The sequence below is a fragment of the Hemiscyllium ocellatum genome, chromosome 3 (assembly GCF_020745735.1).
Source record: "Hemiscyllium ocellatum isolate sHemOce1 chromosome 3, sHemOce1.pat.X.cur, whole genome shotgun sequence".
Taxonomy (NCBI): Eukaryota; Metazoa; Chordata; class Chondrichthyes; order Orectolobiformes; family Hemiscylliidae; genus Hemiscyllium; species Hemiscyllium ocellatum.
The window spans coordinates 77,758,424-78,046,781 of record NC_083403.1 but is presented as its reverse complement, the minus strand read 5'-3'; the positions used below and the strand labels follow the sequence as shown (position 1 = coordinate 78,046,781).

At 42.0% G+C, this 288,358-nt stretch overlaps 1 protein-coding gene across 4 annotated transcripts; it reads right to left on the bottom strand.

Annotated features, from left to right (window-relative positions):
• Nucleotides 1–116,116: 116,116 nt before the first annotated feature.
• Nucleotides 116,117–282,767, bottom strand: l3mbtl3 (L3MBTL histone methyl-lysine binding protein 3). Of its 4 annotated transcripts, none has more exons than XM_060821223.1 (22): nt 282,745–282,766; nt 251,630–251,780; nt 251,197–251,308; nt 247,231–247,387; nt 235,838–235,985; nt 226,551–226,650; nt 225,226–225,320; nt 222,536–222,640; nt 220,078–220,213; nt 211,352–211,443; nt 207,039–207,190; nt 203,744–203,820; nt 197,099–197,184; nt 195,139–195,249; nt 191,986–192,100; nt 186,657–186,759; nt 177,762–177,926; nt 168,152–168,286; nt 148,162–148,244; nt 143,976–144,139; nt 138,929–138,991; nt 116,117–116,890 (listed from the first exon to the last, which is right to left on the bottom strand). In XM_060821223.1, the coding sequence occupies exons 2-22, from the start codon at nt 251,744–251,746 to the stop codon at nt 116,747–116,749; spliced, it is 2,460 nt and encodes an 819-aa protein (XP_060677206.1). In that variant the 5' UTR covers nt 251,747–251,780; nt 282,745–282,766; the 3' UTR covers nt 116,117–116,746. The 4 variants fall into 4 exon arrangements, with proteins under 4 accessions (XP_060677206.1, XP_060677207.1, XP_060677205.1 ...); XM_060821224.1 differs by having other exon boundaries at nt 116,118–116,890; nt 282,749–282,767; XM_060821222.1 differs by lacking the exon at nt 282,745–282,766 and adding an exon at nt 282,627–282,738 and having other exon boundaries at nt 116,118–116,890.
• Between the last annotated feature and the right edge of the window lie 5,591 nt (nt 282,768–288,358).

Sequence of the window (288,358 nt, the reverse complement as noted above, 5' to 3'; positions counted from 1 at the left end):
AGAGTTAGGATTCTTCCTCAAGTTGGGTACCTCCTGGCACAGCCCTGTCAGTTTATGAGGAAAAAGACCGCTGGCATATATGCCAGGTTTCCTGTTCCATGAAGACCAATAACTGGGGCTCTGGAGTGCAGGTTGCACCTCTCCAGCACACCCTGATGGTGATAAGCCTTGAGGCAGCCAGAGAACTGCATGATTTGCTGGGCAATAAGGGCCATTGACATTCCTGCTAACATAACTGTCTGCTGCTCCTGCTTCTCCCTCTATGTGTGAATGAAGCGTCTGATTGCCAACACCACAGGATCCCTTTCAGCCTGGGGCTGAGCATGTACCTGGTCTATGATAGAGCTCCATGTGCCAGCAGAATCCCTTGGCCAGCTGTGAAGGTGGATATGATATGGGGAGGTGATTTCTAGTTGGTTATATCAAACCTTTTAAGGTTAGCATTCCCACCCAGATAATAGTGTCTGAACTGATGCCAATGTTTCCTCTGACGACTTTTGACTTCAGAAGAAAAAGACATGGCTTTTTGGTAGCTGGCATTCCACTGTGAAAGTGATGGATGCGCTCATGATACCTACGAGATCCAAGACAGAGAGAGAGAGAAGACATTGCAGCCAGTGGTTAGAATTGGTGTGCAATAAATGAGACTGATAGCGGAGTTAATCTGAGAGTTGCATGAAAAGGAGAATGGTACTCAGTTGGTGAAACATTCCTATAAGTGCAGTCCTGGTCTTCTCATGTGAAGACCAGGATTCTTTCCTCACATGAGGTGAGAAGCCTAATGTCAGGCACCCCTTGCTTCTGGACATGTGGAGATGGCACTGATGCAGGCAATGGCCTCTGACCAGGCTACCATGAAGTAATAGTACAGTCAAGAAAGCATACCAATATCTCTACCTCCTCAGAAGGCAAAGGAAATTTGACATATTCAGAACGACTCTTACCAATTTTTATAGATGCACCATAGAAAGCATCCAATCTGGATGCATCACAGCTTGTTGTGGCAACTGCAAGAAATTACAAAGAGTTGTGAACACAGCCCAGTCCATCATAAAAACCAGCCTTCCATCCATTGATTCTGTCTACACTTTCCACTGCCTCGGGAAAGCAACATAATCAAAGACCTCTCCCACTGCAGTTATGCTCTCTTCCATCTGGCAGAAGATACAAAGTTTGAATACATGAACCAACAGATTTAAGAACAGCTTCTTTCTTGTTGTTATCAGACTTATGAACGCACCTCTCTTATGTATTGGAGTTGATCTTACTTTGTACCTTCTCTATAGCTGAACACTACATTCTGCATTCAGTTCTATTACCCTGACACACTTATGTAAGGTATGATTTGTCTGGTTGAACACAAAACAATGCTTTTCACTCTATCTCGGTACATGCGACAATAAGAAATCAAATCAGAAATGGAAAGGCGTATTACGCTGTTCCTCCAGGAAGAGGACTCCTCTCCTTTGCCCTATCCCATTAAATATCCTTGGCAGGGCAGAGCAACTTCAGAATGCCTGGGCTCGTTCAGGTGCATAGCGGCTTTTTAAAGATGGCCCAGCAGCAATGGATGCTGGTGTTTTGGCAGATTCTTATTGAGTGGTCAGTTGTCCTGGAATGGCACGTGGTAAGATGGGGCCAGAAGCAGACATGACAGGCACCATGGAAGCATAGTAGGTAATGATGTGAGCTTGGTGAGGTATGGTGAGAAAACTCTCCAGGCCTTTTGGCAGAAATCTCTTTACTACACTCTCTAAATACTGATATACCTCAGGATGCTCACACCCAGGGTGATCACAGACTCTATGGCCTTACTTTGATGCTTAAGTCAGATGATTTGTGTCTAAGTCCCATTCATGATAGTCTTGGCAGGTGAAAAATTGAGATTAGGCGAAAGTGAGGACTGCAGATGCTGGAGATCAGAGTTAAGATTAGAGTGGTGCTGGAAAAGTGCAGCAGGTCAGGCAGCATCCGAGGAGCAGGAAAATCGATGTTTCAGGCAAAAGCCCTTCATCAGAAATCTTGATGACTCCTGATGAAGGGTTTTTGCCCGAAACGTTAATTTTCCTGCTCCTCAGATGCTGCCTGACCTGTTGAGCGTTTCCAGCACCACTCTAATCTTAAAAAATTGAAATTGGCTTGAGTATTGAATTAATCTCCAGTGGGATTTATCCAATGGCTGTGGGGTTTCTTTTCTTCAATTGTAAAAGTAGGTGTTGGCTCTAGTCTACCTATTGTAAGATATTCTGAAGGGTCAAAACTGCTAAACAAGTGTTTCTATATGTTTATTTCAAAAACTAGATGGCCACCAGCTTATTTTATTTCTAATGCTGGAGATTTGAAATAGAATCAGAGAGTGCTGAAGAAATTCAGGAGATGTGGCAGAACCTGTGGAAAGATGAACAGAGTTAACAGTTTGAGCCCAATACCACTCTTCTGAACTTAATTATTTTACTTAGAACCCATTGAACCAGTAAAAAGGAACACCGTTCCTAATTTTGTTGATCTGTCTGCCTGATGATGGTGTTAGCTCATTTGTTATCACATAAAACCCAGTGTTCCCAATTCAACAGTATGTTCAAAGGACCTCAGTTACAGTTTTAAAGAAAAGCCAAGCAGACTAGTGCCATTGGTGGCCTGTGCTGCTCAGCAAGTATTTCATAAAATGAATCAAAATCCTTTTTGATTCAATTTTTCAGGGAGCCAAAAGAAGCAGGAGGGTTACCCTGGAATTCAAAGAATATTGTGGCTTTCTGCCAGTAGACTCCTGCCTTTCCGCCCTTTTGTTTCGACTGACCCTATGTTCCACATACCCACCCACAGGCTTAGACAGTACACCCATCAGAAATCCTCCAGTACCCAATTAATAGGCCACCCAGCAGGATGTCCATCTTTTGTGTAATCATAGTAATTAAGTTCAAGCTACAAGAAATTTGGGTTGCTCTGCAAGCTCAATTGTTCAAATTTACCCTGTCATTTTGTACTTTGCTACAAGTGCTGTAGTATAAATGTGCTATGGGCAGCACAGTGTCTCGGTGGTTAGCACAGCTGCCTCCCAGTGCCAGGGACACAGGTTCAATTCCACCCTCAGGCGATTGTCTGTGGTTTCCTCTGGGTGCTCTGTTTCCTCCCACAGTCCATAAATGTGCAGGCTCATTGGAATGCCCATGCTAAATGGCCCATACTGTCCAGGGATGTGCATAGGTTGATTAGTCTTGGTAAATACAGGGTAGAGGGGTGGATCAAGGTGGGATGCTCTTCAGAGGGTTGGTGTGGATTTGACGGTGGCCCACTTCCACACTGTAGGGATGCTGTGTAAAAAAAAAGTTATCTCCCCACATGACCAAACTCTTCTAAACATTGTTTGTCAAACATATCAAAATGTGAGCACTGCTTTGTTTGCAACTTTTTTTTGCCCAATATCATTTTATCTTGCTATTTAGAAAAATAATTGCCATAACTAGTTTCTTGCAATTTGCTAGATCAAATAACATATTGAAATGTAATCTTTTAGTTACTTCTTGTGAACATTTCAATGTTTATCAATGATTTGGAGGTGCTGGTGTTTGACTGATGTGGACAAAATTAAAAATCACACAACACCAGCTTATAGTCCAACAGGTATAATTGGAAGCTTTTTTTTCCCCAAATAAACATGTTGGACTACCACTTGGTGTTGTATGATTTTTAACAATATTTACTAATACAGCTTAGGGAAATCAATCCCTTTGAGAGGTAATGGAAAAAAACAGAAAAAAAAGCTCATTCACCAGCAATTTAGAAACTGATATTATTACAATGGGGAACACTTGTTATTACACCCAGCTTACTCAACAAATTAAGATTGTTGGTTCTGTTGAACAGTTTCATGCAAAACAGGCAGCAGAGCAAAGAACAAGAGTATAAATACATAATAACACCTACATAAGAAACAAAGTACAAAGTTTAATCAATTTGCAACCAAGTCATAGAAGGTTTGAAAAAGCAAATGCTGTTACAACAAGACAAATCACCAAGTAAGAATGATGCGATGAAAACATTAACGCAGGAGCAATAAAATAAAATTGCAAATGTTGAAAATCTGAAATAGACATACAAAATTCTGAAGATATATGAGTCAGGCAGCAATTTAAGCAGAAAAGTTAAATGAATAATTGATAGGTAGCATTAATTGCAAGTTACAAACTAAGCATTTAATCTAGTGAGGTTAAAAAAAACAATAAAAAAGAGCTCAAGCTGGTCTCCTTCCTGTCGGAAAGATGTTGTGAAACTTGAAAGGGTTCAGAAAAGATTTACAAGGATGTTGCCAGGGTTGGAGGATTTGAGCTATAGGGAGAGGCTGAACAGGCTGGGGCTATTTTCCCTGGAGCGTTGGAGGCTGAGGGGTGACCTTATAGAGGTGTCTAAAATTATGAGGGGCATGGATAGGATAAATAGACAAAGTCTTTTCCCTGGGGTGGGGGAGTCTAGAACTAGAGGGCATAGGTTTAGGGTGAGAAGGGAAAGATATAAAAGAGACCTAAGAGGCAACGTTTTCACTCAGAGGGTGGTACGTGTTTGGAATGAGCTGCCAGAGGAAGTGGTGGAGGCTAGTACAATTGCAACGTTTAAAAGGCATCTGGATGGGTATATGAATAGGAAGGGTTTGGAGGGATATAGGCCAGGTGCTGGCACGTGGGACTAGATTGGGTTGGGATATCTGGTCGGCAGGGACAAGTTGGACTGAAGGGTCTGTTACCGTGCTGTACATCTCTATGACTCTAAATAACAGATTCTCTCAATGTCCACACACAATATTCATTGGTCATGGGTAATCAGGATCAGTGTGAATGGTTTGCTCCATGTTGACTGTAGCAGTGCTCAAAGCAGGATCGTTAATATTGTAGCCTTATTGCTAACAACCTCTGAATTATAGATCTATTATTACATTTTATTTCTTTTTCTAAATTGACTTCCAGCAGAGCTAGACTTCTGCTATGTTACCAAGACAACCATTTTTTCCTTTTTTTTCTGTAATAAATTGAGACCTTTTATTAAAGAACAAAAATGAAGCCGCTGAAGTAGTGTTTTCTAGTTACAATATATAAAGGGAGCAGAAGTGCTCATCCCATCACTTCTTTGAAAGGTAGCAATTGACACTGTGGCCACTCCCCAACTCTTCGCTGCCCAATACCCACCCCTCACAGCTCAATCCCTGATGCTCGCAATATCCTTCCGTCTGTCCCTCACAATCCATTCTATGGCTTTTTGATGCAAATGACTGGACTATGAAATTTGACCCAATCATTGGACTTACTTAACGGAAGTCATTGTTACAATGCAACAGGCTGATTTTCCACTCTGTCAGCAGCCTGATGTTGCATTGGCTTCATTACAATCCAACCAGAGTACCGATCTCAGGTTTGGCTGGACCATCTGGATACCCAAATTACTGGAAAACCTATTTTAAATGGAAAATATTTAATTTAAAAGGCTTACATATTATCTCACCATCGTAAAGTACTAAAATATGAATCTGGGAATTTAACACTGGAAGATAACATGGCAGACGTTGAATATAATAAGATAATAAGATAATCAGAGGGTTAGATAGGGTGGACAGGGAGTGCCTTTTTCCAAGTATGGTGATGGCAAGCACAAAGGGGCATAGCTTTAAATTGAGGGGTGATAGATATAGGACAGGTGTCGTTTTTTTGCTCAGAGAAGGGTATGAAATGCTTTGCCTGCAATGGTAGTAGTTTCACCAACTTTAAATACATTTAAGTCGGCATTGGACAAGCATATGGACACACATGGAATAGTGTAGGTTAGATGAGCTTCTGATTGGTATGACATGTCGGTGCAACATCAAGGGCTGAAGGGCCTGTACTGTGCTGTAATGTTCTATGTTCGATTTCAATATACATATATGCAAAACATATGCAGTTAAAGGGGAATGCAGAAGAAATTTGTCACACCAAAAGTAGAAGGCAGGATAAAGTTAAAAGGCATGATGATGTTATTGATAAGAATTTTCTGAAGAAATTGTCCATCATGCCAAACAAGTTAGATACTGGCAACAATTAAATATGCTGGTTTCTATTCCATCCTTGATAGACTGCAATCCTTCAACTATTGATCCAACAAAATAAGATTGCCAGAAATAGAGATATTCAGCTTTAAGATGTATTAAAATATTTGGGTTTGATCCATGACATTTTTTTATTTTATTCATTAAAAATATCTTTATATACATAGATTCACTAAAGCAGTTCAGTTCTGTACAGTAGCATATGAAGAAACACTCAAACACTGGAGTTTGACCCAGAAGCAAAGCATAGGCATTTTTCACTTGTGCAATATTATACTTACATACGTTTGAAGCATCAGGAGGATTTGAGAACTGAATGGACCCCTATTTAACTTTGGCAGAAAGACAAGTGGGTGGAGATCTTTCCTGATTACATCTTGGTGGCAGCTGCCCCGAGCTTTAGTACATCCTGCAGCATGTAGTCCTGGACTTTGGAATGGGCCAGACTGCAACTCCCGGTTGTGGTCAATTCTTTGTTCTGGAAGACCAATGACATTCTACAATAACAGACATGAGGTTATGCTTACTGTGCATTGCTCTGAACTGAGGTTGAACTAACTGAGGTTAGTGATCTCCTTAACTCTTTGGAGTGAGACTACAAACTGAAGCCCAGTCTCCCTCATCAAGTGAGAGTAAATCGCTGAAATGCTTCTCATTGGTGGTGCTTGTGAAGAAATTAACACATTTGTATAAAATGGATCTGTGCAGTAAAATAGAGTAAGCATTTATACAAAAACTAAGAAGGAACAGTAGTTATCACAAACACAACTCAACATAAAATGACAAGACTTGAATTAAAATAAATGATTATACAGGGACAAATTGTCAAGAGTGAATATGTATGGAAGACAAGTGCCACAATAATTTAACTGTAGCTCACCTGGCACCTTTCCTGTTCCCAGGGCACCGTGGGCAGCACGGTGGCACAGTGATTAGCACTGCTGCCTCACAGCGCCTGAGAGCCGGGTTCAATTCCCGACTCAGGCGACTCACTGTGTGGAGTTTGCACGTTCTCCCCGTGTCTGCGTGGGTTTCCTCCGGGTGCTCCGGTTTCCTCCCACAGTCCAAAGATGTGCGAGTCAGGTGAATTGGCCATGCTAAATTGCCCGTAGCGTTAGGTGAAGGGGTAAATGTAGGAGTATGGGTGGGTTGTGCTTCAGCGGGTCGGTGTGGACTTGTTGGGCTGAAGGGCCTGTTTCCACACTGTAAGTAATCTAATCTAATCTAACCACAAATCACGTTTCTAAACACAGCAAAGTTTTTATTGACCAGCAGCTATGGGACCAGGAGTGTGCCAGTTGGTCAAATATTCCGAATAATCAAGATGTCCACAAAATCAAATGCAAAAGCACTCGTTAAGTAATAGAAACGGAACGCAAGGGGCATACACATCACACTTTAGCATAAATCACTAAAAAATAATGCAACTTTGCCCTAAATAAAATTTACCGGCAGATAGCCTTCTCACTCACACCAGGCAGAAGTGAGGACTGCAGATGCTGGAGATTATAATCGAGAGTGTGGTGCTGGAAAAGCACAGCAGGTCAGGCAGCATCTGAGGAGCAGGAGAATCACATTTTGGGCAAAATCCCTTTATCAGAAATGAGTCTGTGAGCCGAGGGGGTGGTGAGAAAAATGGGAAGGGGGTGGGTCTGGGGGAAGGTAGCTGAGAGTGTGATGGGTAGATGGAGGTGGGGGTAATGGTGATAGGTCCGAGAGGAGGGTGAAGCAGATAGTGGGGAGAAGGAAAATGGACAGGTAGGACAGGTCAAGAGAGTGATGCTGAGTTGGAAGGTTGGATCTGGGATAAGGTGGGGGGAGGGGAAATGAGGAAATTGGTGAAATCCACATTGATGCCATGGGGTTGGAGTGTCCCAAGGCGAAAAATGAGGCATTCTTCCTCCAGGTGTCGGGTGGTTAGAGATTGGCCCAGGACCTGCACGTCCTTGGCAGAATGGGGAGGGGAGTTGAAGTGTTTGGCTACGGGGCAGTGGGATTGGTTGGTGCGGGTGTCCTGGAGATGTTCTCTGAAGCGCTCTGCGAGTAGGGGTCCTGTCTCCCCAGTGTAGAGGAGACTGCATCGGGAGCAACCGATATAGTAAATGACATGTGAATGTGGAAGGCTCCTTTGATGGATGTGGAAGGCTCCTTTGATGGATGTGGAAGGCTCCTTTGGGACATTGGATGGAGGTGAGGGGGCAAGTGTGGTGCAGGTTTTGCAATTCTTATGATAGCAGAGGAAGGTGCTGGGAAGGGAGGGTGGGTCGGTGGGGAGGCATGGACTTGATGAGGAATTCACGGAGGGAACAGTCTTTATGGAATGCAGATAGGGATGGGGAGGAAAATATATCTCTGGTGGTGGGGTCCGTTTGTCGGTGGCGGAAATGGCAGAGGATGATGTGATGTATACAAAGGTTGGTGGGGTGGAAGGTGAGGGCCAAGGGGGTTCTGTCCTTGTTGCGGTTGGAGGAGTGGGGTTCGAGGGTGGAGGTGAGGGAAGTGGATGAGTTGCGCTGGAGGGCATCAACAACCACAAAGGAGGGGAAATTGATATCTTTCAAGAAAGAGGCCATCTGGTGTGTTTTGTGGTGGAACTGGTTCTCCTGGGAGCAGATGTGGTGGAAGTGGGGGTCTTGGGAATAAGGGATAGCATTTTTACAGGAGGTAGGGTGAGACGAGTGTAGTCCAGGTAGCTGTGGGAGTTGGTGGGTTTGTAGAAGATATCAGTGTTGAGTTGGTCACTGTTCATGGAGATGGAGAGGTCCAGGAAGGGGAGGGAAATGTCTGAGATGGTCCAGGTGAATTTAAGGTCAGGGTGTAATGTGTTGGTGAAGTTGATGAACTGTTCAACCTCCACGCAGGAGCACAATGTGGCACCGATGCAGTCATCAATGTAGCGGAGGAAGAGGTGGGAAGTGGTGCTGGTGTAACTACGGAAGATGGACTGTTCCATGTACCTAACAAAGAGACAGGCATCAGTGGGGCCCATGTGGGTACACATAGCTACCCTTCTTGTCTGGAGGAAGTGGGAGGATTCAAAGGAGAAATTATTGAGGGTGAGGACCATTTCAGTCAAACGAATGAGAGTGTCAATGGAAGGGTATTGTGGGGATGCTGGAAGAGGAAGAAATGGAGGGCTTGGAGGCCCTGATCATGGCAGATGGTGGTGTAGAGGGATTGGATGTCCATGGTGAAGGCGAGGTGTTGGGGGCCGGGGAAATGGACGTCTTGGAGGAGGTGTCCCAAACGCATGTGGGGAGTCCCTTGTCCAGGGAGTGATAGGACAGTATCGAGGTATGTGGAGGTGAGTTCGATGGGGCAGGAGCAGGCCAAAACAATGGGTCGGCCGGGGTAGTCAGACTTGTGGATCTTGTGTAGGAGGTGGAACCAGGTGGTGCAGAGTTCCCAAATATGAGGTTGGAAGCTGTGGGTGGGAGATCCCCTGAGGTGATGAGGTTTTATGCGGTCTGGGAGATGATGGTTTGTTGATGAGAGGGGAGGTCATGGTCAAGGGGGCGTCTTCAAGTTGGCATCTAGCTTCAGCGGTGTAGAGGTCAATATGCCAAACAATGACTGCCCCACCTTGTCTGCTGATTTGATGGTGAGGTTGGGGTTGGTGTGGAGGGCTGCGCATTATGAGGGTGACAGGTTGGGGTGGGTGAGGAGGGCAGGCAGTTTGAAGTGGTTGATGTCCTGGTGGCAGTTGGAAATAAAGGGATCGAGGGCAGGTAACAGGCTAGCACAGGGTGTACAGGTGGATGGGAGTGATGGAGGCGGACAAAGAGGTTCTCGACCTTACCTTCATCTCCCTCCAGTCCCAGATCAACAAATTCAGCACGCGATGTGACATCGAACACTTCTTTTGCCGCTTTCATCCCTGGGTTTACTTTTTCCAACAAGATTCCCTCCCACTGTCTGAGGACCCCTTCTCCCCTCTCCAACACACCCCCAGTTCATCAACTTCACCAACACATTCCACCCTGACCTTAAATTCACCTGGACCATCTCAGATACCTCGCTCCCCTTCTTGGACCCCTCCATCTCCATCAACGTTGACCAACTCAACACTGACATCTTCTACAAACCCAACTCCCACAGCTACCTGGATTACACCTCGTCTCACCCTGCCTCCTGTAAAAATGTTATCCCTTATTCCCAAGTCCTCCTCCTCCGCCGCATCTGCTCCCAGGAGAACTAGTTCCACCACAGAACACACCAGATGGCCTCTTTCTTCAAAGACTGCAGTTTCCCTTCCCACAAGGTCGACGATGCCCTCCGGCGTATCTCATTCACTTCCTGCAGCTCTGCCCTCGAACCTCACCCCTCTTACCACAACAAGGACAGACCCGCCCTGGTCCTCATCTTCCACCCCCACCAACCTCCATATACATTGCCTCATCCTCCACCATTTCTGCCACCATCAAACAGACCCCACCACCAGAGATATATTTCCCTCCTCACCCCATCCGCTTTCCGTAAAGACTGTTCCCTCCGTAACTCCCTTAACTGATCCATGCCCCCCACCAATGAACCCTACCTTCCCCTGCCACCACAGGAATTGCAAAACCTGTGCCTACGCCTCCCCCCTCACCTCTGAGCAAGGCCACAAAGGAGCCTTCCACATCCATCAAAGTTTCACCTGCACATTCACATGTCAGTTACTGTATCCGTTGCTCCCGATGCTGTCTCCTCTACATTGGGGAGACAGGAAGCCTACTCGTAGAGTGCTTCAGAGAACATCTCCGGGATACCCACACCAACCAATCCCACCGCCCTGTGGCTGACAACGTCAACTCCCCCTCCCCCTTCTGCCAAGGACATGCAGGTCTTGGGCCTCCTCTGTCACCACTCCCTAACTACCTGATGCCTGGAGGAAGAAAGCCTCATCTTCTGCCTTGGAACTCTCCAATCCCATGGCATCAATGTGGACTTCACCAGTTTCCTCATTTCCCCACCCTCCCATCTTATCCCAGATCCAACCTCCCAACTCGTCACTGTCCTCATGACCTGTCCCACCTGTCCATCTTCCTTCCCACCTATCCGCTCCACCTTCCTCTCCGATCTATCATCACCACCCCCACCCCCATCTATCTACCTATCATACTCTCAGCTACCTTCCCCAGTTCCCCCCCACCCATCCCATTTATCTCATCACCCCCTCGGCTCACAACCTCATTCCTGATTCAGGACTTTTGCCCAAAACATAGATTCTCCTGTTCCTCAGATGCTGCCTGACCTGCTGTGCTTTTCCGGCACCGTACTCCCAACTTCTCACTCACACCCTCAACTGCTTGGAAAGTGGTATTTGAGGAGAAATTGACTTGAAATTGATTCAGTTTTGCATGGCCATTCGATTGAACAAGTACATTTACATCAAGGTGAATAAACTTTAGAAACTAGAATAGTACAATAAAGGTTGCGGTATTTGAGGTATATAACTTCTGCTGGTTCATTGAGAGTGCCGGTTGAAACAAAGTTTGCTTTACTCTTGACATGTAGCCATAATTCAGGAAAACATGAGAATTAACAATTTTTGTGTCAAGGTTTCTCAAACTGTAAGGATATAAATTTCCATAGAATCTGTTCTTCTATCACATTTGTGATTTTTAAATTCATTCTCGGTTTGCGGGTGTCACGAACTATAATAAATTCTGTTGCATTTATTGCCAATCCCTAATTGTGCTGAGAAAGTAATATAGAGCCTCTTTCTTGAACCACTGTAGTATAAGTGATGTAGAAACACATACAGCACTTTTCGGAAGTGAGTTCCAGGATTGTTACATGGCGACTCTAAAGGAACGTTGATATCGTTTCAAATTTAGATGGTATAACTCTGAGGGGAAGTTGCAGATATTATGTATCTGTTGCCTTATCCTTTCTAGGTGCTAAGGGTTTTGTTGGAGTTTGGCGAGTTGCTAAAGTGCATCTCGTAGATGGTATGCCCTATTGACACTGTGCACTGAGAATGGAAGGAGAGTTAATATTGAAAGTGATGGAAGGAGTGCCAATCAAGTGGGCTGCCTTGTCTTGGATTTTGGCAATCACTTGAGTTTTGTTGAGCTGCTATCATGCTGATATATGGACAGTTTTCTATCACATTCCAAAGTTGTGTCTTATAAAGAGTAGACAGGCAACAAGAAGTGATGAGGTGATTCTTTGCTACAGAATCCTGCGCCTCCATTCTGCTCTCGTATATAATTATGAGGACAGTCCGGTTCAGTTCCTGGTCAATAGCCAACCTCAAAATATTGATGGTAGGGGATTCAGCAATTATACTGCCATTGGGTGCCAAGGAGTGACCCTTGGATTCTCTCTTGTTTGAGATAATCATTTCCACTTACCACTCGTCAGCCTAGCCCAGACAATGTCCAGATGGTGCTGCATTTGGACACAGATTGCCTCAGAATCAGAGAAGTCACTAATGGTGCTAAACACTTACTTCAAAAGATGGCAGAAAAGAAGGAATTTATTATTTCTCCTCACCAATTTGAGAGAGGAATTATGAAATATACTATAAAAGTTTTAATTAGTCAACTTTAACTGGTTGTAAAAGTCAGGAAGCTAAGAATCAATGACGAACAAACCCTGATTATCATAATATGACCTTAATAGGATTTAAACAAATGGATACAGAACAGAAATTTACTGCCAATTATAGACACTTAAGGCAGACACTATAAAAATGCAATGATAGCTAATACAAGAAATGGGCCTACTTAACAATTGTAGTAAAAATGCATTATCCAGCACCACCAACAAAATTCTGTTGCAAAACAAACAGCATTATGGTGCTTAATGTCAAAGTCACAGAGACATACAGCACAGAAACTGTCCCTTTGGTCTAACTCGTCCATGCTGACCAGATATCCTAAATTAATCTAGACTCATTTGCCAGCACTTGGCAATATCCCTCTAAACGTTTCCAATTTATATATCCATCCAGATACCTTTTAAATGTTGGAATTGCATCCGTCTCCACCACTTCCTCTGGCAGCTCATTCTATATATGCACCACCAACTGTGTAAAAAGGTTGCCCCTTAGGTCCCTTTTAAATTTCTCCCCTCTCACCTTAAACCTATGACCTTTAGTTATGGACTGCCCCACCCCTGGAGAAATGACCTTGACGATTCATTCTATTCATGCCCCTCATGATTTTATAACCCTGCAAAAGATCATTCCTCAGCTCCTAACACTCCAGGGAAAGTAGCCCCACCCTTTTCAACCTCTCCTGATAGCTCAAGCCCTTCAATCCAAGCAGCATCCTTGTAAATCGTTTAGAATAGAATAGTGATTTATTGTCAAATATATTTTTAGAAAAAATGCAGTGAAAAGTTCTACAAGTCACCATACCACAGCACCTAAATTAATTAGAAAAGCCCTCCATACTGGGCGGGAAGACCTGGAATCGACCTCCGAACCAAAAATGGGACTTCCAAGTCAAGATGAGACCACCATGCTGGGACTAAGCAACCACACTGGGACTAGACTACGATGCTGGGACTAGCCCACCACGCTGAGACTTGACCACAACACTGGGAGTAGACTACCACACTGGGACGAGACCACCACACTGGGACAAGACCACCACACTGGGACAAGACCACCATGCTGAGATTAGACCACCATACTGGGATTAGACCAGCACACTAAGATTAGACCACCACACTGAGACTAGACCACCACAATGAGACTAGACCACTACACTGAGATTAGACAACCACGCTGAGACTAGACCAACACACTGAGACTAGACCACCACACTGAGACGAGACCGTGACACTGAGATTAGACCACCAAGCTGAGACGAGACCACGGCACTGAGATTAGACCACCACGCTGAGACTACACCACCACACTGGGACTAGACCACCACACTGAGACTAGACAACCATGCTGAGATTAAACCACCACACTGGGACTAGACCACCATGCTAAGGTTAGACCACCACGCTGGGACTAGACCTCCACATTGAGATTAGACCAACACGCTGAACTAGACCACCATGCTGAGATTAGACTACAAAGCTGAGACGAAACCTCCACGCTGAGACTATGCCACCATGCTAGGATTAGACCAGCACACTGAGATTAGACCCCCACGCTGAGATTAGACCTCCACGCTGAGACTATGCCATGATGCTGGGATTAGACCAGCACACTGAGATTAGACCACCATGCTGAGATTAGACCACCAAGCTGGAACTAGACCTCCATGCTGAGACTAGACCACCAGACTGAGACTAGACCACTACATTGAGATTAGACCACCACACGGAGACTATACCATGACACTGAGATTAGACCACCACACTGAGACTATACCACCATGCTGAGATGAGATCACCACACTGGGACTAGACCACCATGCTGAGGTTAGACCATCACGCTGGGACTAGACCACCACGCTGAGACTATACTACCATGCAGGGACTAGACCACCACGCTGGGACTAGACCACCACACTGAGACTAGACAACCACGCTGGGTCTAGACCACCACACAGAGACTAGACCACCAAGCTGGGAATAGATCACCACACTAAGACTAGACCACCACACTGAGACTAGACCACCACACTGAGACTAGACCATCACACTGAGACGAGACCATCATGGTAAAACTAGAACACCACACTGAGACTAGACCACCACGCTGAGACTAGACCACTACAGTGAGATTAGACCACCATACTGAGACTATACCATGACACTGAGATTAGACCACCAGACTGAGACTAGACCACCATGCTGAGACTAGACCACCATGCTGAAACTAGACCACCACACTGAGACTATACTACCATGCAGGGACTAGACCCACCATGCTGGGACTAGACCACCATGCTGAGACTAGACCACCACGCTGGGACTAGACCACCATGCCGAGACTATACTACCATGCAGGGACTAGACCACCACACTGAGACTAGACCATCATGCTGGAACTAGAACACCACACTGAGACTAGACCACCACGCTGGGACTAGACCACCACGCTGGGACTAGACCACCATGCTGAGACTAGACCACCACACCAAGATTAGACCACCATACTGAGACTATACCATGACACTGAAATTAGACCACCACGCTGAGACTAGACGACCACACTGAGACTAGACCACCACACTGAGACTAGACCACCATGCTGAGACTAGACCACCACACTGAGACTAAACCACTACAGTGAGATTAGACCACCATACTGAGACTATACCATGACACTAAGATTAGACCACCACGCTGAAACTAGACCACCATGCTGAGACTAGACTACCAAGCTGGGACTAGACCACCACGCTGAGAGTATACTACCATGCAGGGATTAGACCACCACACTGAGACTAGACCATCATGCTGGAACTAGAACACCACGCTGAGACTAGACCACCACGCTGGGACTAGACCACCACGCTGAGACTAGACCACCACTCTGGGACTAGACCACCACGCTGGGACTAGACCACCACGCTGGAACTAGACGACCATGCTGAGACTAGACCACCACACCAAGATTAGACCACCATACTGAGACTATACCATGACACTGAAATTAGACCACCACACTGAGACTAGACCCACCACGCTGGGACTAGACCACCAAGCTGGGACTAGACCACCACACTGAGATTACACCACCATACTGAGACTAGACCATGACACTGAAATTAGACCACCATCCTGAGACTAGACCACCATGCTGAGACTAGACCACCACACTGAGACTAGACCACCACACTGAGACTAGACCACCAACTGGGACTAGACCACCATACTGAGATTAGACAACCATGCTGAGATTAGACCACCACACTGGGATGAGACCACCATGCTGAGGTTAGACCATCACGCTGGGACTAGACCACCACGCTGGGACTAAACCACCACACTGAGACTAGACCACCATATTGAGAGTAGATCACCAAACTGAGACTAGACCACCATGCTGAGACTAGACGACCACGCTGAGACCAGACCACCACAATGAGACTAGACCACTACACTGAGATTAGACCACCACGCAGAGACGAGACCACGGCACTGAGATTAGACAACCACGCTGAGACGAGACCACCACGCTGGGACTAGACTACCAGACTGGGACTAGACCACCATGCTGAGACTGGACCACCACGCTGGGACTAGACCACCATGCTGAGATTAGATCACCAAACTGAGATTAGACCACCATACTGAGACTATACCATGACACTGAAATTAGACCACCACGCTGAGACTAGACGACCACACTGAGACTAGACCACCACGCTGAAACTAGACCACCATGCTGAGACTAGACTACCAAGCTGGGACTAGACCACCACGCTGAGAGTATACTACCATGCAGGGATTAGACCACCACACTGAGACTAGACCATCATGCTGGAACTAGAACACCACGCTGAGACTAGACCACCACGCTGGGACTAGACCACCACGCTGAGACTAGACCACCACTCTGGGACTAGACCACCACGCTGGAACTAGACCACCACGCTGAGACTAGACCACCACACCAAGATTAGACCACCATACTGAGACTATACCATGACACTGAAATTAGACCACCACACTGAGACTAGACGACCACACTGAGACTAGACCCACCATGCTGAGACTAGACCACCAAGCTGGGACTAGACCACCACGCTGAAACTAGACCACCATGCTGAGACTAGACTACCAAGCTGGGACTAGACCACCACGCTGAGAGTATACTACCATGCAGGGATTAGACCACCACACTGAGACTAGACCATCACGCTGGAACTAGAACACCACGCTGAGACTAGACCACCACGTTGGGACTAGACCACCACGCTGAGACTAGACCACCACGCTGAGACTAGACCACCACTCTGGGACTAGACCACCACGCTGGGACTAGACCACCACGCTGGAACTAGACCACCATGCTGAGACTAGACCACCACACCAAGATTAGACCACCATACTGAGACTATACCATGACACTGAAATTAGACCACCACACTGAGACTAGACCCACCACGCTGGGACTAGACCACCATGCTGAGACTAGACCACCAAGCTGGGACTAGACCACCACACTGAGATTACACCACCATACTGAGACTATACCATGACACTGAGATTAGACCACCACACTGAGACTAGACCATGACACTGAAATTAGACCACCATCCTGAGACTAGACCACCATGCTGGGACTAGACCACCATGCTGAGACTAGACCACAACACTGAGACTAGACCACCACACTGAGACTAGACCACCACACTGAGACTAGACCACCAACTGGGACTAGACCACCATACTGAGATTAGACAACCATGCTGAGATTAGATCACCACACTGGGATGAGACCACCATGCTGAGGTTAGACCATCACGCTGGGACTAGACCACCACGCTGGGACTAAACCACCACACTGAGACTAGACCACCAAACTGAGACTAGACCACCAAACTGAGACTAGACCACCATGCTGAGACTAGACGACCACGCTGAGACCAGACCACCACAATGAGACTAGACCACTACACTGAGATTAGACCACCACGCGGAGACGAGACCACGGGACTGAGATTAGACAACCACGCTGAGACGAGACCACCACGCTGGGACTAGACCACCAGACTGGGACTAGACCACCATGCTGAGACTGGACCACCACGCTGGGACTAGACCACCATGCTGAGATTAGATCACCAAACTGAGATTAGACCACCATACTGAGACTATACCATGACACTGAAATTAGACCACCACGCTGAGACTAGACGACCACACTGAGACTAGACCACCACACTGAGACTAGACCACCATGCTGAAACTAGACCACCATGCTGAAACTAGACCACCACGCTGAAACTAGACCACCATGCTGAGACTAGACTACCAAGCTGGGACTAGACCACCACGCTGAGAGTATACTACCATGCAGGGATTAGACCACCACACTGAGACTAGACCATCATGCTGGAACTAGAACACCACGCTGAGACTAGACCACCACGCTGGGACTAGACCACCACGCTGAGACTAGACCACCACGCTGAGACTAGACCACCACGCTGGGACTAGACCACCACGCTGGAACTAGACCACCATGCTGAGACTAGACCACCACACCAAGATTAGACCACCATACTGAGACTATACCATGACACTGAAATTAGACCACCACACTGAGACTAGACGACCACACTGAGACTAGACCCACCACGCTGGGACTAGACCACCATGCTGAGACTAGACCACCAAGCTGGGACTAGACCACCACACTGAGATTACACCACCATACTGAGACTATACCATGACACTGAGATTAGACCACCATCCTGAGACTAGACCACCATGCTGAGACTAGACCACCACACTGAGACTAGACCACCATACTGAGATTAGACAACCATGCTGAGATTAGACCACCACACTGGGATGAGACCAGCATGCTGAGGTTAGACCATCACGCTGGGACTAGACCACCACGCTGGGACTAAACCACCACACTGAGACTAGACCACCATATTGAGACTAGATCACCAAACTGAGACTAGACCACCATGCTGAGACTAGACGACCACGCTGAGACCAGACCACCACAATGAGACTAGACCACTACACTGAGATTAGACCACCACGCGGAGACGAGACCACCACGCTGGGACTAGACCACCAGACTGGGACTAGACCACCATGCTGAGACTGGACCACCACGCTGGGACTAGACCACCATGCTGAGATTAGATCACCAAACTGAGATTAGATCACCAAGCTGGGACTAGACCTCCATGCTGAGACTAGACCACCAAGCTGAGACTAGATCTCCACGCTGAGGCTATGCCACCACACTGAGGTTAGACCACCATGCTGAGGTTAGACCATCACACTGGGTCTAGACCATCATGGTGGAACTAGAACACCACACTGAGACTAGACCACCATACTGAGACTATACCACCATACTGAGACTATACCATGACACTGAGATTAGACCACCAGACTGAGACTAGACCTCCATGCTGAGAAGAGACCACCATGCTGAGACTAGACCACCACGCTGAGACTATACTACCATGCAGGGACTAGAGCCACCACGCTGGGACTAGACCACCATGCTGAGACTAGACCACCACGCTGGGACTAGACCACCATGCCGAAACTATACTACCATGCAGGGACTAGACCACCACACTGGGACTAGACCACCACACTGAGACTAGACCACCACGCTGGGACTAGACCACCACACCAAGATTAGACCACCATACTGAGACTATACCATGACACTGAAATTAGACCACCACGCTGAGACTAGACGACCACACTGAGACTAGACCACCACGCTGAGACTAGACCACCCTGCTGAAACTAGACCACCACGCTGAAACTAGACCACCATGCTGAGACTAGACTACCAAACTGGGACTAGACCACCACGCTGAGAGTATACTACCATGCAGGGATTAGACCACCACACTGAGACTAGACCATCATGCTGGAACTAGAACACCACGCTGAGACTAGACCACCACGCTGGGACTAGACCACCACGCTGAGACTAGACCACCACTCTGGGACTAGACCACCACTCTGGGACTAGACCACCACGCTGGGACTAGACTACCACGCTGGGACTAGACCACCAAGCTGGGACTAGACCACCACACTGAGATTACACCACCATACTGAGACTATACCATGACACTGAGATTAGACCACTACACTGAGATTAGACCACCACGCGGAGACGAGACCACGGGACTGAGATTAGACAACCACGCTGAGACGAGACCACCACGCTGGGACGAGACCACCAGACTGGGACTAGACCACCATGCTGAGACTGGACCACCACGCTGGGACTAGACCACCATGCTGAGATTAGATCACCAAACTGAGATTAGACCACCATACTGAGACTATACCATGACACTGAAATTAGACCACCAGGCTGAGACTAGACGACCACACTGAGACTAGACCACCACACTGAGACTAGACCACCATGCTGAAACTAGACCACCACGCTGAAACTAGACCACCATACTGAGACTAGACTACCAAGCTGGGACTAGACCACCACGCTGAGAGTATACTACCATGCAGGGATTAGACCACCACACTGAGACTAGACCATCATGCTGGAACTAGAACACCACGCTGAGACTAGACCACCACGCTGGGACTAGACCACCACGCTGGGACTAGACCACCACTCTGGGACTAGACCACCACGCTGGGACAAGACCACCACACCAAGATTAGACCACCATACTGAGACTATACCATGACACTGAAATTAGACCACCACACTGAGACTAGACGACCACACTGAGACTAGACCACCACACTGAGACTAGACCACCAACTGGGACTAGACCACCATACTGAGATTAGACAACCATGCTGAGATTAGACCACCACGCTGGGATGAGACCAGCATGCTGAGGTTAGACCATCACGCTGGGACTAGACCACCACGCTGGGACTAAACCACCACACTAAGACTAGACCACCATATTGAGACTAGATCACCAAACTGAGACTAGACCACCAGGCTGAGACTAGACGACCACGCTGAGACCAGACCACCACAATGAGACTAGACCACTACACTGAGATTAGACCACCACGCGGAGACGAGACCACGGCACTGAGATTAGACAACCACGCTGAGACGAGACCACCAGACTGGGACTAGACCACCAGACTGGGACTAGACCACCACGCTGGGACTAGACCACCATGCTGAGACTGGACCACCACGCTGGGACTAGACCACCACGCTGGGACTAGAGCACCATGCTGAGATTAGATCACCAAACTGAGATTAGATCACCAAGCTGGGACTAGACCTCCATGCTGAGACTAGACCACCAAGCTGAGACTAGATCTCCACGCTGAGGCTATGCCACCACACTGAGGTTAGACCACCATGCTGAGGTTAGACCATCACACTGGGTCTAGACCATCATGGTGGAACTAGAACACCACACTGAGACTAGACCACCATACTGAGACTATACCATGACACTGAGATTAGACCACCAGACTGAGACTAGACCACCATGCTGAGAAGAGACCACCATGCTGAGACTAGACCACCATGCTGAGACTAGACCACCACGCTGAGACTATACTACCATGCAGGGACTAGACCCACCACGCTGGGACTAGACCACCATGCTGAGACTAGACCACCACGCTGGGACTAGACCACCATGCCGAGACTATACTACCATGCAGGGACTAGACCACCACGCTGAGACTAGACGACCACACTGAGACTAGACCACCACACTGAGACTAGACCACCATGCTGAAACTAGACCACCACGCTGAAACTAGACCACCATGCTGAGACTAGACTACCAAGCTGGGACTAGACCACCACGCTGAGAGTATACTACCATGCAGGGATTAGACCACCACACTGAGACGAGACCATCATGCTGGAACTAGAACACCACGCTGAGACTAGACCACCACGCTGGGACTAGACCACCACGCTGAGACTACACCACCACTCTGGGACTAGACCACCACGCTGGGACTAGACCACCACGCTGGAACTAGACCACCATGCTGAGACTAGACCACCACACCAAGATTAGACCACCATACTGAGACTATACCATGACACTGAAATTAGACCACCACACTGAGACTAGACGACCACACTGAGACTAGACCCACCACGCTGGGACTAGACCACCACACTGAGATTACACCACCATACTGAGACTATACCATGACACTGAGATTAGACCACCACACTGAGACTAGACCATGACACTGAAATTAGACCACCATCCTGAGAGTATACCACCATGCTGGGACTAGACCACCATGCTGAGACTAGACCACCACACTGAGACTAGACAACCACACTGAGACTAGACCACCACACTGAGACTAGACCACCAACTGGGACTAGACCACCATACTGAGATTAGACAACCATGCTGAGATTAGACCACCACACTGGGATGAGACCAGCATGCTGAGGTTAGACCATCACGCTGGGACTAGACCACCACGCTGGGACTAAACCACCACACTGAGACTAGACCACCATATTGAGACTAGATCACCAAACTGAGACTAGACCACCATGCTGAGACTAGACGACCACGCTGAGACCAGACCACCACAATGAGACTAGACCACTACACTGAGATTAGACCACCACGCGGAGACGAGACCACGGCACTGAGATTAGACAACCACGCTGAGACGAGACCACCAGACTGGGACTAGACCACCAGACTGGGACTAGACCACCACGCTGGGACTAGACCACCATGCTGAGACTGGACCACCACGCTGGGACTAGACCACCATGCTGAGATTAGATCACCAAACTGAGATTAGATCACCAAGCTGGGACTAGACCTCCATGCTGAGACTAGACCACCAAGCTGAGACTAGATCTCCACGCTGAGGCTATGCCACCACACTGAGGTTAGACCACCATGCTGTGGTTAGACCATCACACTGGGTCTAGACCATCATGGTGGAACTAGAACACCACACTGAGACTAGACCACCACACTGAGACTAGACCACCAACTGGGACTAGACCACCATACTGAGATTAGACAACCATGCTGAGATTAGACCACCACACTGGGATGAGACCACCATGCTGAGGTTAGACCATCACGCTGGGACTAGACCACCACGCTGGGACTAAACCACCACACTGAGACTAGACCACCATATTGAGACTAGATCACCAAACTGAGACTAGACCACCAAACTGAGACTAGACCACCATGCTGAGACTAGATGACCACGCTGAGACCAGACCACCACAATGAGACTAGACCACTACACTGAGATTAGACCACCACGCGGAGACGAGACCACGGGACTGAGATTAGACAACCACGCTGAGACGAGACCACCACGCTGGGACTAGACCACCAGACTGGGACTAGACCACCATGCTGAGACTGGACCACCACGCTGGGACTAGACCACCATGCTGAGATTAGATCACCACACCAAGATTAGACCACCATACTGAGACTATACCATGACACTGAAATTAGACCACCACGCTGAGACTAGCCGACCACACTGAGACTAGACCACCACACTGAGACTAGACCACCATGCTGAAACTAGACCACCATGCTGAAACTAGACCACCACGCTGAAACTAGACCACCATGCTGAGACTAGACTACCAAGCTGGAACTAGACCACCACGCTGAGAGTATACTACCATGCAGGGATTAGACCACCACACTGAGACTAGACCATCATGCTGGAACTAGAACACCACGCTGAGACTAGACCACCACGCTGGGACTAGACCACCACGCTGAGACTAGACCACCACTCTGGGACTAGACCACCACGCTGGGACTAGACCACCACGCTGGAACTAGACCACCATGCTGAGACTAGACCACCACACCAAGATTAGACCACCATACTGAGACTATACCATGACACTGAAATTAGACCACCACACTGAGACTAGACGACCACACTGAGACTAGACCCACCACGCTGGGACTAGACCACCATGCTGAGACTAGACCACCAAGCTGGGACTAGACCACCACACTGAGATTACACCACCATACTGAGACTATACCATGACACTGAGATTAGACCACCATCCTGAGACTAGACCACCATGCTGAGACTAGACCACCACACTGAGACTAGACCACCAACTGGGACTAGACCACCATACTGAGATTAGACAACCATGCTGAGATTAGACCACCACACTGGGATGAGACCAGCATGCTGAGGTTAGATCATCACGCTGGGACTAGACCACCACGCTGGGACTAAACCACCACACTGAGACTAGACCACCATATTGAGACTAGATCACCAAACTGAGACTAGACCACCATGCTGAGACTAGACGACCACGCTGAGACCAGACCACCACAATGAGACTAGACCACTACACTGAGATTAGACCACCACGCGGAGACGAGACCACCACGCTGGGACTAGACCACCAGACTGGGACTAGACCACCATGCTGAGACTGGACCACCACGCTGGGACTAGACCACCATGCTGAGATTAGATCACCAAACTGAGATTAGATCACCAAGCTGGGACTAGACCTCCATGCTGAGACTAGACCACCAAGCTGAGACTAGATCTCCACGCTGAGGCTATGCCACCACACTGAGGTTAGACCACCATGCTGAGGTTAGACCATCACACTGGGTCTAGACCATCATGGTGGAACTAGAACACCACACTGAGACTAGACCACCATACTGAGACTATACCACCATACTGAGACTATACCATGACACTGAGATTAGACCACCAGACTGAGACTAGACCACCATGCTGAGAAGAGACCACCATGCTGAGACTAGACCAACACGCTGAGACTATACTACCATGCAGGGACTAGACCCACCACGCTGGGACTAGACCACCATGCTGAGACTAGACCACCACGCTGGGACTAGACCACCATGCCGAGACTATACTACCATGCAGGGACTAGACCACCACACTGGGACTAGACCACCACACTGAGACTAGACCATCATGCTGGAACTAGAACACCACACTGAGACTAGACCACCACGCTGGGACTAGACCACCACACCAAGATTAGACCACCATACTGAGACTATACCATGACACTGAAATTAGACCACCACGCTGAGACTAGACGACCACACTGAGACTAGACCACCACACTGAGACTAGACCACCATGCTGAAACTAGACCACCACGCTGAAACTAGACCACCATGCTGAGACTAGACTACCAAACTGGGACTAGACCACCACGCTGAGAGTATACTACCATGCAGGGATTAGACCACCACACTGAGACTAGACCATCATGCTGGAACTAGAACACCACACTGAGACTAGACCACCACGCTGGGACTAGACCACCACGCTGAGACTAGACCACCACTCTGGGACTAGACCACCACGCTGGGACTAGACTACCACGCTGGGACTAGACCACCATGCTGAGACTAGACCACCAAGCTGGGACTAGACCACCACACTGAGATTACACCACCATACTGAGACTATACCATGACACTGAGATTAGACCACCATCCTGAGACTAGACCACCATGCTGAGACTAGACCACCACACTGAGACTAGACCACCACACTGAGACTAGACCACCAACTGGGACTAGACCACCATACTGAGATTAGACAACCATGCTGAGATTAGACCACCACACTGGGATGAGACCAGCATGCTGAGGTTAGATCATCACGCTGGGACTAGACCACCACGCTGGGACTAAACCACCACACTGAGACTAGACCACCATATTGAGACTAGATCACCAAACTGAGACTAGACCACCATGCTGAGACTAGACGACCACGCTGAGACCAGACCACCACAATGAGACTAGACCACTACACTGAGATTAGACCACCACGCGGAGACGAGACCACCACGCTGGGACTAGACCACCAGACTGGGACTAGACCACCATGCTGAGACTGGACCACCACGCTGGGACTAGACCACCATGCTGAGATTAGATCACCAAACTGAGATTAGATCACCAAGCTGGGACTAGACCTCCATGCTGAGACTAGACCACCAAGCTGAGACTAGATCTCCACGCTGAGGCTATGCCACCACACTGAGGTTAGACCACCATGCTGAGGTTAGACCATCACACTGGGTCTAGACCATCATGGTGGAACTAGAACACCACACTGAGACTAGACCACCATACTGAGACTATACCACCATACTGAGACTATACCATGACACTGAGATTAGACCACCAGACTGAGACTAGACCACCATGCTGAGAAGAGACCACCATGCTGAGACTAGACCAACACGCTGAGACTATACTACCATGCAGGGACTAGACCCACCACGCTGGGACTAGACCACCATGCTGAGACTAGACCACCACGCTGGGACTAGACCACCATGCCGAGACTATACTACCATGCAGGGACTAGACCACCACACTGGGACTAGACCACCACACTGAGACTAGACCATCATGCTGGAACTAGAACACCACACTGAGACTAGACCACCACGCTGGGACTAGACCACCACACCAAGATTAGACCACCATACTGAGACTATACCATGACACTGAAATTAGACCACCACGCTGAGACTAGACGACCACACTGAGACTAGACCACCACACTGAGACTAGACCACCATGCTGAAACTAGACCACCACGCTGAAACTAGACCACCATGCTGAGACTAGACTACCAAACTGGGACTAGACCACCACGCTGAGAGTATACTACCATGCAGGGATTAGACCACCACACTGAGACTAGACCATCATGCTGGAACTAGAACACCACACTGAGACTAGACCACCACGCTGGGACTAGACCACCACGCTGAGACTAGACCACCACTCTGGGACTAGACCACCACGCTGGGACTAGACTACCACGCTGGGACTAGACCACCATGCTGAGACTAGACCACCAAGCTGGGACTAGACCACCACACTGAGATTACACCACCATACTGAGACTATACCATGACACTGAGATTAGACCACTACACTGAGATTAGACCACCACGCGGAGACGAGACCACGGGACTGAGATTAGACAACCACGCTGAGACGAGACCACCACGCTGGGACGAGACCACCAGACTGGGACTAGACCACCATGCTGAGACTGGACCACCACGCTGGGACTAGACCACCATGCTGAGATTAGATCACCAAACTGAGATTAGACCACCATACTGAGACTATACCATGACACTGAAATTAGACCACCAGGCTGAGACTAGACGACCACACTGAGACTAGACCACCACACTGAGACTAGACCACCATGCTGAAACTAGACCACCATGCTGAAACTAGCCCACCATGCTGCGACTAGACTACCAAGCTGGGACTAGACCACCACGCTGAGAGTATACTACCATGCAGGGATTAGACCACCACACTGAGACTAGACCATCATGCTGGAACTAGAACACCACGCTGAGACTAGACCACCACGCTGGGACTAGACCACCACTCTGGGACTAGACCACCACGCTGGGACTAGACCACCACGCTGGGACTAGACCACCACGCTGAGACAAGACCACCACACCAAGATTAGACCACCATACTGAGACTATACCATGACACTGAAATTAGACCACCACACTGAGACTAGACGACCACACTGAGACTAGACCACCACACTGAGACAAGACCACCAACTGGGACTAGACCACCATACTGAGATTAGACAACCATGCTGAGATTAGACCACCACGCTGGGATGAGACCAGCATGCTGAGGTTAGACCATCACGCTGGGACTAGACCACCACGCTGGGACTAAACCACCACACTGAGACTAGACCACCATATTGAGACTAGATCACCAAACTGAGACTAGACCACCATGCTGAGACTAGACGACCACGCTGAGACCAGACCACCACAATGAGACTAGACCACTACACTGAGATTAGACCACCACGCGGAGACGAGACCACGGCACTGAGATTAGACAACCACGCTGAGACGAGACCACCAGACTGGGACTAGACCACCAGACTGGGACTAGACCACCACGCTGGGACTAGACCACCATGCTGAGACTGGACCACCACGCTGGGACTAGACCACCACGCTGGGACTAGAGCACCATGCTGAGATTAGATCACCAAACTGAGATTAGATCACCAAGCTGGGACTAGACCTCCATGCTGAGACTAGACCACCAAGCTGAGACTAGATCTCCACGCTGAGGCTATGCCACCACACTGAGGTTAGACCACCATGCTGAGGTTAGACCACCATGCTGAGGTTAGACCATCACACTGGGTCTAGACCATCATGGTGGAACTAGAACACCACACTGAGACTAGACCACCATACTGAGACTATACCATGACACTGAGATTAGACCACCAGACTGAGACTAGACCACCATGCTGAGAAGAGACCACCATGCTGAGACTAGACCACCATGCTGAGACTAGACCACCACGCTGAGACTATACTACCATGCAGGGACGAGACCCACCACGCTGGGACTAGACCACCATGCTGAGACTAGACCACCACGCTGGGACTAGACCACCATGCCGAGACTATACTACCATGCAGGGACTAGACCACCACACTGGGACTAGACCACCACACTGAGACTAGACCATCATGCTGGAACTAGAACACCACACTGTGACTAGACCACCACGCTGGGACTAGACCAACACACCAAGATTAGACCACCATACTGAGACTATACCATGACACTGAAATTAGACCACCACGCTGAGACTAGACGACCACACTGAGACTAGACCACCACACTGAGACTAGACCACCATGCTGAAACTAGACCACCACGCTGAAACTAGACCACCATGCTGAGACTAGACTACCAAGCTGGGACTAGACCACCACGCTGAGAGTATACTACCATGCAGGGATTAGACCACCACACTGAGACTAGACCATCATGCTGGAACTAGAACACCACGCTGAGACTAGACCACCACGCTGGGACTAGACCACCACGCTGAGACTAGACCACCACGCTGAGACTAGACCACCACTCTGGGACTAGACCACCACGCTGGGACTAGACCACCACGCTGGAACTAGACCACCATGCTGAGACTAGACCACCACACCAAGATTAGACCACCATACTGAGACTATACCATGACACTGAAATTAGACCACCACACTGAGACTAGACGACCACACTGAGACTAGACCCACCACGCTGGGACCAGACCACCATGCTGAGACTAGACCACCAAGCTGGGACTAGACCACTACACTGAGATTACACCACCATACTGAGACTATACCATGACACTGAGATTAGACCACCACACTGAGACTAGACCATGACACTGAAATTAGACCACCATCCTGAGACTAGACCACCATGCTGGGACTAGACCACCATGCTGAGACTAGACCACCACACTGAGACTAGACCACCATGCTGAGACTAGACCACCAACTGGGACTAGACCACCATACTGAGATTAGACAACCATGCTGAGATTAGACCACCACACTGGGATGAGACCAGTATGCTGAGGTTAGACCATCACGCTGGGACTAGACCACCACGCTGGGACTAAACCACCACACTGAGACTAGACCACCATATTGAGACTAGATCACCAAACTGAGACTAGACCACCATGCTGAGACTAGACGACCACGCTGAGACCAGACCACCACAATGAGACTAGACCACTACACTGAGATTAGACCACCACGCGGAGACGAGACCACGGCACTGAGATTAGACAACCACGCTGAGACGAGACCACCAGACTGGGACTAGACCACCAGACTGGGACTAGACCACCACGCTGGGACTAGACCACCAAGCTGAGACTAGATCTCCACGCTGAGGCTATGCCACCACACTGAGGTTAGATCACCATGCTGTGGTTAGACCATCACACTGGGTCTAGACCATCATGGTGGAACTAGAACACCACACTGAGACTAGACCACCATACTGAGACTAAACCATGACACTGAGATTAGACCACCAGACTGAGACTAGACCACCATGCTGAGAAGAGACCACCATGCTGAGACTAGACCACCATGCTGAGACTAGACCACCACGCTGAGACTATACTACCATGCAGGGACTAGACCCACCACGCTGGGACTAGACCACCATGCTGAGACTAGACCACCACGCTGGGACTAGACCACCATGCCGAGACTATACTACCATGCAGGGACTAGACCACCACACTGGGACTAGACCACCACACTGAGACTAGACCATCATGCTGGAACTAGAACACCACACTGAGACTAGACCACCACGCTGGGACTAGACCACCACACCAAGATTAGACCACCATACTGAGACTATACCATGACACTGAAATTAGACCACCACGCTGAGACTAGACGACCACACTGAGACTAGACCACCACACTGAGACTAGACCACCAACTGGGACTAGACCACCATACTGAGATTAGACAACCATGCTGAGATTAGACCACCACGCTGGGATGAGACCAGCATGCTGAGGTTAGACCATCACGCTGGGACTAGACCACCACGCTGGGACTAAACCACCACACTGAGACTAGACCACCATATTGAGACTAGATCACCAAACTGAGACTAGACCACCATGCTGAGACTAGACGACCACGCTGAGACCAGACCACCACAATGAGACTAGACCACTACACTGAGATTAGACCACCACGCGGAGACGAGACCACGGCACTGAGATTAGACAACCACGCTGAGACGAGACCACCAGACTGGGACTAGACCACCAGACTGGGACTAGACCACCACGCTGGGACTAGACCACCATGCTGAGACTGGACCACCACGCTGGGACTAGACCACCACGCTGGGACTAGAGCACCATGCTGAGATTAGATCACCAAACTGAGATTAGATCACCAAGCTGGGACTAGACCTCCATGCTGAGACTAGACCACCAAGCTGAGACTAGATCTCCACGCTGAGGCTATGCCACCACACTGAGGTTAGACCACCATGCTGAGGTTAGACCACCATGCTGAGGTTAGACCATCACACTGGGTCTAGACCATCATGGTGGAACTAGAACACCACACTGAGACTAGACCACCATACTGAGACTATACCATGACACTGAGATTAGACCACCAGACTGAGACTAGACCACCATGCTGAGAAGAGACCACCATGCTGAGACTAGACCACCATGCTGAGACTAGACCACCACGCTGAGACTATACTACCATGCAGGGACGAGACCCACCACGCTGGGACTAGACCACCATGCTGAGACTAGACCACCACGCTGGGACTAGACCACCATGCCGAGACTATACTACCATGCAGGGACTAGACCACCACACTGGGACTAGACCACCACACTGAGACTAGACCATCATGCTGGAACTAGAACACCACACTGTGACTAGACCACCACGCTGGGACTAGACCAACACACCAAGATTAGACCACCATACTGAGACTATACCATGACACTGAAATTAGACCACCACGCTGAGACTAGACGACCACACTGAGACTAGACCACCACACTGAGACTAGACCACCATGCTGAAACTAGACCACCACGCTGAAACTAGACCACCATGCTGAGACTAGACTACCAAGCTGGGACTAGACCACCACGCTGAGAGTATACTACCATGCAGGGATTAGACCACCACACTGAGACTAGACCATCATGCTGGAACTAGAACACCACGCTGAGACTAGACCACCACGCTGGGACTAGACCACCACGCTGAGACTAGACCACCACGCTGAGACTAGACCACCACTCTGGGACTAGACCACCACGCTGGGACTAGACCACCACGCTGGAACTAGACCACCATGCTGAGACTAGACCACCACACCAAGATTAGACCACCATACTGAGACTATACCATGACACTGAAATTAGACCACCACACTGAGACTAGACGACCACACTGAGACTAGACCCACCACGCTGGGACCAGACCACCATGCTGAGACTAGACCACCAAGCTGGGACTAGACCACTACACTGAGATTACACCACCATACTGAGACTATACCATGACACTGAGATTAGACCACCACACTGAGACTAGACCATGACACTGAAATTAGACCACCATCCTGAGACTAGACCACCATGCTGGGACTAGACCACCATGCTGAGACTAGACCACCACACTGAGACTAGACCACCATGCTGAGACTAGACCACCAACTGGGACTAGACCACCATACTGAGATTAGACAACCATGCTGAGATTAGACCACCACACTGGGATGAGACCAGTATGCTGAGGTTAGACCATCACGCTGGGACTAGACCACCACGCTGGGACTAAACCACCACACTGAGACTAGACCACCATATTGAGACTAGATCACCAAACTGAGACTAGACCACCATGCTGAGACTAGACGACCACGCTGAGACCAGACCACCACAATGAGACTAGACCACTACACTGAGATTAGACCACCACGCGGAGACGAGACCACGGCACTGAGATTAGACAACCACGCTGAGACGAGACCACCAGACTGGGACTAGACCACCAGACTGGGACTAGACCACCACGCTGGGACTAGACCACCAAGCTGAGACTAGATCTCCACGCTGAGGCTATGCCACCACACTGAGGTTAGATCACCATGCTGTGGTTAGACCATCACACTGGGTCTAGACCATCATGGTGGAACTAGAACACCACACTGAGACTAGACCACCATACTGAGACTAAACCATGACACTGAGATTAGACCACCAGACTGAGACTAGACCACCATGCTGAGAAGAGACCACCATGCTGAGACTAGACCACCATGCTGAGACTAGACCACCACGCTGAGACTATACTACCATGCAGGGACTAGACCCACCACGCTGGGACTAGACCACCATGCTGAGACTAGACCACCACGCTGGGACTAGACCACCATGCCGAGACTATACTACCATGCAGGGACTAGACCACCACACTGGGACTAGACCACCACACTGAGACTAGACCATCATGCTGGAACTAGAACACCACACTGAGACTAGACCACCACACTGGGACTAGACCACCACACTGAGACTAGACCATCATGCTGGAACTAGAACACCACACTGAGACTAGACCACCACGCTGGGACTAGACCACCACACCAAGATTAGACCACCATACTGAGACTATACCATGACACTGAAATTAGACCACCACGCTGAGACTAGACGACCACACTGAGACTAGACCACCACACTGAGACTAGACCACCATGCTGAAACTAGACCACCACGCTGAAACTAGACCACCATGCTGAGACTAGACTACCAAGCTGGGACTAGACCACCACGCTGAGAGTATACTACCATGCAGGGATTAGACCACCACACTGAGACTAGACCATCATGCTGGAACTAGAACACCACACTGAGACTAGACCACCACGCTGGGACTAGACCACCACACTGAGACTAGACCACTACAGTGAGATTTGACTACCATTCTGAGACTAGACCACCATGCTGAGAAGAGACCACCACGCTGAGACTAGACACCAAGCTGGGACTAGACCACCACACTGAGACTATACTACCATGCTGAGACTAGACCACCACACTGAGACTAGACCACCAAGCTGGGACTAGACCACCACACTGAGATTAGATCACCACACTGAGACTAGATCATCATGTTGGAACTAGAACACCACGCTGAGACTAGACCACCACGCTGGGACTAGACCACCACGCTGAGATTAGATCACCAATCTGAGACTATACCATGACACTGACATTAGACCACCACACTGAGACTAGACCACCACGCTGAGACTAGACCATCATGCTGGAACTAGAACACCACACTGAGACTAGACCACCACGCTGAGACTAGACCACCACACTGAGACTAGACCACTACAGTGAGATTAGACCACCATACTGAGACTATACCATGACACTAAGATTAGACCACCACACTGAGACTAGACCACCATGCTGAGACTAGACCACCACACTGAGACTAGACCACTACACTGAGACTAGACCACCATGCTGAGACTAGACCACCATGCTGGAACTAGACCACTACACTGAGACTAGACCACTACAGTGAGATTAGACCACCATACTGAGACTATACCATGACACTGAAATTAGACCACCACACTGAGACTAGACCACCATGCAGGGACTAGACCACCATGCTGAGACTTGACAACCACGCTGGGTCTAGACCACCACACTGAGACTAGACCACCATGCTGAGACTAGACCACCAGGCTAAGACTAGACCACCACGCTGAGACAAACCACGATGCTGAGATTAGATTACCAAGATGGGACTGGACCTCCACGCTGAGACTATGCCACCACACTGAGGTTAGACCACCATGCTGGGATTAGATCACCAAGCTGGAACTAGACCTCCATGCTGAGACTAGACCACCACACTGAGACTAAGCCTCCATGCTGAGACTAGATCACCACACTGAGACTAGGCCTCCATGCTGAGAATAGATCACCACACTAGGACTAGACCACCATATGCTCAAACAAACCACCACACTGGGACTAGACCACAACGCTGAGAATACACCACTACGCTGGGACTAGACTATCACGCTGAGACTAGACCACCACGCTGAGACTAGACCACCTTGCTGAGACTAGACCACCACACTGAGACTAGACCACCACGCTGAGATGAGACCATCACACTGGGACTAGACCACCACACTGAGATCATACTACCATGCAGGGACTAGACCACTACCCTGGGACTAAACCACCATGCTGAGACTAGACAACCACGCTGGGTCTAGACCACCACACTGAGACTAGACCACCAAGCTGGGACTTGACCACCAAGCTGGGACTAGACCACCACACTGAGACTAGACCACCACGCTGAGACTATACTACCATGCTGGGACTAGACCACCACGCTGGGACTAGACCACCATGCTGAGACTATACTACCATGCAGGGACTAGACCACCACACTGGGTCTAGACCACCACACTGAGACTAGACCACCAAGCTGGAACTAGACCACCACACTGAGACAAGACCACGACACTGAGATTAGACCACCACGCTGAGACTAGACCATCATGTGGAACTAGAACACCGCGCTGAGAATAGACCACCATGCTGAGACTAGACCACCACACTGAGACTAGACCACTACACTGAGATTAGACCACCACACTGAGACTATACCATGACACTAAGATTAGACCACCACACTGAGACTAGACCACCATGCTGAGACTAGACCACCACACTGAGACTAGACCACCACACTGAGACTAGACCACCATGCAGGGACTAGACTACCATGCTGAGACCAGACAACCACGCTGGGTCTAGACCACCACACTGAGACTAGATCACCACACTGAGACTAGACCACCAAGCTGGGACTAGACCACTACACTGAGATTAGACAACCACGCTGAGAATAGATCACCATGCTAGGACGAGACCACCATGCTGGAACTAGACCACACGCTAGGACTAGACCAACACGCTGGGACTAGACCCCCACGCTGAGACTAGACCACCAAACTGAGATTAGATCACCAAACTGGGACTAGACCACCATGCTGATACTAGACCACCAAGCTGAGATTAGACCTCCATGCTGTGATTAGACCACCATGCTGAGATTAGACCACCACACTGAGACTAGACCACCACGCTGGGACTAGACCACCACGCTGAGATTAGATCACCAATCTGAGACTAGACCTCCATGCTGAGACAAGACCACCATGCTGTGATTAGACCTCCATGCTGAGATTAGACCACCATGCTGAGATTAGATCACCACACTAGGACCAGACCACCATATCAATTTTGCCAGAGAAGCGAGGAGAGGAGGAGTGGCAAAGCGAGGGCTGCCGGGAAAGGTGAGTTTTCCCGCATTTAAAGGGACTTATCTCAGGAGTCGTCCCTCCATTTGCTGAGAGGTGCGAGGGAGGAGCGAAGAACTTCTGGGAAGTCATATATTTGTGTGGTTGCGTTAATGGACTTTAATGCGGACAAGTGTGAGGTGATTCACTGTGGTCAGAGTAACCGGAACGCAAAGTACTGGGCCAATGGTAAGATTATTGGTAGCGTAAATGAGCAGAGAGATCTCGGTGTCGAGTACACAGATACTTGAAAGTTGCCACCCAGATTGAGAGGGTTGTTAAGAAGGCACAGAGTGTTTTAGCTTATATTAATAGAGGATCGAGTTCTGGAATCATGAGGTTATGCTACAGCTGTACAAAACTCTGGTGTGACCGCACTTGGAATATTGTGTACAGTTCTGGTCATCGCATTATAAGAAGGATGTGCAACCTTTGGAAAGGGTGCAGAGGAGATTTACTAGGATGTTGTCTGGTATGGAGGGAAGGTCTTAAGAGGAAAGGACTAGATCACCATGCTGAGACTAGACCATCACGCTGTGACTAGACCAACAGGTGGGAAAAGACCACCACGCTGAGATTAGACCACCAGGCTGAGACTAGACCACCAGGCTGAGACTAGACCACCATGCTAGGACTAGGTCACCACCTCAGACGAGGTCACCACTCTAAGAATAGACCACCACACTGAGACTAGACCACCACACTAGGACTAGACCACCATGATGGGACTAGACCACCATGCTGAGATTAGACCATCACAATGGGACTAGGTCACCACGCTAAGAATAGACCACCACACTGAGACAAGACCATCATGCTGAGACTAGATCACCACACTGGGACAAGACCACCATTCTGAGATTAGACCACCACGCTGGGACTAGAACACGACGCTGAGATTATACTCCCATATTGAGACTTCCACACTGAGACTAGACCACCATTCTGAGATTAGACCACCACGCTAGGACAAGACCATCAGGCTGAGATTAGACCAGCACACTGGGACTAGACCACCAAGCTGAGATTAGACTACCACGCTGAGACTAGACCACCATGCTGGGACTCGACCACGATGCTGGGACTCGACCACCACGCTGGGACTAGACCACCAAGCTGAGATTAGACTACCACGCTGAGACTAGACCACCATGCTGGGACTCGACCACGATGCTGGGACTCGACCACCACGCTGGGACTAGACCACCATGCTGAGATTAGACCACCACACTGAGACTAGACCACCATGCTGAGACTAGACCACCACACTGAGATTAGACCACCACACTAAGACTATACCATGACACTGAGATTAGACCACCACATTGAGACTAGGCCACCAATCGGGGACTAGACCACCACACTGAGACTAGACCATGACACTGAGATTAGACCACCACATTGGGACTAGACCACCATGCTGAGGTTAGACCACCACGATGGGACTAGACCACCACACTGAGACTATACTACCATGCAGGGACTAGACCACCACGATGGGACTAGACCACCATGCTGAGATTAGAACACCACGCTGGGACTAGACCACCAAGCTGGGACTAGGCCACCAAGCTGGGACTAGACCACCATACTGAGACTAGACCACCACACTGAGACTAGACCACCAAGCTGGGACTAGACTACCAAGCTGGCACTAGACCACCACACTGAGACTGGACAACCATGCTGAGATTAGACCACCACACTAGGACCAGACCACCACATCAATTTTGCCAGAGAAGCGAGGAGAGGAGGAGTGGTGAAGCGAGGGCTGCTAAGAAGGGTGAGTTTTCCCGCATTAAAAGGGACTTATCTCGGGAGTCGGGCCTCCATTTGCTGAGAGGTGCGAGGGAGGAGTGAAGAACTTCTGGGAAGTCATATATTTGTGTGGTTGCGTTACCCGAAACACAACTTGGGTAGTGTCTCCCACCCATCCTCCTCCTCTAACCAAAAAAAAAGGTTCTGTGCTGTGCGGCAGATTGGTGAGGTAACGAGTTTATTTTTTATTCCTTATTTTTCAACTGTCCCTTTGGGAATATAGAAACATGGGAAAGGAGGTTAGGGCAGTTGGATGTTCCTCCTGCAGAATGAGGGAGGTAAGGGTCACCACTAGTGTCCCTGCTGACTGCATCTGCGGGAAGTGCACCCAACTCCAGCTCCTCGAAAACCACATTAAGGAACTGGAGCTGGAGCTGGATGAACTTTGGATCATTCAGGAGGCAGAGGGATTTATTGAGAGGAGTTACAGGGAGGTAGTCACTCCTCGGGTACAAGAAAAAGGCAGACGGGTTACAGTCAGGGAACTGAAAGGGAACCACAGGCAGTGCAGGAATCCCCTGTGGCCCTTCCCCTCAACAATAAGTACACCGTTTTGGATACTGTTGGGGGTATGGGGTGGGGGGGGGTGGAATTACCAGGGAAAGCAGTGGGGCACAGGGCTCTGGCAAAGAGTCTGTCCCTGCTGCTCAGAAGGGAAGGGGGAAGAGGAGCAGAGCAGTAGTTACTGGGGATTCCATAGTTAGAGGGACAGATAGTAGGTTCTGTGGGGACGAGAGACTTATGGTTGGTGTGTTGCCTCCCAAGTGCCAGGGTTTGTGATCCTTAAGGGGGAGGGGGAGCAGCCCCACGTCATGGTGCACATAAGCACCAATGACATAGGTAGGAAGAGGGATGGGGAATTAAGGCAGAAATTCAGGGAACTAGGAGGGAAGTTTAGAGCTAGGACGAACATAATTGTTGTCTCTGGTTTGTTGCCTGTGCCATGTGCTAGTGAGGCGAAGAATAGGGAGAGAGAGGAGTTGAACATGTGGCTATAGGGATGGTGCAGGAGGGTGGCTTTTGTATTCTTGGATAATTGGGGCTCTTTCTGGGGTAGGTGGGACCTCTACAAGCAGGATGGTCTTCATCTGAACCAAAGGTGTGCCAATATCCTGGGGAGGAAATTCGCTAAGGCTGTTGGGGTGGGTTTAAACTAATCCAGCAGGATCATGGGAACCAAAATTGTAGTTCGAGCATAGAAAAGGTTGAGAGTAGGGAGGTCCGAAATCAAGTTTCAGGGACACAATATGGCACCGGCAAGCAAGATGTTCATTTGAAGTGTGTCTACTTCAATGCCATGAGCATCCGGAATAAGATGGGTGAACTTGCAGCATGGGTTGGTACCTGGGACTTCGATGTTGTGGCCATTTCGGAGACATGGGTGGAGCAGGGACAGGAATGATTGTTGTAGGTTCTAAGGATTTAGATGTTTCAGTAAGAACAGAGAAGATGGTAAAAGAGGGGGGAGTGTGGCATTGTTGGCCAAGGACAGTATTACAGTTGCAGAAAGGGTGTTTGGGGACTTGTCAACTGAGGTAGTATGGGCTGAAGTTAGAAACAGGAAAGGAGAGGTCACCCTTTTGGGAGTTTTCTATAGGCTTCCGAATAGTTCCAGAGATGTAGAGGAAAGGAGAGCAAAGATGATTCTCAATAGGAGTGAGAGAGACAGGGTAGTTGTCATGGGGGACTTCAACTTTCCAAATATTGACTGGGAACACTATATTATGAGTACTATAGATGGGTCAGTTTTTGTCTAGTGTGTGCAGGAGGGCTTCCTGACACAGTATGTAGACAGGTCAACAAGGGGGTGAAGCCACATTAGATTTGGTACTTTGTAATGAGCCCGGCCAGGTGTTAGACTTGGAAGTAGGTGATAGCGATCACAATTCTGTTATGTCTACTTTCATGATAGAAAGGGATAGGTGTATACCACTGGGCAAAGAGTTACAGCTGGGGGAAATGCAATTACAATGCGATTAGGCAAGATGTATGAAGCATAGGATGGGGAAGGAAAGTGCAGGGGATGGGCACATTAGAAATGTGGAGCTTATAGAAGGAAAAGCTCCTGTGTCCTAGATAAGTATGTACCTGTCTGGCAGGGAGGAAGCTGTAGAACGCGGGAGCCATGGCTTACGAAGGAAATGGAATCTCTGGTCAAGACGAAGAAGAAGGCTTATGTTAGGAGGAGATGTGAAGGCTCAGTTAGGGCACTTGAGGGTTACAAGGTAACTAGGAAAGAGCTAGGAGGAGACATGAGAAGTTGCCAGATAGGATCAGGGTAAACCCTAAGGCTTTCTATAGGTATTTAAGGAATAAAAGAATGATGAGAGCAAGATTAGGGCCAATCAAGGATAGTAGTGGGAAGTTGTGTGTGGAGTCAGAGGAGATAGGGGTAGCACTAAATGAATATTTTTCAACAGTACTCACTCGAGGAGAATACTGAGATACAGGCTACCAGACAAGATGGGATTAAGGTTCACAGGAAGAGGTATTAGAAATCCTGCAGAGTGTGAAAACAGATAAGTCCCCTGGGCCGGATGGGATTTATCCTAGGATCCTCTGGGAAGTCAGGGAGGAGATTGCCGAGTCTTTGGCATTGACCTTTAAATCGTCATTGTCTACAGGAATAGTGCCAGAAGACTGGAGGATAGCAAATGTGGTTCCCCTGTTCAAGAAGGGGAGGAGAGTCAACCCTGATAATTATAGACCAGTGAGCCTTACTTCAGTTGTTGGTAAAGTGTTGGAAAAAGTTATAAGAGATAGGATTTATAATCATCTAGAAAAGAATAATTTGATTAGGGATAGTCAGCATGGTTTTGTGAAGGGTAGGTCATGCCTCACAAACCTTATTGAGTTCTTTGAGAAGGTGACCAAGCAGGTAGATGAGACTAAACCGGTTGATGTGGTGTATATGGATTTCAGCAAGGCATTCGATAAGGTTCCCCACAGTAGGCTATTATACAAAATACGGAGGAATGGGATTGTGGGAGATATAGCAGGTTGGATCGGTAATTGGCTTGCTGAAAGAAGACCGAGGGTGGTGGTTGATGGGAAATGTTCATCCTGGAGTTCAGTTACTACTGGTGTACCGCAAGGGTCGGTGTTGCATCCACTGCTGTTTGTCATTTTTATAAATGATCTGGATGAGGGCATGGAAGGGTGTGTTAGTAAATTGCAGACGTCACTAAGGTCGATGGAGTTGTGGATAGTGACGAAGGATGTTGTAAGTTACAGAGAGACATACAGACAGCCGCAGAGCTGGGCTGAGAGATGGCAAATGGAGTTTAATGCAGACAAGTGTGAGGTGATTCACTGTGGTCAGAGTAACCGGAATGCAAAGTACTGGGCTAATGGTAAGATTATTGGTAGTGCAAATGAGCAGAGAGATCTCGGTGTCCAGGTACACAGATCTTTGAAAGTTGCCACCCAGGTTGAGAGGGTTGTTAAGAAGGCACAGAGTGTTTTAGCTTTTATGAATAGAGGGATCGAGGTCTGGAATCATGATGTTATGCTACAGCTGTACAAAACTCTGGTGCGGCCGCACTTGGGAATATTGTGTACAGTTCTGGTCACCACATTATAAGAAGGATGTACAACCTTTGGAAAGAGTGCAGAGGAGATTTACTAGGATGTTGTCTGGTATGGAGGGAAGGTCTTACCAGGAAAGGCTGAAGGACTTGAGGCTGTTTTCATTAGAGAGGAGACTTAATAGAGACATATAAGATAATCAGAGGGTTAGGTAGGGTGGACAGGGAGAGCCTTTTTCCAAGTATGGTGACGGCGAGCATGAGGAGGCATAGCTTTAAATTGAGGGATGATAGATATAGGACAGATGTCAGAGGTAGTTTCTTTACTCAGAGAGTAGTAAGGATATGGAATGCTTTGCCTGCAACGGTAGTAGATTCACCAACTTTAAGTACATTTAAGTCGGCATTTGACAAGCATATGGACATACATGGAATAGTGTAGGTTAGATGGGCTTCAGATTGGTATGACAGGTCGACGCAACATCGAGGGCCTGTACTGTGCTGTAATGTTCTATGTTCTATATAGACCACCACTCTGGGACTAGACCACCACGCTGGGACTTGACCACCACGCTGAGACTAGACCACCACGCTGGGACTAGACCACCACGCTGGGACTAGACCACCACAATGAGACCAGACCACCATGCAAGGACTAGACCACCACAATGAGACTAGACCACCACGCTGGGACTAGACCACCACAATGAGACTAGACCATCATGATGGGACTAGACCACCATGCTGAGACTAGACCACCATGCTGAAACTAGACCACCACGCTGAGACTAGACCACTACGCTTAGACTAGACCACCACGCTGGGACTAAATCACCATGCTGGGACTAGACCACCACGCTGGGACTAAATCACCATGCTGGGATTAGACAATCACACTGGGAGGTAGACCACTAGCTGAGAACAGACCACCATATTGAGACTAGACCACCATGCTGGGACTAGATCACCAAAATGAGACTAGACCACCATGCTGGGACTAGATCCCCAAAATGAGACTAGACCACCATGCTGGGACTAGATCACCAAAATGAGACTAGATCCCCAAAATGAGACTAGATCACTATGCTGGGACTAGACAACAACACTGGGATCAGACCACCACACTGGGACTAGACCACCACACTGGGACTAGATCACCACACTGGGACTAGATCACCATGCTGGGAGTAGTCAACAACATTGGAATTAGACCACCACACTGGGAGTAGACCACCACGTTGGGACTAGACCACCACACTGGCGCTAGACCACCACACTGGGACTAGATCACATGCTGGGACTAGACAACAACACTAGGATTAGACAACCACACTGGAAGTAGACCACCATGTTGGGACTAGACCACCACACAGGGACTAGAGCACCTCACTGAGACTAGATCACAACGCTGGGACTAGACCACCACGCTGGAACTAAGCCACCATGTTGGGACTAGACCATCACGATGAGACATCAGATCACCACACTGGGACTAGACCACCACACTGGGACTAGACCACCACGCTGGGACTAGACCACCATGCTGGGACTAGACCACCACGCTAGGTCTGGACCATCATGCTGAGACTAGATCACACTGAGACTAGACGACACACTGAGACTAGACCATCATGCTTGGACTAGACCACCACACTTGGCCGCTGGAATAGCTGGAGACCACCAAAGACCTCCACTCCAGCACTTGATCGCCCTTCATGGAGACTAACACCACACTGGGAGACTGCACCACCAGGGGCCAGGTCTGTACTCCATTCTGGGCTGCTGGAAGCCATCTTGTCACTGGGCCTCGCCCAAGAGATGACACTTTGCGCTAAATTCATTTAAAAATGGTAAAGTACCATTATCAATGGAAATACAAAACAAAAACATAGAACGAGAACAGAAAGTAAGGGGAATGTAGTTGGTGAGCTCTGCTGTCCTGGACTGAGGAGCCCACACTCTGCCCTGTTACTCTGCTGCCATCTTGTATTTTTTTATCCTTTCAAGTTTAACAACATTCTTCTTGTGGGAGACCAGAATATATATCTAAAAGTTATTTTAACAGGAAACTAAAAAGCAATAATAATATTGAAGCAGCAGCATAATTTTAACCATTTTAATATGTATGTTTACTACGATGGTTTTATTGGAACAAATGTATTTTACAAAAATAAACAGCTGCTTCAGAGGAGAAGTAGAAGTTAAAACATAAACAATCCAGATAATAACAGGGAGAGCATTCTGTGAGTGTTTTTGATGAAAACACTTTCCAGAATTGATGTTGAATCATATATTCCTCGGGCTCAGTTCTCTTAATAAAAAGATTTGTGAAAAATTGACCTGCATTTTAGTACACCTCAGAAGATTGTGAGTGCTTTAAAAACAAATATAAGCCTGAAAATTCTGGCAGCAGATAATTTTACAGAAGTGGGTATATTGCATGGATGGGCTATAATTAAGCTCACTTGATTTATGTTGCTCTTTGCTATTGACCGTGGTATGTTCAGTCTCCAAGAAAACTTGACTGCTTCATCACTGATTGTAAACGAATGGTTTTAATGTGGGACAGAAATCTCAAGTGTAAGGAGTAGAGCAGGTATTGGATGTACAGGGTGTTTTAATTCCTAGGATGACATATCTAAACTGGAATCTCACCTGAAGCCAATAGGAATAGTGGATTGGATTTAATACAGAAAGAAACATGGCGGCCAGACCCAATTAATCGTGAGTGAGACTTTGCTTCAATCTCCATCTGGTGGCAAAACCTTCCCCAAAAAAAGTAGGATGGTAGAAGGTAGACATGTGAATCCCAGAATCTAGAGTGAATTATGATGTGATTATGCTTATTGATGAGCAATTGACTCCCATTATCTCTGAACCCACCACATATTAGTGATGCCTCAGGTTTTAAACAGAAGTGATGTAGTTTGCTCATACCATTGAAAAGGTTGCACCATTGGATTTGCCAGCAGCTTTCCATGTGGGGAGAGGGTTCTGTGCACAAATGAAGACCTGATTGTAGGCAAATGATCGCCATTGAAATCCATTCTTTCCTTTCCTTCAAACCTCCCTTCATACAAACTTGACCCCATCCTGCAACCAGTATTCAGTCTTCTCACCTTTGACCTGAACGGGGAGGGATTCCAACTATAATCCTCAACTTCTGGTGGGTGCTTTGCTACCAGCCGCTCCTGCTCTTGCGCTGGCAGCATTATGATTGAATGGACCTTTTCTTGCCAAGACCCTCAATCATGGGAAAGACCCAAAGGTGGCCATTAAATTGCCTGATGTGAACTTGATTCCAGTAGGTCTGACAAAGGAAATGCAGGGAGCTCCCTACCTTTCAAATGGTGGACAAGACCTTCTTCGGACCCGTAAAAGCTGAATCCACTTCATTCTATGTGTGTAGGAGCCAGTGGGGTTCCTTGGAAAGTTTCTCAGCAGAGGCCAGAAGGAGTCTGATGGGGAGACAGGAGGGCTGAATGGATCTCCTCTCCATTAATGCTACAGATTAGGGAACTGCTTTATGGAATACCTCCACTCTGTCTGCAAGGATAATTTTGACCTTCCTCTAGCTTGCAATTTCAATACACTATCCTGCTCACCTTTCTGTAAAGCCTACTGTGAACTGGAGGAACAGTATCTTATTTTAAGTTTTGGCACTTTACAGTCTTCAGGACTCAACATTGGTTCAACAACTTCAGAGTAGGAACTGTGTCCCCTTCCCCACCCATCCTTCACCTGGTGTCTTGTTTGTAAGGGTTTACTCTCAGCAAAGCTGATATTTACATCCACCATTAACACATACTCTTCAGCTAAACGTTTTCCATGCCACTGTGTGCATTTCCTTTGCTTTCTGTTGTGAATATCTTCTCATATATTATACATGCTCTCCTTTTTTAACAGGATGAAATCTATCATTTGTCCAGCCCCTTTCAGTTCCAGAGTCATATTGGACTGAAACATGAATTCCATTTCTCCCCCAACAAATATTGCCAGACTGACAGAGCTTTTCCGGCACTTTGTTTTTAATCAATTATATTGCATTGACATTTATAAATGGATCAGTTAAGCTGAAAGAAAAACTAGGGACAATTGGGATATTTTCCATAACAGGCCTAGATTAGAAAGAGAGAAGCTAATATTGTGTGAAGTAAATTGTCAACCTTTATGACATAGAAATTCAGAAAGTTCCACCACTAACACCCATAAATGCAGCTGCATTTATACTTACAGAAGAAACATTGTATTTTAGGTAAATGCATCATGGGGTGTGGAATGTTCCTACAACTTAAATATGTGAAGCCTTTCACATAAATCTATGATTGGTGAAAACAAATTCATTGCTATTGTTTTGCGATGGGTTCCTCCAGATTTGGTAACACACTTAGAGCTTATTTTTCTACAAATAGCTAAAATAATAGCCTTTAGTTAGTAATAATTAACCACAGTCTCCAGTTCTCTTTAAGAATTTTCAACAACAATTGCATATGTTGAGAGAGAGCTCTGCACTGTTGGAGGTGCCATTTTCCAGCTGAGATGATAAACTGCAAGGCACTATTTTCTCCCTCAGGAAGATGTCAATGGCACTACTTTGATGAAGTACAAGGAGTTATACTCACCCTTTGGGCCAATATGTATTCGTCAATCAGCATTAGGAAAAAGGCAGGTTATCTAATCATTATCACATTTGTGTGTGAGAGAGCTTACTGTGCACCAATTGAGGCCACGTTTCCTACATGATAACTTCAAAGGTATTTCAGAGTCTGATGATGTTCTTTTCAATGTATTGAGATCCCAAAAGGATCCACATAAATCTGAAGTATTTGTTTCTCTAACACAAGGAACTTCCTATAAAAATAGGCTGTGACACTTAGGTGAATTTTGAACCGATTTTGAAAATATGTCCATAAGTTGCTGGGAAGTGGGAACACTTGGGGATATGTTTTGGAGGACATCCTGTTTCCTCTGTCTTTCAGCTGAAAGGTCAGTCAGAAGCCCATCCAAGAAGAGGCTGGGAGCCCTGAAGCCGTGGTATGCTCTGTGGAGCATTAATTGGCTCAGGGCAAAACCTCTGCCATCAACTAAGAAGAAAGATTCCTGTTAGAGAGCAACTCAACAATCTGATGGCCAGCATCAGATTTGGATGCAGTCACTTCTGAGGCTACGAACAGAACCGGAAGAGGACGAGGTTATGGAAGCCACACTGAAACTAGGTCTGGAGTGTTCATGAGACCAAGTAAGTCAGCACCAATGAGGGAACTGAGGGAGATGGCCAGGTTGCAGAGGCCAGAGGAGGAGGGTTAAATAAGGGGTATGACTTGGGATGATGCCTCTGGTGGACACAGGATACCCACTCTTCCCACAGAAAGGAGACATTCCCCCTACCCATCCCTGTTTTGGCCAGCACCATCTTGCCCAATAAAGTTTAACAGGTTCCTCACTTGACTTGGGACTTTCCATGTGATAAGGAACATAAGTGGTCATAAATTGGAGAAGCTGTAGCGTGCACCTTGGCAATTCAAAAAATGTATGAGAAAAAGTCCTGTACACAGAAATATGTTTGATAATTGGAAATATTCAAACAAAGAAAGCTGGCTTACAATCATTATCATCAGATTTCAGAAAGTGGGAGCCCAGCCCAAGTAACTTAACTATGAGCAGCCTTTTTAGCTCCAAGCTTGTATATTACTGTTTGTCCTGAGTGATATTGAAGGTAATTCATTCAGATTGCTTGACTTTCTTTTGATGTTCTCACTTCTTCCTGCCACGAATGTGAAGTTTCATGTCCTTTTTTTTAGACACCATATAAATAGTCCAGTGGCATCATAAATTAACTTGGCTACATATAAATATATTATGTAAAACATCCTGACTGGTCCAATCCCTGAAGCCACTTAGTCTAATGTACTCAATGTAAAGCACAGCTAGACACACCCAAATGATGAAGTTAATATTATTTGCAGTTAAAATCATATTCTGAAACCATCCAGTAGAACTGGGTGCTTGCCAATGGAAAATTCTAATCCCTATGAAAGATTTTTGGACATCACTATGGTTAACAACAAAATAGTACAGATCCCTTGACAGTTTTAAACGTTTTAATTTTAGAACTGGGCTTCTCCAGTTCGATGCATTTAAGGGAAAGAAAACATACTGCAGGTTGAATAATAAATTGTCTGCCATGTGCTTAGAGTTTTCCCTTCTCTCTCATTATAAAGGCAATGTGTTTTTTTTCTTTAAATACTTATCAGTAGACAATGAGCTTTTCATTTTGGGTATCCTAACTTGCACCAAATGTGGAGGTTTCCCTGTAAACTTCAGAAACCCATCACCAACTTATGTGACAGTCAGAAGCCTCCATTGAGTCTTGCTACAAGTGAACTGGAAAGGTAATTGTTCAAGTTTGTATTTACACCTCAGCTCTGCTCTTCCCAGAGTCATCACAAAAGTTAAAGATTTATAAAAGTGCACAAAGTTCTTCAATTTAACTGTATTTAGACCCAAGTGACAGAAATAATGAATCAGGTCCCTGTACATAACAAGATTATTTATTCCAAATTAATAGATTCTAACTTCAGGTAAACATTTATGAACTATTAATATCATATTTGTTAGGGCTCTAAAGCCCCTTATAAATCATCCTCACACACACACACACACACACACACACACACACACACACACACACACACACACACACACACACACACGCATTAAAATGGACACGGCTGTTAAGGTTGGAGGGAAAGACTAGGAAGGCAGTTCAATGGTCCTATCCCAGGGCTCAACAAGATGATTCTTTCAGCTTGTCAGGAATCACTGCTCCTCGATCCTCTTTCTCCAGTGCACATTGCTCCTCATCCATATCCCATCTTACAATTGTGTCTAAATCTCAGCAACTCTTTCCTCAAGGCCCAGTTTATCCCAGCATCCTATCGTTGTTCAATCATCGCATACAGGAAAGCCTTCAAAGCCTTCAGAATACAAACAGAAATAGACTTCATTCCTTTCAAGTACCAATAATTTTATACTCAACGAACAAACAATGCACCCAGCTCTCATATACTGGAGGTGGCTATTGATAAGCTTCTGCCTGATTTATAACATTTAAAGCTGCTGCACTTGATCATGCAAAAGGTGATGGTCCTCTTGCTCAACATCCTCATCCTCAGAAGACTCCAGCAACAGTCCCAGCTCATTGCCCATCATATCCCTCGTTGCCTGCTTCATGGTGTACAGCACAGCATGCTGAGGTTATGTAGCAAACATTAACATTGACTGCCAATGAAGTTGGGGAGATCGCCAACCAATATCTACTATTATCCCCTCAACATGCATTCAGCTGAAACTCAAGATTGACTAGTCTTTACAGTAAGCACTGTCCCCTCTCGCCCTCAGACCAATCCAAGCACTGGAACCTCACTTTCAGCAGACCAATCATCTGATCCATTGTGGCTCTGGTTGAAGAGCATGCTGCATTGTATTAATATTCTGCTCCAGTCAGAGGTTGTGTACTGGAGACATCAGCTGTAGTTGCAGAGGATGCTCCTTGTCCCATAGTAAGCATTCATGTATGCTCTTGGTCACGCAAACATAACAGGGACATGAAAGTTCCCACTGATATTTGCATCATGGGTACCTGATGCAGACTTTGAAAATGTGGCCCCAGTCATGTCAAAAAGGGACAATAGGAGATTGTAAGGGCTTGTGAGTAGTGAACCCATCTCCTCCCAGATTGATGATGAAAGGCAACGTAATATGCTCTTGACACAGTGACTCACAGGCTCTGCTGGGTCATATCCCTTTCTTCCTGGAACTCCTTGGAGACTCATCACAATTCCCCACATGTTCCCACATACCACTTGTAATCATTCATGCAACTTTTATCCTTCCCCCAAGCTCTAGCCCTACAGTTCAGTCATGCACAGCAATGTTCTCTACAGTCCCTCCACCGAGACTATGCTGGCTATGATAGTCAATAAGCCTTCCTCACCCTCAGTGTCCCATATCCGCAACATTGCCTTCCTATTTATATGCCAAACTTCACACCTTCACAACCCTTTGCTTCACAGATTACTGCTACTAATTCTCAGTATTGAGATTTTACACTCCCCTAACAAACTGTCTCCTGTGATTACAATCCTGACTTTCATTCTGCTGACCTCTAGGACTGACTGAAGCTCACTCCACTGATCACTTTGGATGGAGAATCATTGCCGATGATTGACCAGACCTCTAAATGACTGCTACAATTCCCCAACTGACTTACTGCAAAACCCCTCATTGCCAGACTGACCACAGATCACCCCCTAGAATATAGTGAGATGAACCCCTTGACCATGACTGTTCCAGTGAATGACTGACCATGCCCAGTCCCCTGGACTGTGATCATACAATGGCCTTTACTTACTGTACCAGGGCTACCTGACAGACAGCAGCCCCACTTGAATTCACTGAAGACAGCTCACTTTGAGACAGGCCGCTTACTTGCGGAATGCTTCAGAGAACACCTCCGGGCCGCCCGAACCAACCAACCCAATCACCCCGTGGCTCAACACTTTAACTCTCCATCCCACTCCACCGAGGACATGCAGGTCCTTGGACTCCTCCACCGGCAGAACATAACAACACGATGGCTGGAGGAGGAGCGCCTCATCTTCCGCCTGGGAACCCTCCAACCACAAGGTATGAATTCAGATTTCTCCAGTTTCCTCATTTCCCCTCCCCCCACCTTGTCTCAGTCGGTTCCCTCAACTCAGCACCGCCCTCCTAACCTGCAATCCTCTTCATGACCTCTCCGCCCCCACCCCACTCCGGCCTATCACCCTCACCTTGACCTCCTTCCACCTATCCCACCTCCATCGCCCCTCCCCCTAGTCCCTCCTCCCTACCTTTTATCTTAGCCTGCTTGGCTACTCTCTCTTATTCCTGATGAAGGGCTTATGCTTGAAACGTCGAATTCTCTATTCCTGAGATGCTGCCTGGCCTGCTGTGCTTTGACTAGCAACACATTTGCAGCTGTGATCTCCAGCATCTGCAGACCTCATTTTTTACTCACTTTGAGACATGGCCATTTGGCTGATGCAAATGCTGTGTGTTTGCTGCACAGACTGCTGGCACATGCTGTGTGAATTGACATCCCACAGTATACAACAACATGCCCACCTCCTTGACTAATCACTGCTGACAACAATGACAAGCTGTCTGTGTTTGTGCTGTGCTAAGCAGTACAGCAAGACAGAAGTGCTGTGACCATTTCAGGTACAACTGAAGATGCAAGGGGCCAAAATGCAAGAGTTTCCAGCAAGTGATCAGCTTGACTACTGGCCAACACCATAAACATACCATTTTTCCACAGCTAGTTTAATTAAATGTTCACTATGACTTGCTTTTCACTTCCTGAAAAGGGGCTTATCACTTGATCTTAATGAACTTGGATGACAGGCTTTCCTTGCTCATGCTATTACCACCTCCATGTCATTTAATCACATGCAGAATATTTAAAGAACACAATTTGATAATCTGTCTCTAGTAATTGATATTAAGTTCACATTATCACACCTAATTCATGCCTGTCTTTGAACAAGAGTCCAATTTTCAGAGTTACTGAAGTTCCTGTCACAAACTGTGACAGTTCAGTCCATTATTGCAGATATGCAATACTTAATCTAAACACGCACATTGCTTCAGCAAAACACAGAAACATATGAACTGAGTGACCTTTCTAATCAGTAGATCGTCATCAAGCTTCACATGTCTTTTCCTTTGCATCAGCTCAGGCTTGAAGGGCCGAAGGGCCTGTTCCTGGGCTGTAAATTTTCTTTGTTCTATTTCATTAAATTTAATTTCAGCTAACCCAGAAAATTTTAGGTTAATACCTGCAATGTGAATCTACTGCTTTTTGGAATTACAAATAATGGGGTGGTCTTTAAATTTGTTATGATATGGAGGAGCCGGTTTTGGGCTGGGGTGTACAAAGTTAAAAATTTCACAACACCAGATTATAGTCCAACAGGTGTATTTGGAAGCACGTGCTTTCAAAGTGCTGCTGCTTCATCAGGTGGCAGATCTCCGAAAGCTAGTGCTTCCAAATAAACCTGTTGGACTATAACCTGGTTTTGTGAGATTTTTAACTTTAAATTTGTTGGCTGATGGTCATGAATCAAACCCTAATGTCATTCACTCATATTTTTCCTTCCAGTCAGGGAGAAAGTGAGGACTGCAGATGCTGGAGATCGGAGTCAAAAAGTGTGGCACCAGAAAAACACAGCAACTCAGGCAGCATCTGAGGAGCAGGAGAGTCAACGTTTTGGGCATATGCTCTTCATCAGGAATGTATGTGTTGGGAGGGGGGTCCATGGGGGCTGAGATATAAATGGGAGTGATATGGGGCTCAGGAGAAGGTAACTAGGAATGCGATAGATATTCCTAATGGGGGTGATGATCATAGGTTGGAGTGGATGGTGGAGCAGATCGGTGGGAAGGAAGATGGACAGGTATGACTGGTCAAGAGGGTGGTGCCGAGTTGGAGGGTTGGATCTGGAATGAGGTGGGAGGAGGGAAGCTGAGGAAACTGGTGAAATCAACATTGATTCTGTGTGGTTGGAGGGTCCCAAGGCAGAAGATGAGGTGGTCTTCCTCCAGTCGTAGTTCAGGCAGGCAAAGAAAACAGTGCTCATGCTATGGACCATTTATAATGTCAGTGCAAGATTAAAACTTAAAGTTCCAATTTTCTGTGCAGAAGGAAATGATAATGGGACAATAGAATCAGATAGTAATTAGATTGAGAGGAAATGGAAGACATGCCCATGGATACACTGATTGTAGCGAAGATTTGGGACCCCAATCTCCCTTTCCAGAAGCAATAGATCCTTTAGTACCTCCAGGATGTTACCCTGTTCCAATGAAGCCACCGACCGCAACCCATCAGGACATCCAGAACAATAATTCAATTACTTACAGCCTTGTTTACAGTAGTGCAATTGGTAGAAATAGCAAAAGGAATCCCTGTATTTGAGCCCATAGCTAACCCCTATGTTTACCAACAGCACCCACCAACAACCCGTTCTCACGGCTCAATGATGTTGAGGAGATAATATTAATGTTAATACGTCTGATCTCCGTGATCCATTCTGCCTCACCCAACCTTCAGAATGTGGGGAGAAGGGAAATGCAGACCATGGAAACAACAATCCTAGCCCCTTTAGGATGTAATAGGAGACACCCCATGGAGGGATCAAATAAGTGTCAGCAAATAAAGGAAGAGCACGAATTACATTTGCTAGGCACCTTGGACATAGATCACAGGAGTCTTCAGTGACTGTGCTGACACCATAAAACAGGAGAAATTGGACCTGAACACTTGGTTCACAGGAATTGAGACAGCAAAGAAAGCTTGTGAAAATTTTGATCCCACAGACAACGCCCACACAGAACAATGGGTGATAAGGAGGACTTTAGAGAAAGTGGCTCATGAATCCAAGCACCCCAAATTGGGCAAGGCAATCACACACCCAGTAAAAGCCCCAAACCTTATTCTCATGTGGAGGATTGAAGGATGTGACTGAAACAAGGGCAGTTACTTTCACAGCCATATGCCTATCCCGCTGTGAGAGATAGGGATCCGCAGCAAGGACATCTGAGGCAGCAGCTGCCATCACAAGAAAAAGACTACAGTTCACCTACAGGAGGGGGCGGAGACAGAACCTATTGAACTTAAACCGTGAGACTTAGTCTGCCATCACCCAGCAGAGCTGGTTAATCTCCATATGAACACCAAGCAAAGTTTAGGCTCATACTTTATGAGGAAACATAACTTCTATGTTGACCTCCTAGTTGTTTTATTTGGTAAATGCCCCCAAGCTTGATGAAGCCCCGGTGGAGATTGCGACAGGAGCATTTTCACAGAGAATGTGTACCATGGGGGAATTGTGGATGAGACCCACAGATATGACTGAGGATCCAGTGGCACAGGCTAATCTCACAGAGCACAAGAATGTGTTCACCTGTCACACACATGACTGCAGTTGTACAGAGGGTGAGGTAGTGATAGACAGATCGGACACAAAGCCACAAAGACAATACAATTAGTCCAAACAGGCAGAGGGGGAGTTGGCCAAGGTCATTAGCATTTTGTTAAAACAAGGAGTTTTACATCCTGTAGCGTCTACCAATACCTAATCAAAATGGCTGCTTATGAAACATGAGGCCTCTTAGCAGCGCACTATTGAATACAGGGATCTAAATTAAACTATCTCAATGATGGCATCAACAATAGAGACTTGCCCTAAAACCATTATGAAGCAAGCTCCACAGGCAAAATATTTCACTGTACTGGACATTAGTAACGGACGTTGGTGCATACCCCTCTACCAACACTGCTAAATAAATTCACCTCCACATTTTAGGACCAGTAGCACACATGGACTCAGGTTTTCACAATTCTCTGTCAATAATTTATCAGAGGCTGGCTAAAGGAGGAGAGAGGGCTTCAGAGGCTCACTGATGATGTTACCCAGTATGGTGATGAAACATTAGAAAATGAACCTTCCAGCTCAGCGAGCAAACTTATATCCAGAACTCTATGAATCTATTACAACACAATAAACTGAGATTGATAGCCAATACCTCCTGGACATTTTCACCAGTAGAGCATGCATCTTTACATGTGAGAAGCACTTGCCAGCCATGTACTGGCTGGTACAGCATTTAGTCTATATTAGCAGCCTGAACCCCCTCCCCCACCACCCCCCCACCGTCCCCCACCCCATCCAACCATCTGATACAGCACACCCCAGGCAACTTTTGCTGAATGCTCGGATAAAAGACAGTACGGTCAGCCAAAACCACAAAGCGCACTGGACCCCAATGTTATAGGGTTGTCATTACAGTCAAATGTACCAAAGCGTCCACCTTCCTACAGAAGGTTTGAGCTACGGAAAACCCCATGAGTGTCAGGTAATGAGAACAAATGTCCTCAAGGGACCATTTGTGCCAAAACAAATTAGCAAAAGTCTTAAGGGAACCTGCGGAGCACAGGAAAGATCCCCATAACAATATAGATGGATCACCTATTATTAAAGATGGATACCAAAAGATAGTTGCTAGAGGAAGTGGTGGAAGCAAGTACAATTGCAACATTTAAAAGGCATCTGGATGGGTATATAAATAGGAAGGGTTTAGAGGGATATGGGTCGGGTGCTGGCAGGTGGGACTAGATTAGGTTGGGATATCTGGTCGGCATTGACAAGTTAGAGTCATAGAGTCATAAGATGTACAGCATGGAAACAGACCCTTCGGTCCAACCCGTCCATGCTGACCAGATATCCCAACCCAATCTAGTCCCACCTGCCAGCACCTGGCCCATATCCCTCCAAACCCTTCCTATTCATATACCCATCCAAATGCCTCTTAAATGTTGCAATTGTATCAGCCTCCACCACATCCTCTGGCAGCTCATTCCATACACATACCACCCTCTGTGTGAAAAAGTTGCCCTTTAGGTCTCTTTCATATCTTTCCCCTCTCACTCTCAACCTTTGCCCTCTAGTTCTGGACTCCACAACCCCTGCAAAAAGACTTTGTCTATTTATCCTATCCATGCCCCTCATGATTTTGTAAACCTCTATAAGGTCACCCCTCAGCCTCCAACGCTCCAGGGAAAACAGCCCCAGCCTGTTCAGCCTCTCCCTGTAGCTCAGATCCTCCAACCCTAGCAACATCCTTGTAAATTTTATCTGAACCCTTTCAAGTTTCACAACATCTTTCCGATAGGAAGGAGACCAGAATAGCACACAATATTCCAACAGTGGCCTAACCAATGTCCTGTACAGCCGCAACGTGACCTCCCAACTCCTGTACTCAATACTCTGACCAATAAAGGAAAGCATACCAAACGCCTTCTTCACTATCCTATCTACCTGCGACTCCACTTTCAAGGAGCTATGAACCTGCACTCCAAGGTGTCTTTGTTCAGCAACACTCCCTCGGACCTCATCATTAAGTGTATAAGCCCTGCTAAGATTTCCTTTCCCAAAATGCAGCCACCTCGCATTTATCTGAATTAAACTTCATCTGCCACTTCTCAGCCCATTGGCCCATCTGGTCAAGATCCTGTTGTAATCTGAGGTAACCCTCTTCACTGTCCAATACACCTCCAATTTGGTGTCATCTGCAAACTTATTAACTGTACCTCTTATGCTCGCATCCAAATCATTTATGTAAATGACAAAAAGTAGAGGGCCCAGCACTGATCCTTGTGGCACTCCACTGGTCACAGGCCTCCAGTCTGAAAAATAACCCTCCACCACCACCCTCTGTCTTCTACCTTTGAGCCAGTTCTGTATCCAAATGGCTAGTTCTCCCTGTATTCCATGAGATCTAACCTTGCTAATCAGTCTCCCATGGGGAACCTTGTTGAACACCTTACTGAAGTCCATATAGATCACATCTACTGCTCTGCCCTCATCAATCCTCTTTGTTACTTTTTCCAAAAAAATTCTATCAAGTTTGTGAGACATGATTTCCCACGCATGAAGCCATGATGACTATCCTGAATCAGAACTTGCATTTCCAAATATATGTACATTCTGTCCCTCAGGATTCCCTCCAACAACTTGCCCACCACCGAGGTCAGGCTCACCGGTCTATAGTTCTCTGGCTTATCTTTACCACCCTTCTTAAACAATGGCACCACATTTGCCAACCTCCAGTCTTCCAGCACCTCACCTGTGACTATCGATGATACAAATATCTCAGCAAGAGGCCCAGCAATCACTTCTCTAGCTTTCCACTTTTAACCGTTTCAAGACATCCAGCACTTCCTCCTCTGTAATCTGGACATTTTTCAAGATGTCACCATCTATTTCCTAAAATCTATATCTTCCATATCCTTTGCCACAGTAAATACTGATGCAAAATATTCATTTAGTATCTCCCCCATTTTCTCTGGCTCCACACAAAGGCCACCTTGCTGATCTTTGAGGGGCCCTATTCTCTCCCTAGTTACCCTTTTGTCCTTAATATATTTGTAAAACCCCTTGGATTCTCCTTAATTCTATTTGCCAAAGCTATCTCATGTTCCCGTTTTGCCCTCCTGATTTCCCTCTTAAGTATACTCCATCTTCTTTATACTCTTCTAAGGATTCACTTGATCTATCCTGTCTATACCTGACATATGCTTTCTTCTTTTTTTTTAACCAAACCCTCAATTTCTTTAGTCATCCAGCATCCCCTATAGTTACCAGCCTTCCCTTTCACCCTGACAGGAATATACTTTCCCTGGATTCTTGTTATCTCACTTCTGAAGGCTTCCCATTTTCCAGCCGTCCCTTTAACTGCGTCGGTCTGCCTCCAATCAGCTTTCAAAAGTTCTTGCCTAATACTGTCAAAATTGGCCTTTCTCCAATTTAGAACTTCAACTTTTACATCTGTCTATCCTTTTCCATCACTATTTTAAAACGAATAGAATTATGGTCACTGGCCCCAATATGCTCCCCCACTGACACCTCAGTCATCTGCCCTACCTTATTTCCCAAGAGTAGGGCAAGTTTTGCACTTTCTCTAGTATGTACATCCACATACTGAATCAGAAAATTGTCTTGTACACACTTAACAAATTCCTCTTGATCTAAACCCTTAACATTATGGCAGTCCTAGTCTATGTTTGGAAAGTTAAAATCCCCTACCATAACCACCCAATTATTCTTACAGATAGCTGAGATCTCCTTGCAAGTTTGTTTTTTCATTTCCCTCTGACTATTAGGGGGTCTTAAATACTATCCCAATAAAATGATCATCCCTTTCCTATTTCTCTGTTCCACCCAAATAACTTCCCTGGATGTATTTCCAAGAATATCCTCCCTCAGCACAGCTGTAATGCTATCCCTTATCAAAAATGCTACTCCCCCTCCTCTCTTGCCTCCCTTTCTATCCTTCCAGTAGCATTTGTATCCTGAAACATTAAGCTGCCAGTCCTGCCCATCCCTGAGCCATGTTTCTGTAATTGCTATGATATCCCAGTCCCATGTTCCTAACCATGCCCTGAGTTCATCTGCCTTCTCTCTTAGGCCCCTTGCATTGAAATAAATGCAGTTTAATTTATTAGTCCTACCTGTCCCTGCCTGCCCTGACTGTTTGACCCACTTCTGTTCTAAGCTATACCCATCTCAGATCAATCTCTTTCCTCACTATCTCCCTGGGTCCCACCCTCCCCACCTTATTAATTTAAACCCTCCCAAGCAGTTCTAGCAAATTTCCCTGCCAGTATATTAGTCCCCTTTCAATTTAGGTGCAATCCGTCCTTCTTGTACAGGTCACTTCTACCCCAAAAGAGATTCCAATGATCCAAAAATGTGAATTCTTCTCCCATATACCAGCTTCTCAGCCATACATTCATCTACTCTATCCTCGTATTCCTGCCCTCACTAGCTCGTAGCACTGGGAGTAATCCAGATATTACTATCCTTGAGAACCTCCTTTTTAAATTTCTGCCTAACTCTGTAATCTCCCTTCAGAGTCTCAACCTTTTCCCTTCCAATGTTGTTGGTTCCAATGTGGACAATGACCTCCTGCTGGCCCCTCTCCTCCATGAGAACATTCTGCACCCTCTCTGAGATATCCTTGATCCTGGCACCAGGGAAACAACACACCATTCTGCTTTTTCTCTGCTGGTCACAGAAACGTCTGTCTGTACCTCTGACTACAGAATCCCCTAACACAAATGATCCCTTGGAAGCCGACGTACCCCTCGTTGCATTAGAGCCAGTCTCAATACCGGGAACTTGACTGTTCATGCTATGTTCCCTTGAGAATCCATCACTCCCTACATTTTCCAAAACAGCATACCTGTTTGAAATGGGCATATCCACAAAAGACTCCTGCCCTAGGTGCCGACCTCTCTCACCCTTCCTGGAGTTAACCCAACTATGTGACTGTATCTGACATTTCCCCCCTTCCTATAACTGCCATCCATCACATACTGTTCCTGTTGAAAATTCCTCATTGCTTCTATCTGTCTCTCCAACCAATCCACTCAATCTGATAAGATTCACATCCAACAGCATTCATGGCAGATATAATCCGCAGTAACCTTTAAAGTCTCTTTAAACTCCCACATCTGACAAGAAGTATATATCACTGCAAAGGCCATTTTTGCTCCTTCACAATCTACAGACCCAGAAAATAACACCGTCTTATTCCTCTACAAACACTGCCCCAGGTTAAATGAATAGTTATGGCTTATATTTTAAGTTTAATCAAGAGACTTATCTCCAAAAACATATAATCAAGAAAGAATTCACTATACTCACTACTGCAGCCATTCTCTTGGACAGACTTAAAACAACAATTAACTTATCTGATTCTGTGCTGTGAACTTCGCCCAAACCAATTCCCCCAAGATTAGTTGTGAATCTCATTGTTTGTTAATTTTCCCAGATGCACCCCGATGTCCAGCGATACACGAATTCAAACAGCAAAGGCAGTAACTGTGCAGGTTGTTTCTTTTTTTCTCTCTCTCTCCTGCACTCTCCTCACCATGTGCTTCCTTTGTCTGCTCTTCTCCCTTTAAACTGCTGTTGTTTTGACTTTGTTTTTCCAAAGTTCCAAAACAATGCAACAACATATAAAACAGTAATTGCTGCTCCTGGAATTCGAGGAAATCACCTCCAACACCTAAACTACCTCAAAAAAAAGGAGCATCAGCTCTTACAGCCAGAAATTTCCCTCATCCTCCATCTTAGATTACCCAGAATCCTCAAATTCCCCGAAGTGTCTGTTTCCATGCTGAACATCTTTATGACTCTATGACATGATATGGTATGAAAACTAAGCTACATGATCAGCCACACTGAAAAACTCCTCCCGTCAGCAGACATAAACTGAGATATCATGTGTCTGCAACAGTTTAACTGACTTGCTGCCATTGTGAGAAGCTAGAGCATTTGTCTCGCCAAATAGAAACTATTATTGTCCCCATCCCTGCTCAAAATTATTCTCCTAACTGCCCAAGGCCTTGAGTAATGGCATCGTTAAGGTTAGCATTCACCACCGAATTTCTCTAACTGGGAACACAAGGAGACCGAATTGGTGAAGCAGGTGCTCATGAAATGGAACTGTCCAACCCCCACTTCGGAACAAATAGACGGCATCACTGTGAGCCAAGCTAAGGTTGAAGATCTGGTCCAGCTACACAGCAGTAACAGTGGTTTAAAGCAAGTACAGGAGGGAATGATCCACGCAAGTTAAGTACTGGTTTGGAAAGGCAAGGACTGATTAGGGATAGTCAACATGGCTTTGTGCATGGGAAATCATGTCTCACAAACTTGATTGAGTTTTCTGAAGAAGTAACAAAGAGAATTGATGAGAGCAGAACGGTAGATGTGATCTATATGGACTTCAGTAAGGCGTTTGACAAGGTTTCCCATTGGAAACTGGTTAGCAAGGTTAGATCTTATGGAATACAGGGAGAGCCCACCATTTAGACACAGAACTGGCTCAAAGGTAGAAGACAGAGAGTGGTGGTAGAGGGTTTTTTTTCAGACTGGAGGCCTATGACCAGTGGAGTGCCACAAAGATTAGTGTTGGGTCCACTACTTTTCTTCATTTATATAAATGATTCGGATGCAAGCATAAGAGGTGTATTAGTGAGTTTGCCGATGGCACCAAAATTGGAGGTGTAGTGGACAGCGAAGAGGGTTACCTCAGATTACAATGGGATCTTGATCAGATGGGCCAATGGGCTGAGAGGTGGCAGATGGAGTTTAATTTAGATAAATGCGAGGTGCTGCATTTTGGGAAAGCAAATCTTAGCAGGACGTATACACTTAATGGTAAGGTCCTAGGGAGTGTTGCTGAACAAAGACACCTTGGAGTGCAGGTTCATAGCTCCTTGAAAGTGGATAGGATAGTGAAGACGACATTTGGTATGCTTTCTTTTATTGGTCAGAGTATTGAGTACAGGAATTGGGAGGTCATGTTGCGGCTGTACAGGACATTGGCTAGGCCACTGTTGGAATAGTGTGTGCAATTTTGGTCTCCTTCCTATTGGAAAGATGTTGTGAAACTTGAAAAGGTTCAGAAAAGATTTACAAGGATGTTGCCAGGGTTGGAGGATTTGAGCTATAGGGAGAGGTTGAATAGGCTAGGGCTGTTTTCCCTGGAGCATCGGAGGCTGAGGGTTTATAAAATTACGAGGGGCATCGATAGGATAAATAGACAAAGTCTTTTCTCTGGGGTAGGGGAGTCTAAAATCATTGCAGGTCACACCCTTTCTCAGATAGATAGAGCTAGTTAGAGAGTAAATATTGTGGGAATTTGGGAAATGCTCAGATAGTATTCTTAATAAAGAAAACCTTGTTCATAAAGTCAAGTTGAACCAAAAACTGAATTCTGTGTCCCTTTGCACCGTAAACAAGAGTGCTTGGGTGAAGTGTTTTTAACATAATTCGGCCAAATTACCCAAAGTACAAACATCACTACCTTTGAAACCACCAGAAGGTGCAGCTAACTTGCAGTGTACTGAACATATTTGTGAAGGTTGGTTTGCTAGGGTAAATACTTCCATCCCTATGGTCATGGTAAATCTGCAGCAACAAAAGAGGTTACTGTAATGCCATGTTCTTTATTGTCTGAAAGTTGCTAAATTCCAACAATGTACAGATGATCAATGGTTAGCAACATACTGTAATGCTGATAAACATAGTTATGATTCCTTTATGTTAAACCAATTTGCTGTTATTTGAAGAAGGTTGGCAAGATGATTCCTAGGAATTAAATGCTGCCCTATTTAGCCTGCCAATTAGGCCATTGTCACAACCAAGAATATCAGGTTAGCAAACTCTAACAAGGCAATTATAGCCAACAGAATTTTATTGATGATACAGCAGATATCATAAAGCAGTATTTCATGTCTGAACAGATCAGGAGCATGTGTACTTCTCCAATGTTTGATGTTCGCTGCAAACTGTCCAGCAAACCATCCGTAAAGCAAATCCCAGATGGTTAGGTGGTCCACCTGATCAAAACTGAAGCAAGACTTTTAAAATCATCCACTAAAAGTTTGCCTTCACAACTAGTTAGAAAGCAGGTTCCTGATGACGAAACAATCACAAAATTGTTTGAGCCACATATTGATTCTATCACAATGGTATGGCTCAATTAAGCTCAGCATTGTGGCCTGCTGTATTAAATCAATTACTACGGATCCCAATCTTCTGATCTATAATAATTTAGTGTTTGTCATTAGAGGAAAAGTTTTTAGACACAGCTGAAATAAATAGGAATCAAACTTAATAACCAAAAAAAATGATGAGTGGATGTGCCTGCTGTGTTTGAATGCAATTCTTTGATGACTGTCTGAGATGTGATTCCAGAAGCCAAACCACACTGTCATTGCAACAACTGGAAAATATTTTAATTCCTATCTGCTTTGCCCCTGTATCTGACCATTCTGCCTATAATCTACAATCAGCTATCATGTACAGGCACAAACAAGGCCAATTACTCATCTTACATATTAATTCAACTTTCTGATTCAAATGACCAAAATAAATTCCTTTCTTGAATCCTGCTAAAACAGAAAATAGTAAATATGGAGGTAAATTTCTCAACTGTAAAAAGGTATTAACACAATTTTTCCAGGACACTGTATGTCTCTGTGACAAACTTTTGTTGGATGTGTAGAGAATACCTGCAGACATTCACATCAACAGTTTTATGACAAATACATCGGTATATAAAAGGTTATTACTAGGAATTTTGTTGGAGTGTTTTGCTGTGTACCATGAAAACTTCAATAAATGTAGGGTGGATACACAAGTTCTAACAATGTTCTGGTAATTATGTCAAATAATGTTTAGAATATATAATTACATTAACTTAATGTTTATCTTTCTCCTTTGCTGCTGAAGACTTTGTGATGCATTCATCTGACACACACACACAGCTGTTAATGAAGTTACACTTCTCCAGGGGTTGTATTTTTGAGGTGAAGAAATCGGAATGCAGAGAATAACTTGAAACAAAGTAATGAATCAATGGAAACTTCCACTTTGACATTTTTTTAGTCTAATGGCAAAGTATGTGATGGCATTAGGACTCTGGAGCAACTTTGTGATTATAAAATTAGGTGATCCTCACTGAGCATAAATAGCACGGTGTAGGTGGAGTTAGGTAAATAAAGAATATGATCGAAGTAAAGTGATATGAAAGATAGATAGGGAGAAACACATGGTGAAAATAATCTTTCAATGGTATATCATCAAATTTATAACCTGGTATATTTCTGATACCATGTATTGTAGTATTTAGCCTTAAGTATAATAAACAACATGCTAAAGAAGAAGCTGTTCTGAAGATAATTCTTGACCTTGCCTTTGTCTTGAACAGTTTGTGAACCTTTGGGGATAAAGCTTGGTTCAGCTATTTAAATGCCCTGGCTGCAGTATTGGCAGCAGGATGGGAAGTTGGGTTTTGGGATGTGTAGATGTCCCCTTTGGGCAGAGGGTGAGTCCCCCTTTTCAGTGCCATTGGCACTTTATATGATGGTTTGTTTTTTGGTTTTTGTTGTGTATCGTCTTTGATAGCTTTGTAGGTTTGTTAACTGTAGTGGTTTTAGTTTATGCACCTTTTATGTCCGATGGATCTTGTGACACTAAGGCTTGGCAATTTGTAAATTGAATTTCTCCTCTCTGGAATCTAAATGTTACTGCAGAAGATTATGGCTAATGACTTGATTAAATGGTGTACCTGAAACATCAAGGGGAGTAACTCACCAATTAAGAGGAAAAAGGTACCCTCAAGTCTTAGAAAGGAAAAGGTGGATATTGCTTTACTACAGGAGTCACACTTGGATGATAGGGAGCATTTGAAACTATAGCAGAATGGCTTTGATCGGGTTTACTTTTCAGCTTTTAATACCAGAAAGAGGGGTATGGCTGCATTGGTTAGGAAGAATCTCCCATTTAAGTTACTAGAGTACTTTAAAGACACATATGGGAGGTGTGTAATCCTCAAAGCCCTGATAAACAGGGAAGATTATGGTGTTTTAAATGTTTACTGCCCTCCGGCCCATCCCCTCAAATTTCTGGAAGAGGCGTTCTCGAAATTGATTAATCTGGAGTCCCAGCATAACATTATAGGGGAAGAATTTAATTGTCTCATGGATCCCATAGTAGACATGTTGCCCAAAGGCCCCCCTGATACCCTCTGTACAAACTAAATAATTAGTGGATCTGTGTGTAGAGTTAGGGATGGCAGACATCTGGAGGTGTCTCCACCCTACAGGTAGAGATTTTACATTTTTTTCCAACCAACACTGATGTCACACCGGGATTGTTTAGCATCAGCTCATTTGGCACCTTTTTGGGGTACAAGACTAATTTTGCAAAATCAGAGACTATGCCTATGGGTGGCCTTACAAAGGTGCTAGGTCTTGAGGGTGAATCTCGATTTCCATTTAAGTGGTCACAGGGGGATTTTATGTATTTGAGCATATTCATTGCTCAGCTCTTGATCAGTTGTTCAAAGCTAATTTTGTTTAATTATTTGACAAAATCAAACAAGATCTTCAAAGATGGGAGGCACTTCCAGTCTCATGGTTAGGTTGGATAGCGCTTATTAAGATAAAGATTATCCCCCATTTATTGTACCCTATACAGATGCTCCTTCTGATTTTCGATAAGCAAATGTTCCCGGCGACTGAATGGCTGGTACAGCTCTTTTATTTGGCATCATAATTGGTCCCTTATTAAATTAACTAAACTGCAATTGCCTCACAGACTGGGGCGAGTGGATCTCCTGTATTATCATCCCATTTCCCCCCCTCAGTCGAAGCAAGACGCTCAGAGACACAGTATAGTTTTACCTCCTCCATTTTTATTCCAGGCCCTGGAGGGAGAGAGAACAATTGCCCATGTACACAGAGACATGAGTTCTCTGTCTTCTGTGGAACAGTAGTTTCTCAGTGAACTATATTGTCATTTTACAGGGACGAGCATCCAGATAAGGCAATATACATATTAATGGGTGACCATTACAATCAATGAGTATCAATAGTAAAGATTAAGCCATCTGCTGCTACATAATGAATAACTGACTTCACATAATGAATACTTTTCGCCTTATTAACTGACGTTACATACTGAACGATACCTCATCTTGTTAAATGGCTTATATAATGAATGCTTTTCCACCTTGATAACCCATTACCCTTGCCTCCAGCACCCCATTGTTAACTGTACGTTGTTATCTGATCTGAGTCATGCTCAGCTGAATCTCTTGTTTCACAAAATTCAGAACTTAATTCTTTCCCTCCCGGCTCATACCCAATACACTTTCTACCTGGACATGAAAAACTATCAACTAAGCTCGTTTTTCTTTTACGTGAGTGATTGAGCTTATGGGGAATCTTTTTCAATATGGGTAGATATCAAAACCTCTCAGGCAAAGTGCCCCCTTACTAGTTTGCTGATTTTGGACAAAACGAGGACAGTTAAGGAATATATAGATAACTCAATAGTTATCAATACTGTTAAAGCATGGAGGGCAATTTAGTAAAGAGAAGGCAATATTGGCAAAACATCTTTTCTTACACCTATAGTGGATATGCCGGGTTTTCAACCGAGGATGATAGATTCAGGATTCAAACATTGGGCTGCTGAGGGTGTGTCTGGAATGGACGATTTATTTGAGGGAGACACAATGATGTCTTATAATCAGTTGTGCAGAAATATGAGCTATCTAGCAGGGACCTCTTTCATTTTTTTTTCAAGTCAGGGGTTTTATTAAAAAAAAATGACACTTTCGACTGATCCCTACAAATCCAACATTGAGATGAGGGTGCTCAGTGCTAAGAGTACACTTTCTGTCAGCACTTTATATCATCAATTGGGGACGGCCCCTCAGATGCGTTCGATTGACTTTGCAGGGTGTGGAAGAGAGAGTGCGAGGTGTTGAGATCTCCTCAGTGGCATGGGAAGATATTTGGGAAAATGCAAGAAAGTTATCAACTTGCAATGGGACCCATGCTTTACAGTTGAAGATCTTCCACAGGGTCCACTTGGCTCCGGATCGTTTGACAAAATTTAAACCAGGAGTATTTTCAACATGCCCCAAGAGTAAATGTTTGAATTAGAGTTGAAAAATGTGGTGCTAGAAAAACACAGCAGGCCAGGCAGCATCCGAGGAGCAGGAGAATCGACATTTCAGGCATATGCCCTTCTTCATGATTATGCCCGAAACGTCAATTCTCCTGCTCCTCGGATGCTGCCTGGCCTGCTGTGTTTTTCCAGCACCACATTTTAAAACTCTGGTCTCCAGCATCTGCAGTCCTCATTTTCTCCCATTGTTTTGAATTATATTGTTTTGTATTTGTTGTAGTATTTAAAAATCTATTTTGCAATAAAAATGATTTAAAACAAAGCTAGCAAAAGTTAAGGTCTGGGCTACTTTCTTGAAATGTTTTGAGGGGGCCTGGCCTGGTCCAGAACGCTGGACTGCCTGGGGGCAAATCAATCTTGCAAAGGAAACCTCAAACAGGCATTAGACTTCTGTTGTGAAGAGTTTAATATTTGTTTTAGTGTGAGTAAAAAGGTGCTTCTTGTTTGACCTTGCTCAACACGATATACAGTGAACCTCTGACCAGAAATATGTGTGCTCTAGGCTGAAGAGTGGCAGATGAAGATTAATTTGAATAAATGTGAGGTATTGCATTTTGGTAATACATAGAAGGGCATGACTTATCAATTAATGGTAGGACCCTGGATAGTGTTGTAGGACAGAGACACTTCAAGGTTCATAATTCCTTGAAATTTGTGTCACATATAGACAGAGTGGTTATGAAAGTGTTCAGCTTGCTTGCCTTCATTGCTCAGAACTTTGAGTATAGGAGTTGGGACATTATGTTGAGGTTATGCAGGACATTGGTGAGGCCTCTTCTGGGGTACTGTGTGCAGCTCTGTTATAGAAAGGATACTATTTAACTGGAGAAGGTTCAGGAAAGATTTACCAGGATGTTGCCGGGAATATTTGCGTTATAAAAATAGCTTGGATGGGCTTAGACAGTTTTCATTGGACTGTAAATGGTTGAGGGGTGACCTTACAAAAGTTTATAAAAACACGAGCGGCATAGATAAAATGAACAGCAAAGATCTTTTTGCTAAGGTGGAGAATTTCAAAACCAGGCAGCATATTTTTAAGGTGAGAGGAGAAAAATTTAAAAAGAACATGAGGGGTAACTTATTTACACAGACAGTGGTTAGTGTGTAGAATGAACTGCCAGAGGAAGTGGTGGGTCAGGTACTGTTACAAATGTTTAAAAGACATTTAGATAGTACATAAACAGGAAAGGTTTGGAGGGATATGGACAAAATCAGGCAGATGGGACTAGTTTAGTTTGGGAACATGGTTGGCATGGATTAGTTGGGCAAAAGGCTCTGTTTCCATGATGTGTGATGCTATGATTCTCCAGTATATGTAGCATCTTAAAGATCAACTGCTGCTCCTACCAGTTTCTGGACCAGCATTTGAAAATGGGTGAAATATTTTCTCATGCACAACCCAGAAAGTCCTAAAGGTGTGTTTGTCACAAGGAAATAGCACCATGAGCATATTATTTTTCATTGCTGCCAATTACAAATACGGTTTTTAGAATATATTATTTCTCCTTTGCACACCCTCACCCACACAATGAACTGACTGGGGCAATGTTCTTATTGTCGTAAAGCTGAAAAGTTGTAGGTCTGTCATAGCCAATTAAATGCCTGCATCATTACCAGAGAGGGAGGAGAAGTGACTTAGACTGCTAGACTCTCGTCCTTTAGGGAAGGAAATCCACCATCTGATTGGCTTACATGTGACTCCAGATCCATAACAGTGCAAGTGTAGTGACAGTGAACCTGACAGTGAAGGACATCCATCCCAAAAAGAATGACCTTTCAAGTGTAGGACATATTAACAATGACAGTATATCTGTATCAAAGAGGGTTTGGAAGGCCTGAAGCAAGTGTTTAGAGTGAAGCCACACACAAAGAAAGTGACCTATGTCAAGTCATTGCCCCAATAATGCATGGCCATTACCACTGATTAATCCAAAATTGTATCTGAAACTAAAATCACATTGAAATCCAAAAGGAAATTTACACAGCAAGTCTTACTAACAAAACATGACTGTACATTGCATATGAGTGTATTGTGCCTCAGTCACCTTGATGGCTGCAGGTAGGAGGCTGCTGGAGGTAATGCTAGGCTTTAGGTCATGGTGTACTACTGCACAATTGTCTGAGACCATCTGCCTGGGTAAATACAGTCACCTAGGGATAACGCTTATCACCCAGTAACCATCCGTATAGAGCATGCAGCCTTTGAGATAAAGTAGGAAGCTGACTGTCCTCAAAAATATGGCCATCATGACAGTTTTTAGGGTATTTGGCATAGACCTTTAAGATATGGAGAAAGTGAGGACCGCAGATGCTGGAAGTTAGAGTTGAGAGTGTGGTGCTGGAAAAGCACAGCAGGTCAGGCAGCAGCTGAAGAGCAGGAGAATCAATGTTTCGGGCAAAAGTCCTTCATCAGGAATGGAACCAATCACCACAAGTGACATGTATATTATGGAACATAATACTTTTCTATCAATGAAGGTACTTGTGTTAAGGTATAGCTGTCTCACCACAAGTGTGTACAGCCTACACTGCTCTGTCCTTTGGGTTAGGCACATATATTGGCAAAGCCTACTGTCCAGGCTGCAGCACAACTTCATCACAGAGAAACAAGATGAAGCAATGTGATCTAGCAGAAATTGCATTGGTAATAGACTTGATATATATTTGGTTGAGGAATGAGAGATCTCACACAGGTCCCAGGACTCTCACAGTCATTGCAGCCCATTGCATAAAAATTAAATATAGCTGTCACTTGATGATGAGTGGGATAGGATGGGCACTCACAAGCCTGATCCACCAGATGGTGGTGATGGTGCCCCAGGAGGAAACAGCATTGAGCTCCTAAAGCTCTGCATCCTAAAGTAACCTTCAACTGCGATCACTTCAATGTAGATAGAGTTGAACAGTCATTTGAGGTTGCTGCCGGTCTTGGGTTTGTTGACTCTTTATTCCTGATGAAGGAGCTTTTGCCCGAAACATCGATTTCGCTGCACTCTGGATGCTGCCTGAACTGCTGTGCTCTTCCAGCACCTCTGATCCAGAATCTGGTTTCCAGCATCTGCAGTCATTGTTTTTACCTGACTCATTTGTTACTCAATTTCTCTGAGCACTCCTTGCACCGTGGCCTCAGAGACAATGATCCTACCTGTGGCTAGATCCGTTGGTCACTGTTCCAAAGAATCTGTGTGGGAAACATCACAAAAAGAGCAAGCCCTTTGTAAGCAAGCAGTCAGCATTCACATTGCACACAACTGATACCCACCATTGTATCCCACCCTTTTATATTTTTGAGTTGCTCTGTTTTGTGCAATTATTATTGTGTTTGCATCCCTGTGTGCTGCTTCCAATCCCCACAATTTCTCTACCACAGTAATGGCCCTGATAAACACCCACCTTGAATTTCGTGAACAGACCGCCTTTGCCCCAGGACTGACAGTGGCCCAAACCAGTCTTGACAGCTCAGACTCATGAATGACCAGGCCCCTGACTGGTCTCTATGTAGCTCTCTGACTGACCTACTGTCAATCCCCAGAATAGTTGAACTCAGCTTGCAAGACTGACCACATCCCACTCCCAGACTGTAATGGTATAAAAGAACTGAATACAGAATTCCAAGCAGTGGACAGACTGTGCCTAAGCCCCTGCACTGAGGTTGGACAATAGCATTTTCTGTTGGCAGTGAAGCCATTAGATGATGGCAGCCCCACTTGACTTGACTGTGGAATGCTCCCCTTCGATATGGCCATTTTGTTGAAGTACATTCAGTGTGATTGCTTTGTAAGCTGCTGCTGCATACTAGGGTGGTGACAATGACGTGGCACTGATGACTGCTGACATCCATGACAAGCTGCCCAGCTTTGGGTCTGCACTAAAAGGCCAGGCAAGATAGAAATACTCTGACACTGCAAGTTCAGTATGATGCAGCAAAGTTCAAAATAGCAAGGCAGCATTGCTTGAACATCCATATAAATCTAAAGTGAGTGTATGCTGAGAGAGCAAGCCAAGAGTCCTGACTAGCACACCGTTACAATACATGAGAATGGGTACCTGCCCCTCTTTCAAAGTGGGTTGGCAGCAGCATTGCAATGAATGATGTTGATAAGCCGCAAAGTGCAAAATTGAAGTGCTGAACTGAATTACGAGTGAGTCAGAGATATGCCATGAAGATGTAATGATGCTGGCATTTGCCCAGGCTTGCTGAGGTGGTGGTATAGGAGTCATGTCACTGGACTCAGAATCCAGAACACCAGGCAACGTTCTATGGACATGGATTCAAGTTGAAACATGAAAGATGAAACCCATTGGGTTCACTAATACCCTTTAAGAAAGGAAATCTGCTATCCTTCCCTGTCTGGCCTACATGTGACTCCAGACCCACAGTAATGTGGTTGACTCGTAATTGCCATTTGGGCAATTAAGGATGACAATAAATGCTGGCCTAGCAAGTGATGCCCACATCCTGTGAATGAATAAAAATGCTAGAGAATGCATGGGGATGAACACCAGAAGTTGCAGGATGTAAATTTGAATGCAATCATGGAATTCATATGTAGATGGGGTACAGTTTAATTTTATCACCTATAGTGTACAAAACACATACCAAGTTCCTGAGTTTTACCGAGATTTAAAATTATGACACAAATGTAAAATGCTGTTTATAGACTGTTCATTCTTCAAATAGTTTCTTCTTACACTTAAGTGATTCTTGGTTCCTTATTTCTCTAAAGCCAGTATTATATCAGAAACTTGAATACTACCACCATATCCAGGGTACCCTTTGATCACTGCTGGATTAGATACAAGAAAAGTCTATAACATGTAAAAGCAAACAGTTTACAAATGCCCTCCAACCACTCCAATGTACTGTCTTATTTTGATTATCAATCATAAAAGTGTTTCTTTGACGACTCAAAGTACATTTTAAATAAAGTCAGCCATGTGGATGAAAGATGTTGTTTGTTACTGCCCAAGGAGGGTACCTTGAGATTTTGGAAAGTGCTGGCCAAGATGAAGGCCCATAGATGGGTGATGAGTTGGAACTGCCGGGTACCTGCCCAGGTTTTCATGTTAGGAACTGTTGTCATCTAGTATCCATCCTTTTGCATGGAAAATAGCATACTCTATATAAATATAATGAGGGTCACTAATGTTCAGATCTTAATGTATGCAAATCGCCCTGTTGGCACTCACATTCATGTCTTGGCCATAAAACCTTTGGCTGCAAATCAAACGTTATCACATTGAAAATCTTATTTTTTTGAACATAGGTTTTCCCAACTGACTTGCTGTTACCAATGTTATTCAAGGGTTGGGAAGATTTTGCCCATGGTCTTGAAGTGTACACATATACTCGACTGAGAAATAATTGTCACCATGCTAGAAACTGATGTGCCTGTACCCTGATGTTTGAAAACATGAGGAAACTTAGAACATCCCAGCTAATAAATATCTTGAAGAGACATAAAATTGCACAAGGGTCAGGTGAGTGAGATAGATATAAATGGAAATATGTAGGTGCTCTTATAAAAGATGTGTATATGTATAGAGTGTATTGGGCGGCACAGTGGCTCAGTGGCTCTGGTTAGCACTGCTGTCTCACAGCACCAGGGACCCAGGTTCAATTCCCACCTCGGGCGACTGTCTGTGTGGAGTTTGCACATTCTCCCTGAGTCTGCATGGGTTTTCTCCAGGTGCTCTGGTTTCTACCCACAATTCAAAGATGTGCAGGTTAGGTGAATTGGCCATGATAAATTGCCCAGTTTTAGGTGCATGAGTCAGAGGTAAATATAGGGTACGGGAATGGGTCTGGGTGGGTTATTCTTTGAGGGTCGGTGTGGACTTGTAGGGCCACACTATAGGGAACCTAGTCTATATTGAAGCAGGCTTGAAAAAGCAACTCAAATTGATTGTTTGGCTGTGTTGTATATAAGAAAATGAATAAGATTATGCGTTTGTACTTACCTTTCCTGACCTAGTTAAGTCAATAGACAATAGGTACAGGAGTAGGCCATTCAGCCCTTCGAGCCTGCACCACCATTCAATGCAGAAGAACCTCTTTGCTTCTATACTCAATCCCTCTTGTTATGAAGGCCAGCATGCTGTTAACCTTCTTCACTACCTGCTGTACCTGCATGCTTACCTTCATTGACTGGTGTACAAGAACACTCAGATCTCTCTGTACTGCCCCTTTACCTAAATTGATTCCATTTAGGTAGTAATCTGCCTTCCTGTTCTTGCCACCAAAGTGGATAACCATACATTTATCCACATTAAACTGTATCTGCCATACATCTGACCACTCACCTAAATTGTCCAGGTCATCCTGTAATCTCCTAACATCCTCATCACATTTCACCCTGCCACCCAGCTTAGTATCATCAGCAAATTTGCTAATGTTATTACTAATACCATCTTCTATATCATTAACATATATTGTAAAAAGCTGCGGTCCCAACACTGATCCCTGCAGTACCCCACTGGTCACTGCCTGCCATTCTGAAATGGAGCCGTTTATCACGACCCTTTGTTTCCTATCAGCCAACCAACTTTCAATTCAAGTTAGTACTTTGCCCCCAATACCATGCGCCCTAATTTTGCTCACTAACCTCCTATGTGGGACTTTATCAAAAGCTTTCTGAAAGTCCAGGTACACTATATCTCCTGGATCTCCCTCGTCCATCTTCAGAGTTACATCCTCAAAAAATTCCAGAAGATTAGTAAGCATGATTTCCCCTTCATAAATCTATGCTGCCTCTGACCTATCCTGTTACTACAATCTAGATGTGTCATAATTTCATACTTTATAATAGACTTTAGCATCTTTCCTACCACTGAGGTCAGACTAACTGGTCTATAATTTCCTGCTTTCTCTCTCCCACTTTTCTTAAAAAGTGGTACAACATTAGCCACCCTCCAATCCGCAGGAACTGATCCTGAATCTATTGAACTCTGGAAAATAATTACCAAAGCATCCGCGATTTCTCGAGCCACCTCCTTCAGTACCCTGGGATGTAGACCGTCAGGCCCTGGGGACTTATCAACCTTCAGACCTAACAGTCTCTCCAACACCAATTCCTGGCAAATATAAATTCCCTTCAGTTCAGGTCCTTCAGCCACTGTTACCTCAGGGAGACTGCTTGTGTCTTCCACAGTGAACACACATCTGAAATACCAATTCAATTCTTCTGCCATTTCTTTGTTCCCCGTAATATATTCCCCTGTTTCTGTCTTCAAGGGCCCAATTTTAGTCTTAACCATTTTTTTGCCTTTCACATACCTAAAAAAACTTTTACTATCCTCCTTTATATTATTGGCCAGTTTACCTTCGTACCTCATTTTTTTCTCTGCATATTTCCTTCTTAGAAATCCTCTGTTGTTCTTTAAAAGCTTCCCAGTTCTCCGTTTTCCCACTTATCTTTGCTATGTTATACTTTTTCTCTTTTAACTTTATAGGTTTCTTAACTTCCCTCGTCAGCCACAGCCACCCATGCCTCCTCTTAGGATCTTTCTTCCTTTGTGGAATGAACTGATCCTGCAACTTCTGCATTATACACAGAAATATCCGCCATTGTTCCTAGACTGTCACCCCTGCTAAGGTATTGCACCATTGAACTTGGGCCAGCTCCTCCCTCATAACTCCATAGTTCCCTTTATTCAACAGAATTATTATCACTTCTGATTGTACCCTCTCCCTCTCAAATTGCAGATTGAAGCTTATTGCGTCAAGTCATTAAAGCAGTTCTTGCCTGCAGAGTGACAATACTGTCTTTATTGGACATCTCCCACTGCATCTTCTTTTATCATTAAAAGGGTTTTGCTTCTTGTTCTTGGGAAAGAGAAGCATTACTACGAGGGACGTGCGCCCAAGTGAGGTGCAGCTTTGGCAATCTTGGATTCATTTTCAAAGCTGTCCCTTTCATATTTCAGCTGACAAGATAACCTTTACAGTATAAGAAACATTTGATAATTAATTAGTAATATTGTACAGGTTGATTTCACTCCTTTAGTTTTTGTTAATAATAAGTTCAACAAAATGCAGACTTGCCTCAAACCAAAGGTCACGGAACAGAAAAGTCAAACAAAGAATTGTTGAGAACAGTGGTTTATAACATTTGATTTAAAAATGAGTGAACAGTCCTAACTTTAAAGGTATTACAATAATGTCAAAATGTCTTGTGACAAATCAGAGAACAAGCAATATTGCTCAAAAAGGAATACTAGGGTCAATTCCACAAAGTCCAACTTCAATGAGAGCAGATGTCAGTAATTAAAATGGATGGTAAGTCATGGAAAATGGATGATAATCTTACCAATATGTGTGGTATCAATAAGCTGAAGTGTGATTGGTCAAATCAGTCCTTAATATTACAGGCATGAACATTATTCAGACGTAAAATGAAATAGAATATACCCTTGGCTGCTGAGCAAATTGTCTCATAACTGCCAATTTGTCTCTGATTGTGTTTTTGCTGTTGTTCTAGTGTATTTATGACATAAATGGATTTTTGTGGTATCATGGGGATCTGTTGCAAAGCCCACAACAATTTGTTCTGTCATATTACATATGAGGATCAGCTACAGCAAATGCTTTCAGAAAGTAAATATTGGCTTATTTTGGAATGTTACCACAACAAAGTCACATTAAATCACAGAATATTTTTCTTGTCAAATCTGTACTCTTAATATTGAAATTTAAACACTAGCCAAGTACATGTATTTGGTGACCATAATTAGTGTTGGTAGTGATCAGAAAAGAACCATTAAACTGCAACATATAGAGAGAAAAATGAACTGTTCAAGAGAGTTCCTTAAAAATTGGGATTTTTTTTGCATTTATTAATTTAAACTTGTATCTTTTTATTTAGAAAGGGCAACATTAAACGAGCAACCAAATCTTGGTCACCGTCTTTGTTCAGCATTTACTATGCTGTCCAATCAGCTTGCTCTTCACAGTCTTTTGTGCTTTGCTCCTCTGTCCATGTTTAATGAGACTGACTAATACTGTGCCAAACAGCACGCCCAACAGCATGTCCAATTTAGAATTCATTTTTAAAAACAATATATTAACTCCCTGCTGACCACCATTTTTTTTAAGATTCATTTCCTCCACATACCACAACTGCCCCTCTGCAATGATTCAGTTACTTCCTGCCTGCCACTTGTGGGTAGGCAGTCAACCTGCAACAAGGTCAGTGCTGATGCTGCTGAGAGACAGTTGCTAGGAGATAAGCGAGACTCATGGGGGTTGACTCAACCTTTGACTTTCCCTTCATCTAAGGCTTATCGCAGTGTCTCTGTAGAAACATTCAGCAGAGCTAGAAGCCTAAGATATTTTAACAGGGATAAATATGCTTCATATGCATCACTTTGGTGCATTCGTGCACTCTATTATTGCTGATTCTCTTCCATAACAAAGTAACACAATTTGTCCTTTAAAATAAACTCCAGGAAGCAGAGATCCATTTATTAAAAATCATTCTCAGTTATAAAACTGTTTACGTAGATGGCAATGTAAATTTACCTGGTAAAGTACTGTTCTGACAAATCAAAACAAGATGATAGTAATATATTTTCCTCCTCCAAATTGTGCTGATTGATGAAAACAATGATTAACAGCCCATCTACATTTGATAATCAAACACACAAAGTTTCAAGCATAAGGAACAGGAATGCTAATTGATATCTTCTTTCAGCCTGAAAGATTTGGACTAAATTGCAGAAGCTCAATTGGACATCTGAGGAGACTGCAGCTCAGATATGCCAATACTTCTGTCCATGTTTAGCTGGTCTTGTAGAATTCCATATAGCATAGTAATTTACCACATTGCTGCAAATTTTAGCTTCTTCAAAGATTCAATCAAGCCAGGTGCTCATAATAACATTTTAAAATAAAGCTGTTCCTACCTCTAGATGTTGCAAGCACGTTTTGAAACTACTGTGTAGCAGTTGGTGAAATAACGTAGCCATCCATCATTGTGCTCCTTATTTCCAGTATCCTAGTTAAATTCAAACAACATTAACATCGTAGTTTAATTCTGTAAACTAGGAGACAAATAGTTAAAATGACGCTCAGGTCTAACATTCTTAGCACATTTGTTTCTACTGCTATTTTAATCCAACTAATTCTGGTCATAAGTAAGGCATTTATTATCAGACTCAATGTGATTTTTTTCACCCTAAGATTTGAACTACAATGTCTATTCAGGTTTCACTAAATAAGAAGTAGCTTTTGGAGAACCCTAATATATTCACACCGCAAATATTTATTGTACTTTTTAAAAAATAAGGTCCTGTAAGTGTGCCACATTATATATTATCTTTTATTCTAAGATTACATAAAGCCAGAGTGGAGCCAGGATATATATGACTTTAAATAACAAGAGTACTCGTACTAACTATATATAATTCTACATTTTCAATCACGTTAATGATTGTGCATTTTCGTAAGATAATTTAGCAAATATGTTCTTGCTCTTCCTCAAAATGTAAGATAAAATGTACTGACTCAGCCACATATCTGTATTTTTTAAATAAAACGGTTAATATTTTTTTTTGAGAAATGGGGAAAGTAAATAAGAAACAGAGTTAACCATCCCTAAACAAACACAAAAAAAAATTCACCAACATTTCAGTCTAATTCTAGCTTGCAATTAACTGGAGCTCTTTGATTCTTCAGAAAAATATACCAATTTACCTTAATTGAGAATGTACATTCCATCCAAAAGAAGTTTAACTAAAGTGTCTCAAGCATCAGTTCAGAAGGGAACTATCATTTTTCTAATACAATGATGAAAATAAAATATGTCCAATTTGGCAAAATTATGTTGTTGCATCTATTGTCAGAGATCAATAGTCCGCTGAATTGTGTACTCAAGTGTTTAGAGTTTGATTAGGATCTAAATCCCAAGCTATATGGCTTTATTTCCTTTCCTTACAAGACTACTGACACCAATGGTGTGATGTCAGAGACATATGGGGATGAGAGCTGATGGTGGGAATGCCAGAAAACTCCACATCTGGAAGGTTTTTTTTAAACCATATCCCTGCTAAAAGACTGGCAGAAGACTGGAAACAGTTAGAACAGTGGGACCCAACAGGGTTTAAGGTTTGGATTCCAAAAGGTGGTTGAACTTTAAGACAAAGTTTTATAAACCTCGTCTTAGAATGGGCGAGTGAGTTGTCTACAGAGGGTCTTTTGAGGGCAGTGGTGTACATGGGGCTTTGTGGTGACAGAACAGCTGGGAAAACAGTCTGCTAGCTACAGTCATGTAATAGAGTTTTCAGCTCTTGAATCAGGTCATTGAAGAAGAAAACTTTAAATTATAGCATAAGATTTAACTAATTATCAAATCTTTGTACACAATGAGCTGGATACAAGAGATACTTACAGAAAAAAAAAGCTTGACTCACTATTTTCCTCTAATTAGTTATGGCCCCTTTTAATACAAATACTTGTACTTCAGGTACATTGTTCCTTACAGAGGCCTCTAATCAGAGTATAGCATCCAGCCTGAACAGCGCATCTTAGTCTAGTATAACAAACACTTCAGTACATTTAAATTCTCAAATTTTTGTTGGATGTATTTTATCTTACTCTAATGCTCAATCATGGATAACATACAAAGTGCTTCTTTTTAAGAAGTTGTTTTTCTGTCAGGGCTACTTACCCACCACCTCCACAACCCTGTCTAAATCTGACACAAGCACTGAATGCATTTACATTTCGCTTTGAAACACAGGTTAAAGCAGCACCTACTACTCCCTACAAGATAAATAACACTATCTCCTAACATCCCTTCCCCTGCCACACTCCCAACAGCACAAGCCCTGGAGCACAATCCAACACTTTCTTACATCATCTTCCAGGATTTACCCAAGAGGTTTTGACATGAATCCTGTCAATTCGGAGAGTTATCAGTGTGAGTGAGATCAGCACCAACGGGTTATTCCAAATGTTGTATGCTGATGAGGCCGAATCACTAATTTCCAACAAGTCTTGGGCGTCTCAATTCAGGAGTATGTTGGTGTTGTATAAGAATGAATTCCAACCAAAACCTACACCTCTAACTCCCCCCAAAAAACCTATTCCATGTAAGGCACAAAGTATATGATATTAAATGAGTTTTTTTAAATGCACAATGTAAGTTGCTATTTGCTCCAACAGCAGCACAGGCCATAAGTTCACAGAACATAAGATTTCAGCAACAATGCAGTTTCCAGAATTATGTATCCTACCATCTTTGTTTTAATAAAGCAATGCTTACTACTTAAGAAATAGCCAAAGTTAAAAGTATTTTTTAAATGATATAAGCAAGAAATAACTGACCCTGTATACAATTCTGCAGATTATTCATTTCATAATACATAAAATATCAGCATATATTTTAATATTCCTTTCAGCTAAATCCATCTTATCCATGGAATCTACCAGTAAACTGCTGTCATAGAAACAGGAGAGAGGCAGTTTGAAGCAGAAATGCGCAGATGTTTAGAAGGCAGTGCTGCAGAGACATTTATTGGGTGAACAACTCTGGTTGGACGGTAAGATAGCAAGTGAAGATAATTTCGTAAATAAGGAAGATCGGACAAATTAAAAGCAAAGAAAGTTGTGATATTACAAGATCAAAAATTATAAATAATAAATAGGCAAGATCAATATGGCTACAGGCCGTAAATATCAAAATGTGCAGAAACAACGATAATAAGTAGCCTGTATGTTTTTTATAGAGCAGATTTGGGGTACAAATAAGAATTGATGATTTAATAAGGGATTAAAGTGGCTGAACTAGTGGTGGCATTATAAGTATAATGATAACATGAACAAAACATCTGAATGTCCAGATAAAAAATATAAAACTGTAATAAGTAGGTTGATGATGAATGTTGCCAGGGTAGTTGTATATGCATTCCTGCTGGTGCCATGCATACAGCTTCATTAAATTTTTATTCATTATTCTTCAACAAAGTTCCTATTTCAATATCATGTGCAATACCATGTGAAGATTTTTCTTCATGTGCCCATCCATCTGCATCTATATAGCAAGAACTATACGATTGAATGGGTAGCAAGATGATAAGACATAGCAATATAACAAATTGGCGACAGCCTAATAATCATTTGTCAGTATTTGTACATAACACAAGCAAGTCTTACGACCTGTTCTTGTACCATTCATCCTCATTTTATTCAATACAATATACAATCTAATATTAAACACCATTGTTGTGATTGCCTTGAAAAGTAATCCTGATGGGAAATTCCCTGGTTTCACACAGTTTTCCATGTGACTAAGATTCTCCAGCATTCTTTTCTAAATATTTAATGGCTAATCTATATTTATGGCTTATCATTCTTTTCTGCTAATTCTGGAAACCAATCTTCTGCTTTGATCTACACAAAATCAAACTACTGTCCATGCTGGGATTTGGAGAGAAAATACACCATGTTAGATATACTCCACAAGTTTGGAGAAAGTTAACACTTTTGAAAGCCTTGAAGTTCTGACAAGATATATTTTCTGCTTCATTTGTTATTGCCCCGTCTGTTCCTGTGAAACTGCCGGTGAAGAAGCAGCACTGAAAAATGTGTTGCTAGAAAAGCGCAGCAGGTCAGGCAGCATCCAAGGAGCAGGAGAATCGACGTTTCGGGCATAAGCCCTTCTTCCTGTTCCTTGGATGCTGCCTGACCTGCTGCGCTTTTCCAGCAACACATTTTTCAGCTCTGATCTCCAGCATCTGCAGTCCTCACTTTCTCCCAGTGAAGCAGCAGCCAGCAACCAGTGGCAAAAACAACTAAACATCAAAAAGAGAGGCTAAATATTACTTCAAAAACTCTTTCATAAATACCTTGTCTTCAGTAATCCAGAAATAAATAACAAAAAAGAAGTGAGAAAAAATATATGACGCTGATACCCCTGTGTAAGTGACAGAGGGTGCTCATTAGTGGCCTCCACTTCTGGCCTTGTCACAACATGTGGGCTGAAGTGGAGGTCAGTTAATTAAAGTATTATTGAATTTCTCATTCATGTATTTTCCAGATTCTTAATCTGGAACTCTTTGGTTTGAGGCCCTCCCAATGCACGGACAGATGGATGGTGACTCTAATCCAAACAATATCCCAGAAATCTTTCAAACATTCATGCAACATATAAAATTCCAGGTGTTGCACAGCATGTCCTCCAAAAGTACAGCAGAAATCCATAATAGTATAGAATAAGCAATGAGTCACATGCCATGTGTTATAACCAACTCTGATGTTACCAACCTCCATCTTTGACTTGTATGATTTAGTTTCCAGCCATAAATTGCAGACACATTTCCACTTGCCTCAAACTCTACACAATGTTTTCTTCAGTTGCCAAGAAACAGAAACTGGATACTCTTCCATTCTTGCTTGGTCAACTTAGGCAGTGAACTGGGAACCAAGATATAGAGCTTTTCCTTGAGAGCAAGTTTAGAACATCCTTTCATATCTCCTGTTAACCTGCAACTGTTCTCTCCTTCATGTGCTTAAAGACAATTAACATGCATTGCCTGATGGTTTTTGATATCTAACTGATTTGACATCAAAACACAGACCAACATCATGCCAGATTTCAAATTTTTCATCAAAATTAACACAGTTCCTTGATAGAATAAAGGCCTTCATGCAAATGCAGAGGAGGCTGGCATTCTAGTTAACCTGAAAGCATATATTTCCATCAAATGGTCCCTTGAGCCCACATTCCTACCTCATGAGAAGTAGTGATTTGCAATGAGTGAGTAGTTCCAAGATCACCCTCCCCAGACAGTGATACAGATGACAATTGTGAGCCTGATGCTGACAGAATCACATCATTTTCTCTCACCCCATTGCCATCTGCTCACCTGGTGCTTGATGGAGAAGGACAAAGATCACAAGAAACCTGGGAAAGGTGTCCCCCTGCAAGACTGGGAAGATCATTCTGCTCCATAACAGGAACAAAAGGTGGAAGGTCCTCCTTCAAGATGCAACAGAAATGAAGGAAGATGGCCAAGGAAGGAAAATCAATAGTACAGACCCGAAACCTACAATAGATAGTGAAATTAGACCTATTGTATATTTGCAAATGTTCAACTTTCTGACAATACCCATTTCTGCATTGTTTAATTGTGGGACATTGGTAAGATGTACTGGATTCATTTAAACTGTCATGAAAGTTGCCATTTTTAGAAGATGAAGTGTGGGAAGAAAACAGAATTCAGAAGAAGGGGAATCATATAGCATAGATTGGTCCAACTCGTCCACACCAACCAAGTTTCCCAAACTAAACTAGTCCCACTTGTCTGCATTTGGCCCATGTCCCTCCAAACCATTCCAATTCATCTACCTGTCCAAATACCATTTAAATGTGGTAATTGTACCTGCAACCACCACTTCCTCTTGCAATTCCTTCCACATACAAACCACCTTCTGTGTAAAACAGTTGCCCCTCAGGTCCCTTTTAAATCTCTCCTTAAAAATATGCCCTCTAGAACTCACCTGCTCTGGAGAAATGTCCTTCACTGTTCACCTTATCTATGCCTATGCCCACTATGATTTTATAAACCTCCATAAAGTCACCCCTTAATCTCCTATGCTCGAGAGAAAAGGTCCCAGCTTATCCAGCCTCTTCCTTTAACTTAAACCCTCCAGTTCCAGCAACATTGTTGTAAATCTCTTCTGAACCCTCTTCAATTTAATTATATCGTTCCTTTAGCAAGGTGACCAGAACATAGATTATGTTGCTGTGTGTGTTATACCGTTAAGAAGAATGGAGAGCTAAGACAGAAAAAGTGATAGAGCACTGATAGATCAAGAACCATTGTTGTCATCTGCACTGTCAGGCATTGCAGACCACCTAAAAGTGTGAAAGGAGTCTCTCAAGATTCTCTCCCATTAGGACTATAGTATCCCAAGTGGCATGATGCATAGTAATACACCTTTTCACTGATAATCCAGTTATAGAGTCGTAGACACAGAGCTGTACAGCTTAGAAACAGATTCTTCTGTCCAACTCATCCATACCGATCAGATATCCTAGATTAATCATCCCATTTGCCAGTATTTGGCTCATATGCTTCTAAACCCTTCCCAGTCATATACCCATCCAGATGTCTTTGAAATGTTGTAACTCTACCAGCCTCCACCACTTCTACTGGCAGCTCATTCCATACACGCACCACCCTCTGCATGAAAAGGTTGTCCCTTAGGTCCCTCTTAAATCTTTCCCCTCTTGTCTTAAACTTATACCCTCTAGTTTTGGACTCCACCCACCTCTGGGAAAAGCCCTTGGCTTTTCTCCCTATCCATGGTCCTCATGATTTTATAAACCTCTAAGGTCACTTCTCAGCCTCCGATGCTTCAGGAAAAGTAGCTCCAGACTATTCAGCCTCTCCCAGTTGCCCTAACCCTCCAACCCTGGCAACATCCTTGTGAAATTTGAAAGGGTTAAGATAAGATTTACATCACTCTTCCTATAACATAGCACCAGAATTGCACACAATATTCAAAAAGTGGCTTAACCAATGTCCGATACAGCTGCAAAATGACCTCCCAACTCCTATACTCTATGCTCTGACCAATAAGAGAAAGCAAAGCAAATGTCTTCTTCACTACCCTGTCTACCTGCATCCCCATTTGCAAGAATATATGAACTTGCACTCCAAGGCCTCTTCATTCAACAACACTCCAAGTGCCTTACCGTTAAGGTATTTTAGTCCTACCCAATTTGCCTTTCCAAAATGCAGCAACTCACGTTTATCTGAATTATACTCCATCTGCCAAACCTTGGCCCATTGGTCCAACTGATCAAGATACTCTGAGGCAACCTTTTTCACTGTCCAGTACACCACCAATTTTGGTGTCATCTGCAAACTTATTAACCATAACTCCTATGTTCACATCCAGATCATTTATATAAATGACAAAAAGCGGTGGGCCCAGTACTAATCCTTGTGGTATACTGCTGGCCATAGGTGTCCAGCAACCCTCTACCACCACCCTCTGTCTTCTACCTTTGAGGCAGTTTTGTATCCAAATGGTCAGTTCTCCCTGTATTCCATATGATCTAACCTTGTTAACTAGTCTACTATGCAGCACCTTGTCCAAAGCCTTACTGAAGGCCATAAAGATCATGTCCACAGTGCTGCCCACATCAATCCTCTTCGTTACCACTTCAAAAAATGTCAATCAAGTTACTGAGCTACAATTTCCCACATACAGAGCCATGTTGACTGCCCCGAATCAGTCCTTGCCTTTCCAAATATACATAAATCCTGTTCCTCAGGATCCCTTCAAGCAACTTGCTACCCACTGATGTCAGACTCATCAGTCTATAGTTCTCTGTCTTTTTCTTATCACCTCTCTTAAAAATTCGCACCTCGTTAGCCAACCTCCATACTTCTGGCACCTCACCTGTGACTATCAATGATACAAATATCTCAGCAAGGGCCCAGCAATCACTTCCCTAGCTTCCCACCAATTCCCAGGGATTTATCCATCCTTATGCATTTTAAAATGCCTTGTACTTTGTCTGCTGTAACATGGAACTTTTTCAAGGTGTCGCTATTTATTGCCCCATGTTCTCTATCCAACATTTCTTTCTCCACAGTAAACACTGATGGAGTCATTTTGCTATAGGGAGGACAGAAAGGGGGCAAGAGAGGAGGGGGAGTTTTTGGTAAGAGGTAGCATTACTGCTGTACTGAGGGAGGATATTCCTGGAAATATATCCAGGGAATTTATTTGGGTGGAACTGAGAAATAAGAAAGGGATAATCACCTTATTGGGATTGCATTGTAGACCCCCCCCCCCACCCCACCAATAGTAAAAGGGAAATTGAAAACCAAATTTGTAAGGAGATCTCAATTATCTGTAAGGACAATAGGGTATTTATGGCAGGGGTCTTTAACTTTCCAAACATAGATTGGAACTGCCATAGTGTTAAGGGTTTAGATGGAGAGGAATTCGTTAAGTGATTCAGTATGTGGATATACCTATTAGACTGACGCAAAACTTGACCTACTCTTGGGAAATAAGGCAGGGCAGGTGACTGAGGTGTCAGTGGGGGAACACTTTGGGGCCAGCAACCATACTTCTATTAGTTTTAAAATAGTGATAGAAAAAGATAGACCAGATCTAAATGTTGAATTTCTAAATTGGAGGAAGGCTAATTTTGATGGTATTAGGCAAGATCTTTCAAAAGCTAATTGGGGGCTGATGTTCGTAGGTGAAGGGACAGCTGGAAAATGGGAAGCCTTCAGGAATTAGATCATGAGAGTTCAGAGACTTAACCCTATGGCAGAACCAGTCTATGTTTGGAAAGTTAAAATCCCCTACCATAACCACCCTATTATTCTGACAGATAACTGAGACCTCCATACAAATGTATTTCTCAATTTCCCACTGACTATTGGGGATTCTACAGAACAATCCCAATAAGGTGATTATCCTTTTCTTATTGCAGTTCCCTGCAAATAACGCCGCTGGACCTATCCAAAGAATATCCCCCCCCCCCCCCCCCCCAGTACAGCCATAATGGGATCCCTAATCACTCCACCTCTTCGCTTACCCCCTTTCTATTCTTCCTACAGCATCTAGATGCTAGAACATTAAGCTTCCAGTCCTGTCCATCCCTGAATCATGTTTCTGTAATTGCCATGATATCCCGGTCCCATGTTCCTAACCATGCTCTGAGTTCATCTGCCTTCCATGTTCAACTGCATTTACTTCAATGCAAGAGGCCTAATTTATCAGTCCTACCTCATTCTCTGCTTTGCTCATGCCTGTCCTGACAGTTTGACTTGCTCCTTTTCCCAAATGCACCAGCTTCTGACTGATCTCTTTTTTCACCGTCTCCTTGGATACCCCCCTCCTTCCTCACAACTCTCCTTACTAGTTTAAATTCTTCCTAATAGCCTGGGCATATTACATTAATCCCTGTCCAATTCGGGTGCAATCCATCCTTCTTATATAGGCATGTCTACCCCAGAAGACATTCCAATGATCCAAAAATGTGAATCCTTCTCCCCAGCACCAGTTCATTTGCTCTATCCTTCTATTCTCAACCACACTCGCTCGTAGCACCAGAAGTAATCCAGATATTATCGTCAAATATAAGCTTTCTAAAATTCTTGCCTAATTTCTTATATTCTCTCCTCAGAATCTCATCCAGTTCTCATGTTGTTAGTTCCAATGTACAATGACCTCCTGTTGGTCCCTCTCCCTTTTGAGAATATTTGGCACCCTTTCCAAGATATCCTTGATCCAAAACTGAAAATATATCAAAAAAGAGCAGTTCCTACAGCCACAATGTTTTCATGTCCTCCATCTTGGATTACCCAGAATCCTTCAGGAGTCCAGGAGCATTGGATCCAATATGACTGCTGGTGATTATGATTCATGGATTAAAGTGATTGAATGGGAATTGAGAGATCCTAAGATTCAGTAGCCACAAATTACATTTCTATAGGAGGCATCTAATTGCTTGTAAGTGAATTGCATTGATTGTTTAAAGAGAAACTTACCATTTTGTTGAAATGTCTTCACAGGTTATTTAATATTTGAATTATGTTGATTTTAGTTTGATTATTACAGTAAAATTTTTAACAAAGTGAAATGGTATCCAATGGTTTTCATTCAATTGGCTACGTGCTGATTTCTTTCTTTTAAAATTTGAGAGTCCATATGGGGAATTAACAGTAACTCAAAAATTTTTATTGCTCTTTTCGTAACTAGCTTTCATACCTGAACAGGTGTTTTATTTTTCTGTTGGCTATAGCCTTGATCTAAAACGTGTCTAATTCATGTCAGAACAACTAAGATTCTTGACCTATCCGGGAAGGGCTTTTGCCCGAAACGTCGAATTTCCTGTTCCTTGGATGCTGCCTGACCTGCTGCGCTTTAACCAGCAACGCATTTTCAGCTCTGATCTCCAGCATCTGCAGACCTCACTTTTTACTGTAACTGAGAGGAACTGCTTTTAAAATATATGAAGAGTAATTTTATTTCTATTTTGAATAGCATAAATAAGAGAACTAGGGTATCAGAATATTTTTTATTGTATATGGAGTTTCAGAATATTCACAGTACAAAGGAATAATTCTGCAGACATGCTATGTTTTTGGCCTTCAATTTCCTTTAATAAATGATTATTTACAATTCAGCATTGTGAACAAATTATTTTAATTCTGTGCAAAAATTATAGTTTAATTCAACCTTTGAAAACTTTCAATGATGGAGCATTTCTGAGATACCTTTAAAAGGCCGCTCCAGAATTTACCAGCAGATACTTAAAACATTAGTCATGCACATGAATAAGCTACAAGATGTAAAAATTAGAATTAGAAAAATCAAGATTGTTATTGTTAAAACAGGCCACGCTCAAACCTTGAGAGAAAATTATGATATTATAAATGATTGAGTCTGACAGAAAGTGAATTTAATGCAATGAAAAAACATGTCATACCAGTTATTGACAGCTCTTCCTGATTTCCTGAAAACCTTTTATTCCTATACAATTTGGTAGATGCAGACTGGAACATTGTAAGCAAACTATTAATCTGCAGTCTAATTCGATAAGAAGTGGATCTTTGAATGCATGCCCATTTTGTATGTAACTGCATTTCATATTGAAAACTCCAATACAAACTACAATTCATAAACACATTTTTTCAGGAAACATCAAGAACAATCTACCAATAGATCCTATACATTTCTGACCTTAAAGTTTATATAGACTCACAAAATACAGATGAACTCCCAAAACAACAAAAAGCAGTGTGGCATTAAGGCCTAAATTTTACCATAGAAATTGGCTGAATATCAATTTTGGAGAGTTTCATGAAAGGTTTCTCTTAATGAGCTCTAGTGAGTTGTCTCAAGCAATTCTCAGCTGCTCATTCCACTCTGTATCTACAATGCTGCTCTGTGGCCAAACTCATGCTCGTGTAAGGTCAGTAGTGATGAAGATATTCCTCACTGCTGGGACCTTCCAGGATTTCTGCCACTGACGTCATTTTTAAAGCCCAGTTATCCACCAGGTCAATCATTGCCAGCCACAAAAACCCTTCATGATACATGTAACAACAAAAGAGGACCATTTCTGATAATACAGTTAACCCTTCATTGGAAGTAGAATCACACATGGTTCTTTACAACATCATCGATCTGATTGATAAGCATTATAACTGCATCTACAGGAATCAAGCTATACAGGCTACCTGACCATAGTGCAGTACCCTCTCGAAGAATGTATTACTTTTTCAGCATGCAAGAAGATGGAGACGTGACTGAATACAGAGCCACAAGAAGATGAATACTCTCTTATGGTCTGTCAGAGTAAGTGCAACTGACTATTAAATTCATCATGCTCCCATGACTGCATCATAGAAAGCTTGCAACCATACAGGAGCAACACACACACCCTTGGATCACATGCCTCATGTTTCTCAGGTCATTTTCCCAGCTGCTGGCACTATAGCCATGCAGTAATACTGCTTCACACATCTGCCATAGTTTACATTTAAACAGAAAGCAGTCAGCACCACACAGCATCAGCTCACTGACTTCTCCTCATAACTAGGCAACATCACATAGATCCTAGTCAAATCTTTAATGGGATAAAGTCTCAAACATAAGAGGTGGCTTGAATATCAACACCTCAAATGTAGATTGTACAAACACATAACATGAAACTTTATTGAAATCCATCAAATCCAGCCTTTTTACTATCTGCAGACATAATCTATTCAGAACCATCTCAATCATAACATTTCTCAAAATTTTGGGCGGCACGGTGGCACAGTGGTTAGCACTGCTGCCTCACAGCGCCTGTAGACCCGGGTTCAATTCCCAACTCAGGCGACTGACTGTGTGGAGTTTGCACGTTCTCCCCGTGTCTGCGTGGGTTTCCTCCGGGTGCTCCGGTTTCCTCCCACAGTCACAAAGATGTGCGGGTCAGGTGAATTGGCCATGCTAAATTGCCCGTAGTGTTAGGTAAGGGATAAATGTAGGGGTATGGGTGGGTTGCGCTTCGGCGGGTCGGTGTGGACTTGTTGGGCCGAAGGGCCTGTTTCCACACTGTAAGTCTAATCTAAAAAAAAACCATTTTCGTCTTGCTCAAAAGACACAAGGGCAACTCCAGCTCTGGAGACTTACTTCTGTACCGATCCCTATCAATGCAGGCAAAATGTTCCTTTACCCGTTTGAATGTCTCAATACCTGCACTCTTTGTTAAGGATTGCATGTCATGACACTAACACGTTTTGTTTTTCTGCAGTCCCCAAATTATAGATCCATGGAAATTGAGGAATTCCATAGTCCCCTTTCTCCCAACCCTACACAGCAAAACTCTGAGGAAAAGCAGCCAGTATCACAGAAACACAGAACAGAATTGTATAATCATAAAACAATCAGATGATTCTATGATACTGACTGCTTTCCCTCAGTATCTTTAGAGGAAGCACTGTCAAGGCATTCACCCTACCCCCATCTTAGTGTGTCATCTCAGGGTCACAATCTGGTGAGCACAGCACTGGCACAGGCCTGTATCTGCAGGAACAAGCAAGGGCTAAGGTCTCCGATACATGGTAGACTATTGCAGAACAGGCCCTTGCTTAGACAACTACAGTTAAGGACCCTTTGGATTTGGACAGAGGTACAATGGCAATTAGGAGAGTACCTAACAGTGCTGCCAGAGGTCACAGGGAAGACTGGATCAAAGTGTAAAGGAGCCTAGCCACATTTTGTCTGATGCCATAGCTCTGGCATACAAGCCCATGACTGTCACTATTGACCAGGTGACAGCTGCTGTGGATACCCAGGTCCAGCAGGACTGTATCTGGCAGACATGTGATCGGGCCTTCATTCCATCATTCAATCCACCAAAGGATTAATTCAATGGATCAGTGACAGGGTGTCATGCTAGTTTGATCACAATCCAGGTGCCCCATTCTCACAAAAAGATAGGGATGTGCCAAACTCTTCAGTGGCAAAAAGACAAAGCAGCCAACAGACTTCCAGCAACTCAACTGTGGCTGCCAATGTAATGTCCAAACATAATGGCAGGAAGACAAATCTAAAAGAACACATGAACCCTTTCAGAACTATTGCTAGAAACAATTATTGGAGGTAGAACTAACGATCACAAGGGAAAAATGTGGATTGACTTAGAAGAGTCAGCATGAATTTGTTCACGAAAAATTATGGATTTTCTGGAATAGTTTGAAGAGGTAAGAGAGAGGATTGATGATTGGGAGGCTGTTGATGTGGTGTACATTGCAGCCAACTTGATCTGTACCACATCCAGAAACATTCACTTCCTTCACCATGACCCTCAGAGGCAGCAGTATATACAATGCACTGAGCAAATTCATCAAAGATCATTAGACAACATCTTTAAAACACACAATTGCTACCTCTCAAACGACAAGGAAAGACAATGCATGAGAGCACCACAATTGTGCAAACTTACTCACCATCCAAACTTGAAAACATATTCCTATTCCTTCAGTCCTGCTGAGTCAAACTACTGGCACTTTCAGCATTGTGGGCACTTTCTTTTATTCATTCGTTGGATGTGAGCATTGCTGGCTGGACCAGCATTCATTGATAATCCCTAATTGTCCAGACAATATTAAAGAGTCAACTACATTCCTGTGGATCTGGAGTAATGTATAGCCCAGACCAAGTAATGATGGTAGATTTCCTTTCCAATGGGACATTAGTGAACCAAATAGGTTTTCATGTCAATTGATGGTGTTTTCAAGGACATCACTAGACTAGGTTTTTAATTCCTGATTTACACTGAATTCAAACTTCACCATCTGCTAGTAGAGATTTGAAACCATGTCCCAGAATACTCGCTCTTTTTTTTCTAGATTACTAGCCAGCCATGTTACTGCGATACCAATACCTCCCTTGTGCCTACACCAAATGGACTGCATCTTATCACCTGCTTTGCAAGGAGAACTAGATATGGGCAATAAATGTGGTCCACATCTAATTAATGAAGAATTTTAAAATGATGTTATAAGGACTTTGTGAGAAAAGGGAGAACATTTGGCGGCACCATGGCAGCACGGTGTCTCAGTGGTTAGCACTGTTGTCTCACAGCACCAGGGTCCCAGGTTCGACTCCAGCCTCGGGTGACTGTCTGCGTGGAGTTTGCACATTCTCCCAGTGTCTGAGCGGGTTTCCTCCCACAGTCCAAAGATGTGTAGGCCAGGTGAATTGGCCATGTTAAATTGCTCATAGTGTTAGGTCAGTTAGTCAGAGGGAAATGGGTCTGGGTGGGTTACTCATCGGAGGGTCGGTGTGGGCTGGTTGGGCTGAAGGTCCTTTTTCCACACTGTAAGGGGATCTAATCAAATCTAATCTAATCTTCAGATCTTCAAAGATTGTGAGAAGATTTGTAGCTCGGGTGCTCGTTGTTGTGGTTCCGTTCGCCGAGCTGGGAATTTGTGTTGCAGACGTTTCGTCCCCTGTCTAGGTGACATCCTCAGAGCTTGGGAGCCTCCTGTGAAGCACTTCTGTGATCTTTCCTCCGGCATTTGTAGTGGTTTGAATCTGCCGCTTCCGGTTGTCAGTTCCAGCTGTCCGTTGCAGTGGTCGGTATATTGGGTCCAGGTCGATGTGTTTATTGATTGAATTTGTGGATGAGTGCCATGCCTCTTGGAATTCCCTGGCTGTTCTCTGTTTGGCTTGTCCTATAATAGTAGTGTTGTCCCAGTCAAATTCATGTTGCTTGTCATCTGCGTGTGTGGCTACGAAATGACAGCTATCCTTAGGCGCTACACACGCAGATGACAAGCAACATGAATTTGACTGGGACAACACTACTATTTAGGACAAGCCAAACAGAGAACAGCCAGGGAATTCCTAGAGGCATGGCACTCATCCACTGATTCAATCAATAAACATATCGACCTGGACTCAATATACCGGCCACTGCAACAGACAGCTGGAACTGACAGCCAGAAGCGGCAGATTCAAACCACTAAAAATGCCAGAGGAAAGATCACAGAAGTGCTTCACAGGAGGCTCCCAAGCACTGAGGATGTCACCTAGACAGGGGACGAAACGTCTGCAATACAAATTCCCAGCTCAGCGAACAGAACCACAACTTCAGATCTTAAAGGGAACAAACCTGCTACCCAAGGCCTTCCCAATAGATCAGTAAAGTTTGCACGGTCAGGAAAGAGGAGTTACATCCACAGCAAGGCACAGCCTGAGTGAGGTTTTAATTCAGGGATTTTGGAGCAATGTGGGAATTCAGTGCAGAGGGGAAGAGGGTTTTTTTTGCCAGGCCTTTTGGCAAAAAGAGAAATAAGAAATGTAGTTGTAATTGGGTTAGTTTAGTCAGGAGAATGGACACTGTTCTCTGTGGTAAGGATCAAGCATTTCAGAGGCTGTGATGTCTTCTTGGTTCAGTATATCTCATCTGGGCTACAGAAGAATTTGGAGTGGGAGGGGAAAGATCCAGTTGTCATGATCCATGTAGGTACCAATGATATAGGTCGAAAGAGGAAAGACGTTCTGCTGAGGCAATCTGAGCTAGGAGCTAAATTAGAAAGCAAAGCCACAAAAGGTAATAATCACCTGACCCATGAGTTAATAGGCACATGGGCAACAAGATTAAAATGAGTGGCTCAAAGGTTGGTGTGGGAGAAATGAGTTTGAATTCACGGGACATTGGCACCAGTACTGGGGAAGGAGAGAGCTGTTCTGATGGATTGGGTTCCACCTGAATCATGCTGGGACCACAGTTTTGGAGAATCATGTAACTACGGCTGTGGATAGGGCTTTAAACTAAATAGTGGGAGAGGGTACATTCAATCGCATGGAAAATTCTAAAATCACAGATGAAAGAGAAGGGAAAATTGCAGATTAGAGACAGGGCTGATTGTTACTAGAAAAAAAAAGGAAGTGACAGAATGTGTGAATGTTATATTTCACTAAGGCAACATAAAAATGTAGGGAAATTTGATAATAGAATAAATTTAAAGACTTTGTATCTTAATACATGAAAGATCCAAAATATGGTAGATGAACGGATGGTGCAAATTGAGGTACATGTCGTTCTGCTATAATGGGAATTTAGTTAATGCGAATTTGCTGTAATGCGATTGACAAATTGGGGACAGTTTCTAAAGCACACACTTTTAAAGCATGTATTGGTTATAACGCGATTCAAGCCCCATTGTTTAAATGGTGTTGCTATTACGCAAATTTCTTATGTTGCAGGATTTCTCGAGAATGGAACTATTGCATTATAGCAGAACCAACTGTAAATGAATGTGATCTCATAGGCATTACAGAAATACGGTTACAAAGATATCAAAACTGTCACATTTGACGTTTGGGAGAGACGGGTGGGATGATAAAGGTTGAGGGTATCACAATTAACAAGATATTAAATAAGACAGTTGTGAGAGACAGTCTAGGCTTAGATGACGTACAGTCCAGTTGGGTGGTGGTAAAAACAGCGAGAGAGAGAGAAGACATTAGTAGGAGTAGTGTGCAGACCACCAAACTATTGCCACTCTGGTAAAAGCTATAAATTATTGCTCTGTTCTTTTTACATGTTTCCATTATATGAATTAACATAAGCATGTAAAAAGAAAACAGCAATAATTATTGGTGACTTTAACCTTCATGTTGATTCGGTTAATCAGATTGGAAAGGGCAGCTATGACAATAAAAGCTAGAGTATATTAGATCTAGTTTCCTAGAGCAATATGTCATAGAGCCAACCAGGGAGCAGGCTCTCTTGGATCTAGTAATGGATAATGAGGCAGGTTTAATAACTGACCTCAGAGTAAAAGATCCCATAGAAAGTAGTGAACATAAAATGACAGAATTTAATACCCAGTTTTTGAGTGAGAAACTTGGGTTGGTAACAACTGTGTTTAACTTAATTAACAGGAATTACAATGAAGTGAGGATAGAGATAGCTAAAACAAACTAAGTAAATAGATTAACAGGAATAACAGTAAGCAAGCAGTGGAAGATATTCAATCAGTTAATCCATGACTCTCAGCAAAAATGCATTCCAATAAGGAGGAAAGATTCTAAAAGGGGGAATAAACCAACAATGGCTAACCAAAGTAGTTAAGGAGAGCATTAAGCTGAAAGATAAAGCATATAAGGAAGCAAAAGTCAGTGATAGCCACAAAGACTGGGATACATTCAGAATTTAACAAAAGATGATAAAAAGATTTTAAAAATAGAGAAGATAAACCAAGAAGGCAAACAAGTCAGGAATATAAAACTGACAATAAGTGTTTCTTTAAAAATATAAAAAGCAGGGGAGAGGTCAAAGTGAGCACAGGCTCATTAGAAAATGAATCTGTGGAGACAGTTTTGGGAACAAGAAAATGACAGAGGACTTGAACAGATATTTTGCATTTGTCTTTAGAATGGAAGACACTTCCAATGTTCCATTAATACCAAGGAATACAGGGAAGGAATTAAGTATCATCTCCATCACCATCATTGAAGAAGTAGTTATAGACAAACTAATGGGTAATGGGCAGGTAAATCCCCTGGCCCTAATGGCTTGCATCCTAGGATTGTAAAAGAGGTAGCTGCAGAGACAGCGGATCCAAAAATGATTGGATTCTGGAAAATACCATAGAATTGGAAAACTGCTAATGCATCACCCCTGTTCAAAAAGAGATGGGAGCAAAAAGTGGTTAAATATAGGCGGACTAGCCTAACATCAATTATTGGGCAGCACAGTGGCTCAGTAGTTAGCACTGCTGCCTCATAGCATCAGGGTCCCAGGTTCAATTCCAGCCTCTGGCGACTGTCTGTATGGAGTTTCTCCCTATGTCTGCGAGGGTTTCCTCCCACAGTGCAGGTCAGTTGAATTGGCCTGCTAAATTGCCCCATAGTCTTAGGTCAATTGGGTAATGGTGGGTTACTCTTTGGAGGGTTGGTGTGGACTGGTTGGGCCAAAGGGCCTGTTTCCACACTGTAGGTAATCTCATTGGAAAAGTATTGAAATCAATTATTAAGTAAGTAATCACAGAACATTTACAAAATTATAATCTAATCAAGTAGACCCAGCATGGCTTCATGAAAGGGAAATGTTGTCTAATTTATTTGTTGGCGTTTTTCAAAGAAGTCACAACCAGAGAGGATAGAGGGCAAGTAGTAGGTATGTGGTTGTTGGAGTTTAAGAACACATTCAACAAGGTATCTCACAAAAAGTTAAGAAACAAGGTAACAGCCCACGGTTTTGGAGGTAGCATACTGGCAAGGATAAAGAATTGGCCAATGGGCAGGAAACAGCAAGTGGGTATAAGGGGTACTTTTTCAGGTTGGTGACCCAAAGCTGGTGGGGTTCCACAGGAATCAGTACTAGAACCACAATCATTTACAATATATAAATGACTTCTATGAAGGAAGTCAACGTATTGTCACCACATTTACAGGTGACACATTAATAGATGGAAAGGTAGATTGTAAGAGGTATTGAAGTGGGAGATAGCTTGGGGTAGGGTGACACTATGCACACAAACACAGAAGATGGCCGCTGAGCCATAAGTTAACCATTTGTCACACAAGATGGCCACCGGACTACAGTATGGAGAGAGATAGCAGATGAAACACAGATACTGCCTGGAGCCACCAGAATGCCAGCACAATGCACTCACGACCTAGTTGATTAGTTTAAAGCAGGTGGGGAAGAGAATACACATGAGTAGAGTATACTGCCTGCCGAAGTGTCTGGGTCCAGCCAACCCCTTTTGTAAAAATGCTAACAGTTTGATACGGACTCAATACGAAACGCTAATAGCCAGGGCTGCAATAATTGTCCTTCTCAGGAAGAGCAATTAGCACCCATTACTACAGCAATGGACTTCCACACAGACTCTGAAAGTGACAATGTCCACACTGAAATTAACAAAGGCTGTGCCGGAACTGACAATAACTACACCAAAACCATCAACAATTCTGCAATGTTTACAATACACAAACTATGTTACAGAGACAATAGCCTCATCACTGACTTACTATATTACAAAGTGTACAAAAGTATCTTGCTACGGACTGAGAGAAGACTCGCAGCTGACCACTGTGTTGTTGGTGTCTTTCTCTCCCTGGAGCTCCAGTATTTCCTTGTACAATAAACTCTGTCGTTGAACCCTGACTCTGACTCAGAGGCTGGTGATTTTCCCCACAACAGTGTTAAAAGCTAAATAGACAAAAAAAAATTGACAAACGGAGTATCATGTGGGAAAATGTGAAATTGTTCACTTTGGGAGGGAGAACAAAAGAACAGAATATTATGTAAATGGAGTAAAACTGGAGAAAGCTGCAATACAAGGTAACTTGGAGATATGTGTGTATGAAACCCAGAAAGTAGGTAATCAGGAAGGATAATTGATTTTAATTGGCCTTTTTTCCAGAGTGTGGGAATAGAGAGTACGAATGAGAGGTGATCTCATTGAAACATAGAGGGTCGTAAGGGGCTTGACAGGGTAAATACTGAGAGGATGTTTCCCTACGTGGGAGAGTCGAGGATTAGAGGGCATAGTCTCAGAATAAAGGGAATCCAGTTTAGGACTGAATTGAGGAGATATTTCTTCTCTCAGAGGTTTAAGACTCATTGGAACTCCTTGCCACAGGGACCTATGGGAGCAGACTCCTATGTATTATAAAGGCTGAGATAAATTTTTGATCTTTAGGGGAATGAAGGATGAGGGGAAAACGTAGGAAAGTGAATATGAGGAATGTCAGATCAGCCAAGATCCTACTGAATGGCACAGCAGGCTCCAGAGGCTGATTGCTCCACTTCTACTCTTATTTCTTATGGTCTTAACTGTCAAGTTTACTGGCATGAACTGTACCTCCGATGGAATCTAACATTAGAGAGAAGAACATTTTCTTATTCGACTACCGTGTAGATTTGCTCTACCATTTTAAAGGTAAAATGGTCTCATGCCCGATTCAGAAAAGGGGGTGGTGATAATAATCTGTTCAATCACATGTTGGCAAGAGTTGGCATCAGTTTTATTAGAGAGGCCAGTTTTATTATAGTAAAAGGACAATTTAGAAGCTTCAGCACAGTGTCTAAAAGAAGAACACAAGGAGACTATTGAGGCGACAACATGAGCAGGAGATCCATAATTGTGGTTAAGATGGGAAGAGTTTATCAAGGCTGCAGAAAACCAGATTTATTGGATAGTGCCATTAAAGCGAATGGGAGCCTTAATTAAAAATGTCCTCTGGGCTGCAGGAGCGGTGATGCTATTTTGAGGTAGGAAGTCTGTTGTCAGATCATCGAAGGAGTGTATTCCTTCAGTTTGGAAGCTGTTTAGGGTAATGTCTTGTTTATCAGTTTAGTTCCTGAGCTGGTTGTGGTTAAGTTGAGGTATTGTGGGTAGGCTCTGTTTAGTGAAGAACAGGGATGGTTTCTGGGAACAAGTCGTGGGCAGGCCAAGTGGTTTATTGTTTTCTCCCACAGAAAACAATTCTGCATCATAAGAACCAATTCTGTACTTTTTTTTGCCTATTTCTGAAATTAAATCTTCCTGACAATTTTATTTCTACTTCTATTTCTTCCTAAAATGATTATTCTGCTTATTTTAACACTTCAATGCTGCTGTATCTCAATAGGTTAAATACTTTTAATCCTGCTGTATAGCAACAAGGTTTTCTTTTCCTTACCATAAAGAGTTTTAACTTTGCAGGATAGCAATGCTGCTTCTCAGTGCTGCTAATGGGAATATTTTCCTTCACTTTCTCAGCCAAAATGGATATTTCCAATCTTCTTGGCTAAACTTGATGATTTCCTATCTTTCAAAGCCTAAAAAAACAACTCCTGTCCTTTTCCCAACTTTACTGAATAAATCCTGCTGCTTGGAAGACGAATCATGTTTGCTCAATAGCTTTCCCTAGGTGATTCATACAATCGGCATTGCACCTAATAATGAGGCAAACTCAGGACTGCAAATGCTGGAAACCAGAGCTAAGATCAGAGTGGTGCTGGAAAAGCACAGCAGGTCAGGTAGCATCCAAGGAGCAGGAAAATCGACGTTTCGGGCAAAAGCCCTTCATCAAACGTCGATTTACCTGCTCCTCGGATGCTGCCTGACCTGCTGTGCTTTTCCAGCAACACTCTAATCTAAAACACTGGATCTAATAATGTCAGTTGTCACTGCATCTAATAAATGTCAATCTCCTGTCCTCTCAGGGAATGAAGCCCAACAAAGTCTACCTAGACTGAGTGGCAGTCAGATATCTGACAAGAATGCACAAGACCCTCCAGACCCACTGAAACCAGGATCCTGGATATTAGCACCTGCTCCAGGAGAAGAATGGAACCTCCTGTTACAATTATTACCTGATTACTACCGGGCAACCAACTGTTTTCCATTGAACGTAATTCAATTCATATTGTCTCATAATTAACACTACCCCACTGTAACCCTATAAAAACTATCTTTATCTGCAGCTTGGGGAAGAAAATCCTAGACTTACCCATGCAGAGTGTCCGTTCTGTACTAGTCCTGTTAATTTCTCTTCCATATGATATTGTGAGAAATAAACCTGTATTCATCAATTTCACAAGATCTGTGTGTGGCTTCTATTCAGTTGAGAAGGAAGTATTGGAGGGTTCCTAGGTGGAAGATGAGGCGCTCTTCCTCCAGCCCTCGTGTTGCTATGGTCTGGCAATGGAGGAGTCCAAGGACCTGCATGTCCTTGGTGGAGTGGGAGGGGGAGTTGAAGTGTTGAACCACGGGGTGGTTGGGTTGGTTGGTCCGGGTGTCCCAGAGGTGTTCCCTGAAACGTTCCGCAAGTAGGCGGCCTGTCTACCCAATGTAGAGGAGGCCACATCGCGTGCAGCGGATGCAGTAAATGATGTGTGTGGAGGTGCAGGTGAATTTGTGGCGAATATGGAAGGATCCCTTGGGGCTGGCGGATATGGAAGGATCCCTTGGGGCGAGGTTGAAGGGCTCATGCCCGAAACGTCAATTCTCCTGCTCCTTGGATGCTGCCTGACCTGCTGCGCTTTTCCAGCAACACATTTTCAGTTCTATTCAGTTGAGACTAGTACTGATAATAGTATAGCTTAGCAAGGCACAATAGAAGGCGTTAATACCATTTATGGTATTCTACAATGTTTTGACAAAAACTTTAACCTGCAAAAAAAAGTTAGAGAGTTATACAGATGTACAGCACAGAGACAGACCCTTCAGTCCAACTTATCCATGCCAACCAGATATCCCAACCCAATCTAGTACCATTTGCCAGTGCTTGGCCCACATCCCTGTAAACCCTTCGTATTCACATACCGATCTAAATGATTCTTTAAATGCTGTAATTGTGCCAGCCTCCACCTCTTCCTCTGCAGCTCATTCCATACATGCAACACCCTCTGTGTGAAAATGTTGCCTCTTAGTTCCCTTTAATACCTTTTCTCTCTCACTCTAACCTATGCCCTCTGGTTCTGGAATCTCCAACACCAGGGAAAAGACCTTGTCTATTTATCCTATCCATGTCCCTCATAATTCTGTAAACCTTTATAAGGTCACCCCTCAGCCTCTGACACTCCAGGGAAAATAGAACCAACCTATCCAGCCTCTCCCTATAGCTCAAATCCTTCAATCCTGGCAACATCCTTGTAAATCTTTTCTGAACCCTTTCAAGTTTCACAACATCCTTCTGATAGGAAGGAGACCAGAATTGCACACAACATTCCAAAAATGGTCAAACCTGTAGGCCGCAACATGACCTCCCAACTCCTTTATACAATGCACTGACCAATAAAGGAAAGCATACCAAACACCTCCTTCACTCTACTTTCGAGGAGCTATGAACCTGTACTCCAAGGTCTCTTTGTTCACCAACATTCCCAAAGACCTTATTATTAAGTGTATACGTCCTGCTAAGATTTGCTTTCCCAAAATTCAGCACCTCGCATTTATCTAAATTAAACTCCATCTGCCACTTCTCAGCCCATTGGCTCATCTGATCAAGATTCCATTGTAATCTGAGGTAACCTTCTTTGCTGTCCACTACACCTCCTATTTTGGTGTCATCTGCAAACTTATTGATTATACCTATTATACTCACATTTATATGAATGACAAAAAGTAGTGGACCCTGCAGTGATCTTTGTGGCATTCCACTGGTCACAGACCTCCAGTCTGAAAAACAACCCTTCACCACCACCCTCTGTCTTATAACTTTGATCCAGTTCTGTATCCAAATGGCTAGTTCTCCCCGTACTCCATGAGATCTAACCTTGCTAATCAGTCTCCCATGGGGAACTTTGTTGAATGCCTTACTGAAGTCCATAAAGATGACATCTACCACTCTAGCCTCATCAATCCTCTTTGTTACTTCTTCAAAAAAAAAATCAAGTTTGAGAGACATAATTTCCCACGCACAAAGTCATGTTGACTATCCCGAATCAGTCCTTGCCTTTCCAAATACATGTAAATCCTATCCCTCAGGATTCCCTCCAAAAACTTGCCCATCACCGACGTCAGGCTCACTGGTCTATAGTTCCCTGGCTTGTCCTTACCACCCTTTTTAAACAGTGGCACCACGTTTGCCAACCTCCAATCTTCCACCAACTCACCTGTGACTATCGATGATACAAATATCTCAGCAAGAGGCCCAGCAATCCCACAAAGTTTTAGACTACACCTGATCAGGTCCTGGGGATTTGTCCAGTTTTATGTGCTTCCATACATCCAGCACTTCCTCCTCTGTGATATGGACATTTTTCAAGATGTCACCATCTATTTCCCCACATTCTGTATCTTCCATATCCTTCTCCACAGTAAACACTGATGCAAAATGCTTGTTTAGTGTCTTCCCCTTCACCTGCAGCTCCACACAAAAGCTGCCTTGCTGATCTTTAAGGGGCCCTATTCTCTCCCTAGTTACCCTTTGTCATTAATGTATTTATAAAAACCGTTTGGATTTGCATTAACTCTATTTGCCAAAGCTATTTCATGTCCCCTGTTTGCCCTCCTGCTTTCCCTCTTAAATATACTCCAAGTGCCTTTATATGCTTTTGATGATTCTCTTGATCTCTCCTGTCTATTCCTGGCATATGCTTCCTTTTTTTCCTTAACCAAAACCTAGTCATTTAGCATTCCCTACAACTACCAGCTGTTCCTAACTGGAATATAATGTTTCTGGACTCTTGTGACCTCATTTTTGAAGGCCTCCCATTTTCCAGCCGTCCCTTTAACTGCAAACATCTGCCCCCCAATCATCTTTTGTAAAGATCTTGCCAAATACCATTAAAATTAGCCTTTCTCCAATTTAGAATTCAACTTTTAGATCTGATCTATCCGTTTCCACCACTATTTTAAAACTGATAGAATTATGGTCACTGGCCCCTAAGTGCTCCTCCACTGACACCTCAGTCACCTGCCCTGCCTTATTTCTCAAGAGTAGGGCAAGTTTTGCACTCTCTCTAGTAGGTACATACACATACTGAATCAGAAAATATTCTTGTTCACACTTCACAAATTCCTCTCGATCTAAACCTGTTACACTATCGCAGTCCCAGTCTATGTTTGGAAGGTTCATATCCCTTGCCAAAACCACCCTACTATTCTTATAGGCACCCAAAATCTCCTTGCAAATTTGTCTCTCAATTTCCCTCTGACTATTTGGGGAGGTGGGAGGGGTTCTATAATATAATCCAAATAAGATGATCACCTCTTTCTTGTTTCTCAGTTCCACCCAAATAATTTCTCTGGATGTATTCTCAGGAATATCCTCCCTAAGTACAGCTGTAATACTATCCCTTACCAAAAACACCACTCCCGCTCGTCTCTAGCCTCCCTTTCTATCTTTCTTATAGAATTTGTATCCTGGAACATTAAGTTGCCAGTCCTGTCCATTCCTGAGCCAAGTTTCTGTAATTGCTCCGATATTCCACTTCCATGCTCCTAATCATGCCCCGAGTTCATCTGCCTTCCCCGTTAGGCCTCTTGCATTAAAGTAAATGCAGTTTAATTGATCAGTCCTACCTCGTTTTCTATTTGTTCCTACCTGCCCCTGACTGTTTGACTCACTCCTTTTAGTTTAAACCCTCCAGAGTAGCTCTAGCAAATCTTCCTGTCAGTATACGCAGGTGGGACTAGATTGGGTTGGGATATCTGCACAAGTTGGACCGAAGGGTCTGTTTCCGTGCTGTACATCTCTGGCTGTGGCTCTGACTCTATATTAGTCCCCTTTCAATTTAGGTGCAATCCATCCTTCCTGTACAGGTCACTTCTACCCCAGAAGAGATTCCAATGATCCAAAAAATGTGAACCCATCTCCCATGCACCAGCTCCTCACCCATTCATTCAGCTGTTTTATCCTCCTATTCCTGCCCTCATGAGCTTGTAGCATCAGGGGTAATCCAGATATTACTACCCTCGAGGATCTCCTTTTTAAACTCCTGCCGAACTTTCTATATTCTCCCTAAGGTAGCGTGGCTAGTGAGTGAGGTCATGGCATGGTCTCAGCACGTTGTTTGTCTATTAGGCATCTGCGGATGAAGTTGTGAGGGTATCCATTCTTGGCAAATACTCTGTAGAGGTGTTCTTCTTCCCCTCATGCTGCAGTGTGTTGTAGTCCTTTTGAACAAGTCCTAATGCAGCTTCTTTTGTGTGCGTTCGGGTTGTTGTTGTTGTAGTTCAAGACCTGGTCAGTGCGTGTGGCTTTCCTATACATCTTTGTGGTGCTTTCACCATTCTGACGGGACAAAAAACACAGAATGGGGAATGCACCACAAATGTGTACAGGAAAGCCACACACAATGAGCTGGTCCTGAACTACAACAAGAACACCCAAACACACACAAGAGAAACAGCATTTCAACCCTGTTCAAAAAGACTACAACACATTGCAGCACTGCCAACCTACGAAGGGACGAAGAACACTTCTTCAGAGTATTTTCTAAGAACGGATACCCCCGCAACTTCATCCGCAGATGCCTAACAGACAAACAACGTGCTGAGACCATGCCATGACCTTACTCACCACCCACGCTATCTTATGTAAAAAAAATCTTGGAACCGACAGCCAGACTTCTCCGCCCACTGGATTCATGACAGTCCATAAACCGACAGGCACACTCAGACAACAACACACCAGGACTAAAGACCCTATACCCATCAGGTGCAATACTAATGTAATTTACAGGATTCGATACAAAGACAGCCTGAAATGCTATATAGGATAAATAGGCAGACAACAAGCAATCCGCATCCACAAACCTTGAGGACGGCAAAAATGTTTGGCTGTAACAGCTGCTCCTTTTTTTTGAGGTACTTTAGGTGTTGGAGGTGATTTCCTCAAATTCCAGGAGCAGCAATTACTGTTTTATATGCTGCTGCATTGTTTTGGAACTTTGGGGGGAAAAAAAGGTCAAAACAACAGCAGTTTAAAAAGAAGAACAGACAAAGGAAGCACATGGTGAGGATAGTGGAGGAGAGAGAGAGAGTTGCACAGTTGCTGCCTTTGCTGTTTTGAATTCATGTGTTTCTGGACATCAGAGTGCGTCTGGGAAAATCAGCTGAAAAACGTGCTGCTGGAAAAGCGCAGCAGGTCAGGCAGCATCCAAGAAGCAAGAGAATCGACGTTTCGGGCATAAGCCCTTCTTCAGGAAGGGCTTCATTTTTCAGCTCTGATCTCCAGCATCTGTATTCCTCACTTTCTCCTAGTCTGGGAAAATGAACAAACAGTGAATTTCACAATAATGTTAGAGGAACCAGTTTGGGCGAAGTTCACAGCACAAAACAATGATTAACTTATCTGCTTCTAAGTGGGTCCAACAGAAAGGCTGCAGTAGTGAGTAGAGTGGGCTCTTTCTTGATTATATGTTTTTGGAGATATGTCTCTTGATAAAACTTAAAATATAAGCCATAACTATTCATTTAACCTGGGGCAGTGTTTTGTAGAGGAATAAGACAAGGTTATTTTCTGGGTCTGTAGATTGTGAAGGAGCAAAAATGACCTTTAGTACTGTGATATGTACTCCTGGTCAGCTGTGAGAGTTTAAAAAGAGGTTAAAGGTTACTGTGGATTATATCTGGCAACAATGCTGTTGGATGCGAATCTTATCAGATCAAGTGGATCGGTTGGAGAGACAGTTAGAAGCAATGAAGAATTTGCAACAACAATAGTATGTGATGGATGGCAGTTAGAGGAAAGGGGGAAAGTCTCAGATGCAGTCACATAGATGGGTTAACTCCAGGAAGGGTGAGAGCGCTAGGCACCTAGTACAGGAGTCTTTTGTGGATATACCCATTTCAAACAGGTATGCTGTTTTGGAAAATGTGGGGAATGATGGATTCTCAGGGGAACATAGCACGAACAGCCACGTTTCTGGTATTGAGACTGGCTCCAATGCAACAAAGGGTACATCGGCTTCCAAGAGATCAATTGTGTTCGCGGATTCTGTAGTCCGAGGTACAGACAGACACAACGGTGGCCAGCAGCAAAAAAGCAGAATGGTGTGCTGTTCCCCTGGTGCCAGGATCAAAGATGTCTCAGAGAGGGTGCAGAACGTTCTCATGGGGCCAGCAAAAAGTCATTGTCCACATTGGAACCAACGACATAGGAAGGGAAAAGGTTGAGACTCTGAAGGGAGGTTCCAGAGAGTTAGGCAGAAATTTAAAAAGGAGGTCCTCGAGAGTAGTAATATCTGGATTATTCCCAATGCTACGAGCTAGAGAGGGTAGTACTAGGAGGATAGAGCAGATGAATGCATGGCTGAAGAGCTGGAGTTTGGTAGAAGGATTCACATTTTTGGATCATTGGAATCTCTTTTGGGTAGAAGTGACCTGTACAAGAAGAATGGATTGCACCTAAATTGGAAGGGGACTAATATACTGGCAGGGAAATTTACTAGAGCTGCTCGGAAGGATTTAAACTGGTAAGGTAGGGGGTGGCACCCAGGGAGACAGTGAGGAAAGAGATCAATCTGAGACTGGTACAGTTGAGAACAGAAGAGAGTCAAACAGTCAGGGCAGGCAGGGACAAGGTAGGTCTAATCAATTAAACTGCATTTATTTCAATGCAAAGGGGCCTAACAGGGAAGGCAGATGAACTCAGGGATGGTTAGGAACATGGAATTGGGATATCATAACAATGACAGAAACATGGCTCAGGGATGGGCAGGACTGGCAGCTTAATGTTCCAGGATACAAATGCTACAGGAAGGATAGAAAGGGAGGAAAGAAAGAGGGGAAGTGGCATTTTTGATAAGGGACAGCATTATAGCTGTGCTGAGGGAGGATATTCCTGGAAATACTTCCAGGGAAGTTATTTGGGTGGAACTGAGAAATAGGAAAGGGATGATCATTTTACTGGGATAGTATTTTAGACCCCCTAATAGTCAGAGGGAAATGGAAAAACAAACTTGCAAGGAGATCTCAGCTATCTGTAAGAATAATTGGGTTGTTATGGTAGGGGATTTTAACTTTCGAAACACAGACTAGGACTGCCATAATGTTACGGGTTTAGATCTAGAGGAATTTGTTAAGTGTGTACAAGACAATTTTCTGATTCTGTATGTGGATGTACCTACTAGAGAAAGTGCAAAACTTGCCCTACTCTTGGGAAATAAGGCAGGGCAGGTGACTGAGGTGTCAGTGGGGGAGCACATTGGGGCCAGTGACCATAATTCTATTCATTTTAAAATAGTGATGGAAAAGGATAGACAGATCTAAAAGCTGAAGTTCTAAATTAGAGAAAGGCCAATTTTGACAGTATTAGGCAAGAACTTTTGAAAGCTGATTGGAGGCAGACTGACGCAGTTAAAGGGACGGCTGGAAAATGGGAAGCCTTCAGAAATGAGATAACAAGAATCCAGAGAAAGTATATTCCTGTCGGGGAGAAAGGAAAGGCTGGTAGGAATGGGGAATGCTGGATGACTAAAGAAATTGAGGGCTTGGTTAAGAAAAAGAAGGAAGCATATGTAAGGTATAGACAGGATAGATCGAGTGAGTCCTTAGGAGAGTACAAAGGAAGTAGGAGTTTACTTAAGAAGGAAATCAGGAGGACAAAAAGGGACATGAAATAGCTTTGGCAAATAGAATTAAGGAGAATCCAAAAAGGTTTTTACAAATATATTAAGGACAAAAGGGTAACTAGGGAGAGAATAGGGCCCCACAAAGATCAGCAAGGTGGCCTTTGTGTGGAACCACAGAAAATGGGAGAGTTACTCAATTAGTATTTTGTATCAGTATTTACTGTGGAAAAGGATATGGAAGATATAGATTGTAGGGAAAAAGATCTTGAAAAATGTCCAGATTACAGAGGAGGAAGTGCTGGATGTCTTGAAATGGGTAAAGGTGGATAAATCCCCAGGACCTGATCAGGTGTACCCGAGATCTCTGTGGGAAGCTAGAGAAGTGACTGCTGGGCCTCTTGCTGAGATATTTGTATCATCAATAGTCACAGGTGAGATGCTGGAAGACTGGAGGTTGGAGGTTGGAGCGAATCCTGAGGGACAGGATGTACATGTATTTGATAGATTAGATTACTTACGGTGTGGAAACAGGCCCTTCAGCCCAACGAGTCTACATCGCCCTGCTGAAGCACAACCCACCCATACCCCTACATTTACCCCTTATCTAACACTACGGGCAATTTAGCATGGCTAATTCACCTGACCCGCATATCTTTGTGACTGTGGGAGGAAACCGGAGCACCCGGAGGATACCCACACAGACACGGGGAGAATGACTGTGTGGAGTTTGCACAGTCTCCTGAGGCTGGAATTGAACCCGGGTCTCTGGCGCTGTGAGGCAGCAGTGCTAACCATTGTGCCGCCCACAAAAGGCAAGGATCGATTAAGGATAGTCAACATGGCTTTGTGCGTGGGAAATCATGTCTCACAAACTTGATTGAGTTTTTTGAAGAAGTAACAAAGAGGATTGATGAGGGCAGAATGGTAAGGTGTTCGACAAGGTTCCCCATGGGAGACTGGTTAGCAAGGTTAGATCTCATGGACTACAGGGAGAACTAACCATTTGGATACAGAACTGGCTCAAAGGTAGAAAACAGAGGGTGGTGGTGGAGGGTTGTTTTTCAGACTGGAGGCCTGTGACCAGTGGAGTGCCACAAGGATCGGTGCTGGACCCTCTACTTTTTGTCATTTACATAAATGATTTGGATGCGAGCTTAAGAGGTACAGTTGGGGGATCCAAGATGGCGGCGACCCAGCAAGACTGAGTCCACAGTGCTCTACCCAAAACTTGGGAAAAGTGGGCTATCCACCCCCACCACACTCACTAAACCATTTATAATAGTTGTTAACCTTAAATAGTTACCTATTAGTACATTTAAATAGTCTAATACTAGCTGGAAAATGAGTAAAGGGAAGGGAACAGGCGGCTCTAAGAAAGCAGGGACCCCTCCCCCACCCTCTCCCTCTTCAGCTGCAACAAAGGTGTCTTCAGCTACTTCAGGAGATTTACCAATGAAGATGAGCTTTGAGGAGATGTTTGCCAGGTGGGAGGCGAAGATTGATGCTTTTATCGATGAGTCTCGGCAGAGCAGAGAAGCACTATCAGCCGAGCTGCAGAAGCAGGGCAGAGACATTCAGGAATTGGGGTGCCGAGCCAGAGAGGTGGAGTCGAAGGCCGCAGCCTCAGAGACTGCGATAAAATCAACAGCCGACCACATCCGTTTTCTCGAGAATCGAGTCCAGAACCTAGAAAACCACATTGATGACCTCGAAAATCGATGTCGTAGAAAAAATATTCGGTTGTTGGGCCTGCCCGAGCAGGAAGAGGGAGGTCAGCTGACAGCATTCTTAGAGCATTGGCTGCCACAACTTTTAAATCTGCCTGCTGGATCAGGCCAGGTAAGGGTAGAATGGGCCTACCGGGTCACAGTACGTGGGCCCGGCTCAACCCAGCGCCCACGCCCGGTCCTGTTCCAGCTGCAGAGCTATAGGGAGAGGCAGATGCTCCTGGAAGCCTCAAGAAATCTGGGAAAAGATCCCCAAGCTATGACCCACAAAGGATCCAGGATCATGCTGTTCCAGGACTTCTCCCCAGCTTTGGTCCGAAAGAGGAAGGCATTCGATGAGGCGAAGAAGCGTTTAAGGGACTTAAATATCCAGTACTCCTTACGATATCCAGCGACGCTACGCCTTAGCCACGAAGGATCCATATATAACTTCGGATCACCGGAGAAGGCTAAGGAATTCTTGGACTCTCTTAAATAAACTGTAAGAGATTGTGGACGCTGGTCTGCCTTTCCCATTATTTTGGTTTACATCCCTTCATCTTTTCTTATCTTTCCCCCTATGTGTGTATGTATATATATATATGTTGGGGCGTTTGGTTAATGTTGATGGGGAGAGGTGGTTACCTTATTCTATTTTACTTCTGTTTTTAGGAGCGGGGTTGTTTTTCTTTCCCCTGTTATTTTGTGGTATTATATTTAAGTATTACATGTTAAGATTGTAATCTTATAGTTATATATGGTATTAATATTCCCAAATATATTTAGATGTGGGTGTGGGTGGGGGTGGGGTGTTCACTGTTAACTCTAGCTTTATATTATATTTGAATTCTCCTCATTTTATTGAGGAACACCTGGGTCAAGGGTGGGGCACTGGTTGGAAGAGGGTAAGATGGACTGTGGGAGAGGAAGTGACGCTCCCTGGGAACAAGGGAGAAAATCTCCAATTCGGAATGTTTTATATTTTTTATACTTAGAAAGAGTTTTTTGTTATATTGTTTTGAGTGTATCAGAGAATCTTTACTTTTGTAAATCTTGTATGCTCCATGCTCGGGATGTTCTAGATAGGGTTTCCCCTCCTGAGGGGTCTCGGATCTGTCCAGATGATTATGGCTGAACAGTCGGTTAAGTGGTGCACCTGGAATGTCAGGGGGAGTAATTCGCCAGTTAAAAGGAAGAAAATATTATCAAATCTTAAGAAGGAGAGAGTTGATATAGCTCTCCTACAGGAGACACACCTGTCGGATAAAGAACACTTAAAATTACGACAGGGCGGATTTGATCAGGCCTTTTTTTCCTCTTTTAATTCAAAAAGCAGGGGAGTCGTTATCCTTGTCCGGAAGAACTTCCCTTTGAAAATTCTAAATCAGATAAAAGACGAATCTGGACGATATATTTTGATTAAAGCCCTCATAAATGGAGAGGAATATGGGATCTTAAATGTATACTGCCCCCTGGCACACCCCTTTAAATTCATAACGGAAGCTTTTTCAAAACTGATGGCCTTTGGTGCCCGTCATACAATTATAGGGGGAGACTTTAATTGTATTATGGATCCGGAAATAGACAGGATTCCCAAGAGTGCCGCTGGAGTATCTCCCAGATCTAGACAACTGGCGGACCTGAATAAAGAATTAGGATTGGTAGATGTATGGAGATGTCTCCATCCACAGGGTAGAGATTTTTCTTTCTACTCTAATCCACATAAATGTCACACAAGAATTGATATGTTTTTTGCCCCATCGATTTTTCTAAACTCTATAGCAACCTGTAAAATAGGTACTATAGCAATCTCTGACTATGCCGCTGTATACATGGAAACTAAGGTAAAGAACAATGGGACATCTGCTCGGCATTGGCGTATGGACCCTTTCCTGATAAAAGATAGCAAATTTTTAAAGTACTTCTCCCAAGAACTTAAAACTTTTTTAGAAATTAATACTGGTACGGCTAGCAATCCGTCAATGATGTGGGAGACCATCAAAGCTTATGGACGAGGTTTGATCATCTCCTATTCAGCGACCCAGAGGAAAACGAAGGGAGAGCAACAGCGTCTGCTCGAAGCTCGCCTAAAAGCAGCCGAAACAGCATACGCTGATAGACCTTCTATCACAAAATTGCAGAGGATTACAGCTCTTAGGACAGCTTTAAACACCGCGCTTACTCAAACGGCTAAAAGGGAAATATTATTTGCGAAACAAAGATTATATGAATATGGCGACAAACCGGGTAGATACTTAGCATTTCTTGCAAAGAAAAAGAAAGCCCCTCAAACTATTCCGACCATCAAGGAAAGTATAGGTACCCTGACTCATGATCATAAAAAGATCAATGCGACCTTTAAAGAATTTTATTCTGAACTATATAGATCGCAGGATTGTGAAGATAGGATTAGGAGGATGCAGTCATTTTTTAAAAATTTGACCTTCCCGGGCCTGACTCCGGAACAGGTGTCGGCCCTAAATACCCCTTTAACAGTCCAAGAAATACTTGAGGCAATTAGGCAACTTCAGAGCGGAAAAGCACCGGGCCCGGATGGTTTTCAAGCTGAATTCTATAAAGAATTTACAGGAATATTGGTTGACCCACTTATGGATATGTATAATTTTGCGCATAGTCAGGTCTGTCTCCTGCCCACGCTGAAAGAAGCAAATATTTCTCTTATCCTCAAAAAAGGAAAAGACCCAGAAGATTGTGCATCTTACAGACCAATATCCTTACTAAATGTAGACTTTAAAATTCTCTCAAAAATGTTAGCACTAAGACTAGAAAGGATACTGCCATATATTATAAAGGAGGACCAGACGGGATTTATTAAGGGCCGCAGATCATCCAATAATATCAGAAGGGTCTTGAATATGATCCAAGCCTGTCATCAGGGAAAGATACCAGGAGTAGTAATTTCATTGGATGCGGAAAAGGCATTTGATAGGGTTGAATGGTCATATTTATTTTACACATTGGAAAGGTTTGGCGTTGGACAGGTGTTTACCAAATGGGTTTCAACATTGTATAATGACCCCAAAGCAGCTGTTATTACTAATGGGTTAAGATCGGATGGCTTCAGTGTGGGTAGGGGCTGCCGTCAAGGATGTCCTCTCTCACCATTGTTGTTTACACTGATAATCGAACCATTAGCAGAAGCCATCCGGACTGATCCTAATATAACGGCCCCGAGGATTGGTACAGGTAAACACAAAATTACCCTCTTTGCAGATGACGTTCTCTTATTCCTCAGTAATCCTTTAATGTCAGTGCCTCGTCTAATTCAAGTTATTAATACATTTAGTGCATTCTCAGGCTATAAAATTAATTTGTCAAAATCGGAAGCCATGCCAATGGGTGGTCTGGCTATGATACCCCACTTAATGGACGGATCCCCTTTTCCCTTCCGTTGGTCCCTGGAGGGCTTCTTATATTTAGGTATTTTTATCACGCCAGTATTTGATCAGCTCTATAGGGCTAATTTTGTACAATTAATGGAAAGGATAAGGCAGGACCTCCAGCGATGGAGAGACCTTCCGATTTCCTGGCTAGGGAGAATAGCATTAATTAAAATGTATGTTCTGCCCCGTCTCTTATATCCTATGAGAATGCTCCCGCTGATGCTGCCAAGGCTAGCCCTACGTAAATTATATGGCTGGTTGGGCTCCTTTATTTGGAACCATAGACGGCCCCTTATTAAGCTGAAGAAGCTACAGCTTCCACAGGCAAGGGGAGGACTGGACTTCCCAGACTTTAGGAAATATCAGTTAAGCTCCCTACTAAGTTACATAGCTGATTGGGTTTCATCTGATCCACAATCAATTTGGCTGGATATCGAAGCCTCCCAAGTAAAATACCCACTTATTAACCTTTTATTTTCAGATAAGAGGAAAATCATTACAGACCACTGTAAAAATCCCATAATATTAACCACAATTAAGGTTCCTGATGAAGGGCTTATGCTCGAAACGTCGAATTCTCTATTCCTGAGACGCTGCCTAACCTGCTGTGCTTTGACCAGCAACACATTTGCAGCACAATTAAGGCCTGGAATATAATGCGGCAAAATGAGGGTAACTCACATAAAACATCCCCCCATGCACCAATAGTAGGCGCATGGGGATTCCAACCGGGGATTACAGACGCCACCTTTAAACTCTGGAGATCCAGGGGCATCTCATGCTTAGGGGACCTATTTAAAGATGGGATCCTGATGTCCTTTGAGCAGCTGCGTCTGAAATTCGGAATACCTAATGGGGATCTCTTTCGATACTTCCAAGTTCGAGATTATATACAGAGGAAGACTACATTAATAGATAGTCTTTATAAATCAGACAGAGAACGTAATGTCTTACGACCAGCGGGGGCATCCTCCGTTAGTTCTATATACCATTTGCTACATGATGGAGTCTCAGGAGACATGGATGACCTGCTTAAAACATGGGAGCAGGACTTGGGGCTAGAAATCTCTGAGGATATGTGGAATGACATTTGGGAAAATGCTAGAAGAATTGCTATCTGTAACAGAACTCAGGCTATCCAACTAAAGATACTTCATAGGGCCCATATAGCTCCGGCTCGACTGGCAAAATTTAAGGCAGGAGCATCTCCAATGTGTCCTAAATGCAAAATAGAGGTGGGTACTCTTGTACATTGTCTGTGGACTTGTCAGAAAATCCGCAGATACTGGACTAAAGTGGCAAATACCCTGACAGAAATTTTAGGAACGGAAATTAGGGTGGACCCTGTATCTCTCCTTTTGGGCTTTTCGAACCTCTCATCTCTAGATATGCATGGGAAGAGACTATTTTCTATTCTCTCTTTCTGTGCAAGGAAAAATATTTTGGTGAACTGGGTGGCTGAGGGCCCCCCTGGACTTTCAAATTGGCACAGATTAATTATGGAATATATCCCCCTTGACTTCCTCACAAATATGGTGCACTGAAAGACTGAATTATTTTATAAAATATGGCAGCCCTTTTTGAATTATATAAATGCAGATATTTCGGCTATCCTAACAAGGGCTTTTATTTAGTGAAGATTTCAGACCGGGCTGCTCCGGGGCCCCTTGGGAGAGGAATCCTGCGCGAATACGGGTTTTATTATATTTGATGTTTATACATTCCGAGCATGTAAGAGACTTAGGTATACACTCTGGTTAGTTATAGGTTAGATTAGTAGAAAGTTGAGTTTTTTTTTCTTTCTTTTTTTTTGTTTTCTTTCTTTCTCTTTTCTTTGTTAAATTATGACTATTGTATATATGATTTAATTGTACATCAATGTTTGTATTTGAGAGTTTTGTTTATTTTTGTAAATTTGCAAAAATGTTACATTTCAATAAAAATATCTACAAAAAAAAAGAGGTACAGTTAGTAAGTTTGCAGATGCCACCAAAATTGGAGGTGTAGTGGACAGCGAAGAGGGTTACCTCAGATTACAACAGGATCTTGATCAGATGGGCCAATGGGCTGAGAAGTGGCAGATGGAGTTTAATTCAGATAAATGCGAGGTGCTGCATTTTGGGAAAGTAAATCTTAGCAGGACTTATACATTTAATGGTAAGGTCCTAGGGAGTGTTACTGAACAAAGACACCTTGGAGTGCAGGTTCATAGCTCCCTGAAAGTGGAGGCACAGGTAGATAGGATAGTGAAGAAGGCATTTGGTATGCTTTCTTTTATTGGTCAGAGTATTGAGTACAGGAGTTGGGAAGTCATGTTGCGGCTGTACAGGACATTGGTTAGGCCACTGTTGGAATATTTTGTGTGCTATTCTGGTCTCCTTCCTATCGGAGAGATGTTGTGAAACTTGAAAGGGTTCAGAAAAGAGCTACAAGGATGTTGCCACGGTTGGTGGATTTGAGCTATAGGGAGAGGCTGAACAGGCTGGGGCTGTTTTCCCAGGAGTATCGGAGGTGGAGGGGTGACCTTATAAAGGTTTACAAAATAATGAGGGGCATAGATAGGATAAATAGACAAAGTCTTTTTCCTGAGGTCAGTGAGTCCAGAACTAGAGGGCATAGGTTTAGGGTGAGAGGGGAAAAATATAAAAGAGACCTAAGGGGCAATATTTTCACACAGAGGGTGTATGGGTATGGAATAAGCTACCAGAGGAAGTGGTGGAGGCTGGTACAATTGCAACATTTAAGAGGCATTTTGATGGGTATATGAATAGGAAGGATTTGGAGGGATACGGGCCGGGTGCTGGCAGGTTGGACTAGATTGGGTTGGGATATCTGGTTGGCATGGACGAGTTGGACCGAAGGGTCTGTTTCTATGTAGTACAGCTCTATGACTCTATGACCAACTAGCTACTGAACACCATGACCAGCTGTCCCTAGTAACTGCACACAGATGACAAGGATCCCAAATTTGACTGGGACAACACAACGATCATAGGACAAACCAAACAGAGGACAACCAGAGAACGTCTATAAGCATGGCACCCGTCCACAGACTCCATCAACAGGCACACTGACCTACTCCCAATACACCGACCACTAGAACAAATAACCGAACCGGCAACCGGAAGCATCAGGAACGGAACCAAATAAATTCCAGAAGAGACAGTACAGGAGGGTTTCACAGGAGGCTCCAAAGCACTGAAGAAATCACCGAGGCAGGGAACAAAACGTCTACAAGTCAACTTCCCAGCTCAGCAAACGTCCCACAACCATAACCGGCACCCAACCTACAAATCTTTATGCAACCCTGAACATCAGTATTCATGGGAGACATCATTGCTTTTCCAATTACTGATGAGACATTGTCAGATTAGTTACCGTGCAAAGAATATGGGATTTTGTAGAAAGCCATTCAGAAATTGTTGGAGGTAGAAATCCTAAAAGGAGAAGAACATTGTCCCAGAGACAATGGAACCCATTCAGTTTAAAAGGTATAAAAAAGAAAGTGAGGACTGCAGACGCTGGAGACCAGAGTTGGAAAATGAGATGCTGGAAAAACACAGCATGCCAGGCAGCATCCGAGGAGCAGGAGAATCGACATTTCGGGCATAAGCCCATGTTCAGGGCTGAAGAAGGACTTATGCCCGAAACATGATTCTCCTGCTCCTCAGATGCTGCCTGACTTGCTGTATTTTTCCAGCATCGCATAAAAAAGCTAAAGGCATGTGACAATTCAGCACAAAGACCAGGCCAGGCAGTAGATGCCAACAGCAATTTCTTCCCAAGGCCAAAACGATGTGAACGATGGTGGAAAATGAGTTAGCCAGTGAAAAGCTTCTTGAAATCAAAAGCAAAAAAAATCCATTTTCCAAACAAGTGTTGAACAGCAAGATCAGATTCTCACTACTGAGTGGTGCAAGGTCTACTGCACACATTATTATGTAGTAACATCTAATCAATATCTCATCTCATTGCATTAATGTTTCCTTTTCTCATAAACACTCAATAGAAGCTAGAAATTTGCAATTCACAATACACAAGTCAGAGTAGTAACCTGCTGACTCCACTTGCTCCTCCAGCCCTCAGTCAGGGACACACCAGTCTTCATCTTAGGGCACACACCAATGGCAGCACGCACAAACAGGTCCTGACCATCGACATTAGCACAAGCCTCACCACACTCATAATGCATCTTTGTGCAGTAAAGTCTTCTCCAGCTCTTGGATACAATGGAAACAAAGGTTGGTCACGAGAGGGGCAATTATACAATCCCTACAGCGTGGAAGTAAACCATTCAGTCCACCGAGTCTACACTGACCCTCCAAAGAGTATCCCACCCAGACCCACACCCTATCATATCTTTGTACTTCTACATTTCCCATTGCTAATCCACCCATCTTGCACATTCCTGGATACTATGGACAATTTAGCATGGCTAATCCACCTAACCTGCATATCTTTGGACTGCGGGAGAGGACCAAAGCATCTGGAGGCAACCCACACAGACACGAGGAGAATATGCAAACTCCACAGACAGTCACCCAAATGTGAAATCAAACCTGGATCCCTGACGTTGTGAGGCAGCAATGTTAATTACTGGGCCACTGGGTAACGGGGTCGTGGAAGGTGGGGACTTCGCTTATACTAGCTCCACTCCTGATCCTCTGCATCCCTCCACCCTCACCCTAAAGGGCTACCTAATGCCTTCTGTCTCAACTGGTGACTCTGAACCCATTAAAGATGTTGGTGGGTAAGTAGATAGTGAGGGTTTCATGGGTGTCAAAACCAAAAGGACATCAACCAAGAGCATCAAAGCTGTGAGGGCATTGGAAAGAGCAGCTTACCTCTGGCTCTGCTAAGGTACAGAGATTGCATTGTGAAGAAGTAAAGTGAAGAGAAGCAATTGGTGCTACTCAAACATTTGTTTCACATGATTGAACATTACGTATTTGTTCAACGTTTATGAATGATAAAGTTTACTTCAAAGTTAGTTGTCAAGTCAATCCCATGATTGCCTGTTGCCTGTTAAATAGCCTTCAGCATTGAGGAAAATGGTAAGACAGGAGGAGATGACCATAAGAGCAGGGACACCAGTGGCCCAATGTGGGGATGCCAGCAATCAGCAGCCAGAGCAGGGATGCCAGCGGCCTAGTGCAGAGCATGGTGTCAGCCAGCGGTCAGATCACACTGGAGACCTCCTGCTGTGGAGAGCCTTTGGAAAGAGACGGTGATGTTTGTCTTTTTAACTTTGCTTCTTATTTTTCTGACCTATGGTTATACTGTATGTAGCTATAATGTAACCTTTATCATTTCTCTGTTCCATAACCAAGGATTGTACCAGTTGCAGGAAGTGGCAACTTATAAACTTTTCATTATAATCATTTGAATTCAAGAAATAGAAACAACTTTTTTTTCCAACACAGAATGGTTCATGTGTGGGATGAACTTCCAGAGGACTCTCCCTCTGACCTTGTGCCAAGGAACGTCTAATCATATCTGCATTTTGTGTGCTAGAATGGCACGCAGAAAGAACTGGGTGGAAAACATGTGCAAAATCTGATTTTCTGGATAAACTGTAACTTGGGTGGAATTCAAAATTCATCCCTATATGTTGCATTTTTCTCTACCATTTTCCCACTGTAGTGAACATCTTACATACCACCCCAGATTATATGTAGAATAGCATCCTCCCATTTGACATACATCAATACATCTATTAATGCATTTTTCTCTCACGGCAATGTGGTGGGATGATGATTTAATTGTTTATTCCACAAAAATTGTTAAATTCCTCTTTGAATATTACTTCTCTTTTCTATTCACTTAATATGGATTTGTAACCCACTAACCACTCTCAAATTTTATTAGTTTGACCTGCATTATCTACAAGAGTAAACAGAGCTAGTGCAGTGTAAAAAAAAAATTACATAAGAACTTTAATGGGCAAAATGGTTTCACTCATTTGTTATGAGAACATTTTGAGTCAGAGAATTAATAAGTTGGCATGACCTATTTAGTGTCTAATGTTTCGACCATTGACAGAAGACCTTTAGCATCATAACTGGGTCAAGTTGACCTCTCCATCTAATTCTCCAAACACAAGCTCACAGTAAGTGACATTGTGAATGAAAGGACAGAATTTTCCCAGATTCTGAGTGGCAAGCTTTTTGACATTTGATTGCAAGATCATTGGGGGTGGGGTGGGGGCAGGTAGAGTAAAAAATAGTCCCCCAGCAGTAGACACTTGTTGAACGATGCCATGATGATGTACTCCTGATTCTGGTGATATTAGCCGCCTGCTGGCTGTTTTGCAGCAGTGTGAAGCCCATCACCACGTGGCAACCATCAGTTTAATGGAGACTTCCTCCTTGTGATAGTCCAGTGGGATAACACTGGAACCAATGGTTCCAATACAGCTCCTGCAGCCTCAGTGAGGCTCAGTGGTTTCCCCACCAATGGACCACATGCCTATTTGGTCATTCTGGAATATCCTATTTTAAATTTCCCTACATGGGGGTGTTAAGACACCCTTTCAATTCTCCACCTGCTTCAGAACCATACCGAGCGGGGCTGCAAAGTTTCCCAAGCAGTGGGACTCTCTGATTTGTCCTGCAACAAATAGGAGAAAGTAAGGACTGCAGATGCTGGGGATCAGAGTCGAAACATTTGGTGCTGGAAAGGCACAACAGGTCAGGCAGTATCTGAGGAGCAGGAGAATCAATGTTTTGGGCATAAGCCCTTCATCAGGCCTGCAACAAATAACCAGGTATTACTAACACAGACACAAGTTAAGTCATGGCCAGTTCAGTTTCTTGTTACAGTGCTAGTATGCAGGTTTGGTCCTGATGTCAGGTACCCAAAAGACACAGGAAAATACTGTCCAAATCCACAGGAAAATATACTAATGTAATCTTAAAACAAAAAGGGTACACTGTACCTGCAGTTCATTCATTTTTTTTTAATTCATATAAACCCATTCAGCAAATGATTATTGGATCAAGCAATAGTACTATTTAATAAACCAGAGACCATTCTAATTAAATCTGGGAATGAGCAATTGTGTTTGTCTTAATTAACTATTTAAGACTGCCTGAATAGTTTGGATGTTAAATTTCTAAGATGTATACAATCTAACAGTTAAATTAATTTCAGCAATGTTAACTTCTGAAAATATATATATCCATATGAACATTCCATTACTTGGGAATAATGAAATGCTACCTAACCAGGTATTGAAATCTCTCCAACAATTCTATACACAAACAACAAAGATCATTCCACTGCAAGCAAAGGGAGAAGTTAAACAACAAACACAATTAATCCACTTTAGTGTCTGTTAGATTGTGTCCAGTTCTTGGAAGAAACCTTCAGCCATTTTGAAATATACAATTCAAGGATCAATCACAAAAAGTCCATACCAGCTATAACTGGACAGATATTTGCATAATTAAGTCCTGAGGCAATGAGTGGGAGATGAGCTCATAGTTTAGTACCGCATTGCTGAAAGTGAATGCACTCCGAGCGAGTTTGCCAAGTCAACAGTAAATATTCCAGTAGTATTCGTATAGAATTTCATTTTCAGTACAGAGTTCTTGTGCTTTGAATTAAAGATTAGATTGAATTGAGAAACAGGCCAGCAACAGCTGCATTGTTTTATTCTGAGTTTTTTCAAAGCTCATTCTGCCCATTTTCCTCTGTAGTTTTAAACATGAGGATAGAATTGTAGATTTTCAGAGCTGGGCCCAGTTTAATGCTCATTATCTTCACAATGTCTGTCTGTGTCAGTAGTAGAAGTGCTTCTCCATCAATTTGCTAAAAGAAAAAATTGTAAGTATTAATTTAGAATCAATGTACTATGTAACAGCAGTCATTGTTTATCATGCTTTGAACAATATAATTCAAAAATGACAATGCTCTAAACATTCAGAACATCTGAAAAACAAATAGCTACGAACCATATATTTAGATAATGCAGTTTCTTAATCCAACTGAGTCAATTTCAACGTAACTTCCTTTCACAGGATGTGGGCAGCACTGGCAATGCCAACATGTCTATCCCTAACTGTCCTCAAACTGAAAAGCTCGCTGTCATTTTCAAGAGCAGATTTCTTCCTTAAGAGGAAATTATGATCATCAACAATAGCTTTATTACCAATGACTAGCTAAGATTAGCTTTGAAATCTTTATTTATTAACTGGATTTAAAATTTCACCAGCTGCAGTGCTAGTGAGTTTTGAACCTGTGTCCCTACAGCATTAATCAGAAGTTTGAAAAACTCAGCAGGTCTGGCAGTATCTGTGGACAGAAAGCAGAGTTAACATTTCTTGTCCAGTAATCCTTCTTCAGAATGGATTGTAACTAGGAAACATTTAGTATATCAATATGTAACCAATAGCAGCCTAATAGATTGTATTAAGCATCTGAAGAAGCATGATATCCGGAGGCTGGGATGGGGTTGCGGGGGCAATAAATGATGTGTGGTGATGGAACCCAGGGAGCGAGAAACATTTGGGAAGACAAAAGAATGGGTAAAGGTCAGTCTGGGAGAATCATCTGTTGCTAAATCGGGACAATTGGTGGCTGATCATGGGCTGTTTGTAGTAGTAACCTATGTGATTGCTAAGACCTGATATGTAGGGTCTGGCGAAAGGACATGGGAGAAGGTGCTCAGGTCCTAAAATTATTGAACTTGATATTGAGTCGTGAAAGCGGCAGGGTTCCCAAGTGGAAAATGAGATGCTGTTCTTCCAGCTTGCGCTGAGCTTCACTGGAGCACTGCAGCAAGCCTGAGACAGATGCTAGCCAGAGAACAAGACAGTGTGTTGAAGGGGCAGGTAACTGGAAGTTCAGGGTCATTTCTGCAGACAGAACATAGGTATTCTGCAAGGCGGTCACCCAGTCTGCACTTCATCACCCCAGATCACATTGTGAGCAGCAAATGCAGTAGACTAGATTGAGTGAAGTACAGGAAAAGCATTGTTTCACCTGGAATGTATGTCTGGGGCCTTGGATAGTGAGGAAGAAGTAAATGTACAGGTGTTACACCAGCTGCAACTGCATGGAAAGATGCCACGGGGATGTGTTGTGATTGATGGAGAAGTGAACCAAGACGTCCCGGAGGGAATGGTGCTGACAGAAGGCTGACAAGAGAGGGGAGGGGAATGTGACTGGTGGTGGCAAACTGATGGAGGTGGCAAAAATAGCGGCTAATGATCCTCTAGATGTGGATGCTGGAGGGATGGTAGCTGAGGATCAGGGGGATCCTATCACTTGTGTGATGGAAGCGAGGGGGTGAGAGCCGAAGTACAGGGGATGGGTTAGACCCAGCTGAGGGCCCAGTCAACAACAATGGTAGTGAATCCTTGGTTGAAGAAGGTGATGGATATTTCAGAGGCTCTCTTGACATCATTGGAACAGATGCAACAGAGATGGACAAATTGGGATAATGGAATCAAGCCTTTACAGGAAGCAGGGTATAAGGATGTATAATCCAGGGAACTGTATAAGTCAGTGGATTTGCAGTGGCTATTGGTAGCCAGCCTATCCCCAGAAATGAAAACAGTGATGTCAAGGAAGGGAAGGGAGGAGTCACAGATGGACCAGGTGAAGGTGAGCTGGGTGGAAACTGGAACGAAATTGATAAACTTTTCCAATTCCAGATGAGGGGAGAAGCAGCACCGATGATGTCATTGATGCACCGGAGAAAGAGTTGTTGGTGTGGGCCCTGAGTGAGGATTGGAATAAGGAATGTTCCATGTACCCCACAAAGAGACAGGCAGAACTGGGGCTCATACAGGTATCTATAGCTACCACAATATGAAGGAAGTGGTAGGAGTAAAAGAGAAGTTGTTCAGGTTGAGGATGAGCTCAGCTAGGCAGAGAAAGCTGGTGGTGGATTGGGACGGTTCAGGCCTTCTTTCCAGGAAGAATTGGAGAGCTTTGAGACTATCCTGACGGGAAATGGACATTGAAAGGGATTGCACGTCTGTGGAAAAGAGGTGGTGGCTGGACCCCACAAACTGGAAATATGAAACTGACATAAAGCATCAGAGGAATCACAGATGTAAGTGGGAAGCAATTGGACAAGCAGAGAAAGAAGTCAAGTCGAGGTGGGAAGAAATGGGTCTGCCCATTACAGAGAAGGTAGAGGCGGGCTGTGTGGGGTTAGGAGACCATGAGCTTGGAGACAATTTTGGGGGGGTGGGGGAGATCAACAGATGAAAGAAATGATATTATTGGCTGTGGTGGACTGCTGGGGTCATGGTCTAGGTGAAATAGGAAGAGGTGTCCGAAAGCTGGTGCACAGCCTCTGCAATATAAAGGTCAGTACACAAGATAACAAGAGCTCCACCCTTGTCGGCAGGCTTCATTACAACGTCAGGGTTGGATCTAAGAGCACAGAATGCAGTCGGTTCAGAGGGAGATAGTTTCAAATGGGTAAGGTGGACGTAAAGAGATTGAAGTGGCCAACGTCAGATTGGCAGCTCTTGATGAACAGGTTGAATACAGGTAAAAGGCCAGAGGGAGGAGTTCAGGTGAGCAAAGAGTGGCGGAACTTGATGAAGGTATCTGTGGGATGGGGAGATGGCTCTTGTACAAAGAAATGGGCACAGAGGTGAAGGAACAAGATTCCAATGTTATGTTGTGCTCAAAATCCATGGAGGGTGGGGGAGGTGGAATCAGAGGGATGAAACAATGGCCTTTGCTGAGTGCAGAATGTTCAGCAGAAAGCAGGCGGTCAGAAAGGATAGTAAACACCAAAGGAGATGGAGTTACTTGGTGATGCCATCACCAGACACATATTCCCCACCCCCAGCCCGTCAGCATTCAGCAAGGACAATCCCCTCCAAGACACCCTGGTCCACTCATCCTCACCTCCCACATCCTTGTGGCACCTTCCCATACAATCGCAGAAGGTGTAGTGCCTGTCCGTTTACTTCCTCCACCCTCACTATCCAAGGCTCCAGTGCTTTACCTGCACTTCACTCAATCTAGTCTATTCTGTTTGCTGCTCACAATATGATCTCCCCTACACTAGGGAGATAAAACACAGACTGGGTTAGGGTTAGGGTGAGGACCGTTTTCTCTACGTTCCGTCTGTAAAAATGACCCTGTGTTTCCTGTTACCTGCCACTTCACTCCACCATCTTGTTCTCTGGCCAACGTCTGTCTCAGGTTTGCTGCTATGCTCCAGCGAAGCTCAGTGCAAGCTGGATGAACAATATCTCAACTTCCACTTGGGATCCTATAGCTTTCAGGACTCAATATAGAGTTCAATAATTTTAGGGCCTGAGCACTCCCATGTCCTTATCACAATTGTCACACAACAGGCCTTGTCATCACATGGGCTGCTACCAGCCACTAATTATCCCCATTAGCAGCTACTGGCACAACCAACCCAGTCTCTCCTCATAAGAAAATCCCTCCATGTAAAAAGTCAGAATTCACAAATAGGTGTTTAATAAATGCACATGATAGGAGAACTACCTGTACTTGAGACTGCTTAAACCATTATAGAAAGTTATACTAGTTTACAGTTAAATATCAACATTTGTTCTTGTTTGGTTCTGTTCACAAAACCAAAAAGTACACAATTCAGTTCTCAACCCTGCTTCGCCATTCAATAAGATCGTGACTGATGTGTGTTTCAAATTCTGGATTTCCATCTCCTCCAGTTATCAAACAGCTCTAATAATCCTTGCTTCGAAAGAACGTATTCACCTCAGACTTAAAATACTCAATGGTCCTGCCTCCACCACCTTCTCCAGGAAGACAGTTCCACATCTTGCAATTCATTGAAAGAAAACCAAATCTCCTCATCTTGGTCTTAAAAGGACAAGGCCCACTTTTAAAACGGAGGCACCATGTTGAAATGATATCAATCATCGTGTTTTTTAAAATCATTCGTGGAACATTGGCAGCTCTGGCTGAGATAGCAATGGAGGGGTAATAAATGCTATCCTCGAGAATATGGTGATGAGCTGCCATTACGAACTGCTTCAGTCCATGTGCTCAGGGAGGTTCACAGTGCCACTAGAAAGTGAGTTCCAGGATTTTGACCCAGCTTATATTATTTAAACTCAAATTTTATTGTAGTCTGTAAAGCATTTGAGGTTACATATTTACAACACAAAACTTTCTGCTTCATTTTTAGAGTTGCTTCATGTTTAACAATCTATACAGTTTTGATACTTTGTTTAGAACTTGTTCATTATCTGGACTTTAAATGGTCATTGCGACGAGACAGTGGCTCAGTGGTGAGTACCGCTGCTTCACAGCACCAGGGACCTGGGTTCGATTCCAGCCTCGGGCGACCGTCTGTGTGGAGTTTGCATATTTGCCCCGTGTCTGCGTGGGTTTCCTTCGGGTGCTCCTGTTTCCTCCCACAGTCACAAAGATGTGCAGGTGAATTGGCCATCGTGTTAGGTGCATTAGTCAGAGGGAAATGGGTCTGGGTGGGTTACTCTTCAGAGGGCCGGTGTGGACTGGTTGGGCCGAACGGCCTGATTCCACACTGTAGGGGATCAAATCTAAAAAAACTAATCTTCGCTCTGTTCTGTATTGACAATTACAAGCATGAGGAACCCTCTCTTAAATATTCAAAGAAAATGTTTCATTAAAAGCTAAAGTCCCATAACGTTGCAGCAATCAATTGGCAACAAAGACCAGCAGTCTTGAATTATATCTTCACTTTGAACGGGTACTTTGCACTTTATTTTGTTAATGTCGCCAAGGTATGTTTGGAAGTATTTCTCTAGAATGCTCTTTGTTTTATTATTTGCATCAATAACATCACCCCAGATTACTATGTGGCCCCTCTCTTTTATTATATCTATGTTGGAAGAAGATGAAGAGGCACAACAGCCAGTCTTTCAAGGCAACATTAAAGATCCTGAGACCATAAGACATTTGAGAAAAGTAGGCCATTCAGTCCATTAAATCTGTTCTGCCATTCAATGAAATTCTCAACATAATTTTCCCACCTTTTCCTTATACTCTTTGATTCCCTTATTGATTAAACCATATATAATATTGAATATATCAAGCCCTTTGCAGTAAAGATTCACCACCCTCCAAGAGAAACAATGTCCCCTCATCTCAGTCTTAAATGTGTGACCCCCTCCTCTGAATTGATGTCCTCTGGTCACAGACTCTTTGACAGGGAGAAACAAACTCTCAGCATCTCTACTGTCAATCCCTTAAGAATTATGAGTTTCAACTGGGTCACTTCTCACACGTCCAACCTCCAAAGGAGTACAGGCACAACCTACTCAGTCTCTCCTCATAAGAAAATCCCTCCATGTATGGATCAATCTAGTGGTCGTTTTCTGTACATCCAACAATGTCAGAATATCATTCTTTAGATGAGGAGCAAAGACTGTTCACAGAATTCTAGGTACAGTCTCTCCAGTGACTTGTATAGGTTAAGCTAGATTTTTCTATTTTTATATTCCATTTGAAACAAAGGGCAGCAGTCCTGTTGCCTTCCCTATTACCTGCTGAACCTGGATGCCAACTTTGTGTGATACATGATTGAGGACCCTCAAATCCACCCACGCTGCCACCATTTTGGAGTCTTTCTTCATTTAAATAATATTTACTTCTGCTCTGCATAACCTCACATTTTCACACACTGTTTTCTATTTGCCAAATTTCTACCCATTCACCTAACCTGTCTACATCCTTCTGTACATACTGTCATCCTCACCAATCACCTTCCTATCCTTTTTTGTGTCACCTCCAAATTTGGCTGTGGTACATTCACTTCCATCATCTAAGTCTTTTCATATTTATCAAGAAGAATTGTGGCTCCAACACGGTTTGCTTTGGCACTCATTAGTTAACATCCTAAAAATGGCCTTTATTTCACTTTGTGTCTTCTGCTCGTTAGCCAGTCCTCTATCCATGTTAATAAGCTCCCCTAACACCACAGTTATCCCATTATAGAGTCATATAATGCAGTATCTTATTGAACATCTTCTTCTTTACTTCCTGCATATTTCCTCAAAAAATTCCAATACATCTGTCAGACGTGATTTCTCCTGATGAAGCCATTCTAACTCTGCACAATTATAAGCATCTGTTAGATTAGAGTGGTGCTGGAAAAGCACAGCAGGTCAGGCAGCATCTGAAGAGCAGGAAAATCGATGTTTCAGGGAAAAGCCCTTCATCAGGAATAGAGGCAGGGTGCCTGCAGAGTGGAGAGATAAATGAGAAGGGGGTGGGGATGGGGAGAAAGTAGCATAGAGTACAATAGGTGAATGGGGTGGGGATGAAGATGATAGAAGGAGGGTGGAGTGGATAGATGGAAAGGTAGAACAGGTCATGAGGGCGGTGCTGAGCTGGAAGGCTGGAGCTGGGGTGAGATGGTGAAAGGGGAAATGAGGAAACTGGTGAGAGTCTGTTTCAGGACATGGTTGAAGAGCTTCAGGACAGAGGAGATGACCTGGGGGTTACAGTGAGAGAGAGACTCACTGAGATTCTTGTAGAGAGAGGAGGAAAACTTCTTCAAGGCAGGCATCCTCACAAGAGGATTCACAGTAGGGTTAAAATCAACTAGGTAAAAACAAGGACGGCAGATGCTGGAAACCAGAGTCTAGATTAGAGTGGTGCTGGAAAAGCACAGCAGGTCAGGCAGCATCCGAGGAGCAGCAAAATCGACGTTTCGGGCAAAAGCTCTTCATTTCAGACATATTAGTTCATACTGTACTTTTTCTACAGATATTTATTGTGGTTATGTCCCTTTACCTTCCATTCCTGTATTTAATATTTTTGGAATGCCACTGGCATCCTCTATCGTGAAGACTGATGCAAAGTATTTTTCAGCTTCATGGTCATTTCCTGAAACCCAATTATTATTTCCCAGCTTCATTGTTCAAACAGCCTCTAACACTTTGGCCACTCTCTTTCTTTTATTCAAAACAACACTTATAGTATCATTTTTATATTACTTGCTAATTTACACTGAAATTATTTTTAATAGACATTTTCTTCTTAAAAATTTCCTAATCCTCACCACATTGTATGATTTTTTTTCTCCTTCAATTTGATACTATACTCAAATTTCCTTGGTTATTCCTGCCCAGTTTAACTCCTCCTCCTTAGAGTCCTTCTTCATTACTGGGATATATCTTTTTGAAAGTCACGAACTACTTTCTTAAACGTCTACCATGGTTCATCAACCATCTTTTCTGTTCAACTTCTTTCTCAGTCCATTCCATCCAAATCTGACTCAATGTTAACTCTGTTTTCTCTCTACAGATGCTGCCACAACCAGGTTTCTTCAGCAATTTCTGTTTTTGGTTTTGACCTCATTTTTTAAAAGATTATCATATCTGTTTCCAGACGAATTCTAAATTCTAGTACGTTATGTTACTATTTCCTAGGGATCATTTAGTCAGAGATCATTTGACATTTTCAGCGCTTGACCTCATTTAATTTTTCTTAATATTTGCACACAGTGGTCCTTTCTTTCTCATTCTGGGCATCATTTTCCCTTTCCCAATCCACCATTTCTGTTATTATTTCAAAGCCTCCTCTACAGCCCTATTCAATTCATCAGGACATTAGGCTCAGCACAGTTTAAGTAAAGCTTATCTCACCAAAGCAGATCCTTCACATTCCAATACTGGTGACAATGTCTCATGAACTGAAACTCATTCCTCCCATACCAATCTTTGAGACCAATGCAATTGACTCCTTTACTTTATTTACCCTGAACTTCCAATCATCAGCAAGTACAAATCTAGAAGGTCTTTTTCAAAAATATTCTCAAAATTCATTCATCAGGTGCCTCTGGTTATACATGCAAAGTGCTGGAAGAATTTTGTTCTATCCTTTATAGAAATCCATCAACTGCTGGGATATTGTTTATGATGCTGTCTGACCGGCTGTGCTTTCCTATCACCACACTTTTTGACTCGGACCTTCAGAATCTGCAGTCCTCACTTACTCCTCAAAAGTTAACCCATTTGCTGGCCACCAGACAACAGGTTGGGCAATTTAATATCCATCCTTATTCAATGCAAGTTAAAAACACCCTGTTCATTAGGATAATTCAGATTTGATACCTGATGAAGGAGCAAGAGAAACGAGTGAGTTGGCAATTAATTTATAATCCGCTTACTGGAAATCCACTAGTGCTCGGTGAAACAAATTGCGCTCATGTTGCCTTACAAGTTTCTGTCAACAACATACCCAGTAAGTCAACCAAAAAGAATTTTACTCCTTTAGTGTTCAATTAGTGTGGAACTGCAGACATAGATGTCTCCACATCATAGGCCAAAATGCAACCGACTGCCATAATTCATTTATCCCTTCATCAAGCAGCAATCTTGTAACCATTTAGAATCAAGATCAAGACACTGTACGGTGCATGGCAACAACTAACTTTGACTGTTATGACGGTTGCTAACACTATTGGAAAAGATTTATATTGAAGTGAAAGATTGGTATAGGAAGTCATGCATCCAAATTCAAACTGAAACCTAATAGGCTACTGCTATACAGATTCAGGTACCGAAATAGATCTAAAGACTCCCTTGTGCGTGACCCTAGTACTATTTCTGAAATTATGGCTACACACTGGAATCATAATCTAGTATAAAGTGCAAGCAGCATATATTGTGACCTAGAACCTCTTGTTTTCCACCCAACTCTGTTATCCTTTACCACAAACCTTCTATTTTGCATTTATACTTTCAGATAGCCAAGACTTACAACCATGTCAATTTGATGCAAGTCCTGATGAAAAGGGCAAGTAGTATTAGAATGTATGAAGGTGGATAAATCTCCTGGTCCTGACCAGATATAGAGATGTACAGCAGTGCAAGAACACTGCAAGAGGCAAGAGAAAAAATTATGGGGGCCCTAACTGATATTTTTGTATTATCGCTGGCCACGGGTGAAATCCTAGAAAACTGGAGGGTAGCGAAAGTTGTGCCCTTATTCAAAAACAGCTGCAAAGAAAATCCTGGGAGCTATAGATCATTAAGCCTAACATCTGTGTGGGTACGTTACTTGAGAAGATTCTGAGGGATAAGATATACACGCGTTTGGAAAGACAGGAATTGATTAGGAGCAGTCAGCACGGATTTGTGTGTGGCAGATCATACCTCACAAATTTGTTTGCATTCTGTGATGAAATGACTAGGAAGGCTGATAAGGGCAGGGAAGTAGACGGTCTATAGGAAATTCAGTAAGGCCTTTGATAAGGTTCCACATCGTAGGCTGCTTTGAAAGGTTCGATCACATGAAATCCAGGGCTAGCTGGCAAACTGGATACTCAATTGACTTGATACTAGGAAACAGAGGGTAATAGTGGAAGGATACTTGTCGGACCGAAGGACTGTGACCAGTGGAGTGCCTCAGGGGTTGGTGCTGGGCCTATTGCTGTTTGTTATCTAGATCAATGATTTGAATGAGAATGTACAAGGCATTAGTAGTAAATTTGCAGATGACAAAAATAGGTGGTATTGTGGACACTGAGAAAGATTATCAGAAATTGCAGCAGGACCTTAATCAGCTGGGGAAGTGGGCCGAGCAATGGCAAATGGAGTTTAATATAGATAAGTGTGAGGTCCTGCATTTTGTAAAGTCAAATCAAGGTAGGAGTTTCATGGCGAATGGTTGGGCCTTAAGGAGAGTAGTGGAACAGAGGGACCATGGGGTTCAGGTGCTTGGTTCTCTGAAAGTGGAGTCACAGGTAGACAGGGCAGTGAAGAAGGCTTTTGGCACACTGGCCTTCATCAGTCAGGATATTGGGTACAGAAGCTGGGAAGATATGTTGCAGTTATACAGGATGTTGACGAGGCTGCACTTGGAGTATTGTGTTCAGTTTTGGTCACCTTGATGCAGGAAGAATGTTATTAAACTGGAAGAGTGCAGAAGAATTTTACAAGGATGTTGCCATGACTCAACTGTCTGAGTTATACAAGCTAGGACATTTTTTCTTTAGAGCATAGGAGACTGAGGGGGGATCTTATAGAAGTATATAAGATTGTGAGAGACATGGATAGGGTGAATGCACTCAGTCGTTTTCCCAGCGTTGGAAAATTGAGGACTAGAGGGCATCAGTTTAAGGTTAGATTGGGAAAGAATAAAAAGGAGCCTGAGAAGCAACTTATTTTTATATACAGAGGGTGGTATGTACATGGTATGAACTGCCAGCAGAAGTTGTTGAGGCAGGTACATTAATAACATTTAAAAGTCATTTGGATAAATACATAGACAGGGAAGGTTTAGAAAGATATGGGCCAAGTGCAGGGAAGTGGGGTTAGCATTGATGAACATTTTGGGCCAAAGGACCTGTCTCCATGCTATGACTCTAAAAGCAGACCTCTGGATAAAGGACCAATATGACTTATCTGACACAAATAGCCACTAGCTCAGATGCTGCCATTGGACTTTAATAGGATACAATCGACTTGATATCTGCATGTTGGGAATCACAAGGGTCGAAACAAAGCCACAGGAAAGGAATGGCGCATGTTCCAGTTCCCAGAATCTAAGGTCATAGATGAGTTCTGCTAGAAGGTGGAGAAAAGCACACAGAAATGGCATGTTGGCATAGCTGCCACAGAATCTGCAGTCAAGGAGCATGGAGTTGACCAGTTATGTACAGACACATGGCTTTCCAGGATGAAATGGCCAACTCGCTGGGAATGACTATGGACTGTGATACAACTGAGCAAGTTAGAAAGCCACAAAGAATAAGTTCTATTTTTACTTCTTTATCATGACATTCTGGGAACTTGAGGGTTAAACATTCCCCTGCTACAAGGACTCACTGCAGTATCGATTGCAAACCCAGGCTCTTACAGAATGAGAGGGTACATCACAGCAAAGAGGCTGGCTAACTCCCTGAGGACAGAATCTTCTGGAACCACACTTGTGGATTTTACATGCAAACTCAAGCAAAGGTGTTTGCCCTCCCTGGACAAGACTTATTAACTGCCTTCTGTCCCCATTATACTGCTTCCCCTACCTATTAACATGGACATGTGAATCCAACGATGAGAACAAAGATAAGTCCTTCTATCTAAATCTCTATCCATCAACATAGGATTATGAAGAATAGGATAACCAGTCCCTGTCAACCACTCACTAGTTATCACAGGAAATCGGCAATCACTAGGCATTGTAAAATTGTGATTACCTGTCTTATACAATGTAACAGCAATCAACCATGTGACTTGTCAATCTCTGTATTATTCCTATAAAATATCTTGCCTTTGTGTGTAGAGCAGAAATTCATTGGGAAGTGCCATTGCAAGTAGGTTACACGACTCCTTTGATGTCACTAAGAATCTCTCATCGGCTGTACGATAATAAAGCATCTACCCTTGTACTAAACTTGCGTCATCCGGATTTGTGGAAAATATACTTCAACATTTGGTGCCGTGACGCGGACCTCAACATAGGGAATGTCTCACTGGGCTGAGAAAGTGACACAAAAGTCTGAGTTGAACAGAACAGGGTGGACTGAAACTTGTGCTGTTAGGATTTGTGAAAAAAAACTTCAACATTAACCTCTCAACTTCCACTGCAACAGAAATAGAAGTCACCAAAAGTTGGTGCTGTAATGGGAACTGAACTCAAGCTGGGTTCACGAGATTTATGCTTACATAGGTTCAGACATATACCACCATGATATAGGTATCAGTGTTTAATAGAGCATGCAGATTCTCAGAGCAATAAGACAACCTGTGCTCTGAAAGATTATATGGATCGCTGTGGCATTGCTGAGTAGTGGTAACGGTTTCATACTGCACATTTCTACTGCTCTCTCACAGAATGTCAGCATTCATACTCCCATCATAGTCATTCCACCAATGTCACTGCTGGCTAAGCCTCCTCCATATTGCTGTCATGGCACATGTTATAGCCACTAGGGTGGGATTCTATAAAAATACCAAGTGAAGCAAAAATACTCACAATATTGTCACGGAGTATAAACACAAGGCTGAATCTTTTGGTTTTGTTTGTATTGTTGATAGTATTGTTGGATAAAGTTAGTTGCAATCTTTGTGTAGTGTCTTTTATTTCAGGCTTAAAATGGTTGGGCATCAGACAGTATTGATGATTTGGGAAGGTTATCATTGGAGCTTGTGTATGATGAGAGCTAACCAACAGGCTATCTAAAGCAATGATACATTTTCCCTTAGACAATGACAAGTCTTGTATCCTCTTAACTGAGTTAGCAAGTATAACACATCACCATAAATTTGGAAACTCGCATCAGCTTGGATAATTGGAAGCTATGAGCATTATTGGAAGCCAGGTACGTAGCTATTGGAGTAAGATGAGAACTGTAAGTTGTTGCACACTCAATGAGTTGAGAAACTTGTCTTTCCCCCAGTGTCTAGCTGCACTTTTCCAAAGGAAAGGCAGGATTGCTGATGGGAAATTGAAGCTCAAGTACTTCAAACCTTAAATGTCTAAGCCCTTAATGTGTTGTCGATATAAAGTGAGGTTAGTAGATTTTGTGCAAAAGTTTTGACTGTAAAAATATATTTTATTCATTAAATTATCTTTATGCACATATACAGACACTAAAGTAATTCTGTACAATATTTGAATGTAAAAAAAAAACAAACTGGAGTTTGACATTCCCTGAAGTTGCAAAACCAAAGGCATTTCCTACTCATGGAGGACACTATTTACATACATTTTGAGGCAAAGAGGATCTGATAATTGAATGGACCCTCATCACACTTTGGCAAGATGCTCCTAGAAAGCATTCTTTCCCCACTACACCCTGGTGGCAGCTGCCCCAAGCTTTTGTGCAGGTGGTCCTGGACTTTGGAAGGTGCCAGTGTGCAATATATTTTTCAAATTTCAAAGATGTACTTTATTCATGAAATCATCTAGAAGTACATGCAAATATTCTAAATCAATTTTGAACTATCTTTGCAGTCTGCAACAATGCTAAAGCATTTCTAAACAAAGCACAGCTGTGACATTAAATCAGGAAATTCAAATGCTGCTTTCCAGGTTGTGTGGTGATCCACCATTAGCAACATGTTACAGTCGAGTGCACCACTGAAATGCACTGAACAACCTGTATTTATGCAATACATATCAACTGAATTCACCAAAGAAGTCAAGTCTAAGCAGCCTTTTTAACAAGCAAGTTCCTGTGCTGCCTATTTCAGAATTTTTCATTCTGATTAAGGAGCTAGAGTTGCTTATCCTCAGAACCTAGAAGCTTTGTTTGCCTTGTTGTAATGCTCTCTCATTCTTTTAGCAATTCTCCATGCAAAAAAAATCTAAAACCCTAAATATGTTACATAACACTGAATGGACAGTAATTATTACTTGATGCCCTGCCATCACAAATGATGGCTCATTATCTTAATAACTTCTGCAGGTAGACTTTCTATTTTATGATGGAATAGGTAAATTCTAGTTCTGAAAAAAATCCTTCCTTAGATGCTACAATATAAAGAACATTAATATCTGACACTGAAATTAAGAGACTAAAGCCCAATCTTCTGTTGACATTCAGAAGTCCCTTGAACTTTGCACTTGTGCATCAGAATATATTCACAACCTCAAAATCTCTGCCTAAATCTCATTCAGTTGTAATAGTACTCAATGTCATTACATTTAGCACCTTGTATTCAGGCCATGTATTCAGGCATGCAATGGTTAAAGGTGATAGAATGGCAAATTTGTGCAATTAACAAACTGCATTCGTTCCCCAGTGTGATGGATTATGCACACTGCAAAATGAAACTAATTACACAGATGAGAAGTTCATTGTCAAAATATTTGACAAGACAATAGCACATGTTATCTGGAATCCATCAGTTAGAACAGACAAGAGCAATGTTAATTATTAACTACCTCATCTTCATGTTGCTAATTACCATATTTATATGCAAATTATACACCAAGATCATTTGCACTTTAAATTTTTATCTTCAATTATCTTCAATGTCATATTTCATAGGTAAACTAGGTCCAGGACATAATCACTGATGTTTACATTAGCTGTTATAGTCTACAACAAATGAAGTAACTAACAGATTTGCCATCACTGCAACAAGCTAAAACTTGAACAAGATTAAAACATTTAGTGTGGCTGATAATGAAAGACATGGGACTTCACAAATATATAATCACAATTTGTCACTTCATAGAATACAAGTAAATACTTTCTGGTTCATTCTGATTCACATTATAATCTTTCATGCATTGATACAATTAAAACTACCTCTTTCGATCCGTTCACTGTCTATAAATTGTCAGATTGTTGCTCAACATTCAGAGAAGCAGAAGTCATACAGCTGAATATTGAGAAGACCAAAATCATGGGTTTCGTATGCCTTGCTTCCTGGACATCCACTCCATCCCTTCTTCTGAGAATTGTGTAAGTCCAACTCAGAAATACCATGTACCTACATTCTTGTAAGAACTCTGCATTTCCAACTCGATACGCTGATACCATCCTGCCTCAGTGCATTTGTTGTTAAAATTCTCACCCTGTCATTTATTATATTATTGATCATACTTCTAGAAGTATCACAAATCACTTTGGTAGGTCTGCAGATGGGAGTTTGTACATTCTCCTCTTGTCTGCGTTGGTTTCTTCCGGATGATCCGGTTTCCACTTACTGTCCAAAGATGTGCAGGTTAGGTGGATTGGCCAAGCTAAATTGCCCATAGTCTCCATGAATGTACAAGTTGGTAGAATAGCCATGGGGAATGCAGCATTACATGGATAGGAGTGAGAGTGTGTGTCTGTGTGTGCGCGCGCATGTCTGTCTCTCTCTCTCTTCAGAGGGATGGTGTGGACTCGATAGACTAAATGCCTTGAATTCTTGAAAAGTGTTTTATAAATACACTTTTCTCCTCTGTTTATCTTTTTGCAATTTGTTTATGGGATAAGGAGATCATAGCCTAAAGTTAGCATTTTCTATTGTTCTGGAAATGATGATGATGAGCGGTCTTCTTAAACTGCTCCAGTCTTCAAAATATATGTACACCCATGCTACTGTTTAGGAAGGAAGTTCACAATTTTAACTCTGTGACAATGAAAAAATGACAATATTAGTTACAAGTCAGGACAGCGAGTGGTTTGGACAGGAATTTGCAGGACGTGGTGTACCTTGCATCTACTATCCTTGTCCTTCTAGTTGGTAAAGCTTGTGGGTTTGGAAGGCAATGTTGAAGGAACTTGTGTGAGTTACAGCAGTTGCCTCTGTACGGCTATGGTTAAAGGAGTGAACACTGAAGGTGATGAATATGGTGTCAATCTAGCAACTTGGTTTGGATTGGATGACATGAAGCTTCAAGTGTCGTTGGAGCTGCACCTATCCAATCAAGTGGAGGGCATCCCATCACAGTCCTGACTTGTTCCTTGTAGATGATGGGCGAACATTGGAGAGACAGAAAGTGTGTTAATTGCTGCAGAATTCCAAGCCTCTGACCTGCTCTTGTGAACGAACACCATACTTACATGTGCAGAGTTCAGTTTCTGGCCAATGACAATTTCAAGATGTTGATATCGAGATTGTGGCAATGGTAAGGCTATTGAAGTTCAAGGTGAGAGGGCTAGATTCTCACAAGTTGGAGATGCTCGTTGCTTGGCACGTGTGGTACAAATGTTATTAGACATTCATTAGCCTAAGCTTGGATGTTATCCAGGTCTTGCTGCATTTGGACAAGGGCTGCTTCAGCATGTGACATGACTCAAATAAAAACTGAGCTTTCATCAAGGGACACGCCTGACTGCCTGGAGAGGTCATTGATGAACAAGCTCAAGATGGTTTTGTCTTGGACGTTACAATGATCAACTCCTGTAGTGACATCCTGATAGAGAGATGATTGCCCTCCAACCAACTACAACCATCTTTCTTTGCACCAGGTATGGCTCCACAAACTCCCAAACCTTATTATCAATGATCCCACTTTTGCCTTGATGGTATATTAAGTCAAATCCAGCCTCAATGTCAATAGTAGTCACTCTCATCTCCCCCCTTAAGTACAGCTCTTTTGTCTATGTTTGGATATACTGGAACTCAAGACAAGTGGAAACAAGTAGGTGGTTAGTGCTGAATAAATGCTGCTCAGCAGCACCGTTCATTACTATTTTCATTCTCTCATGGGATGTGTAAGGCCAGCTTTATTGCTCATTCTTAAATGTCCGAAGGAAAGTCAAGAGCAAACACATGACTCTGGGTCTGGAGTCACATGTCAGCCACCTTATAAGTAAGATACATGCAAAATGGTTGATATTTGACTCCAGACCCACAGGTGGCACATTTCCTTCTCTGAAAGGACATTAGTAAACCAGATAGGGTTTACAAAAATCAACATTGGTAAGCAGGCTTGCCATTTAGTAGACTTTTAAATTCATATTTATTTTTAATTGAATTCAAATTTCACATCTGCCACAGTGAGATTCAAGCTCCACAATTTTTCTCATTGTCAGGTAGATGAGCAAGTTTTAAATACACTGGCACAGGTTGGCTCGGGACATAGCTAATTTTTGAGCAATGTTGTCAGTACAATTGTCGGAATGTTGTCAGAGTCCACCTTTTCTCGATATCACGTGTAGTTAGATCAAATTAGCTAAAGACTGAAATCTGTGACAAACACAGAAAAAACTGAATGAACCCAGAAGGTCTGTTGATATTGGACTTAAAACATCAACTCTCCACAGGATGCTGCCAGAGCTGCTGAGATTCCACATGTTCTATAGTTTCGAGCTCTTGCATTTTTGTTTCAACTGTCTGATATGTAAATAGTTCTGTACTGTAGATTCAACAATTTGATATCTCTGTTTTAAAAATCAGTGGTGCTGCTCCAGGCACTCTGTCTTGTTTTCTTCATTGAGCCAGGGTTGATCCCCTGGTTTAACAGGTATGGTAGAAACGGAGAGATGCTGGGTTGTGTGGTTACAGATCACAGCTTGAATATAATTCTGCTGCTGTTGAAGCCCAACAGCACCTTGCTTAGAGTTACTGGATCTGTCTGAAATCTAAAAGCATTCAGCACACAAATGAAGATGTAAGTGTCCTCAATTTGAGGACAGGATTTAATTTACACAATTTTCTTTTCTTTAAACATGGTGCCCACAATCACCACAGCATCATAAACCCACAAGACAATGTGTGTCAAAAACTCTTCAATTTTTACTACTGTACTCCATGCATTCACGTATATGCAGTGTAACCCAGATTTAGAGTTAATTGCTTTCTCCTTTACTCCAACTCCACCTATTTAAAAAAAAAATTAGTGCTGTCTGCTTCTTCCAGCATTTTGTGCCCTGCGGTATTACTTTCTGATATTCTCTCCTGGTTTCCATGCTGAGTTATTTTAAACCCTCTCTAATAGCATAAGGAAAATGCTCCATCCCAGTTCTGTTCAGATGCAACCTATCTGGATTGTACAACCACTAGCTTCCTCAGTGTCCATGACCCAATATTCTAAAGCCTCCCCTATCCTGCATCAGCTTTCCAGCCACACATTCATTTTATCTTCCTATGTGTCCACACCCTTACTCATGGCACTGAGAGTAATCTGGAGAAAACTACTTCAGAGATCTTGACAGCTAAATTTCTAGCTAGCTCTCTAAATTCTAACCACAGGACCACATTACTCTTCTTACCAATGGGAATCATGGCACCTGGCATTTCACCACCTCCCACAACTACCCCTCCTCCTTGCAGCTATTCTGTCACATCCCTGACCTTAGCAACAAGGAGTCAATAAACCATATCCTGGAGTCACATTGATGGTCACAGGAACAGCTATCTGTTCCCCTAATGAAGGAATTCTCTCGCAGTACTGGCCTTACACCCATGGTGCTGCAGGCTTGGCCCTTGCTGCATTCCTTCGCGGATTCACTGCCTTCACTAAAATCCAGAGCAGAAAGCTAGTTAGTGAGCAGGACAAAATGTGTGGTGTAGGAAAAACACAGTTGGTCAGATAGCATCCGGAGCGGGAGAGTCGACATTCCGAACATGAGCTCTTCATCAGGAATGCCCCCCAACCTCGCATCTGCAGTCCTCACTTTCTCCTGGTGAGTAGGACCTCCGGAGACTCCTGCAATACCTACCAGATTCTCTTAGACTGTGTGGATCTGTCTAAACCCGTCTCCTTGTCCCTTACTTGCACCATGACCACCTCTCTGAACATGCTATCCACGTGACTGTCCACCTCATGCATGCAATTCAGGTTACTCCAGCTGCTGCTCAAGTTCTGAAACCTGGAGCTCAAGTTTGTTCAGCCATGAACACTTCCTCTATGTGGACACATCTAGGCCACGAGAAATGTTTACGACCACGCACATACCAAAAGATGGGCATTCTACTTGGCCAAGCTTCCCTGTCATACCTTAACACTCACTTTTAAACTGCTTTAACTTACATTTTTATGATTAAGTTGGAGATTGGTAGAAAGTAGAGGTTCTTCACCGTTACTCACAAACCAAATCCCCTTCCTGTGCCTACAAATTCTTACTTTTCTTGTGTTAGTTTAAAAGTTTGCATTTTTCAAACTTGCTGGAGTTGAACAACATTTCCGAGCAGCAACAAATCAGATGTCCCCTCCTCCCCTCGTGCTGTTTTATCGCATGTCTGCACCCTCTCTCCCTCACTTCTTCCCTTTCCCTCCCACTCAGGCTCTTGTTTTATCTGTTCACGGGACAGCTTTCCCAATTTTGACGCAAGCCGCCAGACCTGCAGGGTTAACTGGGCTGGATTCATTGATTTCAAATTTCATGAACTCATGTCCCAAGATCATTAGCCTGGGTCTCACACCCATTACCACAATGCTACCAACCCTTTTTACAATCATTTTATGAGGTGACCATTTTTGTTTAAAATTCAGGACATGCAAATCTCAAAATCCTACAGCTTTGACAGGAGCTGTCAAAACATCTCTCAAAGCTGCAGTCACATGAAATCAGAGACCCATGACACTGGCACATTGTACATGGACTGGCACAGAAGCACTTACTGCCCTCTCTCTGAGCTTAGAACTGCTCTCTATCACCCATTCTGCCACTGACCATGTCAGTGCCACATAGTCAGCTTAGCCATAGAGTCTACATCAAGACAGTGAAGTCAAACATCATGGCTATCTGAAGAGCCGCCAATGATAGCTTGGTGACCACTGCCATTGAGCCATTGCCATGGAGTACATTCCTTTTAGGAGCAATGGAATAGATAGACAAGCACAGAGTTCAAAATCTGCCCCTCCTTCCCTCAATAGTGGTAACAAGTAGTTCCACATTGACAAATTTGGAGATTTGATTGGGGTACAACATATCTTGCCAGGATGGACTGGGCACAGAAACAATCATTTGAACATTCTTCTGGCTTGTTCATCAGTTCACTGCATTTCACTCTGAGCCAACTCTGTCTTTGCCAGTTTAATATCCCTTGTTGCCAAGCTGTCAACCTGTGACCTGAAGTCTGGTTGGAATAAAGATAGGATAAAGAGCTGATGTACAATAAATTAATCATACTTCTGTCAGGAAACAGTGAACAGATCCCTTTTCTCTGCAGCACGTGATTACAAATGAGCTGTCTGTTCAGTAAGCTGTGTTCAACTGTGTCAAAGAAAATACCAAGCCAGTGATGCACTACCTGAATGCCACCTTTGAAGAAAATATAGATATTTTACTTAACGATGCATTGCACTGTGAGCAGGGAAACATTGCTGAGGTCATCTGCTGTACCTTGAAACAATTTGGCGCACCAAGGAACAAGGAAATGAGGCAGAAAGGTTGCGAATATACTAATGATTGTACATATTGCAAAAGCACTAGCATTTTACACTATCTCAGGTAAACGCCAAAATTCTTTGCCATATGAAGGAATGAAAGGCCCAATGTTACACACATTTTTACACTTTCTGCATTTAATATTCAAAATGAGGCATTGCCTTGACTGCTGAATATTTCCTTCTAATTATTTATGCCTACAATCCTTTTTGTTTCTTTGTTATATTTAACGATTAGCATGGAATCCTGAATCAGAAAATTATAGGTTGCCCTTCCAGGAATTTCCACTTGAATTAAAATATGGGTCTTAAAATGTACAGGGGAGGTTGTAGCAGCCAGGGAACACTCAAAGATCCTACTGAATTTAATGGCAGAACCTCATTTAATTTTTTTTCACTGTTTCCTGGTGACAGCAGAGCAAGAGGATAGACTATCCCATCCAACTGGTCCATGTCTATTGGCACTAGGCAGGGAGCAGGGAATTGAAGAGATCGAGAGCCAGTGAGAAGATTGCAACATGCAGTGTCAGAGCGAGGACGGGTTGAGGAGGTGACAGGTCAGGCAGGAAGTTTGTAGGGGTGAGTGCTTACAGATTGAGGGTCAGGGATTAGCTCAACAGATCATGAGGAGGGAAACAAGTTTACTGAAGGAGCCCGAGGAAGCACAAGCTGTGCTGGAAAAGTGATTCCCTGCTAAGTCTGACTGCTTTGGATTCACTTCAGATGCTGGGTTAATCCTAGGAAACTTGCACTGGAGTCATTAAGTCTAAAAGTCTGTTGACAAATGTGACTTTATGTTTGAAAATAACTGACCAAGTAACTTGACCTCCAGATGCAGGTCATGTCCTGACTCAACACCAAAAATAAGGTTTGGATCGGGTTTCATTGTAATTTTAATTTCTGTTAACATCATGTTTCATTTCATACATATGTGAAACAGTGAACAGGAAGAAGTCATATGTTGCTTTTCTATACTATAGTATTCACATTTCTTTTTCTGACACTTTTAAAAACAGAAAGCAATTAACTTAGACATCATTAACAAGTGGTCCTGATTGTATGCTTGAAATGGCATAAGCTTTCTCTGTTATACTGTAAGTCTTTGAATTTCTAACAGTAACGCAGCAAGAGATCTGATGTTGAAACATGCTGTTCATGCTGTCACATTTAAACCAACAGGGACAGACTACTAGCAAAAGGAACACCTATAGGAAGTTCACACCACATGCTGGAGTTAATGTATTACTGCCAGTTTGTACTGAACAATACAGAAGGGTTCCAGAACTTGAGCCTGTAACAATCCTTATGAACCTGGATCAAGAGTACAGCTGTTATTTCACCATTCCCAAATAAATTTGGTTTTATATTAGAAAATTAGATGACTATATCAGATTCTACGAATGGTGCCAAGGAGGATTATTAGCCTAATTTGTTTTAAGTAAACAATCTAATTTTTATCAACATTTTTCAATTCTTCGCCAATTGTGACACATTTCAAAATAACTCACGATAAACATAACCGAAACTTGGATGAAATAAGTTATTTTTGCTTCTTTTCACGTCACAAGTAGTTGTTTTTTATAGTCACATCAATGTCACATTAAACAAAGTAAACTAAATAGATCTATGACTGTTTTAAGTAGCACATATAAACTGAAGGTTTTAATTTATTTATTGAAGATTGATAGAATGTAATAACTCTAAACAATCTTAAAATACATTTCTTGATAGAATCCTTAAATGCATCCTGTACTATGAATTATTTTGACCTGCAATCCCTGTTGTTATGCAGCTCTAGCCTCATAATAATGGAAAGAGGCAGCTTTAAGTATTTTGCTTTCGCACATTTAGGGCCTGATTTTAATTTTCTGCAGGCCGTTGAGTTTTGAGTGAATTAAATTCTCACCAAAATTGTTACCAAAATAAAACTGATCCACAACGATAAGTAGAAAATAAACAATGTCATTTAATCAAGTCAAGGACTTATTTGAAATGCTAACACTTCTATTCAGATAGAGATGATACACCTTTCCTTATGCTGGAATTTAAAAAATCAGAAAGAAAGTTAAGCAATATTTAACTTTCATTACCTCGCATTATCTTCAAGCTTACCTCATGCCTAAATGCTTTGGCTTGTTCTTCACAACCTGGCAAACTCAGGATGAATTCAGATACCTACAAATAAAACCAGAGGGACATGACTTATACAATAAAAATTAACATATTGCTGAATTTTAATAAGGGCACAAATATGCAAAAAACTTTACACAATATTCCTTTTCTTTGTTTATCCTCGTCAAAAACACAAAAAGGGGATTTAAGCAATACTTAATTATTCTAGTCACCTTTTAATTTTTAAATAGTAAAATCACCATCATCCTACTGGACAATAGGGATGCTCTCTCATTCGAAAGATAACTGGTAATTGTTTAACTCAAGAGTCACCATGCTTCAAATAAGGGGAGAAGGAGAATCCTTCACAGTAATTTCAGCCAGTGTGGAACTGGATCCATGCAGTTGACATCACTCAACAGAATTTTCTGAAAACATACCAGAAAGGTATGGAATCATGAAGTTGGCTTCGGAAAAGTCGCAGAAACTTCACAGAGATTGATGACATTCAAAGTGAAAAGAAATCCTACCTGAAGACTGTAACTGCAGTGTGAGGCCTACTTCTGGAGGGGGCGGGTGGGGGGTGGGGGTGGGGGTGGGGGTGGGGGTTGGGGGAAGAGAGAGAGAGAGAGAGAGAGAGCGCGCTTGTGCATTCAGCTCTACAAACCTCACCACCATGTTAGAGTGTGCATGGGTAGTATTTCCGAGGACCTCAGTTAGTTAGAAAAGGTTCAGTAACTTAACATTGAATAGCTTGCTTATTTTTGATTATTGTCTACCAATTTTATCGGCATGCGACTGCATATGTTTGTTGGCTTTGATATAACAAGGTACCTGGGCAAACAGGCTTGAAACAAAATATTGGTTGAAATGTTTGGACATGTGTGTTTTGCCACTGACTACAATACAGACCTGCCGAGCTTTCAGCAACTTCTGTTTTTGTTACAATAGGGAGACCTGGCTTCTCTCAAGTGATTAAAAATTATAAGTGTTTGACATGAAGATCCTGTCAATAAAACTTTGCAACACAGTGCAACACTCAGATTAGTTCTATGTGAAGCAAGTGAGAAAAAGGCCACATTTTGCTGTAACAGGATATCTAACCATTAATTAGAATTTCTCTAGTATGTTTATGTTTTTAAAATTTTTGTGGGATAGATTTCACTTCTGTTGCAACTGGTTTAAAAATGAACAGATTGTTGAAAGCACTTGCTGATAACAACACAAGGGAATCAGGGCATCTGGGGTTCCAACAGAACCAGGCAAAGCAATTGTGCATCTCTTTAAATGATTGGACAGAAGGATTGGAAAACTAATTGCAAAAATGAAAAAAAAAATTCTAACTGTGGGTGAATCAAATGTGAAATCAGACACGAAAAGTGAGTGATAAAATGACTGGATAAACAAAGAGTGTCAGTTAAAATTTAAAGTATATTAAAAATTAAAATTTTACATTAAGATCTGACATTATATTTGAACTAGTGAAATGTGACAGAACTCGAGGTTCTCAAAGTTTATGTGGAGACGGGTAAATTTGAAGAGAGGACAACGATCAGCCATTATTATATTGAATTGTGGAGCAGGGTGATAAGCCAGTTGCTCTCCTACTCCAAATTCTTATTGACATGTACTCATTTATATTCAGTGTTTAAGAAGTTAATTACCAGTAACTAACTCGTTGTGCTGTTAAAATGCACTTAGACTTGAAATGACTTGACTTTCTATGATGAGTTTTATTCCATCTGAATACCTTGAGGACTCATATGGTTTAATCGCTAGGAATGGGACATTGTAAGGATCGGACCCTACCTGGCAGGGCACTGCCTCGGCAAGTTAAGTGACCAATGGGTGGCCCAAAATAATTGGGGAGTTGAGTTAGGAAATTGCAAAATCTTAACGTGGTACAGACATTTGTTACTTCTCAGCTCAAGTATAGTGTACAGCTCTGGGCACCACATAAGAATATTATGCAATAATATAATAATTAGAAACATAGGAGCAGTTTACAAGACCAGTTCCAGAAATGAGGAACCACAGCCTGCCCAGACCGCAGACTCCTCTTCTCTGCCTTTCACTGCGGCAGACTTTGTGATCACTGGCGAAGTGGAGGTGATCAAACATCTCTAGAGTATTGCGAGAAGAAATCTCGATGGGGTCACTGCGTCACTCTTCCCATGGTGGTATCACACTGCATCCCTGAAAGCAAGTGGCATCTGGAGCTAAGGTCGAGGTCCCGCACTCTTTCTTGCTTTGCCACTGATACCGATAGAAGAGAGGCAATGACTGAATAGTTCTATTACTGACTATTAATCCAGAGACTCAGGTAATGTTCTGGAGACTTCTTTTCAAAACCCATGTGGCAGAGGGTGGCATTTGAATTCAATAAAAAATAAAGCCTGGAATTACGAATTTAATGGTGACGATTGTTGATTGTAAATATAAAAGAAAATACAGCACTTCTGGTTAGTGATGGAGTTCAATGCCTAGCATCTATCTGCAAATACTGAGTGTGCTGGACATGAGTCTCCATGGCAATCACCAACCTGTCTGTGCAGACTGCCAGAACCAGGCTTGCAGAGTGAACATGGTACTGATAATGTCAGTGGTCTCCTCCATTCTTTGATCCAACTTACCAAGTGCCCCTGATAAACCTGCCAGCTGCTCCTGAGCTGCCTATGTAGTTTGGCAAAGTCATTAATGACCCCCAAGAATAAGGGGTCGTATTCTGCCTGGAGCTAAGCAGGTGCGGTCTCGGACAGTCCTCCGTGTATTGTCAGAAAACTGGGACATTGTTTCCTTTCAGTTGCAGATGTGTCAGCAATGTGCTCATGATTGCATTCCCAAATCTAATCTGGAAAGAAGACTGATCAAGGTGAAAGCTCCTGAGCTGGTAGAGCATGAAAATGACAGCCTTGCCTGTGCATCCTCTGAAGGTTCATTGGATTCCCTTCAGAGGCAGAGATTGATCTGAGGGCCATTAGCATTGGCCACATGCTGCCAGTAGTACCCACAAAGAAGAGAATAAATGAGTTGTGTAACAGGACTAAATGATGCGCAAATCAAGAATGTGCCCATACTGATGGCAATGTGGGTGCAGTGCCGTGCAGCACAATAAAGTTTGGTGGGTTGGTTGGCCATTGAGATGTACCTACTCCCACTTCAATCAGTTGTGCGTTTCTGCCAAATCCAACATTTTCTCCTTGCAGGGAGTGAGGAGTCTGATGTCACACCCTACACCAGCCCAAGAGTGGGCCAACATTTCCTGCAATGAGACAAAGGATAAAAGTTTTTATTTGATTCAATTATAAGACATGGGTGTCACTGTTTGGCCAGCATTTATTATCCATCCCCAGATGCTCTTGAACTGAGTGGCTTGTTAGGCCATTTCGGAGGGCAGCTGAAAGTCACCGGCATTGCTGTGGATCTGGAGTCACATGTAGGCTAGGTCAGGTAAGGATGGCAAATTCCTTCCCTGAAGGACATGAGTAAACCAGATGAGTTTTTCTCACAGTTGACAATGGTTTCACAGTCATCAGTAGAGTCTTAATTCCAGGTTATTACTGAATTCAAATTCCACCATCTGCCATGGTGGGATTCAAACCTGGGTCTCGAGAACATTAGCTGAAGTTCTGAATTAATAGACTGTCAATAATACCACTCGGCCTTCACCTCCCCTTCAGTATGACTGAAGTTAGTGGTGACATACAAGAGGAGCAATGGTGAGGCATCCTCTGTAGGTGAGAGCCATTGAATAGACATGATGCGTACATAAATAAAAACTGCAATCTCTGAACCTTGGTAAGATGCATGTGCAGTGGCAGAGTTAGAATGACCAGTGGCCATGTGTGTGTGGTTGCAGAGAAGATTGCATCATTTACCTTTGGGAAATGCAGAAAATCACTGACTTTCTTTCTGAGCTACTGGACATTCCACTTCACTCAGGAGATAGCAATGCCCTTCTCACCACCACTCCTTCCTCCAAATCCCCATCCATAAAGAAAGGAGTGAGATTTGCTTTCTTCTTGGTGATGTCCGCAGTCTCATAGTTGAGCACCGCAGTATGAATACCAATTCCTGGCTTGCAGTATCTTAAGTGGTGGGCAGTTGGGTTTTAAATATGGTACCAGAGGTGAGGGTGCCTGTAGTTTTTCTGTAGTCATGTGCTATTCCATCTTTTCCAGTTGCACAATTTCCCAAGAAAGATACCCAAAAGCACATTGCATCATTAATGAAGTGGAGATTGGACAAAGGTTACTCCAAGATATCATGGACCAGTCACCACAAATCTCATTGGACAAACATTTTTAACTGAAACTGGGAAGATTCCATCTTTTGGATGACGTGCTTGTGGTCTCAGCCCCAGTATCCTGCCTGCAGTGCATAACCCTCAGCTCCCTTGTCTATCGATAACTCAACAATAGTCAACCATCATGTGCACACTCACTCCTCCTGGCACATCAGAATTGTTTAAATTAGTCTTGCTTGGTCCTTTTCTGGCCAAGTTCCTCCCAGATTTTGAAGCTAAGACAGTGACAACCTTTGACAATGTGTTAAAATCGCATGCTCTAATGGTAATAACATCCATCTGTGCTTTGCCTCAAGTTGGGCCCCAGTACCGAGTGGGCATCTTCTTAAAGCCTCCAAATCAACCTTTTGTAACAGTAAACGTGGTGAATCATTTGACTGCTATTCAGACACTTGCATCAGGCAGGCTGAATTACACCTGAGACTCTCATACTTTCCTACATGTTTTCCAGATGGTACTTTGACAAGGAGAAAAATAATGATGCATCTGATGCTTGTGATTATTATTTCATAGAAAATATATATATTTATCAGTCCTGTTGTTCTTACAAGATATCTTGTGGTGTTGCTTAAGGTTATTAGGAAGTCCAACCACTGTATCACAATAGGGTGCTATCAATAAGCTGAAATGCAGATAGACTTGGATGATTGTGATTTTCACACAAAGTTCACACTGCATGTAAGATTTGTGTGCATACTGTGCAATTTTGTAAAAAGAAAATTTGATTGCTTGCTTCTATACCTCATCTATAGTCCATTTTGCTACTTTTCTGGCTGTGATTCCAGCAACTCCAGGTAATAGCTTGCTGTGCTGTTCCCAGCAAAGAGGCAGACTGGGCACTGGTGATGCTGAAGACAAAAACACGGACTGATGCAATGCCTGTTGCAGGTTAAAATCATCATTTTCTGTGAAAATAGTAAATTATGATTAAAATATTACTTTCATATTAAAAATACTTAAAACAGCTATATGCACATCTCCTTAAATTGTTGTTCAAATACCATAATTTGGGTTTTATGAAATAAATTTAGTCAATGGTTTTGAGTTGTAATTTTTTTTCTTTCATTGTTCCTCTAACTATCTCCTTTTCTTGCTAAGGATGCTAATTTCTGGTGGGAGATAGTTGGCATTAAAGGACCTATCTTGTTTCAATACTGGCAAGTCATTTTCCAGGTATGGGACTGTACTGCTAGTGTCAACTGTCTAATTTAACTGTGGAAGACTTCACAAAACTTTGTACTATCGTCCAACATCGACAGGCAGGTCATATCTGATATACACGACTTAATGTTTGAAGAGGTTTTTAAAAGTAGGGAAATGTTTATCTTTGATAGCTGTCAAAGTCCCTCTCAAGAAACTAAAATTGAACCTAAAGATGATGAAGACAAATTACTATATGGATAGGAAACTGACTGTCAGACAGGGATGATGGTAAGGTACTGTAAGATGAGTGATGCCCGACAGGGATTGTGTTGGGCCCTCAACAATTCTCTTTATTTATCAAGAATTTGAATTTTTGGCTCTCTTTGCTATATTTTAAGCTTGCTGATTACAATGTCACCTATCTTTTGTGTTATCAACATAAATGGAGAATTAAATTTACAAGGATATTACAAAGATTAAGTGAATGGGAAAACTTCAGCAAATGGATTGCTATATAGACAAGCTTGAGGTCATCTATATTGCTCCTAAAAAAAAGATCGATCAGAGTGCTTTTTATGTAGTTAAAAAGCTGTAAACAATGGAAGCCCACAGACACATGGGTAAAATTTTAAGCACTGATACAGGAAATTCATAAAAATGCCCATCAGAATGCTGGCCTTTGCAATTAGATGACAAGAATAGAACAGAATGCAATTATGCTACAGGAATATGTAGACCTAACTTGACCTGGAGTACTAACAGCAGTTTGGGGCATCACATCCAAGGAATCATCTCATGGTTCATAAATGCCAATTAATAGTGAAATAGATTCAACTGACAGTTTTTCAGCTAAAATTCTGTGCCGAGCCTCACCTGAACTCTTGTTCAAAGGAGGGATGTTGTGTCCAGTGTGTCTATGTTTCAGGTCTGTTGAGGTTGAGCTAAGAGTAAGGGCTTGGGGTCACTGTGGGTAGGAAGTGTAATTAGAGTCAGATGTACAGCATGGAAGCAGACCTTTCGGTCCAACTTATCCATGCCGACCAGATATCCTAACCTAATTAGTCCCATTTGCCACATCTATTAAAACCATTCCTATTCATACACCCATCCAGATTCCTTTTAAAATGTTGTAACTGTACCAGTCTACACTACTTCCTCTGGCAGCTCATTTCAGACACGCACTGTGTGAAAAGGTTGCCCCTTAGGTCCTTTTAAATTTTTCTCTTCTCACCCTAAACCTATGCCCTCTAGTTCTGGACTCCTCTACCTCAGGGGAAAATAAAAACCATTGTCTATTTACTTTATCCATGCACTTCATGATTTTGTAAACCTCTATAAGGTCACCCCTCAGCCTCTGACGCTCCAGGGAAAACAGCCCCAGCCTGTTCAGCCTCTCCCTATATCTCAAATTCTCCAATCCTGGCAACATGCTTGTAAATCTTCTCTGAACCCTTTCAAGTTTCACAATATCATTCCGATAGGAAGACGACCAGAATTGCACACAACATTCCAAAAGTGGCCTAACAGATGCCCTGTACAGCTACAACATGGCTGTCCAACTCCTAGACTCAGTGCTCTGACCAATAAAGGAAAGCATACCAAACACCTAGTGAAAAAAAAACAGCGATAGTTCCAAGTCAGGACAGTATTGGGTTTGGAGGGACCTTGCTTGTCACCAGGCACCTGCTGACCTTGTCTTTTGAGATGGCAGAGGTCACAGGTTTTGAAGATTTCTTTTGTTGAAGGAACATGGGTGATAGCCTTAACAGATTTACCTCAGATCCAGGAGCAGTCAGCAGGTGGACACTTCAGAACTGGTAAGGGCTATAAAGCTTCGGGTGAGAGGGAACAAGATCTCCCAGTGTGGCGCCACAACTAAGCCGGTAAGTGATCGGCTGTTTGAGGGATAGGTGCAAATCCCTGACATTTTCTTACTGCAATCAAATAACCTGGTAGAATTATTATACTTATTAACTGTTAGTGTATGTTAGTGAGAATTAGATTTTTTTTTAAAGTGGGTAATTTTTCAGTTAATTAAAGGGAAGGCAGCCCACTTCCTTAAGACAGTATGCTGTACCTGTAACATATGGGAGTTGTTGGATGCTGATAGCATCAATGAGCACCACTTACGCAATAAGTACCATCAGTACTTCCAACTCGAGTGCCGGGTTATGGAGCTTGGAGAGGTCTGGAAGCACTAAGGAACATCGGGAGAATGAGAATTACATGGGTGCAGCTTACAAGATGGTGATTATTTCACAGTGTGAAAGAATGAAGGAGGACAGGGAATGGTTGACTGTTGCATGCAAGCATAAGGCCATCCCAATTCCCAAATGGTAATCTGTGCTGAATTCGGGCAATGGTGATAATGCCTCAGGCTATTGTAGCCAAAGCAAAATGCGCAGCACCATGGGATGCTCAGCTTCACGGAGGAGGTGGGAGAAAGGTGGTTAGGAGTGCAGCCACTCTATTGACAACAGAATGTTGTGGTGTCTCTCTGGCACAAGAATCCTACAGGTTACAGAGCGGTTGCAGGGCATTTGGATCGGGGAGCAGCAGGGTGGGGGTTGTTAATCTTCAAAAAGAGTCAGCAAAAGCAGATAATCAAATATCCTCCTTCTGTACTGTAATAACATGACAGCCAGATCAGTGAAATGGATGTAGCGCAGGGTTCAAAATTATTTTTCCTTCCTAAGGCTTCTCCTGAGGTTACCTCAATAGCTTTTTATTTTCAAGAGCTACTTTTTTCATTCTCATTAACTTATTTACTCGGAGATGCTGTCACATATTATCAATACCTTCCATATTTGTGTTGACATGTGTTAGTCGGACACTCTCGAACAAAATTAGAATAGTTCATTAATATCTTCAACTCTTCAATTAACTTAAAAACCACAACACACAAATATTAATTTCCATGACATCATAATATTTAAACTAGTACAAGATAACAGGCATTAATTAGCAAACACTATTGCCCTCCTCTGGCTGACAACTCCACCAAGGACCCAGTGAACAACTAATAGATTCGACAATAAGCTCCTCCACCCCACCAAGCCATCAGCTCTCACCAAAAGACTCTTCTGGTCAGATTATTCAAAGCTAGCACTGACTTTCCAAACTGCTTGTTCTCCCTCCAGTCATAAGCTGCATCTCTCCTGAGTTTGTGAGTGAACAGCAAGAGCCAGAGAAGTCTAATCTATTATTGCAAGATTAGCTTCTTGTCATTCCATCCAGTGACCTTTCTCTTGATCGCTCCCTGTGAGCGAATATTCCCAGGTGATTTGGGGATTTTGAGGGCAATTCCACCCATTGTTCTCATGTATTTTGAATGTTGTTGCAATGCAACATTGGAATTGATTAATTTAGTAGCATGTGACAGAATGTTGACATGACAATCATTTGAGTAAGTCACCTGACAATGTTTCTGCATATAGAGACAAGCTCATCTTCAGTAATTCTTTAATGTTCCATGATGAAACCTCACCTGGATTCGTAATAAATACGAACACCAAGGAATTTCCTAAGAGTAAATGTACTGACGTATAATGTGTTTGTATTTCCTGTCACTATTACATGAACCAAGTAAGCTCATTATTGGTGTTCAAAGTAATAAAATTTGGATTAATGGACTTGGCTGCTGAATTCCTCAAGTCTATGTAAAGAACATTTTGTTTGCCATAATAACATCTTCAGTGCTGTTTTTGCTGTTGCTGTTGATGCAGGCACTTCACAAATTCATTTTGGGTTGTTCAATTTTGTGTCCCACAATCTGTCCCCTTACCTTTGTTTTCATTTTGCCAGTTAACCTTGTTTGTCACTTCCTCTTCCTGCTTTATTCTTGGATGCTTCATTGGTCTTCCAGCTCTAGAAGAGGAGTCAAAAATAAAAGAGTATTACCTAAATCAAATAATTTAAAACATATAGACAGTATAATTTTGAAGCATATAACTATATACAGCAAAAATATTTATTAACTGGAATTTACAGGACCAGGAGTGTGCTAAATGAAGAAGCATTCCAGATAATCAAGGGATGCGCATAACCGCAGTGAAACTTGACCAAGTGAAGCTTTGAGACATAAACATCAACGTACCTCCTAAAATCAATGTAAAAACACACAGTAAGTCCCAAAAACATAAGGCATGAGGTATACACATCACTGCCATACTTGGTAGATTGTGGTATTTGAGGGATACAAGTAGTTCTTCAATAATGCAGTGGTAGTGTTCCTGGGCAACCCCACATTATAGAAAAACTGCGCTTTGGATACAGTGCTTAGTGCTGACAATGTAATCATATTACAGCCAACATATGTTTTACAAGTTTGTGCTTTAGAAACAATGTCACCAATTTGTCAATCGCGTTACAAGTCACACAAATGAAATTCGTGTGAAAGCAGAACAATCCGTCCGATTTTTGCCAGTTTATCAAGAGTGCCAGTTGGTGCTGGTTAAAACCATGTTTTACTGTACACATAGTTGAAACATTTCTAATCATAATTTTACTAGGAAAAAAACTGAAAGGCAAAAACCACAAAAGTAAAGTCAGAGAGAATAAAATATTAAAAAGAGTGCAATATGGCTGAAGCTTTTTGATTTGTGCTCATCAGGACAAACAGAAGTATGTCAAATTTCAAGCAAACACAGTAAATACTAGAAGAGAAAGTGCAGATTGGTGGGCAAATCAATTCCAATGGACTGAGACATTTGCACAGTGCAAGCAATGGGGGCGAACAGGCTTCCCAAGATCCTTGTGATTCAAAAGGCGAAAGGCATAAACATATATCTGTTTGTTTGAAGAGAACAATTCCTTATCTATAAATATGTCTTCGACAGCAAGCGTGAACAAGCCACATTCTAAGTTTGATTGCCTTATATTTGCAGTCAGTGGAGTTTCTAAAAGAGTACTCAAGATTGTTTGGTAAGTGCTGACCAATTGTAGAATAACATCGAACAACCGATGCTTTGCCCTGGGATTTGCCATTAAGGATTGACAGCGTGTTGCTCTTTTCAGCTATACTGAAGTTTGATACAACCAAATGACAGCTTACTTGTTTTTTTTAAAAGAATGCTGGGTTACATAATCGTAAACTTCAAAGTTACCAAACAAAAACTACTGCTAGCAAAGTTACTGATTTGTGTTTTTGAAATGCATTTTGCAAACCTCACTGGGAGCAGCACACTGGATGTTAAGCTTCATTAATCCTGGAGTTATCACAAAAAAATTTTTAAAAAGATATTACAGAATTGGTTAGGCCCTTTATGGAATACTGTGTGTAACTCTAGTCTCCCTGCTATAGGAAAGATGTTGTGAAACTAGAAAGGGTTCAGAAAAGATTCACAACGATGCTGCCAGGGTTGGGATGTTTCAGCTACAGGGAAAGGCTGAATAGGCTGCGGCTATTTTCCCTGGAGCATCTGAGGCTGAGAGCTGACCTTATAGAGGTTTATAAAATCATAAGGGGCATGGATAGGGTAAATAGACAAGGTCTTTTCCACAGGGTGGGGAGTCTAGAACTAGACGGCAAAGGATTAAGGTGAGAAGGGAAAGAACTAAAAGGGACCTAACGAGCAACTTTTCTCATGCATGTATGGAACGAGCTGCCAGAGGAAAAGGTGGAGGCCAGTACAATTACAACATTTAAAATGCGTCTGGATTGGTATTTGAATAGCAAGTGTTTAGAGGGATATGGGCCAAATGCTAGCAAATGGGACTAGATTTATTTAGGATATCTGGTCAGCATGGACGAGTTAGACCAAAGGGTCTGTTTCCATGCTGTACAGCTTCACAACCCTAAGTACAAAATTTCCCACTTTATCCTGGTTTTCAAACAAATTTTGACAGAAAGCATGGACCAGGTTTCTGTCCGTAACAAAAAGTACTGTTTATTACAAGTTAATTAGATTTTAGCTACAGGTAAACAGTTATAAACTGTCAGCATATAATACTGCAATTTAGAATTCTGATCCCTTTATAAATTCCCCATTTAAGACACACACAAAAACACAAACAGGGGAAACAGGTGGCGGGTGTAGAAAAGCTGGAAGGCGATGCAGCAGTTTAGGGCGGCACGGTGGCACAGTGGTTAGCACTGCTGCCTCACAGCACCAGAGACCTGGGTTCAATTCCCAACTCAGGCGACTGACTGTATGGAGTTTGCACGTTCTCCCCGTGTCTGCGTGGGTTTCCTCCGGGTGCTCCGGTTTCCTCCCACAGTCCAAAGATGTGCGGGTCAGGTGAATTGGCCGTGCTAAATTGCCCGTAGTGTTAGGTAAGGGGTAAATGTAGGAGTATGGGTGGGTTGCGCTTTGGCGGGTCGGTGTGGACTAGTTGGGCCGAAGGGCCTGTTTCCACACTGTAAGTCTAATTAAAATATTCATGAGTTGCTGAGTTGATCCAAATAACTCTCATGCTGGTCAGAGTGTTGCTTTTACTGGATGTTTCCACTGGCTTGCAAGAGATATTAGTGGCAGACTCATTTATCAAAGATCTCTTAACTCATCAGTTTAAAGTCAACCTCAGAGCACAGAGACAGCTTCTTTCCTGGTGGAGTTAACGTTGGGTCCAGTGTTGACTATTCTTCAGAACATCCCCTCTAAGCTGCACAGCAATACAAAAATTCCCATGCAAGTCATTCAAACCCATCTCTTAATTCTAATTGTTTGCAACAGCAGGGAACTTGATGAATCCAGGAAGGGACGGGAAGGTGTGGATATGGGGAAAGACCAAGTGCAAGGCCAGAGAGTGGGAAAAGAAGATCTGGAAGTCCAGTCTTGAAGGAGTAAGTGAAACTCCAAGCCAGCAATCACCATGGTCAGTTGACTTGCCAGTGCTCAGTGAAGCTGTGGCCTGTTGGCATTTGTGAATGGTGCTCATGAGGGCCAGTTGTTTGAAGGTGAGTCTTTAGGAAAGAGGAACGAGACTATTTTCAATGTGGCTGCTGTGGCATGTGAAGACAGATTTCTGGTCGCAATAAACTTCAGTTGCAGCGCTCTCGTTGCTGGGCATGAACTTGCTGTTATTTTCTTGGACTTGCAGAAATACATGTATTGATTTATGGCGCAGTTTGCAGCTGGAGCTGACAGATTTGTTTCAAATCTACAACCAAATGTGGCTGCAGGACTGCAGGAAGACAAAGAACAATCTCAGCAGTAGCATCAACAATTTACAAGATATGCTTGCTGGGCGTAAACTTGTTTTTATTTTACTTTGCGAAAATTTGTGTCAAAATACATAGTTAGGGACAATGTGTGGCTGTGTGAAATTGATTGCATTCCAGTCAGTGTGCACTGGCCTGCAGATCAGATTTTCAAGTATACAATTAACAGCCAATTATCTACACCGAAGGTCAAGTAAACTTGTTTTATTATATTTGCAGAAATTTGTAGAAAAATATAGACTGAAAGTAGTTAAATTACAAAACAGGGTTTGCCACTACTTTATTGATTTGCTTATATGCCAATTATTCTATAATTTTATTGGAAAATCTTTTTGCTTCCTTTTCATCTTTCTACCCACTAACAAACTTCCTTCATCTATATGCAGAATTTAAGGGAATGTGGCAGAAGTTCAGGAAATCTTGTGTCATTTGTTTTTATGAAATGTAGTACAGGCATTAATTTAATTTCATTTTTCAGTATTTTCTGAGTGTCTTTACGAGATTGGAACTGAGCATCTTTGATACATTTCTTTTGTGTTCATCGTAAATCTGATATCCCAATTCATTAATTTAATCCATCAATAAAACTTGAAATCTACATCAACATGGAAAAGACTGAAGTATTAAATCGTACTAGGAAAAAATAAATTATAACCATAAAGGTGCATAGTGGAATGTTAGTCACTTATGGTCAAAATGAGCAGAAGACAACTGGCCAGATATTTGTGAAAGCTGTGGTACCTGCCTACTAGTTGGCTGCCAGCAACAATATGCCCAACTGCTTATAGTGAGCTAAGTATTAATTGAGCTGTCAGTCCAGAACTGGGGAAAAAAAAATCTTTACTTATTGACAACTGGGATCTACTAGTCCCTATAATCTGGGTTAAGGTACTGGGATTGGGACTACTGTTGTCTTCTTTCTGGGGTAAATTTCTACCCATGAGAGACTATGCAAAATGCTTAGTGCTAAAAATAAATGAGTACAGCTATATCATTGACAATGCCAGTATTTATTTCACAGTGCTAACTGCCCAAATGGTGGTGAGCTACCTTCTTGAACTGACACAGTCACTGTAGTGTGGGTAGTCCCACTGTGATGTTCGGGAATTCTGGATTTTGATCCATTGACAAAAAATTAGCGACAAATTTTAGTTAGGCTGCTTGTGAATTGTTGGCAAACTTTTAAAGTGCTGGTATTCCAATTACAGCTACCACACCTCGTGTTCTTGGAGCACAGACTAAGATTTGAGCCTTACTTATAATGTTGTTAACAAAAGACAATGCTTGGAAATTTCACCCTCTTATATATGGGCGGCACAGTGGTTAGCACTGCTGCCTCACAGCGCCTGAGACCCGGGTTCAATTCCCGACTCAGGTGACAGACTGTGTGGAGTTTGCACGTTCTCCCCGTGTCTGCGTGGGTTTCCTCCGGGTGCTCTGGTTTCCTCCCACAGTCCAAAGATGTGCGGGTCAGGTGAATTGGCCATGCTAAATTGCCCGTAGTGTTAGGTAAGGGGTAAATGTAGGGGTATGGGTGGGTTGTGCTTCGGCGGGTCAGTGTGGACTTGTTGGGCCGAAGGGCCTGTTTCCACACTGTAAGTAATCTAATCTAATGTAGTTCTCTCTTTAGTGTATAAAGAGATTGGTCCAAAGATGTGCAGGTTAGGTGCACTGGCCATACTAAATTTCCCCATACTGTCCAGGGATGTGCAGGTTAGGTGGATTAGCCAGGGTAAATGTAGGGTCACAGGGACAGGGCAGGGACACTGGGTCTGGGTGGGATGCCCTTCCAAGGGTGGGTGGAGATTGGTGGTCCAAATGGTGCCTTTCCATACTGTAGGGATTCTTTGGTCAATTTTGACTTAAGAAAAGTATGGGCTCAAAAGAAAACAACACTGCTTTTGGTCTTTATGTTACTGAAGAAAACCTAGTCTGCTAGTTTATACATTGTCTTAAAAACAGAAGCACATGGAAAGAATATGGCTAAAGGCTAGTGACAAAATAGAAGCTTTGGAGACATGATTTGAAGGTGACCTCATCCTGCTATGAAACGTGGAGGACACATCTAAGACAAAAAAGTGGAAACTGTTCAACCTTTTCGTCTGCCTACATTCTCTCTTCTGTAAAAGTGTGCTGAGGATGAAGGCTTGACTGATTTGTGGTTCATTGTTCTCAGTCACACTGCTGTTGTTTACACAGTCTAACTCAACTTGATCATACCAGCTGCAGCGTTCGCAATACACAAGTTGATTTTAGAACTGAGTAACACATTGATAGCTGAAGAGTCTACATGTATTGTTATGACATGGGTAAACCCTCCTGCTTAATTTAAACCAGCAACACAGAAAAGATTTATCCTATGCATTAGCCTGTGAAAATTCGAAAGGTCAAGAACTAGTTAAAGTAAAAGTAACAACTTTAAGAAATAACGTATAAACAGAGAATAATTAACTAACACCTATTTACAACTCCTTCCTCTAACCGTTCTTTTACCTTTCCCTTCTACAATACTAGTTTGATAAACCCGCACCCCAACCCCCTGCACCCTCCTCGATTAAGATTTACCAAAATTCAACTTTTCAAAAACCAGCCAGATGCTGAATCTTCTTTTCTTCTTCTGCTTAGGGATTTCTGCTTCACAGGTTACTGTTTGATAAAGGTACCTTTAAGAGAGCTATTCTCTGAGCAGTCTGCAGATGTCATTGGATTGGCAGTTCTCCTCCCAACTGTTCAATCTTCCCCAGTCTTAGACTGGATTGTGTCACTGGCTTTTAAGATTGTCAATATACTAAATCCAAACTTGATTGGAGTTTGGTAGTGTTTGGGATATAATTTAAATTGATTGGTCTATTCAAATTTGTTTTGCCATTTCCAGGCAACCCAGCTAATCTAGCTTTCAACCAAGTGTTACATTGTTACCTTGTCCAGAACACTTGATGCTGTCAGGTAATTCTTGTAGCTTTAAACTCTCAAAGGTCCAGTACACCCACATCTTCATAATAGTATGAAGCTATCAACAACCTCAAGTGATCATATGAACATATGAATTAGGAGCAGGAATAGTCCATTTACAGTATGCTGTGCCATTTGATAAGATTATGGCTGGTCTGATCGTGGCTTCAACTCTACCTTCATATCTATCTTCTATAAATTTTAACTTCCTTGCTAAATCAAGAATGTCTCATAACTCAGGTTTTTGAAATATTCAATGACCCTGTTTCCACTGTTCATTTGGGGAGGTAACACCACAGACCAATGACCTTCTGAAGAAAAAACAAATATCCCATCTCCACCTTGAACAGGAGATTCCCTTATTATTAAACTGTCTCTCCTGGTGTTGGCCCTTTCAGCATCCATTTTGTCAAGCCCTCTCATTATTTTATGGCATAAGTCTTTCGATGGTATGTGTCAAACTGCTACTTTTCTGCACCACAAGCGAAGGCTTGTTTCTTCAGAAATGTGGAGTGTACCTGAAATCAAACTGTGATAGAAAGAAAAGCAAAACCCCTTTTGCAGCACTACTCTGTCATGTAGTCACAAACAAACTAAAAAGTTTTGGGAAATTTAACCAGCTTTTTAGTGTGAACAAGAATGAGTGCATGGGTGAACTGGTGAATGTGTAAATAAATTGAGTGGGCACAGGTAGATAGATGGAGGAAATCATTGCATTGTTACCCAGGAGTTAGACAAAGATTTTACTATAACAAATCTTTGGTCATTATCCAGGTAAGTAAGTCAGAGTTCTCTGAAGTACGTGACTCTACCTCAGGGTTGAACACTGTAAGGGCTATAGGGAAGAGGGGTATTGCCCATCAGAAGTTCAAACTTCCTAGTCAATTCCCAGACAGTGTGTCGAGCTTTCTAAGTTCCAATATGTATTTCAGTTTGTACATTCTTTTTTCAACTACCCAGAGATCAGAAGATCCAGTTAGTGCCATGTCCTGATCTTTGTTGTCTCCATACCACTTAGTGGCATGGTTTGTTCCAAAAGATGACGATTGGTGTAGAAAAACCTGACAGCTGCAGCAAAGCTGAAGTAGTCTGCTTCCTTTCTCATTATCTTCCTCAGGTCTTTTGTCAAGGAAGTACAGCTAGATCTCAATCATCATGTGTTGAAACACCTCAGTAGGTCAGCTGGATTACAATGTCTATAATTCTACATTATCCACCACTACCATAGAACACAGTATTTGAGCATGGACATCCAAGATGGAGGACAGGAAAAAATTCTGGCTGTAAGAGGCTGCTCCTTTTTTGAGGTATTTTAGGTGTTGAAAGTGATTTCCTAGAATTCCAGGAGCAGCAATTACTGTTTTACATGCTGTTGCATTGTTTTGGAACTTTGGAGAAAAAAAAAGGTCAAAACAATGGCACTTTTAAAAGGCAGAGGAACAGATAAAGGCAGCATATGGTCAGTGCATGAGAGAGAAAGAGAGCGATTAAGAAAGAGAAACCTACACTACTCCCTGACACAGCAGTGAACCTGCACAGTTACTGCCTTTGCTGTTTGAATTCATGTATCGCTGGACATCGGAATGCGTCTGGGAAAATTAACAAACAGTGAAATTCACAACTGATCTTGGAGGAACCTGTCTGGGAGAGGTCACAGCACAGAGAAGATTACATGTATAGTTTCCAGTGTGGCCTTGGGGCCTTGCTTTAAGTTTGCAGTAGTGAATAGAGTGGGTTCTTTCTTAATTATCTGTTTTATTGAGCTATGTCTCTTGATTAATCTTAAAAATATAAACCATAAGTATTAAGTTAGCCTGGAGCAGTGTTTTACACAGGAATAAGAAGGTGCTATTTTCTGGATCTGCAGATTGAAAGAATCAAAATGGCCTTCAGTGGAGTGACATGCTCTTCTTGTCAGATGCGGGAGCTTAGGGAGAGTTTACATGTTACTGAGGATTATATCTGCAATAAATGCCGTTGGTTGAGAATCCTACCCGATCAAATGGAATGGTTGGAGAAACAGCTACAGGCAATTAGGAATTTACAAGAGCAAGGGGGTGTGATGGATGGCATTCACAGGAAGGGAGAAAACTTGCAGATACAGTCACATAGATGCCTTAACTCCAGGAAAAGTAAGAGAGGTAGGCAGGTCGTGCAGGAGTCTTCCAAGGCTATCCCTGTTTCAAACAAGTTGCTGTTTTGGAAAATGTAGGAGGTGGTGGATTCTCAGAGAAACTTGGCACAAACAGCCAAGTTTCTGGTATTGAGACCGGCACAAATGCAATGAGGGGTATGTCGGGATCCAAGAGATCGATTGCATTAGGGGACTCTCTAGTCCAAGGTACAGACAGACGTTTCAGCGGCCAGCAGCGAAAAATCAGAATGGTATGTTGCTTCCCTAGTGCCAGGATCCAGGATGTCTCAGAGAGGATGGAGAATGTTCTCAAGGGGGAAGAGGGACCAGAAGGAGGTCATTGTACACATTAGAACCAACAACATAGGAAGGGAAAAGGTTGAGATTCTGAGGGGAGATTACAGAGAATTAGGCAGGAATTTGAAAAGGAGGTGCTCGAGAATAGTAATATCTGGATTACTCCCAGTGCTACAAGCTAGTGAGGGCAGGAATAGGAGGATAGAGCAGATGAATGCATGGTGAGGAGCATGTATGGAAAAACGCTTCACATTTCTGGATCATTGGAATCTCTTCTCGGGTAGAAGTGACCTGTACAAGAAGGACAGATTGCACCTAAGTTGGAAGGGGACTAATATACTGGCAGGGAAATTTGCTGGAGCTGATCGTAAAGTGGTGGGGGTTGGGGGGAGAGAAGACCCAGAGAGATAGTGAGGAAAGAGATCAATCTGAGACTGGTACTGTTGAGTAAAGCGAATTAAACAAATAGGGCAAGCAGGGACAAAGCAGAGAAATGGTAGGACTGATAAATTAAACTGCATTTATTTCAATGTAAGGGCCTGAACAGGGAAGGCAGATAAACTCAGGGCATGGTTAGGAACATGGGACTGGGAAATCATAGCAATTACAGAAACATGACTCAGGGATGGGCAGGACTGGCAGCTTAATGTTCCAGGATACAAATGTTACATGAAGGACAGAAAGGGAGGGGGGGGGGGGGGGGGGATTGCTTTTGGTATACTTAAGAGGGAAATCAGGAGGGCAAAAAGGGGACATGAGATAGCTTTGGCAAATAGAGTTAAGGAGAATCCAATGGGTTTTTAGAAATACATCAAGGAGAAAAGGGTAACGAGGGGGAGAAAAGGGTAACAAGGGAGAGAATAGGGCCCCTCAAAGATCAGCAAGGCGGCCTTTGTGTGAAGCTGCAGATGGGGGAGATACTAAACAAGTATTTTGCATCAGTATTTACTGTGGAAAAGGACATGGAAGATACAGCATGTGTGGAAATAGATGCTGACATCTTGAAAAATGTCCATATTACAGAGGAGGAAGTGCTGGATGTCTTGAAATGCATAAAAGTGAATAAATCCCCAGGACCTGATCAGGTGTACCCTAGAACTCAGTGGGAAGCTAGAGAAGTGATTGTTGGGCCTCTTGCTGAGATATTTGTATCACTGATAGTCACAGGTGAGGTGCCGGAAAATTGCACCTTGGCTAACGTGGTGCCACTGTTTAAGAAAGGTGTTAGATACAAGCCAGGGAGCTGTAGACCAGTGAGCCTGACGTCGGTGGTGGGCAAGTTGTTGGAGGGAATCCTGAGGGACAGGATGTTCATGTATTTGGGAAGGCAAGGACTAATTAGGAATAGTCAACATGGCTTTGGGCGTGGGAAATCATGTTTCACAAACGATTGAGTTTTTTGAAGTAACAACAAAGAGGATTGATAAGGGCAAAGCGGTAGACGTGATCTGTACGGACTTCAGTAAGGCATTCAACAAAGTTCCACATGGGAGACTGATTAGCAAGATTAGATCTCATGGAATACAGGGCGAACTCACCATATGGATACAGAACTGGCTCAAAGGTAGAAGACAGAGGGTGGTGATGGAGGGTTGTTTTTCAGACTGGAGGCCTGTGACCAGTGCAGTGCCACAAGGATCACTGTTGCGGCCACTACTTTTCCTCATTTATATCAATGATTTGAATGTGAGCTTAAGAGGTATATTTAGTAAGTTTGCAGATGACACCAAAATTGGAGGTGTAACGGACAGCAAAGAAGGCTACCTCGGTTTACAACGGGATCTTGATCAGGAGAGTCAATGAGCTGAAGAGTGCAGATGGAGTTTAATTTAGATAGATGCTGTATTTTGGGAAATCAAATCTTAGCAGGACTTATACACTTCATGGTAAGGTCCTAGGGAGTGTTGCTCAACAATGAGACCTTAGAGTGCAGGATCATAGTTCCTTGAAAGTGGAGTCGCACGTAGGTAGTTTAGTGAAGATTACATTTGGTATGCTTTCCTTTAAATGTCAGAGCATTGAGTACAGGAGTTGGGAGGTCATGTTGCGGCTATACAGGACATTGGTTAGGCCACTTTTGGAATATTGCATGCAATTCTGATCTCCTTCCTATTGGAAGGATGTTGTGAAACTTGAAAGGGTTCAGAAAAGATTTACATGGAGGTTGCCAGGGTTGGAGGGTTTGAGCTATAGGGAGAGGCTGAACATGCTAGGCTGCTTTCCCTTGAGTGTCAGAGGCTGAGGGGTGACCTAATAGAGATTTATAAAATCATGAGGGGCATGGATAGGGCAAATGGACAAGGTCTTTTCCCTGAGGTAGGGGAGTCCAGAACGAGAGGGAATAGATTTAGAGTGTGGGGGGGGGGAAGATATAAAAAAGACCAAAGGGGCAATGTTTTCTTGCAGACGGTGGTACGTGTATGGAATGAGCTGCCAGTGGAAGTGGTGGAGGCTGGTATAATTGCAACATTTAAAAGGCATCTGGATGGGTATATGAATAGGAAGGGTTTGGAAGGATATGGGCCAGGTGCTGGCAAATAGGAGTAGATTGGGTTGGGATATCTGATCAGCATGGACAAGTTGGACCAAAGGGTCTGTGTTCCGTGCTGTACATCTCTATGACTCTATAATTAGACCTGTCTAAGATAACAATGGAAAGGAAGCACATGTGTTGAACCACTTAACCATTTGTGTGCATAAGGTGGTGGTTCTTGTGAGAGAGTCGGGTGTGTGGCGTGTGCGTCGTGTGTGCGTGCATGTTTGGGGGGGTGGAGATTGAGGGGTGTTGGGGTGTTCCTACCATCAGGAAAAGCAAGTTATATATAGTCAAACAAATCCTTCTTCACTTATTTCCTCCAAACTTTTCTTTTGCCAGAAGAATATTACAGTGAAGCTATATGAATGTTCAGGATTAGAGTGGTGCTGGAAAAGCACAGCAGGTCAGGCAGCATCCAAGGAGCAGGAAAATCGACGTTTCAGGCAAAAGCCCTTCATCAGGAATAGAGGCAGGGAGCTTGCAGGGTGGAGAGATAAGAGGAGGTGGGGGGTGGTGGGGGGGAGGAGGGAGAAAGTAGCATAGAGTACAATAGGTGAATGCAGGTGGGGATGGAGGTGATAGGTCAGAGAGGAGGGTGGAGTGGATAGGTGGAAAGGAAGATAGGCGGAAAGGAAGATAGGCAGGTGGGACAGGTCATGGGGACGGTGCTGAGCTGGAAATATTCAGTCAAGTTCCATATCAAGCATCTGACTTGCATAACCCTTGACCAGCTACAAGCTCTCTGTCAAACCTGTGGCGTCACTTGCTTCTTGAAGGATAACTTGACTCCCCTGAGGTACATTATCCAAAACCGAATGCAGTGTTGCTCTGATCAATGCTTCATAAAGTATTACTTCAGGCGTGATCTTCCTCTCCCTAGTAAGCCTCGATTGGCAAACTTGAGGACCAAGAGGCTCAGTTTGCTCACAGCTTCTGCCTACCCAGGTTACCAGCATTGAAGCTTTTGAAAGGGCAAGGATTTTGCCTGTCAGCTCTTAACAAGTCAACTGGTGGTCAGTCCAGCGAGTTCTCTCGCTGCTGGGATTAGCACTTTCAATGCCACTTAACACACATTTAAATAAATAGAATCCATGCACTACCTTTAACCCCAAATCTCTGACTCAGGAGATTAAAATACTATCTGATAATAAGTATAACCTTCCTGAAGAAGGGCTCAAGCCCGAAACGTCCTTGGATGCTGCCTGACCTGCTGTACTTTTCCAGCAACACATTTTTAGCTCTGATCTCCAGCATCTGCAGTCCTCACTTTCTCCTAGGTGATTAAACCTCCCTAACCCAATTTGCTGAAGCCAATGGCAGCATTTCTGGTTTTCAGAAGAATTTACTATTTAACTGTGATAAACAATTAATTGTAGAAAGGTTAGAGATTAGATAGATATGCAATCACATTTTTCATCCTTCATGTTGGGTCAAACTACTTTGGGATTTTCAGATCTAATCCTTGTAACCATAACTGAATCGTATTTAAAATTATGAAGAACAAGAATTCTTTAGAAAACAGACAATTAGTTGAAAAATATTAGATATAATTGACCTGTAGTCTTCAAAACCAGAAATAATATAAGATAAGGCAACTTTTATCAGTAATTATAGAAATGAAAAAGTAAGGATATAAAAATAAGCCAATGGTTCTCAATAAATCGGTCATTGATGGCAAGTTAAACAATTCAGTGGAATACAATCATTAAAATTTAAATAAATTCAACTCTAATGAGCCTTTTGATGACTTAACAAGTGTGACTTTTTTTTTTACAGTTGCAACTGGACTAAATTAAGTTCACCAATCATCCTCACCCCATTTTTTAAACCATGGGAATATCTTGTGGAGAATAAAGAATTCATCAAAATTATAAGTTCAAACATTGAGATGCACATATACAACATGTGCGTCAAAATTCCTGCGTTTAATTAATGAGAGAAAGAATTCAAATACATAGAAGGATTTAGTCAATTAGACAGTAGTTAGAAGAGCTTGGCTCAGTTAAGGTATGTCACAACAGTTTTTAAGCAAAAAACAAAGATGAACATGGACCACTGAAAAAAAAGCTACTGCTGCAGAAACAGCAGTTAAAGAGCTTATCAGACCAGATGAGTACAACTACTAAGTTCCTGTGTACCTATTGCGTGACATCTTGTAAAAACGAACAATCATATTGTCAGCACATGGAGATGGGCACAGCACCAGTGGCAGGAATCTTTTTTGGCTAGGGAACCTGCTAAGCGTTCAACTGTTGCAATGAAGTTCTCGAACATAGAACCACCTTGCATTACCACCAACACAATACTGGTATTAAGAGGACTGCTATCGTGTGGGGAAGCAGCCAGGTATGTCAGATGGCCTTCCAATGAGTTCCCAGGCTGAGAGGTCTCCACTCTATAACATGCCAAAGGACATGGGGTCGTAGGGTAGAATCTGTTAGTGTTGGATTGTATGCAATGGTGTATGCAGATACATGGATAGTAAATACCCCTGTGTATTTTGATAACCTACATGGTTTTCACAAAATAATCAATCATTCTTAAACTGTCTCAGTTGTTAAACCAAAAATTCTGGTAGCAGTGAGCTGAGAAGCCACTGTTTCTGATTACATAAAATGTAGTTTTAATATACTGATCCTGTGATCATGAAGCATGTTACAGGTCGATATATTATAACTCAAGATGTGTTCTTTTTAAACCTCCCATTCATCTCATCACTGCAACTTAGCTCTTTTTTTCTGTCTTACCAGCTTTCTCTCTTCTTCTGCCCACTTGAAAGCACTGACCTCTTACTATGAAACGGTTTTACTGTAAACTATCCACAACCGATGCTAACTGTGCAAGGGTACCGGTAAGCAATTCAAGCACAGCCACTAATGCTACAGAAGAGGAATAAATTTATCTGGTTTCCTCTTTCCTTGCAGATGAATATAACTTAATATACTGTTGCCCAAGCTGATAGCAGTAAATGTATTGTGAACTGAAGATCCAACATACCGCTTTTATCTTGGAGAAAGTGAGGACTGCAGATGCTGGAGATCAGAGTCAAGAGAGTGGTGCTGAAAAAGCACAGCAGCTCTGGCAGCATCCAAGGAGCAGGAGAATCAACATTTCGGGAATAAGCCCTTCATTAGGAATTCCTGACCTCCTGCGCTTTTCCAGCACCACACCCTCAACTCTGATGCTGCTTTTATCGAGTATATATGTAAATGTTCAAAAATGCCTTATTCCATTCCACTCTCAATTATTTAAGACATGAACAAAAATCTGCAATATCCCTGAACAATCAACACAAATGGCATCAGGAATTTGTATCAGTAAATATAGTTTACTCATTCTGAAAGCTTTCTATGAGCACTACGAAGTTTGATTTTCTAAAACATATTTGTGATCTCATTTGCAGTAGCCATCCAATCGAACAACATATTGCCATTTTATTTTAAAATCACATACTGCAATGCTCTTCTATTAATCTCAATACACAAATATTTCTTGAAAAATTAACAAGCTACATTAAAGCAGAATAGTGGTTCATTTCCCTCAAATGCATTTCTCCCTCTATGGATTTGTATATTTACAGATACATAATCTGAAATCACTTTTGCGTTGATTTCATGCATTCCACTTTTTGACTTTTCAGTAAATGTCAAAAGGTCAGTGCTGATGTTAAGTGTATTAGATTTACATTTTAAAATGATTTTTTCCCCCCAACATGATTTTGCTTAAATCTTCATGTCAGATGGTTTTTATGGCCAGAGTGTTTTTTTTATCCTTAATATTACATTGTATCAGTCCTACGGTGATATATTAATCGATGAATAGGCAGGAAACTAAATCTTAATTCCAATTTTGCCTGAGAAATTTGTTTCGGAAAGGAACTTAAACTCTGAAGCAATTTATTCCTTGTGCAGTCATGCTAACAATCAGATGCTTTCTTTCAAGACTTCACACCTTGTGATAGCCAAAGAAATGAGAAAGTGATTTTATGTAAATTAATGACATGTTCAAACAGTTCAAATACCAGATATTTTTGAGATTTCATAAATTACTTTTATTTCATTTGCAAAAAAATCTCAACCCATATGAACAAATGAAGTTACATTCTCACTTTGAACTTTACCCAAGTACAGTAAGTTAAAATACTACCCATTGGGGAGAAGGTATATACGACCAGCTGGTTTTGAAGCAGTTTCTACCCTACTGTTGTTGGAATATTGAATGCACTCACAAACCCTGAACATTTGCCTGTACCTGTGTTTCTGGTTTTGCTGCTGAGGACTCCCCTTCATCCCCCTCCGTCCACGCATCAATGAATTTAATACACGCCGTGACATCGAACAATTCTTCCATCGCCTTCGCTTCTGAGCTTACTTTCACAATCAAGATTCCCGCCCACCTCCCACCCACCCTGACATCCCGCGCTGGCCTATTACCTGCCCTCGACCTCTTCATTTCCAACTGCCGCCGGGATATTAACTGGCTCAACCTGTCTACCCCCTCCCCGACTCCAACCTCTCACCCTCACAACGCGCAGCCCTCCAATCCCTCTGCTCCAATCCCAACCTCACCATTAAGCCAGCGGATAAAGGGGGCACAGTGGTCATCTGGCGCACTGACCTCTACAGCGCTGAAGCCAAACGCCAACTCGAGGACACCTCTTCCTACTGCCCCTCGACCATGACCCCACCCCCTATCACCAAACCATCATCTCCCAGACCATACAGAACCTCATCACCTCAGGAGATCTCCCACCCTCAGCTTCCAACCTCATAGTCCGGGAACCCCACACTGCCTGGTTCTACCTCCTTCTCAAGATCCACAAGCCTGATCACCCTGGCCAACCCACTGTCTCATCATGCTTCTGCCCCACTGAACTCATCTCTACCTACCTCGACACTATTATATCCCCCCCGAGTCCAGGAACTCCCCACATATGTTCGAGACACCACCCATGCCCTCTACCTCCTCCAAGACCTCCGTTTCCCCGGCCCCCAATGCCTCATCTTCATCATGGATATCCAATCCCTCTACACCTCCGTCCGCTATGACCAGGGCCTCCAAGCCCTCCATTTTTTCCTCTCCCGACGTCCCCAACAGTACCCTTCCACCGACACACTCATTCGTTTGGCCGAAATGGTCCTCACACTTAACAATTTCTCCTTTGAATCCTCCCACTTCCTCCAGACCAAAGGGGTAGCCATGGACACACGTATAGGCCCCAGTTATGTCTGTCTCTTTGTTGGCTATGTAGAACAGTTAATCTTCCGTAATTACACCTGCATCACTCACCACCTCTTCCTCCGCTACATTGACGACTGCATTGGTGCCACCTCATGCTCCCGCGAGGAGGTTGAGCAATTCATCAACTTCAACACATTCCACCCTGACCTTAAATTTACCTGGACCATCTCTGACACCTTCCTGGACCTCTCCATCTCCATTAATGACGACTGACTTGACACTGACATTTTTTACAAACCCACCAACTCCCACAGCTACCTGGATTACACCTCTTCCCACCCTACCTCTTGCAAAAATGCCATCCTGTATTCCTAATTCCTCCGCCTCCGCCATATCTGCTCCCAGGAGGACCAGTTCCACCACAGAACACACCAGATGGCCTCCCTCTTTAGAGACCGCAATTTCCCTTCCCACGTAGTTAAAGATGCCCTCCAACGCATCTTGTCCACATCCCGCACCTCCGCCCTCAGACCCCACCCCTCCAACCACAACAAGGACAGAATGCTCCTGGTGTTCACCTTCCACCCTACAAGCCTTTGCATAAACTAAATCATCCGCTGACATCTCCGCCACCTCCAAAAAGACCCCACCACCAGGGATATATTTCCCTCTCCACCCCTTTCCACCTTCTGCAAAGACCGTTCCCTCCGGGACTACCTGGTCAGGTCCACGCCCCCCTACAACCCACCCTCCCATCCTGGCACTTTCCCCTGCCACTGCAGGAACTGTAAAACCTGCGCCCACCCCTCCTCCCTCACCTCTATCCAAGGCTCTAAAGGAGCCTTCCACATCCAAAGTTTTACCTGCACATCCACTAATATCATTTATTATATCCGTTGCTCCCGATGTGGTCTCCTCTACATTGGGGAGACTGGGCGCCTCCTAGCAGAGCGCTTTAGGGAACATCTCCGGGACACCTGCAGCAATCAACCACACCGCCCTGTGGCCCAACATTTCAACTCCCCCTCCCACTCTGCCAAGGACGGGGAGGTCCTGGGTCTCCTTCACCGCTGCTCCCTCACCACCAGACGCCTGGAGGAAGAACGCCTCATCTTCCGCCTCGGAACACTTCAACCCCAGGACATCAATGTGGACTTCAACAGTTTCCTCATTTCCCCTTCCCCACCTCACCCTAGTTCCAAACTTCCAGCTCAGTACTGTCCCCATGACTTGTCTGAACTTGCCCTACCTGCCTATCTCCTTTTCCACCTATCCACTCCACCCTCTCCTCCCTGAACTATCACCTTCATCCCCTCCCCCACTCATCCATTGTATTCTATGCTACTCTCTCCCCACCCCACCCTCCTCTAGCTTATCTCTCCATGTTTCCAGCTCATTGCCTTTATTCCTGATGAAGGGCTTTTGCCCGAAAAGTCGATTTCGCTGCTCCTTGGATGCTGCCTGAACTGCTGTGCTCTTCCAGCACCACTAATCCAAAATGCTGTTTACCTATTATTTATTTATCTATGCTACCTAACTATGTGATCTGCCTGTACTGCTCGCAAGACAAAGCTTTTCACTGTGTCTTGGTACACATGACAATAAATTCAATGCAATGCAATCATCCACAATACATATTTGTTGATTCAAAACCAATTCCTACTCGAGCACTTTGCATTGAAAACTTTCATTTAACACTGCCTGGTTTAAGTGTTGTTTCACTTCAATATCAAAAGTTCTTCAGCCTTGTAATATTCTTAAGCATCACAACTTTGATTTTTACATGATTTACCTGTCTCAATGGTGCTACTTTGACATGGCTTCTCCAGATCTCTGAACTTCTTATTTAAGGCAGTTCTCCATGCCCAACAGTCCAAAATGTGGCCTCTCCCTGTGCCCAACCCTCCAAGTGGAGTCCAAGATCTGACTCAAAGAGCGTTTTCAGTATTCATTAGGCTCTACCCTGCCCCCTTGAGTTGTTGCTTGTTCTTGGCCAAGTCCTAGCTACTGCCTATTAGCATTTTTTCTTGAAAGGATGCAGCACCTTTTCTTGCTGGTTGCCACAGCCTCTAGAAACTGGTATTACACAATAGAGTTGCTTCTCTTAGCTGGCCGTGGAGCTTTAATCGGCCTCCAAGCCAACATGGTGTTGGTCATGACTGAGCATGATCTGAACCTAGCCATAGCCAGCTAAGAGGTGCAGCTCCACTGGCTCTGAGCAGACAAATCTTTTCACTGTGCCTTGGTACACGTGACAATAAATTCAATTCAATTCAGATCCTGGAGGCAATGGAGGCCAGCAAGAAGGGACACCACCTTCTCAACAAGTGATATGACATTGCCAGGAACAAGCTAGTCTCAGACAGGCAGTTTGTAGCCTGAGGACAAAGGTTCCATGGTGCAGACTTCAGGCTGACATGTCTCAAGCCTCTGGATCAGGGATTCAAGGTACAGTTGTGTATGCAGTTGCCACGCAGACTTGAAAGCTGACAGCTAAAAATGTTACAAAAAGAAAAGTCCAAGGTACAAAACATGACCTAAGTAGTCTTGGAAATCCATTCCTAAGCAGCACTACAACTTCAGGTGAACAAAAGCCTTTTATCTAGTCAATGAAGCAGTGGGCTGATTTCAGCATTCTAACCTTACATTGGTCAGCCTGGTCAATTGTCTTTGCCTTCTTGCTTTTCTCGTCTATCAAGTTTTAGACAACCTGAGAAATACATGTGTGGTCAGTCACACTCAGAATCCAAGGTTCAAGGTGCAAACTATTGCCTTTAGAATGAGTGAATTGCGGATCCATCTGATTTTCCCCCATACATTAACAGATGTGGACACGTGACACAGTAGCACATTTTATTTCTTCAACATTTTCTAAACAACCTTTTCAGAGGTGTCATGATACACCTCTGAAGGTGGGACTTGAACCCAGGCTTTCTGGCCCAGAGATGGACACATTATCAATGCACTACAAGAGCCCTTGGATCTCCCTACACACCTGTGCATATCTCACAAAACAGTTTTGTTAAAAAATAAGCATTATTATTGATGAACTATAATCTAACTATTTTCACCCACTGATTATAGCACACAGGTTTATTATACCTAGAAAATGGAACTGCCACAGAATTTAATTCATTAACATTAAAACTGGAAATATGTAATTTTATTTACTCATTATAATTTTGTTCACAAAGCACAATTCACAAACACCTACATTCCTCTGAAATTTAACAAGGTCAGCAAAGAAAATCACAGCTGAATCCGTATTTTAATTTAAAATAGGATAAAAGTAATTCTCTATTAGATTAATTAACAAGTAAGCACTATTCAATAAGTTTGAGAATGTAAAAGTGTAAGATTAGAGTTTTGTCCCAGGTCATAGTTGAGATTTTCAGAGGTTGCACAAAGTCTTTTGCTCAGTCATAACATTGCAATTAACAATTAAAATGATATTAAATGTACAGCATTTTAGATTTGACATGTCACAATTACTATACGTGCAAAACACTAACCTGGGGTACTTTCTTCCTTTGCTGGCATACACAAAAGATTTTTTGTATGGAGGTTCTTCATCAGAGACAGAGTCCTCAGCATTCCTCTCTCCTTGAACAGTAGTTTCTGACAACCAGTGGTCTTTTGAGAATTTCCTGTAGACCAAATAATGCATAATTAAATTTGAATCAAAATTTTATGTTAATGAAATTGCAGTGTCCCAGCATTATAGAGAAAATATCTTCCATTTAGGAATGCATTTACCAAATTAGGTGTCCTATTAGATGAGATCTGAAATTTCCATCGCATTAAAAAAGCCATAATCAATATTTACTCAAAACTTACTCTATTTTAGCAGTTAGACATGTTCCCATTGCCTACAGTGATCATGATGCATAATTAATAAGCAGTTTTGCTTGGTGGAGCCATGTTAACTTGCAATTGCATTGAGACTACTTGGATCCATCTTATTGCCTACAAGTGAGATCAGCATTCTAACAATGCATTTTTGATATAATCCAAGCACTAATTTGGAAAAAACATTGAATTTAACCAATGTACCACTCGGTCCCTCAAATTTATATAACAATGGCAAAGTGGACTCTATGGGACAGTGCTAGTGCCTGTACCTCTGAACCAGGAAGCCTGGGTTCAAGTCCCAGCTGCTCCAGAAGTGTTTTGTAACATCGCTGAACAGGCAGATAATTTAAAAAACTATAAAAATGGCAATGCAATAACCCTAGAAATGTTTAATCTTCATAAAGATTGGCAGAAGTAGAGAATGAGCTCTTGAAATACACTCCTTACTATTTTCTAGAATAATGTATTTAGGAGTTATGCAACAGGTTATTAAATTAACAATACGTAATAATTTTGGTTGCAGGTTTGCTCGCTGAGCTTAAAGGTTCGTTTCCAGACATTTCGTTACCCTACTAGGTAACATCTTCAGTAGGCCTCATGCGAAGATGAATCACCAGGAAATGACATTACCAACCCAAAGAAACCCAAACATACAAATAGAAAACAGGGATTTTCAGCAGTGCTTCGCATGGGGCCCACTGAAGATGTTACCTAGTAGAGTAATGAAATGTCTGGAAATGAAACTTTCAGCTTTGCAAGCAAACCTGCATCCAAACCTCAACCTGAGCTATAAATCTTCACAAAACTCATTATTATGTAATAATTACTGATTTTATAGTAAAGAATCACTCTGAGAAGCTGAAATGGGTATTTTTCAGCAGAGCTGGCTGAGATATACAGCAGGTTATGTTATAATATGAATTGGTTTTGGACTTTGGCTTGGCCACTTTTGCATGCAATTCTGGTTTCCCTGCTATAGAAAGCATGTTGTGGAACTTGAAAGATTTCAGAAAAGATTTACGAGAATGTTTCCATGGTTGGAGGGTTTGAGCTTCTGAAGGGTCTGAAAAAGTGTCACTTGACCCAAAATATTAACACTGCTTTCTCTCCACAGATGCTGCCACACCTGCTGAGTTTTTCCAGCAATTTCTGACTTTGTTTCTAACATCCAGCACCCACAATTCTTTAGTTTCATAAAGTCCAAAGTACAGTAATTCTCAGAAATAGGATGGTTTTAAACAAAACAAACTTTAAAAAATAAGGTTGATCTAGGAAGTGATTAGGATTAAGAAAGTAAAATGAAACCAAATTAGTGAAAAACATTGAAACAGAACTTTCACCAGCCTTTAATTTCAGATAGTATTGATTTACTAAAAAGCATGATGGGATTTAAACCTATGTTCTGATAACATCACCTTGAACTTCTGATTACTCATCTAATGACAATACCACTACCACTACCACCATCATCTCTCCTTATGGTGAAGATGTTCAATAAATATACTGTATTTTCTTCACAATAGGAGACATGTAAAACATCACAGAATAGCAGACAATCAGAATCTGAGATTGAAATATTAAAGTAATTCACACGAGTAAAAGACCATAAGAATGAAACAGGAGTAAGCCGCTTGAGCCCTTGAGTCAGCTCTGGTATTCAATAGGATCATGGCTGGTATGACATTCTTCACTTCCACTTCCTTGCCCTTTTCCCGTAACCCATGATTCCCCGACTGTTCAAGAATCTATCCATCTCAGCCTTAAATCTACACATGGATTCTGCCTTCACAGCTCTCTGTGGAATAGTATCAAAGGCTCACAACCCTCAGAAGAAATCTCTCCTCATCTCAGTCCTAAATTGGTGCCCTTTGTGCTCTTTGGTCCTAGACTCTCCCATGAAGAGAAACATTAAAAAAAATACAAAACACCAAAAAAGTAATGTGACTAAAAGCCAATAAATCCTCTGTTCCTAATTGCCACTGTGAAACAAAAAGGTGGTTACAAAGATAAGCAGTGCATTGGTTGTAATCTTCCAGAATTTCTTAGATTCCGAAAAGGTCCTCACGAATTGGAAAACATTAAGTGTAATCCCGCAGTTCAAAATAAAAACGAGGGAGAGAGAATAGGGAATTATCAGCTAGTTGGACTGCAATCAACAGTATGGAAAATGTTAGTGGACACTGTAAAGAATGTGCTAATAGGACATTTGAAGAGTCAACACAAGATTTATGAAAGGGAAAGCTACTTGTTTGAGGCTGTAACTGCAGGCAAGCTTCTGGATTTTCAAAATATATTTGATTAGTTACTACACAATTTTTATTATTCTCTACTGCCTGCAATTCAACACAATCTTCCTTGTTGTTTGTTACATCTTCAAATTTCTTATTGCCTGCAAATTTCTAAAATATGTCCAAGGCCAGGTAACTGATAATTATCAAAAAGAACAATCATTGAGTGAGTGAAGACTTGATGGGGCTTCTTCAGAACTGAATGATTCCATGATTCTTACACCCGGAATACGAAAATTAACCAATGATCACTATTCTGTTTCTAAAGCTTGGTAACTTTGCATCTTATTTTCACTAAATTTGATTTATTTATTGTCATTTGTATTTTGTGACAAATACAAGTGTTGTGCAGTGTCATCTTAAACACAGAAAAATAAATCAAAACATAGAATATAAAAGGCAGAAAAATAAAGATATAAAGTTCAACTATGGTCCTTCATGTTAGGTGCTCAGCCACGGGCCTGCAACAGCCAGACACGAGCTCACCTCGCCACTGCCAATGACATCATTGTGACTGAGCTTTTCACAAGAGGTTTCAATTAGAGAAAATAAAATCCTCTGTCCACTTAATCCCATGGCTTTTAATTTTGCTAAGTGAATTTTGTTGTACATTGTCTGCTCTTGTTATGTGTTATTATAATGCCCCAGTCTTTTGGAACTACACTGTGGGCGGCATGGTGCCTCACTGCACCAGGGTCCCAAGTTCAATTCCCGCCTCAGGTAACTGCCTGTGTGGAGTTTGCACATTCTCCGTGTCTGCGTGCGTTTCTGACGGATGCTCCGGCTTCCTCCCACAGTCCAAAGATGTGCAGGTTAGGTGAATTGGCCAAGCTAAACTGCCTGTAGTGATAGGTGCATTAGTCGGGGTGAATATAGGGGAATGAGTCTGGGCGGGTTGCCCTTTGGAGGGTTGATGTGGATTTGTTGGACTGAAGGGCCTGTTTCCACACTGTAGGGAATCTATCTATATTATTCAGGGAGAATCTGAAGATCGGGGCCAGAGCCTTTGCAATTTTTTCTCTAACCTTCCCTAGTAAACTAGGATACATCTTATCTGGATGAGTTGAATTTTCTGCTTTGATGACTGCTAATATTTTATTCTGTATCAATTTTCATCCTATCCAATATTGTTACTGCTTCCTCTTCTAATGCTACTTTGGTAACAACCTCTTCTTTAGTGAAGTCAGTTGCAAAGTATTCATTCAGTACTTGAGTCGTGCTGTTTCCACAAGATCATTTTGGCCTCTAATCCTTTTTGTTTCCAAATGTGTTTCCCATTTATTTGTTTCTGAAAAGCTGCTACACTACACTTGAATATTCTTTTTGCCCTTGATCACCATTTATATATTTCTTTTGCATTCTTTATTCAGTTCTGTTTTCTACTATATTACTAATCTTATTATTGTCATAAGCCTCCTTTCTCAGCCTCTATTGTTCAACAGCACTTTAGTGTTCAATATGCTCTTTTACTCTTGAGAGGATGGAGTCTACTTGAGCTAAATTAGCTCCTCTAGAAACTTTCCTGTTCACAATTACTGATTTGTCCAATAATTTTTATTCCATTCCACCCAAGCCAAATTTATTTTTCCAATTAAGTTAGCTCTCCTTATTGAAGCACTTATGTACTTGATTGTTCTTTGTCTTTACAACAGCTACTCTAAACCTGATGATTTACCGTTCATTCACTGAAACATGCTCCAGTTTGTTCTGCAGAACTGGATCCAGAATATAGTTGAGTTGGAAATACAGCAATCAAGAAAATCCTTGACAATATTTCAGGAAATCCACCCCCTTCCGTGTCCTTTACACAGTTCTTATTCCAACTTATGTCAAGATAATTAAGTCCCCATTATCATTACTCCATAGTCCTTGCACCTTTCTGTGGCTTGCTCACAAACTTGTTCCATAACTGCTTTCCCAGTTTCCAGCATTATCTTTGGCCCTTTAACTACATCAGCCCTCTCAGTGTTATGATAGCCAGTTTGATCAATACTACCTTCAGTGCTTTTTCCTTCTTTATCTTTTCTGAATACATTGGCCCATATATTCCATACAGCTAGTTATTCATCTGCAGCACAGAGTTGGCACTGAGCACAAGAACTGCATGGAAATCACGATGTACCTGACTAAGTGGGAATTGCCTGGGAAACTGGAAATTTATAGTGACAATTCCAGTGTATTGAACACTCTGACAAAGTCCCTCGAAACTGAAGAATATAATACAGGAGTAAAGTCTTACTTTAACTCCTGCGTAAACACAAAACTGAACCCTGCACTCACCACTGACTGTATGAGACATCAGTTACACCTTACCTAGAGTACAGTACTGTGTAGAGTTCTGGGTGCCTCACTATAGGAAGGATGCAAATGTATCAGAGAGAGTCCAGAACAGGTCTACAAGAATTGTTCCAGAATTGAGAAACTTCAGTTATGTTCTCTGGAGCGTCGGAGGCTGAGGGGGTGACCTTATAGAAGTTTACACAATTATGAGGGGCATGGATAGGTTAAATAGGCAAAGTCTTTTCCCTGGGGTCGGGGAGTCCAGAACTAGAGGGCATAGGTTTAGGATGAGAGGGGAAAGGGGAAAGATATAAAAGAGACCTAAGGCGCAACAATTTCACAGAAGGTGGTACGGGTATGGAATGAGCTGCCAGAGGAAGTGGTGGAGGCTGGTACAAATGCAACATTTAAGAGGCATTTGGATGTGTATATGAATAGGAAGGGTTTGGGGGGATATGGGCCGGGTGCTGACAGGTGGGACTAAATTGGGTTGGGATATCTGGTCGGCATGGACGGGTTGGACCGACGGGTCTGTTTCCATGCTGTACATCGCTATGACTCTTGGAGAAGAAAATGTTAAGAGAAATTCTGAAAGGATTTTTTTAAAATCATGACCAATGTTATCTGTAAGCTTCAGACATATGCAGCTGCACACTAACAATAAAAATGGAACCCACACATCCCATGATCCTCCAGAGACCCAAGTCCAGCACTTCTAAATCACTGGTTGTTACTTGGTACTCATACTTGCACAATATCAGAACCCAAATATCTGACCAAACACAAGCCAGTTCAGAGAAGCAGTGAGATGCTGACTCTGAGGGGGAAAGGGCACACCCAGAAGCTCTAAGAGCAGGGAAGGCCTGTACTGACCATGAGTATCATGGCAGCCAATAGGATGTAGCACGAATACCAAGTTATATTTTTCCTTCATATTTTTAGATTTGCTTTCCTAATAATACAAGATTAAAATAATATCCAAAAGAGCAAATCAGTCTTCAAGGTCCACACAAACAAAATCCTGTGGACAATTCAAAATGGAATGGTTTTGGAGATCATCAAAACCAAAATGCCATCTTTAACATACAAACCGAAGGCAAGACTCAGTAGGATTTTCATTTATTGTGAAACTCACAATATGTTGTGCTATTTGTTCTAAAGCAAATGCTGGGAGGTGAGCTCAGGACGGCAAAACAGTTGGATTACCTAAAGTGGCATTTGAACCAAAAAAAGTGCATAGTTTATGAAATCACAACAAAGGTGTACTTTTACAAATGCGAAACTAAAACTCTAGGAGATCATCAAGAGCATAAAGAGCTTAAAAAGATCACACTTATATGGTGAATGTTCTAATTGATAATGTTGTACTTGCAATAAAGATGAATGCATCATTGCTTCCCTTGTAAGACATTCATGATCATGTAGATGTATATAGCAAATACCAAGAAGTGATGCAACAAGCGTTACATCTTTAAATTGGTCGAGTGCATTAATTTCGTCATCCAGAGACCGTTCCTGCATAACTTATGTAAATGAATTTTCATACGTTGATAGCAGGTGAAAGCATTCACATTTCAGTACAAAAAAAAATTGATTTGTACATCGAGTTTTGATCACAGCTGAAGTGGTTTACATGACTGCCTCTGTAATTATTTTAAAGACTGCCTGCAACAGCGTCTCTACTGAAACAGCAGTCAAGCAGTTTTATGTGAACAGTGATCATGGTTTAAAGAGGATGGCAATTGTTACGTCAAACAGAGCTGATGTTATGCTTGGAAAGAAAATTCAGTACCAGCAATGTTGTGACATAAAACTAAATATTTGGCAGAACAGAGTTGTGTTGCTTGCAGAAAAGATCTCGGGAATAGGTCTCAATTATGCATGACATGGAAATGCTTTTAAGAATAACGTATACAATATCCAGCAGGTCATCTGTAAAGAAAGGACAATACAAAACATGTGCCAAAAATCACACCATGATAGTGCTATTTCTAAATGAAATTAGGTAGTTGTCGGGTCAGTAAGTGCACCAATGCAAGATTATGATATTTTGATCAACTACTGCACAGAACAAGTGAATAGATGCAACAATCCAATAAACTAATGCTGCCTAGAAATGCTCACAAAGCAACAATATCATGATGCATTGATACGTCTGAATGATGTTCTGGGTGAACTAGCATCACTGTGCATTCTTTCAGATAAGTTGTTTGTCAACACTGAAAGCTATGCAATTTGCAAAAGGCAAGCTTAATAAGCAGAAAACTCAGTATCCAGGTAAACATTTCAATCAGAGAAATGAAGTTGAGGTGGTTCTAGCTGCTTTCGTCAGTGATATTGACACTGCTGCAATCCTTCAATTTATTCATGTGACATATGACTACATGACCAGAACAGGAATAAATGGAGTGGCATGCATTTGGCATGCAATCGTCAAAACAACTGATTATAAATTAAGAAAAGACAGCGTGTTGCAACTGATATGGAGTCCTAGAGGTCTTCAGCTTGGATAAAGCCCCTTTGGCCCAATGAGTTTGTGCTGGTCAAAGACACCGGCCAAACTATTTATATCTCACAGCTTTAGTATACCTTGGCATTGTAAGTGCACATCTAAATACCTCTTAAATGTTATGAGGGTCTCTGCGTCTAGCGTTCTTCAGGCAGTGAGTTTTAGATTCCCATAACCCTCTGGATGAAAATATTTTGCCACACACTCCCTCAAAGTTTCCTGCCCATTACCTTAAATCTGTGCCCCCGGTCATTGTTCCCTCCAGGAAGGGGAGAAGTTTCTTTCTGTCTACTGTCTTCATGCCACTTAGTGTTGTGCTAATCTATAATATTCCTACCTCTGCTCCAAGAAAAACAACCCCTGTCTCAGCAAGCTCTCTTCAAAACTAAAACTCTCCAGCTTCAGGCAATAGCCTGGTAAATTGCCTCTGCATTCTCTCCAGTACACTCTCACCCCTTCAAAAATATGAATTCTAGAACTTTACACAATATTATAGATCTGGCCTCATCAAATTTTATACAGTTCCAGGATAATCTCACTGCTCTTAAACTCTATCCTTGGCTAATAATGGCAAGAATCCCATATAACAAAATAAAACAAAACAAAGAACTGAGGATGCTGGAAATCTGAAACAAAAACAGAAATTGCTAGAGAAACTCAGCAGGTCTGGCAGTGTCTGTGGAGAAAAAGCAAAGTTAACATTTCAGGTCCACTCACCCTCCTTCAGAACTGTTTAAGTTTTAAAAAGTCTCCCCTTGCATTTTTTGTACTCCTTTACGGCTTCTGCTGTTTTGAACCTTCAGTATCTGTCATAAGCCTCCCTTTTTCACTTTATTTGGAGTTTGCTGGATTTGTTCACCTTATTGGAACACAGTGGCCCTGTACTCTCCCTATTTCTGTCTTGAATTTATCCCACTGCTCTGACAAAGATTTACATAAAAGTCTCTGCTCCACATCCAAATCTGGTCAAATCATACATGACCTTATTAAAAATCAGCCTTCTCCAGTTTAGAACTTTGACTTTAGACCCATCCATGTTTTTTTCCATACAAACGTGAATTTAAAGGAGTTAGAATATTCTACTCTCATAACAAACTATGAAGATATTTGAACAATACTTCAATTTCAAATTTAAGAAGGTGGCAAAATTCAAGATTGGTTGCATCCAGACAATGGTTTGGTGAACTATGCCCTAAAAGATAACCAGTTTCAAGAAATGTCAATTCTTCTGGACACATTTTTGGAACATTTCAGGCATTAAGTGCTGACTCAGCGCAGATTTAACCTCATCAATTTGATCAAATCTAAGTTCAACAATAGACAACTTGATGTGTTTCAAGTTATACAGTTTACTGGGCAAAATGTCAGACTTGTTGTAGTCTATAACCATTGGATAGCAAAGAAAGGTAGGTGCAAAAAACTGCCAAAGGAGTGAAGAATTTACTAGCATAATCTCATGGGTGCGTATTACACTTGGTTATTGTAGTGCCACCACTGCACAGACCCCAAGACTTCTGAGCTGAGCAAATAGCTTTAAGCCGGTATCATACCTGTAATTGTAAAATAACAACTGCACACTTTTAATAGTTAAGCACACGATGAAAAAATTGTCTAATGACTTTCACTAAACGAATGCTTTGGCTAAATATAACATTCAGATTACTCAGAAGTTCACACAGTCAACACAAAAATTAGAGGAACCATTGACCATAACAGGGTTGAATAAAGTAGAGGGGGAGAAACTGTTTCCAATCATAAATGAATCAAGAATGATCAGAGTGCTTTGCAAAAGAACCTTAGTTCTAGATAAGTTAACCAATGACGCAACGGAATAAGTGCAACGATTTTATCAAAGAAAGGTCAAATTTGAATATTAAATAGTTATCAAAAGATAAATAAATCAACTAAGATGGAACTTGGAGAGGAAAAAGAAAGGTATAAAAAACATAATTAAAGGAGCAGTTGAAATTAAAAACTGCAGAATGTCAGAATACAGAACTAAACAATTGTTTGAAGACAAAATATTTTCAAAGTCATCAAGGGTTCTCGTAAAGGTATAACTGCATGAATCAAAGCCTTCAAATACCAGCATATTCAGTATTTATTTGAGAAACAGAACCCAACCAAGATAACAATAAAGAGAAACAAAATGTCACATTCAACTGCAAACAATATTGAAATAAAATTGCAGACCCATGTGATGTGATGTTAGACAAACTGGGGGCTGTTTCTACTCCGTCTATTTCCACTTTCTTGTTCTTCAGCACACCAGTAGAGACTGGTACCTCTCCATTCACACGATCCTGCAGCACATTCTCTCTGTTCAGATTGATCTCAGAGTATGGACAGCCTAATGCACTGCAAAAAAAAATTCCTTATAGTCAGATGATTGAACAGTCACTTTTATAACACATGTATATTCTGCATCACAATTCATCCTTACAAGGATCCATTTCAATGAAATAGGTGGCACAGTGAGTTAGAACATTGCTCATCAACTTTGAAATTGGACTTCCAATCAAGTCCAAGTTGAAAGAACAATTTTTTTTATTCTCATGGCCTGATAGGGACTATATGAATCAGTGTGGACATTTTAAAACTTTTCTTTAAGGACAGTTAATTATCAGTATAAAAATTCATACTTTGGCTGAATTTCCTACTTCATTCTAGACACATTATTTAAAATCACTTTTTTTGTCTTTCTTCCCCCATGTGAGGACTTCTCTGCACCAACTTTATCACAATATCAAAGATCTTTTTATTTCATCCTATTTATGACAGAAAAGTAGTAGGAAAGGGAGTTGCTAAGGTGTTGAAAGATTATCAGAGTAGGCAGAAATGCGGATTTGAGACTACAACAACATCAGCTATGAAGTTATTGAATGATGGTGTAGGGGCAAGTGTCTGATTGACGTATTCCTGCTCCGGATCCATATGTTTATTGAATTCAAATTACCAAAGCAGTTCAAGAAGGCTTTTTCAAAAGCAAAAATAATTTTAAAATGCTGGCTTGTTGGCAACATCCATACCCCTTGATTAAACATAAAACAATGGGTCAGAAGCATTCAGGATAACTAAAATGTTAAAGTAGATAAGCAAGTTTACAAGACTGCCTATATTTTTAGCTTAACTATATTTTTAGGCTTTCCAAGGAGCAGAAACAGTAAAGCATTGCAGAGTGGAGCAGATAGTTGTAAACCAGTTGGATGAAGGAATCAATTCTAAAATTATTTTAATGGAAATACAAATACTATCCTCAGGAATGATCACATTCTATCTTTAAAAAATGTTATTGTCCTTGGGATGTAATGCTGTCAAAGTTGTTACAGCAGAGTGCTATTACATTTAATGCTGTGTCTGACTTATTTCAGAGATTAGTTAATTACTTGCTGAAGACTTCTGGCAGTTCCTGTGGAGTCAATATAAATCAGGAGGATGCAATTTATGTATGGTGTTTTCAATGTTGTTTCTAAATCAAAACCTTCCTTCCAAAATAATCACCGGAGCTACATTATAAGAGGGGCAAGGCCTAGATTCAAGGTCCACTTGTTCCAGAGGAATGGCATAATGTGAATGAACAGATGGATTAAAAATATCTATGAGAGTGACATGTGTTTTCTTTCTGTACCACAATTGGTTAGTACTGATGAGAAGTACTTCTTTCAACTTTGGTTTGTCTGCAAGTGCCAGTGCTCCATTCACCCTCCACAGTTCCTTGTTCAGCACCCACACTTCCTCAGTGAAAATTACAGCTCCCCCACTCCCTGGTCAAAAATCCATAAAACTAAAAGAGGATGTTACATGCAATCATTCCAAACTCTACTGTAAAAGTGATCAACAGCTGGAATATATTCCTACATGAATATATAGATGCCCGAATGATTGCAAAGGGCTATCATTGACAGCTAAACATAATAGTTCAAGCCATAACCCCAACATAACCCAAGGATGGTCATGCATTAAACAGCAATAGGTGAAGTTTGAATACTAAATATCCACTTACTGGGGAAATGTAATCTAAAAGCTACTCTCAATTGCTATTTTACCTCCAATTTGTAACATTCTGCTGTTCTGGTCCTCCAGAAATATGTCCAAAATTACAATCCTTTGTTTTTCTCCAAAAGTGCTCTTAACTGTACTCCAGCTCCATGTTCTCTCCAACATTTGGTGGCTTACATGTAAGAATACAATTTTCCTTCCTAATTTTTAAACCTATCCATATGGATTCTGTCTAACACAACCCTCTACCTCACTCTTATTAGTTCAGCGATAGAATTGGTCACTCATTCAATTTTACTCATTCTTTTCACATTCTTCTCCTCATTGCATTTGCATTGCATGGAGAGTGGAAAGAAATATACTTGGAAACGCAGCATTTGGAGTTTCAAGTGTTCTGGATGTAGGTTTGCTCGAAGATTCGTTTTTAGACATTTCACCACCATACTAGCTAACATCTTCAGTGAACCTCCGGATGAAGCACTGGTGGTGTAGTCCGCTTTCTAGGTTTGGGTTTCTTTGGGTAGGTGACGTCATTTCCTGTGGTGACATCATTTCCTATGCTTTTTCTCAGGGGTAGTAAATGGGATCCAAGTCAATGTGTTTGTTGATAGAGCTCCTGTTGGAATGCCATGCTTCTAGGAATTCTCATGTGTGTCTCTGTTTGTTATTGTTCGTAATCCTGGGAGCCAGAAGACAATAATAAAGCCAGAATCTCAGAATTATTATGGAGTAGGAGGTGGTCAGTCAATGGTCCTGTGTGTCTGCATTGGCTCTTTTACAAGTGGAAACAGCCTCTATCTATTCTGTTTAGCCAACTCAGGATTTTGAAAACATCAATTGGAATTCCATTCTATCCTCAAAGCTGAAGTTTCTAATTCCTGGAACCATTCCAGTAAATTATTTCTGTGCTCTGTCCAATGGATTTGCATCTTTTCTTAATGGGGCACCTACAACTGTATGCAGTTCTCCAGCTGAGACCTAACAAGTGCAATATCCCTCTCCTTATTCTCGTACTCTATGTCCCATTTATAAAGTGGAGAACTCTAGCTTTAATTACTGTTCTCTCCACCTTCAACGATCCGTGCAAGTATACACACAGGTTCCTCCACTCTGCGCTCTCATTCCATTCATACTCCCATTTTTTAAAATTTAGAATCATAGATTTTGCAGAGTTCTTCTAACCAAAGTGCATCACCTCTCACTTTTTTTTCCATGGAGCCTTGCTATCAACTTGTCAATGTTCTTATGAAGTTCCACAATCTAATTACTCACAATTTACAGTTCTTCCAAGTTATGTCATCTGTAAACTTTGAAATTGTCCGTGCACACCTAGATCCATTAATATACATCAGGAAAAGCAAGGATCTCAATACTGGCTCTTGAAGAACTCCACTAACCCAAAAAATATCAATTGACCAGTGCATTCTGTTTCCTGGTCAATGTTGTATCCATGTTGCCACTGTTCTGTTTATCATCATGGCTTACAATGTTCTCAAGTCTGTGGTGAGACACACATCAAATGTCTTCCAGAAATCCACATATACCTGGTCAGAAGTGTCATTCTTATCAATCTTTCTCATTATCTCTTCAAAAAACTCCAGTAAGTTCATTAAACACAATATCCACTTTAAAAATCCATGCCAGGTGTCTTCCTGCTGCACCTTAAATGTTTTCCTATTAGTGGTGAATATAAGCAGATTGTGATATCCTCGCTCCTCATTATTCAATGATTTACTACCTGTGTATCTGCACACTCACGAGATTGGCTCCAGACCCCTTATTTTCTCTCATAATAAAGCCAGAATCTCAGAATTATTATGGAGCAGGAGGCGGCCGGTCATCGGCTCGGTGTCTGCACTGGTTCTTTTACTGTTTCTGGCTCCAGACCCCTTATTTTTTCTCATTATACACCTCCACTCTGTTCATGCAGTCCTTCATGATAAATAGGAGAGTTACATGGTAGCAGTATCCACAGGCAAGTTCGAATCGCAATACCCCACAGATAACAAGGATTGGTGTACTTCGGATATCAGCACTCTGCCTACCTCCCAGCCCCACACAGACTTTTGTCTAGCTGACTAACTGCAAAATAAAATTGGAATTTCAGATTGCTAGGCAGACTCAGTATTGAAAGTTCAGTACCCCCAATAGCAGTATTCTTCAGAAATGGAATTCTCAGGAGGTCAAATACATTCTATTGCATTTATTTTTCTTGCCTTCAAAATTTAGACATGGAACAGAAACAAGGCAGTACATCGAAAATTATTCATAAAATAACACAAAGGATATTTTTTAATTGTTGTATTTATAATAAAAAGCTACAATGTCAAGTAGTAATTAAATTATTGACAGCATTCTATTAATGTTCTAATTTATTTGCACAAACAATGATACAACCTTTTAGTTTTTTGTTAAAAATTGTTACGAAAAAACTGTTGCCGGTCGATTTTGCTACACTTTTCAAAACTGATTTTTTTTCCCCCTTACTTGTCTCTTGTCATTTACTAGTATAACAGTGGAACATGATTGAGTAATAGCCAATATCTCTTTTTGACAATGAAGCTAAAAAGCTCAAGTCTGGTGGCATCTCAACAAAACTTGCATTTTTCATCTGCACAAGATAATTCCCTAACTTCTTTCATTATGCTTGAATTGTTTCAGGAACAGACAGACTTTTACAAATAAACGAACGCTGTGCATTAGTAACTGTAAACTATTACACTTCATTAAAGCAAGAGTTATCAACAGCTTTGACTAAGTTAATCAAGCATGGCGAAAATGAGGACTGCAGATGCTGGAGATCAGAGTTGAATGTGGTGCTGGAAAAGCGCAGCAGATCAGGCAGCATCCGAGGAGCAGCAGGATCAACATTTCGGGCTAAAACCCTTCAATGCAGAGGAATCTAAAATTCTGTTTCGAATCTAGTTTTCTTTCTAACAAGCCTTGATTCCTTGAAGATGTGCAAGGTAACAAATCAGACAGTCTATTTCATATTATATGTTTGTTCTCAATCACCAAGAATATATTTACTGAACATGAATAGCAATTTTGTAATTCTTCAGAGATTAAATTTTATTTGTACCTACAGGCCAAAACTGAAACACACATCACTGAGCAAGCTATGTATTTTATAAATATCCCCATTCAACTAATAATTATAAAAACTATTACTGGTAATAAGCTTAAATAAAATTAGAACCACAAAACATATTGCCAGGGTTTTAAACATCAATGTAAAAAACACACAATCTGAATAACTTGAAACACCAGTCTTGGAGGAGCACACAGGCTCAAGTGCTATATTTTTCAAAGTCGATTGACAAGGGATGAGAGATTGTACCTTGGGGGACTCAGGAAACAATTCAAGGATCTCAAAAGCACACAAGCCATCAGACAGGCAAAAACTCTCTCTGTAGGTGGAAAACCACTCCGATTTTAACCAGGAGAATTGGCACCAATGGCACTATTAATGGTTGTAAAATAGGATCAATAGACTTATGTCATTAATGCTTCTGTTATTGTTATAAGAGTCAATCTCTTGGATGGTTGGATTGCCTGCTTCTTTACTGTGCAAATTAGAGTTCTATAGTGTAGACAAGACTCTGATCACAAATTTAAAAGATAAAGTAGACCCATCCAAGTTATTTCCCATCAAATGGTTTAACCAGCAGCATGTATGGAGACTCCTGCTGGATATATGAATGATACAAAAATGGTAACAAGAGAGTTTCTGCATTTGTATCTGTTTGCAGTGACCAGGTCACTACATGAATATAACAGGTTGCTTCCAGTCCAGGATACTCCTCAGCGTTTTTGCATCCTCCTCACAAGACCGAAGCACAGGCCAACACAATCTTGGAGCTGCCAGATATATTATAGCCCAATGCTGGGTAGCTGCATGAGGTGTCTGTTTGGATCATGCAGTACACGGAAAATACCAAAGCAAGCCCTGAAGCCCAAAATGCCCCAATCCTCCAATCAGGGAACTCGGGTCCCTGGCGCTGTGAGGCAGCAGTGCTAACCACTGAGCCACCGTGCCATAACTGAACTTATATTTAAGAGAAATTTTAAAACGTGCTTGCGGAAGTTAGATGGGACATTAACAAAAAAAACGTGATCATGCAAGAATAGTCAGTGTTTAAGAAGAGAACAGGAAAGGAACTGGGACCAGAAATCCAGACTTGCATGTGCAGCTGGCATTACAATTTATCTTCCTAGGAAATAGTTCTTCATAACTCACTGGCACTGCACGATTCAGTAAAGACCAACATTCAGTAAGAAAATTATCATCATACAAAAGATGTTTACGCCTCTTTTGTAAGCCACCACAATGTACCCTTAATAGCTGAATACATGACAGGAGAAATAAAGCTAGCGCAATCTGGCCAGTCATTACATTTCATTATATTCAGCAGAAAACAAAGAGTTATTTCAGAATAACAGGGGACTTTCATGTAATGATATTCTACCCTTTCATTGTCAAAAACTGATCTTTTTTTCTCCACTTTCTAAATCAAAACAACATACTCAACTTTAACCTATCACTCCAGTCAGGGCGACCCATCATTTACCAGAGTAACTGAGACATTAAATGCACCTCATTCAGTGTTGAGAGAGATGTGTCTGACTTGGAAAGGGAAACACAATAATGAACACTATGGATGCCATGAGTACCTAATCACTTTGAGCACTGATCATATATTTTCATTTTGAATCCTTTGGAAATAATGTAAAGAATGGAAAAGCATCCATTGCAGAATTTCTGCCAAATAATTGTGGAATTATCCAAAGTCAAGGTTCCAGAACACAAAATGCAAGTTATTAACTCCTCTCAGATGTAAATTGGCAATCTGTGCTTTATGATGGTGCTTTAATACACAAATGCGGAATTTTCTTGTAGGTCACGATGACACAATACAAATTGTCAAAACTTGAAGGTGAAATCTTGCATAGAATTATAACGACTTAATGTTGCCATGGAGGAAAAAGTCACAATATCTCTGGAGTAATAATCCAGAGGCCAGGACTAGCATTCTCATATACTACCATGAGATAAAGTTAATTTCAATAATTATGACTATGAAACTGCCATTGGATTTGTAAAACACATCTGGGTAAGTAATATCCTTTAGGAGGAAAATCTGCCATTCTTACTTGGTATGACTAACATGTGACTCCACACCCACAGTAATACAGATGTTGACAACTCTTCTGAAACAGTCTCACAAGGCACTAAGCTCAAGGTCAGTTAGGGATGGGCAACAATATTGGCCTTGCCAGTGACTCTCATAATGCATGAAAGAATAATTAAATAAATACATACATACAACTATTCTTGGCAAGATCAACTTTCTAGATTAGAGTGGTGCTAGAAAAGCACAGTTCAGGCAGCATCTGAGGAGCAGTAAAATCGACGTTTCAGGCAAAAGTCCTTCATCAGGAATACAGGCAGAGAGCCTGAAGGGTGGAGAGATAAGTGAGAGGAGGGTGGGGGTGGGGAGAAAGTAGCATAGAGTACAACAGGTGAGTGGGGGAGGGGATGAAGGTGATAGGTTAGAGGGGAGGGTGGAGTGGATAGGTGGAAAAGAAGATAGACAGGTCGGACAAGTTGTGGGGACAGTGCTGAGCTGGAAGTTTGGAATTGGGATGAGGTGGGGGAAGGGGAAATGAGGAAACTGTTGAAGTCCACATTGATGCCCTGGGGTTGACGTGTTCAGAGGCGGAAGATCAACTTCCTCTAAATCAGTGACACTCCAAATACTAGAATCCTTGCTTTTATTCATCACTAAATAGTCCAAACATTGTATATAAATCTGATGAATTGGAAGTGTGATATTGGAAAAGCACAGAAGGTCAGGCAGCATTCAAGGAGCAGGAGAATAGACGTTTCGGGCATAAGCCCTTCATTCCTAATGAAGGGTTTATGCCTGAAACGTTGTTTTTCTCGCTCCTTGGATGCTACTTGACCTGCTGTGCTTTTCCAGCACCACACTCTCAACTCTGATTTCCAGCATCTGCAATCCTCACTTTCTATCCTATAAATCTGATGATAAAGGAACACTGAAGTCAAAAGCTTTCCTCGATAAAGAAACTAAGAACATACTATAAATGCCTTATTTTAAAAGCATAACAATGACAACAGACTGAATGCTAGAAAAGAATTTTCCTTAGAACACTCCTTTAAAAACTCCTAAAATATGGCAAATTGCATGCCAGTTATCACTAATGCCTCACTGGCTTGCAAACAGTCCATATTACCATTAAAGCTGATCAAATTACTCTGCATTTTCGATTAAATTAGTGTTATGATGTTCAAGGTCGCTATAGACAGTTTCAACTGCATGACAAAATTTCTATGTCATCATACTATTTTAAAAAGAAACTACACAAAATATAAAAGTGTTCCATTTACATAACAACTTGCATTTGATAATATCACCAAGGTACAGATTGTAGACAGAATATTAGCACTTTAGTGCTTTTCATAACCTGAAAGATTGGCTAATTAAGTACATCATGAAGTATACCACAGTTGTCATGTAGGAAAGATAACATTGTGTTTGCATGCAGCAAATGTGACGATCAGATAATCTGCTGTAGGTCACAGAATAAATATAGGCCAGGACACCAGGATAAATCCCCTGCATACCCTCAAAACTGAAGTATGGAAATTTTTTTACAAGCGTAATTTCTGCTGGCACCCAATGTTGCTTGTAACTGCACATGTGCACAACTCCAGAATCTCCTTGGCATCTTACACACAAAAGAATTGCACATGCACAGAACAGAAACACTGCTGAAATAGAGTTCAGCAGCAAGGGAAAATCAGAGGGGTGGGGGGGAAAGTGAATTTAAGCAGTATATAGTGTAAATGTACATTATCAATATACACAGCTTTAATATCTTACCTGAAAGATGGCTACTTTGACTGTACATTGCTGCGCAAATGTTGCAATAAAATGTCAACCTAGATTTTGTGCTCAAACTATCTGGCACATCATAGTGAAAATGATTATATTGAGGCAAATCATTAATTTAAGCACAATTTATTTCTTTCTTTTCTCTTAAACTAGTAGTTTATTCTTTTACCTGTGATGACCCGAATGTTTCCCTCCTTTTATATGTCCAATTCCTTTACATCCTGGAGTGGGACATCCTCCCTGTTCAGAAGCTTCCACCAAGTCTAATGGGCCTGTTTGCAACAAACAAAAACCCAGCTGTTAAATCTACAATCTGTCAATCAACATTTTTATCAGCGCATTACAAGCAGCTATCAGAGATTAGATTCTGACCAAGTAATGAAAAGTATAATCAGCTTTTTCTCCTTCTTTGAATGTAATCTCTAAATCGAAAGCAAAAATAGGACCCATTCTTATGCGATGGCAAATATTCTACGTTTTATAACTCTATTTCTCTCCTAACAGAAACACCCAATATCAATTGTTAAAACAAAATCGAGCATGAATCTTCCTTTCTGTAAATCAGAGGCATTATGCCACATAAAGCTCAACCACTGTATGATGCTGCAAGATAGAGTGGAGACCTTCCTGTTTTGTATGGACCACTTGCTCAGCTGAATCAATTGTTTAGTCATCGTGACACTGGAGGATAATCAAGAGTTTCATTCATCTCCACCATATACCCTTTGGATTTTAGAAATACCCCCGGTTCTTTGGAAAAGTCACAGGAAAAAGATAACGGATTTGATTTGATCCGTCACCAAACAGAAAGGTTCTTTCCATGTACAAGTCAGGAAAATAGCTGATCAAGCAACAGAAAAGATTAAAGTCTATGCCGATAGGTTCAACCGCTTTCAAAAAAATTACAGAAGCTGAATGGTCTAATGCGGTGTCTCATTCATTTTAATTTCATGACCAAATAAATACCAAAGACATGTAAAAATGAAGACGAGTGGAAAACTATAATCCTACATTGATACCAGCTTGTGCTAGAAAATGTGTTAGGTTAAACTGCTAAATTAAGTAAGAGAAGCTTCAGTAAAGCATGCTAATTATTGAATGTGCCTGCTTTGTAGATAGCCTGGAGCAAGATTTTGTGTTTCAAGCTGAATAAACTATAACTTTAATATAATATTATTAGTTTGGTTTTGCTAATGAATGTTGTTATCTGCTAAAGAATGACTTAAAGAAGTAATTTGTTTGCCGACACGTCATCGGCCCTTTAGTCAGTGTCTTCATTTTTCCCAAATGAGCAACAACCAATGATAAACAAAAACACTTGCACTAATATTGTTGCTCCAGTTACCAAGTCAGAACTACACCTTATTGCTTTGGACAGATTGTAAGTTTTATGACAAATCTCTCCCCGTATTCTCATGAATAGTTAGGAGATTGTGATTCAGTTTTTCCCCTTTCGTAAACTGTGCAGGGTGATGACTAAACGGTTATAAATTTAAAACAGGATTTATTTCACACACTTGCAGGTATTGTTGTGAGAGTGGGGGGAGGGGAGAACAGGCAAGGGGGGGGGGGAATGGCAGAGAAAGGGAGACAATTCACAAAACAGGTACACTTATAAGCATACAAGGGGATATCAAAAAGGATAACAAGATTATTCAAGTAGCAATAGCTTTGTACAAAATAAGAAGGATGCCAGTTTTTCTGTGTCCTTAGTTTTAAGATGGAATGCAAAACTCCAAAGATGGAATTTTTGTGTGGAGTGGTTAACTGGCTAATTAGCAATTCAGGAGTCAGAGACAGCTTCTTCTCCTTAAGATTTCTTCAAATATCTTCTGATGCAGAATGCTGAAATATAATTTCTGATTTGACAAATGCAGGTTTATTACTTGTAGAGAGCACAAGTACAGGTTTTGCCCACTCGTTACAAGTCAGAGTTTTCAGTTATAGCTGGGAATCAGTGGTTTTAAGATTATCAGGAGTTGTTAGGAGAAAGTGAGGACTGCAGATGCTGCAGACCAGAGACAAGAGTGTGGTGCTGGAAAAGTAGCGCAGGTCAGGCAGCATCCGAGGAGCAGGAGAATCGACATTTCGGACATAAGCCTGATGAAGGGTATTATCCGCCATTTCCCTCCCCCCCCCCCCCCACTTTGTCACGTCCCCCACTCCCACAACAACACCTACAAGTGTATAAAATAAATCCTGTTTTAAATTTATAACCCTTCCTGACGAAGGGCTTATGTCCAAAACATCAGTTCTGTCAGTAGATGTTGTACACAGCAGCATTGACCCCTTAAATGATCACTATTTCAAAACTATACAGTCAAAAGACAGATGAGTTCAACACTGGGAGTCATGTGACGAAGCTTCCTGGGGTGGTCATGCTGGTGCAGGGACAGTTACCACTGAGACAAAAGCTTGTTTTGAAAATAGAAAACTGACAGAGGTTAAGTGGAATATCATCAACACATCATCTTATAGAATTACATGTTATCCCTATCCTATTAGGTTGACAATTTGTTGAGAATGAACGGACTCTGAAGCAATTTACAATACAATATGAGCATTCTAGTTCCAACAGAAGGTAGGTGGGGTATCGACTGTCTGGCTGACTAACTCCAGAGAAGCTTTTGAAAGCTTCCTGTTAAATCCAGTCATATGATCAAACAACCCAAAGATGGCTGCTAAACTTAGTTCTAAAACATTCATAAATATAAATAGTATACATCAAAGCTGTTTTGCTTTAAAATCCATTTGTGACATTAGTGAAATATTCATATGGTTCATGCAGATGTTTAACAAAAAAGTTAAAATTCCAGATGACTCTGAAGTCTTCCAGCTCAAAGCATTCCCATTATAACGATAATACTGTTAAACTTCCCACTGATTGTCCTAACAGATATTGACTAGGCACTCTTAAGCAGAGTCATCTGGAATTGAACACCAACAACTTCATGCAGCCTTCTGTGACTGCCAGATTAATATACAGCTCATCAGTTACAGTTTCAGAGCTTCAGCTGAGCTAGCAATCCTTAACATAAAACAAAGAATTTCAGATGCTACAGATCTGAAGCAAAAAAAAATCAGAAATTGCTGAAGAAACTCAGTAGGTTTGGCAACATCTTTCAGAAGAAAGCAAAGTTATCATTTACACTGCGGAAACTCTTCACCCAAAACTGCATTCCTTGGTGGACAGTCCATGGCAAGAACCAATTTATAAAATCTTCTAATGTGGGAAGGGTGTAACACTGCAACCAGCACATAGCAAGCACTGGACAATCTGAAGACCTCCTGTATTTACTGACTGCCATAGGTATATTGGAAGGACTTGCAGCATTTGTTTAGCCATGTTATCAACATAACTTACATGATTCTTCATATATCTGAGCTCTGGAATATGAAGGTTTGCTCTCATTTCCAATTATGTGCATTGTAACATATGGTCATTTTTTCAAGTCTGGGACTTGACTTATCCCCTTCAGCACAATTGAACCACACTTGCAATATGATGTTCCACAAAGCTCCAGTACAGTGTTCAGTAATTCAGGTACTCAAATGAGATTTGTCAAAGACAAACTAAACCGTGAGATGGATTCCTCATGGTTCACAGAATCATGGAATCTCTGCGGTGTGGAAGCAAGCTATTCGGCCCTTCAAGTCCACACCGACCCCTCTAAACTTCATCCCACCAAGACCCGACCCTCTCCCCTATCATTGTATTTCCCATGGCTAATCCACTTAGCCTACATATCGTTTGACACTATGGGCAATTTAGCATGGCCATTCCACATAACCTATACATCTTTGAACTGAGAGAAGAAATTGGAGCACCTGGAGAAAACCCACACAGGCATGGGAAGAATGTCTGTGAGGAGTTTGCACAGTCACCAGAGGGTGGAATTGAACCCAGGTCCCTGGCTCTGTGAAGCAGCAGTGCTAACCACTAAGTCATTGTGCAGCATGATTATTGATTGATTGATTCTTCATGTTCAATTATTGGTCAATATTGGCCAGACCTCTGCATTTTCTTCCCCTTTATATAATAGATCTACCTGACAGCTTGCTTGTGTATCCTCTTTCTCAACACATACATATATACTACCTTTACAATTAACTATCTAATTGCGTTAAATAAACAATGGGCCATACAGAAATCAAAATACTTTTATAAGCAAGCTTTGGATGAATTCAGATCTATTCTCCATCCAGATTCATTGTGGTACTGATATTGTCTATCCCTTATTTCGTTATTACTTTCTTTGAAAACTATGATCCATGTTAGATATTTTAATTTTAAGATGGATATACAGTGAATTCAAAACTACTTCAAAAGAAAGAAAAATCATTATTCAAAGTGATCACAGTCTGTGATCACTTTGAATGATGGCAAGGTTCAAGAAATAATGAACTCTCAAGATTTACTATCTTAATATTGTTAAATCTGAATCAAAGACTGCTGAAATTATCCTTCTATTTTCTACATATAACACAATTTAATGTGTTTTAGAAAATATCATTATCCAAATTAAAATGTCAGTTCAAACATTATAATTATTTTTCAATCTCCTGGCCAGTGATACTCAGGTAGTAGCCCATGAATATTTCCAAGACAGTCCAGGAGATTTGCAAATTTAATTGCAAGATGTCCTCACTGTCAAAGGTCAAAGCACAATCAAATTTCAAAACAACAAAAATGGAACATGCATAGTGATAATGATATATTGAATATACTCAAAAGGTGACAAATGTATTCAAATACAACACGAACTAAATAAATTTTGCTCGTCGCTGTTTGCATGGCCATTACCTAGCAGCAATACAAGTGATGTGATCAAGCCCTAAATTTATATTACAGCCAACCATCACAACCAGACTTCCAGATTTATCTTACATATCAAACACAAAGGTGTAATGTTATTCTGGATGCAGGAAAGGTGCTGGGGAATGTACTGGAAACAATCACTGGCAAAAGGGATGCAGATGCTCTGCCAACTTTAACAAATTTTCTAATTAACCTGTTCGGACACATTATTACACACCTCTGCGGCAAGTGGGACATGAACACAGGTGCCTGATCTCAGGTGTAGGGACACTACTACTGCACCACAAGAGCGCAACTTTAATAGTCTCAAATAAATGTGTTGGAGATATCCAAATAATAACTGATGTCTGCAGGTGACAGCACATATAAACCCTGGGAGATCTCAGCCTCATCACCATATGAATGGATCCCAGCTGTCAATACAGTTTGGAGGCTTTGAGCTGTTTCTGAGGTCGGAGCAGGAAGGAGAGAGGAGGGAATGTTTCAAAGATCACTGAGGGTATGATTGGATTTAAAGAACGCTGGAGGCTTGCTTATGAGGCCAGAGCTGTGTGGCTTAACAAATGGCCGTGTGCAACAGGAAAGTTGTGGTATTTTGTTTTGTTGAGCTCTCACTACTTTATTTTAATAAGAAAAATATTATCCTTACAAGGAGATAAATTTCATTGATGGAACTTACTGATAGGTGGTTGAAGAGGGTGTCCAGTTTTAGCACACCAGCCTGCAGGATGGATATCAGGGCTATCAGCATCAATCCAGTAATCATAATCATAGTTCCAGCCGTCAAAATGTATCTAGATAAACAATGAGAAAGTACAGTCAAACTTAAAAGCACTAAGATATTAGAGCAACTGATTTTATCACTGAACATAAACAAGGAGCAAGAAGAGACCACTCAGCCCTTTGAGCCTGGTCTGCCTTGTGGCTGATCTGACTTTAATCTCCATTCTACTTTCCTGTATAGTCCCCATAATTTTTCACTCCCATGGTAATCAAAAACTTATTTTTATGACTGCCTTTCAAAACATTTCAAGATTCGGCATCCACTGTCTTTTGAAGAAGGAAATTCTAAACGCTCACAACCCATTGAGATTTTTTTCCTTCATCTATCTGAAGTGAGCGATCACTTATTTTTAAACTTTGACCCCTAAGTTTGAGATTCTTTGACAAGTGGAAACACACTTAACATCAAGTCACGTCAATACCTTATGCGTTTCAATCTCAATCACCTGACTCTTCTAAACCCCAGAGGATATAGGCCTAGCCTGTTTAGTCTTTCGTCATACGGAAATCTGCTAATTCTGGATGTTAGTCTAATAAACCTTCTCAGAACGGCTTTCAACACATCAACATACATAGAACATAGAAAAATACAGCGCAGTACAGGCCCTTCGGCCCTCGATGTTGCGCCAACCAAAGCCTACCTAACCTACACTAGCCCAATAACCTCCATATGCTTATCAAATGCCCGCCTAAATAACCATAAACAGGGAGAGTCCACCACTGCTACTGGCAGGGCATTCCATGAACTCACAACCCGCTGAGTAAAGAATCTACCCCTAACATCTGTCCTATACCTACCACCCCTTAATTTAAAGCTGTGTCCCCTAGTAACAGCTGACTCCATTAGCGGAAAAAGGTTCTCACTGTCAACCCTATCTAAACCCCTAATCATCTTGTACACCTCTATCAAATCTTCCCTAAACCTTCTTTTCTCCAACGAGAACAGCCCCAAGTGCCTCAGCCTTTCCTCATACGATCTTCCTACCATGCCAGGCAACATCCTGGTAAACCTCCTCTGCATTCGTTCCAATGCCTCCACGTCCTTCCTATAATATGGCGACCAAAACTGCACACAATTAGAACTGGGAAGCTATTTAAATGCACCGCTGTAAAAAGTTGAAAAGAAAACTGTCTGTAACCAAGAGTTGACGAATAATCTATTCAAGCACTTTGACAGCTGTTTATTGACATATCCTCCCAATGTTATCATTATAACATTATTAATACATGACTGTTGTCCATAGTTCAAATCATTATCAAAGCAAGGGACTGAGTGCTCACAGTTTTACTGACGGAGTCCCAGAGACACACAGCACAGAAACAGGCCTTTCAGTCCAACTTGTCCAAGCCAACCAGAAATCCTAAATTAATCTAGTCCCATTTGCCAGCATTTGGCCCCTGACCTTCTAAATTCTTCCTATATATATACAGATCCAATTGTCTTTTAAATATTGTAATCGTACCAGCCTCCAACACTTCCTCTGGCAACTCATTCCATACACAAATCACCCTCAGTGTGAAGCAGTTGCCCCTTGGGTCCCTTTTATATGTTTCTCCTTTTACCCTAAACTTATGCCCTCTGGTTTTGGACTTCTCCACCCCAAGGAAAAGACCTTGCCTATTTACCTTATCCATGCCTCTCATGATTTGATAAACCTCTATAAAAACGTTTTTTTAAAAAGATATCACCCCTCAGCCCCAGGAAAATAGCCCCAGTCTATTCAGCCTCCCTCTGCAACTCAAACCCGCCAATCCTGGCAAGATCCTTGCAAATCAATCTGTTTGTTTCTGAGACATTGAAGGAACCATGCCCAGATTTTTGGGGGAGCTGAAATCATTCTCAAATTGTCACTCTGCTCTTCATTACATCCATTGTGACCTGCTCCAGATTTCTGGCTGGGTCTCTGAACCTGGCTTCTTCAGAAATATGGTGGGTGCTTTTCAGTCAAAGAGTTCCATTGCTGCACTGGGGCTATGGGGCAAGAGGGGAGGGTAGAGAAAGCTGAACACGTCCCTTTTTTTTAAAAAGTCGAACCGACTGTGATAAAGCAAGTTTATGATGTTCATTGTAAAGGTCAGCGAAGAGTGAGCGGATGACAGAAAATGGATAAATGAACATGGTTATAAGAGTAACCAGATCAAGGATATCCAGGTTGGGATGGCGAGTGCGAAAATTGGCATTCGAAGGTAGTAGTGATTTTTTGGTGTCATCAGGGGGCAGTGGGGAAGGGGGTGTGAGCAAGAGGATTATCAGGGCTTGTAGTGAGAGGGATTTTGGAATCAGATTTATAGACAGTCTGCAACTTGATGAGGAGTTTTCTGTCCAACATTTGCTAAAACTAGATAGGTCGGAGCAATCTAAAAGGTTCCAACTCTGGTTTAAAGAGGTTCCTCAAAAACAGGAAAATTGCCTGTCAGAAGTTCAAACTTGCTGGGCAATTCTCATTGAGGTCAGTGTGTCAGAGCTTTTGAGGGGTCCACATACACACTTTGGGTCTTCTATTGGGTATCCAACAGGTCTGAAGATCTGGACCAACGAAAACTCAAGAAAGGCAACTCGCTGTACAATGTTAATTATGTGGAACAATTCACTTAATTGGACAAAAGAAATTCTACTTAGAAAAGAGAAAAATAATCAATATTCAGAAAACATTTTGAACAACTGGTGGAACGAAGATAACACATCACCACCTGGTGGTTAGAGCCTATAATTTCAGAGTAGGAGCCTGTGAACAGGATTTCGCTGTAAACACTGACAAAAATTTATAGTGAATAATACTGACATGGAAGTCTGACAAAAATGAGAACGAACAAGATCTTGGATACAAAATGTACTCAATATATTGTTTTTAATAAATTATACATTGGTGCATTCATGAACATGATGGTTTTAATCTTTCAAGAGAGAACAGGTTTAATGAGTTGCATATGTTGACTGAGTTTGTCCCAACTCTCATCCAATTTCCCATGCGTTCTGCCTCGAACACAAAACATATCAATTAGTAATTACAATTAATTAGCAACCCAAATTCCATATGCAATAACCTACCTTTACTCTGTGATCATCCGTATCTACAATTGTTGCTACTCTGATCAGCATTGGATTCCGCTTATCAACAGCCTCAAGTTTCATGTTTGGTAAAAATCCATGTGTGGGGCGCTGAAACAATACAGGGCATTACAATACAGATCACTGTTTCAGAAATTACTTTTCACAGGCAGCCTCCACCAGACTTGATGGGTAGGTAAAAACAGCATACCCTGAAATTTTAATTTTTAACTGTAGATATCAAACAGACATAAAATATTAAAATTGGAACTTAGCACATGCATTCAAAATTACCAATTTTTACTGCAGAACAAAACATTGTACTGAGACCAATTCTTAATTTTTAGTTTAGATACAGCATGAATTGAGCAGGATATAGTCAGAGTATGCTTGGACATTAGGTAAGTAGATTTACCATTATAAGAACTTAGAGCAGGATGGTAATTCAGCCTCTCAAGCCTGCTTTGCCATTCATGCCAACTGAGTTTAGCTCAGTTGGCTAGATGGTTAGTTTGCGAAGCAGTGTGATGCTGATAGCATGGATTCTATTCCTGTACTGGCTGACGTTACCATTGAGGATTCTACTTCTCAATCTCTCCTCTGGCCTGAGGTGTGGTGGCACTCATGTAAAATCATCACCAGTTGTCTCTCTCTAAATGAGAGAGCAACCCTATGGTCTGGTAAGACTATAGACCTAACTTGACAATCATGTCTAATCACACCTCAGCCTTAATTCCATTTTCTTGCCTGCTGTCCAGGACCCTTCAGCCCATTACTAATTAAAAATCTATATCTATCTATCTATCTCCACAAATTTATTCAGTGTCTCAGAATCCACCGCATTCTGGGTTAATGAATTTCACAGATTCACGATTTTTTGAGAGGTCATTGCATCTCAGCTCTGTTTTAAAGATGCTTGCCCTTTTCCTAAAACAATTATGTCTTATTCTAAATTAGAACATAGAACATTACAGCACAGCATAAGCCCTTCGGCCCTCGATGCTGCACTGACCTATGAAATGGGAAAAAAGATTGTTCTATGCCTACTTTGACAGTTCCCTTTAACATCTCATACAACTCAATTAGACCTTCTCTCGCTCTTCTCAATTCCAGAGAATATAGGCCTAAATTGCTCGATCTGCCTTAAGGTAAACCCCACGTCTTTTGAATTAATCTAGCGTATCTCCTCTGACCTGCTTCTGATGCACACATCCTTCCTCAAGAGGCTCAAAACTGTAAGCAATACTCCAGGTGTGGTCTCACCAATGTCTTGTACAGTTGCAGCAATGCATCCCTACTTTCATATTCTAGTCCTTAAGCAATAAATGCCAAAACACTGTTTACCATCCCTTATTTCCTGCGGTACTAAATATCAGTTCTATTACTCATGCAGGACGACACCCAGCTCCCTCTACACCAAAGCACTCTGTAGTTTCTCTCTATTTCAATAATAACGTTGCCTTTCATTCTTCAAATAAAAATGGATAACCTCACACTTCTCCATGCGAAATTCTATCTGCCAAATTTTGAAAAATTCATCTCATTTATCCATATGTACATTTTCTTTATTTAACTTACTTTCCAATCAACTTTGAGGTGACCAGCAAATTTGGCTATCGTACTTTCCATCCCTTCATCCTAATCATTCTTATAAATTGTAAATGGTTGGGGCCTTAGGACTGAACTCTAAGGCACCCCACTAGTTACATCTTGCCAACAGGAAAAAGACTCATTTATCACAAATCTCTTTTTTTGATTCATCAGCCAATCTTTTATCCAAATTAATATATTTTCCCCAACCCCTTGCGAACTGTAAGATTGATGTTTACTTCTGCTCTATGCAAATCAAAATCAAAAGTGATTTCCTTTTATAATATGACAATGTGGTCAATTAATTCTTTTATTTGATGTAATAAAACTTGTATGAACAGCATCATTCATTTATTCTGTAATTACTTACTGATTTAAATGCTCTTGCAGGAGCAGGCAGAGAATTTGTTTCTTCCAAGTACTTCTCCCATGTAAACCATTTAGGATCATGATAATCTACATCAAATGAAATAAATTCATCTTTAAACATTCTAGCTCTACAATTAACCCTCATAACACGTTATACTCCTCTCCCTGCCACCCCACTGCAGCTTTTCTATTTGCCTTAAAATAAGCCAAGACTTTCTTATTCACCTGGTATCTACTTACATATCTAAAAACATTTTGAATGTTAAAGCTGATCTACAAAATTTTGATTAAAGAATGGGTGAAAATAAGGTACTAAAACCAAATTTGCAACATTTTATATGGTCCAAATCGATAAGATGGCCAAACATAAATAGAGTCATAGAAATGTACAGCATGGAAACAGACCCTTCAGCCTAACCCATCCATGCCAACCAGATATCCCAACTCAATTTAGTCCCAATTGCCAGGATCCGGTCCATATCCCTCCAAACCCTTCCTATTCATATACCCATCCAGATGCCTTTTAAATGTTGCAATTGTACCAGCCTCCACCACTTCCTCTGACAGCTCATTCCATACACGTACCACCTGCTGCATGAAAAAGGTGCCCCATAGGTCTCTTATATCTTTCCCCTCTCACCCTAAATCTATGCCCTCTAGTTCTGTACTCCGCCACCCCAGGGAAAAGACTTTGTCTCTTTACCCTATCCATGCCCCTCATGATTTTATAAACTTCTACAAGGTCACCCCTCAGCTGCCATGCTCTAGTGAAAACAGCCCCAGCCTATTCAACCTCTCTCTATATCTCAAATCCTCCAACCTTGGCATCATCCTTGTAAATCTTTTCTGAACCCTTTCAAGTTTCACAACATCCTTCAATAGGAAGACCAGAATTGCACTCAATATTCCAAAGGTGACCTAACCAATGCCATGTACAGCCGCAACATGACATCCCAGCTCTTGTACTCAATACACTGACCAATAAAGGAAAGCATACCAAATCCTTCTTCACTATCCTATCCTATCTACCTGTGATTCCCCTTTCAAGGAGCTATGAACCTGCACTCCAAGGTCTCTTTGTTCAGCAACACTCCTGAGGACCTTACCATTAAGTGTATGAATCCTGCTAAGATTTGCTTTCCCAAAATGCAGTACCGCACATTTATCTAAATTAAACTCCACCTGCCATTCCTCAGTCCATTAGCCCATCTGATCAAGATTCTGTTGCAACCGGAGGTAACCTTCCTCGCTGTTCACCATACCTCCAATTTTGGTGTCATCTGTAAACTTACTAACTATACTTCCTATGTTCATATCCAAATCATTTATATAAATGATGAAATGTAGTGGACCCAGCACCTATCCTTCCGGCACTCGACAGGTCATAGGCTTCCAGTCTGAAAATCAACCCTTCATCACTACCTTCTGTCTTCTGCCTTTGAGCCAGTTCTGTATCCAACTAGCTAGTTCTCCCTGTATTTCATGAGATCTAACCTTGCTAACCAGTCTCCCATAGGGAACCATGTTGAATGCCTTACTGAACTCCATATAGATCACATCTAAAGGTCTACCCTCATCAATCCTCTTTGTTACTTCTTCAAAAAACTCAATCAAGTCTGTGAGACATGATTTCTCACGCATAAAGCCATGCTGACTATCCCTAATCAGTCCTTGCCTTTTCAAATACATGTACATCCTGTCCCTCAGGATTCTTTCCAACAACTTGCCCACCACCAAAGTCAAGATCACTGGGCTATAGATCCCGGGCTTGTGCTTACCACCCTTCTTAAACAGTAGCATCACGTTAGCCAAACTCCAGTCTTCCGGTACCTCACCTGTGACCATCAATGATACAAAAATCTCAGCAAGGGGCTCAGCAATCACTTCTCTAGCTTCCCACAGAGTTCTAGGGTACACCTGATCAAGTCCTGGGGATTTATCCACCTTTACCCATTTCAAGACATCCAGCACTTCCTCCTCTGTAATATGGACATTTTTCGAGATTTCACCATGTATTTCCCTACATTCTATATCCTCCATGCCCTTTTCTACAGTAAACACCGATGCAAGATACTCATTTAGTATCTCTCTCATCTGCTGCAACTCCACACAAAAGATGTCCTGCTGATCTTCGAGAGACCCTATCCTCTCTCTAGCTATCCTTTTATCCTTAATGTATTTGTAAAAAACCCTTTGGATTCTCCTTATCTCATGGCCCCTTTTTGCCCTCCTGATTTCTCTCTTAAGTATACACCTACTATCTTTATACTCTAAGGATTCACTCGATCTTTCTTGTCTAAACCAGAGATGTGCTTCCATCTTTTTCTTAACCAAAGGCTCAACTTCTTGAGTCATCCAACATTCCCTACACCTACCAGCCTCTCATTTCACCCTAACTGGAATACACTGTCTCTGGACTCTCATTATCTCATTTCTAAGGGCTTCCCATTTTCCCGCCGTCTCTTTACTTATGAATATTTGCCCCCAGTCAATTTGCTATTATAGCCAATATTTCAATTATTCCTACTTGTAATAATTCAATTGCACGTAGACATCAACATTTCATAAGCATTTATCAGATGCTGATCGTTTGATAAGTCAGTTCTTTTCAGAGTTAACTACAAGTTGTCCTTACTTGAACTTGGGGTTGTGTTGGTGAAAATTTTGAATTCAAGTTAAAAGACTTGTAGTGAATCACTGATTCCTACAGGAATGTCTCTTAAAACAGAAGTCAGGTTTGATAGGAAACAGAAATTGCTGAAGAAACTCAGCAGGTCTGGTAGCAACTATCGAAAGAAAATAGCTTCAATATTTTGGGTCTGGTGAAAAGGAAAACGTTAACTCTGTCTTCTCTCCACATTTGCTGAGTTTCTCCAACAAGTTTCTGTTTTTGTTTCAGATCTTCCACATCCACAGTTTTTGTGCTTTTTTATTTTGGTTCTGTGTGGTCTTCCTTAGCAGAGTAAAACATTACACAGTAACTGCCAAGTTGAAATATAGTGCTACCAGTAACAAACAGCTAAATTCTTGAAAAGATAATGAAGTAACTGTAAAACCAAAGTGAACTGAAATACAGCATCTGTGTTCTACAGGATAGTTACACTGGCCCGGCTCCACCTAGTGACAGAGGTTGGTCAGTGCAGTTGGACTTGCAGTAATCAAAATATATGGTAGGGCATAGAATCGTAGAAGTGTACAGCATGGAAACAGACCCTTCATCTATGCGGACCTGATATCCTAAAATAATTTTTTTTTAGATTAGATTAGATTACTTACAGTATGGAAACAGGCCCTTCAGCCCAACAAGTCTACACCGACCCGCTGAAGCGCAACCCACCCATACCCCTACATATACCCCTTACCTAACACTACGGGCAATTTAGCATGGCCAATTCACCTGACCCGCACATGTTTGGACTGTGAGAGGAAACCGGAGCACCCGGAGGAAGACGTGCAAACTCCACACAGTCAGTCGCCTGAGGCGGGAATTGAACCCGGGTCTCTCGCGCTGTGAGGCAGCAGTGCTAACCACTGTGCCACCGTGCCACCCACAGTCACATTTACTAGCATTTGGCCTATATCCCTCTAATCCTTCTTATTCGCGTACCTGTTCAGATTCCTTTTAAATGTTGCAATTGTACCAGCCTCTACCATTTCGTCTGGCAGCTCATTCCATACACGCACCACTCTATAAAAAGGCTACCCCTTAGGTACCTTGTCAATCTTTTCCCTCACAGCTTAAACCTATGCCCTTTAGTAATGGGCTCCCCTACCCTGTGGAAAAGACCTTGGCTTTTTATCCTACCCATACCCCTCATGATTTTATAAGCTTCCATAAGGTTACTCCTCAGCCTCTGATGCTCCAGGGAAAACAGCCCCAGCCTATTCAGCCTCTCCCTCTAGCTCAAACCCTCCAACCCTGGCAACATCCTGTAAATCATTTCTGAATCCTTTCAAGATTCACAACATCCTTCCTACAACTGCACTCAGCACAGAGGAATCTCAATTATCCAAACAAGTTGGCAGGCACTATTTCGTTTGGATAATTGATTAACAGATTTCCTCTGGGGCTCGGAGTTTTCTGTGAAGTCTGCTCCCCGTTCAGGAGACCGGGTAGCAGCAAACCGCAGGTGAGCACCCACCCTCCCCCAACCCCATCCGTCCTTACCCCGCCCCACCCGCTCCCATCCTGTCCCCCAAACCCCACCCGCCCCCAACTACATCTACCATCTGCGCCAACCTGCCCACTCCCACACGCACTCCCCCAAAACCCTGTCCATCTAACCCCAAAACCCCGTCAGTCTACCCCCACCCCGCCTCCAAACCCCATCTGCACCTACCCCACCCCTCCCCTGCCCCCGCCCACCCCAACTCCATCTGCTTCCACCCCACTCCCCAACCCCATCCTGTCCCCAACCCTGTCCACCCTCCCGCCCCCAACTCCATCTGCTTCCAACCCGCTCCACAACACTGTCCAAACCTGTCTCCTCCTACCCCACACCAAACCCCATTCATCCCCTGCCCCTGCCAACCCCAACTGCTCCCACTCCGCTCCCCAACCCCCCCATCCACCTGCGTCCCTGCCCCACTGCTCCCATCCTGCCCACCCACCCCAACTCAGCCTGCTCACACCCCACTCCACAACCCTGTCTAAATCAGTCTCCTCCCCCCCCACCTCCCCAACCCAGTGTACTCCTACCCCGCACCCAACCCCATCCACCCCTGCCCCCAGCCCTGTCCAACACCATCCCACTGTCCACTACCACTCACCGTCCAACCCCCCATCCACGCCCCGCCCCTGTTCCCCCTCCTCACCTAAGGGCAGCCAGACTGTACACCAACAGTAAGGGGAGTTTCCAAGTAGTGTGCGCGACACACACAGACACTCACACGCACCCTTTTACTGCAACTTTTTGACAGGTTCTACCTTTGCCCTGCACAGGACAACGTTGGAGAGATTATCTGGGGAAGGGGAGGTTTAGGGTTCACCCCTGTGTAGAACTCCAGAGAAAGTGTGGGAGAAAAGAGAGAGGGCAGTCATTTGGAGACAGTGCCAGGACTGTTCTCGGCAGCATTTCAGTGACCCAAGTTTGTTTTTAACCATTGTACCCGTAAACAAAAGACCCAATCAGGTCTTTGACGTAGTGTTTCTGTCGGGACCTTGAGATCTCCTTCGAATATTCCAATATTTGGATAATCGAGGTTCCTCTGTATTTCAAAAGTGGCCGAATCAATGTTCTGTACAGACGCAACATAACTCCCAGCCCCCATACTCAATGCACTGACCAATAAATGCAAGCGTACCAAAAGCCTTCTTTATTATTCTGTCGACCTGGGACTCCACTTACAAGAAACTATGAACCTGCGCTCCAAGGTCTCTTCATTCAGCAACACTCCCCCTGCCCAATTTGCCTTTCCAAAATGTAGCACCTCGCGTTTATCTACATTAAACTCCATCTGCCACTCCTTAGCCCATCTGGTCAAGATCCCATTGTACTCGGAGGTAACATTCTTCACTGTCCACTACATCTCCAATTTTGGTATCATCTGCAAACTTACTAACAGTACCTCCAATGTTCACATCCAAATCATTTATATAAATGACAAAAAAATCAGTGGATGCAGCACCAATCCTTGTGGCACACCACTGGTCACAGGCCTCCAGTCTGAAACGGAACCCTCCACAACTGGTTTCCTACCTTCACGCCAGTTCTGTATCCAAATGGCTGGTTCTTCCTGTATTACATCTGAGCTTGTTAACTTTATTTTTCAGATGCTCTGCAATTTTCCCAAAATGAACGTATTTTCTAGCTGGGTTGCAAATGTACTAACAAGTGCTTCTTATGTACCGGTGAATGAATATCTTGCTGACATCAATTAAAATACTTCAACAATAGTGTCATTAGAGTAGAACATGTGGAAGAAGATGATTAGTTATGACTGGATTCCCTACAGTGTGGAAACAGGCCCTACGTCCCAACAAGTCGAAACTGACCCTCCGAAGAGTAACCCACCCAGACCCATTTCCCTCTGACTAATGCACCTATCACTATGGGCAATTTAGCATGGCCAATTCACCTGACCTGCACATCTTTGGAGTGTGGGAGGAAACCGTAGCACCCGGAGGAAACCCATGCAGACATGGGGAGGATGTGCAAACTCCACACAGACTATCATCCGAGGCTGGAAATGAACCTGGGACCCTGGTGCTGTGGGGCAGCAGTGCTAACCACTAAGCCACCATATCTAGTCTTGCCCAGAATTGTCATTTATCAACATTTTCTTAATACACCTTGCTTAGTGCACAATCTGCATTTCGATAAATATTAGTATTGAGTAATGAGGCAGTGTTTCCTTGTTTTTTTTTTACTTCAGTGACAGCGCAGTCTATTTTTTTCCTGATTTGGAACAAGATTTGATGGATTTCTGCTCTGGCACAGTTTTGCTGTTGTGATTGCATATTCCAAACCTGCTCATACAAATGAACAAAAATCCTGTCAGATTTTTGGCTTATTAAAATTCAGGTGGCAGCTGCTGCTGATCACCAGGAGTGATGCTGGCATACGTAGCTTCATGTCAGGAGGGCAGCTTTGTTCAATCCATCATACATAACACACATAACAATCGGTATCAAGACAGCAATCACCTGGTGGTGTTGTGAGGGTTTTTCCCTGCTGCAGACACCATCCCACAGGGTGAATGTAAGGACTAGTGGCATCACACCTAGAAAACAAATCATAGCACCGCAGTGAAGTTAAAACATGTATAACAATATAAATGTAAATACTGAACCACAGCTAACCCTCCACCACTAGAAGAGGCAGAAACACAGTTTCCATACATGTCATATTTGCATTAAAGTTACACTGAGCAAATAGCTGAGGAAATTCCAGGCCACTTTGTCAGAACTGCAACAAACATTGTATCATGGATTTTGTTCCAGGGCTCACAACTGAAGTCTTTAGATATTTGTCAGTTTTGTAACTTAATTAAACTTCCATGATATGGTCTTCCAGTCATGCACACTTGACATAATAGGCCCAATGTGTCCTTCGGTGAACTGGAGAGTATCCCTTCCAGTAGTGACCCTAAACAAGAAGGCACTTTCATCTCAGGAAAGCAATGTGAGCACCTGAAAGAGGGAGGAAGGCCAGAATATGCTGTGGAAGTTTTCACTTTCATAAGAGGTGTGTCAAGGCCACCCAGAAACCTTCTCAATGCAGAACACATTGGCTTTCTTGAAGAGAGAAATGGTTTTAAAGATAAACAAACCCTCAAACTTGGTCACATATTTGATGTTCAGAAAGTCCTCATTTTACTGTTTCTCTTGGCTAGAAACAAGAAAAGTTGCTGGTCAGGGAGGCCACTACCTTAACCAGGCTACCTCTTATTAAGTTGTCCCTTTCATCACAGATAAAGATTACAGCTGGAAGAAAATTGGCAAACCTTCGAAAATGTAGATCCTGTCTTAACTTGCAGCACTTTTTCCACATTCGTTTTGTACTTAATAGCCAATATATGCTTAAAAGACTTTGGAATTTAATAGCATCTCTTATGCTGGAATTTCCAATGAGCTAAACAGAACTGAGCTTTTCTTTGCTGTTATTCACATGCCTTCATTCTCCAGAGCATAAAGTCTTCATTTATCCAGCATTTTACAATCAAAGATTTTCTCTATCTAAATTTTATTCCATTCCTAAATTTTATTCAATAGTCATTTAAGTATTACTTCGTCAAATGCTTTCTTAAAATTCATCTGGGCATAATCCTCATCTCTGTAGAGGTAATGGTACAGTGATAATGTGCAATAACATCTCTGAATAGGTTGATTAGAAAACATCGATAAAAGGGCCAAGACATGAAGGGGAGAGGTCTGAAAGATCAGGGGTCAAGACTAAAAAGATACATGTAAGACAGGAAGAAATGTGTGCACACTGCAGATGGTGCCTACATGTCAGATCGAAACTCAACTGCACAATAAATACACAAAATGGCTGACACTACATGCAAATATAGCAGATGGTAGAATTTGTATTCAATAAAAATCTGGAATTATGAATCTATTGTTGATTGTCAAAAAAAAATCTGGTTCACTAATATCCTTTAGGGAAGGGAACTCCATCCTTATCTGGTCTGACCTACATGTAAGTTTAGACCCACAGCAATGTGTTGGACTTTGGCATAGCAATGCCCTCATCCCATGAATGAATTAAAACCAAAAACAATGACAAAAGCTGCAAGAGCTTCTTATGGAAGCTCCTTGGAAAGGCACCTACACTGTGAGAGGACCTAATATGGGTTTTAATTGTTTTGGATGTAAGCACTCAGAACTGCCTTCAATTACATTGTGTTATCATTTTGACATTCCCACAGATCACCTGCTCCCATGGAGAATGCTATGCTGGAGTCCTTATGACTTTGCTCAAATCAGAAGGCAATGCAGAAAGAGGTAGCCATTGCAACTTAGTCAGCACACCTTGAAAGAACAGGGGCCTCCAAAGAGAGAAGCAGCAGGGTGAAAATACAGGGGAGAGTGATGAGACACTGGGTGCTCAGACCTCACTGTCTGAAAGACAATACTGGCGTAGATTAACATTGCCTCATCTCATGGTTACAAAACCGTGACATTTGCTAGAGAGCTTTTTTGTTACTGAATAAATGTCTAATTATTCATCTGATAATTTTATATCTGAATGATTCTACTTTAAAGTACCTACAGATTACATGCCCTCCTAATAATTAGAGAAAACAACTACACAATGCACTAGCATCATATGGGATAAGGTTAGGTAGCTCTCAATGCATCTATCACGACCAAATATTGTGTAGGAAGGTCTCTCATGGTAGTCAGAAGATTGATAGGTTCCTGAGGAATCTCCTTTTCATTAGCCTTTCAAATATTTTTAGAATATGCATGGACTGAAAAATTGCCCTGAAATGTGAAAACATCTGTAGGATAATGTTGAATTTGAGAGAGGCAGTGCAGCTTGCAACTTTAACAAACCACCGCACTGAGGGAGTGGAGATATGAGCTGCCCATTATATGTCTCCTGGCCTTGAATGGCAGTGTGTTCATTGTAAGTCAATAGACAAAATGCACAGTGCCCTGCAGTGGTGTGTGAAAGTATCAATGATTCTGTTCGGTTATAAGGTGGCCACAAAGATTTCCTGAGCAACATGTCCAAGAACCTGGTAGCATAATTAAAGAAGAGAAGAGTGGAAGATTGTGTGAGAAAATTCACTCCGAACCACAGTGGACCAGGCACAATGACTTGTCTTGACAAAATATTTTAAGTGAAAATGGGAAAATTCAGCTCATTAAGTGTTTATCTTCATGGATATTTCCTGATCTGTCAAGTATTTGCAGCAGTTTCAGGTTTTACACCTAGAACATTTCCTGCATTTGTAACTGGAAATTAGGTGATAACTTTCCTTTAAGGGGTTAAAGCAGATTTGTAAAGAAACTGAAGATAAAGGAAAGTAAAAAATGTTTTGATATTTGCAATTTTGTTAAAAAAAGTATGTTTTGTGAAACATAATTAATAAGGACTGGATCATGAATGATGTCAGAACTTTCTCCAAGACAATCAATAATGGTCCACCAGTGCTGGCTTAGCTGGAGGTGCTGAACAAATAAGTTTTAGGAAGTAGTTTTGGGAATGATCAACAAATGGAACGATCTGTGAGTTAAAGGTAAACAAGACAATTCACAAGACAAATGGTGCGACTGACGTTTCTTTTTACCAATTTTGAATAAATTATCTGTAGTTATGCAAATACCTTCCTTTGTCTCCACTTTTCACATGATCTCACTAAACCAATCACAATTGCACATACATGCATTAACTGGCATATTAGCACCCTCTTGTGGTTAAAACACTTTCAAATGGATTTTCACATCAAGCAGATACAAACATATTTGCAAAGGCTGATTTGCTCACCAATAATCATAGCTTTCATCCCAGTTGTCAAAATGCACCAAAAAACGATTATCTACCATATCGGATACCGTTGCCACACAAATAAATTCTGGATTCTTTCTATCAACAGCTTCTAGTTTCATTCCCACTCGGAAGCCTAATGGAGTAATAGTCTGAAACAACAAAAGAAAAATCAAAAATATTTATTGTAATACATAATTGTATTTGCATTTATTTAAAACAGTGACAGAATTTGTCACTGTCTGGTACTGACAGCTAGAAATTAGCATATGCTTCCAAATAATTTAACTGAGCAAATAAAAAACTCTCCTCAGTTTCGTCTGAGATTTTTCTGCAACAATTTTGCCCTAGAATTGTTTTGGAATTGCCAAATTGTATTAATATAAATGAAAACATACACTAGTAATCATTAAAATATTCTATTTTGTTTATATCAAATAAAAATTAAAATAAGATTATCTACACTAAAATCTTAATGCGGCAATAGATTCAACGTTGTATGCAGGGTAGAAACTTACTGTCAGTCACTTACTCCCAGCGCCTTCAGATTTCCTTTATGGAAATTCTCATATTCGGGTAACAACTTGTGTTATACATAACAAGTGTGGCAGTAGATTAGATGAGATTTCCTACAGTGTGGAAACAGGCCCTTTGACCCAACAAGTCCACACCGACCCTCTGAAAAGTAACCCACTGAGACTCATTTCACTACATTTACCCCTGATTAATGCACCTAGCACTATGGGCAATTTAGTATGGCCAATTCTCCTAACCTGCACACTTTTTGGAATGTTGGAGGAAACCAGAGCACCCGGAGGAAACCCACACAGACACAGGAAGAATGGGCAAACTCCACACAGATAGTCACCCGAGGCTGGAATCGAACCCAGGTCTCCGGCACTGTGAGGCAGCAGTGCTAATCATTGAGCCACCGTGCCACCCCAGATGAAGTTTGTCACATTTGAGTCACTTGCCCTGGTTACAAGCAAATATTCTGCACCACGGAGTGGACAGCTGAAGGATCAATAAATCCACTGAATTGCCAAACCTAACCAAATTGCATAGCCAGGTTAAATACAGAGGCCAGGTAGCCCCTTACAGGAAAAGGGGAGTGAATGGTGAATCAACAATACAATTACTGATTAGAACCATTGTCAGCTACAGTAACCTTTATTCGTGCATATTTAAAAAGAGTTTGGGAGATGGACAGGTAAAGTCAGCTATAAATATTTAAAATAAACAGTGATTAAAAACAATATGGGGTTGATCTTTCCACACTGTTTTCTGTGCAACCTTGCCACACATACACCAGGATTACAACAGATGGGCAGGAATGTAGGCTCAGACCCAGGGACTTGCCTTGTGGGAGAATTCTGTTTCTCCCTAGAAAGGGATGAAGTCTCGAACTACCCCAATCCCAGTGCGATAACAAGAATAAAGGACATGTTTTGAAACACTGAAATCTGCATTATCCTGAGTCTTAACAGATCCAACTTGGCACCAGTCATTGAGGCGCCAGGGTGTAGATATACTGAAATACAAGGTGTACCCCAATCAGCTCCAACACATTACCTCAACAAAAGAAAATCCCCTCTAATAAGTCAAACAACTACCATCACAAACAAACAATGAATAGATGTCGTTAACATCGATCACACACTGAAATATCAAGCTGACAAGAACTCACTTCTGGGCTTGTACAGCAAAATAATCATAGCGTCATGCCGAGTGCCAGCATCATGGTGTAATAAAACTTTGAAGATTTCAAGTTAGAAACACATGTTCAAATGCTGGAAATCAAGACAGTTTTCAAGGGTCACTTCATTTGTGGATGAAGAAATTGTTTCATTTCAACAGAGCACAGTTAAGGCATGCATCTGGATGCGACTCACTATGAGTCAAACTCAAGGCAGACAAGGCCCTTCAACAAAAAAGCAAACTCAGCACTCAGCAAATAACAGAGGGCGTGCAGCTGACTGAAGCCGAAAGTGGGAGAAATCATCTTAGTCAGCTTATTCCTGCTAAAAAGAATACCAGGAATTAGGATAATTCCATCAGTCTGTGAGAACTGGAAGCAAAAGACAGAAGACCATTGCAGTAAGTTCAAAGTATCTAACTACAATATCGTACAAGATGAAAAAAGACACTCTTCAGTCTCGGGTGACTGTCCGTGCGGAGTTTGCACATTGTCCCCATATCTGCGTGGGTTTCCTCCGGGTGCTCCGGTTTCGTCCCACAGTCCAAAGATGTGCAGGTCAGGTGAATTGGTCATGCTAAATTGTCCACTAGTGTTAGTGTTAGGAGGGAAATGGTTCTGGGTGGGTTACTCTTCGGAGGGTTGGTATGGACTGGTTGGGCCGAACAGCCTGTGTTTCCACACTGTAAGGAATCTAATCTAATCTAATCCTCTAAACTGTTCCACCTTGAAGTTCACCCGAGAAATCCACCTGGCAGTTGAACTATAAAAGAGGCTACGAAGAAATTGCTGCTTTTTCAAGATCTTCCTTCTAGCCAAATCACTGACTCAGCCAAGAAACATTAGGTCAAATGACTGCATCTAATTTGATATGCTCACGATACAGTGGTTGAGTGCAGTGAATGAGACATCATTGCTTCATTTACCTCCAAAGTAAGTGTGTAAGAAATAACAAAACAGAGTCATTTGTGAACACACAAAAAAAATGCTTGTTGCTGGCTTATGAAAAATCAAATAATTCCTACAGTAATAAAATAAACACATCCACAAAGAAATTGATCATAGGTAAATAAAAGGGAACACCTAAAATTTGTCCGCACCAATAGTTTCAAGGTAACTTCAGATGTAAATGTACTATTTAATTCAACTCATTCCCAAATTTCTTCCCTTTTAGAAAGGATTTTTACTCTCAGAATTGATACTTTTTAAAACACATTAATTAACAAATGGAAATGGAAAATAACCCAGTTCTTGGGGAATAAAAAACAATGCACGATACTTTTGATATGAGTATGACACCTTTTGTTTATTCTTTCATGGGACTTGGGTGGCTCTGGCAAGACCTGCATTCATTGCCATTCCCTGGTTGTCTAAAAATGGAGTGGCTTGTTAAACTATTCCGTAACACAGTTGAGAGTAAAACACATTACTATGACTCTAGACTGAATAAGGCTTGCAGATTTCCTTAAGCGAAAGACGTCACTGAACCACCTGGATTTTCTTTTACAACAATCAAAGACTTGTGGTAACAAAACTAAGACTGAGACTAAATTTATATCCAGATTTCTTTATTAAATTTAAAATGCCACTGTGGGATTTAGAGGCATAAAGGTCTACAGCATGAAAACATGTCTTTCCACCCAACTTGCTCATGCCGCCCGGTTTTCACAATTTAAAACTAATCCTATTTGCCTACATTTGGTCCATATCTCTCCATACCTATCCCATCCACAGATCTGTCTAAATGTTTCTTAAATGACAAAATTGTACTCTCATCCACCACTACCTTTGGCAGTCCATTCCAGAAATTCAGCATTCTCTGTGAAAAAATTTCCCCTCTGTATGCTTTTGTATTTCTCCCCTCTCACCTCTAGTTTTAGACTCCCCTACCATCGAGAAAAGCTGTCCATTATCTACCTAATTTATGCCTTTCATGATCTTATATATTTCTATAAGATCATCACTCAGTTTCTTACATTCCAGGGAAAACTCCCAGCCTCTCCTTAGAGCACAAACCTTCCAGTTATGGTAGCATCCTAGTAAATCTTTTCTGCACTCTGTTTTGCCACAGCATTAGCCCGAGCCTCTGGATTACTAGGCCAGCGACACTATCATTATCCTACCATCTCTCATTGCAAATATTCCCAGCATTAAGCTTGTTCAATTAAAACAACCACCTAGAGCCAATAATTTACATTCATTAAATAAAATCAGTAGCTTCAACAACGTGTTTCTGCTTCAACAGTTTATTGGGTTTTTAAAACAAAAAGGTGCAATCCAGGGAGTTTCAGCAAATCTGACTGAAGTACCTTGCCCACAGTCTCAAGTGTAATCTCCTACCTGCAGTTTTCATCAGAGCCCATTCCACAATCAGGTAGTAAGACTCAGTTATTAAGCATTTCACCTTTTCAGATTTCTCATAGAGGAGGACTCAATCTCTGAAAAACGCAATTTTGCCCTTTTAAAAGGAGGGCATAGCAGCTTCAAATCGAACATACGCCTCAGCACACAGACACAATTCACAAACAAAAACTGAAATCGCATTCTTAAAGCATGATTTCTGTGGAAATAAATACCCCCAATTCTCAAACCTTGCTAAATAATGTTATACTCTTACCGTATTTTGGTTTTCAAACAGGGATTTGGGCACAGCTTGAGCCTTGCACAACTTCAGGTATGATGGCCAGTTAAACTCATCATCCTTATATCCTAAAAATATATAAAATTAATAATTAACATTAAATATTTGAAACCAAAACATGCACCAGCACAAAGGGTTGGGATGCTCCATTCTTGAATATATTCAATGTTAGAATGGATAGACTTTTCATCTCTCAGGTAATCAAGGAATTCAGGGAGTGGACAGGAAATGGAATTGAGGGAGATTAACAATGATTATACTGAATAGTGCAGCACACTCAAAGGGCTATTTGGTCTAACTCTGTTCCAACATTATATTATTATTCACAAATGATTAATTCCACAAGCAAGATCACTTACAATGAGATTGGGCTTACAAGTCCCAAATGGTTTTCTAAAAGATTTATCTTCATTCTATTGTGATCCGGCATATTATTTGTAAAAATGTACAAAAATTTGTATAAATTAATTAATTAAATAAATAAATAAATAAATAAATATAGAGATGGCTGGACAGGTGATGTGATGTAGCTGTATGATGTGGGAACTGACTGATCCCTTTGTGAACGGCAGTGACCACATCTGCAGCAAGTGTTAGTTGCTGGAAGAACTTCAGATCAGAACTGATGATCTGGAATCTGAATAGGGTGTGACTATAAATGAGGCAGGTAGGGGGATTCGGAGTTCCATGAAAGAATAAACAAAAGATGTCATACTCATGTCAAAGTATCGTACGTTGTTTTTTATTCCCCGAGAACTGGGTTATTTTCCATTTCCATTTGTTAATTAATGTGTTTTAAAAAGTATCAATTCTGAGAGTAAAAATCCTTTCTAAAAGGGAAGAAATTTGGGAATGAGTTGAATTAAATAGTACATTTACATCTGAAGTTACCTTGAAACTATTGGTGCGGACAAATGTTAGGTGTTCCCTTTTATTTACCTATGATCAATTTCTTTGTGGATGTGTGTATTTTATTACTGCAGGAGTAGAGAAGCCTCAGCCCTGACCTTGTCCAACAGGGATGCGATCTTTGCTTCCTGTATGGATGAGGAAAAGGGCTGTGCACAGGGTGAGCCAGCTGACCACAGCATCACGTTGCAAAAGGCCATTCAACAGGGGGGAACAAAAGGACAAGCAGTTCTAATAGGGGACTCTATAATTAGTGGGACAGATAGTACTCTTTGTCAGCCAGATCGGGAGTTCCACATGGTGTGTTGCCTGCCCGGTGCCAGGGTGCAGGACATCTCCAACTGGCTTGAAAGGATATTGGAGCGGAAGGGAGAGAATCCAGTTGTTGTGGTCCACATTGGCACAAGCAACATAGGCAAGGCTAGGAAGGAGGACCTGTTCGGGGAGTATCAAATAGGAGGAAGGAAATTGAAGAATAGGTCCTAGAGGATCATAATCTCTGGATTACTGCCTGAGCCATGTGCTAATTGGCATAGGGATCAGAAAATTAGGGAAGTAAACACATGGCTAAGAGATTGGTGAGGGAAGGAGGGATTCCATTTCATGGGACATTGGCATCAGCTTTGGAACCAGGGTGGAGGGGATCTGTACCAATGGGACCGATCTGGAATCAGTGTTCTACCAAAAAGGATAAATAGGGTGGTCACTAGGACTTTAAACTTGTGAATCAGAGGAAAGGAAAGGAAATGCGACAGGAAGTATAGAGTCAAGTAGAAAGATAAGCAGGTTAGCAAGTGTGCAGAGTTTAAGTTCAAGGCAGACTAAGAATGAAGCCAAAAAGGCTAACTTAGGACATATTACAAGAGATGTTGGTTATCATGAGGATAAGAAAATCAGCATTAAGGTACTTTACCTGAATGCTCATAGTATTTGTAACAAAGTAGATGAGTTAACGGCACAAATCATCATGAATGATTATATTGGGGTAGGCATCACAGAGACGTGGTTGTAGGGGGTTCAGGACTGGCAGGTAAATATCCAAGGATTTACAACTTATTGAAAAGACAGGGAGGTGAGTAAAGGGGATGAGTTGCTTTGTTAGTTAAGAATGAAATTAAATCTATGGCACTGAATGACTTAGGGTCAGATGATGTGAGGTCTGTGTGGGTGGCCACAAAGGCAAAAAAAAAACCATAATGGGAATTATGTGCAGACCTCCTAAGAGTGGTCAGGATCAGAGGCGCAAGATGTTCTGGGAAATAGGCAGGACAAAATCAGAAAGACAAGGTCATGGTGATCATGGGAGAACTTCAATATGCAGGTGGACTGGGTGAATAATGTTGCCAGTGAATCCAAAGAAAGGGAATTCATGGGATGCTGACAGGATAGGTTTTTGGAAGAGCTTGTGATGAAGCCCCCAAGAGGGCAGGCTATTCTGGATTTAGTGCTATGTAATGAGCCTTAACAAAGATCTGAACGTAAGGGAACACTTAGGAGGCAGCAAACATAATATGGTAGAGTGCAGTCTGCAATTTGAAAGAGAGAAGGTAAAATCGGATTAATGGTGTTACAGTTAAATAAAGGTAATTACAAAGGGCATGAGAAGGGAACTGATGAAAATCAACTGGAAGCAGAGCCTAGTGGGGAAGACAGTAGAGCAACAATGGCAGGAGTTTCTGGGTGTAATTGAAGACACAGTACAGAGGTTCATCTCAAAGAAAAGAAAGATTACCGGATGGGGTGGGGTGGGGGAGAATTAGACTGCCATGGCTGACAAAGAAAATCAGAAAATGTATCAAAGAAAACGAGAGCTGAAAAAGTGGCCAACAGCACTGGGAAATCAGAAGATTGTTATCCTCTGGGTAGTCTACAAAAACAAAGAGAGAAATAAGGACGGAGAGGATAAAATATGAACGTAGACTAGCCAGTATTATTAGAAATTATAGTAAACGTTTCCTTTAAGGCATCAGAAACAAGGAGCAAAAGTAGACACTGTGTCACTCCAAATTGATGCAGGAAGGTTAGTGCTGGGAGATAAGGGAATAGCTGAAGAATATAATAAGTACTTTGCATCAGTCTTCACAGTGGAAGACATGAGCAATATCCCAACAATTAAGGAGGGTTGAGAGCAGAGTTGAGTATGGTAGCCATTACAAAAAAGAGAAAGTGCTAGAAAAGCTAAAAGGTCTAAAAATTGATAAATCTCCTGGCCTCGATGAGCTATATCCTAGAGTTCCGAGGGAGGTGGCTGAAGAAATAGCGGAGGCGTTGGTTGTGATCTTTCAATGGTCCCAGACGATTGGAAAATCACTGTTGTAATCCCCTTGGTCAAGAAAGGATCAAGAAAAAGATGGAAAATTATCGGCCAATTAGCCTAACCTTGGCTATTATTAAAATTCTAGAATCCATTGTTAAGGATGAGATTTCTAAACTCTTGGAAGTGCAGGGTTGGATTAGAACAAGTCAGCATGGATTTAATAAGAGGAGGTTGTGCCTGACAAACTTGTTAGAATTCTTTGGAGAGGTAATAAGTAGGTTAGACCTGGGAAACCCAGTGAATGTTATGTATTTAGACTTCCAAAAGGCCTCATGGGAGGCTACTGAATAAGGTGAGGGCCCATGGTGTTTATGGGGAGTTACTGGCATAGATTGAGGATTGGCTGTCTGACAGACAGCAGAGAGTTGGATAAAAGTTTTTTTTTCGGAATGGCAGCCAGCGACAAGTGGTGTCCCGCAGGGTTCAGTGTTGGGGCCACAGTTGTTCACTTTATATATTAATGATCTGGACAAAGTTTGCCAATGATACGAAGTTAGGTGGGCAGGCAGGTAGTACTGAGGAGGTGGGGAGGCTGCAGAAAAATTTAGACAGTTTAGGAGAGTGGTCCAAGAAATGGCTGATGAAACTCAATTTGAGCAAATGCGAGGTCTTGCACTTTGGGAAAAAAGAATATAGACATGGACTATTTTCTAAACGGTGAGAAAATTCATAAAGCCTAAGTACAAAGGGATCTGGGAGTGCTAGTCCAGGATTCTCTAAAAGTTAACTTGCAGGCTGAGTCCGTAATTAAGAAAGGGAATGTAATGTTGTCATTTATCTCAAAAAGGTTGGAATATAAAAGCAGTGACATACTTCTGAGAGTTTAAGCAGCTCTAGTTAGGCCCCATTTAGAAAACTGTGTCCAATTTTGGACTCCAAACCTCAGGAAGGATATACTGGCACTGGAGGGGGTCCAGCGGAGATTCACACGGATGATCCCTGGAATGGGGCAGGCCTAACATACAATGAACAGCTGAGGATCCTGGGACTGTATTCATTATCATTTAGAAGGTTGAGGGGAGATCTACTTGAAACTTACAGGATAATGCATGGCTTAGAAAGGGTAGACGCTGAGAATTTGTTTCCATTAGGTGGGGAAACTAGGGCATGTGGGCAAACTAGGGCATGTGGGCACAGCCTTAGAATTAGAGGGGGTCAATTTAGAATGGAAATGAGGAGACATTTCTTCAGCCAGAGTGTTTTGGGCCCCAGAATTCATTGCCACAGAGCGCAGTGGGGGCCAGGACATTAAATGTCTTCAAGGCAGAGATTAATAAATTCCTGATCTTGCAAGGAATTAAGGGCTACCGGGAGAGTGCGGCTAAGTGGCGTTGAAATGCCCATCAGCTATGATTAAATGGCGAGTGGGCTCAATGGGCCGAACGGCTTTACTTTCACTCCTATGTCTTATGGTCTTATTAACAAATCATATTTTAATACAGTTACAGTGTAGAAATAAATATACAAACATATATTCAGAAAGAGCTAGAAAAATACAGCAGGTTTAGCAGTTTGTGGAGAAAGGAACTGAGTTAATATTGAGTCTGATATGACTCCTCTTCAAAACTGAAAGCTGCTGGAAGATGGTAGTCTTTGTGCTGGTAGTGGTAACCTGCTGGAGGTGGTGGAAATGATTCTTTGAAAGATAAGACTCATGGTATAGAATGAGGGGACAAGGGGAATTGTTCCAGGAGAAGGGGAAGGATGAGGGCAGAAGTCCAGGAGATGAGTAAGAACATGGCTGAGGGCTGTGTCAGCCACAGTTGGTGGGGAATAGGATTCCTTGTTGGTGGCACATTCATTCAGCTTATGAGATTGTTTGAAGAAGTGACTCTGTGCCTACTTCTATCTTTTTGCACACAATCATGTCCAACAGCATCACACTTTCATAATCATGAAATCTTATTACACGCCCCCTGCAAGAAATTCTAATTGTTTCCTCCTGATCCTGGTCAGCAGTTTCTTTTAGCCTCAGATTTTGCTGATACCTCTTCATCAGACATGTGGTTTTCATTTGGACTCTGGGCCAGAACTGGGAAAATAAGACTCTGAATCAAGAAGACCGTGAAAAGCATAAAAGATAGAACAGGACACCCTATCTTTGAGATAGGCCTTGCCAGACGTCTTGTCTGATTCTGCCACAAATCTCAACATAACCCTCGTTCCTCAGAGAGTTAAAAATGATAGAGGCAAACAAAGACTGATTTCTTCAAAGAAAACTCTGTCATAAGGACAGAAGTGGGGATGTTCACCAATGATTGCACAGTGTTCAGCATCATCCTCCGATACTAAAGCAGTCCGTGCTCAAAAACAACAAGATATGGACAACATCCAGGCTTGGGCTGACAAGTGGCAAGTAACATTTGCGCTAGACAAATGCCTGACAATAACCATCACCAATAAGAGACATTCTAACCACCGTCCCATGACATTCAACAGCATTACCATCACTGAATCCCCCACTATCAACATCTTTGCGGTTACCATTGACCAGAAACTCAACTGAACTCACCACATAAATACAGTGGCTACAACAGCAGGTCAGAGATTAGGGAGTACGGAGAGTAACTCACCTCCTGACACCCCAAAGTCTGTCCACCATCTACAAGGCACAAGTCAGGAGTGTGATGGAATACTCCCCACTTGTCTGGATGGGTGCAGCTCCAACAACACTCAAGAAGCTTGACACCATCCAGGACAAAGCAACCCGCTTGACTGGTACATCTACAAACATTCAATCTCTCCACCATTTGCATGCAGTACACATTGCTGCTACTATCTACAAGATGGACTGCAGAAATTCACCAAAGATCCTTAGACAGCAGTTTCCAAAGCCACGACCACTTCCACATAGAAGGACAAGGGCAGCAGCTACTTGGGAACACCACCACCTGCAAGTTCCCCTCCAAGCCACTCACCACCCTGCCTTGGGCATATGCCGTCATTCCTTCACAGTCGGATCAAAATCCTAGAATTCCCTTGTAGGACAACTCACAGCAAGTGGACTGCAGCGACTCAAGAAGACAGCTCACCACCACCTTCTCAAGGGCAAACAGGGATGGGCTGTCAATGCTGGCCAGCCAGCGACGCCCAAGTCCCATAAATGAATTTTAAAAGAAAAAAAAGGACTCTTGTAAGATTCCGCAAGATGCTTTTTTGGTGAAATAAAAAGCCAAACAAACCACCTCCACTTGTTTATGTTTAGAGTGATATTGACCAGTGACACTGGCTTGGTCAGCTTTCCATTGGCCAGTTATTATGGGTGCAAATATTTGGACTGGTCCCTGTCCATGTGATAAGGATCTGTGCTTGAGCAGTGCAGCAGAGAGAATCTCATCTTCAAAGGGAAAGCATCAAGATTTAGAGCTCGCTCGCTCTCTCTCTCTCCATTGAGTGAGGTGTACCAGCAAAGCTCCTGCTCGCTGTTTTGACCCACTTTTTCATGAAACTGCTCTCTACGCATGGCCCTGTCAAAGGATGAAAAAAGAAAGCCTTCAAGGTTACTGAAAGGATCAATTTTAAAGCAGTGACTGGAAGCTCAAACACTGGTACAAACAACCAAGTAATGTCAGCAATGAACTGAATGGGGATCAAAGGAAATGGGAAGATATTAAATTAAAACTCAAAATCCTGTACTCTGACTGGCTCTACCAAACTATATTATCTCTGTGTTTTCCCTCTTATGTAAATCCAGGTCTTTACATGGGTTTGTGTGAATGGGTCAGTAGTTAAGAAGGGGTGGGGTCATAGATTCATACCAGTAATTCATATTTTGCTGCTACCATCAGTTAAGGACAATTTGTTCATAATGGTTTTGTTAGTTAAATACATAAACCTGGTGGGATTAGATGCTTTCAATTAAAATTACCACAGAGAGATAAAATTGGACATCTTGGTGGCAATCAAGCTTTTTCACTTTTGAGACAACTCAGTGGCTGGCACTGCTGCCTCAAAGCACCAGGGTCCCAAATTCAATTCCAGCCTTGGACAACTGTCTGTGTGGAGTTTGCATATTCTCCCTGTGTCTGCGTGGGTTCTCTCCGGGTGCTCCTGTTTCCTCCCACAGTCCAAAGATATGCAAGTCAGCTGAATTGGCCATGCTAAATTGCCCATAGTGCTAGTGCATCAGTCAGAGGGAAATGGGTCCGGATGGGTTACTCTTCGGAGGGTCAGTGTGGACTGGTTGGGCCAAAGGGCCTGTTTCCACACTGCAAGGAATCTAATCTAATCTGGGAATAATGGTTGTGGGTCAGAACAAATGATTGCCCAACACATGCATCTGTACATCAGAATTTCAGAATTCTCACTTTTGTTTTCATGGTGAGTTTGTGTTGACCATGAACTTTTCCAGTTTATCAAATATATCCTTAATCATTCCAACCTTTGGTCACACTGTAGTTTTCTGTAATCATTTGTGGGCAGCACTGTTGCCTCACAACACTAGGGATCAGGGTTCAATTCCCGCCTTGGGCGACCATCTGTGTGGAGTTTGAACATCTGCCCCATGTCTGCATGGGTTCCGTTTGGGTACTCCAGTTTCCTCCCACAATCCAAAGATGTGAGGTACATTGGCCATGTTAAAAATGTCCATAGTGTTCAGGGATGTGTAAATTAAGTGTACTAGTCTGGGGTAAAGTTAGAGCAGTAGGCGAATGGGTCTGGGTGGTTTACTCTTCAGAGAGGTCAGTGTGGACTTGTTGGGCCCAATAGACTGTTTCCACGCTGTAGGGATTCTATACCATGTCATTCATATCATAGAATCAAATCCCTATGTGGAAAGAGGCTATTCAATCCATACAATCTGCAATGGCTCAACAGCATCCCACCCAGACCCAGTCCGAATTCTATCCTAGTAACCCTGCATTTACCATGTTTAATCCTGATCTTTTAACCTTTTATTTGTTGGGAACAGAACCAAAACACAGTAAATCAAAAGGAATCAAATTTATGGCATTTAAAAACTAATCTAAGTGCTTATGTTTAATCCAGTTAAAAATAAATTAAGAATAAGTGGAAAAAAAGCATAGCTATTAGTGGCAAACTTGTGAGCATTCCAACAATCCAGTCAAATTAAAAATGAAGTACTTTTAACACAGCCTTCACCCGGAGTTGGGATAGGATGAACTAGATGGCATTTTCTTCACCTTGTATGTTAACGTGCGCTACATGGCTTAAAAGGTTAAAAGCCAACTATGAAAAACAAGCAAAAATTCATGACCAATGATTCTTTGCTCTTCACGGACATCCCATGTTATCTATTAAAGGTGTTTCACTCCACAGCAGCTTGTCGGGTATGAAACAGTCAGGCTAAACTTCTATCGTGAAGAGAACAGAATGCTAGTCTAGGGTGATCCTTGCAGCCTATTTAGTCAATTATACCGTTCCCCATGTTTAACAGTAATTTTAGTGATCCCTTTAAAAAAAAGGATTTGTGAATAATCAATGTCAACTTTTCTGAAATCACTTTGGAACTTACCTTTGGGAGGGTGAAGTTTATGTCCTGTTTTCTCGCACCATCCCACAGGGTGAATATCCGATGAGTCAGCATTTACCCAGAAGTCATAGCAATCAGAGTATTTATCAAAGTGGAGCCTTATTCTGTAGCCACACACCTATAAGGTGAGTTTATTGGTAAATCTCATATTCAGCATCTCAGAAATTTATCAATCAAGTTTCCTTATAAATTGAAATTACATCAAATTGTAAAACAGTGCAAATCAGAGCGATAAGACAGGAGGAGAAAGGATTTTGGAATACAATTCTGACACAAAGTTTCCAACCAGTTATCCTAAATTGCAAAATACCATGAGGTCAAGCACTTTGTGAGTCTATAATCCCAGCCCTACACTAATGCCAGCAAAGAAATTGGAATTGACAGAATGACATCAGCGAGCAAGAATTTCAAGTTTCACCTTATGTCCCAAAGCAAAATACAACTGTCTAAGTATACTTTATTATTCAACATTAAATACACTAGTGCACACTCCAGCATGAACTTGCTATTCTCAGAATAGAAATCAATGGGATGGTGGAATGACAACAGAAGCTTTTTTTTCCCCACAATATATGCCCAGTTATTGTGCAAATGGGCTGTCTACATCACCCTCTTCAATCCACAACCCACAGAAAGGGAAAATATTGCTCTAAAATTTAAAGCTTTGGATGTAGTTGAAAATACCATCAATGCACCTAATTTATGCTAATAGTCTCAAGCCCAGGTTTTTAAAAATGTGGCCAGCAGTGAAGCAATCAAGTTAGAATCTCTGTCCTCATCAGAGCTCCTAAGCCATTTGTATTTCCTTATATTTTAACTCCCTCTCTTTTATTTAAAGTAGGAAATACTCAGGAAACTGGTGTATAGAATTTTAAAAAATATATTGCATGTCCTCTGACTGTGCCATCTGCAGATGCTCAATATGTCAATTCTTCCTTTTTTCATGCACATATTCTGTCAAGGTTACACTGATATCTCAGACTTCTGCGTCCTTTGTGACTTGATGGAATTTTGTGCTTCTCAAACCAAAACCCCTCCACACTGCAGGGAAGCTTAGCCCAGTTCAACCACAGATTCAGACCCTAGGGCAGTGCTTCATTACTCTTCCATGCTACAATCTCAAGTCTTTTAAAAAGAACTCTAGTCAGTGTATCAAAAATAATCTATTCCCATTCCCTTCTGCAAAGAGAAGTATCATAGCTTTAGTTTAAAATAATTTAAACCTTTGCCAATACACTTATTCCTGAAAACAATGATCAAATTACTTTTTATAAAAAACTAACTGATTTCTGCATTAGTTGGGTTTTTGCTGTTGTGTCAAAAATGTATCTGGTTTTAATGGTGGAGACTCGATGGGCCAAATGGCCTCTTTCCACACCATAACATTCTAATTTAAACAGAGGTCTTTGATTTAATAAATGCTGTTAGGTACAAGATAAGTTTAAACCAGGTCCCTCAGGTCTGGTCTGTCATTTGATTAGATCATGGCTAATTTACACCTGAAGGTACCCACCCTGGTTTTGTAAACATTAAGACCGCTGACCAGAAACCTGTCAATCTCAGTTTTGAAATTGTCAATGAACCTACTTTCAAAAGAATCTCTGTGCAAAGAGACCATTTTGTCCATCAAGTCTCCAACAACCCTCTAAACAACAATCCTCCCACCCAAACCCACCCCACCCCTTACTCTTAACCCTATCTCCATAGCCCTGTATTTACCATAGTCAATCCACTTAACCTGCACAACTTTGGAGAACTGGAGGAAACCTGAACACCCGGTAGAAACCCTTCAGACACAGAAGAACTTGTAGTAATAAGTTAATTAATATTTGCTAACAGACTCCTCAACTGGGATGGACTTCCATCTACATTATCAAAACAAGCAATATTCAGCAGCTACGCATATCAGAAACTGCAGTCAATGGACATTTGATGCCATGATGAACTTTAAATAAAAATCCAAAAATTGGAATAAGGCAGACACAAACACCCGTGCAATAGAACCTCCGCAGGTTTTTAATCTCCAAAATAACAATTTTTGAAAATAAAATTCCAGAAACATAAAAGGTCCAGAAAGCGTGTTGATGCCCTCAAGCTGGATTTATGTTTTCTGTTTTTATGGCTGAGGAATTTATAAAGGGATTATTGCCCATAGCTATATCAAGTAGTAAAATAAGTTGAAACAGAAATTTACTGGAGTTTTATTTCCAAACTGTAATATCCACAAATCACTAACATGTCTATCATTAATGTTGAAAAATACACATCCGCAGATCGCAAAATGTGACAAGACCGAATTGGAATTGAAATTGAAATGCAGCATTGCAAGTCTTTAGAAAGAAGATCTTGTGGTTAATTCCAGGTATCTCCTATGCTATATTTGTAAATACACTTACATATTTCTAGCTACTTTATCAAAATATGCTGTTTGAAGACAAACCTCAGCCACACTAAGAACGCAATACATGGATGGATGTTCGGGGTCAATCCCTTCAAGCTTCATTCCAACTTTAAATCCATTTTTGCTCTGTGGAAATGACTGGCACTAGAAAAAAAATGACAACAAGATTAAGACAAAAATATTCTTGATCTGCTTGGCTATTTTCCACTGGGTGACGAAAGCAAAAAGGAGTCTGTCAGCAGACCTCAGGTACTGTCAAGTCAAAAACAGCAAAACAATACAAAGTACTTCATAGGATCATAATTAAAAGAAATCTGGTAACAATCAAATATTAGAACAGATGTCCATAACTTTAATCTTGAAGTTCCCTTCAGTTGCAGCAAACAACTCAAAAGAATGTTAGTCTTTATTTAAATAGGTTTTAGGCACTGGAGCAAAAAAGTTGCTTCAGTTGTATAGGCCACACCTGGAGAATTATGTGCTGGTCTTCTTGTCTGAGAAAGGATATATTTATCACGGGGGAGTACAAGGGAGGTTCACCAGACTGATTCCTGGGAAGCTTGGACTGTTATATGAGGAGACGTTGTAAAAAATTCTTAAAGGATTGGTGAGAATAATTACAGAAAAGATGTAAAGCCGGGGACACTGCTTTAGATTAGAAGGCAAGCCTCTTCACTCCGAGGTTGGTCAATCTTTAAAATTCTGTAGACCCGAGGCTTTGGAAGTCCAAGGTTCAATCTTACCTTGTTTGGCTAAGTACTAGCTGCATTGAGACTTCTGGCAGATCTTTCACTGTGAGACCCAGTATACTCTCTTGGCATATCTTAGCCAACCAACCTACTACCTCAACCCTATGTCACCTCTGCCTAATTTTTGGCCCATCTTACTGGGTATCATCCCCAGAATAATTCTCACTCTGTCAACATCCCAGAATTGATCAGTATCCCTGGTGCTGGCACCATCTTTAAAAGCTGTTGTGCTCCTGGATAAGGACTGTCACAGTCTGGAGCTACCTTGCATAGTTTCTGACTTGTGCCCCAGATACGGCAGAGATGGACCTGGAGGTCCTGCTGGACAGGGTGGGGTGCAGGTAGGAACTTCCCTTCCTTCAGAACCAGGAGTGAAAGCCACAATGCCAGATCAATGGGAGCCTGGTCGGAGGTTGGGTTAGCCTCAGCATTCTGGAGGAATACGCTGTACTGTAGGAAGAATGTGGACCTCCTCCACAGCACAGCTTTTCTAATGACACCTCTCACTCACTGTCTATCTCCCATACTGCACCCATCTCCCACGAAGGCTCATGCTCTTACTCACATCTGCATCATCATCATCCACCACTCACTGTCATCCATCAAAACCCAGATACCACATGCCCTATGCTGCCTACCACTTGGGCCAACTTCCCACCTACACCAAAAAGTAACAGCTGTATCACACACTAATCTCCTGTAACACCTACCTCTCTCTTAAATCTGGAGGAAAAACAAACTATAATAGAAACAGAATGTCAAGACAGGTACAGGGCTGGACTGACTGACATTCACTCCTCAGGTGGAGGCATTTGTGCCAAAGTGACTGACTGATCATGTTCAAGCCTCTGAATGGGTATCAGAAGTTGCCCTCAACTTACTGTACTGGGAGTCTCCCCTGCCCCCTCCAGCAAGGAGAGAGCCCAGAGTTGCAGCTGTGGTCAGATCGTGAGCTGAATGCATCTCCCTTGGTGTAAAGTATACTTGTAGCAACATCACGATGATAGCTGCCAGCGCAGCCCAGGGAGCAACATTAACATGCAGAAGCATCCTGTAAGTGGATTGGAGATCTGCTGTGAGGATTGTTAGAGGCTGGCATGTCAGATTACAATATTCATGGACATGGGGAGCATGGGCCTGGTGCCAGTTGACTGTGACCTGAGATACTGGTGTTTGAGATCCATCATGGAAACTTCTTTCGAGCAAGCAGCAAGCTGAAGTCACCAAGTATATGCTCTAACTTCCATATTAAAGAAATCCCAACACCTTGCTTGCTCAGTGTATTTGGTAAGATACATTGTTGAATATTAATGAGGCAAGCTGTGGCATTAATGAAGCATTTTGAAACTTGCACTGCCTTGCAAGAAACTCTCATTTCTCAGTAAATGCATAAAAGATGCAGCTAGTTGCTCACGATGTCAAGTTGGGCCTTGCCAGACATCTTTTATGATTCTGCCACAAATTCTACTATAACCCACGTCATTTAGGCCTCAGTCATTAAGTAAGTTTAAGAGAGGGACTGATAGGTCTCTAGTTATGAGTGACACTAAGGAATATGGGGATAGCTTGAGAATTTAGTGGTTAGGTATAGGATCAGAGATAATACAGAATAGCAGAGCAGGCTTGAGGGGCTTAATGCAATATTTCTGCTCCTATGTTCCTACTAGTTCCAAAATCATGAAAATATTGGGAGTTTTGTTTTATTGTGAGAGCAAGAAGCTTTATTTTTCACATGCTAATACAGAGAGTGTCTAATGAAATTGGCCTGGAGGCTGCGAGTTACTCATGCCTCTATATTGTTATGTATCCACAAATACAGTTTATTTTAATGGATGCACCTGTACATGAAGCCCTCAAAATCTTAAGGCACTTTTTGGGGACGGGGAATGTACAAACATAGGTGTATAATTTTACCACATAACATGCACACATATTCTCGGAGATGTCACAACTTCAATAGTCACGTATATTGAAACTAACCTCTCTAAAAAGTTTAGTCGGTGCAACAACAGCCTTTTCCTCTTCCAAATAAGATGCCCAACACCAGGCTTTTCTCTTTCCACCAAACGTTAAAGCTGCAGGAAATCGTATCGAACACAAGTTTAGCATGCTTGGTATTTATAACGTGCTTTGCAAATTCTTCAAAATAGAAATTGAACTACATGATAACTTTTAAATAGTTAATAAGGATTCATATACTATTGTCTCCCATAACAAGCATATCATTATCTACTGACAGATAACACACAGTTCTAGGTTCAGCCTAGTCCAGCGTTCCCTTGATCACTCCTCCTATTCACCTCTACACTCTCCACACAAGGGACTACTTAGCATATAGTGTTCCAATTAGAACCTCAGACAACACCAGCATATCTGGGTCATAAAATGGGTCAATTTTAACTTACAAAATACGATACAACTTCTACTTTTACACATTACCCCATTTTGTTGCATAAGATAGGGTGTAAAATCCGCACCCAGCCCAATCCTGTGGCTCTCCAATCTAGTCGATACTATCTGAATATCAGATTTGAATTCTAGTGACTTGACTGAGTCTAATGACTCTTTCACTAGAGTTCAATGGCCCAAAAAAGCTTGATATTTCTAAATCTGCATTAAAACTGCTCTATTATCAGATATTATTAAACCTACAACACCGACTTTCCAGTTTCTGTGTAGCAAAGGTAAGACCCATTTTAAACATTCTTTTGGTAAAAAATACATATCCACACTGACAGCTAATACAATTAAGGTTATAAAGTGCATGTATACAACACTACAAATATGGGCTTGTTACTAGCTTAAAAACAACAAGAATTTAAAATAAAATTACTACTCTTCCTTTCTGCTGTAACTGTCTCTGTTTACATTTCATACTTTAGGGAACTGAATGAAGCTGATCAAGACAAAAATCAACATAAACCATTGCTTACATTCATATAGAAAACATCCACATGAGTCTAAATATCCCATAATATTGACTACATCAACTCAATCACAGTAACAATAACATGAGCACATATTCCATTCTAAACATCTTCAGCATATATACCAATTATTCCTAGCTATCAGTTCTAAAGAAGGCTCACTATATTTGAAACATTAACTTTGTTTTCAGTTCAGAAATGATGCTGAGTTTCTTCAGCAATTTCGGTCTTTGCTTGATACAGTCTTTGTTCAAGTTGCATCTTCAATTATAAACCAAATTCATTTTGATTACAAAATATAATCCTCAAGAAACAACAGCGGTAATAAAATAATTACCAATTTCTTTTTGTGCATTATTTTGTTTTATAACAACTTACTTTGCTTCAATAATCCAGAATCACCTTTTCTTTTTCTCCGCGCTCGGACATGGTTGTTCTGAGTTATTTTCAGCACCTTCAGCTCTCCTTGTTTTTCTTCCTAAAAATTACACAAATAATATTCTGTTCAACCAGTCTCAACACTACACTTTACTACATCCATTTGGCTTGGAAGGTTCAAGCAATCTTAAATGGAATGGCACGGTTGCCCGTGGTTAGCACTGCTGCCTCACATTGCCAGGGACCTAGGTTCAATTCCAGCTTGTCTGTATGGAGCTTGCACATTCTCCCAGTGTCTGCGTGGGTTTCTCTCATTTTCTCCCACAATCCAAAGATCTGCAGGTTAGGTGAACTGGCCATGCTAAATTGCTCATTGTGTTCAGGGATGTCTAGGTTAGGTGCATTAGTCCTGAAGATTCCTGAAGAAGGGCTTATGCCCGAAACGTCAATTCTCCTGCTCCTTGGATGCTGCCTGACCTGCTGTGCTTTTCCAGCAACACATTTTTCAGCTCTGATCTCCAGCATTTGCAGTCCTCACTTATCCTCCCTGCATTAGTCAGGGGGTAAACATAGGATAACAGGTTTGGAGAATTGCTCTTCTGGGTTAGTGTTCGGAGGGTCGGTGTGGACTTGTTGGGCCGAAGAGCCTATTTCCACATTGTAAGGATTCTATGATTCCAGGGATTCTTAATGACATGTTCACTGGTAAACAGAGCATCATCTTACCTAATCCACAATCTGAACTATTCTCTTATACTAGGGATAAATAAAACTCAATTCAAGAGAATGTTTCATTTTCCCAACTCATTCCTCTATACAGAGTTTATCTTTTTAAGAAATGTTGCACAGGTTGGGCATACATTACTGGAGTTTAGAAGAACGGTTGGTGATCTCTTATTGGAACAGAATTATGAAGGGGGTTGACAGGGATACGTACTCTGAAATGCTTCTTCGTGTGAAGAGACTGAAACTAGGGGACAGTATATCATCACTTCTGTAACACATAAATGAGGTTTTCATTTGCTCTCTGGGTCAGAAGTGTGTGCAATTTTCTTCCCTAGGAAACAGAGAAGGCTTTATTCAAGGCTGATTCAGACAGCTTTGTAACAGACAAGAGAGAGCCCAGAATCATTGGAGATGGGACAAATAGAAAGGAGTTGAGACCACAAACAGATAAACCAATTTCATGGAAACGCAGAGCAAACTCAAAAGGCCTGAATGGCCTATTCTTCTTCCTGAATCCCATGTTGCTAACCTGTGATCACATTCCTTCCAGTCAAACTCAGAGACATCAAAGCATTCCTCATATAAGCACTGTGTAATCAAAATATAGAATGATCCCAATTCTTAAGCTGTCATTCAGTGCTGTAGTAGAATTTGCCTTCAGCAGTCAAAAGTCTTTCCCCCATCCCTCTGTCCAAACAACCTTTGACAAGCAATTCTTCAATTACTCCTATTCACATGTTTTAGAAAAGTATAATGAATCAAGAATACCAATGGAAACAAGCAAAAAGTCCATTACCACAGTCAACTTTCTCACATGTTCATTGAAATTTATCTTTATTTCCCATGCTGAAGTTTGCATTGAAATTGAATGTGGACAGCAGCAGTGCTTTGAGCATGCTTCAGGTAGCATCCTGATGTCAAGCTGGGGTACAAATGGATGGAGCATGCACTACTTAAAACAGCATGCTAGTAATTCTTAAAGGCACCATGGCAGACAAAGCAAAAACTTGAGCGGTCAGTGGCCAGCCCATTTGTGCTCACTCACCCTAACAATGGTTATTTGTGCCCTTTCACTACAGATTAACGTGCGAGTTGACTGCAGAGCAGAGCTGTAAGAATTTCAACCATCCTAAACTGTGAATTGCTTTTGAGTACCGTCTCAATGTTTGTAACTTGCAGGCATTGAGCAAATATTTGGTGACAAATAGCTTGGGATTCCACCAAACCACATAATTGCTGAGTCTGTCCATTCTCTCAAAGTCTGCTTGCACTTCAAATCACACAATGGCTTCATAGCACACATGAAGATAGACATTTTTAAAAAAATGTCTATCATTAAGTAAAACATACTCAATCAACTTTCTTAATAACACAATGCTTATTTGCCAATGGAATGTCTTTCAATTCAGTCAAGCCAGTCACTGGTGATGCAAACAGAAATTCAAAAAGCTGCTCAAGATAAAATGCTTTACAGCTGAATTTTTTTTTAAAATTTAGGTTTTAATATTAGCGATTTTCTTTTCAAGAACCTGCAGTTCTGCCAAATCCACACATTCATTACAACTGTTAATCAAAAGGACAAAAAGGTTGGCAACACTATCAACGTTAATTTCTCTTTTGATTTTTGAAATGGATGTTGCTCAAAAGCGTTTTCCCCATCTCTCTGTAACAAATTTTCTCCAAACAACTTTTAATAAGCATTTCTGTAATTACTCCTATTCCTCATATGGCAGAACAGTAGCAGGGATCAAGAATACCAATGGAAACAAACAAAAAGTCCATTACCGCATTGAACTTTCTCATATGTTCATTCATCTGTCTTTATTTCCCATGCTGAAGTATTCTTTGAAAATGAATGAGTACAGAAGCAGAGTACTTTGTGCATGTTTCACTTATGGAAGTGGACACATTTCAAATTGCCTCACATGGTTCGATATCATTTGATAATAAAGTTGTGTTCAGTTTTGTTAACAAACATCTCTAATATGTTACTCTCTTTAGAAAGCTGTGGCAGTAAACAAGTTAATACAAGAAAGATTGTTCAAAGTTGACTAATAAAGAAGTAAAGTCAACTCCAATGACTCAAGACCTATATCAATTTGCAGTCACAAATGCAATTTTTGATACTTAGTACCTGGAAGTTCAGCAGCAGTGCCAAGATTAAATAAATTTATCAGAAATAATTACTTTGAAATCCTAAATGCACAGTTCCAAAGGCAAAGTTTAAATGTGACCAAGATTTTCAGAGTTTTTTTTGGTTGGGGGGGGGGGGGTGGAAAAGAGGGATGGATTAAGAGGATTGCTGTATCATTTGTGATACACATCCTGACATAGTGATTTGAATTTGATCTTGCAAACATCTAACTAAGTATTTAATCACTAGTGAAGATTGTGCATTTTAAAAATAAAATGCCATGTTCAAATTTAAAATCAATGCATTTATTTCATCCATTGTGTGTTGCATGCATGTTACTGATGTCATTTGCTACGTTACTCATCCTCGTGGAATGACTGATTCAGTGACACTCTTGAGAATCACGCTTTAGAGCTTGGTTTGCATATTGAGAAGGCCACAACATTCAAATCAATCATGCCTAGTTATGCAATTGATAGCACACATCTGCTGGTTTTCTGGCTCTTCTACTGTCTTTCATGTAGAAACTCCTGATGGTCTGTATGTGGTGCCACTTAATAATCAACTACGGTAGTCACTTAACTGATTCTGGGCATAGCTTTAATGTGGCTACTGAACTGTATCAAAGCAGAACTTTGGCTAACTATTCAGGATAAGAATTCTGCCTCTGGGATACATCATATGTTCGCCTAGTACCTTGAAGGCTGTCGAGAGAGAATTGCCCATCAGTGTAATCCTGACCACGACAGTTGTAACAAGCTTATTTATTGACTTAATCAAATAAAGTCAAAATTAAGAAAATGTTCAACTACTAGCTATTATCCATTGCTTTCTTGCACAGAATCATAATCCAATCAGCATTACCTTCCCCTCTATTTCTTGCAACATCAGAACAAATGTGATTGTAACTGGTCAAAAAAATCTGCGATAAGTGAACAATGATCAATTAATCCTAAGGAGTTTAAACTCGAAGGAGACAAGGCTAATAAGCAGTAAACAGCTTATCCAAATAGGGTCAATTATCTAATGAAACAGGTCACCTTTTAATGATAGCATAGGGAATGTTATACCTGCCCTTAACCTCCTTATTCCTCACCATCAAAGCCACAAATACTCCACCCAGGTAAAGCATAACTTTTTTCATAACTTTCAATTGAGTATACTGAATTCACTGCTCATCGGGTGTATGTTTTGTGAACTACCTCAGTTCACCAGCCTTGGTCACCTGTCATTTTCATTCCCCATCTCATGCTGACATCTTTGCTCTTGGCCTGTCACACTACTTCAGTGAAGTTCAACGGAAGCTCAAGAAACAGTACTTCAATCAGTCGATTAACCACTTTACAACTGGCTGGAATTACTGAGTTCAACAATTTCAGAGTGCAACCACTGCCTCAATTTGTAACCTTTTCTTTGCAAGTTTTACTCCAATATTCTTGTTTCTGCTTTCATTTTTCACTTTCTCATTTTAAATTATTTATTGGGGTGGGGATGTTACTGGGAGACAAGCATTTATGGTCAATCTCTATTCGCCCAAAAGGCGGTTAAGAGTCAGTCGACCACATTGCTGTGGATCTGGAGTCACACATAAGCCAGGCCAGGAAAGAACAGCAAATATCACTCCCTGAAGGACGTTAGTTAACCAGATGGATCTTTACAACAATTGACAGTGATTATATGGTCCCCATTTTTAATGAATGTGATAACAATTCAATAATGTGAGCTGTTAGATGGGCCAGCAGTTATTACCCACCCTTGTTGCCCTTGACAAAGTGGTTTTAAGCAGTCTTCTTGAACTGCTGCAGTCTATTAAGAACTATAATACAGTTAAGGTGGTAGTCCATGATTTTGATCCAGCAACATTGAAGGAACAATACTGTATTTCCAAGTCAGGATTTAGTGGCTTGGAAGAGAAGAGAATTTACAGGTGGGTAGCATTCCCATGTATTTACTATCCTTATCATTCTGGGTGGTACTGGCTGTGGAAGATACTGCCTAAGGAGCCTTGGTGAATTTTTGCAGTGGATCTTGCTGATGGTACACACTGCTGGTACCTAATGTTGTTGCTAGAGTGACAGAATTATTATGGTGCAACAGAAGGCCATTCAGTCCATTATGCCTGCACTAGCTTTATTAGCCGGTGCTAACTTTCTGCAAATTCCTCACATCCCTGCACACTATTACTATCCAATAAACCATCTAATACCCTCTTGAATGTCTCAACTGAACCTGGATCCACCACATTTCTGGGCAGTACATTCCATAGCCTATTGACTAACTGTGTTTTCACATCACCCTTGCTTCTTTTGCACATCACTTTAAATCTACATTCTCCTGTTCTTGTTCCATTTACAAATGAAAACAGCTTGACCCTATCTACTGTGTTCAGCCCGCTCATGATTTTGAAAACATCAATGTGGTCTCCTTACAGTATTCCTCTTTTCCTCCGATGTGGTACCAATCAAGGAGGGTGCTTTGACATGGATAGTGTCAAACTTGTTAAATATCAGTGGAGATGCACCGTGGGGGAGTATTCCAGCATTCTCTTGACGTATTCATTGTTGATGTTGTACAGGCTTTGGGAGTGAGGTGAGTTACTGACTGCAGTATTCTTAACCTTTGACCTGCTGCTATAGCTACTGTATAAGTATGGCTAGTCCTGTTCAGTTTCTCAGTGATGAGAATCAGTGGATGAGAATCCCCGGAATTTTGACAGTGGGGGCAATTTAGTAAGGGTAATGCTATTGAATGCGAAGGAATAATGGTTAGATTTTCTCTTGTTGGATAGGGTCATTGTTACTTGCCACTTTTCAGCCCAAGTCCAGAAATCATTTAGGTCTTGTTGCATTTGACCATGGATTGCTTCAGTATTGGAGGAGTCGCAAATGGTGCTGAATATTCTGCAATCAGCAGCGAACATTCCCACTTCTGTCTTTGTGATAGAAAGATGGTCGTTGATGAAGCAGCTGAAATAGTTGGGCCTAAGGCACTATTCTGAGGAGCTCCTGTAGAGATGTCCTGTAGCTGAGTTTAGTGAACTCCAACAACTACAACTGGTTTCCTTTATCAGGTACAATTCCAACTAGTGCAGAGTTTGCTCAATTCCCATTGCCTTCATTTTCCCTTTGTCTCCCTGATGCTACACACAGTTGAATACAGCCTTGATGTCAAGGGCTGTCACTTTTTCCCTCATTTCTGGAACTCAGCTCTTTTGTCCACATCAAAACCAAGGCAGGAACTGAGTTGTTCTGGTAGAACCCAAACTGGCTGTCACTGAGCAGGTTATTGCTAAGCCAATGCTGCTTGAGAACACTGTTGATACACCTTTCATCACTTCCCGATAATCGAATGTACACTGATGGGTGATAATTGGCCCAGTTGGATTTTTCCTGCTTATGCTGTTTAGAACACAAGTAGTCCTATGCTGTATAATCATCATGATGTAGAGGTACCAGTGTTGGAATGGGGTGTACAAAGTCAGAAGTCACACGTCACCAGATTATAGTCCATCAGGTTTATTTGAAACCACAAGCTTTCAGAGAGCTGCTCCTTTGTCAGGTGAACTGTTCTTCACTTTTTTCAGTTTTTAATCCAATATTTTTGCTTTTAGAGTTTAATTCATTGCCACTTCTCTTCTTTAAATGCCTACTCTGAAGTTCCGCTCTACCTCTACAGAGCTTTGTACTCCCATCCACTATCTGATCCTTCAATATATGTCCATCCATTCACATGGTCATACATTTTAATTGGCAACTTTCTCTGGCTCAATTTTACTCTATTTGCATGCCATTTGAAAATTTCACTGTCATGTTTTGGATCCACCATACTCCAGATACTTCCTGTTATATTGTTGGATTTTTCATTAAGAATTATGAATGAATTGTTACACAAGTGTATTTCCAGAGTGCCACATTCATTGTTGCACGACAATCAAATGGTAAGCAACACTGTATCAGCCAACAACACACAATGTGATCAATTATATAGATTTAAAGAATGTACCAATACTTTATGTCTATAGGTGTGATTATCTTGAATATCCAGCCACCACAATGGAGTCTGCAGCTTCATTTCCTTACACCTCCACTTTAAGTAACTTCGAGCATAACGCCAAGCATAAATTTTTAACTTGCCTTTGCGGTATGTTTTCGCCAGGATTTCACCACTCTAGTCCCTTTGAGGTAGACTCCTTTTATCCATTAATATTGTTTTTTCATTTCTACATATCTCACTTTGTCCACTGATCTTCACATAACCTTCTCACCATGAACTGCCAGCTTGGCATTGGTCAATTTAATTTCTCTACTTCTACCCGATCTTCCTCGGAACTGGAATCACTCCATTCTCTCAGCTCCAAACAAAACAAGGAGGGCACAGCTTTCAGTTAAACTAACCTCTAGCAAATGATAACTCTCCAATATACCCTCCTACCTCCCAAGAATAGTGATGCCACCATCAAGCAACAAGCCATTATCGTCAGTCACTGACAGTTTCCATTGAAGTTCTTCCTTCCATGGTCTATAACCATATAGTTAAAATCCAATTAAAATTGGGCATGTGATTAGCCATCTAGGTAATTGGAAAATATGTTTTTATTTTTTGTTGTGATCAATGGGGTAGGGGAAGTAGAGAGACTGTCCATCTTGGTATAACAATATTATGGTTGAAAAGCGTGGTGCTGGAAAAGCACAGCTAATCAGGCAGCATCTGAGCAGCAGAAGAACCAACGTTTTGAGCATAAGCTCTTCATCAGGAATGCAGTCCTCACTTTCTCCACAGTGATATTATGGCCAGCATGCATCCTTTACCCACAAAATATTTCACAGTGCAAAATGCAATGATTAAATTGAGCATGAGATTAAATGTCCAACCGTCAAATCAACAGTATCAGAGAGGTTGGTACAACTGGAACTATTATATAATAATGCAAGTTCTTCTGCACAGATTTCATCCAGAATTTAGCTGCTCCTTATGTTTGCGATTATTTGCACAGTATTTAATGTTTCCAATCTATCTGCATTGTAATTACTTGCCAGCTTGAAATAGTAGAAACTATGTGGATCTATAAAATGTATAAATAGCCCATCATCTCAAATTGCATCAATACCCAGCAACTTCTACTCCAGAAATTCAACTCACACTATCACCTCAATTCACAAAGGTGGTATGTCATACCTTACTTGGTCAGCACATCAACAATAAAACTCACTCTTTCCAGAGTCATTACAGAAAACTTTTTAAAAATTACTCATTTACCTGTCTCTTAGACCTATGTTGCCCTAAAGAACAGAACAGGGTTCGATGTTTCACAATAATAATTATTTATAATGAATAAATAAGCTCTAGCTACAGGTAAACAATTATAAATCATCGATATATGACTCTACTTGATAAAACTAACACCCTTGTAAACCTCCCTCTGCGCACACACAGACAAACGTACACATGAAATAAAACATGGATGTAATGGGTGTAGAGAGACTAGAGAGGTAGTTCAATGTCCTCTGTCTACAGAGTTCACCAAGATGGTCCTTTGGCTTGACAGGATGTGCTGCTCTTTGACACTCCTTCTCCAAATCCTTTCATTTGCTGAAGGTACAGGGTGGCTGGTTCACATTTGTAAGTCTATGTCTTACTGGTTAAGAGATACAGTTTACAACAACTGCTAGGGAAAAAATAAGCTAGTTCTTTGAGATTAACATGTTTTACTCTGAAAAGAGACAGCTCCCCACCATGCAAAGATCTGATGCTTTCTCACTATCTTGTTCTAACCGCACCCTTATCATCGATAACTGGTCACTATTGTAAAGACCAATTATCGACTTGTTGCAGACTCCATTCATACACACTATTAGCTCCAGCTCATCTGCTCACTGCTGAATATACAGCAGTTACGAGGATCAGGTTACTTGACTGCAGAAAGTACAGTATCCTTCAATGGTCCTTGGCTTTTAAAAACTATTTGTCCATTTCAGTTACCAAAATACATTTTTTTAAAAACTGTTCTTTACATCCAGCATTTACCCATTTGTGATTGACCAGTGGTCAGTTCCAAAATATAACTCTGAAATCTAGTTTTTTTTTTTAAAATGAATTGTTCCGGTGAGGTTTTGCTGGATTCCAGATAAGTAGAAATAGGATTCATAGCTTGAGGAAAATTATTTAAACATTTGCTAACTTGCAAGACCCTACATCTCCACATTGGTCCCCAGTTCTTACACTTTACTGAGCATCTTCATGAAAATTTGATGTTATAGCTTTGTCCATGATGAATGAGCAAAATATTTTAAAGAGTCAATATCCTGAGAAATATTTAATAATTTAGTTTGCTTGCAGCATGCATTCCTGGAACATTCTTTTGATTGGTTTCTGCATAAGGTACAGTGTAACAAATTACTCTCTGAAGCAGAAAGGAGAAAATACATACAACATCTTCCTCTTCTTCCTTTAGCATCTCTCCATTTTCTTTAATGTCTCCTCTTGTTGTAGAGACTGGTTTTTGCCTCTTTTTACGATTGCCCCTAGAAACTTCTTCGTTGTTGCATGTTGATGGTTCCTTTCTCAGAACAGATATCCTGAAGCAAAATAAAAGTAAAACAAAATCAGTACTAAGGCAATAAGCTGAATAAAATTGCTTTCTCCCTTATTTTCAGTGATTCAGATAAATTGGAAGACCATTAAGAGTACTGGGTGGGCTCAATTCCAGAATTCCCGCCTCCAATCCAATTTTTGGCTATTTCTGCTGGTATGGAGTAAGCATGTTACACACATCATTCCATGCTTGCTGCATTCACTGTAGGAAAAGGGAGTCCAAATATCTTTCATCGGAAAATATAGGCCTCATAAACCTCTCAGCAGGGTACTGAACAGCAGGGGTTCAGTCTCAATTGAAAAACCAGAGGAAAAAAATCCTGCTCTTTAAATTCCTTGACACGCTTTAAAATGGATAAACAGATTCCATTATTTCAGTTTCAACAGTTAGAGGCTGTATAACAAGGTGGATAGATTCCTATTGTCGATCAATCCTGCAAAGCTAAGTTGACCATTACATTCACCAGATTTATCAAAATGTTGATAATTTTGTGAAAAATGCATTTATGCATTTAAAGATTTAATAAAACTCTGCTTAGGAACTCTAATGTCATGGATCTGACGTGATTCATATCTCCGTACCCTTTGAAAGTGAAAAGACATCCTTCAACAGCTTTCTGTTAAACAGGAAAAACAAACCTGTTGCTGTACTCCACTGATTGACAGGAACAATAGAAAGCAAGGGAAAAGAAATATACATATTTATATAGCACATTCTGTGGCCTGAGAGAGGATATCAATAGCAATCACTGTCCACCAGTGTGCTGACATTGTTTCATTTTGCAATCCAAAGTGCATGTAATTACATAACACTTCTAACAAAAAACCTTTTGAGGTGATACATGAAAAACTCTCTAGGAAATGGATGTCAAGCAGGAAAAGTAAGGTTTTGAAATGTTTTTCCCCCAAATAAACTGGTTTCTCAGGAGGTTCTCCAACGAGGAAAGGGGAGTCAAATAACTGAGACAACAGTGAGACGAGCAGAGAAATAGGCCAAAGTCAGAAAAGGAGTGTGTGACGGGACTACAGGGATGTAAGAAGTAATGAAGACCAGGAGGGATTTAAGCAAATGGACAAGCATTTTAAATTTCAGATGCTGACAGTCAGTGATTGAACACAAGGACAAAAGTAAACGATCAACAGGATGTCATGTGAGAAATAAATAGCCTACTCTTGCTCTTAACTTCTATGTGGAAAAAGTGAGGATTGCAGATGCTGGAGATAAGCTGAAAATGTGTTGCTGGAAAAGCGCAGCAGGTCAGGCAGCATCCAAGGAGCAGGAGCATCGATGTTTCAGGCATGAGCCCTTCTTCCGGAATGAGGAAAGTGTGCCAAGCAGGCTAAGATAAAAGGTAGGGGGGAGTTGTCCACCAAGGATATGCAGGTCCTTGGACTCTTCCATCGCCAGACCATAGCAACACGATGGCTGGAGGAAGAGCGCCTCATCTTCCGCCTAGGAACCCTCCAACCACAAGGGATGAACTCAGATTTCTCCGGTTTCCTCATTTCCCCTCCCCCCCACCTTGTCTCAGTCCCAACCCTCGAACTCAGCATCACCTTCCTAACCTGCAGTCTTCTTCCTGACCTCTCCACCCCCACCCCCACTCTGGCCTGTCACCCTCACCTTAACCTCCTTCCACCTATCGCATTTCCAATGCCCCTCCCCCAAGTCCCTCCTCCCTACCTTTAATCTTAGCCTGCTTGGCACATTCTCCTCATTCCTGAAGAAGAGCTCATGTCCAAAACGTCGACTCTCCTGCTCCTTGGATGCTGCCTGACCTGCGCTTTTTCAGCAACACATTTTCAGCTCTTAACTTCTACATTTCTATTTCAGATAACAAGCCGCCTCTGAGGCACTTACATTCTTGCTTAAGTTGGGAGGACAAAACTGCAGAGTATGTAATATGCCGTCTCACCAATACCCTGTATAAGTGAAATATGACATCCTTACTTTTAGTGTTTTATTTCTCGTTGTAAAGGACGGCATACCATTAGTGTTCATGATCACATGCCCTAATTGCATACTAACATTTAGCCACTACTACAATAGCTGAAAATGCGTTGCTGGAAAAGCGCAGCAGGTCAGGCAGCATCCAAGGAACAGGAAATTCGACGTTTCGGGCATAAGCCCTTCATCAGGAAGGGCTTATGATTCCTGATGAAGGGCTTATGCCCAAAACATAGAATTTCCTGTTCCTTGGATGCTGCCTGACCTGCTGCGCTTTTCCAGGAACACATTTTCAGCTCTGATCTCCAGCATCTGCAGACCTCACTTTCTCCTCGAAGACTACTACAATAGAACATGTAGGTCCCTCCGAACTTGGGAATTCTGTCGTTATTCTCCAATTAAGTAATACTCTATGTTTTTCCTTCCAAAGTAAAAACTTGACTAGCCGTCACACAGCTAGCACCTGGTTAGCCAATTCTACATCATCAGTGGTGTCCTGTACTGCATGTTACAAAGGGGAGTAAAAGTTATAGTTGTCCCCTCACTTTCAGGAGTCCTTTTTCCAGAAAGGGCCCAATTTGGTCACAATCAGCAAGGAAACCTAGGCACGGAAAGTTGCGAAACTGCAAATCCTTTCAGTTGCACTGCGGTCTTAAGCCACCAAGAGAGGGGGTAGAATATCATGGAGTTGCTCATAAAACGGACTACCTCCACTTCTGAACAAAACAGGCTCACCTTCATCCTTTTGTTCACACTAAAGATCGGTTTTGCAGCAACACACAGCTGAGTGAACAAATCTCAGCCATTCATGTGGCCCAGTCCCCATGTCAGTATAGCCTCAATGACAAACAAACTGGGAGAATAAATGTGAGAATTCAATTATTGAACAACAAAAAAATGACAAATATTGTTTCTTGGACAGCAAAACCCAAAATAAAGTGCAATTTCAGTGATGGCACAAAGGTAAAAGGTACGTTCAACCAGAAAATAGCATTAGCTTTATCATGAGTGCAAACTGTCTTGATGTACACTAAGCATGAATAAATGATAAGGTTAAATGCACCAGCCTGGATGAATTACCTTAGAAAAAGTGTACAATTGCAAAGTTAAAACAATTCAAAATAGAACAATATTAGTGCCGACTAATCCTTGGTAAAATATCCAAAAATAAACGTCTGATTCAAGTAAGTGCAGTTTCAAACTGCACTTGACGATTGCAAGAAAGAAAACATTCTACACGAAACTGGAATAGTGCAGACCAAATCTTTAGTCAAAACAAAAGAAAAATGATGTGTCAACTTTCTTGCCATTATGTCAAAGCCGCCCTTAACAGCACACACAAGCAAATCAAGTGGACTTAACAAGTAGCCATGTTTTGAGGCACTCGGCAAGAAATACCCTCAACACCAAGAAAAACACTTTTTTTGAGATCAGGAAGATTGGATGTAGATAACTCCTGATACACACTGAGATACCCCTCAAATTCTCTTCTATTCATTTGTGGGAAGAATCTGTCACTGGCTGCACCAGAACTTATTGCCTGTCCTGAATTACTCTGGAGACATTAGTGGTGAAACATCATTTTGAATTGCAATAAACCTGAGGTTATAGGTACACCCACAGCACTGTTCAGACAGAAAGACATTTCAGGATACTGACCCATTGACAGTGAAGGACCATTGATTTAGTACCAAATCAAAATGGCATGTGGCTTGGGGAGTATGTGGTGGGTGGTAACATTCCCACACGTACATTGCCCTTGTTCTTCTATGTGGTAGAGCATGAATGTTGGAGTTGCACTCACCACGCAATTGGAGAGTATTCTATTAAACCCCTGACTGGTATTTTGTACATGGAGAATAGTTTACTGCAGAATTCTTTGGTGAATAGCTTACTGCAGAATTCCTAGCCTTTGATTAGTTCTTCAAGCCACAGTATTTATAGATTCTGATGAATGGTAACTATCAGAATATTGATAATGGGGAATTATAATGAAAATATCTTTGAATTCAAGGGACAATAGATGGATTCTATTGTTGAAAATGGCCATTACCTCGCATTTGTGTGAAGCAAATATTATGTGCTACTAATTAGCCCATATCTGGGCATAGCCCAGGTCTTTGAGGAGAAAAAGTGAGCTCTGCAGATCAGAGCTGAAAATGTGTTGCTGGAAAAGCGCAGTAGGTCAGGCAGCATCCAAGGAACAGGAGATTCGACGTTTTGGGCATAAGCCCTTCTTCAGGAACGAAACAACTTAGGTTGAGCCTACCCTGTAGAACTCCTGCACTGATGTCCTGAGATTGGAATGACTGACCTTTAACAATCACAACCATCTTCCTTTGTGCCAGGTAGGGCTTCATCCAGTGGAGGAAGCTTTTGCTCAACTCCCACCAACTCCTGACTTGTTCAAATGTTTTCTAATGTATGAACTCTTTGGTGAGCATCGTGTGTTTGAATCCAAGTATTTGGTATCAAGGGCAGTCGCTCTCTCCCCATCTCTGATGTTCAACTCTTTTTTTCCATATTTAATCCAAAGCTCTAATGAGATCAGCAGCTCTTTGGTCATGGTGTAACACAAACTGATCTTCAGTGAATAGCTTACTCCCTTTTCAAATGCTGCTTTATTGTACTGTCAATGACTTCTTCCATCACTAGGCTGATGATCAAGAATAGACTTGTGTAGTATTTGACTGGGTGAATTTGACTTGCTTTTTGTGGACAGGACATACCTGGGCAATCCTCAGGCTGCATACAACCATATTAGAGTTCAACCAAAAGGTTTACTCTCCCAAGACACTACAACTTTATTTTATTTACTTGTGGGATGTCGATGCCCCAGGCTGAGCCAGCATTTGATTCTAGTTCTTAGCAGCCCATGAAAATTGTAGTAGATCGCCTCTTGAATCAATGTAGTCCATGTGTTGTAGATGGACCCACAATGCCCTGAAGGAGGCAATTCCAGGATTTTAACCCAGTGACATTCAAGTAACACTGATTTTGCTCCAGTTCAAGATGGTGAGGGGCTTGGAGAGGAACTTGTAAATAGTGTACTCATGTACCTGCTGCCCTTGTCCTTCTAGATGGGGGAGGTTATGGGTTAGAAAGTTGCTGTATAAAGGCATCTTGGCAAATTTCTGCAGCCATCTTGTAAATAGTGCACACTGCTGCAGCTGGTGAGCTTTGGTGGTGGAGTGACTGAATGTACCAACCAAGTGAGCTCTTTTGTCATTGATGGTGCCAAGCTTGAGTGCTGCTGGAGCTGCATCCATCCATGTCACTCATCACACTCCTGACGTATGGCTTCCACAGATTGTGGACTGACTCTGGGGAGTCAGAAGGTGAGTTACTCTCTTGTAGTATTCCTAAGTTCTGACCTGCTCTTATTTCTTCACATATACTGCTGAACTTCCTAATAATTAGAGTCAGAGAAATGTTCAACACGGAAACAGGCCCTTTTGTCTAACTCGTCCATGCTGACTAGACATCATAACCTAATCTAGTCCCATTTGCCAGCACGTGGTCCATATCCCTCCAAATCCTTCCTATTCACATATCCATCCAAATGCCTTTTAAATGTTGCAGTTGTCCCAGCCTCCACCACTTCCCCTGGCTACACATTCCATATATGCACCACCCTCTGCGTGGAAAGGTTGCCCTGTAGGTCTCTTTTATATCTTTCCCCTCTCATCCTAAACCTATGCCCTCTAGTTCTGGAATCCCCCACCCCAGGGAATAGACCTTGTTTATTTACTCTAACCATGCCCCTCAATTTTAGAAACCTCTTATAAGGTCACCCCTCAGCATCCAACACCCCATGGAAAACAGAACCAGCCTATTCAGCATCTCCCTGTAGCTCAAATCCTCCAACCCTGGCAACATCCTTGTAAATCTTTCTGAACCCTTTCTAGTTTCACAACATCCTTCTGATAGGAAGGAGACCAGAATGCACACAATATTCCAAAAGTGGCCTAAACAATGTCCTGTACAGGTGCAACATGACCTCCCAACTCCTGTACGCAATACTCTGACCAATAAAGGAAAGCATACTAAACACCTTCTTCACTATCCTACCTACCTGCGACTCTACTTTCAAGGAATTATGAACCTGCACTCCAAGGTCTTCTTGTTCAGCAACACTCCCAAAGACCTTACCATTAAGTGTATAAGTCCTGCTCTGATTTGCTTTTCAAAATGCAGCACCTCCCATTTATTTAAATTAAACTCGATCTGCCACTCCTCAGTCCATTGATCCATATGATCAATATCTCATTGTAATCTGAGGTAACCCTCTTTGCTGTCCACTACACCTCCAATTTTGGTGTCATCTGCAAACTTACTAACTATACCTCCGATGTTCACATCCGAATAACCTAAATGACAAAACGTAGCGGACCTAGCACCAATCCTTGTGGCACTCCGCTGGTCACAGGCCTCCAGTCTGAAAAGCAACCCTCCACCACCACCACCTTCTGTCTTCTACCTTCGAACCAGTTCTGTATCCAAATGGCTGGTTCTCCTTGTATTCCATGACATCTAACCTTGCTAACCAGTCTCCCATGGGAAACCTTGTCAAATGTCTTACTGAAATCCGCAAAGATTACATTCACCGCTCTACCCTCATCAGTCCTCTTTGTTACTTCTTCAAAAAGTTCAATCAACTTTGTGAAACATAACTTTCCAAGCACAAAGCTGAAAATGTGTGGCTGGTTAAAGCGCAGCAGGTCAGGCAGCATCCAAGGAACAGGAAATTCAACGTTTCGGGCATAAGCCCTTCATCAGGAATGAGGAAAGTGTGTCCAGCAGGCTAAGATAAAAAGGTAGGGAGGAGGGACTTGGGGGAGGGGCGATGGTGGAAGGAGGTCAAGGTGAGGGTGATAGGCCGGAGAGGTCAGGAAGAAGATTGCAGGTTAGGAGGGCGGTGCTGAGTTCGAGGGAATCCAAGCACAAAGCCATGTTGTCTATCCCTAATCAATCCTTGCCTGTCAAATACATATACATCCTGTCCCTCAGAATTCCCTCCCAACAACTTGCCCACTACCAAAGTCAGGCTGACCGGGCTATAGTTCCCTGTCTTTTCCTTACCACCTTTCTTAAAGAATGATACCACATTAGCCAACCTCCAGTCATCCAGCACCTCACCTGCAACTATCGATTATACAGGAAGAGGTCCAGCAATGACTTGTGTCGCTTCCCATAGAGTTCCTGATCAGGTGCTGGGGATTTATCCACCTTTATGCATTTCAAGACATCTAGCATCTCTTCCTCTGTCATATAAGCATTTTTCAAGATGTCACCATCTATTTCCCGACATTCATTTTTTATTTTAAACTTTATCTTCTTCTGGCAAACCTCCCAGTTAAAGGAAAGTGAGTTCCATGAAATCCAGAAGTTAAATGTCTTTGCATTACCTGCTGGGAGTCTGTCAAACAACTGATCTAATAAGTTTGGGCCCTTCATCTTTTCAGGCCCATTTTTCTACTGAGGCAGACAGCTTCCTTTCATTCTGACTTTCCAGGCACACCAAAGACCAAAGGCTATAAGTTAATCTGACTTTGTATGAACAAGTAACACCAGGGCCTGCTTATGTACTGGATCCTAATACAGTGATTGCATTGACACTAATCTAAAATATTGAGGATGGTGCTGAAGAGATAGGAACAGCAACCTATATTGCTGCTTCCTTTACATCAAGATATGGCCTACAGAAATGGAAAGGCACTTTGCAAATTAAACAAAGAGTGTGTATCTTCCACATCTTCTGTGACAAGCTGTTCAAGGTTTACTCAATATGCCAAAGAAAGACATTAAGGTCAAAATGGAACCAAAGGTAATGGAAGATCAGATCTGTGCTAAATACAAAGTTGTTATCTATGAACAGATAATAGCTTTCACTCTTAACTTACTGTGGTATAACCTGCTGACCACAGTCAACTCAGAGTGGCAGCCCAGAAGTGAAATATCCTGCTACTAATTGAGGATTTTGGGATGGTAGGAAAAGGATTCTCTGAATAAGGATCCTCACAAGTTTTCACCACTGCTATATTAGTTTCCCCTCCTTGACAAAGTGCATCAACTTACATTGCAAAGGCAGCAGCGAAGGTAGAGGTGACACACACATCACTTCAGGAGATCTCCCACCCACAGCCTCCAACCTCATAGTCCAGGAACCCCGCACTGCCCGGTTCTACCTCCTTCCCAAGATCCAGAAGCCTGACCACCCTGGTCGACCCATTGTCTCAGCAAGGTCCTGCCCCACTGAACTCATCTCTACCTGCCTCAATACTATCCTATCGCCCCTCATCCAGGAACTCCCCACATACGTTCGAGATACCACCCACGCCCTCCACCTCCTCCAAGACTTCCGTTTCCCCGTCCCCCAACGCCTCATCTTCATAATGGATATCCAATCCCTCTACATCTCCATCCGCCATGACCAGGGCCTCCAAGCCCTCTGTTTTTTCCTCTCCCAACGTTCACAACAGTACCCTTCCACCGACACTCTCATTCGTTTGGCCGAACTGGTCCTCACCCTTAACAATTTCTCCTTCGAATCCTCCCACTTCCTCCAGACCAATGGGGTAGCCATGGACACCTGTATGGGCCCCAGCTATATCTGCCTCTTTGTTGGCTACGTAGAACAATCGATCTTCCATAATTACACCGGCACCACTCCCCACCTCTTCCTCCGCTACATTGATGACTGCATTGGCACCACCTTGTGCTCCCGCGAGGAGGTTGAATAATTCATCAACTTCACCAACACATTCCACCCTGACCTTAAATTTACCTGGACCATCTCTGACACCTCCCTCCCCTTCCTGGACCTCTCCATCTCCATTAATGATGACCGACTTGACACTGACATTTTTTACAAACCCACCGACTCCCACAGGTACCTGGATTACATTTCTTCCCAACCTACCTCTTGCAAAAATGTCATCCCGTATTCCCAATTCCGCTGCCTCGCCGTATCTGCTCCCAGGAGGACCAGTTCCACCATAGATCACACCAGATGGCCTCCTTCTTTAGAGACCACAATTTCCCTTCCCACATGGTTAAAGATGTCCTCCAACGCATCTCATCCACATCCCGCACCTCTGCCCTCAGACCCCACCCCTCCAACCGTAACAAGGACAGAACGCCCCTGGTGCTCACCTTCCACCCTACAAACCTTCGCATAAACCAAATCATCCGCCGACATTTCCGCAACCTCCAAAAAGACCCCACCACTCGGGATATATTTCCCTCCCCACCCCTTTCCGCCTTCCGCAAAGACTGTTCCCTCCGTGACTACCTGGTCAGGTCCACGCCCCCCTACAACCCACCCTCCCATCCTGGCACCTTCCCCTGCCACCGCAGGAAGTGTAAAACCTGCGCCCACCTCCCTCACCTCCAAGGCCCTAAAGGAGCCTTTCCCATCCAAAGTTTTACCTGTACATCTACTAATATCATTATTGTATCTGTTGCTCCCGATGCAATCTCCTCTACATTGGGGAGACTGGACGCCTCCTAGCAGAGCGCTTTAGGGAACATCTCCGGGACACCCGCACTAATCAACCACACCACCCTGCGGCCCAACATTTCAACTCCCCCTCCCATTCTGCTGAGGACATGGAGGTCCTAGACCTCTTTCATCGCCACTCCCTCACCACCAGACGCCTGGAGGAAGAACGCCTCATCTTCTGCCTCGGAACACTTCAACCCCAGGGCATCAATGTGGACTTCAACAGTTTCCTCATTTCCCCTTCCCCCACCTCACCCCAGTTCCAAACTTCTAGCTCAGCACTGTCCTCATGATTTGTCCGACCTGCCTATCTTCTTTTCCATCTATCCACTCCACCCTCCCCTGCCCTATTACCTTCATCCCCTCCCTCACTCACCTATTCTACTCTATGCTACTTTCTCCCCACCCCCACCCTCCTCTAGCTTCTCTCTCCACGCTTCAGGGCTCTCTGCCTTTATTCCTGATGAAGTGCTTTTGCCAGAAACGTTGATTTTACTGCTCCTCGGATGCTGCCTGAACTGCTGTGCTCTTCCAGCACCAAAAATCCAGAATCTGGTTTCCACCATCTGCAGTCATTGGTTTTACCTAGTTGATTTTATACACTAGCAATAGACAGGGAGGGTTTCTGCAGGAAACAGATTGGTCTAGCATGTTTGTGTGGTTAAGGAACTGTGTATGTATATAATCTATAAGTGATCAAAATGGTGTAAAGCCCATTTTAAGCTGAAATGTCAGTTTTATATCTGAAGTTTTAAGAAGGTTTGTTGATGTCAAAAAAGAAATCTACAGCATATTAAATAACTTACCTAGTCAGCTTTTGATAGGTTATTGAAATGTCTTTCTGCACTGTTCACAGGTATTGGGAGTTAGAGATGACAGTCAGTGCCACTGTTACCTCCTTCCAGATTCTATGACTAACAACTTAATCCCATTGACTTTCCTGGTCACGAAGCTGTGCAAGACTCTAGGTAAAAATGTACATGCAAATCCTTCTAACCAACTGAGATTTCCCCTAGTACTCTCCTTGGTGAATAGAACGCTGAAAAATGGAAATTTTCTTTTAACACACCAATGACATAATTTAAAGAATGAGATAATTAGTCTAACACATCAAACATCCAGGAATGATTTTGAAGAATGGTATATGATCCACACTTTTTAAAGAGAGTGTGCTGTCAGAGTTTCCTTGGTGCTGCTACTGATTTTATATTTCAGAATAAGCAAGTTATCCTTATGAGAAATGTGGGTGCTAAGTCCCAAATGGTAAGATCAGCACAGAAAGCAGTGCAAATTCAGCAGATGTGGGATTGAGAAATTTCAGGCTAATAGCTTTTAATGAATTGCTGATACTGATATACATTTGAGTGCCTCATTGTGTTTACAGTGGTCATCCAATGGTTTTGAAGTTTATCACTAACACCTCATCCTTACAACCTAAAGCCTTACTGAGAAATTCAAATTGGCATTGGTCTTCATGACTTTATCTAACTGGACTCGACATTTTTGGTAATATTGCATTTAAATCCAAGATTTTCTTCATTCATTATCTTACCATTCAGTGTTTACTCACAGTCCTTACTTATCCTCCAAAAAAGTATATTATCTCAGACAAATCCTTAATTAAATATTAAACTGAAGCTGTAATATGCTAACCCAATAATCTCTTTAGTCTGTTAAGGTTTCTCACAATCCACACCTTTATCTCCACTGTATCTCTCTAAAACGTAGTATCCTCCTTATTGCACTAGTAACCACAAAAAAAATGCTTATCACTTACTTTTCTTTTGCCTGCTGCATACATCTTTCACTGCAAAATTTACTCTTGTGACCAAACTCCTCAGTTGTCCCATAATGACCACAATTTTCACAGCAAAGGATTCCATCCATACTGGGTGGCTCCTCTGGGTATGTTGGGATGGGATTTCTAGACAGAGCTAAACAGCAAATATACATAGTTTATTAATTTCAGAGACACACCATATTGTTACAATAGTATACTTCAACGTTATAAACTAACATATGCAATATTTAATTACAGACATTATTTACACTTAAAAGTTGACTTTGGTTTATAAAACTAATCAATGTATTTAGATTTTACACCATGAAATATGGGTAAGTGCATGTGTATATCTTTCTAACCATGGCAAGTGTCAGATTCAATTCCAGAAAAGGGCAGTTTAATTAAATGTAATTGATTGGATGTTGTCCATTGATGAACAGTGTTGTACATCCCTACATGTTTTCAAGATGGTGATGGTAAGTTGTCTTTATAAGTGACCTCCTTAGTCATTTCATGGAATGTTCAAATTATTGCTTGTTTGTATACTCATGTAAAACAGATTGATAACATTAATCCCAACTGCTCTTCTATGTATGTTAATCTGTATTGTTTTAGTTAAATATGCCCTCCTTCCCTGGAGGCTTCCATCTGGCAAGGAGGCAAGAATGGAATCAAGCATGGCAAATCTTATAATGTTTGCGGTGAGTTCAAATTTAGAACTTAAGAACTAGGAACAGGAGTAGGCCATCCAGCCCTTTGAGGCTGCTCCACCAATCAATAAGATCGTGGCTGATCTTTTCGTGGACTCAGATCCACTTAGCGCGCTTTCACTATTTCCCTTAATTCCTTTATTGTTCAAAAATATATCTGCGTCATCTTTAAAAATGTTTACTCAAGTAAACTACTTCACTGGGCAAGGAATTCCACAGATTAACAACCTTCTGGCTGAAGAACTGCCTTCTCAATTCAGTCCTAAATCTGCTCCCTGATGCCTTGAGGCTATGCCCTCTTGTCCTAGTATCACCTGCAGTGGAAACATCCTCTCTACATCTATCTTACCTATTCCCTCATAATTTTGTATATTTCTTGTTGTGGTTCTGTTCGCCGAGCTGGGAGTTTTTCTTGCGAACGTTTCGTCCCCTTTCTAGGTGACATCTTCAGTGCTTGGGAGCCTCCTGTGAAACGCTTCTGTGCTGATTCCTCCGGCATTTATACCTGGTTTGAATCTGCCACTTCCGGTTGTCAGTAGCTGTCCGCTGCAGTGGCCGGTATATAGGGTCTAGGTCGATGTGTCTGTTGATCAAATTCGTGGATGAGTGCCATGCTTCTAGGAATTCCCTGGCTGTTCTCTGTTTGGTCTGTCCTATAATGGTGGTGTTGTCCCAATCGAATTCATGTTGTTTGTCATCTGAGTGTATGACTACTAGGGATAGCTGGTCGTGTCGTTTCGTGGCCAGTTGGTGTTCATGGATGCGGGTTATTAGCTGTCTTCCTGTTTGTCCTATGTAGTGCTTTGTGCAGTCCTTGCAAGGACAGGCCAAACAGAGAACAGCCAGGGAATTCCTAGAAGCATGGCACTCATCCACGAATTTGATCAACAGACACATCGACCTAGACCCTATATACCGGCCACTGCAGCGGACAGCTACTGACAAACGGAAGCGGCAGATTCAAACCAGTATAAATACCGGAGGAATCAGTACAGAAGCGCTTCACAGGAGGCTCCCAAGCACTGAAGATGTCACCTAGAAAGGGGACGAAACGTTTGCAAGAAAAACTCCCAGCTCGGCGAACAGAACCACAACAACAAGCACCCGAGCTACAAATCTTCTCACAAACTTTGTATGTTTCTATAAGAGCCCCCTCATTCTTCTGAATTCCAATGAATGTAACGCCAGTCTACTCAGTCTCTCCTCATAAGGCCACCCTTCAACTCTGGAATCAACCTAGTGAATGTCCTCTGCACCCCCTCCAGTGCTAGTACCTCCTTTCGCAATTAAGGTGACCAAAATTGCACGCAGTACTCCAGGTGTGGCCTCACCAGCACCCTGTACAGCTGCATCGTAACCTCCCTGTGCTTAAACTCAAACCCTGAAGCAATGAAGGACAAAATTCCATTTGCCTTCTGAATTACTTGTTGCACTTGCAGGCCAACCTTCTGTGGTTCATGCAAAAGGACATCCAGGTGCCTCTGCAATAGCAGCATGCTGCAACTTTTACCATTCAAGTAATAATCCTTTTTACTGTTGGTCCTACTGAAATGGATGACTTCACATTTATTAACATTGTATTCCATCTGCCCGGCCTTTGCCCAAGCACCCACTGTATCTATGTTATCTGTAAAGTTTCACAGTCATCTGCACACTTTGCTCTCCCACTCATCTTAGTGTTATCTACAAACTTTGACACCCTACATGTGGTCCCCAACCCCAAACTATCTATAGACATTGTAAATAATTGCAGTCCCAAGACCAATCCCTGAGGCACACCACTAGTCACGGATTGCCAGCCATAATAGAACTCATTTATCCCCACTCTTTGTTTCCTGTTAGTCAACCAATCCTCTATCCATGCTAATACTTTACCTGTAATACCATGCATCCCTACCTTATGCAGCAGCCTCGAGTGCGGCACCTCAAACACCTTCCCTGCTACAGGAGGTTAACCTAACCAGTATATAATTCTCCTTCTTTTGTCTATCTTGCAATGCCTTTCCCACCCTCATTAAGCATGCTACCTTTTTGTAATTTGGGAAGGCACAACTGCACATACTCCTCTTTCAAAGTTGAGGTCATCTTTGACAGCTCAAAAGTAAATTTGAATTTACTCTCTCACTATTTTTCTATATTGTGTAGCTTCTGAAAGCCCTTAGAAAACGTACCCATTGGAAAATTAATGACCATTGGAGAAATCCTCTAAGGACACAAGAACATTCTGAGAGACAAGTTGTTATAAGTTTTAGTAACTTCAAATGTCAGTGCAAGATGCTTTATTGCAACTCAGATGTTTTAACTGAAGTGATTCATCATAGCCTCTGTCCTGAGAAGCTAACGTGACCATTACACTGACCCTCATTGTTTAAAACATTGCAATATATCATCACGCTATTGGATAAGTGCTCTTGTACATTCAAAACTAAAGAAAACGTTGCTTTGGATTGATAGTATAATGATCTGAAGTGATGCTCAGAGTCCTTTTAAATTGAAGAAAAAGAATATTCAACTATTTCCATTGAAGAGACAAACCTGCAAACTGCTCTTAGACAGCTTTGATTTAATCAGACATTTGGTATAGTTAGGGGAAAAAAGAACATTGTAATTCCGATAGACTCCATTATTTACATTTTAAAAGATTCCTTATAACAACTAAGCCTATCATGGAAACTTCACTGGAATTTCAAGAGCTTCAGAACCACTTACTTTTTTGATGCAGTAAATCAAGTGGTTGTCTTTAAAAGATTTTGACGAGTTGGGGTGGGAAGGAATCTTTAACTTTTTGATGAAAATATTGTACAGATTACCCTTGTATAGGCATAATTTTACATATTTAGTATTAGAGATGAACATTTATTCAACAAAAACAGGAAACAGATTTAACTTCAGAAAGAGTTTAGATGGCTGAATCAATATATTACTAAACAGCAACTAGGCACAATACAGGCAGTCCTCCAGTTGCAAATGGGAGTCCATTCAAAAGTCAACTTGTACGTAAGTCGGAACACAATGCTGGATAATGTACAGCAGCCTCTTCGCAAGTCCAGGAAATGTTCATCTGTCCGATATTGAAAATTAACCCCATGTGGGATCACACTCATAAGTACGCGTTTTCATAAGTTGGACGTTTCTAAGTTGGAGACTCACCCCCGATATTATTATTAGCTCTGTTTTTCAAAAGTATTTCCAAATGTGATCAATGCACACCAAACAAAATCACTATAGGTCATCGCATAATTCTACTGACCTTCTTGTGCTGTGGGCACACTCCATGTTGTTGTTGCAGTCGCCTTCTTTATCTTTTCTACTTCAGTTTCATCTGTGATGATCTCTAAAGCATCAAACTCATTTACCCTGAACTAAAGGCAAAGAAAACCTTAAGAATGAGATTATTCTGTACCGTTAATACCACTAACAAGATATTATCTTGAATTCAGAAAAAATGTGTCATGCTTCACAAAATTAAGGCACTAACGATAGCATAGATATAATGAAATTTAAAAAACTGCAACCACTCAGAAGCTTGGATATTTTTCTACAAAAGTTGTATCTGTTATAGAACATAACTATACATTTAATAGGAAAAACATATTAAATTTACTTCTAAAAAAAATTATTTCCTCTCTCAAATGTAGCAATCAACTTAAACTAAAATTAGATGTGAATTGTTCAAACATTACCTTTAAATTGCTCCCTGGAAGAGTTGCAATTCCATCCTTCCAGTCCATTGCACTGAAAACATCAAAGTCCTGGTTATCAGTAGCAGAGCCACAGTCACTCACAATGCCTTTTTCCATTGCTGAACTTATTATTGTGAATGGAGCAAGGAATCTATGGAAGGGAAAGGGCAGCATTGAATGAAATCCGATTATAATCAACAGCAGAAATTCTATACCCAGATAAAACATTTTAACAAAATTGTATGTACTGATGCTGATTATTTATTGTGTCAATCAGCCTCAAATCCAGCTACTTGTTAGCAATTAGTGCAGCCGCAAACTGTTGCAGACACAGGACCATCCACATGTTCCCAGGGTGAAGCCACAGAGATTTAAATCCCTTGGCCATGTCTGGACATAACTATTTAGTCAATCCTCTGACTAAAGTTGATGAACTGTACACACTGACAGGGTGAATTTTAGGTGGGAGAAGGGTACGATCAGAAATTCAAAGCTCCTGGAATTAATATAAGTGGTTGGGAAGACAAGTCTAGTGGCTTCTTCTGATATTGGCTTTTATCACAGCAAGTTGGCCTGGCAATAAAACCATAAAGGGTAACTCAATGCTTTCACTTCAGCAGTTTCATACTAAAGAGGGAAGAAGCAAGAAGTAGGTTTGAAGGGAAATTCTTGAGGCTAAATCATATTATTTTAGAAATCTTAGGAGTGCTTATGATCATGATAGCACAATATGTATGTTCTCAGAATGGAAGATGCCCATCTAAAGGGCATTTGTATACACAAACGTGCGTATGTGTGTGCATGGTCACAATTCCTTCATGTTCAGCCAAATCACGTGATCCATAAAGACATAGTAATATGGATACAATCCACTGGCCTGGAGTTCCATTTATAATTCCCTGAATGAGAGAGAATTCTACATCATGACTAATCTACAGTAGTTACATTTCTTTATGATGAATCAGCTAAGGTGATTGACTCCAGGAGAGAACAGTGATATGTTAACCCTCTACATACACACAACAGTGAGTGCAGAAATGTAGATATGAGCAATTTTTTTCCATGAACATTTGGAAGATTTGCAAAATGTAAAAAATAATGACTGGATTTGAATTGACCTGTGTGGGACAACAGGACAGTGTCGCAGTCTCTATAACCAAAAATCACTGCTTTCAGACTTACTGAGATACCAGCAGTTCACTTAATAGATGCAGCTTTGAACATAATTGGATGTGTGGTACAACATTTCCTGCTGGTAACTCTTCTTGTCCAAAATTTCCTCCACGAAATGCAAGTATAGCGGCATTGTTACGCAAAACCCCTAATACACGATTATAATTATAAACTAAATAATAACTTCTGACAACCTTGCCTGGAAGTAAACAAATGAGGAAGAGCTTTTCCAAAGTATCTTCTAGCATTAGGTTCTCTTGTTCTATACCACAATCAATCAGAGCAATTAGGCTGCAGACTCCTTTATCTGTTATATAATGTTGCCCCCATTTTCAAACAAACATGTAATGCAAAACCCAGAAGTGCGCACAGATCCCTTGGCAGTTCCTCATTATATTTGCATCTTGATTTGGCAAGAAAGGTCAAGTACTAACTCTGCAGCAAACTACTATCCAGTCATTTCAGCTCTAAGGCCTTACTTAAATTATAATCAAAAATGGAAAATGCAAGAAAGCTCAACAAGACAGTTAGAATATGTGGGAAGCTCAAATAGAGTCAGAGTCATGCAGCACAGAAAAAGACCTTTCGGTCCAACCAGTCCATGCTCAACATAATCCCAAACTAAACTAGTCCCACCTGCCACATCCCTCAAAATAATTCCTATTCATGGAGTTATCCAAATATCTTTTAAGCATTGTAATTGAACCCATATCTACCACTTCCTCAGGAAGTTCAATCCACACACAAAACACCCGCTGTAAAAGAAAAATTGCCCCTCTGTCTTTTTTTAATCTTTTTCCGCTCACCTTAAAAATGTGCCTTCTTGCCTTGAAATCCTTCATCCTAGAGAAAAGATAACTACCATATCTATACCCCTCATTATTTCATAAACTTCTATAAGGTTGCCTCTCAACCTCCTCTCAACTCCAGTGGTAGAAGTCTTAGCCTATCCAGCCTTCTAACTCAAATCTTCCATACCTGATAGCATCCTGATAAATCTCTTCTGCACCCCTTCCAGTTTGATTATATCCTTCCTATAACTGGACAAACAGAACTGGACACACAATTCCAGTTGAGGCCTTACCAATGTCCTGTACAACCTCAACATGACTTCCCAACTCCTATACTCAAAGGATTGAGCAATGAAGGCAAGCATGCCGAACACCTTTTTAACCACCCTATCTATATGTGATTATAAACTTAAAAGAATTATATTGCCCGTAGTGTTAGATAAGGGGTAAATGTAAGGGGTGGGTTGCGCTTCGGCAGGTCGGTGTGGACTTGTTGGGCCGAAGGGCCTGTTTCCACACTAAGTAATCTAATCTAATATCCATGCCTTACTATTAAGTGTATAAGCCCCACACTTTTTTTGTGTGGGGCTTATACAATTAATTCACATTAATCAGATATGACCCTTTGCCTTAATGATTTAAGGAAAGGTTTCAAGTGATTGAAAGTTTAACGTGTAATTAAGATAAATATTCAAAAAGGTAAATTCTTACAGAATCTGGATTAAGTGAGGGACCACATGTGAGCCCAATTCTGTACCCAAAACATCAAAGCAGTCGGTGTCGAAAGTTACCAAGTTTGGGAGTCTTTAGCCAAACTTTTTCTTTTATAGCCTATCGATGCTGAAGTCAATTGCTCCATCTTGTTATTATTATAGCTAAAAAGAGCCAACACACCTCAGGCAAAGGATGAAATTTTAAATGCTGTTAACTTGTATATCAAAGCTACTGACTTCCGTAGCTAGCAAAGACAATAAGATGACAAGTAACTACTCATGAATTTGTTTGTACGTACTAAATTTACCAATACCAATTTTATTTGATAGATTAGAACCAAGTCATTGCCAGATTCATTTTTAAGCAACCTTAATTCTCTTAAACGAAGCATGTTTTAGATACTGCCTGCCCCCGACTCACAAGCAAGAGACTCAGACTAATGTTTAAAAATTTGGGTTAAAAACCTGGAACTCCCTTCCGAACAGTACCATGGGCGTGTACATCCTTCATGAGAGCAACAGTCCAAGACGACAGCTCACCACCTTCTCAAAAGACAATAAAGGGTTGGGCAATAAATGCTGTTCTTTCCAGCATCGCCCACATCCTGTGAAAGAATGTAAAAGGAATGTTTCAAATCCCACAACAGCAGTGAGTGGAATTTATCTTTAATAAACTCAATTAATTAGAAATCTATTAATTAGAAAGCTAGTTTAGGGTGTAGGTTTGCTCACTGAGCTGTAGGTTTGATATCCAGACATTTCATTACCTGGCTAGGTAACATCATCAGTGGAGATCTCCAAGTGAGGTGAAGCTGTTGTCTCCTGCTTTCTATTTGTATCTTTCTCCTGGATGGGGTTCCTGGGGTTTGTGGTGATGTCACTTCCTGTTCATTTTCTGAGGGGCTGATAGATGGCATCTAGATTTGTGTGTTTGTTTATGGCGTTGTGGGTGGAGTGCCAGGCCTCTAGGAATTCTCTGGCATGTCTTTGCTTAGCCTATCCCAGGATAGAGGTGTTGTCCCAGTCAAAATGTTGTGTTTTTTTCATTTCTTTTACACACGGATGAAAAAAACCAAACCTACACCTCAATCTGAGCTACAAACCTTCACAAACCTTGCAAAATTAGAAAGCTAGTCTCAGCATTGATGATCATGAAACTATTATCAACTGTCGTAACTCAACTGATTAACTATATCCTTTAGGAAAAGAACTCATCACCATTGACTGGTCTGACCTATATATATAATCCAGATCAAAACCACATGGTTTACATCTTAACACTCTGAAAAAGCCTAGAAAGTCACTGACTTGGAGGAAACTGCATGAAAAAAAAATCAATACATGTAGACTACAGTAGCTCAGGAAACTTGCAGCTCACCACTTAGGATGTGGAATAAATACAGGTTTTGTGACACATTCCAGGAAAGAATAAAACAAAAAACTGTTGTTTTGTCATTGGATGGAACATTCAATTGCATGCAGTAAGGTCTCACAATTAGAAATCCAATGATTAACAGTTAACTATTTTGTGTTTCTAGTTGAGGGATTAATCTTGTTGAAAGCACAAGATGAATTCACTGCCCTCGTTTGAAATACACCCATCTTATCAAGTATACAAAGTCTCCATTTAATGTATCAGCAAAGGTCTACACCTCCAAAAGCTCAGTACTCCCTCAATATCACCTTGAAATGCCAAAGACCTAGATTCTGCACTCAAATTCAAAGATCAATTTTGAATACATGTAGACATCCAAGCTCAAAAGCTACTGCTTTGCCAAGTTCACTTTTGTAAAAAGTATGGTGGGAGAATTCCATGGGTATGCAGCCAGATGCATTAAATTATTTACTCACAACAAATATCTAAGGATCAGCCATGTTTACAACACACTACAACATTGATCCATGAGCAATAGAATATCTTGGCGACTATTGACAGGTAGGGAACTTTCTGTAATAGCACATCAGTAGCAACTTAAAAGGACAATATAATGGAGACTTTATGTTTTCCAATCACGCACACATCAATGCTTTGAAGAAGAGTTGTAACACAGAACTTCCAAAATATCGTTAGAACTCTTGCACCACTCCTGACAGAATACCGACACTGAGCAGTAATTGTATTTATCTAGCGCTGAGCACAAGTTGCCACAATGCTGGTTAGGTCTCTCTGATGAGTAGCATCAAGCTTCAACAAATGCATGACACCATTTGCCAATGATCCAAACAGAACAGATTGCTTCCCAGAGGCCAGAAGAACATCCTTGCCAGTCACTGAACAACGTCTTATCATGCACTGGACACGTCCATAGGATTCGTAAGTTTGTAGCACAAACAAGTCAGTTCGTTAATATGGAGTGCAGGCATGGTGTGAAATAGTTGCAGAACAGGTGACTAAAGGAATTAATAAAAATACTTTTTAATATGATGGTGAAAGAGAAGACAATATGAAAACAAGTAAAAGAATTGAAAAGTTGTTTACATCACTGGGGCACAATAGAAAATACAAAACAAAATATATTTTATACCGTGCAAGATAGTAAAAAAAGAGAAACTCTGGACATAATTTTCATAGCGTATAACACTGCAAACATTGTAACTGTAGATCATTAGTCAAGAAGAGATGAGCCAATTAAAGACATTGTTAGTCAAGCTCATTAAGATAATCCCAGAACTCATGGAATCATGTAACCCATTCCCAGAATCTTACGTGATCTAGCCCATGGACCTCCACATACTTTGATGCATGTGAAAAATGGCATCAAAGCACAAAGAAATAACGAGGACGAATCATAAATATGTACAGCATGGAAACAGACCCTTCAGTCCAACCCATCCATGCCGACCAGATATCCCAACCCAATCTAGTCGCACCTGCCAGCACCTGACCCATATCCCTCCAAACCCTTCCTATTCATATACCCATCCAAATGCCTCTTAAATGTTGCAATTGTACCAGCCTCCACCACATCCTCTGGCAGCTCATTCCATACACATACCACCCTCTGTGCGAAAAAGTTGCCTCGTAGGTCTCTTTTATATCTTTCCCTTCTCACCCTAAACCTACGCCCTCCAGTTCTGGACTCCCCGAACCCAGGGAAAAGACTTTTTCCTATTTACCCTATCCATGCCCCTCATAATTTTGTAAACCTCGATAAGGTCACCCCTCCGCCTCCAACTCCAGGGAAAACAGCCCCAGCCGGTTCAGCCTCTCCATGTAGCTCAAATCCTCCAACCCTGGCAACATCCTTGTAATTTTTTTTCTGAACCCTTTCAAGTTTCACAACATCCTTCCTAAAGGAGGGAGACTAGAATAGCACACAATATTCCAAAAGTGGCCTAACCAATGTCCTGTACAGCCGCAACATGATCTCCCAACTCCTGTACTCAATACTCTGACTAATAAAGGAAAGCATACCAAACACCTTCTTCACGATCCTATCTACCTGCGACTCCAAGGAGCTATGAACCTGCACTCCAAGGTCTCTTTGTTCAGCAACACTCCTCAGGACCTTACCATTAAACGTATAAGTCCTGCTAAGATTTGCTTTCCCAAAATGCAGCACCTCACATTTATCTGAATTAAACGCCATCTGCTTCTTCTCAGCCCATTGGCCCATCTGGTCAAGATCCTGTTATAATCTGAGGTAACCCTCTTCACTGTCCACTATACCTCCAATTTTGGTGTTATCTGCAAACTTACTAACTGTATCTCTTATGCTCGCATCCAAATCATCATCCTACCACAAGAGAAAGGAAAATGAGAAAAGCAGCATGTGGATAGTCAAATCTTCTGCAGGTGCTAAAGATATGAATTACCTTTGATACCTGCATGTTAAATCATGAAATGTGCAAAAGTTAAGTACTTTTGATACCATTGCTTGAAAGACAGGAGGAGGCCTGGATCCCTCAAGGAAATCTTTTGCCATAACAAAGGGTGGTTTGTATGTGAAATGAACTGCCAGAGGTGGTGATAGATGCAAGTACAGTTACAACACTTAAAAGACATTTAGAAAGGTACATGAATAGGAAAGGTTTAGAAGGATATGGGCTAAATACAGGCAAGTGGGACTAGTTTAGTTTGGGAAACTTAGTCAGCATGGGTAAATTGGACAGAAGGGTCTGTTTCTGTGCTGCCTGACTCTACAACTATGAACCTATTTGACTAATATTTTGTGTGAAAAAACTGATGGAATTGTAATGCAAGACAAAATCATTAAATATTTTAAAATGGATAAATTATTCAACAAAATGGCCATGGCAGGGTTGCACAATGGTAGCACTCCTGCCTCACAGCACAGGCACCCGGATTCAATTCCAGTCTTAGACAACTACCTGCATGGAGTTTGGACACTCTCCCAGTGTCTGCATGGGTTTCTTCCAGGGCTCCGGTTTCCTCCCACAGGCCAAACGTGCAGGTTACGTGGATTAGCCATGGGAAATGTAGGGTTAGGATAGGAAAGGTTTGGCGATGGTCTGGGTGGGATACTCTTCGGAGGGTTGGTGTGAACTCGATAGGGCAAATGACCTGCTTCCACACTGTAGGGATTCTATGATTCTACGAAAATCCAATCAAATTATGTTATATATTTTAGAGGATCATTTTGACATTCACATAAAGGAAGCAAAAACACCTTCTTGATAGAAGTGAGAAATGAAAATTGACATTAACTGAGCTTACATCCCATGGCTAGCTGCCGTAAGACAAGCTGATTATTTTCTTCATGAAGCTATTGAAGCACTTACCACAAGGGTAACTGCATGACACTGTTAGCTGTGGATCTAGGATGTGTGCAGTATTGATAAAGTATTGAGAAGCTATGTCCAGATTCAGACAGCATTCAAGTGACCATAACACTCCTACTGCATTGCTTCTCTTGTTCTTGGACATGAAGCCTGTTTGCAGGAAATAGGTCTTGAAGTAAGCTCAACGCATTGCATCAGTCCCTCCTAAGACTGCACATACTACAAAGTGTGCCAGTGAAGGAGGGAACGAATATCCAGCCAGGTGTCCTAAATAGGCATGTATTGATCAGTACTGCTATCTGCTGGTGGAATTTACATATCATAACGGAGATGTAGTTTGCAATTACAAGGTAATCACAGCTCCAATTTATTCATTTTTCATTCAAAACTCAAATGTACGTGGAAGTGGTTTACACTGCAACAGATAAAGCAGTGTGTCCCATTGGATGTGTTATCCTGGACACCGAATAGTAGATTTTTTCTTGCGTTTGAACATGTCGTGAGCTTGATCAAATTGCATGCTTGGAGTCACTTATTTAATTAAAATTTTAATTTAATTAAAACTAGCTCCTTGGCCTCCAAAGAGTGGATTTCAACATATTATAGTGCAGATTGTCAGTGCCAAAGAACTGAGGGGTGGGGTCAAACTATTTCTATACTTGAGCTGAAAATGTATTGCTGGAAAAGCGCAGCAGGTCAGGCAGCATCCAAGGAACAGGAGAATCGACGTTTCGGGCATAAGCCTTTCTTCAGGCTTATGCCCAAAGTGTCGATTCTCCTGTTCCTTGGATGCTGCCTGACCGGCTGCGCTTTTCCAGCAACACATTTTCAGCTCTGATCTCCAGCATCTGCAGTCCTCACTTTCTCCTCTATTTCTATACTTGCACTTATAAAGTTGGGTGTTGAATCAATTCAATGCATTAACTCAACTTGACAGAGTTTACAATCAACTCTCTTTCAGCCCCATAGCAAGACCAGATAGCATACTGGCAGTGCATTACTAGCACCAGGTTAGTGACTCAACACTTAGGTTATGTCATCCATGAAAAGTTCAAAACACAAGCTTCTTAATCTAAAGAGAGTGATGGTTTCTCCAGATGCACCAAAGCAATGGCCAACCCAGGAGAAAGATGGTAATAATGTCAAAGAATAGGATGATGGGCATAAAACTTATTCTTCTTAATGGATTATGATACAGACAAAAATGAGGACAGGCCGCCGAGGAGTTGCTGCAACATAGTCAGGGCCCATTTTCCTCTGCCCAAATCTCACCACTCAGTACTTCCTTCTTCTCACCTGCTCAGATATTTTCACCTAGAGGACTCTGTAAAACACCAGTGAGGATTTATTAAAAATGATTGAAAAAGGTGAAGTAAATCTGATGAATGTGGAGTGAATGAGAAAAATGCAGCCTCGTTTTTATCCTCCAAAGATGATCATCTTTGGCAATACAATAGGCCCAGACCCATATAATCATCAGAGAAAAATATTCAAAGAACATTGTGGCCATGTGCAGAGTCTGCAGTAAATGTGGTAAGATGTAGCAATTGACAGGTTTACATTAAGATGTCCAGGAATAACAGACAAGGTTAACTGGAGTCTCACAATCCATTCAGATGAATGGCCAACCATTTTAGCTTGTCCCTATGACAATGGTGGAATTGGTTGAAAGAAAGACGCATGTAGGTAAGCACCAAGAATATGGTATTATATTGCTTTACTGGTGTTTACTTAAAATTTCATTCATGCATGTTGTTCTTTGATATTTATGGAGTTTAAAGTCATACAAAAAGAATTGGTACATTTATTCGCTGTTGAGTTATATGTTCAGCTTCCTATCGGAAAGATATTCTGAAACTTGAAAGGGTTCAGAAAAGATTTACAAGGATGTTGCCAGGGTTGGAGGATTTGAGCTATAGTGAGAGGCTGAACAGGCTGGGGCTGTTTTCCCTGGAGTGTTGGAGGCGGAGGGGTGACCTTATAGAGGTTTACAAAATTATGAGGGGCATGGATAGGATAAATAGACAAAGTCTTTTCCCTGGGGTGGGGGAGTCCAGAACCAGAGCACATATGTTTAGGGTGAGAGGGGAAACATAAAAGAGACCTCAGGGGCAACTTTTTCACGCAGAGGGTGGGTGGTGTATGGAATGAGTTACCAAGTTAAGTGTTGGAGGCTGGTACAATTGCAACATTTAAAAGGCATTTGGATCGGTATATGAATAGGAATGGTTTGGAGGGATATGGGCCGTGTGCTGGCAGGTGGGACTAGATTGGGTTAGGATATTTGGTTGGCATGGACAAGTTGGACCGAAGGATCTGTTTCCATGCTGTGCATCTCTATGACTCTATTGGGATGCTACTGTATTAACTAAATGTGCTGTTGTATGATCAGGTTCTAGTTCAGGTAACAAATTAAAGAAATGTTTACCTGTAAATCGCAATGAAGAGTTGTGGGGGAGAAATAACAGGTCTACTGTAAAGTGGATTTCAGGTGTGAAATACAGTCAAGTCCTCAGAACATCTAAGTACAAGATATCAATATTCGCTCCTCTGTATATTACTATCTAAAGTAGCCCTTTAAAAGATGAAAACTGTATTTCTAAAAACAAATCTTAGATGTGTCAGTCTTGTGCACTTCTCTGGTAATATTGTACTGTCCACTCATAAAAGGATAACATTCCTTGGAAAACAAAAGGTGGGCTCTCTTCCAGAAGCCCTCCATCTAAAAGCTATCACTCACACCTAAAATGGAATAGAGCACCAAACCTCAAGTGATAAGGATTTCTGACAACTTCCAATATGTAGAATTTTTTTTAAATGTTACCATATTAAGTAAGAATGTGGAGAATGCAAAACCCCAACACAGAGGGTTCTCTCAGTATAGCCTTTAAATCAAAATCAAAACACCCTGCACCTTTGGAAAATTGGATGTTACGAGAGCCTATGACATAGGAGGAGAAATGAGGTAATTCAGTCAATCCAGTCTGCTCTGCCGTTCAGCATTCAGTCCCATTTTCAATCCCATTTTCTCGCTTTCTCCCTATAACCTTTGATCCCCTTAGCAATCAAGAACTTATCTATCTCGCTTTTAAATATACTCAATGATCTGGCCTCCAAGCCTTCTGTGGCAACGAATTCCACAAATTCACCACTCTCTGGCTAAAGAAGTTTCTCTTTTTCTCCGTTCCAAAGGGTCTTCCCTTTACTCTAAGGCTGTGCCCTCGGGTCCTCATCTCTCCCCCAATGGAAGCATCTTCCCAACGTCCACTCCAACCAGGCCGTTCAGTATTCCCTAAGTTTCAATCAGATCCCCCATCATCCTTCTAAACTACATCAAGTAAAGTTCCAGAGTCTTCATGCATTGCTCATACGTTAAGCTTTCATTCACAGGATCATTCTAGTGAACATCCTCTGGACCTGCTTCAAGGCTAGTACATCCATCCTGAGGTTTGGGGCCCAAAATTGCTGACAATACTCTTAATGTAGTCTGACCAGAGCCTTATAATACCTCAGAAGTCCATCCCTGCTTTTATATTCTAGTCCTCTTGAGATGAACGAGAACATTGTCTTGTCTTCTTAACTACCAACTCAACCTGCAAGTTTACCTTAAGGGAAACCTGGACTTGGACTCCCAAGTCCTTTTGCACTTCACATTTCTGAATTTTCTTCCCATTTTGAAAATAGTCCATGCCTTTATTCGTCCTACCAAAGTGCATGACCTCACACTTTCCCACATTGTATTTCATCTGCCACTTCTTTGTCCAGTCACCTAACCTGGCAAAATCTTTCTGCAGCCTCATCCACCTCCTCAATGCTACCTGCCCTCTACCTATCCTTGTGTCATCTCCAAACTTAGCCAGAATGCCCTCAGTTCCTTCATCCAGATCATCACTGTCTCAAGTGAAAAGTGTGGTCCCAACACGGACCCTTGTGGAACACCACTAGTCACCAGTCACCATTGTGAGAAAGACCCTTTTATCCCCACACTGCTTTCTGCCAGACGGCCAATCTTGTATCCATGCTAGTACCTCACCTCTAACATCACAAGCCCTTATCTTACTCAACAGCCTTCTGTGCAGAACTTATCAAAGGCCTTCTGGAAGTCCAGATAGATAACATCCATTGGCTTTCCATGGCCATCTGTAACTTTCTCAAGTTCCTTTGCATACTCATAAGAAATGCCAGGCCTCCTCCTCAAGAGATCCTCACTGTCAGAAGTTATCAGTAGGATTGAGAAGTCTCTTCAAGATCTCTTAGAAACAATAAAAGCAAGTCCAGATTGTGTTGGCAAACTAGAAATCAAAGCTGAAATGCTTCACATTCTTCATGCTCAGAAACATATTGTACTTGGATGTTCCAAGGACTTGACTGTATTTCACACCTGAAATCCACTTTACATTAGGCCTGTTATTCCTCTCCCACATCTCCTCACCTCGATTTACAGGTAAACATTTCTTTAATTTGATACCTGAACTAGAACTTGATCATTCATCAGGAAGGGCTTTAGCCCGAAACGTTGATTTTCCTGCTCCTCGGATGCTGCCGGACCTGCTGTGCTTTTCCAGCACCACTCTAATCTTGACTCTAATCTCCGGCATCTGCAGTACCCACCTCCGCCTCCAGTGTTATTAGGGTGAGTGAATGGCCAACTGCCAAATGATAGACAAGACAATCAAAAATCAGGTTGTACTCTTCAATTTTTTTTACTCAAGGAGAGACAGGCTGCAACTTCCATTTAGCAAGAAATTGAATTGCTGCTACAGAAATTATTGGAAGAGTATTGACCAGTTTTAAGTACTCATCATTTTTCAGGCATTTAAAACAAACCAGCACTTTTTTTGTTGTGAGAATAAAATGTGTAAGAACTTGCAAATTGCTATAAATCACTGGAAGACTTGTGTCACTCCATTGTGTGGGATACAAAAATGAGGTTTCATTCATCCACCTCCCTTTGTGTCAAGGAATTGCTGAATTTGCAATGGAAATGGCCATAGATATTCTAAGTTTGTATCTCCATTTTAGAAGGACCTCCTAATGACATGACGTATGGTACCTACATGAAACTCAGTCTTGGAGGCGTAAACATTTGTAACTGTGGAGGTTCATTACTATATGTCGTTGACACAAGAGGTTAGTTTTTGTTTCTCTTGTTTTTCTCCCCCTTTAGTTCCTTTTCTCTAATCTAATCTTTCTTCTCCATTTATTTATAGAGTCATGTAGCATAGAAACCGAGCCTTCAGTCCAACTTGTCCACACTGACCAGATATCCTAAACTGATCTAGTTCCTTTTATCAGTATTTAGCCCATATCCCTCTCATCCCCTCCTATTCATAAACCCATCCAGATGCCTTCTAAATACTGTAATTGCACCTGCTCCACCACTTCTTCTGATAGCTCGTTCCATGTACACAGTACCTTCTGCGTGAAAAAGTTGCCCCTCAGGTCCTTTTTAAAATCTTTCCCCTTCACCTTAAATCTATGTCCTCTTGGTGTGGATTCCCTTACCCTGGGAAAAAGTCCTTGGATATTCACTCTATCCATGCCCCTCTTGATTTTGTAAACCACTATAAAGGTTATCCCTCAGTCTCCAATGCTCCAGGGAGAAAATCCCCAGCTTATTCAGCTTCTTCCTATAGTTCAAACCCTCCGATCCTGCAATATTCTTGTAAATCTTTTCTGAACCCTTTCAAGATTCACAACATCTTTCCTATAGTAGGGAGACTAGAATTGAATGCAGTATTCTCGAAGTGGCCTACCAATGGTCTGTAAAGGCACAATTTGACATCCCAACTCTTCAATGCACTGACCAATGAAGTCAAGCATGCCAAACGCCTTCAATGCCCGGTCTACCTGCAACTCCACTTTCAAAGAATTATGCAACTGCATCCCTCGGTCTTTTTGTTTGGTAACACTCCTCAGAGCCCTACCATTAACTGTACAAGCCCTGCTCTACTTTGCCTTATGAAAATGCAACACCTCACATTTATCTAAACTCCATCGGTCACTTCTTAGCTCCTCTCTCCTCTTGTATCTGATTTGACTCAGAATCATCCCACTTAATTCTATATCATTAGCTGTGATTACTTTCTTCAAGCTTAACTTGGTTGATAAAACAGTTGACCAGATGTTCAAAAGATCTCTACTGCCTGTCAACATTACTAGGCCACGACCAATTCACATTTCAGAAATTGCAGTACATAAACACGATGATTTAAAAGAATGACAAAGTCCAATTCACAGCACTCACAACAAGATGCCCAGTTCCAATAATTGCTAGGTTTCTATTGAATTATCCCAGAAAGCCATTAGAAATCAATCATTGAAAAGGATGAGAAGTTAACATTTTATGTTATTAGATTTGCTCTAAATGTTAAGATATATCTTGTTGAATGATGGGAAATTGGATTTTTCAATGGCATACTAATTAATAATTAGCGCTGAAATACCTTTCTAGTCCTCAAATTCTAATATGTTTGTGGAATGTTCTATTTTTCCAGGTGATAAAAATTAAAGTTAATTTAAGAAAGTAATATTTCAGCTTCTACCTGAACCTCATGTGCACGCCCTAACCATATATTTCACTCTGAATTCAATATGAAAGGTAATCTTCCAATTAGTAGGTTTGCTTAATTTGCTGAGAATATTTCGAAGCAATTAGCAGTTTACCCCATTGCTGACATATCTGCAGGACGCCTGTGGATCCCTTTGACTTGGAGCCAGATTGAATCAAACATCAGAAAAAGGTGAAATCCACACAACAGAGATCATTAAAACAACATGCACAGTCTTCTTTGAGGTCACACGCAAACACTTATTTCACAAGTTACCAAGAAATCCTGGCCAGTGTGAAACACACAGTCTGGCTATTATTTTATTTTTAAACTGAAAGGAATAAATCCCAAATACACCATCACTTCGTTCATCCTTACTGAAAGGATTTTAGTGCTACCTGCTCTGGAGGGGTGTTACAACATCTCTGAGCAGATGGATTAGAAAATATTTATCACTGACCAAATCGTGGAGTCTGGTTTACACATGAATTTGTAGGTTGTGGTATTCTCATGCTGTGCTGTCCTTTTAGATGTTTGTGGACATGGATTTGTTAGGTGATGTTAAAGGAATCTCAGTGAATTCCCACACTGAATCTTGTAGATGCTACTATATATAGTGCCAATCTAGCAGGCTTTGTCCTGCATGTGTCAAGCTTCTTGGGGTGCTGGTACAACTGCACCCAATTTGGTAAGTGGGGAGCATTCCAGCATTCCTGCCTTATGGCTTGTTGTCAATCAACAGGCTTTCGGGAGTCAGGAGATGAGTTACTTGATGCACAATGTTTAACCATTGCTCTACTCTTGTAGCCAGAGTATTTACATGACTAGTCTAGTTTCTGCTCAATAGTAAACACATCTCCTCCACCCCTGCACATCCCAAAATTATGTTGGTAGAGAAGAATTCAGTATCATATTGCCTTTAAATTTCAACAGGTGATGATGGTTAGGTTCACTTTCATTGGAGATAGTCAGTGACTGGGACTTAAATGCTAAGTAACATTCGTGCCACGTAACATCCAAAACCTGGATATTTTTCAGATCTTGCTGCATTTGGACATGAATGTGATGCTTTATTATGGACCAGTTAGATGAAGTATTGAGATCCAACAAGACAATGCTGGTATCAAATCAGCATTACATCACCATTTGTCCTCTCATCATTTTTCCAGCAGATACTTCCTTTAGATATAATAACAGCCTCACTAAAACATCATTCACCACATACACTTGCGTGCTGCCATTTGAAGCAAAACAACCCCAGTGCACCTGAACTTTTCAGCAACTTCTTCTAAAAACACAATTTTTAAAAGCCATTCAACACTTTAAAAAGACAAAACTTAGATTAGATTAGATTCACTACAGTGTGGAAACAGGCCCTTCGGCCCAACAAGTCCACACCAACCCTCCGAACAGCAACCCACCCTGACGAATGCACCTAACACTACGGCAATTTAGCGTGGACAATTCACCTAACCTGCGCATCTTTGGACTGTGGGACGAAACCAGAGCACCCAGAGGAAACCCACGCAGACATGGGGAGAATGTGCAAACTCCACACAGACAGTTGCCCGAGGCGAGAATTGAACCAGGGTCCCTGGCACTGTGAGGCAGCAGTGCTAACCACTGAGCCACCGTGCCAGCCTGATGTTTCAAAAGAAATGGCTAGTGAAGATTCTTTCACAGGCTCACAATTTGGTGAAAATTAAATTCAATACAGTGGAACAGAAACTGCCTCAACAATCCTTCAAAAGGCTTGCTTGTAAAGCCATCAAGGAAACACTGAACACCTACTTTCTAAAGTTGCAGAGGAAAGGCTGCAAGACCTGGTGTGGTGCCTGGCAGTTGGGCAAAGGACATGTTCACATCACCTCACTTTCCACGTGGGAACCCTATAACCTTCTGGACTCAATAAGGAGTTCAATGATTTTAGGGCTTGAGCACTTTCTCCCATGTCTTAGAATCATACAGTCCCTACAGTGTGGAAACAGGTTAGTGGGCCCAACAAGTCCACACCGAGCCTCTAAAGTGTAACCCACCCCAGACCATTTCTCCTAACCTATTACTCTACATTTACTCCTGACTAATGCACCTAACCTACACACCCCTGAAAACTATGGGCAATTTAGCATGGCCAATTCACCTGACCTCCACATCTTTGGAATATGGGAGAAAACCCAAACAAATACAGGGAGAAGGTGCAAACTCCATGCAGGCAGTCACCCAAGGCTGGAATCGGCCCAGGTCTCTGGTGCTGTGAGGCAACAGTGCTAACCACTGAGCCAACGTGTCACCTTTACCCCCACCCCCCCCCCCCCCCCCCAACCCCCACAGACCAGATATTACATGGACCCCAAACAACTCATTATCAGCCACTAACAGTCCACATTAGCAGCTTTTCATTCTCCTAGGCTGACTTTTATCCATTTTTTTTAACTACCCAGATCTGCTGAGTTTTCCCAGCAAATTCTGTTTTCATTTCTAATTTCCAGCATCCACAGTTCTTTCAGGTTTTTTTTGTTTAGAAGTTATTAACAAAACTCTATTAATTCTGGAATCTCACGTATGCATTTCATTCATTATCTTTAAAGTGTTTTGGTCTTTTGATGACACGCATGAGCTGGTTGTGGTTTTTTGTCTGGTATCTGCTCGTTTTTGGGGTGATGTTCCTTCCCTGGGGAATGCTGTGTCTGATTAAAGAAAGATTCAAATTAACTGTCACCGCGGTGTTAATGATTTCCATAGCATATTGATCTGTTGTTGCAGTTTTTTTTATTTGAATAAAAGCTGCTACTTATTCTGTGCCCCAAGTACTACTGCATATCCTTGTCAACATTTATGCAAGACCACTGCCAACCTGATGACAAATTAAGCAAGAATTTTGCTCAGTAGTTCACAAATCCTAACGGTTGTACAACTATCACATCCTTTGATTGCTGCCTGTCTGCTATAATTCTCCACTTTTCAGGATCCAAGTTAAATTCTTTTGCTGACAGCACATGACCTACAAACTTGGCTGGGAATCTTCAATTTCATATTTTGCTCCTTCTTACTTTTTCTCTCATGTTTTTCCTTCTACTGTTCTGATCGCTGACTTCTGCTTAACATCAGCTACCAGCTCCTCAAATAAGAATTTCTTGACCTTATTTTGTTTTCTGTGACTTTTTTTTTAAAAAAAGGATCAATAAGGCCATGCGTTCTATTTTGTCTTCCAGACTGTACTTCAGGGTAAACTGGAACTCACTTTGGCTGATGCTGAATTGGCCCCTCACCATCTCATCCACTCAGACGATGCTCACCAGGAAGACATTCAAGAACTTAAAGAAGATCTTTATGATTTTGTGATTTCTGTTCTGCAGTCAATGTCTCAACGGTCTGCAAAAATGCTGCAAATCCCTCCTCGCATGTGTAGACTTATCAGTTTAAGATTTTGAGGCACATTCTTTAGCTGAGACAGGTAGATTTGGCTCAACATCTAGCCCAAACACCATATATGAGCAAATTAATCAGAAGCGGGATGAAGCCTTTCAGCCTCATACACCTGTTCCATTGAAGGTGATCTTGGCTGAAATTATTGTAACCTCAAAACCATATACCCATCTACCCCAATAACCTCTCACACCCTTGCTTAACAAGAATCTAACTACTGCTGCCTTGAAAATATTTAAGGACTGAAAGAGGTGATGGAAGCCAAAACTCAAGACCCTCTGAGGAAAGAAATTTACCTAATCACACTTTAAAAATCAGGGATTGCCTATTTAAAACAGTGACACCTAGTTCACAATTCTCCCAACAAGGAAACACCTATTCCAAAGCTACCCTGTGTAAATCCCTCAAGATTTTATACATGTCAATCAAGTTTCCCATTAGTTTTCTAATCTCCAGCAGATAAAAGCCAAGCTTGTCCCAAGTTTGCTCACAGGACACCCCACCCATTCCAGAGTTAAAAATCACACAACACCAGGTTATAGTCCAACAGGTTTAATTGGAAGCACTAGCTTTCGGTAGGCATTGCAAGACATGTCAGAGTGCGGACATGGATACCACCATTACAAATGGCAGGTACTCATGTGACTCAGCCAACGTTGTCTATCTTATACATTGCAGGCAAGGATGCCCTGAGGCATGGTACATTGGGAAAACCGAGCAAAGGCTACGACAACAGATGAATGGGCACCACACAATAATCAACAAACAGAAGTGTTCCTTCCCAGTTGGGGAACACTTCAGTGGTCCAGGACATTCGACCTCAGACCATCAGGTGACCATCCTCCAAGGCAGACTTCAGGACAGGCAGCAGCGAAAGGTGGCCGAGCAGATGCTGATAGCTAAGTTCGGTACTCAAAGGGAGGGCCTCAACTGAGACCTTGGGTTCATGTCACATTACAGGTGACCACCATTGCATTATACACACGCACAAACACTCCTACTCTGTCCACATACGTATACACATGGACACACATACACTGACACTCCCACACGCATCCTCTCAGAGGCTTAGACCACTCTACACTCATGCACACACATATACACTTGCTCACAGACACTCACAACCCCTTACCACAGACACGCACACACAATCCCGCGTAGACTTAAGGCACTCTACACTTACTACACACACATATACACTCTCTCTCACACTCACAACCCCCAACCCAGACAGACACAAAGACCCACATGCACACATATATTTTGTGGGGTGAATTTAAACTTGCAGAGTTACTTGTACTGTGCTCAAAAACTGCATGGATTCATGTAAAACTCTGTTATCTCACTTTTCAGATTAGAATCAATCTAAACATCATGGCATAGACAGAGAACACAGGGGGCTAACACCTTCAATATATTGTCTAGCTAACATCAATTGGTACAGCTAACCTGAGAATGCCACTTTTAAAAAAAGGTTTTGTGATTTACACATGAAAAAAGTGAAACTATCATGGTATTTGAACAGATGAAAGACTCAACAGACAATCAAGGTATTCATCAATGTATAATGGTGTTGTGTCATTTTTAACTTTGTACACCCCAGTCCAACACCGGCACCTCCAAATCATGACCAGCCATTCCAGACATTAGTAAAGTATACCTTCTCAGAACTGCTGCTTTTCCTTTTCTTGCCTTCTTTTCTCTTGTTTTTTTTTAAATTTATCTTCTGGAGACAGTGGTCAGTGAGGCAGTGGTAGTGTCCAGAGTCTGCAGCAAGGCAGCGGCTGGGGCCGATGGGACTTTGACAATGTGGGGAGGATTATAAGCCCGGATGAGGTCAGCGACGAGGGACTCAGTCCAGTGCAGGGGAGAGCAAGCCCTCGAGGGTAATGCCCAGCGTCTAACAACTGCATTTTTATTTTGTACCTAAAATGGTTCTGGGTATGATGACTTTGTACACTTTTCACTATACTCTTGTACCTAAGTACACATGACGATAAATCTATTTCGTCATTCAATTCCGATGTAGGGTCCTGTGTAACTGAAGTATAACTTTCTTACTTTTGCATACTGTTCCTTTCACAGTAAATGATAACATTGTTATCTTTCCTAAATATCTGTAGTACCTGCATATTAATCCTTTGTAACTTGTGCTGAAAGACAACCAGATCTTTCTGCATCTCAGAGTTTTGCAATCTTTCACCTTTTGGTGAGTGTACTTTTTAAAAAAATTTTTTCTGCAAAAATGGGTATGTTCATGTTTTCCATATCATTATATTCTATTTGCCACATCTTTGTCCATTCACTTAATGAGTATTGTATCTTTTTGTACCTCTTAGTCCTCTTCAGACTTTAGGTTCCCACCGATCTTTGTGCGGTCAGCAAATATTGCAACTATATCTTCTGTCCCTTCATCTAAGACATTTATTAAACTGTGAACAGTTGGGGTCCCAGCTCTGATCCCTGTGACACAGAACCTGTTACACCTTCCCAACCAGAAAAGACCTATTCACACAATCTTCTACATGCCAATGTGCCATCCACTACACAACATAGACAAGCAGGAGGCTGGAAGAACACAGTAAGCCAGGCAGCATCAGGAGGAGGAGAAGTCAACATTTCAGATGCAAGCCATTTTCTGGATTCAAGAAGGGTGATAAACAAAACATTGACTTCTCCATCTCCTGATGCTGCCTGGCTTGCTGCGTTCTTCCAGCCTCCTGCTGGTTTACCTTGGAATCCAGCATCTGCAGTTTTTTTGTTTCTATCCACTACACAATGAGCTTTTATTTTCCTAAATACCCTTTAATGTGACACCTTACATCTGGAAATGTATCTACAACAGCTCCATTGGTTCCCTTTTATCCACTGTACATTATCTCCTCAGAGAACTCCAAGAGATTGGTCAAAATTGATTTATTTTTCATAAAACCATACGGAGTCAGCTTGATTGCTTCAAACACATTCAAGTGCTTAACTACTAACATTTTCCAAAATCAGATCTAAATTCTGAAAATGCAAAGGTAAAAATGTAACATTATTTGTCTTCTTGGGATGAGTATCATTCCAATATGTAACCTAACCCTTGCTTTAAAAGTGTTCATTTTTTGATCATATTATTGTCAATTTTGCACAAACCTGTAAAGCTTATCAATCACTGGTAACTATCTGACATTACATTTACTTGATGCTCTGTTTCTGCAGTTGTCATTTTAACAGTTACAAATGATTTATCTCCTTTAGAACTGAAAATGCTAAGCTGCTGTGTAGTGTAGAATGATTCATCAAAATCTTCAGCTGACAGCTCTTCAGCAGCTATCTTTACTAACTTGTTTGCTAACCACTGGCACATGAAATGATTCAGCTTCCTGTGTTAAGCACACTTTCCCCCATGCTTAAGATGCTTCCATTTATGTGATATGCTCACCAATATTTACAGCCTACCCTCTGGCCTCGACCTTGGTCTCTGGTTCTTTTGCAAGTATTACTTCCTTTTTCCAACATATTGTTCTCATTCAGCCTGGAATATCTCTCAATATAATGTAAAGCCTCAACTGTTAATGTGCTAATACGCACTGGCTGATGATTGACAACCTCAGAGCTTCTGCATACGTCAGTAGCTTTGAGAGTGGGTTTCTCTTCTCTCAGCTGACATGCTCTCAAAGCAGAATCTAAGTCAATAATCCGAGGTGTTCATATTTCAGTTTTTTTTTAAAAAAAACACATGGTTCAGCTAAATGTTTTAGTGCCATCACAAACTGGTCAATAGTCTCGCTCTCTCTCGCTCTGATATTGAACACGTACGGGTAAAAAATGAGGTCTGCAGATGCTGGAGATCACAGCTGAAAATGTGTTGCTGGTTAAAGCACAGCAGATTAGGCAGCATCCAAGGAATAGGAAATTCATTGGATGCTGCCTAACCTGCTGTGCTTTAACCAGCAACACATTTTCAGCTATTGAACACGTACTACTATCCACAAGTAACATTAATACGGAGTTCAAATAGTCTTCAAAGCCTTCAAAATCACTGTCTTAGTTCATTACTCCTCAGAGAGATACAGGTTGCACTATAACTTGAAACACACTTTCCCCAGCACTGTAAACAGAACTGAGTAATTAATAGTAATAGTCTAGTATTTAATTTTGTCACTACCTCATAGTTTTACCACCGAGTGTGAAAAAATTCCAATTTTGACTCAAATCTGCTTTCATTTCCACAGCACCAGGGAGTGAAAACTTTAGAGCCAGCATTTCAAAAGTTAGAGGGCAGTTGTTAATTTTCACTTGCAGTTTTTTTAAAATAAAAGAAACTGCAGCCGGCCCTCTTGTAAATCTGAAAATTCACCCAATCTCAGCTTCCCAGCTCTGATATCAAGTTTCAAGTAACGTGTTTAATAGCTGTCATTAATTAAAGAGTAAGCAGCCTACAGCAGAGGTAGAGATCATACAACAATGGCAAGAGAGTCAGTGCACTGTGTACAAATGCACTTTACAAACACATGCCGAGCTCTGCAATTCTCTACCTAACCCACTCCACCCATCTCGATTGACTCCTTTCAGACACTCCTCTGAACCTACCTCTTTGTCAAGGTTTTGGTCACATGGCCCAATATTTCTATACAAGATTTTGTGTCAAACTTTAAGCTGCTCCTACGAAGCCCTTTGCAAAATATTTATTACATTAAAGGTTTTCCATAAATATCGGTTGTGCTTTCAATGCAATTTTTGTTTTGGTTATACCACACTATTTTTATATTCAAAAATTTGAATTTGGTTTCTCTTTCAATGTCTCACCTTTTATCAATTGGCAAGTATATATTGTTCATGCTTGCAACAGGCTAAGGAGTTGATTTCCATTTATTAAAGCATGGAATGAAAATAATTCTGACTGACTGACTTACTATTGAAAAGCTTATCGGGTCAGTAGCAAAATGGCAAACTTCATCCTTGCAGGTCTGTTAAGACTCCATATTATTATTGGCTCATGTTACCGCATCAAAATACCTTGTCAACTAATATTTTAAATCACATGTTGTGATCCCTTATGATCATGTCATATTAAAACAATGGTAGGGAGGATGGATTTAAAGGCCACATAAATGTTGGGATGTGTTGGATTGTCAAAGAGAAAGGCTAATTGTGGAAAACACCCTACTCCGCTACTCTAGGAAATCATTGCTGATCTGATTTATGGCATATCCCCATATACTTTCATTGCCTGATGAATGAAAATTCCACCTAACTCAATCCCAATATATTCAAAAACCCAGATCCTCTATAATCACAGCAATCTGTATTATCTCTCCAGCAAATAATATTCTTTTTATCACCCCACTCTTCCCAAATAGATAATTTCCCATTTCGCCACATTGTTCTCCACCAGCAAATGCTGAAAAATGTGTTGCTGGAAAAGTGCAGCAGGTCAGGCAGCATCCAAGGAGCAGGAGAATCGACATTTCGGGGATAAGCCCTTCTTCAGGAATGAGGAAGGAGTGTCAAGCAGGCTAAGATAAAAGGTAGGGAGGAGGGACTTGGGGGAGGAGCGTTGGGAACGCGATAGGTGGAAGGAGATTAAGGTGAGGGTGATAGGCCGGAGAGGGGATGGGGGCGGAAAGGTCAGGAAGATGAATGCAGGTCAAGACCACTTAGCACACTTTCCTCATTTCTGAAGAAGGGCTTATGCCCGAAACGTCAATTCTCCTGCTCCTTGGATGCTGCGTGACCTGCTGTGCTTTTCCAGTAACACATTTTTCAGCTCTGATCTCCAGCATCTGCAGTCCTCACTTTCTCCACTAGCAAATGTTTTGCTCATTTAACTTACATTAATTCATTTAACACTGTTTTCCTCACAACATGCTTTTCTAACTGTTTCTGCCTTGTCAGCAAATTCATTAGAATGTACTTATCTCATCCAAATTGTGACTATGTAAACAATGGAGGGTCCAGCATTGATCCTCATGGCACCCAACTAATTAAAGTTTACCAAACTAAAAATGACCAATTTACCACATGTTTCTTGCTCGTTATCCAATCTTCTATCCATGCTAATATATAATCCTCACTACCAAGAGCTCTTATCTTGTGTAGAACTTTGTACAGCACACCTTTTCAAATTCCTTTTTGAAATCAAAATACACTAAACTGTGAGCATTTCTAAAATCACGTTGCTTACTCTATTCTCAAAGAATCCTAATGAAGTGGTCAAACATGATCTCACACAAAATCATGCACATTCATCTGAAGTTATTACCATGCTCTAAATTATATTATAACCTTAATAATGGATTATAGCATTTTTTCCAAAGTTAAGATAACTAGCCTATAGTTTCCTGCTTTCTGTATCCTCTTTTCTGGACGAGATTTATTAATTCTGACATTTTCCAATCCATTGGAACTTTTCTATAATCTAGGGAATTCTGGAAGCTTCCAATCCAATACATCTATTGGGAATCTACTTCCTTCAAGACCCTGGGATGGGAACCATCACGCTCATGGGGAAGTGATGAACTAGTGGTATTGTCACTTTCCTCGTAATCCAGAGACCCAGGTTCAAAAGTCACCATGGTAGATAGAAAAGTTTGAATTCAATAAGGTTAAGAATTAAAAATATAATAATAACCATGAAACCATTGTCAATTAATGTAAAATCCATCTGCCTCGCTAATATCTTTTAGGGATAGAAAACTGCCATCAGCACCTTGGCTAACTTAAATGGGACCCATAGTGATGTAAGTGATTCTTAAATACACTCTAAAGTGGCTTGACAAGCCATTCAGTCAGATCAAAACAAAAACAAGCTAAACAAAAAGCAACAAAAGCAGACAACTTAGCATCAACTTATAGACTGGAAACAACAATGACAAACTCAATCTACAATGTACTTCCTACTAATATCGAGGTAAAACCGATGACTGCAGATGCTGGAAACCAGATTCTGGATCAGTGGTGCTGGAAGAGCACAGCAGTTCAGGCAGCATCCAGCGAGCAGCGAAATCGATGTTTCAGGCAAAAACCCTTCATCAGGAATAAAGGCAGTGAGCCTCCTCTAGCTTATCTCTCCACGCTTCAGGCTCACTGCCTTTATTCCTGATGAAGGGCTTTTGCCCGAAACATCGATTTCGCTGCTCGCTGGATGCTGCCTGAACTGCTGTGCTCTTCCAGCACCACTGATCCAGAATTCCTACTAATATCGGTGAGGCACAAACTTACCAAACTAGATAACACACAGACAGATAAAATCATCCTCATTAAATCACACCTTAAATACCTTGTCCCAGAAAGCACCATCACCCAAAGAGGCGATGGCACACTGGTAAACCAATCAGAAGAAAGTTACCCTTAGAGTCCTCAGCATTGGGTCTGGATGCCATTGAGTCTCAAGGTATAAGGACAAACATCAGCAACATGTACAATCTATAAGATGCATTACAGAAATTCTCCAAGGCTCTTTATGCAGCACCCTCCAACCAAGCAAGCGTAAGGTATGGACAGAATAAATCGAGTGAATCCTTAGAGGAGCACAGAGGCAGTAGGAGTATACTTAAGAGGGAAATCAGGAGGACAAAAAGGGGACATGAAATAGCTTTGGCAAATAGGATTAATGAGAAACCAAAAGGTTTTTACAAATACATTAAGGACAAAAGGATAACTAAGGAGAGGACAGGGCCCCTTAAAGATCAGCAAGGCAGCCTTCATGTGGAGCCGCAGGAGATGGGGCAGATACTAAACAAGTATTTTGTATCAGTATTCACTGTGGAAAAAGAAGATATAGGATGTAGCAAAATAGTTGGTGACACCTTGCAAAACGTCCATATTACAGAGGAGGAAGAAGTGGATATCTTGAAATGCATAAAGGTGGATAAATCCCCAGGACCTGTTCAGATGTACCCTAGAACTCTGTGGGAAGCCAGAGGTGATTGCTGGGCCTCTAGCTAAGATATTTGTATCATCAATAGTCACAGGTGAGGTGCCGGAAAACTGGAGGTTGGCTAATGTGGTGCCACTGTTTAAGAAGGGTAGTAAGGAGAAGCCAGGGAACTACAGACCAGTGAGCCTGACCTCGGTGGTGGGCAAGTTGTTGGAGGGAATCCCGAGGGACAGGATGTACATGTATTTGGAGGACTGATTAGGGATAGCCAACATGGCTTTGTGCATGGAAGTCATTTCTCACAAACATGATAGAGTTTTTTGAAGAAGTAATAAAGAGGATTGATGAGGGCAGAATGGTAGATGTGATCTATATGGACTCCTGTCATGCGTTTGACAAGGTTCGCCGTGGGAGACTGATTAGCAAGGTTAGATCTCCTGGAACAAAGGGAGAACTAGCCACTTGGATACAGAACTGGCTCAAAGGTAAAAGACAGAGGGTGATGGTGGAGGGTTCTTTTTCAGACTGGTGGCCTGTGACCGTGGAGTGCCACAAGGATCGGTGCTGGGTCCTCAACTTTTTGTCATCTAAATTATTTGGATGCGAGCAAAAGAGGTACAAGTAGTAAGCTTGCAGATGACACCAAAATTGGAGATGTAGTGGGCAGCCAAGAGGGTTACCTCAGATTACAATAGGATCTTGACCAGATGGGCCAATGGGCTGAGGAGTGGCAGATGGAGTTTAATTCAGATAAATGCGAGGTGCTGCATTTTGGGAAAGCAAATCTTAGCAGGACTTATATACTTTATGGTAAGTTCCCAGGGAGTGTTGCTGAACAAAGAGACCTTGGAGTGCAGGTTCATAGCTCCTTGAAAGTGGAGTTGCAGGTAGATAGGATAGTAAAGGCAGCATTTGGTATGCTTTCTTTTATTGGTCAGAATATTGAGTACAGGAGTTGGGAGGTCATTTTGCGGCTGTACAGGTTGTTGGTTAGGCCACTGTTGGAATATTGCATGCAATTCTAGTCTCCTTCCTATTGGAAAGATGTTGTGAAACTTGAAAGAGTTCAGAAAAGATTTACAAGGATGTTGCCAGGGTTGGACGATTTGAGCTATGGGGAAAGACTGGACAGGCTGGGGCTATTTTTCCTGGAGCTTCGGAGGCTGAGGGGTGACCTGATAGAGGTTTACAAAATTGTGAGGGACATGGATAGGGTAAATAGGAAAAGTCTTTTTCCTGGGGTGGAGAAGTCCAGAACTAGAGAGCATAGGTTGAGGGTGAGAGGAGAAAGATATAAAAAGGGACCTAAGGGGCAACTTTTTCACACAGAGGGTGGTACGTGTATGGAATGAGCTGTCAGTGGAAGTGGTGGAAGCTAGTACAATTGCAACATTTAAAAGGCATTTGGATGGGTATATGAATAGGAAGGGTTTGGAGAGATATGGGCCAGGTGCCAGCAGGTGGGACTAGATTGGGTAGGGATATCTGGTTGGCATGGACGCGTTGGACTGAAGGGTCTGTTTCCATGCTGTACATCTCTATGACATGACAATCATGATCTAAAAGCACAAGGGCAACAGCTACATGCTAACACTACCATCTGCAAATTCCTTCCAAACCACTCACCATCCTGACTTTGAAATATAATTCCTTTAGAATTGCTGGGTCACAACCCTGGAGTACCTTCCCGAAAAGCATCATGGAGGGATGTGCATAAAATGAACTGCAGCAGTTCCACATTGCAGCTCACCACCTTCTTCACAAGGGATCCCAAGGTTGGGCAATAAATGATTGCCCAGAAAGCCACATCCACATCTCATGAATAGATTTTAAAAACTTGTGAGCCTATCGTCCCATTCGTACACGGAGAACCGGAGTTACTTTCCAGTGTTAATGATTCTTTTCAGTTAATTTGATCTGCTTGTCCACTGCTTTTTGCAGCATCTACCACCAAGACAGATATCAAGTACTTGATTAGAGCCTGTCCCGTTTCCTTATTTCTCAGTATTAATCCTCCAGTCTCACCCTTCAGCAAATTTCCTTTTCTTAAAAACTGTCAAAGCTCAACATTTTAAAAAAAATCTTCCTTCTTGTTTATTTTCAATTTCTAAATTTGCCCCTTTTTTTTAAAAAAAACAATTTTTCCTGATTTCTAAAATGTTGCCTGTATTCTGGCCTGCTACTAATCTTCACAGTATTGGCAATTTTTCTTTCAGTTGGATATTATCCTTAATTTTCTTAATGGTCAAAGACTGAGTATTGGTCTTGTAATGTCTTTCTTTGTTGAGGATTATGAAATATCTCCTAAAATTGCTCAACTGCAGGGTTTAAAATAATTAACAAGGAGTAGCAATTAGATAACAGTGACATCATAAAAGTAACTCTAATACACTTGTACATTAGCTATTGAAGGGTAGAGATTATGATGCATGGCACCCCAGCAATGCCTAGGCATCAAAAACATTACTTCTTAGAAATCGAGCAGGCTACCCGTTTTAGTGAGATTTTCACAACAATAAAAAGTATTAATTTCTTCTACATTAAACTTTGATATGAGGTAATGAATCCATTCACTTTTCAATAATCTCTCCACAAATCATATTTCATTTCAACTTGTACATATGATAAATTCATTATTTTTAAACAAATCTACTGTTTCAAGTTGATTTTTAATAATAAATCTAATGAAACATGCTATCCTGAACTTTACAGCATAACAAAAATGCATCTCATTACTTTAATGCGAACAACGTGCATGTTCCCCGTCTGCTCTCTCACTCTTTCAGATGCATCATGAAGGTGAGGTAATACTAGTCTTAATACAGTCATGCGATTAATGACTGCCTTAGTTACTCAATGCTTATAGGTTCACTGTGGTGGTTTAATATACTATGTGAATCTAAAGCAAAATAATACATTCTTTCATCTCAACGTTTGAAAAAATTTGAATCAAAAACTCTTTGACACAGTCCTTGTATACATAAGGCTAAGATAGACAGACTGTCGATCAGTAGGAGAATCAAGGGTTACAGAGAAAAGACAGGTAAGTGAACATCAAGTTGGACCGAAGGATCTGTTTCCATGCTATACATCTCTATGACTCTAAAGTGTGTCGGATCAGCCATGATCCTGTTGAATTAAAAGCAGGCTGAAAGGGCTGAACATCCTACTCCTGTTCCTATTTCTGGTGCTTATGGTTGTCTGATCGATCCTTCATTCTACAAGGGTATGACAAAATTCCAATCAGATAACTGAAAGGTCAGTTGAAATAGTTTGTTAATACCCTCAAAAAACAATTGTAGCTTGACAGTAGTATGTGCTGCTGTGATTCTCCATAAAATCAAAAAGCTTGCCAACTTTCTCAAGGTAAGATATGAATTAAGAATGGGTACAAGTAATTGTACCCAAATAGGGATAAGAAATCTTGAAACCATACGCCAAGAGGTAGTCAACTGCTTCAAAAAATAAGACTGAGAAGCAAACTGCCTTCTCAAAAAGATGTCAAAAAGAGGTAAATCAACAGCTTGAGTCACTGAAAGGCCTACATTTTAACAAAAGAACCTCGTATATAAAATAAACACAGCAATATTCTTCCGAGAAACCAGTTTGCCAATAGCAACTTACTTCTTCCTTACTCATTTGAGCCATTATTGTTGAACTCAGCATATCTAAAAAGAACATCGTTGGATCAATTCTGCACTTTCCCAAATGGTGTAGTGGGTTTGCTAAGTCACATATACAGCAGATAAGCATGGACTAAGTCATGGATATTGCAACTGATTTGACAATTAACTGCTGATTTCATCTAATTCAAGACAATGATGCTCACTCAAATTTCTTGTTCAACAGAGTAGCATAAGAAAAAAAACCTATATTTTGGAATGTCACCATAAGACAACAATAAACAATGAGATGAACCTCAACTCCAGGAGAATTTTTTTCCACAAGTGATCTGGTTTAATTGTCACCATTAACATATCAATATAAAAAAAAAGTGGTCCCACTCCTCACTGATCAAATGTGATAAAAACCACCAGCAGAAAATTTGAGACAGGTCCATGTATTTTATTCAAATTCTTCCAATGCTCAACAAGCATGATAATTTTGGATGAATACAGTTTCAAACTTTCTTTGACTTTATTAAAAAGTGGTTTATTTAATATAACCAACAAGTAAATATTCCAACAATATTTCGCCAATCCTGAAAGGAAGCCGGAACCAATTTCCCGTCCAATATGTAACAATCAGACCACTTAACTGAAAGAATGCCTGGTGGGCAGGGCTGTCCCGATTAAGAGATGATTTCTGACTGATTTAGCAATAAATAAAAATACATAATTGAGGTGTAAAAATAAAACAAACGCAAACAGTCCCTTTAAATTTGAACAATTAACTTCCCATATTTACCTTCAAACACAATCACCTCGTCCTGACAGCTAAATGCACGATCCTTTCCTGCACCTCTAGACAAAAACCATTTGAGGTCGCTCTGCATTATCTTTTTAAAAAACATGTTTTGTACTTGAAAGTTTCCAGAATGCACTCAACTATGCACAGTAGTTTCAAATAGTGAACACAAAAGAAAATGCATTTGAGTTACATATTTACTGTCGTTATTAACAATATTTGCACCCAATTTACTGAAAAAATGAATGAGATTATCGTTACTTGAAACAACCCTGGAGATAAATAAATGAAACTGAAATTTTATATATAACGTCGTCAGACTTTCCTCTTGTCAAGTCCGAGGTTCATTTGATAGAAATTTAAGTTCGTGGATATCAAACGAGTTTTAGATTATAATTGTGTAACTACTCCTAATACTGTCAACCAGCCTGGGTACCCGACTAACAATTTTAAAAAAACTTAACCTACTGGAGGATTTAATAATTTAAATGTGCATCACAATTGCGTGCACTTCCTGAAATAAACTCGGTAGTTTCTCTCCAAGCCTAGACTCTACCTTTATCTATTTCCCCCCTTTTCTTTTTTTACCCCCCTCACGTTCTCTCTCTCTCTCTCTTGCAGAATCCACCCTGAGATTTCTCTTCCTCAAACACTTCTTGTATTTTATTTGGGCAGTTTCTCAAAATGGCGGAGTCTATATTCCTGTAAAGGCCTAAAAGGAGACACGTTGCATTTCAAAACGTGAATTTATTGCATCCCTTTCTCTTTTAAAAATGGGAAAAAGGGGAATAAAAGGAGGGGGAATGAGAGCGCGGCGCGGAAACATTGTATCGAGCAGCGGCTCGCTCCCATTCCAATGGAAGCCTCGCACTTTGCCCGGGTTCCATAAAATGGTCTGTGTCACAGGAGAGTTCAGTGTTTGTAATTATTATAATAATCACCATCTCCAACTATCAAGCACTCATCATTCACCGGCATTGCTCAAACACTGTTTCCCCTCTCCATTTAAATTAGTTTTCTCCCCCCCCTTCTCTGTTTTCCTCCCCGTTATTAACCATTTATTTCTAATTGCTGAGGGCGACTTGTGCTGCTGTGCAGATACACAGTCCCTGGCCACTCGCTTCTCTGCAACTACTTTTATTTAAGTTGCACCAAATGCAATTAGGATAAACGCCAGGGGAAAAAAAAATAAGATTGAGGGGAAGGGGGAGGAAGTTAAATTCCCAGCCTGGCAGGAGAGGCAACCCAGATACACCATTCGTTGTCTGAGAGCTTTTGCTCCTGGTTTATTTTCTTTTTAAAATTAAAAATTGCACCGTTTCTTACCCAAATTCTGTCACGAGTAGCAAATTTCCAGGTCGGCAGTGCGCAGGCGCGCGGGACAGCTGCTCGCAAGGAACTGCAGAGCGAGAGAGGAAAAAAAACTAGACACTAAGGCACTCACCCACCTTCTGTGTGCTTTCTTGTAAACGTCTGCCTCTCAATCGCGTTTATTTCTCATTTGCATATTATTGTTGGTCTCATTTTGACACCCAACTTTATCAGCCTATTAAGTATATTGTAATTAAAATGCGTGCATTAATTCAAAACCTAGACGCTGTATATCCTCAGGATGTAATGTATTTCCGAAGAAAGGAACTTGCATTTGTAGGCTTAGTTATTTGAATGCAATGATTCCTCTGACTCATTTTTGTCCGCGTATGCCTGTGTTGATCTAAGTTTCTGTTGACTGCAAAAACTGATTTTCGTTTTGGCCAACTGTGTGAACTAATTTTATTCAAAGTGCTCTGTTTCCTTGTTTTGTGAGGGTTTATTTGCAAACATTCTTACCTCTCTTAACGTTCGTGTAGTTGGGGAAAACAATACTTTCAGCTGTAATAACTAGTATTGCTGAACAGTGAAGTAATTTTGGTAGATAAAGTTGGAATTTTGGGTGGATACATCAAAAATCAAGTTTTAAAGTGGAATATGTGACAATTCTTCATTCTAAGCTGTATTTTTGTAATAACCTATCAGATGTTTTGTCACCATGAAGTACAAATACAACTTTTTAAAAATTCTCTTCATTATATGCACTTTTCCCACCACCATTTCACCAAATTTCATTGGCTGAGTGTCACTGGCAAGACTGGCACAGGAGATCAAGTACTTCAGACATTCCTGATTTGGAGATGCCAGTGTTGGACTGGGGTGTACAAAGTTAAAAATCACACAACACCAGGTTATAGTCCAACAGGTTTAATTGGAAGCACTAGCGTTCGGAGCACTGCTCCTTCATCAGACAACCACCTGATTTTTAACTTCAGACAGTCCATCCTTTATGTTCTTATATAGGCCTTATCCTAACTCAAGTTTTACATATGAGATACAAGAACCACTTAAGCAGAAATAGCAGGAAAGTGGTTAACTGTTGGTTGCATCATGGTTTTAAAACTCAGGAGTACTTTCTGAAAGGTGGACTATAATAAAAGTGGAGGTTCACCCACAGCTATCAGAGGCAAGGACCCCTGTTGAAATCCACCAGGTTTCAGATCTGGTTCTCCAGTTTCCAGTTACCATTCTGTCCAGACCTGGGGCTAAATCCAATGCTTCTAACTGCAAGGTGGGAAGATTATCACAGTTCCATTTGCTTCTGTGGCTGGGCATGAGCTCCATGCTGGAGGCCAATCAAATGTTTAAAGACATAGATTCCAGTTGAGCAGGATCCAAATAAAATCACTAATAAAAGGTCAGAGAATTTTAATGTCAGTGAGTTACACCAGTAATGCCACAACTTATATTTATCTAGCACCTTTCTGAACTAAAACATCAGAAGGTGCATCAGAGGAGCACTATAAAGCAGAATTGGATATCTAGTCGCAATAGGAGATTGAGAGCAGATGATTAAATGCTTGAGTCCTGATTTTTGTTCTCAGCTCAGATATGCAGAATTAGAAGAAGTGCCCCTTCCCTGAGCCTGCCCTTTAAAAGTGGCCACCTGCAGTGTCTATTTTTGGTTTAGCAGTCCGGACTGGATTGGAAGTTGGGCCAGGTGACCTAGAAGTGTCCAGGAGGCTGCTGGGTTCTAGAGGCACACTGGGCAGAAAGCCTGCCGGGGGATTCTGGTGCTGTGTTCAAAGTTTAAAAATAAAATTTGAAACAAAAAAACCTTCACTCCCCATGCCCCATCCATCCAAACATATGTCACCACTTGCTTCCCTATGACCCCTCATAGCCCTATGTCAACTTATTCCCAATTACCCTCTATGCCAAGCATGCTCATCTACTTAACCCCATGGCTTCATATATGTCATTTGCCCCAATCATTCTAGTGGCCCTTTATACCATGCCAATGTTTTTACACCACACACCTCCCATGCCAACTTACATGTTATCCCCCACGGTCAGTCATCATGGGGCAAAATAAAGTTACAGTATACTGATGATGTCATTGTTGAAAATATTGACACAAAAATATCCAATACGCTGTCCAACTAAAATCAGTGTGTCAACTAATATTTCACTTGTGTTTCAATGAATTTTGTAAGTAAGCATGTAGCTTGGGTATTCAATAACCAGTGTAAATAAACATGTTTAAAAACTCTCACTTAAGTATTTAATCCTTTATGTCAACAAACATTTCAATTAGGTAAGTAGTTGGAGCTCTCCATCAAAAGGTACTCCATTGTCTAGTTGATGTCAGTAATGCAGCTGATGGCTTTATGTAAGAAGGCATTCTGAAATAGTGATGCTTTCTCTTAACATCGTTTAGATATTTTCTTGAAAATTTTGCAAAGCCAACGTATATATGCAGTTTTTACTTCATAAGCATATCATTTTCTATCCCAAAGGGTACCTTAACTCTTCAAAAGGAAAAAAGTTAATCTCTCTGACCTCTACCCCTTGTGTTCCCTCTCATGCTTATCCTCACATATTTTCTAAGCCTCACCCATGCCAACTCTTGAAACCAAATGCCCCCTTTGCATCCCCATAATCTACCATACTCCTATGCCTACCAAGTGTCTACTTCCACCTGCTACTATTTCCCCCTTCAATGACTATGTTAGCTAATTGAATATCCTGGGTGAATGTACCTTCAACAACAGAAAGCTTAACACCATTCAGGACAAAGCAACTTGCTTGATTGGACTCCATTGAACAAAGGCAGGACTTATACAGTTAATGGTAGGGCCCTGAGTAGTGTTGTCAAACAGAGAGACTTTAAGGTTCAGGTACATAGTTTTTTTGAAAATTGCATCACAGGTAGGCAGGGTAGTTAAGAAAGTTTTTAGCATCTTGGCTTCATTACTCAGACTATAGGAGTTGGGGTGTCATGCTGAGAATATGCAAGACATTGGTTAGGCCATTTTTCAACTTTTGTGTACAATTCTGTTAGCCCTGCTGTAGGAAGGATATTATTAAATTGGAGAGGGTTCAAAAAAGATTTACCTGGATATTGCCGGGACTGGATGGTTTGAGTTATATGGAGAGGCTGGATAGACTGGACAATGTTTCACTGGAAGGTAGGAGTTTGAGGGATAACCTTATAGATATATATAAAATGATGAGGGGCATTGAAAAGGTGAATAGCAAAGGTCTTTTCCCTCAGGTGGAAAAGTTCAAAACTTGGGGGTATATTTTTAAGGTGAGAGGAGAAAGATTTAAAAGGGAGAGGCAACTTTTCACACAGAGGGTGTTCGTATGTGGAATGAACTGATAAAGGTAGTTGTAGATGCAGATACAGTTATAATATATAAAAAAGGCATTTGGACAGGCACATGAACAGGAAAGGTTTGGAAGGATTTGGGCCAAATGCAGGCAAGTGGGATTTAGTTAATCAAGCCTGCTCCACCATTCAATGAGATTACGGCTGATCTGATAATTGTCGACTCCACTTTCCTGCCTTATCCCCATAACTCTGAATTCATGTTCTGATTAAAAATTTGTTTACTTCAGCCTTAAATAAAATTAATAACTGCATTGGTAGCCCTGTGCAATAAAGAATTTATAGATTCACTATCTACTGAAAGAAGAAATACCTCCTCACCTCTACCTTATATGGGTGAATGTCTCACGCTTGTCCTGCACTTTCCTACAAGTGGAAATTACCTCTCCATATCTACCCTGACAAGCCCCCTAAGAATATTAAATGTTTCAGTAATGTCTCTTTCAACCTTGCATTCTTCAATGAGTACAAACTCAACTTATGAAACCTCTCCTCGGAAGAAAATCCCTCCATACATGGAATCAACTGAATGAACTTTCTCTGAGCTACCTCCAATGTCAGTATATCTTTCCTTCGATAAAAGGATTTAACCTGTTAACTGTATTCCAGGTGTGGTTTAATTAATGCCTTGTATGATTTTAGCAAGACCTCCCGATTTTTATATTCCATTTCTTTTGAAATAAAGACCAATTATCCATTTGCCTTCTTTATTGTCTGTTGAACTTGAATGCCTGCTTTTTATGATTTATACAAGGGGACACCCTCAAATCCCTTTCTGTGACAGCTTTCTGCAGTTTTTTCTCACATAGGTAATATGTAGCTTTTCTATTTATCATGCCAAAATGCATCATCTCACATTTTCGCACAGTACATTCCATCTGTCAAGTTTTTGCCTCCTCACTCAATCTATGTACATCCCTCTGCAGTCTCTTTGTGACATTCTCACCTCTTGCCTTCCCACCTATTTTTGTGTCGTCTGCAATCTTGACAATAGTACATTCATTTCCATCATCCAAGTCATTAATATATATTTGTAAATAATTGCAGAGTGTACTATTCACAAGATGTGCTGAAACAACCTGCCATGTTTCCTCAGACAGCAAACCCCTCAGACTGCAAAGTTCCTCAGACTTCCAAACCCACAACCTGTCTCAGCAAGGAGGATAAAGGTAACAGATTTGTAGGTTCCCACAGGTTCTCCTCTAATCAATGCACAATACTTGATGCTATCTCACCTTTTCTTTATTGTCAAAATCCTTAAACTCTCACTATAATAGCAATGTGAGTGTGTCTACAGGTCAAAGATTGCATCAGTTCAAGAAGGCAGTTCAGAGTTTCTCAGTTCAGAGTTGATGGACAATAAATTTTATCCTAACCAGTGATGTTAACATCCCATGAATGAATAAAATAAATTGACAAGTACCTGTGCACATAACACAAAAGTAGTTTGATTCCTTAAATTTGGATATTGCGGACTACTCTATGGAGAAAAGGAATTCATTCATAAAGACAATTTTAATACCTGTTGATGCTTCTTGACAAGCCATGACGTCTTGATAAAAACCAAAAGAACTGAGGATACTGTAAATTGGAAATAAAAACAGAAGTTGCTGGAAAAGCTCAACAGTCTGGCAGCATCTGTGCAGAGACATCAGTTAATATGTTGGCACTGGTGACCCTTCCTCAGTTCTGTTTTTTTCCTGATTTAAAGCATTCATAGTTATTTTGTTATGGCCCACCTTGAAGAAGTTCTGCTCCTCTTTCCAACGGGATTTCTGATCCAATTTCTTTTCCTGTCCACCATTTCACTGTCACTCCTGGTGTTTGACCAGTTATTTGCTAAACACGCTTCCACAGGAATCTCACAGATAACATCCCTGGCAGAGTGCTTACAGGATGCTCTGACATACTGGCAGATGTTATCACAGACGTCTTTAACATCTCCCTGAGCTGTGCCATAGCTCCAATGTGCTTCAACACCACTACGATCATCTCCATGCTGAAGAAGTCTACAGTGTCCTGTCTGAATGACTACCTCCCTGTTCCGCTTACACCCATCATTATGAATTGCTTTGAGAGACTCGTGATGAGGCATATTAAGACCCTTCTGCCCCCATCACTGGACACCCTGCAGTTCATGTGTTGACCCAATCACTCATCTGATGATGCCATTTCCATCACCCTCCATCTGGCCCTCAGAAGAAAGGCACCTATGCCGCTCACCAGTTATAATAGCCTGTAAGTGGCCTGGGACTGTATAAGGTGGGATACCTTGCTCTGCATAGGGGCACCAGGCTATATAAGATGAATGCATTGAGAACAAATGTGCTCTTACCTGGTCCAATCTCAACAC

Bases quoted from the DNA above. Each gene is read 5' to 3' on its own strand.
- l3mbtl3 (XM_060821224.1), bottom strand. From the start codon at position 251,746: ATGGAAAAAGGCATTGTGAGTGACTGTGGCTCTGCTACTGATAACCAG. The intron at 247,388-251,196 runs GTCAGTAGAATT...TTTGCTGTTTAG, and splicing joins TGTGCCCACAGCACAAGAAG to CTCTGTCTAGAAATCCCATC. The intron at 195,250-197,098 runs GTAAGTAATTAC...GTATTGTTTCAG, and splicing joins CTGCAAGAGCATTTAAATCA to CGCCCCACACATGGATTTTT.